The 279,352-nt window shown below is 38.6% G+C and overlaps 1 protein-coding gene and 1 long non-coding RNA gene across 4 annotated transcripts; both read left to right on the top strand.

Annotated features, from left to right (window-relative positions):
* Positions 1–49,485: 49,485 nt before the first annotated feature.
* FAM83B (family with sequence similarity 83 member B) lies at positions 49,486–129,493 on the top strand. Of its 3 annotated transcripts, none has more exons than XM_059701353.1 (5): positions 49,486–49,729; positions 67,776–68,279; positions 110,891–111,055; positions 111,811–111,935; positions 123,059–129,493. In XM_059701353.1, exons 2-5 carry the CDS (start codon positions 67,836–67,838, stop codon positions 125,358–125,360), a joined length of 3,036 nt encoding a protein of 1,011 aa, XP_059557336.1. In that variant the 5' UTR covers positions 49,486–49,729; positions 67,776–67,835; the 3' UTR covers positions 125,361–129,493. The 3 variants fall into 3 exon arrangements, with proteins under 3 accessions (XP_059557336.1, XP_059557335.1, XP_059557338.1); XM_059701352.1 differs by having other exon boundaries at positions 49,486–49,812; XM_059701355.1 differs by lacking the exon at positions 49,486–49,729 and adding an exon at positions 80,350–80,538 and having other exon boundaries at positions 68,150–68,279.
* Positions 129,494–135,237: 5,744 nt separating this feature from the next.
* LOC132237204 (uncharacterized) lies at positions 135,238–152,699 on the top strand. The gene is made up of 2 exons (XR_009453482.1): positions 135,238–136,938; positions 149,415–152,699. It is a non-coding gene; the product is annotated as an uncharacterized LOC132237204 (long non-coding RNA).
* The last annotated feature ends 126,653 nt before the right edge of the window (positions 152,700–279,352 follow it).

Genomic DNA, 279,352 nt, shown 5'->3' with positions numbered 1-279,352 from the left:
TAATGAACAAAATAAACTGATGAACAAAATAGATCCAGAGACATAAAAGCATGGAACAGACTGTGTAATCTCAAAGGGAAGGGGGGTTGGGGGGTGGGAAGGATCAACCAAAAACTTGTATGCATATGCATAACCCATGGACACAGACAATAGGATAGTGAAGGCCTGGGTAGGATGGGTGCAGGGTAGAGTGGGTCAATGGGGGGAAGAAAGGGACATCTGTGATACTTGATATTTTCAACAATAAAGATTTTAAAAAGAGATAGTTATTACACTGGTCTAATAAGGAATTTATTTATGGAGACATGGATAATAATGATAGTGTTGTAATATCCTGGTTATTATTTAACAGGAAAGGAGTGAAAGGGGAGACAGACATGCCATTTACATGATAGAAACATCAAAAAGCTGTATTTACCTTTCTCCAAATCTGTTTTCCCCTGAAGATGGCAGTTTAGATGCATTCCCAGTAAGCAATCTGGCCAGGATGAGCATGGCCACTGCAAGTGTATAATATAAATATATAAAGTTCTAGACAAAGGGCCCCCCCCCGTCTCTCTCTCTCACACACACACACACACACACACACACACACACACACACACACAGCAGGCCCTCTTGGGAATCCTGCTGCAGGGGGATGCTCTCCCCAGTGCCCACATGGTGCGAGGCCATGTTGGGCTCCACACACGGACTAATGGACTTTAATCTGGCCTGAATGCTGAACTTCACCCAGCTGCAACATGGAACGAAAACTCTGGATGCTGGTCTTGTTTCTGACTCTACTGAGCACCCAACTGCTTGGGGGAAGTGGGACATTGGAACCAAAGAAATGTAACGTCATATAAATAAAGCCTTCTTTCACATTCCATCCTCTCTTGTGAAAATTTATTTTCTGAAGATATTGAAAGAGCCTCATTCCCCCTGGTGCCTGGAAGTCTGCCCCTTTAATTCCTCCAGCATTAATAAGGGAGAAAAAGGTGAAATTGGAAACTGATTATAGGTGATCTTGAGTATCTGCCAGCCTTTGGGCTTTTTTCTGTGGATAATTGATAGTGGATTGGGTTATGATTAATGGACCACTGTCAACCAGAAGAGAGATATGTAGTCATAATCTGTAACACTGTTCTCATGGCTGACATTTTAAACATGTTATCAAAGACCTAGCCTACAAAATTGGTCAGAGATTCTCTTTGGAACCAGAGAATTTAGAGTCCCCTTCTAGTCCTCATTGAGTGGATAGCACACCCACAAAAGAGTGATCATAATCAGTAAGAAATTAGAAACGTTTGTCATCAAAAGATGGAAATGTCTGGGTATTGTAAAAAAGCAAAAAAAAAAAAGCTAACAAATGTTATCTGATGGCTGAGTGAAGGTTTTTGTTTTTCTTCTTATGCTCATGTAACAAAATAAAGGGAATCTGGCTTTGAGGATAAATGAGGTCCCCCGAATAAAAAGAGAAATATTTAATGTATTTATACTATAACATATAGCATAAATATTATATTTTATACTTATTATAGCTTATAGTATAGTATACTATAGTGTTTCTTTAGTTATCTTTCAAATAATTATTTAAAGTAAAAAAAATCCAGTTGGATAATGTTTCAGTCATTTTGATATAGGCCAGGCATTCCTGAGTTGATACCAAGAAAAAGTTTTCTGGCTCATTGCATGCCCCAAGGCTGTCCGAGTCTGTTTGTCAATCAGCTTTCGGGAATGCACGTGCTTAAAATGTAAATCTTTCTGACCCCTGGGATGTGACAAGCTCTATGTTCAACCAGGACGGGGTCAAGCTAACAGCAAGACGTCAGGTTTACCTTTTGTTGTTTTAATTCTGTGTTTAAGGTGGGGAAAAGAATATTCAGGAAAACCATGTTAGCAAATATTCAAGTAATTAACCATCTTACAATCTTTATTGTAGAAAAGGATAAACTTATTCTTTGTAGTGTCACGGGGTAGAGATAGAGCTGCTGGTAAAAGATACAGCAAGGGCAATTTTAGCTTTACATAAGAAATATTTCATAGACTTGGCTGAAAATAGCTTAGCCTGATTCATGAAGGTGAAAATATTCAAGCCGAATGGGGATGACCAGTTGTTTATGAGGCAAGAAGGAGCAATTGATGAACTCGGTGATCTTCATCCTTTTGCATGTTAGCATGACCTGAGGGTTGTTTTTTTAAGCTACACTGACCTCAGAGCCCTACCTCAAATCAATTTATCAGAACCTCTGGTGGTGAAGTCTGTGGGCATTGATGTTTTTATTAAGCAGCAGGGTTGTGAATCACTACATTAGCCAAGGTGAGTCTAGCAAATACCTTATGAGCAAATCTCCTGTCTGTAACATTACTTAGGAGGCTGTCAGGAGCAAGCACAGTAGCATGGTCAATCATGAGATAGTATGCAGAATGGAATGAGGGCAATCCAGTTTAAAGGCAAGCAAGACAAGGAAGGGGCTGCTTGAGTCCAGCTGCCAGGTCACGGAAACTTCTACAAGGAACTTGCATTGCTTTTCTAATCAGAAAAGGAAGTTTCATTAAATTAGCAATAATAATAAAGAAAATAAGTAAAATTTGAAACATTTCTCCAGCCTCATCTTCAGTCCCTCCTGTGCCCCAACCCAAACCCCCAACACATGCATCTAATACTTGTATTTTAGCTACAATTGACTCCTCAAGATTCTGGAAACATTTTAAATATACAATATTCAGCCATTTTGTAGAACAACTAGGAAATGAATTTTCTATAATAACTTTGCTTCCTTCTCTTCAGGATGAAATCACACTTACCTCCAAATCTTGCTCAACCACTACATCCTCTGAAATTTTCCCTGAATTCATTGTATTACTTGTTTTCTCTACTGTTTCTTTATAATTTTGAACATAGTCCATGGGCTGTATTTATGACATTGCATTTTGGTTATTTTTATTTGTGGTTATCTCCCTAAAGTTTCTGTTTTCTTCTCTGAGCAGCATATTGGAGAGAAATCAAAGAAAAATCAGGTGTTCTTCAGGGAATGATAAAATCATTGACAGAATCATAGATGCTAATTGAGGTTATTTTGAGTCTGAGGCAAGGTTTAGTGCTCATTTAAACACAGTATATCCTGTAAATGTTTAAAAATCATTTCTGAAGCTCATGAGAGAGGCTATAGACAGAGATCTAGAATCAGGACTTAAGCACAGAGAGGAAATAAAATTCATTCATTTATTCCTTCAACTTTTTACAAAATGTATTTTTATTGATTTCAGAGAGGAAGGGAGAGGGAAAGATAGAAACATCAATGATATAAGAGAGAATTATTCATTGGCTGCCTCCTACATGCCCCCTAATGGGGATTGAGCCTGCAACCTGGACATGTGCCCTGACCTGAAATTGAACTGTGACCTCTTGGGTCATAGGTGGATGCTCAACCATTGAGAAGCTTGCCTGGCTATTCCTTCAACTTTGATCATCTTCCACATGCAAAGGTATTGTCTTTACATATGCTAAGTACTAAGGATATATTGGAAAAAGATATGGCTGAATGATTCTGTTCTTTTGGAGATTATACTCTAATAAGAGTGAATGGGACAGTGCAAATTAGTTCTCTGAGGCAGAGTATATATGAAGTAAACAGCAGGTGGCTAATACATGGGCACTAGAAAACACTTCCTTGAATAAGCAGAAGAAGGGCCCTGCCCAGTTTGGCTCAGTGGATAGAGCATCGGCCTGTGGACTGAAAGGTCCCAGGTTCAATTCCGGTCAAGGGCATGTACTTTGGTTGCGGGCACATCCCCAGTGGGGGGTGTGCAGGAGGCAGCTGATCAATGTTTCTAACTCTCTATCTCTCTCCCTTTCTCTCTGTAAAAAATCAATAAAATATATTTTAAAAAAATAAGCAGAAGAAGGAAAATAGATTAGTTAATAATAGAGAAAGAATAGAGGAATAACAGAAAGAGGAAGAGAAGTTATAAAAAAATAATGAAAATTCTTAGAAAATGAAAGACAATAGTTTCAAAGTAGTTCTTTTAGCTTAAAGACTGTTAAAAATAAATATTTCAAAGTAGGGATGTTTTTGTGCAATTTACATGTAATCCCTATTTTTCTCTTAATTCCTTCATCCAATTTCTTTACCTTTCATTTTGAAAGGGATATCAAATTTTCTTTATTCTTTTCATTGGTCCTATAGTAATTCCCTGAACCAATCTCAATGTACGTTTGGAAAGGCCTTCTGTTCAGGCATTAGTCCTCAAACTTTGGAACTTTCCTATGAGGGTCTCAATTCATCCTATAGATGCTATGAAAGCTTTAGATATTTCCCTGAACTAGCAGTTTAAAATCCTGCAGTCCTAAATCCAACATTAAATTTACTGCTGCTAGATAGAAGCCTGGCTACATAATTTATGGGTTCCAATGCACAATGAAAATATCGACCGCTTGCTCAAAAATTTTTCAGATTTCAAGATGGTGACACAAGGCACAGATCACATGCCATGACTAGATGTTTACCAAAAACTCAGTTGAAAGCAATAATTTTTATAAAGGATGTTCTGTCCACTACTCATTCCTTCACCCCTGTAACATATTTCTCTGGATTAAACCTGGCCAACTGAGAACTTCATGTCAAGTAGAGTAGCTAGATAAAATACAGCAAGCCCGAGTGGGGGTGGGGGGCAATGGGGGAGTAGGAACACATATGTAATACCTTAATCAATAAAGAAAAAAAATACAGCAAGCCCAGCCCAGCCGGTGTTGCTCAATGGTTGAGCATCTACCTATGAACCAGGAGGTCACAATTTGATTCCTGGTCAGAGTGTGCATTAGGCAGCCAATCAATGATTCTTGTTCATCATTGATGTTTCTATCTCTCTCCCTCTCCCGTCCTTCCTCTGAAATTAAAATATATATATATTTTTAAAATACAGTAAGCCCAGGTAAATTTTAACTTTAGGTAAATAATGAATAATTTTTAAAAAATATATTTTATTAATTTTTTTACAGAGAGGAAGGGAGAGGGATAGAGAGTTAGAAACATCGATCAGCTGCCTCCTCCACACCTCCTACTGGGGATGTGCCCGCAACCAAGGTACATGCCCTTCATCAGAATCGAACCTGGGACCCTTCAGTCCACAGGCCAATGCTCTATCCACCGAGCCAAACCCATTAGGGCAACAATGAATAATTTTTTAAGCATATGTATATCTCATGCAATATTTGGTACATAATTGTCCTAAGCTTATTTGTTGTTTATCTGAAATTCATATTTAACTGGAAATCCTATATTATTTTTTGCTAAATTTATCAATCCTAATTCCAAGATCACTTTCTTTGACTCTTTGCAAAGTATGTTTAATACATTTCTCATCAGAATATCATACTATAGTGAGAAAAATTAAGAGAAAAGCCCCTAGTAAATTTGAATCAGTACTTATAAAGTTGTTGTAAAGATATTTTAAATGTTTTTTTATATCATTTTATTGATTTAGAGAGGAAGGCAGAGGGAGAGATAGAAACATCAATGATGAGAATCATTGATCAGCTACTTCCTGCACGCCCCCTACAGGGGCACAATCCAGGTATGTGACCCTGACAGGTATAGAACCCTGGACCCTTTCAGTCTGCAGGCTGATGCTCTAACCACTGAGAAAAACCAGCTAGAGCTGTTGTGAAGGTATTATTCTTTCTATTATAAAATGTTGTTTTAAGGGAATCCGTAACAGAAAACTGTCTTATTATTTCTACATGTATTTATATCTCATCAGTTTGTATCTTTTAGACATCAAAAACGGGATATCTGATACCACCTTTCTCTTTGCATTGGCTTCTAAGAAACTTAGCTAAAATAGTATAATGCATCTCATACAGATTATATATATACATATATATACATTTATATGCACTATTATTTCTCATTTTACCGTATCTCTCCTATGCTCATTTTCTTCTTCTTCTTCTCAATATCTACACTAATAAAAGAGAAAAATGGTAATTGGCGTACGACGATACCCTTTTCATTGGCTAATCAGGGCTATATGCAAATTAACTGCCAACTAAGATTGGCAGTTAACTGCCAACAAGATGGTGGTTAATTTGCATATGTAGGCACAATGCAGGGAGGCGAAAGGGAAAGCAGGAAGAAGCCCCCTGCCACTGACAGTGATCAGAAACCCAGGGGGGAGCTAAGAGCTGGGGCCGCCTTTGCCCTGCCCCCCAGCCATGATCGGAGAATCAGGCGCCTTTGCCGCCCTGGCCAGTGATAGCAGGAAGTAGGGGTGGAGCCAGCGATGGGAGCTGGACACAGTCGAAGCTGGCAGTCCCGGGAGCTAGGGGTCCCTTGCCTGGGCCTAAAGCGGAGCTCACGATCACGGGGCCGCTGCAGCTGCGGGTCCCCGCTGCCCGAGCCGTACGCCTCAGCCAGAGGCGTTAGGCCTGGGCAGGGGCGGAGCCTGCAACCGCGGGGAGCTGGGGGTCCCCTGCCCAGGCCTGACACCTCTGCCAGAGGCCTCAGGCCTGGTCAAGGGGCCGATCCGGTGATTGGTAATCGGAGGGTGATGAGGGTCAACTCCTCTGGCTGAGGCATCAGGCCTGGGCGGGGGGCTGAGCCGGGGATTGGGGGGATATGATGGTCCCCTTACCCAGGCCTGAAGCCTGGGTCAGAGGCGTCAGGCTTGGGCGGGGGGTGGAGCAAGCGATCAGAGAGAGATGGGGGTCCCCTGCCCAGGCATGATTCCTGCGCCAGAGGCCTCAGGCCTGGGCGGGGGCCAGAGCCAGTGATCGGGGGGAGATGGGGGTCCCCTGTCCAAGCCTGACACCTCTGGCGAGGCGTCAGGCCTGGGCAAGGGGCCGATCAGGTGATCAGAGGGTGATGGGGGTCTACGCCTCTGGCTGAGGCATCAGGCCTGGGTAAGGGGCAGAGCCAGCAATCGGAGGGGTCTGGGGGTCCCCTGCCCAGGCCTGACGCCTGGGCCAGAGTCATCAGGCCTGGGCTGGGGGCAGAACCAGTGATGGGGGGGAAATGAGGCTCCCCTGCCCGGACCTGACACCTCTATCAGAGGCGTCAGGCCTGGGCAAGGGGCCGATCCTGCGATTGGAGGGTGATGGGAGTCAACGCTTGAGGGCTCCCAGTATGTGAGAGGGGGCAGGCTGGGCTGAGGGACACTCCCTCCCCACACACCCAGTGCATGAATTTCGTGCACCGGGCTCCTAGTTTAAATATATTTTACCTCATTATATATATCCTATCTAATAAAAGAGAAAAATGGTAATTGGCGTACGACGATACCCTTTTCATTGGCTAATCAGGGCTATATGCAAATTAACCGCCAACTAAGATTGGCAGTTAACTGCCAACTAAGATTGGCAGTTAACTGCCAACAAGATGGTGGTTAATTTGCATATGTAGGCACAATGCAGGGAGGCAAAAGGGAAAGCAGGAAGAAGCCCCCTTGCACTGACAGTGATCAGAAACCCAGGGGGGAGCTAAGAGCTGGGGGGCAGGGCAAAGGCGGCCCTGGGGCCGCCTTTGCCCTGCCCCCCAGCCATGATCGGAGAATCAGGTGCCTTTGCCGCCCTGGCCAGTGATAGCAGGAAGTAGGGGTGGAGCCAGCGATGGAGGCTGGACACGGTCGAAGCTGGCAGTCCCGGGAGCTAGGGGTCCTTTGCCTGGGCCTAAAGCGAAGCCCACGATCGCGGGGCCGCTGCAGCTGCGGGTCCCCACTGCCCGGGCCGGACGCCTCAGCCAGAGGCGTTAGGCCTGGGCAGGGGCGGAGCCGGCAACCGCGGGGAGCTGGGTTTCCCCTGCCTAGGCCTGATACCTCTGCCGGAGGCCTCAGGCCTGGTCAAGGGGCTGATCCGGTGATTGGTGATCGGAGGGTGATGAGGGTCAACTCCTCTGGCCAAGGCATCAGGCCTGGGTGGGGGGCGGAGCTGGGGATTGGGGGGATATGATGGTCCCCTTGCCCAGGCCTGAAGCCTGGGTCAGAGGCGTCAGGCTTGGGCGGGGGGTGGAGCAAGCGATCAGAGGGAGATGGGGGTCCCCTGCCCAGGCATGATTCCTGGGCCAGAGGCCTCAGGTCTGGGCGGGGGCCAGAGCCAGTGATCAGGGGAAGATGGGGGTCCCCTGTCCAAGCCTGACACCTCTGGCGGAGGCGTCAGGCCTGGGCAAGGGGCTGATCAGGCGATCGGAGGGTGATGGGGGTCTACGCCTCTGGCCGAGGCATCAGGCCTGGGCTGGGGGCAGAACCAGCGATGGGGGGAAATGAGGCGTCAGGCCTGGGCAAGGGGCCGTTCCTGCGATTGGAGGGTGATGGGGGTCAACGCCTGAGGGCTCCCAGTATGTGAGAGGGGGCAGGCTGGGCTGAGGGACACTCCCCCCACACACACACACACCCAGTGCACGAATTTCGTGCACCGGGCCCCTAGTATATATATATATATATAAATATATATATTTTATAAGCATCCTATTTTGGGAAAAAGCAGGTAGTGAATAACAAGTTACACAATAATAAACACATGAAGAGACTTCCTAGAAGGTATACATGTTGTTGGTAATCTTAAATTTCTTACTCATTCTAATATTCCATAAATATTTAATAATTTAATTTATCTGCAATATAAGAAAACACAAAGCTATTATTTATTTTTTAAATTAGAATTTTAGGAAAGTACTTAGAACAAGATCTCAGGTGAACTTTATAAAATATTCACCAAAAGTAGTTTCAAAGAATAGAAAACCAAGTTGAACAATATTATGTAATAGAGGGTGTTAACTTGAATCTTGCATATCTGTCATAAAATGTATAACTTTATGTGAATACTTACTCAATAAATATTTATTATTGATGTTATTAGAAAAGTTTAAAGTCAGTAAGATATTGAATATATTATGTTATTAAATGAAAGATATTCATTAATACAACTTTATTGTTGATTATGTACAATTGCCTAAACCTAAAATTTTGTCTTGTTTTGTAAAAGAAAAATAGCTGTTTAGGCCAAATGATTTATTTCCTTGTTCTAACAAGATTGGTACAAATCATTAGCTTTTTAATGGAGCTTTCTTTTATTTGAGTCTCTATTCCTGCAAAATATTAATAACTTACCCATACATGTTGTCTCATTTATAACAGATAATCATTGAATAAGAACTTTCATTCATCAGGCAGATTTATATCACAGTTGTTAATACACAATTTTTACTCATTTTATAACTAAAAAATGTTATTATCTTAGAGGAATATGGTTGTAATACTTCAACTGTAAGAATAAATCTACCTATATAGCAACAATGATCAAATGGAATTTGAAATTAAAAACAATACTATTTATAGTAGCACCCCCAAAATAAAACATTCAGGTATAAATCTAACAAAACATATATAAGATTTATATAAAGAAAACCCAAAAATAAAATCAAAGAACTAAATAAATGGAGAGAGATTTTTATCATCATGCATAGGAAGACCCAATATAGTCAAGATATCAGTTCTTTTCAATTTGATTTGCATTCAATGTAATCCCAATAAAATTCCCAGCAAGTTCTTTTATGGATATCAACAAATTCATCCTAAAGGTTATATGTATCCTATGGCCATACCACCCTGAACGCGCCTGATCTCGTCTAAAGGTTATATGCAGAGGCAAAAGACCCAACATAGTGTTGAAGGAGAGACAAAAAATAAATTTCCTATTTAAATATATTAAAATTGAAAGATAGATGGATTTCTGCAAACATAATATGTTGAGAGAATATAGTTGTTATATCAACAATTATATGAATAAACAAATATTTACTTTGTAATCTTTATTACATTTACATCTATGTTTTAGAAGAAATTTTCTAATATAAGGAAACACAACAAATAAGACTTTAAAAATGCAGGTGCTTTAGACATTCTGATTTATTTGGGGGAAATGCCTAGAAACTTGTATTTTATTAGTAATAAGTACAAATCACTCAGTCTATAGTCATCCTCCAAATGAATTTCAGATCAACTGTGAGAAACATAGCTCTACAAATATGACTGATGTTTATAAAACATCTTCAGTTAGAAATCAATATGCCTCTCTGTGAAACTGATATACTTAGAAAATTTTGATGGTCATTTTTAAATGAGATTTTTAGCAGCTATATTTAAAACATTGTTCAAGGTAATATGAATGATGTTATAATATTTCCAATGTTTATGTAATGATTTCTTTTATTATTCTACATGGCAATATGTTTTTGTATCTCTCCTACCCAACTAGGATAAGGGCCAGACCCATAACTTAGGGGACAGACCTTTATAATTTAAAAAAAGTACAGAAAAATACATGGATTACTTTAGGATAAAGTAATTGAATAAAATGCATTTGCTCTCATGACAATGAAAGGCCTGATTATTCGGTGCTGAGGGCCACTTTCTATGGTTAGGTGGCATTCATCAGATAGAGTCAGACCTTTCTACCTCCATGGGGTAAACTTTAAAGGAACTGAATGATTGACAATCCAAGTGAAAAGTCTGAATTGGGCCCAGAGAATGGCATGTATGTGAAACAAAAAAGTCATATGGGAAGAGAGAAAGTATTTCTACAGAAAGGCTCCAGACAAATCTGGAGTGGGACGCTCAAAAGAATTACTATGAAAGGCTGCAAGTAGAAGGAGCTTAATGGTGAATAACAGTCACTTCTAATTCCCACTCAAGGTGAATTTTTCACAGGTCAACACTTGAAAATGAGGTAGAGGACAATTCAGCACAGCCTTTGAAGTCCATCTGAGTGTTGGTCACCTAAGGGTTTTCCCCCACTAATGGACTATATAACTTGCCATGTATGTTAAGGGGCTAGTAAAGGAATAGTAATAATCAGACGATACTATTTAGCTTTTTAAGATCACATAACAAAACTATTTAGCTTTTTATGATCACATAAAATAGTAATGGTAAATTGAATAGTATTATTACCCCTTATATATTAACACTATGTTGGGTAATTATTTTAAATTACCAATAATGTCTAATTAAGGTCCTGCTATTTATTTCTCATTAAATGTGACATATTAAACCTAGTTACATTTAAATTAAGTACTTATGGTTTCAGGCAAGAAGAGCATTGCAATATGATGTAACATGAATAAGAAGTCCTAGATTCTAACCTACATTCCAAGCTTTTACTCAAATTAGCTGAGTATTTTGCAAGGTATTTAACATTTTTTGAGCTTTCGTTCCCTCATCTAGAATAATTTTCATACTTATTTTGAAACAACTAGTTTGTCCAAGAAAGATTTCCCTTTTTAATATGAAAAAAAACAATATTACCTTTGGATAAAAGCCTAGAGAGAGTTAAACTCTTAAGGATGGTTTTATTTGTTGGGTAAGCCAGTTCACTAGTAAAAATAAATGCTTTGCGTACTGATGAGATAACCATCTGAAAACGCGGGTCTAGTATCCTTAATCTTGGAACTCAGGATTTTGTTTTTTTTCTGGGCACACATTTTAAGTACATTTTTTGGAAAACCAAGTGTTTTTTTTCCATCTACTCCCCTCTAAACTTTTATACTATTACAAAATTATATTACTTGTTCTTAAACAAGTCCTTATATTTTTCTACATGCATTTTATTCTCTAATATAGTTTAGATTTCTGGTAGTCAAAAACTATAAATTTAATCACAATGTTATTTATTATATTAAAAAACTAAACACACACACACACACACAAAAAAAAAAAAAAAAAAAAACTAAACACAGCATGGGTGCCAATCAGAGAATATCAATTAGGGTACACTATTTGTTCTCTAATTCTTATTGATAATGAAACTTCTAATTGTGAATTGGGTCTCAGTTACCTGAAATAAAGGCTACTGTTCTCAGATTCTCTTATAGGAAGGCATGACCATGTAACTAAGTTCTACTCTTTGGATATAAGTAAAAATGGAATGTGCAATTAGTGGGAAATGCACTTTCCCTCTATTTACGTTTCTCCAATCTCCTGAAGATTGAGCTAAAGGTAAGATATGAGATTCTACATCATGCTTCATCAGACCAGCCCACAATTTTTTGTTTTTGTTTTTGCATTTATGAAAGGAACCTCTATCTTACTTAATCCACTCCTAGTTTGGGTTTTCTCTCACTTGCAGCCAAATTAAATCTAACAAATACAGCTTTCTGCTTAGAACTGGCTAAATAAAATTATTCAGACTTTAAAATGACATAACAGAATGGAAAGATAATCACAATATATTGAGTAATAAAATAGCATTTACAGAATGATCTGAAAGCATAGAAAACAATGCATTAACTACTGACAAAATTATCCCATGCAGCAAACCGATCCAAAACTCAGTTCCTCAAAAAATATGATTTATTCCCAATCATATGTTTATTGGTGGACTGTGGGTTGGCTAATCTTGTCTTGGCCTTGCTGTGCTTGGCTTCAAGTTGTTGATTGGGTCCATGTCTTCTCTATGAATTCTTTCTCTTTAGTCCAGTGGTCTAGCTTCCCCCCCCCCCCATAATGACAATGGGAAAAGTATTAGAGAGCAGGCACATTTTAAGCCATTGATTATGTCACATTTGCTAATATCCTGTTTGCTAATATCACATGGATATGCCAACCATCAGAACCCAGGGAAGTTTATACAACATTTAGTGGGAGGGAAGGCAAAATTCATGGCAAAGGTCATGGGCATGTGGAGGGGAAAAAAATCATGGCCAATTACTTGATCCTCATAATCTTAACATTAGTTTTGACTGGCAGGCTTATAGGTGATTTTATTTCTTTCTATATGGAATGCATTTTTTCTAATTTATATAAACAAGTTTAATATACAATAATTAATAAAGTAATATTTTAAATCATGACACCCATGCTTTAAATGCTCATCTCAATCCATTCCCAGTTTGAGTTTTCTCTCACTTGCAGCCAAATTAAATCTAACAAACAGCTTTCTGATGAGATAACCATGCTTCAATGCTCATCTCATGGCCACTTTCCTTTTGAAGCCTTCTTGTAGACTTTAACAAGCACTAGGATTTCCTTCCCTGAAATACAACTATTTACTGTTATTTATATCTCTCATGGATTTTCTCAGATTTTTTTTAATTGAATTATCATTGTCCGTACTCATTACCATTAGCCTGAAGAGCAGAAATCAAGTCTTTTTCAGAAATGCAACTACTTAGCCCAAGTTTTATATACATAAAGTACTCAAGAAGTATTTATCAAATGAATTCGGGAAGTACAAGCAAATTTTAAAAAGGGCACATTGTGTAGGAAAATATTTACACAATACTCACAAAACAGGTGTTGACAGATCATATACAATATATGAAACTTTTACAAAAATAGTATTCATTAAGACAGACTCCATGAGATGCTTTATGCCTGGTGTGCACACTCTAATGACCTAAATATTGACTCCTATGGACAAATAGGGCACATCCATTATTGATATCCAAGTCTAACTTAGAAGCATACAAATATCACAAAAGGATTCAGGGAAAATGACTGAGCAGAACATGAGCAATTCTCTGAGAACCCCCAATAATATCTTGAAGAGATTTAAAAGGTAGAATTGAGATCCTGCTCTCATAAGGGTGGAGACTATGTTTTGAAAGTAATATTAATGTGCCTTTATTCATTTCTACTAGTCAGTAAGGAGAAGCTGATATACTAGTACAGTAAATCCTCCTGACTAGAGAATGGTAATGCCATCAATCTCAAGTGCTTATTTAAAAAAAATAGACTTAATAAATATGTCTTCCTTAAAGCAGTAGTCATATCTAATCCGATTCCCCTTTTTCAGATGTCTCATGTAATTCTTGTTCTTTGTTACATATTCAAAATATGTCAGCTCTTTGTCCCCCAGGCCTTTATGTCTATATTTTTTAGTGGGCTTACTCAGAGTACCAGTGTTAATTAACATGCTACTTCAGAAGTCCTTCCATGTTTCCATGTGACCTGACAGACTCTGGGCATGGCAGTGGGTGCTGCAGCTCCCTATCTCTGAGGAGAGGGTTCTTTTTTTAAAAAAAATATATTTTATTGATTTTTTTACAGAGAGCAAGGGAGAGAGATAGAGAGTTAGAAACATCGATGAGAGAGAAACATCAATCAGCTGCCTCCTGCACACTCCCTACTGGGGATGTGCCCGCAACCAAGGTACATGCCCTTGACCGGAATCGAACCTGGGACCCTTCAGTCCACAGGCCAACACTCTATCCACTGAGCCAAACCGGTCAGGGCAGGAGAGGGTTCTTGAGTTGTACTCCACACTGTCGGATAAGAGAAGGGGGTGGAGTGTGGAAAGTTTAATCCCCTTTAACTGGGTGATTTACTTCCTGGAAAAAGTGATACCTGAAGACCAGTGTGTCATTATACGATATCAGGAAGCCACCGACACTTTATGAGACTATTTGAACATAGTGACTTATTGAGAATTTATACAGAGCCAGTTCATGTAATATCCCCTTATAAAATTGCTTGGCTATGCATTTCACTGCTGTGGGCCCTTAAGAGGGAAAGATAATTATCCTCCTCTATCTCCTCAAAAGTTCTTACTTGTATAGATTTTTCTTTGTCACATGAAGATGTCAGGGAGAAAAAGAGAATAAATAGTGTTTTTTTTCTGTGAGAACTGGGAAGAAGTTGTAAGTGGGGGCTGACACTCTGTCGGTAATTCTTTATGAATTTTAGAGCAAATATAAGTATCCAGAAAGAGAAAGTGATGGAAGCTTTGCATTCAGAATTGAGGAGAGCATGTGGGGAAGGGCATAAGAAGAGGGAAAAACCACCCAGGGACTGGGAATTGTGTCAGGACTGAAAGTTTTGTGAGGGGGTGCAAGGGCCTGAGCATGCATAGTTACAGTCTCTTTCATAGGAATTAAGGCTACAAAACCAAAACAACACAGCTTTCTGGGTGTCTATGAGCCTGGGTGTAGGTTGAGAGGCTAAGGGAACAGCAAGGCATGAGAACCCAAGCCAGGGGCTAGGACCTGAGGGATAAAATTGACAAGTGGAGCCCAGCTGGTGTGGCTCAGTGGTTGAACATCAACCCATGCACAAAGAGGTCACTGGTTCAATTCCTGGTCAGGGCACATGCCTGGGTAGCAGGCTCAATCCCCTTTAGGAAATGTGCAGGAAGCAGCTGAACAATGTTCCTATCTCTCTCTATCCCTCTAAAAAATCAATAAGAACATACAAAATGGGTGACAAGTGGAGCTGTTCAATTAATGGAATCCACTGATTTGGTCAGGAAGCTGGGGAAAAATATCTCACATTAAGTAAAACTTGAGCACTGAACAGAAACAACAGATCTGAGTCCTTCAAGATACTCTGTATCTACTAGAAACTGAGGTTGCTATGGAAACTGTGGACCTCTTTCTGAATTAAATAGGACAGGGGCTGCATGGCTGTTTGCACAAACTCAGGGATGGAGAATGAACTCCTGGAAAAATGTTATATCAATGTAGCTATATTAGGCAGATCCAGCTGCATTACACTTGATTTGGGTGATCCAAAAACATGTATCATCATGATGGTTATTATTTTTATTGTTGTTGTAAGAGCACTTAACATGAGATCTAAACTCTTAACAAATTTTTAAGTGTACAATACAGTATTATATACTGTAGACACAATGTTGTACAACAGATCTCTAAAATATTTGTTCTCATTTTTTGTGTTATTAGGTTGAAATATTATTGAAAGTAAAAACCCTGCCTGAGTAGCTCAGTTGGTTAGAGCATCACCCTGATGAGCCAATGTTATGGGCTCAATCCCCAGTCAGGGCACATACAAGATTCAACCAATGAATACATTAAAGAGTGGAATAACAAATTAGTTTCTCTCTCTTTCTCCCTTCTTATCTCTCTCTAAAATCTACAAATAAAAAAATTTTAAAGTTTATTTAGAAAGTAAAATAACATTTTGCATTAATCATATTGGCAAGAATAATATCCATTATTGATCATAGCGAGAGAAAATTTGTATTATTATACACATTTTGTGAAAGTGATTCTTTTTAGTAAAAAATAACTTTATTTCACGTTTTATATGTTGGGCCTCATTTACATATTTGTTTCCAATTTTTGTTGTTTGCTTAATTGACATTGACATTTTCTGATGAGATCCATGCATTCTTTTAAAAATTGTTTAACATTTATTTTTGACAAACATTAAAGATCTCTAGAACTCGGTAATCTTACGTAACTGAAAGGCTGTACCTGTTGAATGGCAACCACCCCCCAACTTCCCCTCCTCTCAGCCCTTGATGACTACTACTCTCTGCTTCTATGCATTTGAATATTTTATATATCTCATAAAAATGGTATTACACAGTATTTGTCCTGTGACTGTCTAATTTCATTTAGCATAATGTCCTCAAGGTTAATGCATATTGTTGCATATGGCAGGATTTTGTTTCTTTTTAAGACTAAATAATGCACCATTGTATGTTTACACCACATTTGTTTTCTTCATCTCTTGATGGACATTAGATTGTTTCCACATATTGGCTACTCTAATGCTGCAATAAATATTAGAATAAAAATACCTTTTCAAGGTTTTGATTCCAATTCTTTTAAATACCAAGAAATGGAATTACTGGATCATGTTTTTAATTTTTTGAGGAAATGTTATACTGTTTTTAATAGTGGCTGCACCATTTTACATTCCCAACATTATACAAGGGTTCCAATTTCCTCACCTCCTCATCAATAATTATTATCTCTGTATTTTGATAATAGATCCTAAAAAAATGTGAGGTGGGTGATATTTTATTATGGTTTTGATTTGTATTTTCCTACTGATTAGTGATGTTGAGCATCTTTTCATAACCTGCTGGCCATTTGTATGCCTTCTTCAGAGAAATGTCTATTCTGGTCCTTACCCCATTTTTAAAATTTTTATTTTGCTATTGAGTTGAAAGAGTTCTTTATATATTTTTAATATTAACCCCTTATGTGATCAACATATCAGATAATATGCCAGATATAGGGTGTGCAAATATTTTCTCCCATTTTATAGGTTTTTTTCATTCTGTTGTTTTTCTTTGCTGTGCAAAGCTTTTTAGTTTGATGTAGACCCACTTGTGTTCTTTGCTTTTGCTTCCTGTGATTTTGGTGTTTTATCCAATAAGTCATTGCCAAGACCAATGTCTGGAAGCTTTTGCCACATGTTTTCTCATAGGAATTTTATAGTCTCAGCTATTATGTCTTTAATCCATTTTGAGTTGATTTCTGTATATAAGATAAGGTCCCAAATTAATTCATTTGTATGTGCTACTCAGTTTTTCCAGCACCATTTTTTTTGAAGAGGCTGTCATTTCTCTACTGTGTATTCTTGCCACCTTTGTCGATGAACAGTTGGCCACATAAGCATAGCTCTATTTTCAAACTCGCTATTTTATTTCATTGGTTTATATGTCATTCTTAATATCAGTGCCATACTGTTTTAATTACTGTAGCTTTGTAACATACTTTTAAATAAGGAAGTGTAAAGCCTCCAACTTTATTTTACTATTTCAATATTGTTTTGGCTATTTGGGAGACCTCTGGTTTTATATAAAATTTAGAATTGTCTTTTCTATTTCTGTGAAAAAAAATGCCATTTTGATAGAAATTGTTTTAGGTAGTATGGACACTTAACAATATTACCTTCTAATCTATAAACACAAGGTTGTGTTTTCATTTATTCAAATTTTCATTAATTTTACTCATCAATGTTGTATAGTTTTTGTAAAATTTGCCACCTTGGTAAGTTTAGTCCTAAATATTTTATTCTTTCTGATGCTATTGTGCATGAGATTTTAAAAAAAATTCTTTTCAGACAATTCATTGTCAATTTGTAGAAACACACTGATATTTGTATGCCGATTTTGTATCCTGCAATTTTACTGAATTCATATATTAATTTTATTTTGGGGGGGTTGGCCTTTGTGTTTTTTAACATATAAGATTATGTCATCTGCAAACAGAGATCATTTCACTTCCTCCTTTCTAATTTAAATGCCTTGGGGTTGTTTTTTTTTCTTGCCCAATTTTTCTAGCAAACTAAATTCAATAGCACATTAAAAAGGATTGTACATAATGGTCAATTGGCATTTATCCAGATATGCAAAAATGGTTCAACCTATGAAAATCAATGTGATAAACCACATTAATAGCATGAAAGATAAAAACCACATAATTATCTCTTTAGATGCAGAAAAAAACATGTGGCAAAGTTCAATACTCTCTCATAATAAAAACTTTCAACCAAACAGGAAAGAAAGATACTTACCTTACCATAATAAAGGCTATATATAAAAAGACCACAGGTGATATTATACTTGACAATAAAAACTTAAAGCTTTCTTCTAAGACACCCAATTTCACCATTTTTATCCAACATCATACTGAAGACCTACCCAGAACAATTAGGCAAGGAAAAGAAAAAGTACAGTACTTCTGTACCTTAATCATGTCATGGTAGAGGAAATTGTACCTACTGCATTAAAAATATTGCCATATTAACACCAATTTAGAACATTTCTTTTCATTATTTTGTCCAAAAATGAGTGTATTAAACTTGTATTTTAAAGCATAGTTCCTAGTGAGTTTGATGCATATGATAAGTACCAATATAGATAACTAAATTACGATATGAAAATTCACTTTGGAAATTACATTAATACCCATTGGTTTTATGAAATTCATTGAAATAGTGTCCCAGAGATTTTTGTTAAACATGTTAGAAATATATTATTTAAGGTTAGATTGTAACAAAAACATCCTTATGACAATGAATTAACTTATAATTCCCTTACATGGAAATATTATAAAGTGATTGGCAATACAATGAATAGATAAAAAATATACATTCCTCACTAAATAAATATTTTTTTGCCAAGTTTTTTTTTAATATGTATTTTTATTGATTTCAGAGAGGAAGGGAGAGGGACAGAGAGATAGAAACATCAATGATGAGGATCATTGATCAGCTGCCTCCTGCATGCCCACCACTAGGGATCGAGCCCACAACCTGGGCATGTGCCCTTGGCAAGAATCAAACCCAGGACCCTTCAGTCCACAGGCCAATGCTCTATCCACTAAGCCAAACCAGCTACGGTTTGCCAAGTTTTATTAGTCTATTAGGAGATATTACTAAATTTTCCTACTTATCAGTCCTGATGTTGTAATATACTTATATTTCTCCCTTTACTCCCAGCAAAGTACTGCAAAAGATCCTTTGTGTTAAATATATATTTTGTATATGTATATTACATATATATATATATTGAACATTGGTCTCTTTGCTATTTTTTGCACCACATTTTTTCCTGAGATTAGATGTCACTGGCTTCATTGGCAGTTTGTCCCAGGAGCAGCTTTTATGCAATAGCCAAAAGTCTCTTAAATTAACTACTATTTAGGAATCTCAGTTGCTGTAAATAACCTATGCACTGTTTCTTTTGAGGGCCCTCCACAATTTTAGCAAAGCTAATGTGACTAATGACAGAAATATTAAAAGTTCCTTTCTCTCTATGATATGGTTAGATCTGAGATCAATAAAATGTTACACAGATAAGTGAGCCCTTTCCACATCATGTAAAACACAAGCCAGGCTCTCTCATGCACTTTTTATGAGTCTTAGGGCTTGTGATGTTATTGATTCTATTAATAAAGCCTAGAGGTATACAATAGAGATTAAAATTCTGGTAGCTAAGTAGAGTATAGCAAACACAGCCCTGAGGGTTTGCTACCACTAGTGGGCAATTTATGGCTTTTTCTAATGTAGTTAATCCTTTCTGCCTTTCTCCCCCTTGTAAAATTGAGCTAATAGCACTCACTACAGTTTATAGACTGTGCTTTGGGAACTTAGATGAAAGATGTTATTAGATGTATAATATATTTTACAGATATATGGTAATTAATCATTGCTTCACATCTTAGGTGGAGTCTAAGAAATGATGAGGTTAAGTGATGTGCTGAGAGTAATATTGTAAATTAGGAACAGTGCTTAATGATTATAAAACTTGCTGGTATAAATCTAAGTAGAGTCATAAAAACCCCCCAGCTATTTGTTTTAGGTAGAGCTTTATGATTCCTTTGGTAAGTTTAAAAGAAGAATTCCACTCTAATGTAATAAGCAAGAGTATTATAAAATATTTTTCTTCTAAATTTTTTATAATTTATATTCACTGCTATTATATTTGGGCCAAATCTGTGAAAATTCTAGAGACAGAAGGAGATAGTTTAACTCTGAGAATGGAGTTAAAATGAAAATGCTATAGGTGCTAATTTGAGCAGTGAATATAATATCTAACTTCAACTTTTCTGTGGTGAAAGATATTATACATTTTATATATTCTTCTTCTTCTTTTTTTCCTGTCCCCTTCAGTCCATTCCCTTAGTTTCCTTGATGTTCTTGGCCTTACTGCTTTTGAAGAATCCTGGACCAGTTATTTTCTAGAATGTCGCTCAAGTTAGGTTTGTCTGTTTGCTTATTATTTTTAATCCTCACCCGAGGATATGATTTCATTGCTTTTTTATTTTTTTAAATAATTCTTTATTGTTGAAAACATTACATATGCCACCCCCTCCGCCCGATTGACCCCCTTGAGTCCTCCCCTTCCCCCCACCCCAGGCCCTTACCACACCATTGACTGTGGCCATGGGCCATGCATATATGAAGACAAGGTTCTTGGTTGATTACTTCCTACCCACCCACCCATTGCCGCCTTCCCTCCAAAATTCTGCACTCTGTTCCATGCTTCCATGTCTCTGGATCCATTCCATTCATCAGTTTATTTTGTTACTTGGATTCCACATATGAGTGAGATCATGTAATACTTGTCTTTCTCTGACTGATTTATTTTACTTAGCATGTTACTCTCTGGGTCCCTTCATGCTGTCTCAAAGGGTAAGAGATTCTTCTTTTTTACTGCTGCATAGTATTCCATGGTATAAATGTACCACAGCTTTTTTACTCACTCATCTACTGATGGGCACTCGTGCTGTTTCCAGATCTTAGCTATTGTACATTGTGCTGCTATGAATGTAGGGGTGCATACTTCTTTCTGATTGGTGTTTCTAGTTTCTTGGGATATATTCCTAGAAGTGGGATCACTGGGTCAAATGGCAGTTCCATATTTAATTTTTTGAGGAAAACTCCATACTGTTTTCCATAATGGATGCACCAGTCTGCATTGCCACCAGCAGTGTACATCACATAAACAAATTGAAAGACAAAAATCACATGATCATATCAATAGACACAAAAAAAGCATTCGACAAGATCCAACACCTATTTTTGTTAAAAACTCTCAGCAAAGTGGGAATAGAAGGAGCATACCTCAATATGATAAAAGCTATATAGGACAAACCTATAGCCAACATCATACTGAATGGGCAAAAACTAAAACCATTTCCCCTAAGAATATGAATAAGACAGGGATGTTCACTTTCACCACTCTTAGTACTGGAAGTTCTAGTCATAGCAATCAGACAAGAAGCAATAAAAGGCATACAAATTGGAAAGGAAAAAGTAAAACTCTCATTATTCGCAAATGACATGATATTGTATATAGAAAACCCTAAAGATTCCACACACAAAAATACTATATTTAATAAATGAATTTGGCAATGTAGCAGGATACAAAATCACTCAAAAATCGGTGGCTTTTTTATACACCAATAATGAATTCTCAGAAAGAGAAACTAAACAAACAATTTTATTTACCATTGCAACAAATAAATTAAGATACTTAGGAATAAACTTAACCAAGGAGACAAAAGACCTGTACTCGGAAAACTACAGGACATTGAAAAAAGAGATAAAGATAGAAACAAGCGGAAGAATATACAGTTTTCATGAGTTGGTAAAATCAATATCATTAAAATGTCCATACTACCCAAGGCAATCTACAGATTCAGTGCAATCCCTATTAAGAATACCAACAACATATTTCACAGATCTAGAACAAATACTCCAAAACTGTATATAAAATCAAAAAGGACCCCAAATAGCTGCAGCGTTCTTGAGAAAGAAAAACAAAGTTGGAGGAATCACATTACTAGATTTCAAGTTATACTACAAAGCCACCATAACAAAACAGCCTGGTACTGGCACAGAGCAGGCATATAGACCAATGGAACAGAATAGAGACACCAGAAATTGACCCAAGCCAAACAGTAAATTAAATCATGTAATTTTATTTAATCTATACCAATATCAGCCAATTAGCACCCATACACTGAATTTGTAAGTCTGCATGGTAATAAGAACAAAAGCTCAATTGAAGAAAAATGCTTTGAGGGTATTTTCAAACAGAAAACACAGCCTTATAATAATGGAGAGTAGATCTTTCCTAATAAACTTTTATTTGAAAGTGATCACACAGAGTTTATGCTCCTCAAGGATTTTGTTCTTTTTTTTGCTAACCAATAGATCTCTGCATTCCAGTTACAGAGAGACCTTGTTACAGTCAATTCTGGAATAATTTTCATTGTAGATATAATTTATGTCATATGGCTATCTAAAAATATTAATGGAAATAAATATAATTCCAAAGGAATTTGCCTACTTTCTCTTTTAAAAATAAGGGTTCTTTCCAAATTTCCTCATTTCTGAGAATATCAATATTCTCCTAGTCACTCAATATTATCACTTACATTCTTATTTTCTTTATCCAGATATCAAATTCTGTTATTCTTGTTTGAAATTATATTTTCACTATTGCCTACTATGAACCCCAATTAATCCCTACCAGGATTACTATAAGAACATATTATTCTACTTTGATATTTTTATTTGAAAGCTAAGGGGAATAAATAAGCTCATATTTATTGAACAATTTGCCATGTCCTAGGCAGTATTCCAAATCCTTTACATTGTAAAACTCATTTAGTTCTCACCTTGACCCTCTGAGTTAAATATTATTTTAACCTCATTTTCAAGATTGAAAACAAAACAAAACTGAGACATGGGGAACTTAAATAATTTGTGCAAGGCTGAGCAGATATAAGCAGTAAAGTCAAGATTCAAAATCAGGTAGTCTATACTGAGAGTTCCCATCAAGCTGCTCACCATGTTGCCTGGACATTTTTATGAGAAGCACAGGAACTCCATTTGTCTTGGAGTGTTTGTATAACCCACATACTAATTCTAATATGTTCTCACTCTGAGGGATTCCCTGGGGAACTGGCAGACACAGGTGCTAGAGACAAGGCACCACTGGGCATGAGAGCCTGCATTTCCAACAGAGAAAAGAGGAGGAACAAGTCTAACCATCCTCAGACAGAAACAAGCAGAGTCTTGTTTTTTGAGTCCTGCCTTGTCATCCTTCCTTCAGCCTACCTAGACAACGCCATCAGGTGCTCTGATAGCACCTCTCACATCATGTTCTTCTCCCACCTCAACACCTAAAGTGGCTTTGTAATGCTTACAGGAGCAATTCTAAACTACTCCATCTGGCACTAAAGGTCCTTTTCATTTGATTCCATCTATTTAATCTTCCACTTCTTCCAAACACAGATGTCCTAATTCCCAAAACACAGAATCATCCTTGACTCCTCTCTTTTTCTAACATCTTTTAGCCAATCTGTCCGCAAATCCCACTGAGTCTAATTTCAGAACATATCCCAAATCCAACCATGTCTCACCATCTTTACCACCACCACCCTAGATAAGGTACCAATCACTCCTTGTTTAGACTATTGACAGAGCTGCCTAACTGGTCCAGCTGCTTCTCCCCTTACCTCTCTACAGAATCTTCCAAACAGGGTAATCAAAACATTGCTTTAATATAAATTGCTCCTCTGCTGTAATCCCTCTAGTAGCTACTGTCACACTGGATGAAAGTCCAAAGGTCAGAGTGTGCAAGACCTTACAGAATCTGGCCCCAGCAACCTCTCTGACTTAGTCTCTGTCCACTCTCACACTTGATCACTTTGTACTGGACACATTGATACATGGTGTTGTCAGTAAGCATGTATTTAGGGGTAATTTATAAAAATATAGGATCACTACCTGGAATGTTAAGATAAAATAAGATGGAAAATGAGTTTTATATTAAAACTAGAGGCCCAGTGCATGGATTCGTGCACTGGTGGGGTCCCTCAGCCTGGCCTGCGAGGATCGGGCCAGGCTCTCCAACATCCCCCAAAGGGTCCCAGATTGCAAGAGGGTGCAGGCCAGGCAAAGGGTGCACCGGGCACCAGGCCTCTAGTATTCATATAAGATCTTTGGTTAATCTCTTCCCTCCCTCCCCCTTTGAGATTCATCAGTGTGTTCCATGCTTCCATGCCTGTGCTGAGCATCTGCCCCCTGGTGGTCAGTGTGCATCATAGCTACCGGATGGTTGGCCGGTTGGCAGGTTGTTTAGGCTTTTATATATATAAATATTGGTTGAAATTCCTAGGGGTAATAGCAATCATCATATTTAAAGAAATATAGTAATTAAATGTACTTCTGTGTTTGGGAAAACAAATAGGGATTAAAGGTTACTCATGGGTTTTGAAAAATTCATTTCAGCTAGACATACTATGCCACTAATAAAGAACATAACACCAGAAAAGTTAGTCAATGGACATTTTTCTAAAGGGAGAGACCTTATCAAAACAAAAATCTGACCCTACCTTACCTTTTAATATGCTTATCTATTTTGAATTTTGGTGATTCCTAATGAAAAATGAGCCTCCTCCTTTTCTCATCTTGAAGTAAAATCTGTTAGAATTAATACAAAAAGTTTTACTTTATCTTCAACTTAAATTTACATTTCAGAAAAGTTTCCATAATGTTTTTGAGCATTTAAAAAAAGTAATTCCATTTTAATGTTAAACAAACTAGTATAAAACCAAATAAATAAATGTTATTCTTTAAACTTTCTTTTTATTAAAAATTGGCCTGATTCTTGCAACTGACCAATGGTCCAATATTGAATTCTATAAAGTATTAAATGATATAATGAGGTAATTTTTTAATTGTGGTAAAATATACATAACATAAGTTTTACCATTTTAATCATTTCTAAGTAAAATTAAATTTATTCATATTGGTGTGCAGAAACAACACTATCCATTGACAAAACTTTGTTTTATCATTCCAAACCAAAACTCTGTGCCCCCTAAACAAGTAAATGCACTCTTTTACTTTCTGTCTCTATGAATTTGACTATTCTAGCTACTGCATAAAAGTGGAAACATACAATATTTATCCTTTTGTGTCTGGTTTATTTTACTTAGCACGGTGTATTCAATATTCATCCATATTGTATTATGTATCAGAATGTCATTCCTTTTTAACGCTGAATAATATTCTATGTATATACCATAGCTTATTTATCCATTTATCTGTTGATAGACATTTAAGTGTTTTCTACTTTTTTGCTATTGTAAGTAATACTGCATGAATATTGCTCAAATCTCTGTTTTCAGTTCCTTTGTGTATATACCTAGAAGTGGAACTTTTGGATCATATGATAATTCTCTGTTTAACTTTTTGAGAATCTGCCACAAAGTTTCCTATAACATGCCATTTTACATTCCCATCAGCAATGCACAGTGGTTCCAATTTCTCTATATATTTTCCAATTCTTAATTTTTTATTTTTTATAGGCATCCTAATTGGTGTGAGGATAATTTTTTCTAGATCTCAGAATGAGAAAATAAATTCCAAATATGATATGGAAAAAAAACCAGAAGCCATGAAATAATATATTGATGAACTTGATTACTTGAAAATGAAAAATTTAAAAGTTTCTGTATGGTTGCAATCACCATAAGAAAAATCAATAAAAAGACAAACTAGCCCAGCCAGTGTGGCTCAGTGGTTGAGCATTGACCTATGAACCAAGAGGTCATGGTTTGATTCTGTCAGGGCACATGCCCAGGTTGCAGGCTCTATCTCCAGTAAGGGATATGCAGAAGGCAACTGATCAATGATTCTCTCTCATCATTGATGTTTCTATCTCTTTCTCCCTCTCCCTTCCTCTCTAAAATCAATAAAAATATATTTTTTAAAAGATAAACTAGAAAATAATTGCAACTTTCAGACAGGAGTTGATTTCCTAATTTGTAAGAAACTTCAGATAAATAAAAAATATCCATAACCAATTGAAAAATGGATAGAGGGTATAATTAAAAAGTTAACAGAAGAGAAAATTCAAATAGATCTTAAATACATAAAATGATAGTGTGAGTTTCTGGTTGCTCATCTTCAAAGTGGCTAATGATATCTACTGCAGTAAGCTAATCAACAGATTAAATGGTAGGTACTCAGTGTAAAACTTTTATATGTTTTAATTCACAACTGAAGTCTCTAGGAAGTAGAGCAACATAATCTAGTTAAAACTGGGACAAAAGAAAAAATAGTTCTTAACTTGGAACTCAGCTAAAAAAATAATTTCTTCATAACCAAGATTTAAGAGATAACCAACCAATCTAAGGTATTAAAATATAAACCAGATTGATGAGTTAGATTGTCAGGTTAGCGCTAGTATAGTTGTAACTTATAGAACAGTTGTTCAAAAAAATCTAACATATCTGAGCAGAGTGGGGTAGGGATACAGGAAGAGATTAGCCAAAGAATTTAAATGCATATATGCACAGCCCATGGACATTGACATTAGTGTGCTGAAGGTCTGGTGTAGGGTAAGGGCTGGGTGGAGGAGGGCAAAGATGGGAAAAAGGAGGGACACCTATAATATCCTATCTAATAAAAGAGAAACATGCAAATTGGTGTCACTCTGCTACCCTTCCCATTGGCTAATCAGGGCAATATGCAAATTAACTGCCAGCCAAGATGGTGGCCGGCAGCCAGGCAACTTGAAGCAAACATGAGGCTTGCTTGCTTCAGTGACGGAGGACTCCAACGTTCCCCGCCTGCCTTGCACCTCTGAGCTTGCAGTTTGAAACATTGTTAAAAATATAGAAGCTAAACAAAACCCCAGAAACCTGCTTTCAGCCAGCCGGATCCAAGAGCTGGAGTTGAAACAGTGTTTCGATTATAGAACCCAAACAAACCAGATACCTGCTTTCAGCAGCGGAGGCCTAAGAGCTGGAGCCAAGCCTCAGAGCTGAAGCTGGCCCAGAATAAAAAAAGAAAAAAGAAAAAAAGGAGAGGTTGGGAGCTTCAGTCACCCGCCAGCCTGAAAACAGCCCTTAGCCCCTCACCCAGACTGGCCAGGCACCCCAGTGGGGACCCCCATCCTGAAGGGTGTGTGACCAGCTGCAAACAGCCATCATCCCCTCACCCAGGCTGGCCAGGCACCCCAGTGGGGACCGCCACCCTGATCCAGGACACCCTTCAGGGCAAACCAGCCGGCCCCCACCCATGCACCAGGCCTCTATCCTATATAGTAAAAGGGTAATATGCCTCCCAGCACTGGGATCAGCGGAGCCGCGAGGCCTCCCGGCACCGGGATCAGTGTGACAGGGGGCAGCACCCAAACCCCCTGATCGCCTTGCAGCTCTGTGTGTGACAGGGGACGGGGCCACAACCTCCCTATCCGCCCTGCTCTGTTCGTGATAAGGGAAGGAGCCCCAACCCCCTGATCAGCCCTGCTCTGTGTGTGACAGGGGGCGGTGCCCCAACCCCCCAATTGGCCCTACCCTGAGTGTGACTAAGGGTGGCATTGCAACCTCCTGATCTGCCCTGCTCTGTGCATGACATGGGGCTGTGCCCCAACTCCCCAATCAGTCCTTCTCTGAGCCCGACCAGGGGCTGCACCTAGGGATTGGGCCTGACCTCTGCCACCCGGGAGCAGGCCTAAGCGAGCAGGTTGTTCTCTCCCGAGGGGTCCCAGACTGCGAGAGGGCACAGGCCGGGCTGAGGGACCCCTTCTCCCCCCCGAGTGCACAAATTTTTGTGCACCGGGCCTCTAGTTTATATATATATATAAAAAATACAGAAACATTTTTCAATAAAATATTTACGAGAATAAATAATAAAACTTTTTTTATATTAGCAATATAAAATATTGGGAAGAAGAACTATTAAAATTTATTTCAACGCCCTCATCATTAGGGATTGAAGTAGAATGAAGATCTCTAAAAATATCCACCCAGCATGAGAAATCTGGCTTTAGTGAATCTTAGAATTGCTTTAGTGTAATTCTAAGAAGTCTCATTAACTTTGAGAATTATTCCTCCTCGAGCAAAACTCTTTGGTAAGAAAAATCTATTTAAGTTTCATAAATATTTTGTATGGGAGATATGTGTTTTTCATGTTTCACACCAGGATATCAAAATGATCAAGAACATTCATGTAGCAGCACTTTTAATCTTGCTCATAAATCTATTATTAAATGAGTAATTAATACTCATCAAATATACAGAAAAGCAAAGTTAATGAGCTAAAAATAATTTTTTACAATAGATATCAACATTTTTTTATAATTCCAATTGAATGCACTCTGCCAAAGCTATTTTTGGTGTATTGGGGTAGACTAGTGAACAAATATGATGAAGTCCCTGCCATTGAAAAGGCTACATGCTAATAGGAAAAGATCACAAAAATCATGCAATATAAAAGTTAGTAAATGAAATGAAATAAAGAAGGTGAGAGGGCCTAGAACATGACTACGGGTCGTTCTCTTGTGCAGAGTGATAGGGGAAGCTCTCACTATAAGGCCATATCTAGTAAGCCATATGAGTAGTTGAGGGAAGGATATTCTAGGCAGAAGGAATGGGGAGTGCCAAGGTGCTGCAGTCAGATTATGTGTGAAATGTATGAGGATAATGTGTATGTAGAATAGTGAGCAAGGGGGAAAGTCAATGGCAAGAAAATCAGACAAAAATTTATGAACCTTGAAGGCTATTGTACGAACACTGGATGTTACGCTGAGTGGGATGAAATGCCATTAGAAAATTTTACAATGAAGAATTGTATGATCATATATATTTTTAAAATATTACACTTGTTGCTCTGTGAGCATAGACATTATGGGCAAGGGTAGGGAGACCAGCTAAAAGGTTTTTCCAATAATTAAGCTGATAGTCTCATTCCATTCATACAATGATTAGGTGTCTTGATAGTTGTTGTTTTTTTTATATTTTATTGATTTTTTACAGAGAGTAAGGGAGAGGGATAGAGCGTTAGAAACATCGATGAGAGAGAAACATCAATCAGCTGCCTCCTGCACACTCCCCACTGGGGATGTGCCCGCAACCAAGGTACATGCCCTTGACCAGAATCGAACCTGGGACCCTTGAGTCCGCAGGCTGATGCTCTATCTGCTGAGCCAAACCGGTTAGGGCTGGATAGTTGTTCTTGCTGAAAATAATTGCAGATGCTGAAGAATATTATATAAGAAAGTGTGGCAGAAACTGCTAGATGCATCCTAATATTTACTTCCCTCTTATTCTCTAGTAACAGAATATTAAATCAACACATTGATGGAAGATTCACATACCTCCTCATTTCTCTTATAGTTAGGCATGGCCAAGTAACAAATTTCCTGCTATTAAGTCGGGAGTAGAAATGTTATGTGAGGACTCCTAGAAGTACTCCTTAAAGGGTCAGAACCACTTTTTCTTTGTACTTTCTTCTCTTCTTGCTCCTCAGAATGCTGACAGGTGATCAGCTCAAGCATACATCTTAGATTTGTGAGACTACTCAATTAGAACAGTGGAACAGTAAGATAGAAGAACCCCTGGCCCCTGATGACTATGGAACCTCGTGGACATTCCTAACTTGTTCATAACATTGCTTGTGTACTTCTATTAAACATAGCAGAATTCAAGTCTAACAAATATAGGAGAAAAGATGAACATAGGTTAACAAGTTTGGAGACTTCTGCAATAGTCCAAGTGAAAAATGACCAGGGTAAAGACATAATAGAATAATAATGAGTGGTAAGATTTAGGATATATTTTAAAGGACAATCCAACAGGAATCATTGATGAATTGAATGTAGATTATATTATAAAAGGATAAATCAAGCATGCATCATATGTTTTGCTGAAATAAAATGAAATAGAATTACTATTTACTGATTTGAGAAAGATTACACATGGGATGGGATTGTTTTCTTTTTTCTTCTTTTTTTTTGGGGGGGGGGGAGTTGTTTTCTTTTGTTTCAGTTTTGAAGGGCAGGCCTAACTGGTACTTTATTTTGGATACATTGGCTTTAGATAATATTCTATATTTAAACTGAAATATGGTGCAGGCATGTAATAAGTGATACAGCAGTTCATGGGAAAGGACCATGTGGAGATAAAATTATGGACCTATCAGACATAGATAAGAAGTATAGATAAAGAAGAGGTAAAAGGATCATCTGAGGTATATCCATGTCTATAAATCCAAAAGATGAGGACTAATTTGCAAAGAAACTCAAAAGGAGCAGCTAGTGAGGTGTCTTTGAGACCTGAGGGCATGGGGTAGAGGGTTGTGTTTCAAGAAGAATAGAGTGATCAACTGTGAGCAAAGCTGCTGATAGATCCAATTAAATACAAATCAGGAATTGACCATTGGATTTGTCAATGTGAATGACGAGGACACTTTTGCCAAGAGTTGTTTTCACTGAGTGGTAGGGGGAAAGCCTCAATGGAAGGAATTCTAAAAGAGTGAGAAGATAGGCATTAGAGTCTCCTGGTCTAAACAACTCTATTTGGAACCTTTATTGTAATGAGGAGCAGAGAAATGGGGAAATAGCTTTTAAAATGTTTTCATTTTCTTTTAGATGAGAATAGTATAAGCATGGTATAGTCGTTGTACCTTCATGGAAAATGTTCCATAGAGAGAATGAGTGGAAAGGATGAAACACGAAAGAAACATGTCTTGCCTATGAATGGGTGTCAAGGGATGGAACCCAGTGCACCTGTGGAAGGATTAACATTTTGCAGGAATAAAGACAGTTCATCCAAAGGTTAGAGCAATATTTTATTTTTAGGCTTTCCTATTTGGTTGCTGAAATGTTGGGACATTTTCTTCTAATTTCTTCAGTTTTTTTCAGATGGTGCCATTAATGGTAAAAGCAAGGTCCAGGATATAATCATGGGAGTGGTTACCTGAGGTAGGTTGGAGAAGAGATAAAAAACTAACAAACAAGAAGTAATGTAATATTGATGACTCATATAAGTCTCTGGAATTCTGGTCAATAATTACTCTAGAGCAGCCATGGGCAAACTACGGCCCGCGGGCCGGATCCAGCCCGTTTGAAATGAATAAAACTATTGAAATAAAAGACCGTACCCTTTTATGTAATGATGTTTACTTTGAATTTATATTAGTTCACACAAACACTCCATCCATGCTTTTGTTCCGGCCCTCCGGTCCAGTTTAAGAACCCATTGTGGCCCTCGAGTCAAAAAGTTTGCCCACCCCTGCTCTAGAGTCTCCAAAGGACATTGTTAATAACATAAAATCCAGAGGAGAAGTATTTAAAATGCACTCTTCGGGCAGGGGTGGGCTAGAAGGAGTCATGGGAGAAAAGAAGAGGACATATGTAATAATTTCAACAATAAAGATTTTTAACATAAATAAAATGCAAAATTCATTGGAAATAAACCAAACAAACAAAAAACCACTAACAAACAAAAAGTGACCAGAGTATATCGGAAAGATGATTTATGTAGATATTGCACTCACCAAAAATTAGTGAGCTATACAGATGTTGGAATTTTTAAGAAATAAAGAGAGTGACTAAGAAATCATAGATGACCACAAGAAGAGATAAGTGGCCAAACTACTCACGCCCTCCCTAAACTGAGCTATCTTAGCTATGTGAATGCACTGGAACCTTGAGACAATTTTGTTTGAAACAGCATCTGTTTGATACTATTTTTATCAAGTGTTCACATTGTTCTAGGCACCAAAGAAGTAGAGGTGAATTAGGATGCACAGTCTCTGATATAAGTACATCAATCTAATAGGGGAGACAAACATGGAAATAAATGGTAATGTAGAGAAAATGCATTCCAGCAATCTGTGAAGCATTTGGAATAACAAGAAATTATGATAGTGGTGGATTGTTGAAATGAAAGCCTTCTGGATCATACACAAGTCATCCCTAGATGTAGTTCAAGAATAGATTGACCTTTCATTGATTTTCTCAAAAAATCTAGTGAGTACTTCATAAAAGTGTACAAAGTACAGAAGAAGATACAATGATATACTAGATTAAAACCCTATCTTTATATTGAGTTATATTATGGGAGGTCATATCATAGGTGAGATTTCCTAAGTTCTGTTCAGCTTCGGGCAAAGTTGGTTTTTCATGTTACATCAAATTGTCTGAGTCATGTAAGCGTTTGTTTAAAATTTAAAGCCAGAGTTTCAGCTAAGAGAAATATCAGGGGGAAACAAAACTAGATACTGAAGACTTTATGCACCAAGTGTTATCTCTCTAAACATATTCACAAGATTTTCTATGAGAACCTAAAACAGGCTTAGTAACAGTGGGACATCTTTTTTAGTATATATTTTGAATCAAATAATAACACATGTCAAAATGACTCATAATGCCGCCTGATGGTTGGTATTTACCTCTTAATAACTATCATACCATGCTACTGAATAACAAACACCAAAAAATAATTTGCTTTCTTCCTGAGATTATTATTCACTTTTCTGTTGGAAGTTTAATATAATATTATACTTTATTTAAAGGAACTCAATATTTATTAATGTTTAATTTATAGTAATATTTTGTTTGAATAATTTTTCAACTAAGCATATAACAATATATGTTAACATTTATTTTATCATATGTATGGTAAATTGGGGATAATAATAATATCTAATGAGGTTACAGTGAAGATGAAATTACTCTATATACGTAAAGCTATGAAAAATGTTCAGCAAATGTTAGCTAACATGATTACCATTGTCATCAAATTATTATTACAACTACACAGATATATTATTTTAAAACAAAACCCAACTAGTAGTAGGGCAAGCACACAATGAAGCTTAGTTGAATTCGCAGAGACAGAGGAGTGACATAAAGGGCTGGAATAGTGTTGAGCTTCAGATGACAATGGGATTAGGCCTAGGAGAACCATCAAAATTAGCTTTTCATATCTCTTTTTCATCTCTTCCCATATGCATCAGCTTTCCCATCTTGGCATGATGGCTTTCTCTGCTTTCCATCTTTAGGGTGGAACCGGGTTGCAACAATCCTCATGTTTACACATTGTCATTCCAGCCACATGCCATAACTGACTAGCTGACTCTCAAGATCATTTCCAAATAGGATAGAAAATGGGAACAGTCCAACTTGGTTCAGAAATCTCCTCCTGAGCTTGTTGGGATTGAGGAGTTTATACAATTTAAAAATGGCTTCCATCTCACTCTTGTGATGCCTGGAACAGTTTCTAGAGGAAAGAGGATTAATGTTAGTACTGCAAATAAGACATACTTTGTCTTATTCTTATTCCTCAGTTCATATTTGTCTTTTTTTCCATATATCTAAAGATATATCCTCAATTCAACTGAATGATGCATAACAACAAACACACTCAACAATTTCATAAATGGAGGAAACCTAACATAAATGTATTTCTTTTCCCAGAGGCATCCCATAGGGCATATATTCGGACTTCTTTAGGAAAGAAACAACTCAAATATTTAAAACTAAAAGGAAAATTTACTAAATCATTAAGTGGGAAGTCAAAAGGTATCTTTCTAGATTCAGGCTCAACTACATTCCAGAGTTTGAACAATTTTCCAATATGTGTATCTCTATGGCCACTGCTTTTCTCTGTATGTGACCTTGATATTCTGTGTTTCAGGGGGATTTTCTCCCTGTGTCTGGGGGCGATGGGTCACTGTTAGATTCATGGTGTACTAAGCTAGTTTTCTCTCCACTATCCAATTATACAATCCAGAGGAGGACTGTTGTAATTGCTCTTGTTTTAGTCATAGGAGCAATTGTTCTAGTTAAGAAAAATGGAGTTCTGTCTATGGGCAGGCCAGTGTCAGGTGTTTATTTCTGAGGCCTGGAGGTGAGGGACATGATCTGTGATTTACAGCCACACTGGAACCTCAGTTTGGAAAATAATAATTTCCTCAGAGTAGGAAAATAATAATTTCCCAAAGGTAGAAGTGCTAATAAAATATCGTCTATCCTATTCCTGTATTCCAACTATGGCTGTCTATCAGCCACATTGTAACCAATTATGAATGTCTTCACCTAATATGCTATAATAATTCCAAATGTCATCAGATACATACTAAGACCCTCTCCCTAGGGCAACAAATCAATATCATCTCTAGATGACACATCTGCTGATGTGTACTTTCCCTTGATCAATTCTGGATATGTGGATTTCCATGACATATTTAACCAGCCTAACATAATCTGTAATAGGGTTGGCAGGACAAAAAGATAACAGAAGTGAACCTACTATTTTTGAAAAGGGAAGAAGAAGAAATAATAGTCGTTACTGAACCTTAGCAAAAGTCATATTCCATAGGAAGGAAGAGTAAGGAGCCTTCCTTGACCACGGAGTAAATACTCAGTCACAATCTACCTACTTTTGCTCAAAAGACTTAACAGTGGTTCTCAACCTTCCTAATGCCATGACCCTTTAATACAGTTCCTCATGTTGTGGTGACCCCCAACCATAAAATTATTTTTGTTGCTACTTCATAACTGTAATTTTGCAACTGTTATGAATTGTAATGTAAATATCTGATATGCAGGATGTATTTTAAGGGTCGCGGCCCACAGGTTGCGAACCGTTGGACTAGGAGGATTGCCAGGGCCCATTTTCCTCAATGGCCATGCTGGAGGAAAGATTCCCTCTGTAGGACTGTAATTGTTTAATCCACCCACTTTCTGAAGATATGGTTATAATGACCTGAGTGTTGAGTTGATGGGTGAGCAATAACATATTTCTGGTTTCCAGGTTAAAGGGTTCTCTGACAATAAAACATCCTAAAACCCCCACTCTTCTAATTGTTAATTCATTTCTGAAATCTCTACAGTATAATAAGCAGCAGTAGCAATCTTGGATCAAGAGCACTGGTGTTTCTCCCAGTAATTGTCCTTAATGCTCTGCTGATTTCTCGAAGCCACTGATGAACGGCTTCCACTGAGCCCTCAGCTGGCGGTGGTAAGGGTGAGCCCATCTCTGCCCTATCCGGCTGCATCCCAGTAGACAGTGCTTTACACTACCCACTGCCTAGGGGGAGTGTTTCCTCTGTCAGTCTGGGTACAACATTAGGAGAGTCCATTTGGAAGATGAATCTATGCCTTATGCAGCTCATAGGTACCAACCTTATTTTCCCACCTCACTGCTCTCGCTTGTTCTAACTTTTTTTTTTAAACAAAATAATTCTTTTGTTTTATAATTAATAAAGCACTGGGTTTCGGGCTCTCAGCCATCTCAGATTCATGTTTATTAACAAATCTAAATATTTCCTTTCTGCGTGCAGATCACTGGATTGAGAATCAAAGCTTATCCCCATTCTTGCAGGATCTTACCAGAAGCTGCTAGAAATGACCAACATTCTCATCTTTTTAATAGGTCCCCCAAAATTTCACCCCAAGAAGTATGAATTCCTGGATACATCAAACAAACACTTCCAACTTCCTATCCAGAGACAGAAGTCATTGCTGCACAGATAGTTTCCCATCTCAGGGCTTTGTTCCTACAGTATTTCTTTTTAAGACACCAATTTATATATGAGGACTCTTTGGGGTGCAAAGGACAAAACCTAATTTAAGTCAGATTAAGTTTAAAATGGGAACTGGGTTGATGGTTTTATATTTGGTTGTATTCAGGACCCAATCATTTTAGGACTCTTCTCCCTCCGCACCCCACTCCACACACACTACTTATGGTTTGCTTTCTCTTATAAAGTGGCTTGATTTTCTCCTCCTTCACATTCTTCCATGCAGTTTGTGAAGGAGGCTGATACTCCAGGCTCCCTCACCTCAGATTAACTGCCTCAGCGGAAAGATGACTTCTAAATTCTCTAATTGCTTTCTGATGTATTAATATCATTTTAAACTTTACAAAGTAATTTTCTTTTTTTAAGATATATTTTTATTGACTTCAGAGAGGAAGGGAGAGTGAGAGAGCGATAGAAACATCAATGATGAGAGAGAATCATTGATCGGCTGCCTCCTGCATGCCCCCTACTGGGGAACAAGCCTGCAACCTGGGCATGTGCCCTGACTGAACCCAGGACCCTTCTGCTGAGCCAAACCAGATAGGGATACAAAGTAATTTTCTATGTCATTTAGGAATATACACATATGTAAAGAAAAAGTATCAGGACAGACATAAGAATGATAAACGCCAAATTGGGGAGAATAATTACCTCTGTGAGGTCACAGGGGAATGAGCTGTGGGGTTGTACATAGGAACTTCAGCTACATGGGTGATATTTTTCTTGGTATATGTTTTCTTATACGTTTTAGTATGGCCAATATATGTTATAATTAAAAAAGGAAAAATAATATTATTATTAAGATTTTGATTGCAGAGATAATCTCTGACAGGCTCTATTTGGATAACTTGGGCAGTCTTTTCCCTCATTTTTATTTTTTCATTAAAATGTACAAGGCTAGGTTATATGCTAACCACTGTGACTGCAGGTAGAATGAGGAGAAACGGTTGTTCTCAGCCCCATTGAATCCAAAAGGAACAGGGAAAATATGGTTTTCGCAAATAAATAAATACATACATACAGAGGTGTAACTCATTCTTTCTCTAGTTCATTTTCAATCTGTCCAGGTATGGAATCTCACCACCGTATATACTACCAACTGAAATTATAGTGTTAACTGTGGCCAATATACCTGGTAAACAATGGTGGGGGAAACAAGATGATTCTTTAACACAATAAGGCTTCACCTTTTCCTTGTGCAATGTCATTCAAGGCCACCCCCGGGAGGAGCATGAGGAAGGCTTCTCCGTGTGTGTAGGTGTGTGCATGCTCGCACACATAGGTGTGCAAACACCACTTACTTCTTAGTGGTGTTTGAATTTGGATCTGAGGGTGACCCAAGCGGATAACACTCCCCACACTATTTTTCATCACGCATGTGTCATTGTGCCTCAGAATTTCACACTGCTCTGAAACCTCCTGGACTATCATCTTTTGACTTCATTTTGGGGGACTCAATTTGTTAAAAACAAACAAACAAACAAACAAACAAACACACTTCCACGAGACATTGCTTGTTTGGTCATTCTTCAAACCTTATTTTACCAGGAAAGCTCCCTGCAGGGGATTATAAGTGTCATCAGTGCTCAAACATCCCCATTTTTCTCTGAGGATTGACCTCAGCCACAGACCGTGGATGGGTAACAATGGGATGAGAAAGGAGCCTTTCTTACCATGACCACATCCTGCTCCTTCCTCCTGAGAATGTAGTGATGGGATGAGCTCTACAATGAAATGTGGAGATGATCACTGTTGGGAACAAATGTTTGAAGACTTCTTTAAAGACATGCGGCGAGGGGGTAGTGGTCAAGTTTGATAGATGTACCCCAATGTTTGCATGCTGTGTATTTTTAATCAGTGCATCAATCATATCCACAGTACCTGGTAAATGTACCTACTGCAGTCCCTGTAATTTATGATTAATTTTTTTGTCTAGACATCAAATATTTTAAGTCATTGACCCAGTTTTTCTTTATATGCTAGAAGCTGAATGCAAAACTGAAGAACATCCTAGGGTAAATTTCAAGGTGCAAAACCACACATTTCCACGTATGCTGTTATTTGCTACTATTTCCACTAATGTTTCATCGTTAACTCATAATTCATCATTAGGTAGGCTCTCTGCTGAAGTTTTAAGAATCAACAGATAATAGTGTAATCAAATACATAACCGGTTTGGCTTGGTGGATGGAGCGTCGGCCTGCAGTCTGGGGGGTCCCAGGTTCGATTCTGGTCGGGCTGCATCCTTGGTTGTGGGCGCATCCCCAGTGGGGGGTGTGCGGGAGGCAGCTGATCGATGTTTCTCTCTCGTCGATGTTTCTGGCTCTTTGTCCCTCTCCCCGCCTCTCTGTGAAAAATCAGTAAAATATATTTAAAAAAATACTTCATTGTGGCATAGTATGGACTATCAACTTGCTCTTCTGGGGTGGGAAAGTCCTCCTTGAACCTGACCCTTTCCTGTCTTGGCCTTTCAACATTCTCTGGGGGTATGTTATTCTTAGTCCTTCACCTGATGCTAAAGTAGGTAATTTGAATTCTTTAGAATTCTAACAGTAACAGAAACCAGCTTGTGTTTATAATTGTGGGAATGGGAAATATGTCATGGGGAGAGTTAAAGAGAATAAAACGGGGCAGAGAAAACTTATTGTGCTTAGCAGATATTTCACCGAAAGCTTGCAGCCTTGAGCACGACATAGCCTAGATAACGAGGAGACATCTGGCCCGGGAGGAGCCAAGGACGAACCGGACCCTTATGTCAGCAGAACGGTTTGCAGCCAGCAAGGATTAATAAAAGTCTGCCTCCCACTTCGGTCTCCGCTGACTCCTTTTTGTTGGACTCAGCCCACCTGCACCCAGGTGCCTGAAATAAAAATCTCTTTTGATACATCATGGCCTCATGTCATAGGTGCATGACTCTGGCCCACTCGGAACCTGTCCGTTATGACCATGGATAAACATCTCCCAGAGACGAAGGACAGGACGGCATTTAAATCCACAACAGAATCTGGATTGGGGAAGTAGAAAGCACTTGGGACTTGGTTTCAGCTTTTCTTTTGGCTTCACACCGCCCTGTTGTGTCCTGGTTCTTTGCAGACCAGTTTGCTTTACTGCCTGCATGACTACACATGGCTCCACAGGCTCCAGATACATGTGAACATTGTCTCTAAATTCCAAGAGAAAATCTGATTGGCTTAGTTTAAGACAAATACTTCCCCTAGTTCATAGGTTGTGCTAGGTGAAAATTTAATTGGGGGGGTTATTTTGAAACATTAGATAATCTCTGTAGAACACGATCATTGAAGGTGAACCATCAGCATGGAATTCTGCCGTTTAGTGAAAAATGTATTTTGTGTCTTAATTCATCTTAGGGCTTGTCTTGGCTTTGATGTTTGAAATAGGTGTATAATGTCTGCAGTAATGATAACCATAGTAATATCAGACTTTTGTACCATAATTGCAGGTTTTCTAAGCTATTCAACATCTCTTTGAGGTTTGTCAGTATTACTATAATTATGCCAGATTTAGGGATATGAATATGGAGACACAAGAATTTAAGCAGCCTTGCTAAGAAAGGGGTCATGAAAAATCCCAGATTTGAATGCAAATCAACGGACTCAAGCACTTGGGCTCAGGAAACTTAGGCAATGGTATTGGATTCCAATTTTTGTTCACCTGGATTTCTATTTTCTTCTCATCATTTCTCACTCCAGATACTCGAATGTCCCAATTGCTTTTCATAATAGAATTTTTAAATGAAAAAGTGTGTTCTTTATATAATAAAAAAATAGAAAGCTAATCTGTCAGCAGCAACAGTATCCTATATATTTTGTACATTTTTTTTCATTATAAACATTCTCCTTTAATTCCTTTTTTTCCAACTAATAATCATATTGATGGTGGATCTTATTTTGCCTATGTTTGTAAACAGAGTCAGAGCCTTAGGGAACATCTGCCTACATGAGTTTAAATTAAATTCCTGCTTAATCCCCACTGGGGAAATATAGTTTTGCTTGGAATATGGAGAGTGGCAAAGGCAGAAAGGATACTGTTCAAAAGTGTGTCTGCTTGTGTTTAAATATGAATCATTTCACTCAATAATTAAAGCAGTGATTAAGAGGAAAATTTTAATATTGGAAGTTTGATATTGAGGAATACAGAAGTCAGATCTTTGAAGCTCATTGTATCTTCCATTTATCCTTTTCAGCTCTATATCAACTCTCAATTCTCAAAAGGAAAAGAGGAAATAAATGTCAGTTACAGGCATTGTTAAGAAACAAAAGATAGACTATTCAAGCATTATTTGCAAGAGTTCAATAAAGGATGCGCTAAGTTATAATACTTTATAAGTTCATTCACTGTATTCACTTCCTCATTTACTCATATATTTATTGAGTTATTATTCATTAGGGATACAGTAGTGGACAGAAAGAAATAGATGCTTGCTGTCTTGGAACTAGTGTGAGTTCTCTTGGAACTAGAGGAGTTGGGCTTTTGCATAAAAAAATCTAAAATTATAATTATGACCATTTTTTGGAAGAAAAAACACATGCCTAGAACTTGTTTATAAACTTAGAACTTGTCTAGTCAGAGAAGCCAGAAAGACTTTCCTGTGGAAGAAAGAGTTGCATTTAACTCTGAAGGAGGAGTTCATAGTAGATTTTTTTCTTAAATGCACAAGGGTCTTTATTACAACACTGTGACTAGCAGAACAATATAATATGGACATCAAACTCTAATGAATAGGTGAATGCTGCATATATAATAGAGTATATCTCACAAAGGGACATTATGCACACATTAAAAGAATCAATTAGAGCTTTGCCTTTTGACTTAAAGCTAAATTGAATGAGAAATGGGATATATATTTAAAGCACAGGAATAATTCCAGAGAGTGGTTTCATCAAGGGAAAAAAAGGGGAAGCAGAGTGAGGAACTGGCTTTCCAGGTGAAGGGACCATCATTTTTCAGTTCCCTGAGGAAGATGAGCGCCTATTGAAAGAGTTGAACTGTAAGGAGGTTGATGGAGTTAGAGCTCAGAAATGAGGGTAGGGGTACAGGACAAGGGGAGGAGGAAAGGCCAGGGTAAGTAGAGAAGTAGACAGGCAAGACCATGCAAGAATAGGCCATGCTCAGGACTTGGTTGTTACCATTCAGTAAATGATTTACACTTTTGAACTACTTTTTCTTTTCTCACTTAGCCATTGAGTGCCATCACTGAGCTGATCCTGCAGGCAGGGGTCCTCATACTTTTTAAACAGGGGCCTGTTCACTGTCCCTCAGACTGTTGGAGGGCCGGACTATCGTTTAAAAAAAAAAAAAAACTATGAACAAATTCCTATGCACACTGCACATATCTTATTTTGAAGTAAAAACAAAACAAAACGGGAACAAATACAATATTTGTATTTGCATGTGGCCCGTGGGCCGTAGTTTGAGGACCCCTGCAGAGTATTGAGCATATAGTAGAATTTAAGGCACTATACCTGGTGCTAAGGAATTACTCAATAAACCCTAGCTTTTGACTTCACTTATTTCTCCCTTGCATCTCCTGCTTTTTCCATGAAAGGTATAATCTGATTCTGCAGTTCTCAACTCTCAGACTCATGTCCCTCTATGTTTTTGAGTCAATAAGGTTAAGAAAGTTAATGTCTCCTTATAATAGCAATAAAATAAAATAAAATTTATTGATAAAATAACTTAACCCACACAGGTTTTTTAAAAAAATAAAGCTATGCTTAATTGTAATATAAATTTATAAAAATACTATTTATTTTAGTAAATATTCACAGACAATTGGACTAGAAAAGGTGAAGTCGTCAGAAGTTTGACTTACAGATGCTCAGGAGACTGATGAGTTTTATTGGTAACTCCAATGCGGTTTTGTTAGTGCTGTGAGTTACAAAATAAAGAATAGTTCTTAGCAAATGTCTAAATTAAGCAAGATACCTTGTAACTAGATTCCTGGAATTTGGTGTATGTTAAAACTGCACAAAAATTCTTATATTTGTGCCTGGCTGGCATAGCTCAGTGGTTGAGTGTCAACCTATGAACCAGGAGGTCAGAGCTCGATTCCCAGTCAGGGCACATGCCTGGGTTATAGGCTTGATCCCAGTATGGGGTGTGCAGGAGGCAGACAGTCAATGATTCTCTCTCATCATTGATGTTTCTGTCTCTTTCCCTTCCTCTCTGAAATCAATAAAAAAATATATATTAAAAAATTCTTATATTTGTGTATAAAACAGGGAGAAGTTCTAGTCTTAGGCAATTATAATGGATTTTTCACCCTTGTTACATCTGGTGGGAACTAGTGTCATTTGCACAAAACATGGGGTAATTTTTGTGCAGGATACCTTACAGGACATATGTCATTCCTCCAGGTGCTTGCCCACCAAATGCCAGTAGAAACTGAGAAGTGCCTCAGTCATTTGTAGCATTTTCCAAATGTCTCCTATGGGCTGGGCTGGTATCGCTTCCACTGAGAATCACTGATCTGATTGGAAGACAAGGCACTGGGGAGGTTACATTATGCCGGCAGACCTCAATCACAGCCCAGTAAAATAATAAAAGGGATGTTACATGGTCACATATTTTTGGTAGAGAAGTAGTAAAGGGATCAGGGCTTATGCATTTTAAGGAGCTCATACTAGTCTCAGCTAAAGTTAGATGATGAGTGATGGCTATCCTGCAGAGAGGCAGACAGGAACAAGAAAGGAACCACAGGCGAGAGAACCACTGAAAAGAGGTGAACAAAGACAAGGAATGCAAATAAACATGCTATGTCTGGGAGACAGTGATACAGAATTACAGATATCTGTGAATTAGACCTACCAGAAAAGGCAGTTGAAGTTGGAAATTTACTGCTACTTTCACTCTTTATCTCTCTCTCTCTTTCTCTCTCTTTTTCTTTGAATTACAGAAGTACAAGTTATATCCCAGACCTCAACTGACCTCTGTGAAACCCAGTTCAGGTAATGATTGTGAGGGCACCTAAAATGATCACTGTTGATGTATTTCTACCTGATACATTCGACATGGAATAACAATGGATGTCTGTAATCCTAGCTAATAAAAGAGAAACATGGTAATTAGCCGTACCTCCGCTACCCTTCCCATTGGATAATCAGGGCGATATACAAATTAACTGCCAGCCAAGATGGCAGCCAGCAGCCAGGCAGCTTGAAGCGAACATGAGGCTTGCTTGCTTCAGTGACAGAGGAAGCCAATGTTCCCCGCCCGCCGCTGCCAGCCTCTGAGCTTGCAGTTTGAAACATTGTTAAAAATATAGAAGCTAAACAAAACCCCAGAAACCTGCTTTCAGCCAGCTAGGATCTCAGAGCTGGAGTTGAAACAGTGTTTCGATTATAGAACCCAAACAAACCAGATACCTGCTTTCAGCAGCCGAGACCTCAGAGCTGGAGCCAAGCCTCAGAGCTAAAGCTGGCTCAGAATAAAAAAAAAAGAAAAAAAGGAGCGGTTGGGAGCTTCAGTCACCTGCCAACCTGAAAACAGCCCTCAGCCCCTCACCCAGACTGGCCAGGCACCCCAGTGGGGACCCCCATCCTGAAGGGAGTGTGACCAGCTGCAAACAGCCATCAGCCCCTCACCCAGGCTGGCCAGGCACCCAAGCGGGACCGCCACCCTGATCCAGGACACCCTTCAAGGCAAACCAGCCGGCCCCCACCCGTGCACCAGGCCTCTATCCTATACAGTAAAAGGGTAATATGCCTCCCAGCACCGGGATCAGCAGAGCCGCGAGGCCTCCCGGCATCGGGATCAGCGTGACAGGGGGCAGCACCCAAATCCCCTGATCGCCCTGCAGCTCTGTGTGTGACAGGGGGCGGGGCCACAACCTCCCTATCAGCCCTGCTCTGTTCGTGACAGGGGAAGGCGCCCCAACTCCCTGATCAGCCCTGCTCTGTGCCTGATATGGGGGAGCTTCCCAACCCCCTTATCGCCCTGCGGCTCTGTGTGTGACAGGGTGCGACACCCCAAACTCCTGATCGGCCCTGCTCTGTGGGTGATAGAGGGCGGTGCCCCAACCGCCCCCCATGGGCCCTGCTCTGTGTGTGACAGGTAGAGCCATAACCTCCCCATCGGCCCTGCCCTGAGTGTGAAAGGGTACGGCGCCCCAACCCCCTGATCGGCCCTGCTCTGTGTGTGACAGGGGGTGGTGCCCCAACTCCCCTATCAGCCCTACTCTGTGAGTGATAGGGGGGAGCTCCCCAACCCCCTGATGGACCCTGCTCTGTGAGAGACAGGGGGCAGTGCCCCAACCCCCTGATTCGCTCTGCTCTGTGCATGACAGGGGTTGGCACCCCAACCTCCCCATCGACCCTGCCTTGAGTGTGACAGGGGACGGTGCCCCAACCCCCCAATCGGCCCTACCCTGAGCGTGACTGAGGGTGGCATCACAACCTCCCTAGCCGCCCTGCTCTGTGCATGACAGGGGGCAGCCCTGACCAGGGGCTGTACCTAGGGATTGGGCCTGCCCTCTGCCACCCCGGAGCAGGCCTAAGCCAGCAGGTCGTTATCTCCCGAGGGGTCCCAGACTGCGAGAGGGCACAGGCCGGGCTGAGGGACCCCCCCAAGTGCACAAATTTTTGTGCACCGGGCCTCTAGTCCTATTTAATAAAAGGCTAATATTCAAATCGACTGAACAGTGGAAAGACTGATTGCTATGATGCTCACTGACCACCAGGGGGCAGATGCTCACTGACCACCAGGGGGCAATACAGGTGCTGCCCCCTGGTCATCAATGTGCTCCCATAGGGGGAGCACCGCTCAGCCAGAAGCCCTGAGCTGGGCTCATGGCTGGTGAGCACAGCGGCAGTGGCAGGAGCCTCTCCCACCTCTACAGCAGCACTAAGGGCGTCTGAGTCGGACATCCTCCGAGGGCTCCTGGCCTTCCTGAACTGCTAGAGGGTGCAGGCCAGGCTGAGGGACCCTCTCCCCTCTGAGTGCAAGAATTTTGTGCACCGGGCCTCTAGTTTTGTTAATAATATTGGTGATAATGACTGTTACATATTTCCATGATAAAATACCTCTGAAGAGGGCTATTCATTTTCCTTCATAAAAATGATAAATAGCTAATGACTTTTAAGAAATTAGGTGACATATTTTTTAAAATATTTAAACTGGACAATATATGTCTCAGCACACACTGGTAACAAAAGCCTAAGATATATTTAAAATTGAATAATTATAATAATTAGTACTTTATATCAAATATCTTTGTATTAGCATCACTTCACATTCTGTCGAGCATGATTATGCATTTTAGCAATTGATACTGGCAAGATTTTTAGTTATTTATGTGTTATAAAAAATGTAAGCAACCTAATATTTTCATGTCTTTGATCTGCAGAAGAGAAAAAAGAGGAAATGCATTCATGAGAGAGTAGGATATGATGAGTTTAGCTTAAAAACAAAGGAACATGGTTTTCTGCTGTTTTATCACTTATTTCTTTCTCTCGTTCATTCAAATAATTTATTACAGTTATCTAATTTTTACAGATACTTACAGATTAAAAAATAATTACAGTACTATACCATAATTTTGAAAGAGTGGAGGAAGCAGAAAGTATAATGTTGCCTATCCTTCTAAAGGAATTTAGGATGGGAAAAAAACACACAGAAAAACAATTACTAATCTACATATTTATCTAATTTGATTTAATTACATTCATTTCCACGCTGCTTTTCACTCGTACAACTTTTTGAACTTTAAATTGTATTTAAGTATTTCCATCTTTTCACACACATAAACACACACACAGAGACACGTCAAGGATTCAGATAAATCAATCCTAGTTATACCTACTATGCTTTATTAATCTTTCCATCCTGTGCCCCAACCAGTGCCTGGAACAATGCCTTTCCTACAGAAAACTCTCAATAAATATGTTGAATTAATGACACATAATACTTTATGTAACTATTTAAATATGGCAGATATATGAAATGATTACAATGTTCATTTCAATTATTTTCACAGTAGTCTTAGATGAAATGTCATAAGACTATTAAACTAATGTTATGATTCGTCCAGCAATAGGTTTTGCCAACACTAACAGGTTTTGCTTCTTCACTTCCCCAGAGTACTTGGGGAAATGTTAGACATGACATTCTTTCTGTATCAATGGCTTTATCTGGAGGCCATTCTCTTGAAGCACATTAAAATATGAATATTTCAGAGCTCTTGAAGGGACTAGGAGCTTAATCTACAAATAATGACTTTTATCTACAAATAATGATTGAGGCCTTATAACCCAATGAAATAGCTTCTTATCATATTATTAAGAATATTTGAAGGAACATGTTTGTTAAAAGCAATATAGACAATTAGAAAAAAAGTCACAAAGAATATAATTTTTCTTTCCCAATAAACTGTAGTGGCTTCCTCTCTTCTATAATGTATGCATCTTTTATTTTTATCTGTATTTTGTGCATATCTATATTACTCTTTGTATTATTCTATTTCATGTATATTTTGTCTTGTCAATAAAATTATAATTACTTTGAGGACAGAAAAAAATACCTGCTACTGCTTTTGAGTCCCCTGGTGTACTTGAACTCAATATGGGAGGTAAATTGAGGTCTGTTGAATATAATTTAACATGTCCACTATTTTGTTCTTGAATTTAAGACTAAATTTTATAGAATGGAATAAAGAGCCAATGAAGATTGACTTGCTATTTTATCAATAAATACTGCGTTGGGGGCCTCTTAATCATAGTACAATCTTCTCACTCACCTAGTTAGGTTTTAAGTATTAATTGTAAAATTCTAATTTTAGTTTCTGTTTTTAATATAACTTATCTATTGTAAAAATAAATCAGAGCTGAGGATTTTTAAGGTCATTTTTTCATATAGAAAGCCGGAGTTTTTTTGTCTCCTTGCTCACACCATCTGGACCTTGTTCCTTACCTACCATTCTTTCTATTCTCTACTTCCTCTCCACCGTCTTTCTCTGAGTGGCTATACAGAGAGGACCCCAGTACCTTAAAAATAACCTTTGGCCCTAGCTGGTTTGGCTCAGTGGATAGAGCATCGGCCTGCAGACTGAAGGGTCCCAGGTTTGATTCCAGTCAAGGGCACATGCCCAGGCTGTGGGCTCGATACCCAGTGGGGAGACATGCAGGAGGCAGCCGATCAATGATTCTCATCATTGATGTTTCTCTCTTTCTCTCTCTCTCTCCTTTCCTCTCTAAAATCAATGAAAATATCTTTAAAAAAAAAATAACAACCTTTGACATGACCCTGTTCCTGCCTCTTTCTACTTTTCACACACATGGCTAGTATACTCTTTCCTTCCCTCCACTGATAACTTTTAGCAGCTTGAAACTCATTATTTCTTATTTTTTTTCCCTTTAAGTTTCACATTCACTCTGACCCCAAATGATACTTTCAATCTAATTGGCTCTCAAATTGGTCTCCTCTTTTTCATTTTCATTACTCCCTCCCTTGTCACCCTTTTCATAGGACAGCTGGGCCAAACTGCTCTTCCTGACTTCCTAGAATTTCTACTAAAGGTCACCAACTGTGAAATGAGTCATTATCTCACACCATCAGTAGACACAAGTCTATGTTCTTCACCTTGCAATCAGTTCCCTTCACAGTCTGGACCCCCAGGATAATTATAGTGGCCGCTTATTGTGCCTTACCATATATCAGGTACTGTGATAAGGGTTCTACATAAACTGTTTCTAATTCATAATTATCATAACAATCCTAGATCGTAAATAATACTGATCTCACGCTGTAGGTGAGAAAATGACTGTAAACTTGATTCCCAAACTTACCTTCCACACACAGCATGCCACGCCCATGGCCAGTTCTGGCAATTGCTTTGTATGGTCCTGGAACTTTCTCATGTCCAGCCTTTACTTTGTACATTCAGCATCTAGTCAGATGTCAGTCTCAGACTCCTGTCAAGTCTGCTCATCTGTCAGGACCCAATTCAAATTCCAGCAGTTCTGTGAAGTCTTGCCAGCATACTCCAGTGATCTAAGCAGGTAATCATTTCTTCCTCTTACCTCTGAAAGGACTGGAGTCCTTTGCACTTAAAGTTCCTGACACTGGCTTGTACTAATTAGCCCCTTTTCCTTGTGCACGTGTCTTCTCTCCTCGCCTAACTTGTAGGCTCCTTAATGGGTTCGGCCAATTTTATACATTCTCCTATCCCACTAAGGATGGAAAGCCCTTCCCATAGTGACTTTAATGAATGGTCCCTCTTCATTTACATTGTCCTCTCTTTTATTTGCTTTCAATAATTAGCACTGTAGTAGAATCCTTCCTTGTGATTTCCCTTGATTTATGTATGTATGCCTATCAATAAAATTAGAGTTCCCATGGACCCATTTTAACTTGTTGAGTCTAAATATTCTTGCTGTTTTTATAAATAAGTGTATATTTGTGAATGTGGTCTCAAAATGCTCACAAATATTGCTCCTTTAAGAAACATCCAGAATTATTTTTGAACACTGAAAAAGCATACCAACAAAAAAAGTGCCATGCAGGGAATATACACTGAGTGAGTCATATACTGGCATGTCGAAAATGAAGACCAGAATTACTATATATATATATATATACACACACACATATATATATGAGACATGGAGATTAGCAGGAACAGAAAAAGAGGTTAAATTTGTAAAACAATTCTCTATATGCTGTTGAAAAAAAGAGACCATAGGTCACAGATGCCACAATCTGGGAGCTGAGTTTTAGACTGTCCTGAAACTCACTTTTACTTTCTGCCTTTGACCTTTGCTCTGTTTCACCTTCTAGAATATGCAAATTTCATTCTCCTGTGGAAGTCCCCTCACCAGTCAAGACCTAGTTCGAATCTCAATAGTTTAGTATTCCCCAAGTGTTTTATTCAGAACAAAATAGCTATAAAATTAATTTTAACCAATTTTTGGTAATTTAGATATCATGCTGGAAGCTTAACATGCCTATTATTACCCTTAGTTACAGTCTTCCTCCAGGAGGCTGCATTTTTACCATTTGCTGCTAATAGTTACATCTTGAAGACTATATGGTTATACAATTACTAGAAACCCATCATTTACTTACTGAATGGTAGACAAGGAAATGAAAACAAATTTTATTAACTTGTTTTTATATTAAAACCAAATTATAAAGTTTCTAATGCCATAACATTTACACATAGCATTTGACTTATAGAGTGACCTGCTATCACTCAGGTGTTCCTTTTCAAAAGTGTCTTTTCACCCTGGTCGGTGGATCAGTGGTTAGAGCGCAGGCCCACAAACCAAAAAATCCTGGGTTCCATTCCTGGTCAAGGGCACGTAGCTGGGCTGCAAGTTTGATTGATCTCTGGCAATAGTAAGGGCCATGCGGGAAGCAACTGATCATGTCACATGGATGTTTCTCTCCCCCCCACCCCCCCTTCCACTCTCTCTAAAAATCCATGGAAAAAAAATATCCTCGGGTAAAGATTAACAAACAAAACAAAAAAGCAAAACAGTGTCTTTTCATTCCAAGTCAGTAACCAGGGCAGTCCCACGTTGGAACCAAATCTTTAATGATACTTAAAATTCTTCTTCCATAGAAAAGGGTAAATGCACAAGCACTCTTTCTTCCACCTTTCCACTTCCTGTCTTTTCCAAGTCCTGCAACTAACCCTCAGGGGGTCGGGTAGGGGTCTGCATTGCTGGCTGCTGATGCGAATGATCAAGTGTGGGCTGCATCCGCCCCACTCCCGAGGGTGGTGGGACCCTGGCCCTCACCCTGCGGCCCCTGGGCCTCCCCTGGGTGCACTCGGAGCGCAGGAAGGGCGGGGAATGGGCGCACAGCCCAGCTCGGCCAGGCCCACCCTCTTCCCAGGTGAGCGCCACCGCCCTCCCAGGTCTCTGCTCGCCCGGGACCGTGGGGACTGGCAGTCATTGCCGGGTTGGCTGGAGGGCGGGCAGGAAAGAAAGCTTCAGACTTTGCCTGTGGAGGGTTGGGTGCTGGAGCTCAGACAGGTTCCGAGGCACTTTCTGGCTGCACGGAGTTTGGTGTGACAGGACCGCGGGCTTGTTGGAACTGGTCCCCGCACCCGCCCTCGCTCCGCTCGGCACCTCGCCCCGGGGGTGCGGGCGCGGAGGGGGCCGGACGGAGCTTCGCCGCGCCGACCTGACGCCGGCAGGTAACTCCTCTCCCCTCCCTCGCGCTCCCGCTTCCTGGGCGGCAAAGCGGCGGCGGCGCGGCTCCGGGCGGCGGCTCCTGGGGGTAAGCGGGGCTCCCGGCTCCCCTCCAGCGAGCGGCGGGCGGGAGGGCGCGGCGGGGCGGGGACTGCGCCCACCCGGGGCCGCGCGGAGGGGAAGGGACCTCTCCCCGCGAGCGCGCGCGGGGTCGGAAATTGACCAGGGCGCGGAGTCTGTTTTCTTTCCTTCCTGGGCGCGCAGGGAGTTAGGAAGTTTGAAAAGTGAAGTCCCGGGCGGAGTGGGTTCGGCTTCCCCGGGGACAGGCGTTGCCCGCCGTGGACGTGGGGTTTGTTTCCTCTTTCTGCGGAGAGGACCCGTGGAGAGGGGCCGGGAGGAGCCTCCTAGGAGGAAGGGTGGAGGTGGAGGTGGACGTGCGTGTGTGTAGGGGGGGCGGGGGGGGGCGGTACGGAGAAAAGGTGGGGAGCTTAGGCTGCAGGGGGGCGTGGGGTGGTCTTTAGATCTCCCTGGAGGAGCAGGACTGGAAAAGGAAAAGTTTTTCTTGCGAAAAATCTCTTTTTGATCTGTATCCAATCCCGCTTCTGCCTCCTGATTAGTGGTGGACCGTGCTTTTCAAACTCCAGTTGGCCGCAGCCTGGGACCATGCCTTTGATTCGCTGGCCAGGTGATTGTGGGATTTACTGTCTCCGACCTGGGGAACCACTGTTCTAGGTTGTGGTCACCTTCAAAGGGGAGTGTGACTAGCGGAGATTGCTCCTGGCAAGGTACTGGAAACTTCAGTCCTGGTCTTCGTGACATGCCAGGAGAAGCATTCCCTATATGTATAAGGTGGGTGAGGAGGCAGATAATGTGTATGTGTTAGTTGTTGAAATCCTGGGGCCTGTAAAGAGATAATAGTGCTTTATAGGGTGGAGTCTGAGGTTATGGGAACACAGGCTAGCGTGTTGACTATCATGAAGGGATGAGGTTATAGGGTCTCTGACTTGGAAGTGTAGATGAGAACCAAGGAGGCCAGAACACTAAAAAAAAGAAAAGAAAAGAAAAGAAAAGCCACGCTGGTGGCAGGCAGCCAAGGCCCGACTCATGTTCAACAGCTCACATCCAGAACCCCACATGCTGCACACCTTGCCAGGCTCCTTACTGACAGGCACCTCCCTTTCCCTTTCTCATCCCCAACAAGTGCCAGAGCCCCAGGGAAATCCATGACTTGCTGAATCCGCCCTGACCAGCCATAGGATAATGACGAAAGGGACTTGTGAGAGAAAGCTGGCCTTTCTGTTTTTTCAAAGTAGCTTAAGAATGAGGATGGTGTGAAACAGGATGAAGGAGGGAGGTGTGGGTGAGCCTTTGTTTTGTTGGCTTTCTCCCCCTCTTCCTACAGTTCCCAGCAGGGTAGGAGCCCCACACTTTCCAGCTCCAGATTCCACCTCCCTTGCTTTTGGGCCTAGGTCACACGTGGTGCACACACCTATGACTGGTGCTGACTGCGCCCTACAGAGCCTGCCTGAGGCGCTGGGTGGATCCTGCCTGCACAGCTGGCACATTCTAGACCACAGATGCTCCGAGTGTATTGTGGGAAGCATCACCAAGGGAGCAGTTGTTGAAAGGGATTGCACAGATGCAGACAAACCGCACCTCAGGTGCTGACTCAGTGATGTCTCTTGTGATTACTCTCTGGAGATGATTACTTTAACTATAACTGAGTAAATGCTTTGGGGATGGGTTAATTTTATTATTGGTTTTATTATAAACCCCTCCTGGTACCAGAGCTCCTTTCAGTTTACAGTGGAGGTTCATACACTGAGTATTTTCTTGACCACAATTTACCCTGCAACAACTCATCTACCTGTTTCCCATTCAATTATATTACTCAGTAAAGAGTTTCCAAGAGTGAACATTGTACATTAAGTTGGCAGAATATTGTGGTGAAAATGTGGCCCCAGGAAAGTAGGCTTCTTCTGTAACATAAATCTGGTTGGCGGAGGCCTTTTGAAAAGGCCCCACTTAGCTTAATTTAACCAATTATTTGTAAAATTACAGGTTGGCCTTGTTTAGCTAGTTAGGTAACTTTACATGTCTCTCCCTCTGTAACTTGCAAAATATTGAGTGCTCCAGGGATATTTCACAATTCACAATTTGTTAAACACAATGTTACTGTTAATTTTGAAGTGTACTTTTGTTCATTTAAGTATTTCTCATCTGGAAATGTAATGTATTTTAGAACTTTGTTGGTGAGTTTATCATTTGAAAATCAGAATACATTCTCTTCCTTGCCCACCCTTCCACCATGGAAATACAGTTCTAAATGATGGTTATGGATTTGAAAGATACCATTTTATCTTTCAAAAAAAGTTAAATTTTGTACAACTAACACCTAAGTTCCATAAAAAAAAAAAGGTAATTCCACTCACATTTCTCTGAGAAAATGTGCTGAAGCCTTCAGGTGGTGCCTCTTTCCTACGGAGGTGGGCCAATGGGCATTGGCACTGTTTTGAGGTGTCTGTCACACCCTACCAGGGTGAGTAGGGTTCCCAGGGGGATGGGCACTGCCAGGCCTTGGAGACTGAATACTGTGGGGTGGTGATACAGGAGCTGGGGAAATGGTGAACTCCAGTAGAAAGGGTAGTTTGGAGGTCAAGTAGAGTGGAAGCATATTGGCTGGAGGATTCGGGAGGAGAGTTTATTAGGGTGTCAGGAGGCTAACATACCCAGGAAATAGGGGTGGGAAATTAGAGAGGCAAAAGATGTTTTCAGCAGCTATGATTGTGTGAGGAAGATAAGCCTGGGTTGGAGAGATGGTCCAAATAGAAGGAATTTTCTCACCCATTGGGCACGTCTGTGTTGAATAACATGATGGTGAATGATATGAGGAACCTTTTCCTCTAGGGACATCTCTAATTACTATCCAGTTTGTATTTTTGTTTTAATTTATTTTCACAAAGTCCCTAGGAGTGAGGCCAGCTGTCCCCCTAAGGCACATGACATTTATCTTTTGAGTTATGTGTCAAGTAATTTGTAGACTGCTCCCATCCCTTAGTCATGGTCAACCTCTTGAGTACTGGTGCAGGGTCAGGTGTAATATCTGTGCTACTGTCAGTGGCTCATTTTAAAGAGTTTATACACAAGCTAAGGAGTCATGATATCTCAAGGTCATAACTGCGCCCTTGCACTCTATCCATTCATTAAATGTGTGTATTGACAGTTGTGTACCAACAATGTGTTCCACTCTGGGAATATGAAGGTAGCAAGTCACTGTTATTGAATCTTAGGAAGCTCACTGTTGGGTTCCCAATAACCATTATTAAGTACAAACAGAAATTAATGGATCAGGTCCATTTACTTAGTACTGCCTTCATATTCTCTGAAGGTCTCATCAGATATTATATATTTCATTAATTGAGAAATAGAACATTAACAGACCTTAATTAGTTGTGCTTTTGGAGAAAGTACTTACATTCAATTGGCCTCTCAGGTTTTTTTATTGGTGTGGTAAAGGGTTTGGACTACATGATCAGTAGTGTGTCACAGTCTGCTCTGAAATTCTCTGCGGTCACTTCTTATCAAGGGTACCATAAAATAACGTTAACTATAAGGCCTCCCCAAAGTATCACTGGGAAGCTCATTATTTCCACTTCCATTGCCAAATTTTCATTTCAAAGGGTTTTAGTTTTCTTTTTGTCATCAGGTTGCTTTTCTAATTATATAACCATTACTCACTTGGGTAAGAAAAGGCAGTTTTCAAAGCACTAAAAAGTGGCATCTTCCACCTCATTGGCTGTAATAGAATCAGTCGACTGGAAGGCCTGCCTACGCTGTTATTTACATACATGCACAAGCAATGGATGGCTTTAATTCTTAACATCACATGTCTCCAAATACTTAGTCTTATCCGACTCATTCAACAGTTGTTTCCTGTTGTTTTAAAAAATGTGTTTTTCTCAAATTTAACTTTGAGTTATTTATCAGAGAAGAGTGAAATACATCAAAGTTGTTTCTAGAGCAGTGGTTCTCAACCTTCCTAATGCCGCGACCCTTTAATACAGTTCCTCATGTTGTGGTGACCCCCAATTTCATTGTTACAAATTGAACATAATTAAAGCACAGTGATTAATCACAAAAACAATATGTAATTATATATGTATTTTCTGGTGGTCTTAGGCGACCCCTGTGAGGGTCGCTCAACCCCCAAAGGGTCGCGACCCCCAGTTTGAGAACCGCTGTTCTAGAGTAAGGAACTATTGACAGTGTTCCCCAGTTGTTGTTTTTTTTCTATCTCCACCCTTTCTTTCCTTTCTCACCTATATTGTCCCTTTATTCCTTTTGTCTGATCTTATCTTTTCTGGCCCCTTTTTGTTTCTTCTTGTGCTTTGTCTTTCCTGTCCTTTATTTCTTCTCAGTGTTTTCTCTTCCCTTTCTTTCTTATCCTTTGTCACCCCTTGTCTTCCTTACTCATCTCCTCATCCTTTTGTTTTCTTTTTCTACTCTATTTTTTTAACCTTTCTTTTCCCTCTTCTCCCATTTCGCACTTCTATTTATTTGTCTATTTCTCCAACTGTTCAACTATTTATTCATTTATGTTTTCTTTAATTTCTATCTGTCATCTCTTCTATTAGTATAGTTCTTTATTTTGGTACCTTATACAATTTGGGGAATAGTAGTCTCCAGTAGCTAAAATATATTATAAATAAAGTGTCCAGTTATACTTTAAATGCTAACTACAATATTTTTCTGTCATTTTGTACATTTAAAAAAATGTATTTGCCATTAGTAATGGAGCATGTGTACAATGATCATCCTGATAAAACTAATGATTTACCTCTTTTGGCACATCAGTGATTTTCCATTTTTTTAAGTCAATTTATTAGATAAACATTGTATCACTAGCATGAAGACTTTCATTTTTCCATTTTCCAAAATCTTGCAAGTTCAATTTGCAAGAAAGTATTCAAATAAGAGTGCACATCATACTGTAAAAAGAAAGGTAATGTTATTAAAACTCCTGAAACTGCATATTGATATACTGATAGCCTCACTGTGGAGGTCATTGAAACATTTGTTAATTGGTGGATTAAAGACTGGATTTATCACACAAAAAAGTACTTTGAGTATCAGTGTCCAATGCAGAAAAATTGAAGGTCAAAAGAACTCATTAGACTTTTCTTTAAAAAAATCTCAGTGTGAAATGATACCAAAGAATATTAAAATTATAGCAAAAGTCTACATTTGCTATGTCTATTAATATCAGGCAAAAAAAAAACCCAAAAGAAACACCCAAAACCTGTCAGTTTATATATATTGAAAGTAATATAAAAAGTGCTCTATTGCAAAAGCATTTATTTGTGCAATACTAGACGAATTCTAGCACACTCATATCTGCAAGTATGATCTCAGAATGCAGTCACTTCTGGAACACACTCAAAGCCTAGATTCAGAGCCCTGTTGTTGAGAAAGGATCTTCAAGCTATTTTAAATTCCACATTTGTTTTTAGAGAAGATTTACTCCCTTTTAGCAGATTAAATCTTATTTGTAGAAGAGTTAGCACACAAAAAACTTAAAAATGCATAAAGTCTTTTCAAGGATATTGGATCCAAAATGTGATCCCCCAGAAAGTTGGGACAGGAGCCCTCGAGCATAAGTAGGTGTGTTTGTATATCACACATAGGGTGAATGACCGGATAAAATTATTCAATGTTTGAGTTAAGAAAACTAATTTTTTTCTTTGATTTTAATATCACAACTTAGTGGTATCATTATTGGAGGGAGACCCCTAACAATTCAATTTATTTTTTATACATTTCGTGTAATTTTCTTGATTTGTATAGAAGATGGTTAAAACTGAAGAAAGAGAGGATAGTCTAGATAGTGTAATCAGTGATGACACCTTCCAAAGAATGCCAAGGTCTTTCCTCTTCAAAATGCATGTTGTAGGAATTGCTAAATACTAGCCACATTTATGGGGGGAGCTAAGTTGAGAGACTAAGAGGTGAGTCCTGCCTTTGAAATCAGAACTCTGACCAGCAAAGAGTGGAAAGAGCAAGATTCACACACCTGCACAAGTGTACACACACATGAAAGTAAATTGTGCGGAACAGAAAGTCACCAGTGATAGCCATGATACCATGTGGCCAAGCCATCCCCTTCTTCAGACGGGCTTTAAGGACAAATGAAAGTGAAACAAGGGCTGCCAGGTGCCTGTTCTGGTTCAGGTCTGGTTTAGGCAAAGGTGACTAGAGTTTTATAAACATCAGCTGTGTCGCAGTTATAGCCTTCCAGGTTAGACCATTGTCAGAGGACTTAAACACAATTGTGAAGAGAGATTACAGGAAACCCAGGTTCACATGTAATCCCATCTATACAAATCCAGCAGCTTTTTACACATTTAAGGATGTATTTGCTTAAATCTTGATTCATTTCAGCGTGTGCTAGTGTTCTATAAACAAGTGAGAGGAGCCAATACAGATTATTTTGGAAACAATTAAAGGTCTGAACTAGTGTGGGGTAGTTTTCCAATCAGATTTTTTTTTTTAATTTCTGGGGGAAAAATAAAAGATCATTTTATTTCAACTGTGATATAGCTGTATAAACAGGCTTGATTAAAAGTGAATTCTAAGGGAAAAGACTAATAAAGGATTGCTAGGCACTGAGGTTGTTTTAGATGTTCTGATTATGTATGTGGATTTTTACGCAAATTGAAATTAATCTTTTCTGGCTAGGTATATTGTTGACATTTAATATTTTTTGGCATTTTAATCAAATAAATTTCTTCCCACTTATACAGTTTTCACAACCTTATTACTGATTTTAAAGCTCTACTTTCTAATAGTCCAAGATTGCTTTTTTGCCACTAAATATAACAGTAGACTTGATAGCTGTTCCCGACATACCAAAGCAAAATACATTTTCTTAAGGCATTTCATTGGCAAACTTTCACTTTTTCATAGATGAAGCAAACTGTTTTGTTTAATGTATTCAGAAAGCCACTTTAATAGTTTATATTGGAGCAAATATATTTGTTACGTTTTCCTTTTTTACCTGTTCCTCTGTAAATGTGAAAGTGTACCAAGATTGACTTTTTATTGTCTTAAATAGTTGAGTGCATATGACATATGTTCAACATCTCACGCCATGGGGCCCCTGTTGCCTGTTTTGCTCTCATATAGATATATTAACGTCTTTGTTATAAATTATACAACTCCACTTCCTATGGTAATCAGAGAACTGGGGATAGTTGTTGTGAAGTGGGGTAGAGAGGCAGGCAGACGAGTGAGAGATGAATGGATGGATAGATGGGTAGGTAGGTAGGTACATAGATGGATTGATAGAACCCTAGTTTTTTCTCCTTTGTGATTACGCAATGAGGAGAGAATGGAACATAGATCCCAATATACTTAAAATGCAAGACAACAGGCCTTATCCAAGACAGCCTCGATACTCAAAATGTGCAATAACCAATATGACAGGGCATTGGTAAATTAGAATATACCAGCTTAGTGGCCTTTGAGGAACTCCCGTTCTAGTGAGGGGGATACAGGCAGTGGTGAGCAAACAGACACCTTCGTTATTTTACATAAGTGCTGTAAGTCAAAGCCAGTTATTTTACATACGTGACACAAGTTAAATGTAACTAGCATGGCAGAGAGGGTGGGTTGTTTTTAAAATGGGTAATCTGAAAGACCTCTCTGTAAGGAGTCAGCAGATGAGTAAGATAGGAATGAAAACAAGGAACATTCCAGGCAGATGGGACAACCAGCACAAAGATCCTAAGATAAGAATTAACGTGGCGTGTTAAATGCAAAGAAAGAAAACCTGTTAGATATCTAGGGAAGGTGTCCAGAAACCACTTGAATATATGTCTGGAACCTAGGGGAACAGTCAGGTCTGGAGTTTTGCAGTTCATCTGGATATAAGTTATTTCATGCAATAAAACTTGATGAGATTATCCTGGGGAGAGCAGGTTGTCCTTACCAGCGGTTCTCAACCTGTGGGTCACGACCCCTTTGGCGGTCGAATGACCCTTTCACAGGGGTCGCCTAAGACCATCCTGCATATCAGATATTTACATTACGATTCATAACAGTAGCAACATTACAGTTATGAAGTAGCAACGAAAATCATTTTATGGTTGGGTCACAACATGAGGAACTGTATTTAAAGGTCCAGAAGGTTGAGAACCACTGCCTTAAACAAATAGCCAGATATTTCTTCAGTAAAATGGATTTATTTGAGTGCAACGAGAATTGCAATTCAGGACATGCAATCCAATGGCCAAGTGCAAGTCCAGAGAAACAAAGGAGAGGAAGGCTCTTTTATGGAATTGGTAGGGATTGTAAACAAATAGTCCATTGGAGGAAACTGAAAGTTCGAAGGATAGTGACTTTTCATTGGCTGAATTATGGCCATCTTCCATTGGCTGAGCCGTTACTGGGCAAGGAGGAATCTTCCTCCTCCTGAGGGAGTACAGTGGTATCTCTTCCTGTCGGGTCAGTAGTGTTGCCTTAAGTGACACATGCATGGGAATTCTCCCTTCTAGCCTCTGGAACCCATTTTAAATGAGATGTCTGTTTATTAATTTCCACAATAGAGATGACTAAAGCTCCCAAGTCCATGCCTGGACAACAGGAAAGTAAGTAGCTGTGAAGGCATTTGAAGGAAATTCTTCCCTCTGTCCTACAACCAGGCATTGAGGATTTCTCTGCAGTGATTCTCGGATACTGTCAGCACTGTCAATAGTCATTATTAAGATCCTTTCCCCTAGCATTCTAGCATTCTCAAAAAACAAACAAACAACAACAGAAAAATCCTGATCCTCTTTCAAGTTTTACCTACCTTTAGAGTAGAGAGAGATACATATTTCTTGAAACCACAATTCGGGTTAGGATCTGGATGATTTATGGGATAAATTTAAGCCTGGCACTGCTCTGTTTTATTCTGTTGTAAACTATGCATTTGTAAACTCAGGGCTGCTCTGGAATATTTAGTTTCCTCCAATTTCACCTTAATGATGAACATCTATGCTCATAATTCACTTAAACACCCACTTAATTCTTTCTGCTGATATAAGTTCACATAACAAAACTGATACCAAAAGCTTAGGAGAAATGGGCCATGCTGTGCAGCTAATTTTTATCACCGTTTATGTTGAAAATATAAGACTAAGACTTAGAACTTTATTTATTAAAACTAATTCAAATGCACAAAACGAGTTTAACATAATTTAACATTTCAAACAACACTTGATAACGTTATTTATTTTTCTGACAGTGCTCTTTTGAAATCAGTATTTATGTTTTTTGGCAGTGATCTGTGGATTTATCTAATCACTTATAGTACTCAGTGGGTTTCCACTTACAAATAGATAACATTTTGTATCATCAAAAAACTTAACCTCCATTTAACATTAACATATATGTGCTTCAATGTTGTAAAGTTCTTTTTGGTAGTATATTTTAAACATTTATATTTCAGCATTTTGGGTGCCTATCATACATTTATCAACACTCATGCTGTTACATTAAGTTATTACAGCAGTACATTATTAGCTTATTTAACCATTATATTCTGAGCCTTAATAATTGTGCTAACAGAGCTTATAGTCTAGTAAAGAAGGTGGAGAATAATGCATTTAACTAATGCATAAGAAGTGGTCGCTAATGGGAATTGCTGTGGGAGCTCCCAGCAGTGGCTCTCATCCTTGCCCCTGAGATTTAGAGATGACATTGTCAGTGAGCTACTTGCCAAGACCTCATTAAGTGCATGTAGTTATTTTTTATTTTTTATTTCCTTCATGATCCCTTACCCATGTAACTTTAGTTTCTGGATGTTCTGTGCTGCTCATGTGTTTCTCTGTAAGAATTATTAAAATACTAGAGGCCCAGTGTGTGAATTCATGCATGGGTGGGATCTGGCCAGCCCAACCTGATTGGGGGCCAATTGGGTATACTGGGGGGAGGGGATGCGGGAGGTTGGCTGGCTAGCCCCATCTGGAGGCGGGGCTGGCCAGGGGAGGGGTTTTGGGCAGTTGGCCCAAACTTCCTGTTGAGGGGCCAATTTGCAATATTAGCCTTATATAGGATTATATAGGATTTTATATGCTGGGTTTTGAATTACCTATTACTATCACTCACACACACACACACACATACACACACACACACACACACACACACACACACATGGTGCCTGCTCTGAGCCTCCTAGGCCAGACTGCGGCCATCAGTAGGACATCCCCTGAGGGCTCCTGGACTCTGAGAGGGGGCAGGCTGGGCTAAGGGACACCCCCCCCCAGTGCACGAATTTTGTGCACCGGGCCTCTAGTATCATTATAATTTTGTTCTTAGGTAGTTTGGTAGTCTGCTTGTTATCCACATAGCATCATAACATAAGCATTTTTTTCCATGCTCTTAAAACGATTAGAGGCAGCTTTTGACTTTCTTGAGTTTTTTGTTTGTTTTGCATTTGGTAATAGGTGGGTATAATATTTATTTAAATTTAAAAAGGAAAGAAAAGAAATCAAACTATGAAGGCTGACTCAGAAGAAACAGGGAAGAAGGGTAAGGGATAGTAGGCAGTTCCTTGTCCTACCAGAATAAGAAATACTTTCCTAAGCATCTCCCTGTTTCCAAGCAAAGTTAGCAGGTTTCTGGTATCACAGAATTTTTCAGTAGGCAACATAAATATCATCTTAGAAGTTTGAAATGGGGGTGTCCCAAAACCCAACTTGTTGCACATTAGGGGACTCTGTCAAAAATATGTCCTCTGCTTGAATATATACAGAAAGCGGGTATTCAGTAAGAAAGGATTTTATTACCTAACTATGTTTTAGCAGTTTTTATGGCTGATATAAAGTTGAAACCTTTTATCTCCTTTAGTTCCTATTACACACATTGATCAGAACCAGGGAAAGATGGAGCACTTTGGCAGAGTGCAAGATACAGCCCCATCATTTAATCTCCTGGAATGCTAACATCATGATGGAATACAATTCAGGAGTAGTTGGTTGTTGGTAAAAGAGTATTTTGCTTTAATTTCACTTGCGTGCATAGAGTATTCCTCTGCATTTTGACTATAGAGTATATGCTCTGAGTTAAGGGTTTATTGCTTTTTTCTATGACTTTCTCTACCAGATCACTCGTCAGTGCTTCCACATGTTTTAATGTCATTAATATATGTTGGAGGCCTTTATATTTTTATATCTGAACTGTAGTTTAGACAGAGGTTGTTAAATACATTGAATAACAGCCAATATAAATAAACCCTAGAATTATTTTGATGGGAAAGTGATATAACATCACCCCACCCCTCAATTTAAGGAAATTAAGAAATGTTAGGTATCAGAAGAGGAACTTTCATTTGAGATTTATGAAATTAATTTGAGTGTTTATTTAGGTGTATCCTTTTCATAGGTTTGATGGGATGGGTGATCCCAGTGATTTGCATATGGAGATGTTTGCACCCACCACCCTGGGACTGTGTGTGCTGTATGTTCATGTATTCCTTGGCCTGCCAAAAATTAGACCCTGTGATCTGTGCCATTGGGCCATTTTTTATGTGTTATTGTGAAGCCAGCTTAGAATTTTTTAATACGTTTGGATGCCAAATTAGATATCAAATTGTACTTGACAGGTTAAGTATTAGAGTGAATTTTTAACTTAATAGTAGCTTCTTGAATGTTTTAATTATCATCTTAAATTTCTGACAATCAAATTCAAAGCGAACACAATTTTGGTAGCTAGTATTGTGAAGAAAGGAGAGATACATGATTTTCAACTATTGTGGACAATGGATTATGATTTCATGAGACAGAGATGTTCCCAACATTTCTTTATGAAACATTTTCTCATATTCTGTAGGTAGACATTTTGATAAATAACAAAAATTCAATTATCCAAAGGATTGATTTGAGATTTTTTCTTTAGTATTTGGAAGACTGTGAAATGATTCTTAATAAAATTTGTTTAACATAGAAATTAAGTCAGAGAACTAGTTTTATGTCATCACATAAACCAGATAAAATGCTTGAAATTATTTCTGAATGGAAAATTAATTTTTTATTTATTAGGTTCCTTTATTTTAAATTTTTAAGGTTTAAAAGTAAAGGCAATCTTTATTTGTATTAGCTTCCTGTTCCTGCTGGAACAGAATAAAACAACAAAGTTGGGGGAAAAAAAGAACACTTTATTCTATCACAGTTCTAGGTTCTAGTAAATAGTCCTGAATTAGGACCATGTTTTCTTTGGAGGCTCTTGGGAAGAATCTGTTCTATGCCTTTCTCTTATCTCTGGTGTTGCTGTCAATCCTTAGTGTTCCAATCTCTATCTCCATAATCACTTCGATTTGTCCCTGGCAACTCTCTCCTTATACAGACTTCAGTCATATTGGATTGGGTCCTACTCTAATTGAATATGTCTTCATTGTAACTTGATTACATCTAAAAGAAGACCCCATTTCTAATAAGATTACATGCACTGGTACTGAGGATTTGGACTGGAACATATCTTGTTGGAGGACACACTTCAACCCATAACAGTATTCAATAGTTGAATAAAAATAGCCCAAGACAGAAATTGGAAAAAGGAACTCAGAGACATTAGCAGCTGTGATCCTTTGGGTCTTTTGCTTGCACACTAGTTACGTACAGTAATTATAACCTCAAACTACTTGTGATTTAAGAACAGTGTCATTTCTCTTTGAAACATTTTCCCATTGACTTATTATTTCAGAAGACTTCTCAGTGAATATCAGATCAAAAACCATAAACAAATTGACACTAAGTTTGGCTGTTTATTCAATACTTCAGTTGCTGAAGTAACGAGTGACAATGCTAATGGTATGACAGAATCATTATCTTCTTTTGAATCTTAAAAAAAACCTTTATGATCAAACATTTTTATGTCTTTATGGCAATTTTACTTTAATAGGTTGTTTAAATGTAAAATAATAAAGTTAATAGCATTTACTTTAAGTGATTTACCTCATATACTCTTTACAACGACTCAATAAGGTGAAGACTGCTGTTATTCTTTCTACACATGACCAAACCCAGGCTTTGGGCATAGGTGACCTGTCCAAGAGCTTCACTGTAATTGGGCAAGCTGGCTTGGAACCTGGCAGTCTGACCCTACAAATAAGCTCTCACTCTCGCTTCTATATATTGTGTGTGTTTTTCTATTCAAGGTCCATGAAATTGCTCATCAGTATTTGTTTTCTAAACTTTCCTATTTGAGATTATTGTCAATTGACAGGCAGTTGAGAGAAATATTTCAGTTGGATTCCTTGTATCTTTTTTTTAAAATATATTTTATTGATTTTTTACAGAGAGGAAGGGAGAGAAATAGAGCGTTAGAAACATCGATGAGAGAGAAACATCGATCAGCTGCCTCCTACACATCTCCTACTGGGGATGTGCCCACAACCCAGGTACATGCCCTTGACCGGAATCGAACCTGGGACCCTTCAGTCCTCAAGCCGACGCTCTATCCACTGAGCCAAACCGGTTTCGGCCCTTGTATCTTTTTAAAAATATATATATTTTTATTGATTTCAGAGAGGAAGGGAGAGGGAGAGAAAGATAGAAACATCAATGATGAGAGAGAAAATCATTGATCGGCTGCCTCCTTAACGCCCCCTACTTGGGATTGAGCCTGCAACCCAGGCATGTGCCCTTGACTGGAATCAATCCCGGGACCTTTCCGTCCACAGGCCAACTCTATCTACTGAGCCAAACCAGCTAGGGCTTCCTTGTATTTTTTACTCCGTTTTCCCCCATTGGTAACATCTTGCAAAAGCCATAATATTATATCTCAACCAGTACATTGACGTTGATACTGTCAAGGTACAGACCATTTCCATCACCACAAAGATCATCCCTGTGGCCTTTTTGGAGTGACTTCTTTCTCCCTCCTCTACACACCTTTATTAGAATGACTCAGTGAGGTAAACCCTGGCAACCACTAATCTGATCCCCATTTCTATAATTTTGTCATTTCAAGAATATTATATAAATGGAATCATGTAGCATCTAATCTTCGGGGATTGATTTTTTTTTTTTTTTTTTTTTTTTTTTTTTTTTTTTTTTACTCAGCACAATTCTCTGGCTATCCATCTAGGGTGGCTATAACATGGATCGATAGCTTGTTCATGTTATTGCTGATTAGTATTCTGTAGAATGAGTGTACAACAGTTTGTTTCATATTCACCTCTTGAAGGACATTTGAGTTATTTCTAGTTGGGACTATCACGAGTAAAGCCATTAGAACATTAATGGACAGTTTTTGAGTGAAGGTAAATTTTTTTATTTCTCTGGGATAAATTCCAAGAGTGCAATTGCTGTATCACATGGCATTTGCATATTTAGTTTTATAAATGAAACTGCCAGACTGTTTTGAAATCTAATTTTTTTATACTTTGTTTTGTATCCTTTGTATTTACATATTCAACGTTTGGAAATTATACTTTCCAAAAATGACATTAAACATTTAATATCAGGTGCAGTCTGTAATGGTTTTGGGGCATGGATGTGAGCTCTTTTTATACAAAACTATTTTCCTGGAATGAGTCACTTAACTAGTAGGTGAGCCTAGCAGTTTGTTCAGCTTTTCCATCATAGTAAGATTTTATTTTTCTCTACTCATTAACTCTATCATGTATGTTCATGTACTTTCTAGGAGTACTTAATGGTTATTAATAAAATAATGTGCTTTTATATGTCTAAAAGTATACCCAATTAATTTTTGCCCTCAATTTAAGCCCTTCAAATGTTCAGCGATTGAACTCTCAAGAGTTCAGTATTAAGTCTGTGTCTAAATACAAGTGCTATTTTATTGCAGTACCCATTCATGCAAGTGCCATTACCTTGCTGTTCTCCTTTAAAATTTCTTTGTAGATTGTTCCTAAACAAAACAGCCTTTGGTATGTTTTTGGTTATTCTAGAAATGCAAACTTATGCATAACTCTAGACAGTGGTCAGAGTATTACTTCTTTAGCAGGACAATATCAAGTGTATTTATTTCTTATCTTAACCCTTGTACAGGCTATCTCAACTTCCATGCCCAGGTCTATTGCCTTTTTTTTTTTTTATCATGTAGTTTTCGGTTTTGTATCTGGCATTGCTATTTGGTTAGGCCCATAATGTTTTGCTTTTTTCTCATTTTCAATTGTATCTTCCATGATTAACTCTTCAACTATGTCTTTGTGGTTTTATTTTGTATTTCTAGTTCTCTTGTCCTCTGATTTCTTGGATTACCCATAGTTCAAGAGATAATTTTTTACAGTAGTAAAGTACATTTTGCAAAGATGAAGCTCAAAAACAAACACATTTTTTAAAAGTGCTTTATGCATTTTAACTTCCAAATAGGTAATGGGTTTTTAATACCACATGTTATGGGAATTCAAAAGTTAAATTTTTAAAATTAAGAAATAAGTACTGAGAAAACATAATGTGTTTCTGTGTGTGTGTGTGTGTGTGTGTGTGTGTTTTAACAACCAGCAGTTACCTATCATTTGATTTTCATGATAATACATGTGATTTTCATGTAATCACTGGATGCTTGTCCTGTCATGGGCTAGAATTACTAAATGAAAATCACACCTCACTAAACCTTAGGGAAGTATACTTTAATCAAATGGATTGATTCTGTTAAGTAGATACAAACCTTTTTTTCTTTGTTACAAATGGATACTACATGTAACAGAACTTTAATGAACACTGAAAGGTCATTAATTAGTAGTATGATGCCATGCATATGAAGTGAGCAAGTTGAAGATTACCTTGGCACCCTGGACATTTTGGCCCAGTTAGTTCCTTAATATGGGTGGCTGTCATGTGTGTTTCGCAGCATCCCTGGCCTCTATCCAGTATATGCCAGTAGCATGAACATATTCTGTCTTTACTCTTATGTCAGATTTAATCTTTAGGTTCTTGATATTTTTAGAGTGACAGTGAAAATTCTGAGCCTAGAGATGGGGAAAGGATCGTCTCCGCTGAAATAGTAAAGTGGACTCTTAATTTTGCTCCTCAGCTCTGCCTAGTAAATGCTGGATCATTTTTGGTCCTTTCCTGACCAATGAAACTTGTGTCCCTATTGTCCATTTCTTTTCAACCTTTTTGTATGATTAGTAGCTTCTGTTACATATTGTGAGCTAAGTAATAAACAAATGGTAATGGTTCCTAGGTTACCCTCCCAAATCTGATTTGAAATTTGGTAGGCATGAGTCTGAAAAGGCTGAGTTCAGTGGACAATTTAAAGTTAGGGCCAGGCCCTAACCTGTTTGGCTCAGTGGATAGAGCATCGGCCTGCGGACTGAAAGGTCCCAGGTTCAATTCCAGTCAGGGGCATGTACCTGGGTTGCGGGCACATCCCTAGTGGGAGGTGTGCAGGAGGCACCTGATCGATGTTTCTAACTCTTTATCCCTCTCCCTTCCTCTCTGTAAAAAAACAATAAAATATATTTTTTAAAAAATAATTAATTAATAAAGTTAGGGCCAGGCTTTCCATACGAAAATGTGTAAACCTAATGTTGCCCCACCCTGCATTCTAATAACTATGTATGGCTTCAGATGAGTACTAAACATACCGAGTGATTACTTTGTTAGTTATATAAATGTCTAAAACTAACCTAATATTGTATGTCAATTGTAATTGGAAACTTTTTAAAATTATTTAAAAAATGAAATTAGGGCCAGGCCACTGACAAGACGTTTTTGGTCGAATTAGCCCTTTGGGACTTGCAGCACATCATCAAGTTGTACTTTATTTCAATCCACACAATGGAGTTCATGATTTCAAAACCTGGAAAGGCCCTTATTTGAATGAGATAAAGTCCAATCCAGTATCTCACACACTGAGTGATTGAATGCATAACATTCATTGTGGGGCTTTGTGAAGGATGAGGTGTGAGCTTGAATGGGAAGATTTTGATTCCTGGGAGAGATCCCTGAATTATCTTAATGTCTTAAATTTCTTCACTACCTCTACGTTGTCAAACTATCAAAACCCAGGGGTTCTTGCTTTGAATCATCTCTTGAATACACTTGTCGCTTCTTCACTGGGTATTTGAATGCTGAAAGACTAGATACTTGTCTCTCCTCCACTCCCCACTGCCAGACTAATTGTTTTAAACACAAGTTTTGTTGAGTCACAGAAATCTCCTGTGTCCCTCCACACCTGGCTCTGTTGTGTCTATTCAGCGTTATCTCCTACTCCTACTCAAAGGAACCTGCTTTCTAGCAGACCACGTTTTTTCACTAAGTCCTGAATGTACAAGCTCATACCTGTTCTGGGCTTTTTGTGTGTTTTTCAGCCTTGTGAGGGATGAAAATGTTCATTCTTACCACGTGATTGTATTCTTACTTAGTACCCCAGGTTCAGCTGAAGCCCACACCCTACACAGGGAATCCATAACTCCTGTATTCCATTTAGATTTCTACTTGCTTTTATCTGAAGGCATTGACAGCAGGCAGTACTCATTTTGGCCCTTAGCAATATATGGCTGTGTTCAAAGCGGTAACAAACAGCGTTGTGTGTGCGTTTTGCCTCTTCTGATATTTACTAAATTCCTGGAAAGCAAGTACTTTGTGCTTTTTATGTTTCATCAGTATGTGATTATATGCATAACAGGTACTCAGTGAAGACTTACATTAATGGCTGGCTTGGTACTGATTTTATTATATATATTGAAACCAGAATCAAATAGGCTTATAGAAACTGATGCTACCATGTGTAGTATCAGATTAAAGCTAAGAAGGATGGACTCTCTGGACGTCAGAGAAGAAAAGTGTATTTCCTTATGTGAAAAACTGGAAGTAGAGGCCTTGGAAATGGAAAATCAAGGAATAGTCTGTAAAAAAATCTATTTGTGGTAGTTTTTGAATTATAGTGCAATTAATGCCACTTTTGATATGAAATGTATGTTATATTAACCTACAGGTCATGGAAATGAGTAAATGTAAAAACTAATAATTGACATGGGTTATAAAACCTTTGATTACAGAGCACTAACTGATCTTAATTTTCTCCTTTTCAAACACCCAGATACCTCTTGCTGCTGCACAAATGGACATTTGACAGTGCTGTTGTCAAGCACTTGCCAGGATGGAGACTTCGTCGTTGCTGTCCTCACTGAATGATGAGTGTAAATCTGACAATTACATTGAGCCTCACTACAAGGAATGGTATCGCGTAGCCATTGATACGCTGATTGAACATGGGCTAGAAGCATACCAAGAATTTCTTGCCAAGGAGCGAGTATCAGACTTTCTAGCTGAGGAAGAAATTAATTATATTTTGAAAAATGTCCAGAAAATTGCACAAAGTACAGCCCATGGTACTGACAATTCCTGCGATGATACCTCATCTTCAGGGACTTATTGGCCCATTGAATCTGATGTGGAAGCTCCAGATCTCGACTTAGGCTGGCCGTATGTGATGCCGGGACTCTTAGGGGGTACCCACATAGACCTCCTCTTTCATCCACCGAGAGCACAGCTCCTTACAATTAAGGAAACTATTCGGAAAATGATAAAAGAAGCCAGAAAGGTAATACTATTTCTATTTCTAAATGAAAACTCTGAAACCGTGGGAAAGCACCAAAATATTTGCATGTTAAAATATTCTCCATATGTATGAACCATGCCTGTTATTTTCAGGAAATATACATATGGATACATGGGAAGATTGCACTTTTTATATCTTGCAAATATCTGAGAGAGTTGTGAGGTCCCTGCTAAGGGTAGAGATTTCATTCTCTTCATAATATATGTACACACAGGAGGCCATATGTCTATGAAGGCTAAGATCTAGGGACTGTGAATGAGATGATTTGACATATTTATAAAGTTCAAAACACTTACATTTTCCTTAATCTCTGAAAGCAGATATGTGTTTGGTTAATCTGGTGAAAATTTCTTTTTTTTTTAATAGGACTGTGCCTTAATTTTTTCTGTAGATATGGTTTACGCTGGTAAATAAATCATAGATTCACTTACTTATTTCCTGCGTTGTGGGGAAATGGTATAAAATCAGGCATGACCATGCAAAATTCTGAAGGAAGGTCCTGAGGTACTTCCCTTTTGGGGCCTTGGTCTTCTTTATTAAATATTTATGTTGGGTTATAAACCTAGAAACTCTATTTTAGAGCTCATATTAAACTGTACAAATTTTCTTTAAATTAATGAAATAGAAGTTACTGAGAGTTATCTATGTATTCAGCACTGTGATAGGCACTATGGAGACTATAACAAAAGGTTCTAAAGTGTTTCTTGAGATCACTCTAGCATTTTTAAGTGTATGGACAAAAAAGCTGTGGGTTTTTAAGCTATAAAGTGTCTAGTTCTTAGTTACAGATACTATATAATAAATAAATTTAGATCTAAAAAGGTTCTTAGGATGTACACATACATGGAGTTGCTTTCTTCCATGTCAGTAAGATACAGAAATATGTGAAATGTATGCATTTATGAAGTATGTACAACCAAGATCCCTGAAATCTACAAGACACTGTAGATTGTAGGAGAAGCAACTAAAAGCTTTGCAATCATTTTAGGGAGACACAATGTTCTGAGGCTGATGTCAAATGCAGGCTTTGCAAAAGCAAGGTGTTTTTCCCCAAAACCTCTCAAATAACTTGACGTTTTTGCTGTGTTAACTCCTTTAGCAGAACTACATTAAAGAAAGCACTAATCTATTTCAGTTGTTAAAAATTAGCTATAGAATCAGGCACACGGTAGGTGTCCAAACTTTTATTGAATGCGTTGAACAATCAGTTCAATTTCCCAAATTGAACCATGAGTATTTTTAAAATTGTACTCTCCTATGCTCTGTGAAAAAATTGTACAATTGTATTTTGTAAAACTACAGAGCAAAAGTCAAGGATATATATATATATATGAGTCCTTGTAAAGGTAAAATAACAAATATCAAGTACCAACATGTGCTAATTTCTGTTTGGGGACACAATATATTTTTGAACCACTGTTTGGTTAACTGAAAATTCAAAATACATTAGTGAAGAGTAAACTTAGAATTCATCAACCTACACCACAGCTAGTTTGCTATGGGGCATTGCACTTCTGTGACACAAAATGAAATTGAGTAGGTCTTATGAGTTCTTGGGCTAGCACTAACTGGAAACTGAACACTAATCATGACCATTTGAGATATATATTCTTTTTAATGTGGCAGCTATTTATTTAGAGAAACTCTGAAAGTAATATATTCTCTGCCTGGTCATTGTCTGCTGGGAACTCTGATGTGCATTAATGAGCTGAGGAACTTGAAGTCCGTACTGGAAAACTGTGGTATAATGTTATGTTTATCTTACACCAAATCAAAGTGACATAAAATAAGAAAGGATTTTTACCTTTACTCAGTTTGCAGAGATTATTATGTTAACTCTGCAAATTGATACATTGCAATTGAATGTATATCATAATAGATAACTTAGTGGTGTTTTTCCCTTCAAAGCATTGAAAAATATATTAGTTTCTCCCCAGTTGCAATAAATATTGAGGTCACATGAGCTATAATATGGATGGAATATATATTTCTGAAGTATTTTTGGAAATGTCTTCATGTCACTATATTTATTTAAATACTAGAGGCCTGTTGCACGAAGAGATTTGTGCAATAGGCCTTCCCTTCCCTTGGCTGCTGGCACCAGTTTTCCTCTGGCACCCAGGACCCAGGCCTTCGTTCTGGCTGGGCTCCGGCCAGAGCTCCCCCTGACCCCCCTCCCCCCCCCCCCCCTCCCCCCACGCAGCCGTCAGGACTCGCTGCTCCTCTGATCCCGGGCGGTTAGGCCTCGCGGCTCCTCTGATCCCAGGGCCGTGAGGCCTCGCGGCTCCACTGATCACGGGGCCGTGAGGCCTCGCGGTTCTGCTGATCCCGGGGCCGTGAGGCCTCGCGGCTCGGCAGGCTTCGGGTACGTTTGGCTTCACTCCACCGCTTGGAGCCTAGTATCCAAATTAACGGCCATCTTTGTTGGCGGTTAATTTGCATATCGCCCTGATTAGCCAATGGGGAGCGTAGCGAAGGTACGGTCAATTACCCTTTTGTCTTTTATTAGATAGGATTTTTAAGATCTTTGTTATTTTAAAGATTTTTGAGGTTTTTGACCCTCTTTTCTAAGATTTTAGACTATTTACTAGCCCATACTGGACAAGCTCCTGTGATAAATTTTTTAAATAAGAGCAAATAGTATTATGAAATTAAAGCTTGTCAGAACACGTTGCTTTTTAAAGATTAAGCACAGTTTTCATGACTATCATTTGCTTAGCAGATAAGCTATTTTCTTATAATCTTTCAGAGTCAGTGGAAGCCTATTAGTTATCAGGATAAACTTTCTGATTTTGAACTGTTTTCTGTATTTTAATAGATAGAAGAAAGTTCCATGCCCTCAAATTTCTCAGGGATATATTTTTTGGTAATCAACATTATGCAACTGTGTAGGTCTGAGGTCAAACAAGTAGGGCTCTAAACCAGCAAACAGAACCAGCAAGCCATCTCAGAGAAAAATTTAAATCCATTTCACTGTTCCGTTTGCAATTGAGATAAGGAACTCTGAATATAAATGCCATATTATTGAAAAATCTTAAAATAATAAAAAGAATCCAAAAGCAAGTTTCCTATCAATCCAAACATCTGAAGTCTGAACATAACCACCAAGTTAACATTCTAATCCCTTGAGAAAGTAAATTAAAATGATACTATATCTTATTTATCTTTACTGGAAATATTTTGGTTTTGAATTTCACTAATTTATATGCATTTGATGGGTTGACTTTAAATAGATAGCCAGATTTCTCCAGCAAAAATGGGTTTATTCAGGGACAGAAATGCACAGCAATTTGGGTCACATGGTCTAATGGCAAACCATGCACAAATTCAGAGTACAAAGGAGACAAATATGTTTTTATAGAGGGAATGCGGGAGTCAGAGGTGATGTTGTAAATAGAGTCCATTGGAGGAAAATGAGAGTTCGAAGTATAGTGGCTTTTCATTGGCTGAATTATAATAGTCTGTCATTGGCTGAGTGGTTGCTGGGCCAGGAAACAATCCCTCTTCCTGCTGGAGTAGTAGGAGAAAAACATCTTCCTGTTAGAGATGGGATTGACAAGGAGAGGTAGTGCATGAGAACTCCCCTGTAGGCCCTCCTAACTCCAACTTAAATGAGGTTACGTTCTTAATCTTCACAATTTCTACTTTAAGTAATATAATCATTAAATTATCTGCTTTTAAAAGAAGAATATAGTCTTTATAATATTTTAGAAAATCATAGATTTGTTCTTATTGATTCTTTTTATTTTTGTCCCTTGTCACTTAGAAGTTGTTTAGACGGTTGCTTTTTTTTCCCTTTGCTTTTTTTTATTTCTTTTTTTAATGTATGTTTATATTTTATTTGAGAATTTTCCTTTGGGAAAATCCAATTGCAGGTAACATCTTACTTGTGCCCTAAAAGGGCCATATTTTTATTTACTGGCCCTTTTTCTAACCTATTTTTATTTTTCACTATGGAGTTGACATATTTGGGTCAACTTTGTAAAGTCTGATAGCGTCTAGCAAGACTTTCCCAGATAATTATTTGTCTCTCAAGAGTTGTTCCCAAGATGATATATGCATGTATTCCTAATTACTATGAATACCTCTTATGAAAGTATCCTCTCTAATTACTCTAAAGTCATCTTTCATGAAAGTAATTTTTTTTCTAGGCACTCAGTGGTAGATATCCATGCATTATAACTTTTGATAGTTTTGAATATGTAAATGCCTAACCAGAATGCTATTTGCCTCTCTGTTTCCTAATTCTAGGCTAGCTGCTTCTATGAGATGTGAATCTTAGTCTTGTGAAATATAAAATCAAGAAGATACATAAGCAAAAGTCTAGTGAGAATTAGGGCAGAGTAATTCCTGAGGTGCTCTGTACCGCCTCTCCTGAGTTCAGGTCTTGTTTCCTCCCTGAGTCAGTGTTCCTGGGTGTGTCTGTTATGGCCTAGGGAGTTATTAGTAATACAGAGAAACATTAACTACCAGCTTTTCGCATGGCTGCAACTGGGAAGGTGAACAGATGATAGGGCGTTTCCTGGGATTTGACTGGTATTATAAAAATAGTACTAGATTAGAGGCTTGATCACCAGGGCTCTACCACTAACAAGTTATGGCATCTCCCCACGTATCTTTATTTATTTAGTGAAATATATCAAGCAAAACACTTTAATGTCTTTTAAATCTAATATTCCTATCTAAATCTCTCATAGTGCTTACCAATTTAAGATTATTTCAATATGTTATACTCCTTGCTGAATTAGTTCATTGATGAATAATTTTTATTGTGTCATAGTGTGTCACTTCCGTCTGCATTAATTTGCAACCATATCCTGCCCAACTAAACGATATTTGTTTATTCATCTTTCTTGGACTGCAATTGTCTCTCTCTTAATGATTGCAGTTTTTGTTAAGAACTTCCTCTCTGCCCCCTCCCTATTCCATCTCTCACTGTGAATACTTTTATTCTTTGAATATGAGTCAAAATTAGTTGCTGCCAGAAAATATATTTTGCTTAGTGAGATTTAATGGCATTGTTATCTTTTTCTATTAATTTGAACATCTCTTCTCTGAATACAGTGCATTATTTGTTAATATATATTAATGTGTATACGATATATATATGTGTGTGTGTGTGTGTGTGTGTGTGTGTGTGTGTGTATATATATATATATATATACATACATATATATATATATATATATTCAGGGAGAGAGAGAGGAAGGAGGGTATCCTGTTAAAACTGACATTGCCATGTAAGTATTGTTGCTGTGTATGGGAATACCCTTTCTATGCCAAACTTCTGGTGCTATACAGAGAGATACCACATTCCATATTCTCCTCAATCCATTCACACACTCCCTCCATTACTACCAATAACCAAGATAACGTCAAATATATACTTTTCAACACAGTTACTTAAGGGAGAGGAGAGGGGAAAGAAGATAGCATGTAAGGACTCTTTAACTTCATTGCAAGATGGAGTTTTGGGCTTGCATGACTGATTTGATAGCAAAGCTGTAGTCTCTCTCTTTTTTTAAATTGCCAAATTGAAATGATGCTTTCTTTTTTAAAATTATTTTTATTGATTTCAAAGAGGAAGGGAAAGGGCGACAGAGATAGAAACATTAATGACCAATGACAAGAGAGAATCATTGATCAGCTTCCCGTATGCCCCATACTGGGGATTGGGCCTGCCACGAAGCATGTGCCCTCACCTGGAATTGAACTGTTACTTTCACAGGTCAGTGCTCAACCACTGAGTCATGCTGGCTGGGCCAAATGATGCTTTTTTAAAAAGAGGATTCATGGAATGGTGTGAAGACTCTGAATCTTAGAGTCTCAAATGACCATTTGTATTAGACGTTATACTCAATCTCTCTGAGCTTTATTTTTCCCAGCAGTAAAATGGAGATCCTAATACTTTATACAATCCTTGCAGGAATAGCATGAAATAGATGACGTATCTAACATGACACCTATCACACATTAAATACCCTGTGAATGGTGTTGAGGTGACAACTCCTCCTCTCCTTTTCCTCCTGCACTTCCTCCTTCTCTTACCACATCATTCCAGAGCTTTATTTAGTTAAGAAAAATAATCCATCAGTCTGTATTTTTGCATCACAGTGATTGGGAATTTGTTCTTTTAAATTTTTTAATTGAAGAGAGTGAGAGAGAAAGAGAGAGAGAGAGAAGCATCATTTTGTTTTCCCACCTTTTTATGCATTTTTGGTTGCTTCTTGTATGTGCCCTGACTGGATATCAAACCCGCAACCTTGGCACATCAGGATGATGCTCTCACCAGCTAACTGGCCACGGCTAGGCATTTGTTCTTAAAAGCTCAGTATTGAACAAGACAGTATGTTACTAGGAATGCCATCTAGGATTATTAGCTTTTGTGAAATGACTAGTCCCGAAAATACTTAAACACCTTTCTGAAGTATCATAATGATTATGTACACTGCATTAGCTGTAGAGCAACACAGTATTTCCCCAGTGTTATTTTGTAGGAAGTTCAAACTGGGGAAATATTGATTCAACGTTAGTATATTTGAAAATAAGATCTACTGTGAAGATGGCTTAGATATAGAATATTTTATATTCAGAATGTGCTAAAAAGGCATCCTCTTTTATGGAAAGCAGGCAGGTATGGAAGAAAACATTCTGAACTATACTTTCTTGAAACTTAAAGTTCTGACGATCTAAAAAACTGCAGAGATCTGATGAAAAGCTAAGAGAGGGTGAGCATGTTCTATAGACAAAAAGAAAACAATAATCTTTCCATTTTCATCTAGAATTTTAAAAGTGATCATTGTATTAGCTTTTTAAATAAAGACATTATACAAGGGTTTTATATTTATGAAAAAGAACAAGGTTTTGAAAAATTTTAAAGTTCATATTTATTATAGACCTACCATTTGTTACCAAAATTTGGTTTAAATAACTACAAGTTTATGAAATATTATCACTGGTTACTAAATATCTTTGATATAATTCAAAAAGTGATAATGAATATTATTTAAGGAGTATAATAATTAGTGAGCAAAAAAACTATGATTTCTTGATAGAGATTACATTTTATGCTTTGTTGAAGCAAAAAAATTCAAGGTTATGAAAAAAAAAATTTTATTAAATGAGACCTTTAACTTGGTTGCACACTACAGTCATCTGTAATTCATGAGTTTCAGATGTTTTACCAGTGTGTTATCAGTTAAAAGCTAAAGATCACCTATGATTTTTATTTTTAACAGAATTTCATTTGAAAATTGGCAACTTGAGAAAGAATTTACCCTTAAAAAGAAAAATTATGATTGTTATTAGGGACAATAAATTTATCAGAAACACTGCCTTGAAAATGTTAGTCTATACCTCTATTAATTGTTGGGGGGTAAACAGTTTAAAATTTGAGTTATTTTAGAGTACATATGACTTATCTGATTAAGGGAAATGTTTTTAATACAGTTTTCTCTGATCAGTTATTATCCTTTGATACTCTTTAATTTCACTCTTCCCACCCTCCAACCCCCCAAAAAATAAGCTGTGAGAAACAATTCTTATAGGAACTGCATATGGGTGGCAGGTACAGTCTTTCTATTCAACTTTGAGGGATTGTTACTGACTATGGGAAAAAATTTAGATGCGTGACTTCTCAGATCTCTAAAGCAGAGAGCTTATGTTTTATGACTATTTCTGCTTATTTATTTTCCTTTCGGTCACAAAATTAAAATAAAAACCAAATATTTATTGAACTACTTATGGAATTGTGTAATATTTTTCTGATGACATGTCTTTAGTAGTTTGTTGGAATGACAATGCTAATTGTCATCATAAAACATTATGTTCGTAAAACAGAGTTTTCCTAATGTCTAAATTACACCTTAATTCCATAAGGCTTGAACTGAGCAGTCTTACAAATGCAGATGCCTTTAGGGCCAAGTCAGAAAAAATAATCCTGCACAGGAAGAGAGGACAAGTGGTATTCCAGGAGGGAGCAAAAGGGACATGGAGGAAGAGGAGATAACTTGACTCTGTAGGAATTCTTGTTTAAAATGTTATAAATAAAATGTAGCTTGCAACTGAATGTGATGATAAGCTTAGGGCCTCAGGTACACCTTGAGGCATCTTATCAAAAGTTAACTTTCATAAGAATAAGGACATTTAGCTTTCCTTATCTGTCCTCCTTATGAGATGTAAAATATCAGGGAGGTGAGCTATGGGAGCCTTTTTGAGATGATGAGGGCTGGAACACTAGACTGACATGTTGTATTTTAAGGATTCTGCCTGCTCTTCTAGGGTTGCCACAGATTCATCATGTGGTATATGCTTTTACATCAATTATTCAGGTCTTTAAACAGTCCCTCTTCAAATTATTTTGAAAAAATTGGTTTGCTTTTATCATCAGCAGGGGAATTGCCTTCTGATTCTGTGTAGTGGATTTAATGGCTAGTAAAGAGTAACAGGTAATATCTATTGAGTACTTATGTGTCATAACCAAATTGACCTTCACAGCCATCCTGTGACATACATACTTTCATCATTCATATTTTACAGATGAATAATCTGCATTCTTGTGGTAGATGTGACCTACTCGGTGGTAATGATCCAAGATGGTGATAATTGCAAAGTAATAATGACTACATATTCCTAAATAGAGGTATTGGAGGACCTAGTTGAGAGGCTCTGGGATTGAGACCAGTTGGTGATGTAGAAGTATTTTAGTTTCTAAAAGAGCTAGGCACAAGGATTATATGAGGTTGCTATTAGAAGTCAGAAACAACAAACCTGGAACTGAGATACAATTACAATTAGTAGATGAGGTATAGCACCTAGAATGCAAAGTAGGAGGCACTGAAGAGGAATGGGTTTTTGGAGTTCAAATATAGGGACGATTCAAAAAAGTAAGAGGACATTCAGACAGTGAAGTTGTCTTTTGGCCTCTGCTGGGTTCAACTGTGAGGGGAGGCGGGGGTGCCTTACAGGGAAAGGGAAGGCAGGCTATTCATTCACCAAGGAAATATTTATTTACTGCCTTCCGTTCTAAACTCTGGGGATATATAAGAGAATGGAATACCAAAAACTCATACCTTTGAATGGAGCTTACATACAAATAGGGAGGGAGATAATAAGCATAATAGATGAGGATTGCTGTGGAGAAAAACAAATCATAAATATGGTTGGGAAGGAGGCTTGAGATTGGTGTGTTGGGGGGCGGGGGCAGGTGTGTATTTTTAGATAGAGTTATCAGAGTAGGTCTCATCAAGAAAGTGACACTGGAGTCCAGATTTGAGGAAAGAGAGAGTGAGCCATGCATCTATTTGCCAGCAGAGCACACCAGCCTGAATATATATATATATATATATATATGTATATATGTATATATGTATATATATGTATATATATGTATATATATATATATATGGATAACAACTGCTAGACACCAGAAAGCAAAGGGGAGATGAGTAAGTGAGTTTAGAGAGGTAACATGGAGGTCCTCACAGGCCATTATAAGAACCTTGGCTTATGCTCTGTGTCTAATGGGGAGTCACTGGAGAACTTTGAGCAAAAGAGAGAGATGATCCATTTCAAATATGCTGTTTTAAAAGGATACATCTGGCTGCAGTTTTGAAAATTGACTCGAGAAGCTTAAGAATAGCAGAGGCTATTGAGACAATTCAAGTGTGAGATGAATATCTCTCAGACGCTCAGTGATGGTTGGATTTGGGGTATATTTTGAAGGCAGTGAAATGTGGATGTCAAATAAGTTGAAAAATAGAAGATTGCTCCAAAATTTTTGGCTTAAGTAATTGGAATGATGGCAGTGTCATTCGAAGTTGGTGTCAGAGTCAGCGGAGGGCTGGATAAGGAAGCAGACACGGAGGCCAAGCTACAGAGGCTTTATCATTTTCACCGCAGCCTTGGGATGGTTGACAGTATTACCCCAGCCACCAAGACCTGCAGATGTGTCTAAGTAGAGATTAGGGTTCACTTAGAATCTAAACACAGAGTGCCTGGGCTTGGAGATCAGTCCTGATTCTGATGGATGGTATTAAAAATAACTTGCATATGATTCAGATACAGAGGAATGGGTAAATACAGAGTGTGAGATAAGAAGACTGACTGGATGCTGACCCAGGACCTAATAAAACAGATTATATTACCTCCTGAGAAACAGAGCCTCCCAAAGGCAATTATTAAGCAACTCCCGTATGCTGGGTCAGGGATGATAAAGACAGAATAAGAAACTGGGAAGGTATCACTGGGGTGATCACCTTTTCATGATTTTTCGTAGATCATTTTGGTAGAATACATTTTGAGGGGTAGGAGATGTATGCTAGAGAGTTGGGCATTTTTAAAGATGGGATGAGAGAGGAGTAGAAGTGGATCGAGAAAGGAAGGTGGGGGTTGGTGAGAGAGGTAGACTGAGATCAAATTGTGAAGGTTCTTCAACCCAGCTTTGTGGATATGGACGGTGGGAAGTCATGAAATGTTATTGAGTAAGTCAGTGAGGCCATCAAACCTGATGTAGGACATGTTAACATTTTGTTGGTTAGCTAAAATGTAGGGGAGAATAGAAAACAGGTTATAAGGGATAATGCTCACTGACAGGCTAACAACAGCCTGGAGTCGACTAAAATTAAATGTGAAACAGGGTCTTCTTGAGAATATACCATCAATTCCTGCTATTGATGATATATCCAATAATATAATTGAAAAATATAGCTACATATGTAATTCTGTATCTTAAGAAGGTGGTTTTAAAGCTATATTTGAAATGTCTTAATTATTTGATTTTAAGTCAACAAAGTTTATTTCTGTAAAAAAAAGTTTCAACTACATATAGAGTGCCCCCAAAATTTATATACACACTTTGAGTAATTACAGTGTTTATTAAAATACATGTCATTTTCAAAATTGAGCTATCAGCTATTACAGTGTACATACACATTTTTGGGATATTTTGTATACATAGTTTAATTCTATATTTATTTATTGAATCCCTACTATGTACAAAGCATGCTGATAGGTCATACAGGTGGAAAAAGGAACACTTCAAGTGGTTTAAAGTCTAATATTTGGGGGGCATGGTAAAAGATTTATGTGAGATATTGCAACATGGGCTGCAGGGAGCAGGTCTCCCCCTTGTGGGGTCTTGCCTCATGAAGTTTGAAGAATAAAATTCACGGACTAAAAGTACTTGTTAATAAAAGGGTGGAAATTTATTGGAAGCAAATACAGACTCACACGTAGGGAGAGGTTCCCAAGAGGGTAACCCACTAAGCCCCTAAGGTTTATAAAGGCTGGGTAGTTCTTTGTCTCTTCATGCTCCCTTCTAATTGGACTCCTTCCCTACTTTATGACCCTGTGCTTTTTTAAATTGGTCAGTCTTTTGCAAAATATCAGCTTCAAAGTCCAAAACACGCTGGTGCCCCACTTTTTCTCTCTCCCTTATCTTGTAACATTCCTCTATCTCCTGTGAACATGTTTCCTACTTTCCAGCATCTGTGGATTTCTCTATCTTCTGTGAAAGTATGTTTCCTTTTACCCCATACTCTGTGACTTTTCTTTATCCTCTGTGAATGTTTGTCTTCCTTGCCCCTTTTCCTGTGGCACCTTTTCTAATCTCTGTGAATATATGCCTTCTGGCATCTCCAAGCCCTCACTTGGAGTATTATAGAGCTACTTCCTGAAATTTCAAAGTAGAAAAATTTTGAGATAGGTAAAATACCTTTAAAATATTTGTTGGCAAACACTATTCTGTTTTCTTACTAGTTCAACTTATTAGTTCAATATTGTAAAGATTTATTTATTTTTTATTATTAGAGTACATATATTACTTGTAGAAAATATGAAAAAAATACTGGGAAGGCTTAAGAAAATACAAGTTAGAAATTTTCTTCCTTGTTAGATGAATAGATGGATAGAGATGTACATGTGCATATGTTTGTGTGTGTAGGCATATATAATGCCTTATATAGTCCTTTGAAATGGAATATACATATGTAGTATACTGAGATCATACTTGAGCTTATGTATAAAAACGTGCCTCCTGATTTTTTTCACTTAGGGCTTTTCCCATGATAAAGTAATTGATTTCCTGTACTGGTAAGCAATGGCGTAACAAAGAGGCCGCATTGGGAGCTGCTTGCCCTGGGTGCAGGCAGTAAGAAAGCTCATCGGCTCTAAGGAATTTAAAAACAATGCTGAGACTGACCAAAATGCAGCCTGCTTTTCATTACACCATGTGCTGACAGTTGTCAGTAATATCAGCAATAATATGCTCCTCCTCACCAGGGCAGATCCCGCAGCCTCCACTCATCCCTACCTCGCCTCCCACCCCTTGGTACACCTGTGCTAATATAAGGAGGACGTCGCGGTACTCTTCCTGCAGAAATGAAGAAAGCCTCACAACTGTTTTTGTGTGATCATTAGCCATTCAATAATTAGTTGACTCTTAAAGCTTTAAAAGCATGAAAATCAGCAAGTGTACATTTTCTTTCAAAAACCAAAACTTCCCTTTGGGCTGGAAACTGCTGAAGAAACTGCTATACAGATCGCCATTTCCTGTGTAACAATCTATTCCACTCATGTAACCATAGTCATGATAAAAAAAAAAAAAGATAAAAATGATGTTTAAAATTACACTTGTTTATCACGGGGCTTAACATTTAAAACTGGATTGAATATTTTTCTTCTTAAACGCTAAGGGCTGCTTCCCTGGATAATCCCCATTGCTTCCTTCCTGATTGGGGACTTCCCAGGTGATGTCCTTTTAAACTTCCACTTTTCCACCTCGAAAGCCTAATTTCATCCCTGCCTGGGTGGCTCATTTGGTTGAGCATCATTCTGTGCACCGAAAGGTTGCCGGTTGGATTCTATGTCAAGGCATATGCCTGGGTTGTGGGTTCGATACTCATGCTCCTGCAACTGATCAATGTTTCTCTCTCCCGTACCTCTCTCTCTCTCTCTCTCTCTCTCTCTCCCCCCCACACACTTTCTTTCTAAGCATGTCCTCAGATGAGGATTAAAAAAAAAAAAAAAGGAAAGAAAGCCTAATTTCAGCTATCTTCTAAAAATATCCTCAGAAGGAAAAATAAAAAATCTCTGATATTGACACCCCCCACAATTGAATTACTTTGAATTTTACAATTTTAATTTGTATTTATGGTTATTTCCTTTCTGCTTTCCAATATGACACTCCTCTATAGTGTTGCTTGCCTCCATCCACTATCATCTCTCTGCCATTTTTTATCTCTTACTTTTCAACTGTTATACTTCCTTAAGAAAGTCTCTATCAAGTGTCCCTACTTCCTTATTTCTCTTTCCTCTCAACCCTGCAGTCTGGATTTCTCTTCCATTCCTCTCCTAATCTGGTGCCTCGTAGTCCTCTATTGTCCACATGGTCAAGACATGCCCGCGACCCTCTAATGACCCACAGTTTCTTCCACTTCTCTGTAAGTAATGTTGACCCTGAATTCTCTTACCATTGGTTTCCACGTATTTGTCTCCATTCTTTCCCTATACTTCTATTGTTTCTTAATGTCTTTTGGTAACTCTCTTTCTGTCTCCCTGCAAGTGAATGCGTAAAAGATTTTTTTATTCTTGAATCTGTCCTCTTTCCACATTTTATTCCTGCTTTCCACTTCCACAGCTTCAGCTACTACTGCCATACAGCTCTGGGTTTCTGAACATTGGCCTTTAAATCCCATGGTCCAGAGTCTTTACCTGTATGGTGCACTGGACTTTCAAAATGCAGACTGTCCAAACAGTTGCCAGAAGTTTATGAAGCTCACTAAAGTTTTTCTCCGGTCTTCTCACTGTTAAAGGCATCATCACTTTCTTAGACACCAAGGCCATAATATCTCAGAATCACATGTGATTCTTCCCTCTCTCATCTTATACCTCCAGTTTTGTCATCAGGCAGAGTTTTGGACTTCTGCCACATCTACCTACTCCTGATTCTCTCCATTGCTACCGCCCAGGTTCTGCTCTCTACTTTTCGGGTTAATTGCATCAGTCCCTTTAACTCATCTTGCTACATAACAATTCTGCTTTCTCCGGTATTCCTACCGTCGCTTGCCAGAATGATCAATGACCATGTCATTCTGACCATGTCATTCTTTTATAATTATACACCGTTGTATCTTTGCATTCTGTAAGTGACACAGAATCACTGACCTCATCCAGCACCATCTACTTTTCTAGATTTGACATGCCTTTAAATCTTTGCTTTTGCCCTTCCCTCTTCCAGAAATATTCCTCTGTATCTCTGCCTACTAATATTGTATATATTTTTGTGTACTAGATTTTAATGTTACATATGCTGATTTTAAAATATGTCTTCAACTCTTCAAAGGTCCTCCTTCCCAAAATTGGATCTGAATTTCCTTCTTGTTGAGTGTGGACTGGACGTAGTGACTCCCTTCTAGTGAATAGAAGATGGCTGAGTCATGGTGTGACCAGGTTGTGACAGACATCTTGCTTCCTCCTAATATAGGAGCCTTGATCTCTACTAGTGAGATGAGAGTACTCCTGAGAGTTTTCTTGATTTATACCACTTACATGTTCTTTAACACAATCTATTTGTACTGTAGTTACTAATATATTTTATAATTTTGGGCATTATGACAAATTTTTACAAGTCTAACCTGTTTAATAAACTATGTAAGTACATCAGAGCTTAAAATATGAGCCCAATTTCTAATATCAGTTCAGTAACTTAACACTTTATATTAAAATAGTTCTAGATATGAATGTTTAACCTGGTGGGTCTTAAAAGACATTCTCAGCATCTTATGTTTCACATTTCCAATTATATGTCCAACAGCCATAAACCAATTAAAATATTGTGATTCTACTGAACCAAGTTACATACAGAGCCAATCTCTAAATCTAAGGCTTAATACCTAAACAAAGTGATGTAGATGGAAAGATATTATTTTTATTAAAACCTTCTAAAGTTTAGCATCAAGAATTCTCCTTTGGTAATATTTATGTGCAGAGAAATATAAAAGGAATCTCTAAAGAGTTCTTTATAGTACACATGTGAATATATGTGAGGCCTCAATATTTAATTACTATAGCCCTCCTACTTCTCTATTTTGCAAGTGATATGACATTCTAGTGACTTTAAGTGTTATTAGTGCTAAAATATAATTGGTTTCTTGCCATTTTATCTTAACCCAGTGGTTCTCAACCTCCTGGCCCTTTAAATACAGTTCCTCATGTTGTGACCCCCAACCATAAAATTATTTTCGTTTCTACTTCATAACTGTAATTTTGCTACTGTTATGAATCGTAATGTAAATATCTGATATGCAGGATGGTCTTAGGCGACCCCTGTGAAAGGGTCGTTCGACCCCCAGAGGGGTCGCGACCCACAGATTGAGAACCACTGTCTATGTTTTATGGTGGTTAGAGAACAATGCTCTTTAATTATTCCAAGGGGAAAACTGTTCTTTTTCATTTGGATGTTTACATCTTTTTTTGTAAAGGGTTAATTTAAGGGAAAGGGAGAAGAGTTCTCTCTAGGTTGATATTTAAGAGTATCTTTGCACTTTGATCACAGAAATGCTGTAGGACATGTAGCCAATGAATGGCCTTCAGTGATTATAGTGTGGTATCTGTTGATTTAAGTGGTTCTCCCAACTTTGCCATACATAAATTCAAGAAGCAATGGGCCAGCCAAGAATTTGCAAACTCCAAGTCCTAGAAGCATTTTTTTTTTTTCCTGATAGAATAGTGGTCAGATGGTACATGCAGTTTATTTGGATTCTGATAAATCTCTTGACTTTTTTTTAATTTGACAGCCTCATAGATAAATTGGGAAATATAATCTACTTTCTGTAACTTGACATATGTGTATGGTATTTGTCAATAAAATACACAAATGTGCCCCAAAATTTACAAATATTTAATTTACACACATGTCTTATATTTGAGAGAACATACTTAAAGAGATTTTAATTAAGAATATGTGGCATCTTAGAGATCCTAAGAAATGAACTCTGCATGGGTTTGTCCTCAGCCATCTGGTGTTTGATATAACATTTTTTTGGTTTTGACTGAAATAGAATACACACTCTGTTCCTTCAGTTTTCAATAGATGACATATTTGCAAGGATAACAGGCCCTTGGAATTGAATATTCTAATGATGAATGGCTTTGTTTGGCCAAAAGATTATTAGAAATAAGCAGGGGCAAATCTGATATCAGACCTTGTAGAAAGAAACTTCAAGATATACAGATGTATGTGGCAGCTTAGGTCAGTCATCATGAGCGGGAACTCTGGGTCCAGACTGCCTGACTTTGAATCTCACTTAGCTCTACACTTAACTTTTACTACTATGTACTAAATATGATGCTATGGACCTAAAAGAGTATCTTATTTGATCCTTGAAAACACTGGAGGGTATATTTTATCTTACCATTTTTCAGGTAAAGAAACTAAAATTCCAAAAAGTTAAGTAATTAGACCAAGGATAGCAACTCATTCTTGGTAGACTTAAGACTGAAACCCAAGTCTCTGTCTTATCATTGGGGAATTTACAAATACTTTATTGTTGTGAACTCAGTCATTCAGAAGGGTTGTGGGAGAACAATAATAACATTAACATCCAAAATCTGGATGAGTGAGAATAAGCATTACAAAGAGGCATTGAAGAAATGGTCACTGTTGAGCTAGAGAGATCACATTTTGTGAGACTGAAGCACATATGCTTTTCTGTTGCACTTTCTTGAGACTTGTACATTTTCTTTGTAATATACGTATGTCTTTTTTTATCCTTAGGTAGATGTGCCAGTTTGTGGCTCTGCTTTTACTTTCACAAGCAGTATGTGCTGAAACACAGTTGTTGCATCAGAGACTTTTAACACACACTCACATATCATGACATCATATATTATGAAAATAAACATACCAGGTTCACGTTTATAATTTTTACTTTGCGTTGTTTCTGTGAGGTCGGCTTCAATTAAGTTAGGAAAAAATGAGTTCTGAAACCAATAACCAATAGCAAGTTGTAGGTTAAAAAAGATTGTTGGTTAAAATACTTTATCGATCGCTTAAACTAAAAGCATATACCTCGTACGCTGCCTTTCCATAGCTGGCTGCCTTGTTTATAGCATCCATCTAGTGATGCAGAGAACCAAGAGATAAACACATCAGTCCTAGGACAGACAAAATAGACTTGACCAAAAATTACAGCTTTTTGATGAAACTGGCCACTTGGTTCCACCCCAGATCCCATTTGTCCTTATTTTGCACACAATTCAAATAATCTCCTGGATCTTTTATTCCCCAGAGCAGAGCAGATTGCAAGTCTTAAGTTAGTATATACAAGGAGCCATTACTACAAGAGATGGACGTGTTAGCTTGACATCCTGATAGCAGGAGAAAAACCATTACTAGTAAGAAGCATATGCAAGTGTATATCATAAGCATAACACTGAAGGCCCCAGAAAGTAGTGATTATCACTGTCAACAACCTTTACAACTTTTATTGTCTTAGAATACATTTAATTAATACTAGATTTAAATTACTTTTAGTAATGCTTGAGAAGTTCAGGGGAGATAGTCTACAATTAAAAATGTTTTCCACTTAAGATTGAAAGAATAAAGACAACAAAAATATTTTGGTGCTGAAAGTCACATTTCTACAACTATCAGGAAAATATTTAATTTGAGTTGATATATGTTAGCTAGAATCCTTGGGAGGAACTTATTTAATAAAAATCAGTTCGTTAAAAAATGAAACATCATTGAATATTATAGTCAAATCTAGATTCTTAGAGGTCACATGGGAACAATAGGAATGCAGAATAGTTTGAAAATGCATTGGATACCATCCTGACAGTATTTAGCTAAAAAACTCTCTCTGGATTGCCTTCTCTTGAGTTGTCTTTGTGGTTGTTGTTATTATAATGGCTTTTGTTATTACTTTCCTGTTCAATGCTACTGCCTGCCTTCTCATGGCCCTCTCTGAGATCTTCTGGCTACTTCCTACCTTACAAACTTGGGACAGATTCACCAGCTAAAACTGCTGCTGTACTGGCATGGCAGTGCCCCACCCACCCTGTGACCTCATGGAAAACAACATCATCTTAATAGTATGGAAACCACAGGTGGGAAACAGCTATGGGTACCATGATAAATCTAAAATACTATTTATAATCTTGCTGATAATGAAAACCATGTCTGCCTTGTAATGTATTCTGAGCAGTTTAAATGTTCTAAATTGGAAAGACCTTAAACGAAGTTAATATTTCTGACATTTGCTTACCTATTATTGTATTTTCTACAAATAGAAAATAGGTATGAAAGGCTAAGCAAATTTTCTTAGAACTTTTGATAGAAATCCTAATAACAGTTTCTAGCTGAAAAACTGCAGATTTCTGGAAAAAGACAAACGAACGCACAAAACCGAACTGTTACATTAGCTGTCAAATTCAGGTCAAAGCTTTTGTTCAGTAGATTAATATTCTGGGATTTCTTAGTCATTCTCTTTGTTGTGTTTTTTTTTTTTTTTCCGGACTGGCAGGGTAATGTGACAGTAAAAAAGAAATATCACTAACACTAAGCTATCTAACAGAAGAATTAAGTAGCTCACATACCAGTTCACAGCCAGTGATGCTTTTTGGCAAGCGAGTGGGGATTAGACATGTATGAAAAGGAAATAGTGCCTGTACTATTTTTCTAGTGAGCCATTTTAGGTCTAAGGAATTCCAGTGTTATAATTATAGCATAATCAAATAAGACTGTCAGTTATTTAGGCCAAAGAGAAAACTCGAATAAGGAAAATATCTGGATTATACATTTTTTCTTAGCATTATCAGTGTCAGGGAGGGGGAATCCTCCCTTCTATCCTCCTGGAGTTCTTGCATGTAGGCTTTTAATAAAATCGGCACCAGGCAGAGCAACAGGAGAAAATCCCAAGTCTTATTACATGTACACAGCAGAATTCAACCAATAACTCTGTGAGGGAGAGAAGTGGAACAAGCAGTTTATATGTAAAGAGACAACACATTTCTGGAGATTTGAAGAGGGAGGAGAACAGGGCTTAGTGTCCTTCCTGAGGAATTTAAGTAGAATGTGGGTTAGGTGAGGGCAGTTGATTAGTCAAAGTAACGGTTTCTGAGCTCTGGGTCCTCCGCCTTTGGCCTCTCCCTTATCTGATTGCTCCTTAGCCCTTTTAGAGCAGGGAGGCCACCTTTCAAATGACATTTCCTGCATTTAGAGAAACAGAGAAGAGTCAAGAAGCTCCTCTGGCTACTCACGTGATTTGAACTAGAAAACAATCCATAGGTTCTTGTGGGATACTTGGCGATGGCCTGCCCCGGGCGCCAACATCAGACATTCCAGAAATCATGGTATCACTCATTTACCTTGGTTGCGTATAACGAACACATTTCTTTGTCCCTTCCTCCACTGCGGTTGACCTTTATTAGAGTGGCTACGTCTTGTTTTCTTCCTCCCCCCCCTTTGGATGTTTAAACTTTTTTCTTAAGTAGGGTTTCCAAGGATCCAACATAATATATATCCCAGGGAATTAATGCCCAAGATAAACAAGAAGCTTCTGGCATCCTTGAACATGCCTATGGCTGCCACTATCTGATCAAGAAAGAATTCCCTGTGTAGCCCGAAGCAGTGCGGGAATGACCAAGTCCCTTAGAAGACTCATCACCAGCTCTGTTTGGAGTGAAGCAGACTCCGGTGCTCTCTACACTTTGTAGAGACTCAGACATGGCGATGCTGGTCTTTGGAGGGCATTTGCTACTTAGTGAGAATTGGGACAAAGCCAGGAAGAATGAAGGGCTGCCTATCACCAGTTCACAATCATTGTCTTCTGGATATTTCCACCCGAGTGCTTCATATGAGCCAAACTTAGTACTTTCCTTACTGAGCTCCACCCCTTCTTCCAAATCAGACATTATATTTATATTTTCTGCCTCGGATAATGGTATCACCATCTTACCATGTGTTCAAAATCATAATCTTGAAATCACGTGTGTTTTTTTAACTCCTTCCTCTCCCACATACTTTCCCAAACCCCCATCCAATTTGTATAAAGATGCTCTGATTCTATTGCCGACATAGACCAGATTGACTCTCTCTGCTCTGCCCCTGTTTCCATCTGCTCTGCTCCAGGCCTGCCTGGTCTCTTGCCTGGACTGTGTTGGGAACCTCTTACCTCTCTGTTCTCCTGCAGTGCGCCTTCCTGTTGATTTCTTTTTAACCTTCAAGTTTTAATTAGCATGTCTTCACTGCTGAGCATTTCCTGAACTTCCCAAGTTAGTTCAGTATTACCTGTCATGCACAATTTTGTAACAGTTGTACTGTGATTCAATTCTTTGTTTATGCTGCTGTTTTTCCAACTAGACTCCCAAGAAATCCTTGAGAGAGGAACATTCTTATATATTTTAAAATTACTAGGCACATAATCAATGCCTAGCATATTTCCATGCCTAGCATATTTCCTAAATAAAATTGAGAAATAGAAATAGAGTTCCAATTAGTCATGAAATCCAAATCTATACTAATAAAAGGGTAATATGCTAATTAGACTGGGTCGACCAGACATCTAGTCGTCCCGTCCTCCTTTTGGACAAAGCCACGGTGGCAGGGGAGGGCGGTTAGGGGTGGTCAGGCAGGCAGGCAGAGGGGTTAGGGGCAATCAGGCAGGCAGGCAGAGGGGTTAGGGGCAATCAGGCAGGCAGGCAGGTAAGCGGTTAGGAGCCAGCAGTTCTGGATTAGGAGAGGGATGTCCAACTACCAGCTTAGGCCCGATTCTGCAGGGGTCCCCAGGGGTTCCGGATTGAAGAGGGTGCAGGTCGGGCTGAGGGACCTCCCTCTTTGTGCACGAATTTTGTGCACCAGGCCTCTAGTTAGTCTTACAAGTTGATAAAGTAGAAATTAGAAAGGCTTTATTATATTTAAACAGACATTACATATAGCATTTGTGTGAGTGGAGGAATAGGTTTAAGGTTTTCCCAAACATTTCTTTTTTAAGCATTTTAAAAATCACAAGCAAAGTGGGATGTAGTACAAAATGCAGCAACTCTTTGCCTGGTTCAAAAACACATTTTATCTTTTGTTGGAATTTATAATCTCGGTGCTCCTTTTACGTGGTCCTCTGTCATCAGTGATTTGTTCAAAAGCTAGCGGAAATTGCCAATTTGAATGCTGTTCAAATGTTCTCACATTTTGGTGACTAAAGATAAGTTGAGCTACTGGGACCAAATGACCTAGAGTACACTTTTTTAGCATAATGAAATTAAATGATTCAGGTTAAAACAAACAAAGTAAAACCTGATAAATAGGTAAAATAGTTCATCCCATGATATACAGTATATTGTAGCATACTTCAGTTTAATGGTGGGCCTTTCCACTTTTATCAACATCATGTAAATACAAGGCATTATCAGAATCTCTGGGGGGACTTTGCCGACTGCTCATTCTCCCTGGCCCCAGCAAGAATCACCATGTGTAAAGAGAGCCCTTACTTGACTGTAGTGTGGTCTTCTGGCATTCTTAATGAATATTGAGGCAGGAAAATGAGCACACTATTAAAGAAGTCAACAGTTGTTATGATTCCTGTTTCATATTTCAGAAATACCAAAAATATAATAACTTTTATATTTTACATACCTGAAATGAAGCATTTTTAAAATAATGATTTTGGTGCCACAGATTCTGTCTTTGCTGTTAATCAAGTAAAACCTGAAAACTGAGAGAAGGGGCATTTCATGACAATCTGTACATATATATGTAACAAATTTATTTAGCAAATAAAATGCTTGATTTTGGAAGGCTGAATTAACTCTGTGCTTGCAGTTAAATGGTGAAATTCCTCATAAGTTCCTTTTAAAAAAAAATGTTTTTATTGACTTAAGAGAGGAATGTAGAGGGAGAGAGAGATGGAAACATCAATGATGAGAGAGAATCATTGATAGGCTGTCTCCTGCACCAACCAGGGATTGAGCCCTCAATCTGGGCATGTGCCCAGACTGGGAATCTAACTGTGAGCAGCTTCTGTTCATAGGTCAACACTCAAACACTGAGCCACAGCGGTCCCATCATATAAGTTCCTTTAATAAGAAAGTGAAAGATGTAGGGAAAGTCGGGGGATGGGAAGGGGGGGAATGAGAGGTACCAAAACTGATCAGCATGCTAGAATACCCCATTCAACTTAGTAAGAATGGCTGGGAAATGTGGGTACAGGACCCCAAAAACTATATCCACATATGTAACCACTAAGTAATATCAGGTACTGGTGTACTCAACATTCAAAGCAACCCCGTGTTTTCAGACATTAGAGGGTGATTATTGGCCAAAATTTAATTTTTTTCACTAGAACATGGCTGTGCTTTTACATTAGTCAGCTTTGCTGAATTGCTGGCAACAAGAGCTATTTTTGACACATGTAGAAAAAACTGGGAATCTTGTCTATATACCTAGCCAAACCTGGATTCTTGAATAGTTTAAAAACAAAAAGCCTGGGGATTAACAAATAGGATAAATGCCTCAGAATACAGTTCATATTGATCCTGCTTTCCAGGCTGTTATCCTTATGTTCTTCGGTTCTCCTTTTAATACATTTAGCACATTTTTCTAGGAAACACTGCCGGGACTGGGAAATTTGAAAAATCGCTAGATCAATATAGAATCTCAGGAGCTAAAATTGTGTCAGGTTTACAGTGTTGCTCACCATTATAAAAAGTGTGTATTGTTATCTTGAAACAAATGTGGTCAAATCCTGTTATATAGTAAGGCACAGGGACGGTAGTCTTATCCCCTGAAACTATCATTGTGCAAAATTTCCCGTCCTATGAAAGAGTGTATAACGTCACCTACTCACTGAAAGAAACTTCTTACAATGTTGTGGTGACTTAGCACTGCCACAATACAGAAATTTAATAAAATAACATACGTAGGTTCTCATAAAAATAGTATTGTTTCCTTTATTCATTCATTTAATACTAAAACATAAAGAAAAGAAACAGCAGTTGCTGAGGTACCAAGTTCTACCTTGGAATGACTTTGAAGATAAGTCAGTGTTTTCCATTCAGATCATTGGAATTAACCAGATTTACAAAGAAGTAATTGGCTGGTGTTTAGTGACAGGTGTATCATTTGTATGGAAGTAGCAGACTACCTTTCCTTCCAGGAGTCCCTCTCCTGCCTCCTTTTCAAGTCTTTAGAGGTCAGCTGGTCTTCCCATCCCTAGGTCTTTCTTGTTTGGGGAAGATAAGGCTGACTTTGTTTTCATCATAATATGGTAATTTACCATCTTTTTCCTGACTCACTTTGAGCACAGTTGTTTCTTTTTTTCATGCAACTCTTGGCAAAGAGATTGCATTGTTGACTCAAACAGTGTTTCCTATATATCTGTGTTTGTTTCTGACATTGACATCAAACTGCATGTTGTGAAATAACAGAGTAATTTTGTTCCACGATGTTGACTCCAGAAATGGGAGATTGTGTCCCGGAAATTTTTCCATGTTCTATTTCAGAGACATTTGTGACTCTATAAATCATGAATTCATATTTAGTCATTCTGGATTATATATTTATTATTTTGACTCCATAAACTTCCAGAGGTAAATTTCACAAGTCCAGTATCACCCATATGGAATTTCTTTGTATCTGGGACTAACTTAGTAGGAATTGGCTAGGTCTCTCATGATTTCAGCCTTCAATTTTGTTGTGATCATAGTCTTTCTAAGAATTCTAATCAGTTTGTCTTAGTTATTGGGGAGGCTATACATGCTCTCCTTAATCATTATAATTAGCTTGTGTTTGATAATTTTTAATACTCTTGTATTTGTCCTGTCAACAGAGGTCATTTTGCCAATTCAAAGCCAACAAGAATCCACAATTTGGGGTAGGGTGAAGAGGGAAACTTTATTCAGTGCAAACAGTGATATAGCAGGGCTATGAAAATAGCATGGTCATGGAAGAACTCTGGGACCAGGCAGTCCTGGGGCCAACCCCCTCTCTAGCTAGACTAGACAGTTATGCTCCGCTCTGAGATGGTCTGTTCTGCTTTGCTCCAATGAGACATCTCTCCTTTCAGCTCTAGGCAGGGAAACACAGTCTTCAGTCTTTGGAGGAGAGTATGCCCCCGCCCCCAGTTCCTAATTGGACCATCCTCATGCAAATGAGGATATCAAATTCTCGCAGTTTGATTGCCCCAAAAGACACTGTTCTGATTGGTCAGAGTTGCGCCTCTCTGATTGGTCAGAGTTGCACAGCTCCCAATTGGATGGGGAAGGCCTCAGTCATGTTGGTTGAAAGAGATTCCAGGAAACCTTTCCTAGGGCTGGGTCAGATGGCAGAAGCACAGTGCAGGCAGGCAGTTCAGTGCAAAGAGCGTGTTTCAGTGCAGAGGCAGGCAGGTTAGACCTGAGGTTCTTCATGAAGTGCAGTTTGTGTGAGAGGCCCCGTGCGGAAATGACTGCTAGGCTTTGCCTTTTTTATTTGAGCCCAGTTAGCCACCAGGAGCCCTTCTTAGTAGGTGTCTTCCTCCTCTCCCCCCTTCCCCCTCACAGTTCACAGTCCTAAGATAAAAGGACTGTAGAATTCCAGGCAAACCTCATTATTTTGTATGAATCAGATTGGTCTTTTTATTTTATTTCTAGTATTCTACTAGTGATGTCTAAAATCTTATATACGTGTATCCTATAGCTCAGTCAGATAGAAATAAGTCTCATTAAGACATGTTTTTAAGGAGTGCTGGTTACTCTATTTGCTCTCTCTGTGCTCAAGAATCTTGAAGGGCTCTTTAGCTCTAGCCTTTAGAATAAAACAAAATGATTTGTTCAGAATGATTGAGCTTCCAATATGTAAGGTGAAATTTATATAATTTAATTTCACAAATATGTAAACAAATACATTTTGATAATAAAAATAGAACTAATCATACTTATAATAATATTAGTACAACATAGGAGGTAGATAGAAGACAATAAAAATAACCTGAACTAATAATTTTGGTGTAGATATTTTTCTCTGTGTATATTTTCTATATTTCAATAAATGGGTTTATATCTTACATTCTGCTTTGAACCTGGCTTGTTTTCACCACTTTCACCCTATTTTATGGATGTGCCATAACTGTAATGCACTATTATTTATTTAGCTTGACTACAAATGTATGTAATTATAGAGAGTGCAGTGTTGAATGTGCAAATATATACATCTCTACATCTAAGTAACATTTCCCCTTAGGCTAAGCCCAGAGAATTGGTCTGCTGTGATAAAGGATGTGGTTTGGTCACCTATTAACTGTAAAGAACATCACTGGGTTGTCATGTAGGAAAGTTGTCTCAATTTATACTACTGCTGAGATTTCATACTAGTGTCTATTTTCTCTCATCAATTGCCAACATTGGGTGTTGTCAGTCACTTCAATTTTTTGACACAGTGAAAGATAAAGCATGGTAGCTTAATTTGTAATCCTGTCTGGTATTGAGGTCTTCTATATCTTCTCATATGTTCATTGGTCATGTGTTTTGGCTTTAATTATTTTTCTATTGGGGTATTTGTCTTTATTATTTTTAATTTCCTAACTCAATGTAATATATTGTTATTTTCTAAAATCATCTTTATCAAAAAGTATCTTGAATATATTCTTTACTCATTCTCCTTTCCTTTATTTTTTTTCTCCATTCCTTAAAGCTGCTATGTTTTTCTGTGCCAGAAGCATACTGTTTTATTCTATAATAATACTGCACTTTTTAGTTACTCTTTTCTCTGATTTTTTTTGTCTACTCACATTTCATTTTCCCGGCAAATAATAGGATCATTGCTCTGAATGCTTACAGGTCATGTCTACATAGGGTATATCATTTTCCAGCTCTTCTTCACTAAGGCATGAGTGTCAGCCCTTACTCAGTGTGACAGGAGAAAACTTCTTTGTTGGGTGGAAATCTGTCCTGTGCATCCATTGTTATTGCCCCACCCCATGTGGCCAAGATATGCACTTCTTATTTTAAGTCTCCTATAATTAATCACAAGTGGCTTAAAATCTTTGTTTACATATTGTTCAGTGTTCAATTATTGTCGTTGTTGTTTTTTAATTATAAGGGAAAGACTATTTTTCTGTCTTCTAAAATGCTCTACATGGAACTTGGTCTTCTCAGATATTTAATGGTGTTAGGGAATAATGATCAATAAATATGCTGATGTGGAGGCGGTTATCAAAAAGTCTACCTGAGCAACAAAACATGTTCAAAAGCAGTGAGTAGAATCATCTTCCAAAAGTCCAAAGATGCCCTGTTCAGTGAATTTACAGACATTATCATTTCTACCTAAAAGTACAACTATCCAAAGATTAAGTATTGTTCTAACCTAGATTATTGCCTCCCTCCTCCTTTCTAAGATAATTTAAGATAAACACTCCTCTACCAGACCCTGCTGCCTTCCTCCAGCCTCAGTTTAATACCTCTCCCAGTGTCTGATAGAGAATGAGAGCCCAGTACATTATTTTTTTTTAATATATATTTTATTGGTTTTTCAGAGAGGAAAGGAGAGGGACAGAGAGTTAGAAACATTGATGAGAGAGAAACATTGATCAGCTGCCTCCTGCACACCTCCTACTGGGAATGTGCCCGCAACCAAGGTACATGCCCTTGACCGGAATTGAACCTGGGACCCCTCAGTCCACAGGCCGATGCTCCATCCACTGAGCCAAACTGGTTATGGTGGTACATTATTTTTTTACTAAAAAATCCACAGATGGATATGACCCCACCTCTGTGCATTCCAGTATCTAGTGTTTGGTTCATGGGTGGACCAAAAAAGATTATGAGTGTTAAGACATCACACTAAGAAATTCAGAGGCTGAGTCAACAGATGAAATTATCACAAGAACTGTGAGGCCAAGAAATAGTAAGAACTAGAGTCTATCTAGCTCTGGTCACATGACACTCACAGAAGCCAAAGTTGGCAGAATGGCAGTGGGAGGCAAAAAACTAACTTTGTGGAGAAGCCAAGCAGTAAGAGAAGTAAAGAAAATAAAAAGTATCCAGTAAGAGAAGTAAAAAGAAAGAGGGTACAAAGAGGGACCGAGAGAGCAGGAGAGAGGAGAGGGGATTAATTACTTGTAAAGGAGAGGAAGGGCCTTCTGGGAAGACCTGGAAATGGTTCCTAGAGGCAGCAGCCCTGGTGGAAGGCAGGAATGGAGGAGGCAGATCTGAGGAGCAGCTGCAGGCCGCCTGCTAATGCCATGCTCCTTCTCGGTGTAAAGTCCCCTCTGCTTCCACGCGAGGTAAGAGGGGGAGGGGGAGCAAAGGACTTCGGATAAGCAGGAGCAGTTATTTGCTGCAGGGAACATGCAAGGCTGAGGAGCAGGTTGAAATCGCTGCTGGCTCCATCTGTGCCTCTCATAGCTGCTTTCAAGGGGACCAGGTGCCAGGAATCCACTCAAGAAACAGGTTCCCTCTCATGCCGACATGAGAGGCCAGCAGTGTGTGTGTGATTGTGCTGGAAACTCTAAATTAAGAATCCCAAACTTTTGTTGCAACCGAACATCCTGTTCTATCTCGATGGGGAACCTGAGTGCATTTAAGTGGAATTTTCAAAGGACCACAATTTATAGAATGTCTGGTTCAGCTTAGGAATAAACTAGTTCATTTGTACTATTAAGAGCAGATAAAAGTACCAGAACCCATGACAGTGACCCCACAAAGGTGACATACACGCACTGGTATTTATTTTATCTGACTTTATCATCTACATTTAAATTTAGAAAAATTTCAAATGTTTTCTAGACTTAGAACTCAATCTAGTATAGTACATAGTCAAAGCAAAATATGTTATTGATGCTGCTCGCAGTTAACAGGTGATTTTAAAAATACGGTGATTTTATATAATGCTGCTAAGAATGATCTGAAAGTTCTGATAAAATACTTAGACTAAATAACAACAGTGAAATATCCATTCACAGGTACAGCAGGTATTATGCAATCTCTTTCATCCATTATATATTTATGAACCTTTTTTTTTGTTTTAACATTATTTCCTGGCTATATTAAAACTCATTCTGTTATATGATGTACCCGTTTCCATTTATTCTGTTATTATGAACAGTACCATCAAACAATAGACAGTACTATCAAACAATAAACCTCATTGAAGTTATACGAAGAAAGCCCATTTCTTAAAATGTTCATGTTCAGCCTGTACCTTTTCTCAAATGCTGGTTAACTATAAAAAAAAAAGAAAAGGAAAAAAAAAGAGACAAATGTTAGAATCATTTTCTAGCCTTTTTTGTTGTTTCTCTAGTAAAGGAAAGCTATTATCTTAATTAGTCTTATAATGTTTTTAATTAAAATAAACAAGATTATCCCATATGATTATTCCTATCATTGTTTTATTCAATCAGATGGTATATAAGCATGTATTATTATTCTTAAATAGTATAATTTCATTTACTGATCTCAGTTGTTTGGAAATGTTACCATGGGTGGAGGGGAGTGACGGATGGGCACAACTCCTCCAAAGCATTGTTAAATGTAGCTAAAATATAGAAGTGAAAAAGTTCAGTGTGGCTGACATTTTTGAGTAATGATGAGCCATTGTCATAAGCCAAGTGCTGTATCTCTTCAATTCCGTACTTTCTTTGCTCTCATTTGATCTTTACTTTCAACTTTTTTTATCTAACATCTCATTAGGTTGGGGCAGAAGGAGCCTCCTGATGTCATGAGAGGAAGGAGGTAGAAGAGAAAGTCTTGTTATTATTTTCATAGGGAATGTTTCATGAAGTTTTTTTTTTTTTTCATAGAAGTGTAGAATTTCAAAGTTTAAAAGCACTTCAGAGGTCAGAATTGATCACATTGATTTCTTTGCTCAGTGAATGGATTTTTCCGTTCTATGCAGGATTCCAGTTAAACACTGCAGTATTGACCAATTTTCAGACAGGGTATTAAGATTTGAAGAAACCTCAATTTCTAATGCCAACACATTTTTATAATGGCTTGAAAAATGACCTAATGCCATAAATGTTATACTTTAAGCTTGAGTAAGTTGCCATATGATGTTTATCAATGGAATAGCAGTAAAAAGATGTAATAGAGAAATTGCTATGAAAGAAAATCCACTCCAGGGATTTTTTTAAGCCATTATTTATTTAAGGTTCTTGTTTGCAAAAATTAGAGGAAGAAAAGGAAATGGACTTGATGTTTGTGAGATAAAAGGCTGCTGTTGCTTCCTCTTGTTGACCAGATCTCTGCCGCCTTGGGATTTCATGAGAAGAAAAAGCCCAGTGAATGGCAAACATGCCGTGTAAAAGATATTCTACTAACAGAAGCTATATTCGGTGATTTCCTTCATCCTCGAGTTCCTTATTGCCTTATACCACTTTCTTCTTTCTTCCATTTCTTTTTTAGAAATTAAGTAATTTCTTTAACGGGTCATTCTGTTTATACTGTTGGGGTGCTGTCTCCTTGGCTTAACAGATAAGGTTCTTCCATTGTGAGAAATATTCCTAATGTATAGTTCTACACCAAGGACAAATAGCTTTTTTAAACATCCTGAAACTGGCCTTATTTAAAAATTCTGTGCATTAACATGGATGAGCATATGATTTATTCTCATCACTTGATTTTTCACTTTAAAATTAACGAGATGGCCCAGAAGGAATGGCTTAGTTGGTTGAGCAGCATCCTGTGCACCAAAAAACTGCTGGTTCAATTCCCAGTCAGGGTACATACCTACCTAGGTAGTGGGATCAGTCCTAAGTTGGGGCATGTACAGAAAGCAACCAATCAATGTTCCTCTCTCTCTCTCTCCTCTCTCCTTCCCTTCCCTTCCCTTCCCTTCCCTTCCCTTCCCTTCCCTTCCCTTCCCTTCCCTTCCCTTCCCTTCCCTTCCCTTCCCTTCCCTTTCCTTCCCCTCTCTTTTCCACAGTGCAAGTATTATTATTCCCAGCCTTCTACATTTTATTATCTGCACCATTTAGAATATATATTTCAAGACACACTTTCATTTGAATAGCAGGCAGATGACTTTGATCTTTAGGAGTATTTTATTTCTTATAGGTATGCATGCATAAAATATTTCCAAGAACCAGAAGGTCAGTAAACAAAGCTATAGCGATGGTCCCTGTGCTCCAACCTACTTCCTTCCCAGAACTGTTAAGTTTCAAATAGAAAGTACCATCCATTTCTAAGACAGTGCTTTATTTAGTAAATCACTAGAATTTTGAGGAATCCAAAAAAATAAATATAAACATTTGCTTGTTTACTATTTGAAATTAACTCCACAATGCTTTCGGAGAAAAAGAAGAAATAATTTAATAAATTTTATTGAATTATATTAGTAAGTTGAATGGGGATGACTGAGTCACAAAAATGACCAAGGTTCTCCCCACCCTTAGTTGTCTTATTACTCTCTTGAAAGTAATAAGTAGGCAACTATGGATGAAATAAATGAACAAATAATGAAAATGAAAGTGCTGTGGTAAAAGTATAAATAAACTATAGATGGAGCATAAATTAGGATGCAATTAATATAGACTAAGGGAATTGGCAAAGGTTTTGTGAAAGGGGCCTGCAGGTAGGCTGGGCCTAGAAACATGAATTGGATTTTCATAGAGAAAGAAGACGAGGATTTTAGATAAAAGGAAGTGCAAGGATGATATGAAAGCTGGTGAAATGGCATGGCCTTCAGAGCTGGATTCATGGAATAGGTAGCATGAATGAAACTAAGAAGAAAAGTTATTCAGACTCTGATAGACATTCAATGTCATTGTAAAGAGTTTACATTTGATTCTTATGAATTCTTTTTTAAATGGTTAGTCTGAAAGATAAAATGGAAATTCGTGAAATTGGAGGCCAGAAACTTTCCCCTGAGCCCCAGACCCTGATAACCAGTAGCCGGTAAGGGTTTCCACATAGCTGTGTCATAAATGACTGAAACAGACCCAAACGGACCAGACCCAAAGCCAGACTCCAACTCCCATATCCCTATGTCTGTCATTGATAACACCAACCACTCAATCACCCGATTATCCCAAGTACGTTCTCCTCACATGCCCATCATATATTGACTGTCACATTTTCTTCTTGCCACCTCGTCCCTAAATATCTTTGAAATCTGGCCTCTTCCATATCTCTCTGCATATTCTTTTCTATTCCTACTCCTACCAGATCTATTTTCCACCCTTCTCTGCCCTTCTTTCCATTTTCAACAGCTGTTGCAATAGACTGCAACACCTGGCCTTTCCCCGCTGCCCTCCTTCCTGGTGGGAGGTTCCCAATGGGAGGCACCAGCAGGAGAGTGAACAAAGGAAGAAGTTCATATTCTGTGTATTTGTTTGTTTCCTTGCTTAAATACCAGGGCTCTGTCTCCCTTACCGGGTCCATCAACTATGCTCACACTTCCCTAAATAGTCATTACCATAAATTTCTCAACATCGAAAGCTCTTAAGGAAATTCTTTTTCCTACCAGAACACTGGATGATATAATCCCTTTTGTTAATTAGGTTTGTGGACTTCTGTAGCAGATTTTTAGTTGGTCTTTCTTTGTTATTTTTTTAAATGTATCTTTGTTATTGAAAGTATTACAAATGTTTCTCCCTTTCTCCCCCATTGGTCCTCTCCACCCCACTCCCGCCTCTCTGGAGGCCTTCGCCACACTATTGTCTGTGTCCATGTGTTATACATTAACACATGTAAGTTCTTTGGTTAATCTTCTGAGATTTGTTACTCTGTTCCATGCTTACATGTCTCTGAATCTATGTTGTTCATCAGTTTATTTTGTTCATTAGATTCCACATATGAATGAGATCATGTGATACTTGCAGGTCTTTCTGTGTTCAGAGTTCATTCTTCACACTGCTTTGGAGAACTACCTTTTCCAAACATGTGATGTTATGATAGTTTTTATAATAGAAAAATTTCTCTATATATAAAAGCCTAGGCAACCAAAAGACCAAACGACCAGTAGACCAGTTGCTATGATGCGCACTGACCACCAGGGGGCAGACAGTCAATTCAGGAGCTGCCCCTGGTGGTCAGTGCACTCCCACAGCCATCCTTCTGTGGCCTGCCAACCTCCCCTGGTCCCTCCCCGTGGCCGACCAACTTCCCGCAGTCCTGGATGGGTGGGTGGATGGATGGATGGATCGAAAAAAGAACTTTTCAGCACATCATTTAACACATTGTTTTGGGCTTCCTTTTATATAAAAATGAAATTTACTTTATAACGGTACAATAATTATCCATGTAATTTAGGTCTCTCAAACCTAATGATTCCTGGTGAGCTCCTCTTGTTCTCCACAAGCACTCAGCCATTGCGTCTTGTCCAATCATTCTTTACAACTTTACCTCTATACCTTCCTTTTCTCCCTGCTACCAACATTCCACTTAGCATCTTACACATTTATGCCACATAAGGACTGAAACCCCCTTCTCTACCTACTAGTCGATATTCTAGTTTCTACCTTACCCCATATATACTAATGTATTAATTCTTGGTCATAATTTTATAAGAGTAAGTGTCACATTGATGTATGTATAGTTCTTTAAACAAATCTCATAAAGCTATGAGCTCCTTGAGAACAGGCACCGTCTAGCCACTGCATTTCAACAAAAATTTAATGAAACCTAATATATTTCACTTATACCTACCTTGGAAGCTAGGTATAAAAGAGTAAATATGCTCAAGTTATGTGACATTAATTATAGAGAGTTCTAACTAACCTAATAATTATAAAACACGTATTCATAAAGCACAAATATATTTTAGTCTAACTTAGAGGTTTTACTTATAATTAAAGTTTTCACAAAGACATTTTCATAAAATGATTTAAGTTTTTTCATTCCTAATTATTTCCTTCCCAATGGCTTATCCCAATTTTAAAATAATTTTAAATAATTATTCAATGCTATTTTAATGCTCATGATTAGTGGAAATTAAAAAGTCAAGAAAGTTTCTAAAGTATAATAGCAATCTGTCCTTTGTTATATTTTTACTTTCTTTTTACAATTTTGAGTAGTTTTGCTTTGTTAATTAAATTAATGATTTAACATCATACTTACTATAATAATGTTCTCCATAATAGGTTTTCTTTTAAATATTACCAATGAAGCCCAGCTTGTGTGGTTCAGTGGTTGAGCATCAACCCATGAACCAGGAGGTCAACGTTCAATTCCTGGTCAGGGCACATGCCTGGATTGCTATCTCAATCCCCAGTAGGGGGTGTGCAAGAGGCACTGATGGATGATTCTCTATCATCATTGATGTTTCTATTTCTCTCTCCCTCTCCCTCCCTCTCTTTAAATCAATAGAAATATATATTAAAAAATATTACTAATGAAAATAACCATTTGCACATAGAATTTTAGTGCAAAATTGAAAGGTCAACAGCAAGCTATAAAGAAATTAAATATGAAATGTGTTACTTTTAATGAATGGCTTAAAGAAGACTGGGGAGGATAGATAAGGCAACTTGTTCAAATAAATATTTTATTTCAGCAGGTTGCCTTATATATCCACCCCAGCCTTCTTCCTAACCCTGGGTAAACATTATAGCCATCAATAAATTTACTTCAGTTTTTACTCTGAATTTTTATCCCAAATCTCTTAATATATTTATGTAAAATTAAGTCAAATACAAGAAAAATTTAAAATATTAGTAGTAAGTATAAATATTCATTGTATTATTTTTAACTTTTCTGTATGTTTGATAATTTTAATGATAAAAGTGAAGGATGTGGTAAAGAAAAGTCATACGTAAATATTACATTTTGGTACATGCTTAAGTACTTCCCTAGTGAGGTAATGCTACTACATACAACTATACAACTATACTATATACCTATATACATTGACGTATTAGAATACTATGTAACAAATACTCATGTACTTTGTCTTTGAAAATTTCATAGTTTCTTAGTAGTGTATTATTACTTTAAAATAATTATATACATTTTAACTCTTCTCTTTTTACACATATTGTCAGAATTTGATTAAACTATCGCTCTGATTCTTCAGTAGCAGCCGGATAGACTAGCATTTCTAGTGCTGTGATAATGGCACAAATCTTTATTTTAAAGAGCATCCCTTTAAAGACACACCGAGAGTTAGGTTTTGCACCCAGTTAGGGGTATTGTAACTGCTTGTTGGTTGAACAGAATGGCTCTGGTGCTCCCTCTTTGTCTCTCTCCCAGCCTCTCAAGGTAACTCCCACAGAGCTCCTCCTTACTCTCCGTGAGGTGGGCTGTTCTGAGATCACTTAGGCTGGGAAGTCTTGAGCTTGTTTTTCCACAGCTCACTACTCTGTCTAGACCCCCTGGCACTTTGACTTTAGGGGCCCATGCTAGACACCTTTTCCAGGCCAAGTTTCAGGAAAAGTCTCTCTTTTGAGAAGTGTTGGGGAAATGAGAGCATGCAACAGGACTGAATTGTGAAATCAGTGAAAGGACTGTGGCTCATCTTTGTAATTTCTGTCAGGCCTGCCTGCTCCTCATTCTTTCTTTCCTTCTTGAGGTATTAGAGTAAAAGCTATTTTAAAAAGCAAGGATGCCTATGGCTGCAAGCCAAATATAAGGTTTTCCTGAAATCTGACAAAGATAAAAGCATAATTTATTCTTATGGGGTCTCACTCTGGGCTACTGTCACAAAAATACCATGGACTGGGTGGCTTATACAGCAGATATTTGTTTCTCATAGTCCTGGAGCTCAAGATCGAGACACTGGCAGAGTTAATGTCAGGTAGGGACCCCCTTCCTGGTTCATAGGCAGCTGTCTTCCCACACTGGTGCAGGGGTAGAAGGGATGAGAGCTCTCTGGGGTCTCCCTTATAAGGGTACTAATCCTATTCATGAGGGCTCCACCCTCATGACCTAATCACTCCCCAAAGTTCCTACCTCCCAATAGGATCACATTGAGTGTTAGGATGTCAACCTATGAATCTTGAGAGAATACAAACATTTAGTTTGTAAAGTGCTATATGAGTGCTTTCAATCATATAATTCAATATATAATACAACCCTAATATTTAAATCGACCGAACGGCAGAATGACCAGTTGCTAAGATGCGCATTCACCACCAGGGGGCAGATTCTCAATACAGGAGCTACCCCCTGGTGGTCAGTGCGCGCCCACAGGGGGAGTGCTGCTAAGCCGGAAGCCAGGCTCACAGCTGGCTAGTGCAGCGGTTGTGGCAGGAGCCTCTCCTGTCTCTGCTGCAGGCTGGCTGTATAGAGCAAGGGGTCCTGGACTGCGAGAGCCCTGGACTACGAGAAGGATGTCTGACTGCCAGCTTAGGCCCGATCCCTGTGGGATCGGGCCTAAGCTGGCAGGCGGACGTCACCTAAGTGATCCCAGACTGTGAGAGGGCACAGGGCAGGCTGAGGAACCTCACCACCACCCAAAGCATGAATTTCGTACAGTGGGCCTCTAGTTCAAAATAAAAAATCTGGGAAATAATTTATGCAGTTTCCCTTCTGAGTTGTCAAACATAGGTATTGAGTCTCTAAATGTATATTATAGACATAACAGAGCCCATTTCTCTTTATACGTCCTGTTCACTTTATTACAATACCCAGTTGTTGTTGTTTTTTCACTTTCACCAAGTTCTGTTTGGTGCGATTTTTACAAGCTAAGTGTAGTGCGTACATTTTAATCCAATAGTTGGAGAATTGGAGATAAACATTGAATTTCAGAACTTGGTGCATGCAAGATCGTCTCTGGTTTATTTAATACTAGAGGCCCGGTGCATGAATTCGTGCACAGGTGGAGTTCCCTCGGCCTGGCTGGCAATTGGGGCCAATCAGGCTGACTGGCCGGGGGAGGGACCGTGGGAGGTTTGCTGGCACGGGAGGTTGGCTGTGGGAGCACAGTGACCACCAGGGGGCAGCTTCTGTGTTGAGCATCTGCCCCTGGTGTTCCGTGTGCATCATAGAGACCAGTCAACCAGTCATTTGTCGACTGGTTGTAACAGTCACTTAGGCTTTTATATATATACTAGAGGCCCAGTGCACAAAAATTTGTGCACTCGGGGGGGAGAAGGGGTCCCTCAGCCCGGCCTGTGCCCTCTCGCAGTCTGGGACCCCTTGGGAGATAACGACCTGCTGGCTTAGGCCTGCTCCTGGGTGGCAGAGGGCAGGCCCAATCCCTAGATGCAGCCCCTGGTCGGGCTCAGAGCAGGGCCGATTGGGGAGTTGGGGTGCCGCCCCTTGTCATGCACAGAGCAGAGCGGATCGGGAGGTTGCGATGCCACCCCTAGTCACGCTCAGGGTAGGGCCGATTGGGGGGTGGGGCACCGCTCCCTGTCACACTCAAGGCAGGGTCGATAGGGAGGTTATGGTGCCACCCCCTGTCACGCACAGAGCAGGGCCGATCAGGGGGTTGGGGCGCTGCCCCCTATCATGCACAGAGCAGGGCCCATCAGGGGTTTGGGGCTCCGTACCCTGTCACACACAGAGCAGGGCTGATCAGGGGGTTGAGGAGCTCCCCCCTGTCACGAACAGAGCAGGGCAGATAGGGAGGTTGTGGCCCCGCCCCCTGTCACACACAGAGCTGCAGGGTGATCAGGGGGTTGGAGAGCTCCCCCCTGTCATACACAGAGCAGGGCCAACCAGGGGGTTGAGGAGCTCCCCCCTGTCACGAACAGAGCAGGGCGGATAGGGAGGTTGTGGCCCTGCTCCCTGTCACACACAGAGCCGCAGGGCGATCAGGGGGTTTGGTCGCTGCCCCCTGTCACGCTGATCCCGGTGCTGGGAGGCCTCACAGCTCCGCTGATCCCGGTGCTGGGAGGCATATTACCCTTTTACTATATAGGATAGAAGCCTGGTGCACGGGTGGGGGCCGGCTGGTTTGCCCTGAAGGGTGTCCTGGATCAGGGTGGGGGTCCCGCTTGGGCGCCTGGCCAGCCTGGGTGAGGGGATGATGGCTATTTGCATCTGGTCACACACTCTTTAGGGTGGGGGTCCCCACCAGGGTTCCTGGCCAGCCTGGGTAAGGGGCTGAGGGCCGTTTTCAGGCTGGCAGGTGACTGAAGCTCCCAACCTGTCCTTTTTTCCTTTTTTTTTAATTCTGGACCAGCTTTAGCTCTGAGGCTCGGCTCCAGCTATGAGACCTCCGCTGCTGAAAGCAGGTTTCTGGCCTTTGTTTACCTTCTGTATTTGAAACAATGTTGTGGTCCTGCTGGATGAAGCCCGGGGTTTTGTTTAGCTTCTATATTTGTTACAGTGTTGCTTAGAGTGCAGCTGAGAGGCCGGCAAGGCAGGCGGGGAAGCTTGGCTTCCTCCGTCACTGAAGCAAGCAAGCCTCCCTGTTTGCATCAGCTGCCTGGCTGCCGGCCACCATCTTAGCTGGCAGTTAATTTGCATATCGCCCTGATTAGCCAATGGAAAGGGTAGCGGTCGTATGCCAATTACCATGTTTCTCTTTTATTAGATAGGACTAGGGGCCCGGTGCACGAAATTCGTGCACTGGGTGTGGGGCAGGGGGAGTGTCCCTCAGCCCAGCCTGTCCCCTCTCACATACTGGGAGCCCTCAGGCGTTGACCCCCATCACCCTCCAATCGCAGGATCGGCCCCTTGCCCAGGCCTGACGCCTCTGGCCTAGGCGTCCAGCCCGGGCAGCGGGGACCTGCAGTGGCAGCGGAGGGGTGCCGCGATCGTGCGGGCTCCGCCCCTGCCCCTGCAGGATGCCTCTGGCTGAGGCGTCCTGCCCGGGCAGTGGGGACCCGCAGCTGCAGTGGCCCCACGATCGTGGGCTTCGCTTTAGGCCCAGGCAAGGGACCCCTAGCTCCTGGGACTGCCAGCTTCAACCATGCCCAGCTCCCATCGCTGGCTCCACCCCTACTTCCTGCTATCACTGGCCAGGGCGGAAAAGGCACCTGATTCTCCGATCATGGCTGGGGGGCAGGGCAAAGGCGTTTCCCCCCTGGGTTTCCAATCACTGTCAGTGGCAGGGGGCTTCTTCCTGCTTTCCCTTTCGCCTCCCTGCATTGTGCCTACATATGCAAATAAACCGCCATGTTGTTGGCAGTTAACTGCCAATCTTAGTTGGCAGTTAATTTGCATATAGCCCTGATTAGCCAATGAAAAGGGTAGCTCGTACGCCAATTACCATTTTTCTCTTTTATTAGTGTAGATAGATGTAATAGATGGCATTGAGACTCAGATGCATTTTAGAGACTTCCCCAAAATTACTTAATTAATGACAGACCAAATGAGTTGATATATCGATACAGCTACTAGTCTACACTGATAGATACTTAAATATCTGCAAAAATTAAAGTATTTATCATGTAAATCTGTAACTTACTAAATAATAATCTAATGGGCATAATATTATATATGAAATTTCACACAAAATGGAAATTTTTACTTAGGCTGCAGAAGAAGGACGAAGAGCACTTATTCGTAATAACAGCCGCTCTTTTTTCTGAAATCCATTTAGCACATTGCTTTTGACAGGCTTTACAAACTCAGAAATATATGTTTCCTAAGGGATCATTTCCCTTGATTTCTATTACTCAATTCTTAAAATTTTCTAGTTGTGTTGAATTTTCTTATAAATACAGTCATTATAGAGCTCCATTCATTCTTTTACATTTAAACTCCTTATTAGCTTTTCTGCTGTGGGAAAAAGTAAATCCACCAGTATCTAGCAGGCAATTATCAAAAAAGTCTGAGTCCTTTTGAATGGTGCTTAGTATTTTGAAGCAGAAAAGGTATAATATTCAATTTTTCAATTTTGAGGATGATAATGACCATTCTGTGACTACAGAACATTAACCCAAGGTACACTTACATTTTGTTAAGTAGGTCATATAGAAGCATATCACTAATGGCTTTCTATCCTAATAGCTTACAAAGGAATAAACAATACAGGTTTCTAAATTAAAATACTATAGATAGTGAAGCATATTTCTAAGGAAATGCATGTATTCAATGTCAACATTGTGAACAGTTTCTATCAAAACTGTCATTAATTTTCAGTTCTTGTCATCTTTCCTATCACTGGTTTCTACCTCACATTGTTTTTAGTATTTTAGTGCATTTATAAATATGAACACTACAATGAAATGATAAAGGGGGACTTTATAATACTTATCAGTCGAAATGACTCAATAGAATTTAGATATTTTTAATATGACTATTATGAGACACATTTTTCCAAGGTACTATTTTGACCAGATATTTCCATTTTTAGGATTTATATTGAAATCTAGATCAAATCTAAACACGTGTCACAGTTTAAAGATCCTTCATAAATCCTAACTAAACTTATTCCATATTCATAAGCATGAATTAGTATTTAACTTTAGGTTAGTTCAGTAAATGTATTAAAATATTACTGTCATTTTCAGTGCTATAGTGTTTTAGGTTGGATGGCTAAAAATAATCTTTATTTATTATTTAAGGTTTTCCATGAAACCCTGTTAGTTTCATTCTACCATGTACCACCCCTAACAATTCAGCAATTTTTTTTTCTGAATTATTATTACAGTATATTACTTACCAAATGATTATGTAATTTTGTGACTGGCCCTAAATTATGTCATGAATATGAACTTATTGTGAATTTATTGTCCACATTTATATTATTTTAATTCAGTGTGTCCTCTACTGTCATGGTAATTTAGGAAAATTTACTACTGTGAGAAAGATAAGTGAAAACCAACATCCTTGAGTGAGATTCTCTGAAACTACTGAAAAATGTGAAATTTCACTCAAATCTTAAAAACAACTTGGAATCTCTTTCTAAAAATTTTTGTCTCATGTTGCTGATAGATGAATTTATTTATTTACTTTTTCAACTTACAAAGCAAGAATAAAAAAAGAATTAATGAAGAAGCAAGATAACTTAAATATTGTATAATGTCATGGTAGTTTGTTGAATACCATTTATTGTAACCAGCTTCTATACTGACTAATAAAATCTACTGATGTATCTTTTCAAAAACCGTTATCCTAATCAGGTATAATTTCTTTTATTATATATAACCATTGTGATCATTTCTAAAGCACAGTGTGATTTTGATAACTGAGAATATAATACCTTCAGATTAGGGTTGGCTTACCTTATTTCTAATTATTCCTTTCCAGGAATTTAATCCACTATTAAAAAGAAAGAAAAATCAACATTTCATTTTACCTCTCTTGGCACCACTGACATTTTCTGTAGACTTTATATTATTTTTCATCAAGTGATAGTACAGCACACTAGAAGTCCTGATAAGCTACCAGACTCAATTGCCATCAGATAAGCTTGTCAAAGATGTGTAATCTAGTCTCCTGAATTCTGATCCAGTGTATTATCTGTCAGGCAAGAGAAACTGGCATTTGTTCTCCCTTTGCTGTGCTAGAATCATCCACTGGATGAGTGACTTCAATTACTTTTTGCAAACAAAAACCGTTATTTGTCCTGGTACTGTATATTTGTTCCTTTCCAAAGTTTCCAGTAATTTGTTACATGAAACCGTCTGGCAAATTAAAAATAAATTCCTTAGATATGCTAATAATGTCTTAAAGAATATCATGTTGTATAATAATGTTTACTTATTTTAAAAATTCCTTTCTATCAAAATGACAATGAGGTACCATCTCACACCTGTCAGAATGGCTATCATCAACAGATCAACAAATGATAAATGCTGGCGAGGATATTGAGAAAAAGGAACCCTCGTGCACTGCTGGTGGGAATGCAGACTGGTGCAGCCACTATGGAAGACAGTATGGAGTTTCCTCAAAACACTAAAAATGGAACTCCCATTTGACCCAGTGATCCCACTTCTAGGAATATATCCCAAGAAACTAGAAACACCAATCAGAAAGGATATATGCACCCATATGTTCATAGCAGCACAATTTACAATAGCTAATATTAGGAAACAGCCTAAGTGCCCATCAGCAAATGAATGGATTAAAAAACTGTTGTACATCTACATAATAGAATACTATGCTGCTTTTAACACTCCTACCATTTGCAACAGTGTGGGTGGAGCTAGAGAGCATTATGCTAAGCAAAATAGTCAGTCAGAGAAAGATAAATATCACATGATCTCACTCATTTGTGGAATATAATGAACAGCACAAACTGATGAACAAAAAGAGATACAGAGATAGAGAAGCATCAAACCTCAGAGGGAAGGTAGGGGAGGGGGAGGGTAAGGGGGAGAGATCAACCAAAGGACTTGTATGCATGCATATAAGCATAACCAATAGACACAGACACCAGAGGGGTGAGGGCATAAATGGGAGTGGAGTGCGGGGGCAGTGGGAGGATAAGGACACATATGTAATACCTTAATCAATAAAGAAAAAAAAAAATTCCTTTCAAGTTAAAAAAAGAAATTGGTGCCAGACTACTCCACACATACACTTCTAAGAGTTATTTTGTAAAATCTATATATATAAAAGCTTAAATGACTGAATGACCAAACAATTGAATGACTGGTCGACCAGTTGCTATGAGGCGCACTGACCACCAGGGGCAGGCACTCAATTGAGGAGCTGTCCCCTGGTGGTCAGTACACTCCCACAGTGGGAGTGCCGCTCAGCTGACCAATGGGCGCCAGATGCTGGGCTCATGGCTGGCAAGTGCATCTGCAGTGGTGCAACCTCTCCTGCCTCCGTGGCAGCACTACCTTGCAGCAGTGGTGACAGTTGCAGCGGGGCCAGGATGAGCGGGAGCGGGCTCGGGCTCAGACTCCTCCCCAATCACCTGTCACTTCTCACACTACTACATCCTTGGAGGGATGTCAGACTGCTGGTTTCAGCCCAATTCCCACCGGGGTCCTGGATTGTGAGAGGGTGCAGGCCAGGCTGAGGGACTCCACCAGTGCACGAATCCATGCACCTGGCCTCTAGTAAGTTTATAATATGGGCATTTTCTTTTCTTCATCTCAGTGCCTATACATTGTCACACCACTTATTAATGCAGCATAATCCCAGAGAGCAGTGTGGTGAAGGCCAGGGAATGCGGGTGAGGACAGGGTCTAGGTGGAGCTGGTCAAAGAGGGGGAAAATGGGGACATGTGTAATAGTATCAATAATAAAAAATAGTTGTGAATGTAATTTGAGAGTTTGTCACATATTTGATTAAAGAATATTCACAAGACATGAGTGATGTTGTTAACACTAGCATCTCCCTTTTAGCACCTTATTCCATTTATAAATAAGAAAGGGTCATGAGAGGCTACTAGAATGATTGAAATTGTTCTCCCTGGAGAAAATCTAATTCAAATATGTTTCACAGTTAGTTTAGAGAATGTCATCAACTTGTATAATTTATGCATGGTCCAATATTTCGTTTTAACGTCTTATTAGAGTAAATAAAATGATTTAATATACTATCCATGATTTTGCTCATCTTCTAACATATTCACAGTATATGCATCACATTATCCTGGCTGTTGTTGCCATGTGTCTATTCCCAGGTCATTCCATTTTCTCTAATTTCTTATTTATTTTTGTATATTTTCAACAGACTCTTTTTATCCTTTACCTTCTATTTTAGAAAACACAAGTGCTTGTTTATACATGTATTTAATTTTCTATTTTATCCAATTTTTATTGAAAGCACCAATTTCTAGATATTTTCCTAGTGGGTATCTAACATGGTTTGCTATTCTTATTTTTAACAGGTCATTGCTTTAGTGATGGACATGTTTACAGATGTGGACATTTTCAAAGAAATAGTGGAGGCATCAACTCGAGGGGTATCTGTATACATTCTGCTCGATGAATCCAACTTTAATCATTTCCTAAATATGACTGAGAAGCAGGGTTGCCAAGTTCAACGTCTCAGGGTAAGAATTCCATGTTTTTTTCCTCGGGTACCATTTTGATATTTTGTGTACTATTTTTTGTCTCAGTCGAATTTAAGACATGTTAAGCTATATTACTCCAAAAGTAAAATAGAAAAAAATACATACATATATAATTTAAAGTAGAATGATGGTTGATCATTAAAGGGTCCCTTGTATTTTTTCGAATGTAACTGAAAGCACATATATTTATGACAAATGTATATGGTGCTTTTCTTGATAGTGAGGCACTTGAGCTTCTGAGTTTTTTTTTTGCTACCAGTCATAATTAATGCGTCTGTTTTGCATATACAACCTTGAAACTATTGACTCCAGTGATTCTTTCATGCAGCAGATGTTGCTTATCACAATCATTTGGCACAGGGATTTCAGTTCCATTTGACTTTTTAAAAGGCGGGTGCATTTTAATATTAGTTATTTGGACATTATGAATTTATAACTTGAAAGGATCTTGCAATAGGACTCCTAAGTGATTTATGAAACCATTTCATATAAATGTAAAGTAGTATCTTAAATTACTCTTTTCCTAGTGTATTTCTTTTTTGGGTGGTGTTTTTTTTGTTTTTGTTTTTTTTTTTGGGTGGTGTTTTAAAAGTTGCTTTTCACTATTTGTCGTTTGGTTATGTGTTTAAAAATTATTTCAAGTACACTGTTTTTGGTACTAAGGTTTTATATTAGCATATATTTTACTTTTCAAAATATTCCCTTACTAGCCTTAATTTTTACATTATATTTAGAATATTCGAGTGCGGACAGTAAAAGGCCAAGATTATCTTTCAAAAACAGGAGCCAAATTTCATGGAAAACTGGAACAGAAATTTTTATTAATTGACTGCCAGAAAGTTATGTATGGTTCTTACAGGTAAGATCATTGTGTTCATCTCTCACATTAATAATAATTTATAGAATTTATTAGTTTCAAATTTTATTGTAATCTGCTTAGTTCTTTTTTAATTGTTATAATTCACATGTAACATTATATTAGTTTCAGGTATAATGATTTAATATTTGTATATAATGCTAAGTGATCACCACAATAAGTGTAGTTAACATCCATCACCATACATAGTTACAGAAAAACTTTTTTATCTTTGTGATGAGGATAATCTTTCAAGATTACTTTCTTAGCAATTTTAAATATGCAGTGTAGTGTTATTAACTACTAGAGGCCTGGTGCATGAATTTCTGCACAGGTGGGGTCCAGCTGGCCAGGCCTGATGGGGGCCAATCAGGCCAGGTTGGCAGGGGGGTGGGGATGCGGGAGGTTGGCCACTGGCCCCACCCACAATCAGGGTGGGGAGAGGCAATCAGGGCCCTGATTGGGCCAGTTGGCCGCTGCAGTGTGCATCATTACAACCGGTCGTTCTGTCCTTCAGGTCGCTTGGCTTTTATATATAGAGAGAGTCACCATACTGTACATTACATCCCCAGGACTTATTTAGTTTATAACTGGCAGTTTGTACATTTTGACACATTTACCCTTTTTACCCATCCCACACCTCCCTGCCTCTGGCAACCACCAATCTGTGTTCTGTATCTATAAACTATTTTTTTGGAGGGGGAATGGGGGTTTTACATATAAGTGAGATCATATTATATTTGTCTATCTCTGTCTGATTTATTTCACTTGGCGTAATGACCTCAAGTCCATTCATGTTGTTGCAAATGGCAAGATTTCATTCTTTTCTATGGTTGAATAGTTTTCTGTTGTTTATATGTACCACATCTTTTTTATCCATGCATTTGTGGAGGGACATTTAAATTGCTTCTATATCTTGCCTATCCTATTTAATAAAAGCCCAGCGACTGGACAGCAGATCAGAACGAGTGGTCAACCAGTCGCTATGGTGCACACTGACCACCAGGAGGCAGACGCTCAATGCAGGACCTGCCCCCTGGGGGTCTGTGCACTCCCACAGTGGGAGTGCCGCTCGGCTGATGGGGTTGAGCAGCTGTACTCTGCAGGGGTGGGTCCACAGCAGCTCGACTGACTGGGATGAGCGGCTGCTTCTGCTGCAGCAGCTCAGCTGACTGGGATGAGTGGCGCTTTTTCAGTGGGCCGATCTCTGCAGGCCATGCTCCCTACCAGTGCATGAATCCTGTGCACTGGGCCTCAAGTTGTAAATATAGCCAATGCAGTTACCTTTTTTGAGTTAGTGTTTTTGTTTTCTAAAGATAAATATTCAGAAGTGGAATTCCTGGGCTGTATGGCAATTGTGTTTTTAATTTTTTTTGAGGAGCCTCTATACTGTTTTCCACAGTGGCTGCATCTATTTATATTCCCATCAACAGTGCACAACACTTATCTCTTATCTTTTTAATAGCCTAGTTTGTGTTTACCTGCATTGTTATCAATCATTTACAGAAACTATTAGTTTCCAATGTTAATGTAATCTAGTTATTTCTTAAAAATAAAAAATAAAAGCAATCTTGGAGACTTGGGTTTCAGTTCTGACTATACCTCTAAACAACATTAAGACATTGGGAAAATCCCATAACTTCCTTTGGCTTCAAGTTCTTCATCCCCAAAATGAGGGGGTTAACTCATATCTCAGATTCTCTATGGTTCTACAATACTAAATGTGTTTTTGTTCCTTATGAAAACAGTACATAGTGTGGACTTAATAATAATTGTTCATAAAAATGGAAGGCGTGGCTCAGTGGTTGAACTTCAACCCATGAACCAGGAGGTCACGGTTCGATTCCCAGTCAGGCTATATGCCCAGGTTGTGGGCTCGATCTCCAGTGTGGGGTGTGCTGGACTGAAGAATCTGTCGAACAGATTTTTCTTATTTCATCACTATTGAGAAGCTGGTAATTATCATGTAGTCACTAATATTACCAAAAAGTACTTTAAGAGGCTGGCTGTCATAGTAGACACTAGACAGGTGACTCGGATTCTACTCTCTGGCATCATTAGAGGCTTCCACTGGTGGTATATCTACTCTGTTCCAGCTTAGTTCGTTTATATATTTCAACCCCATCCTTACAACTTATCTGTGAGGCTGTTGTTTTCATCTACATTTTATAAAGGATGAAATTGAAATTCCAGGGGTTTAAGTGACGCGTCTAAAACCCCACAGCTAAGGACCACAGGCAGTCCAGGACTGGCAGCACAGTCCAGATCCCACTGGCTCTACAGTGTGAGTGCTGCCCTAATATTCTCTGATAAATTTCAGGCATCGGTCCTTAATGGGCTACACAGCGAGGCTGTACTAACAGGCAGAGGAAAGCACCAACAAGCATGTATGCACTGCCAGGTCATCAGGGCAGAGTGGACTCCTCACTAAAGACTGTGGCAAGAAGCCAGGAGACCTGTGGATGTAAGCAGGACAGTGTGAGAGGAAGCCTTAGGAACTTAAAAAGTCCACAAGAATGAGGCAACAAGTTAAAGTGGAAGGCTGTGGGCAAGTTCCTTAATGTAGTTGCGTTTGAGCTTGCTCCTCTGTAAAGAGGATAATCATAGAACTACCTCATGCCGTTGTCATGAGAATTAGAGTTAATGCATCCAAAACCTCTAATGTTAACTATTATTTTAGGCCTTTAAAAAAACTGTTATCTGCCAACTTTCCTTTCTAGGGGATCTTTTTTGGAAAATGTAGTTTGGAGTTCTAAAGGAAAATGTGTGGAGAGCAGAAATTACAACCAGTGCTTAAAATTAATGAGTCCTTTTAAAAACTCATTATATGTGTATGTATTTGCTCAGATCTACTTGGTTTTAATTGAAATTTTAATTAAAATTGGGAGTTCACTTGACTTATGGAATGGTGTTTATTAGTTAATCTCATAATAATGAATGCTTTCCATTTTTATTATTTAACTTGACTTTTAAGATGATCTTTCAACAATCAATTCACCTGAACTTTGTTTTGCTACCATTTGGTGTTAATAGGTGCTGTATGTTGAGATGACTATAACTGAGCTACTTTATTTTTTTAAATAGTTCTTTATTGTTGAAAGTATTACACATGTCCCCCTTTTTCCTTCATCGACGCCCTCTAGCCCGCCCCCACCCCCCTGCCCCAGGCCTTCAGCTAGCTGAGCTAGTTTGGAGGCAATGTTGGGAAAAGCAAACAACAGCAACAAAAACTTTTATCGTTCTATCTATATCATAAGCCAGAGGCAGAATTAAAATCATCATTCATGGAAGTGGATATGGAATGCCTAGGACCACAGATAATACTAATTCATCAAAACTCTTATCTAACAACTCTATCTCTTTATGATATTATGTTACTTTTAAATATATTTCTTTAAAAAAGTTAATGGTTGTCAGCCCTTGTCACTTTTTGGGTTTTTTTCTGACTAATTATCATGAAACTTTCCTACTGTTAACAGGATATGGTGGAACAGATATGAACCAGTCTTCACAGAAACTGATCAAAATTTTTAGTTCCTTTTGGTTAAAACCATCCTTTGTCTCTTACATTCTGTAATTGTCACTGTTTATCTCATAGGCAAACTCAAAATGCCTTCTTTATTTCAAAATTCTTTGCCATAAAATGTCTCCATATTTTATTTTATTTTTATACAATATTTGTCTTTTTTATTTTAAATATGTTTTTATTGATTTCAAAGAGAGGAAGGGAGAGGAAGAGCGAGATAGAAACATCAGTGATGAGAGCGAATGATCAATTGAATGCCTCCTGCTACATGCTCCCTACTAGGGATGGAGCCCCACAACCTGGGCATGTGCCCTGACCAGGAATCAAACTGTGTGACCTCTTGGTTCATGGGCCGATGCTCAACCACTGAGCCACACCAGTTGGGCAGTCTTCATATTTTAAACTCCCAGCATTTTTAGACAGGTCTGGTGTCTGTACTAACCACAGTCACACATTGTGTGACAGCTCCCTAACCATGGTGATGGTTTATTAGGAAAACATAAGTGTTTTGTCATATCATGATCCTAACATTAATGAGATAAAACACTTACATACTTTTTATCAATGTGTGTAAATAAAATTTTTTAATTGGATATGCTCATTTGAGATTATATGAAAATCTGGAAGGTATTTAGTATTACCCACAAAATTGACTGAGAGAATTTGATAAGCTCTTTGTAAATCTTATGATCTTTCTAAAGCTTCATTAAAGTGAAGTAAGTTTCACTGAAGTTATTGGCTCCAAGATGCCATCTTTGATCAGACTTGCCAATCATCATATTTAGAAATCCATGCCACAACCTGTCACTATTTTCACTCCATGGACTTCACTTATTACCCAATCAGGAACTCAGAGTTCTTGAACCACTTTTTGTAAAAAATATGTTTTTATTGGTTTTAGAGAGAGAGGAAGGGAGAGGAAGAGAGAAACATCGATCGTCTGCTTCCTACACACCCCTGCATTGGGGAATGAGCCCGCAACAAGGGCATGTGCCCTGACCTGGAATCTCACCATGACCCCCTGATTCATAGGTCAGCACTCAACCACCAAGCCATGCCATTTGGGCAATTATTTAATTATTTTAGCTAGTTCTCCTGATATGTATTTCATTCTTTTAAATAATGTGATTATACTGCTATTTCTAGATTTATCAATTTTATTTTATTATTATGTTTTAATCCTCACCCAAGGACATGCTTGGAGAGAGAATGAGGGGAGAAAGAGAGAAAAGGAAAGGGAGAGAAAGAGAAACATCCATCAGTTGCCTTCCTTATGTGACCCACAGGTAATAGAACCCACAACCCAGGTATGTCCCTGACCAGGAATTGAACCAGCAACCTTTGGATTAACAGGACAATGCTCAACTAACTGAGCCACCCTGGCCAGGCTAAACTGATCACTTTTAGATATGATCTCTTGACTTTATATTAGGGCAATTGAAGAGTTGTATTTTGTACCCACTCATACCCATTTGCCCTCCTGATTCCCATTCACCCTATACAGTTTATCATTATTTTTGATTAAATAAGAAGTCTGGGTTTACATTATTGAAATTGTGTCAGAATGTATTATTGATAAGTGATGAAGTGATTTATGATATATTTTCTCCTTCATAACAATGTGAACAATGACCATTTTGTTTTGGTTTTATTCATTGTCTTAGTTGTTTTTTGTTGTTTTTCCTGTTGACTATAGCATTCTTAGCACAAATTTTTCCAGATGCTCAGTTACTACGAACAATCTGTAATGTCCAGTCTGGACTAACAGATCTTTAATGAGCACCGCTGGGGTCCTGGTATTTTCTATATTCTTAGGTAGTTTGAGCTACAGTTTTTAAAATCCTACTTTTAATCCCATTCTTAACTCGTTTTTGTTTCCAGTCATGGTTTTTCTCTCAAATTTGCTCAAGAACATTTTCTATCAGCATAGGAATTTTTTAAGTCCAAAAATTCATAATTCCAGATGATTTATGTTTTAACTGGTGATGAAACTCTAACTTAAATCATTTTTTTCTCTGAATTTGGAAGGCATTGCCCTGCATTCAAAATTGCTATTTAAGAAGCCTCAAACAATTATACTTCAAATTCTCTTCATGTAACTTTATATATTTTTTCTTTCTGGGAGTGTCTAGGATTTCTCTCTCTTTTTTAATTTATTGATTTTAAGAGAGAGATTTGAAAGGGGGAGAGAGAGAGAAAGAAAGAAACATTGATTTTTTGTTCCACGTATTTATGCATTTATTAGTTGATTTTTGTATTTGCCCTGGCAGAAGATCGAACCGATAAACTTAATATTTCAGAACGCTCTAACCAACTGAGCTACCCAGCCAGGGCCTAGGATTTCCCTTTTATTCCATGCTAATCTCAAATTTATTAAGATGTTTCTAGATATAGGCCTTTTTTCCTTTTGTTATTCTGGGAAATCCAAATAGTTGTGTCTTTAGATTCTGAGAAGTTTTCTCATTTATTCTTTGACAATGTCTTCTCCTCAATTATCTTTATTGTCTGTCTCTGGAATTCTTTTTTTTTTTTTTAATTAAATCTTTATTGTTCATATTATTACATTTGTTCCTTTTTTTCCCCCCCCATAACTCCCCTCCTCCCAGTTCCCGCCCCACCCTCCGCCCTCACTCCCCACCCACTGTCCTCATCCATAGGTGCACGATTTTTGTCCAGTCTCTTCCCACATCTCCCACACCCCTTTCCCCCCCAAGAATAGTCAGTCCATTCCCTTTCTATGTCCCTGATTCTATTATAATCAACAGTTTATTCTGTTCATCAGATTATTTATTCACTTGATTCTTAGATTTACTTGTTGATAGATGCATATTTGTTGTTCATAATTTGTATCTTTACCTTTTTCTTCCTCTTCCTCTTCTTAAAGGATACCTTTCAGCATTTCATATAATCCTGGTTTGGTGGTGATGAACTCCTTTAGCTTTTCCTTATCTGTGAAGCTCTTTATCTGACCTTCAATTCTGAATGATAGCTTTGCTGGATAAAGTAATCTTGGTTGTAGGTTCTTGGTATTCATCACTTTGAATATTTCTTGCCACTCCCTTCTGGCCTGCAAAGTTTCTGTTGAGAAATCAGCTGACAGTCGTATGGGTATTCCCTTGTAGGTAACTGAGTTTCTTTCTCTTGCTGTTTTTAAGATTCTCTCTTTATCTTTTGCTCTTGGCATTTTAATTATGATGTGTCTTGGTGTGGTCCTCTTTGGATTCCTTTTGTTTGGGGTTCTCCGCGCTTCTTGGACCTGTAAGTCCATTTCTTTCACCAGGTGGGGGAAGTTTTCTGTCATTATTTCTTCAAATAGGTTTTCAATATCTTGCTCTCTCTCATCTTCCGGCACCCCTATAATTCTGATGTTGGTACCCTTGAAGCTGTCCCAGAGGCTCCTTACACTATCCTCGCATTTTTGGATTCTTATTTCATTTTGCTTATCCGGTTGGATGTTTTTTGCTTCCTCGCATTTCAAATCATTGACTTGATTCTTGCGCTCCTCTGGTCTGCTGTCGGGCGTCTGTATAATATTCGTTATTTCAGTCCGTGTGTGCTTAATTTCTAGTTGGTTCCCCAATATAAGATCGAGGGTCTTATTAGTTTTCGTGTAGATCTCATTAAGTTTATCGGCAGCTTCTAAACAGTTCTTGAGAGACCTTAAAAGTGTGGTTCTGAACTCTATTTCTTCCATTGACAATTTTGTCCTGTTTCTTTGTCTCCGCATTTTGTTATGCTTCCTTGGTGCACCCCCTAGTGGTCTTTGTTCGCAGTCTTATAGATAAATCTTGATTGCTGTAGCTAATTCCAGGGAGGGTTTGACCTCCAGGCCAAGTGGCTATGAGATTCAGCTGTGTCAGCGGTGAGAGAACTTCTGTCCTCTAGGGAGGTGCTAATCTAGCCTTTGCCTGAGGCTATCCGGCAAATGCCTCTGTGCAGGGCTTGGGCAGGGCGGGTCGAACAGGATCAACAGCGTGGGCCGGAGAGAGCAGTTATGGCGGCTCTCAGTCCTGTCCCAAGGGGCTCTGCCTCTCTGAGTCCCAGCACCCGCTGCAAAGCTCGGAGAGAAAGCTGCACTCGCTCTGACCGAAGCCAGACAGTCCCGCTTCTCCCGCCTGAGTCTGGGTCCCTAAAGACTCGCCCGGATCTGGAGCTCAGAGTCTGCGACTCCCTCCCGATTGAAAACGCCAACCGCGCCCTCCGCCGCCAGCCCGCTCCACGCACTCCGCACCTCAGAATTTGACTTCAGCACTGCGCCTCCTCTGAGTGTCCGTATGCGTTTCTCTTTCCTCCTAGTTGTAGGACTTCCACTCAGCCAGCGCCCCTGTGGTTCTGGGTGATGTCCCTTCCGTTTTTTGGTTTCACTTTTGAAGTAGTTGTTCAAAGCAGCAAACTCCGGCGTTAACCTATGCCGCCATCTTGGTTCTCCCCTGTCTCTGGAATTCTTAACTAGATTTCTGTTCCCATTGTATTTTTCTCCCCTGTAATTTTCCATCTAGTAGTGGGGGCATTATTACTATAACAGAGGGATTTCCTCCTGCTTAATATCTATCTTTTTGAACGTTGCTATCAAATATTTTGAATATCTGCTACTTGAAATATTTTCCTAACATCCTATGTGTGTTTTATATACTTATTTTTCTCTCTTTATTTCTTTGAAAATATTGTGTGCGTGTGTGTGTGCATGCGCGCGCATATTTATTATTATTTGTGCATTTTCTCTGTTTCCTCCAAGTACCTATTTTTGTGTTTGTTTGGTTTGGTTTCTATATTTCATCTAAGCTTTTAAGCATTATAAGCTATCTTCTAAACTTTATTCTAATGTCTGCCTATCTTTTGCACTGTCCTTATATTTAAGAATAAGGGACTATAGAACAGTGATGGCGAACCTTTTGAGCTTGGTGTGTCAGCATTTTGAAAAACCCTAACTTAACTCTGGTGCCGTATCACATATAGAAATTTTTTGATATTTGCAACCATAGTAAAACAAAGACTTATATTTTTGATATTTATTTTATATATTTAAATGCCATTTAACAAAGAAAAATCAACCAAAAAAATGAGTTCGTGTGTCACCTCTGACACGCGTGTCATAGGTTCGCCATCACTGCATAGAACTTAGTGGAAATTGTGTGGGAAATGGTTATCAATTGGTGAATTCACAGAACAGTGATTGGCTGGGGTCCTGGAAATTTTACAGGAAGTTGCCTAAATGTCAGTATATCTTTTATCTCTGGGAGTGTTCAGTGTTTCCAGAGAATAATCTCTACATTAAATGTCTCCAATTGAATATCTTTCCATTAACTGATATTATATTTCAATAGTATTTTCTGATTTACCAAATCCTAGAACGTTTTCCAACTGCCACACATTCATTAGTACCATTATCTTCTCAGATTCCGAAGCTCCACACCTGCAGGTAATTCTTTTACATCCTATGCACAGCCTTTTTATAACCTGCAGATAGTCTTATTCTTTCTTGTTACTGGCTCACCATTTTTACTCCAATTTCTGCTCTGGCTTAGTCTCTTATCACCTCATTGCAACTACTTTACTCTTCATGGTGAATACAATCCCTCATCTTTCAAGTCTATACAACAATTAGTTAAAGAAAAAAAAATCATTCTTCAAACATCTCTTTTTATTATAATTGGTTCAAACCTGGGAACAGATTCCACAATCCAACTCTGCTTTGCTTTCAAGGATCATCCGTCTCTTATATAGCTTCTTTTCCTCAGGTAAACATAATTTGTTTTCTGTGTCCAATCAATACATGACCATTATTACTTCCTTTTTCTATGTTTTTTTCTTCCACACAAATTGTCCTCCCACACCTTTTGTGTGTGAACTTCAGAGTTGTCTAGTTTCTGTCAAAATATTGCTAAACTTCCACTTTCTCCAGGAATTCTTCTTGCATTTGATAGCTGACTATTCTTTCCTTTACTTGCTGTTTCTAACACACTTCAGTGTTAGATTGAAATTTCAGTTGGATTGAAATTTTAGTTGGATTGAAATTTCTTCAGTTGGATTGAAATTTCTTTAATGATTCAGTTTTGCACCATTTCTTTTAAGTCAGCCTGATGGCCAACACAATAATAAAAGCCGGGGCTGCAAGGGAAGCCTGGGTTTCGGGTGCCTGCTGGAAGCCGGAGGGAAGCCTGGGTCCTTGGTACCTACCAGCGGCCAGAGGGAAGCCTGGATCCCAGGTGCCTTCTGGAAGCTGGAGGGAAGCCTGGGTCCTGGGTGCCTACCAGCGGCCAGAGGGAAGCCTGGATCCCAGGTGCCTTCTGGAAGTTGGAGGGAAGCCTGGGTCCTGGGTGCCTACCGGTGGCCAGAGGGAAGGCTGGGTCCCAGGTGCCAGATGGAAGCCGGTGCCAGCAGCCGTGGGAAGGAAGGCCTATTCTTGCATGAATTTCGTGCATCGGGCCTCTAGCGTGTAAATAAAGAACACGTAGTAAATGTTGTACTCATACCATCATTCAATAACTATTCTAGATAACATTAAGCATATCAGAATAATTAAGGTGCACACTACTGTTTATAGTATTTAATTTATTTTAAATTATTACTCTGCACATTCTTTTAATAATTTAATCTGCCTTCGTTATTGTCCCCCCTTTATAAACACCGAAGTCCTTTATTGTGGAGAGTGTCTCTATAGTTTTTCCTTTGTGTTAACCCCTATTGCATCATGTAATTATTTGATACATAACATATTAGTGCTTTCCTTTCCAGCTCAGTGACTCTGCATGTTAATTATTTAGATTTTCAAATGTCAGATTTAACATTTTACATGAAGCTTCAAGGTAACTGTTTGCTCTAAATTCTGAAAAAGAGATCAGAAGTTCCACAAAATAATATAAAGTAGTCACAAATTTATTTTCCTAGAAATTGTACCTGTATTAGAGGATCTGAATTGGCATTCTGACTGGCAGTTCGTGAGGATTAAATTTATCAATCCTGAGGACACTAAGTGCACTGTCTAATAACTGAGGCTACTACCCACAAACCCTCTCTCAGTTTACAACCCCCCACATCCTATTTGCATAGGCCCATCGGGCATTATAACATGTTCAAAGTATAAAGAATTGTAGCGATTATGCTGTTCTTGTCCTCATTTTGGATAAGAGTAGACTGAGGCTCCAGCTCATGGGACTAGAGAGATCAGCAGAAACCAGTTCTCTCAACTTTTCCTGTGGCACTAGCTTGCCTTGACCTTGCCCGGATGCTATCTATGAAATATAATATCATTTTTTTATTCTATAAAAATCTTAGCAGGCAGAGATCCAAAATTCATTGCAGACTTTTCTTTGGACTTCTTGTAAACAGTATAAAGCATTGTGGGTGGATTCAAACCCAGAACTTGAGTTGATTTATTACTTAAAATATGAATATGAGAGTGGGGCGGCTTGTGTATTACAAGCATGTAATGATTGGAGATGTTCTAAATTATGGTAGTCAAGGAAAACAAACAAAAAATACTCTTTTGTTGGCATTAAACCACACATGTTTCTTAGAAGAGCTATATATATATATTGTCATTAATCTTTTAACTCAGTCAATGTAAAATGTTCTAATTTTGATTTTTTTTTTTTTCCAGCTACATGTGGTCATTTGAAAAAGCTCACCTCAGCATGGTTCAGGTCATCACAGGACAACTGGTTGAGTCCTTTGATGAAGAATTCAGGACACTCTATGCCAGGTCCTGTGTCCCCAGTCAGTTCGCCCAGGAAGAATCAGCCAGGGTGAAGCACAGCAAAGCTCTGTGGGAGAACGGCACTTACCAGCGCTCACTCTCGTCCTTGGCCTCTGTTTCCAGCCAAAGAAACTTTCTTGCTAGACAAGACCAAATCCATAACCTAGATGCTAGTTACTTCAAAAACAGAGGGATATACGCTCGGAATGAACATGACAAATATAGCATGAGGAATCCTGGATACAAACCTCATTTTGTTCCCAACTTTAATGGTCCAAATGCAATCCGTCAGTATCAGCCCAGTCAGAATGAAAATTGGAAGAGGCACAGTTATGCCGGGGAACAGCCAGAAACAGCGTCATACCTGTTGCTGAACAGGACCGTGAATCGAACCATCAACCCTCCTGGTAACTGGAAAAAGCCTTCAGATAGTCTGAGTGTGGCATCCTCGTCCCGGGGAGGCTATGCGAGCCACCAGGTCACCCCTGCCCAGAGTTTTGGCAATTGGCTTGCCCAGAGGAAAACAACGCATCTTGCAGAGAGGAATTCAAATGTGCGGAGGTCTTTTAATGGGACAGATAATCATGTTCGCTTTTTGCAACAACGAATGCCAACCCTTGAAAATACCACAAAGTCATTCCTGCGTAACTGGAGGATCGAATCCTACTTAAATGATCATTCAGAAGCTGCACCTGATTCTAATGGATCTGCGCTTGGTGACCGGTTTGAGAACTATGGCAGCTCTGAGAACTTGAAAGCCAGTGCCCTGTATACACATCCGCGGCTTCGCCCCTCTTTAGTGTTTAAACCAACTTTACCTGAGCAGCAAGAAGTTAATAGTTGTACAACTGGCTCTTCAAATTCAACTATCATTGGTTCCCAGGGAAGTGAAACACCCCAGGAGGTCCCAGATACCCCTACAAGTGTAGAGCAGTTGACAGATGAACCCTTGCCAGAATCCATCCCCAAGCTACCATTGCAGGCAGAGTCGCCAAAAATGCACACCTTGCAGACTCCCGAAAACCACTCAGCAGTCTTAAACCAAACTACAGATGGCCATCCAGAGTCAAGCAACTATTTATATACAAACTTGTGTGTAAATAAGCAGACAGAAAACCTAAAGAATCAACAACAAAACGAGAATCTGCTTAAAAGGCGAAGTTTCCCATTCTTTGACCACTCAAAAGTCAATTTAGACCATGGAAACAATAAGCATTATGTTTATAGTACACTTACCAGGAATCGAATTAGACAGCCTGTAAAACCCAAAGAGGATTTGCTGAAAAGTTCTAAAAGCATGCACAATGTGACCAACAGTGTGGAAGAGGAGGAGGAGGAGGTGATCCAGGGGGACCCTCCGAGTGGCGCAGCTACCAAGTCCATTTCCATCGCTGCTTTGCTTGAGGTGAATAAAGAGGAATCTAACAAAGACCTCACTTCAAAGAAAGAAGTTAAGGGTTCCCCAAGCTTTTTGAAAAAGGGATCTCAGAAGTTAAGGTCGTTACTTAGCCTTAGCCCAGAAAAGAAAGAAAATTTATCCAAAAATAAAGCATCTCCCTTTTATAGAATGTGTAGTAGTTCTGACACTTTGGCTTCTGAGGCTGAAGAGAATCAAAACCCCAAAAAGTCAGAACCAAAAGTTGAGTCTCCTAGAAGAAAGCGTGGTTCTTCATCAAACTCTCAAGGCAGCATCCACAAGAGTAAGGAGGATATAACAGTGAGCTCCTCTCAGGGGAGAAATTCTCCACCCGATGAAAGTAATGAAATAATGCCTTCTCCAAGTCCAGTTGAAAACAAGTTCTTAGAGAGGCCAGGGGATGCCTCTGCCCCAAGATTTAACACAGAACAGATCCAATACCGAGATTCGAAGGAGATTAATAGAGTTGTTGCTCCTGTAAGAAAACCAGCTCCTCCTGTAAGATCACAGCCCAGTGAGCTTCTGAGAACTCAGTCAACTGACCGGCGCATTTACAGTCGTTTTGAGCCATTTTGTAAGATTGAGAATTCTATTCAGCCAACAAGCAGCATGTCAAATAGCAGTATACACCGCCCAGAAATAAAATCCACAGCTGTGGGCAATAGCTATGGTCGGGCCAGTCCAAGGCTTGCTTACAACACTAATGTTTACCACACATATCAGCCAAATGAAAACAAGTTTCGAGGATTCATGCAGAAGTTTGGAAACTTCATAAACAAAAATAAATGAAGTATTGTAATTGCAAGTAGATATTAAAATACAAAATGAATGTGGCTATGATTATTTGTCCAAAGAACATTGTGGACAGTTTTTGTAAATGCTAATAGATTTCTGTGAGGCAGGATTTGGGGTATGATGTATATTTTTACCAACATACTGTGTACAGTAAAGTTATTGTTTATGATGAAGTTAGTTGTGCTTAATTATGCCACCAATGGAATGTCTCTATAAACACGTAATTTTTAAATGGTAATGGTAAAAAAAATGTAATTGTTTTCTTCAGAATGAAGATCTTCTTAAGTCTTAACTAGAAGCTTTAGTAGAGAGATGGTGCATGGGTTTTAACCATTTATTGAAAAGTCATTCCTTTTATAAAAGGATCCTAATACTCTCAGTGGCCCACGTCTTTGTGGGGTTTTCATAACTTCAGATTATGAGAAAATAAGACAAAGCTTTTTCTGTTTTAATTGCCTTTAAATTTTACAGGATAACTTGTTATATTTTATTAATGTTGTATTACTTTTTCTGTGGGGCATATACCACTGGTGGGTAGCACAATAATATTTAAACTTTATAGATCAGCATATTTTTTTATGTTGCCTGAGGGTGTTTGCAAAGTTTCAGCCTCATGTAGTACAAGTACATCTTAGGAATGTGTCTTCCTTCCAGGAAGTGCTTCTTCCCACCCTTTCCAGGGAGCCTGGACTTCACTTATCCATCAGCTGCTGAGCTTTTATAGTCATTTCTTCTTTCAAACGAAGAGCAAGGCAGCAGGAATTGAAAAGCCTGATGTGCCCCTCCCCTTTATATACTTTAAAATAAACTTTTAGAAACATAAATTTCTACATAAATTTTTATCTTAAGAGGATGACAGTACTTAAGTATCTTGCTTGCAGAAGTCTTTGCCCTTTTTTTACGCTGTGCCAAACACCAGTGACTTGGCAGTGTTTTCATAGGAATGCTGTGATGAATATGGAATGTGGTACCTGGTCTGTTCTTTCATGACCTTTGGACCTGCTTGAAGGTGTTAAGATTTCCTGTGTCAAACTCTCAAGGCAGCATCCACAAGAGTAAGGAAGATGTAACCGTTAGCTCCTCTCAGGGGATGCGGCTGGATAGGGCAATATTTTATTGTTTTAAAAATTCAAGATTCAGACAAATATTAATATATGTTATGAGATAATGAAAATAATGGCATTAAAATATCTATGCCATTTAAATAACTTTCCTCAGTATTTTCAAACCATGATAAGAAATACAATGGGAGAAGTAATGACAGTCAGGAAAAGAAAACATTTACTGAGTGCTTACTTAGACCAGGTCTTGAGCCTGAACCTAAAGTCACCACAACAACATTTTGTGGGTTAGCATTACCCTCTTTATTTATAGTTGATGACTAAGGTGATAATTGAGACATTGCAGTACAAAGAGATAAGTCACATCATTAATAAGTAATGGTACTAAAGTGTTTATAACATACTGTCTTATCACATTATCTCCAAAATATGTTCAACTTCTGCCTCACCCAAACTATTAGGGATTAAATGAGAAAAATGTTTATATTTCCTGACTCGAGAGCAATCAATCAAAAAGGATTTAGTTGAATGCCACCAAACAACAGGGCACATGGGGCTAAAAATAGTCATAGTAGTTGAGATTAAGGAATTAAATTGAGATTGACGTATGAATGTAACCCAGCAGGCCAGTTTTAATTTCTGGGTAGTCATTTTGATCCCTTTCCAGTTGACTTGTGACAATGAGAGGAAGGGAAGAGGAACCATTGGTGAGCCTCAACCTGCTTCTGTACTAGAGAAAGAAGCCCATTAGGGTAGGAAGCTAGGCAGGGAATGGAACTCAGGGTTAGTTAAATACATGATCTAGTTGTATATATCATGGCGGGCAGCTTAGACTTGCACAGCAGATTTATTTTCTGACTTTTTTTTTTCCTTTGGTTGTTTTCCTTCTCTATTTTTTTCCTTCAGAAATATCTATGTGTCAGAATTAGGCTGATCTATAAAGTTTAAATATTATTGTGCTACCCACCAGTGGTATATGCCCCACAGAAAAAGTAATACAGCATACAACTAGATCATGTATTTAACCCTGAGTTCCATTCCCTGCCTAGCTTCCTACCCTAATGGGCTTCTTTGTCTAGTATAGAAGCAGGTTGAGGAACCCTGGGAAATACCTTCTTTTTGCAAATAAGAAAACTAAGCCTCAAAGAAGTTACATAATTTGCCAAGAGTTACACAGCTCTTAATTGGTAGAACGGGTTTAAACACAAAAGCTTATATTTTTAATACTATACTACACCATACCCTACTGGCTTCTTATTCCTCTCTGCTTGAGGAAACTCCTTTGAAAGGAGTTCCTGTCTTTTGTTCTCTTTACAAATTGCAAAACTATAACAGTAACACTACAGCAATAGCATTTTATAAACACAAATTCAGAATATAATATTCAGTTTAACATCATTCACAAAAGCGGATTTTAAATCTCTCATTATAACTTAAGGAATTCCCAAGTACTACAACATAGGATTTTATTATTTTGGTAAAGTAAATGTAATAGAAAGTTTTGCACATTTTGTCATAAATTAATAGCATAAAAATAAAACTTTGAGGCGGAAGAGCCATTTTCACAAAAAAGACAGCCAAGTATATTTATAAAAAATGAATTAAAACAAAACTGAAATATGCATTTCCTTTTAATCAGAAGAGGAATTCAGCTGCATTAAAGCTGTTTCTAATTGTTAGTGGGTTAATTTTTAGAGTCAACTAGAAGTTGTATGCTCTTCAGATATTTAAAAACGTTAGCAGAGAGTAAAAGAGATTTGTAAATTTGCTCTTAGAAAAATTGACTTCTGTAATTCTGGGCCCACAGTTAACCAAACCAGATTGACTTTAATATCTGACCCATTCTAAGTTACTATTAGATGGGGCATGTTTCAGAGATAAGGGGGTAGTTTGCTAATTGTCTTTAGGCCGCTCTGAAATGGCAAATCCTGAAAATTTCGAGCAAGGTAATTTTAAAGCTGAAATCTCAAAAAGACTAGATCATGTTGAATTACAAGCAAGAGCTGGTTGCCTTTCTGTGCAGCCGCTGCCATCGCTTCTGGAAGCAGTTTTTACACAGTGTCTGAGTTCCTCCTCTCCCTAGTGACACTGTGAGCACAGGATGCTTCATTTCATCCACTCGTGGCGGGCAGCTTAGACTTTTGCACAGCAGATTTATTCTCTGACTTTTTTTTTCCCCTTTGTTTTTTTCCTTCTCTATTTTTTTCCTTCAGAAATATCTACGTGTCAGAATCTGTGCAGAGTAACTTTCCAAAGTTTCTGTGGCCGAGAAACTCCTCAAGGTTAAAACTGAGCAAGCACACAGTACTTGCAATAATTTATAGGCACTCCAAACTCCATGGATATATTTGTGTCAAGCAATGTAATTCATTTTGCTCCCAAATGAATATTGGCAGAAAGATAATGTCATGTAAGAGTATTTTCATATAAAATTTGGTAAGGTCATTTTTACTCTCTACATCCTACATTAATTTCTGTAAGCAGAAACTCGAGAAAATTTTCTGTGATTTCAAAGTAGTTCTTGGCAGGTAGCTTCAGAATAGTTTAAGTGCCTGTATCCTGAGCACATTGATATCTCTCTATCATAAAGATCAGGTTAACCTCAGTTCGGATGTGCTGTGTTACAGTATGCTATGTGTTGCTATTCTCACCTGTGGAAGCAAATACCTTGTTTAATCAAGATGGCATCCAGTGTGATCTAGATAAGCAGGAAAAAGACTGAACTCTGCATTAACTTTAACTTTTTTCTCAGGATTATCTAGTTATTCAACTTTTATTCCACAGATATTTGTCTTTTGTGAATATCTGTCGTTCTTAATGTGCCTATGGATAAGGGATGTAAAGTAGAATAACTTTTTATGTAGACTATGTGTGATGCTATGTTTTTATAAAGTTTACCTTAATATTGAATTTGGTTCTAGAATATTTAAAATAAAAAGGATGAAATTACAAACCAAAAAGTTAATTTTTAATATAAATACAATGTTAGCAAAGAAATATTCTTCCAAATTAACTTTGTTTTTACATCTAATAAAAGAATATTAAATAATTTTTTACAAATATCAATATATTGTGTTTATTTTTTCTCTCATACCGTGGATTTTTCTATATAAGCTTATACTTTCACTTAGTTATTTTATTATGAATTTAGATTTTTATATGTTTTTCTATATCTTCAATGTTTTTCTATACATTTTGAAACCATAGCTTCAACACTTTTAGATTTATTTTGATTATCAATAATATTTTATATAATAATCTATCCATATTTGATATCCAGTAACAATATTCTTCCCTGAACAATATTATATACACCTGTTTTTTTATATCTGTTTCTAATGCACTATAGTAGCTATTTTAAATAACTTGGGACTTTGAAAAATAGAGAATCTATTTTGTTTCAAATTTGGTAGCTGATTTGTATAACTATAGCATTTAGTTGGAGTGAAATATGCTAAAGGAACATTTCATTAGATGAATTAGTGACATTAAATAATTTAAAGTCTGAAAGTTATTTAAAACTAAAAATGTGTTTTTCTTAGAAAAAAACAATTTCTGATATTGCAGATTAAGATACAGTTGAAATACTGTGTTTTGAAAATTAAATAGTGACTTTGAAAAGGCAAATGTGATTTTTAAGTAGGTAAGTATAATTTTAAGTAATTAAATAAAAATGTTTATTTTATTTTTTTATTTATCATAAAAACTGATGTTTAAGAAAACCCTGGTTCAATAGAATGGTAAGGGAAATAGATAAGGGTTTACTTTTTGTGGCCATCCTAAAGGAAACTTTGGAAGAGGTTCAGTTGATTTAACTAGTTAAAGACCATCCTGGGGTAATGGGACTATATAAATATGAAAGGGCATTGTGTGTGTGTGTCCTGCCTGGGGAAAATCACATGAGGTGGAATTACCTAAGCTGAAAGCGGTAGGAAACAGAAGCCAGTGATACAAAAGAAAATTCTTGATTTAACAACAACAACAAAAAAGTCAAATTGGACATTTTTTCTCATAGTAATCTGTTTCATTTATTTATTTAACACATACTGGGAACCTACTTTATTCCAAGTGTATAGGTTATAGTAGACTTTTGATGTAAGAAAAAAAAGAGAATGTCTTGAATAATCAGAAGCTATAGCAAGTTTTCATGTGTTTTAAGACTAGCCCAAACTAACAGCAAAATATGTATGCTACTTGTCCAAACTGTGCTTTGATGTACTCCTAGTGCATGGCAAAGGGTGCACATAGAGATGCCTGGGAAGTATTCTATGTGTGAGTCCAGTCATTTCCTTTTTTTTATTGATTAAATTATTACATATGTGTCCTTAACCCCACATTACCCTCCACCCCCCCCCCCCACTCATGCCCTCATCCCCCTGTTGTCTGTGCCCATTGGTTAGGCCTATATGCTTGCATATAAATCCTTTGGTTGATCTCCCCCTTACCCCCACCCTCCCCTGCCTTCCCTCTGAGGTTTGATGGTCTGATCTATGCTTCTCTGTCTCTGGATCTGTTTTTGTTCATCAGTTTATGTTGTTCATTATCCAGTCATTTCCTTAACTGTAATTGATAAATATATATTCCATTAACATCCTTGTATTAGCATCTGCATTGTATAACTATTTGAATAGCCATTTTTATCAAAGGCATTGATGGGTTAATAGAGCAGGGATTTCTAGTTTAAATTTCAGCCACATTTACCCTAGGATTTAAGCATCTTTAGAACTCCAACAGGGCTGACCTTCTGAGGAGAAATATATATATATATGTATTTGGAGGAAAGGAAACCCCTGATGAAAATTCATTCCAAAGAAAACTGTGAGAGCTGTTCAAATTGAGTTCAAAGGCAACTGGCACACAAGGGAAGGAAGTGGTGTTTTGTGTTAGACATTTAGATTGTCAACCAACGTAGGCCCAATGTGGAACTATAAGGGAAGAATGGCTCCTCTAAAGTCTCCCTGGATGGTGCTTAGAAAGACTCAGGTGTCAGGGGCTAGGCCATCACCATGAAATTCAGTACACAGCCTCCGGTTTTCAACAGCAGCCTCTCAATGTTGAAATGCTATAGCAATAACTGCAGACTCTGCTGGGCAACAATTAGGTAGTGGACCACTTTTGGTGGGGAAGGTAATTGGCAATATTACCACAATGGGCCCGAGCAGGAAAGAATATTGCCAAGAGGGATGGGAACTTGATGTTCCCTCATTCTCACTGAGTTAGAATGGCCCTAGGAAATAGACGTTAGAAAGAGGCAAATGGAGTGAGAGAGGGAACCAACGACCCCCAAAATAAAAATAAGAAACGTTAATCAGGGATTTATTTTAGAAAAGAAATTTCAGGGCACACCCTGATACTAGCACATTGTGTCTCTAAATTTCTTTTTTGCTATAGCTATAGAAATAAAGATTGTTAACGATTTTTGTGTGTCTTAATTATCAGGCAGATTCCATTAAACTTATTTTATTTTTGTCATTTTTCTTCTTTTTTAAATTTATCTTTATTGTTGAAAGTATTACAGATGTTCCTCTTGTTCCCCCTATTGTCCCCTTCCACTCCATACACCCCTCCCAGGCTTTTACTGCATTATTTGCACTATTGTCTGTGTGTATGGGTTATGCATATATGCATATAAGTTCTTGGGTTAATCTCTTAACCCCCATCACCATCATCACCACTACCATCCCCACCTTCCCTCTGAAATTCATCAGTCTATTCCATGCTTCTATGTCTCTGGATCTATTTTGTTCATCAGTTTATTTTGTTCATTAGCTTCCACTTGTGAGTGAGAGCATGTGATATTATCTTTCTCTGACTGGCTTATGTTGCTTAGCATAATACTCTCCAGGTCCCTCCGTGCTGTATAGTATTCCATTGTGTAAGTGTACTTTTATCCACTCATCTACTGATGGGCCCTTGAGTTGTTTCAAGAAATAGCTAAGAATATAGGGGTGCATATATTATTACTGATTGGTGTTTTCAGATTCTTAGGACATATTCCTGGGAATGGGATCACTGGGTCAAATGGCAGCTTCATTTTTAATATTTTGATGAAACTCCATACTGTTTGTTTTCCATAGCGACTGCATAATACTGGAAGTTATAGTCACAGTGATCAGATGAGAAGAAAAAAGGCATCCAGATTGTAAAGGAGGAAGTAAAATTCACTATTTACAGATGATATGACATGGTACATAGAAAACCCTAAAGACTCCACCAAAAAGCTACTGTATTTACTAAATGAATTCAGCAATGTAGCAAGATACAAAATTAACACCCAGAAGTTGATGGCATTTTTATACACCAATAATGAGCTCTCAGAGAAACTGAAAATAAAATCCCATTTATCCCTGCAAAAACAAAAAAAAATTAAGATAGTTAGGAATAAACTTAACCAAGGAGGTAAAATACCTGTACTTGGAAAACTACAAAACATAGATTCCATTAGATTTAAGGCTATATTTTAGAAAAAACATTCTTTTGTTTCTGTTTGTGTATTTATTTGGTTGTTTTATAAACTACAAAAATTTTATTTTAGTTAACTGCTAAGGCTAAATAAATTAGATATTCATTAAATTAGAATGAGTTTCCTACTTAGTGAAGATTGACCATAAAGCTCACAATTAGATATATTTCCATAAATGAAGAATTTAATTGATTTATTTCCATAAATGAGGAACTTAAAATTTGATTTATTTTTCTTCCCCAAGCAGATTATAACATTGCTCTTTTAAAGACAAAGTATGTTACATATTTTTCTAATTCAAATCAGAAAATAAGTTCATTGACCTTTGCAAAGCATTCTTTTAAATGTGTTTCATATGATTCAAAATTAGTATTTGTGATATCAAGTTCTTTCACAGTGCTTGGCACAAAGATAGGACTATGAGTAAGTACCAATTTCATTTTATTTCCAAAGGAAAAATGTGAGAGAGATATTTTGCATTCTAATAATGATAAGGTAGAAGACATTGTTTGAAAATACAATTAAATAAAAATAGATGGAAGAGCAAAGAGCAAGTGGCAGACTGAATGTTACTTCCATCTTCTGACAAACCACTGTTTGAAACTGAACTTCTTTGTGCATGTTTTCTTTCATATTTAATGAAAAGGCTATTTTGTACTTAACGGGATTAGCGCATATTAAAGAAATCCCTTGTCATTTGAGTCCCTTGAAAGAAGGATACAAGGTAAATATTAGCATAGTAGAATTATCATCTCCATAGCATTGCTTTGTGTGGTGTGTGTGTGTGTGTGTGTGTGTGTGTGTGTGTGTGTGTGTTTAACTTGGCTAATGGCAGTAATAGCTTTTAAATTCTTAGTTATCTCCAGTGAACTCAAAGTTTGACAAAGAGGTTGCTTTCCAGATGCTGGGTATTAAAACTGTAAGTATGGAAGGATAAAATATATTTTTAAATGTCATCTAGCTTAAAATGTTTTTGCATGAGTTCCAAGAAATATAAGACCAGATGTCAGAGATTGGCCAGAGCTGGGAGATGGAGAGCATGTGGGCATGTGCTCCAGCACAACCTCCAATGACATGCATGGAGTAACAGCTGCTCCATCAGTCAAAAATATCAGGATCTCATTGCCGCCTCTTGGAATACTAAAAGCAATGATTTAAGAGACTGCAAGGTTTCTGGAAAGTTAGTTTTAAGTTGTCTATCTCATGTTTGGGATTCTGAGAGACCATCTATCCCAAGAGCAGCACACCTCAGTTTGGTTGATGACAAAAAGTGTGTTTAGCATGTGGTGACCAGGCCTGATTCTTATACACATTAAATTATAGATTTTAGATTAATTACAAACTTTTCTACATCAGGTTCCATACTGACTTATCCAAATTTATGCAAGTTTTTTTTTCTTATTACTCAATATATACTAAGCAAAAACTATTTATAGGTCCATTTTTCAAATACTTAAATTATTTTCTTTTCTACACTTGGATATTATTTATCTTATATCTCCCTATGTCAGAGTAATAAACATACAGGATGCGTTGGGATTTTTATTCAATATGCATGCTGTTAAATTACCTAGCGACATCAACACTGTCCTCTACATTATCGAGCATGGGCCTCAAGGGTTACAGGATACATTTGTGGAAATTATGTAAACATGTAAGTACAAGTTCAGAAATAGAGGCTTTAACACAAGTATAAGTTTACATAGTCACTTTTGTCAAACCTTTTGGTTCTTAAATATAGCACTATAGATGAATGTCTACTAAATCATCCAAAAAACTGTTAAGTTTGTCACTTTTTAGATGTCTAAATGACCTGTTAGTTTCAAGAACTTAATAGTACCCAGATGTTCATTACTTAATACATTTATTTGATCAGTTTAAATAAATTTGAGACTTGAAATAAAGTGTTACTATGTCGGAGGTGACAGTAAAAAAGGTAGGTCTGTGGGACTACAGAGAATGAACTTTTTACTAAGCTGAATTCTGCAATATAAATAGTATTTATTTTGTTTGTGTACATAGTACCATCTCAGGAGGCCTAGCTTGTGTCATAAAAATAACATTGAAACTGACCTTGGTAATACAAAAAAAATTTCAAAACACACAATGGCATTCAATTTTTTTTTTAATATATTTTTATTGATTTTTTACAGAGAGGAAGGGAGAGAGATAGAGAGTTAGAAACATCGATGAGAGAGAAACATCGATCAGCTGCCTCCTGCACACCCCCCACTGGGGATGTGCCCGCAACCCAGGTACATGCCCTTGACCGGAATCGAACCTGGGACCTTTCAGTCCGCAGGCTGACGCTCTATCCACTGAGCCAAACCGGTTTCGGCAAGCATTCAATTTTTTAAAAAAATCTGAAAACCAGGCTGCACCAATATAAACTAAGGAGTGACTTTGGTTGTCTGGATGGTCTATGAAACGGGACATTTCTTTGTGGTTGAAAAGCTAAAGAATAATCAGAATGTAATACCAGAAAGGCCAGTACAAGGAGAGTCCAGATGTTTATACTCAAGAGTGAAATATATGTTCAGGAGGACTCTCGTTTTACACTAGGGTCAAGTACGGACTTAACTACTAGAACTCTATTTTAAGAAACATTATTGATATATATTCTATTCAGATTAAATTTAAATAACTAATGAACTATAAGATGTGCTTGAATACATCTTACAATTTGGAACTAGTTAAAAATTTGAAATAAAAAAGGGGAAGCCCATCAAGATTGATGATTCTGTGCCGATTCTGTGTCTTTGGAGACAGAAAACTAAGGCCTCACAGGCTGGGGAGAGTTATTTTTATATAAAGCATTCTGAATGGACAAATGCTATCTTATTGAAGTCCAGTTAATAAATTCAGACTTTATCAGCATTAATTATTCATTTAAAAATACCCCAGGGGTCAAGAGAACATATTAGGGACAGCTGCCCAACACAACAGCACTGATTATAATTGTATTTATTGAGGGCTTATGGTATAACGTGCAATGTATTTTAAATGCATTGTTTCAAGTGACCTCACGGAAATTGTATGGACTAAGTTTTACTATTCCCATTTACCCACTGAGGAAACGGAAGCTTACAGAAATTCTTTAATAGTCTCAAAGGATAAGGAGAGAGTAAATAGTAAAATCAGAATTAAGATTAAGATGGTTAGATTTCAAAGCTCATAAAAAAATATGTTTAGCACTGATTGATCTTTCATGGATAAATTCATTAATTTCATGGTTCAAAGCCCATTGTGTGCCCATTAGTGCCTGAACCACCAAGTCTGTTCAGAACAGATTCATTATCACAGATTAGAATAAAGAATCAGATTTATCTATTCACCTCAGCAAAATTAATTTGAGGCACTTAGAATACAAAATACTATGGTTCCCGGAACAGTCCTCAGCAGTACTGAATGCTGCATGAGTGTTAGAGATGGGAAAAGAGAGGAACATTCTTGGATGCTGTGATTGTACTACAGGGAAGATGATGCTGAAAGATATGTTCAGATTGGACACTCTCTCCAATGCCCTCAGTATTTCATCTTGTACCTCCCTTCCCTTGGGATTGCAAGTCCTTTTCACATCTAATCTCCTTACATCTCTCTGAAGTTCTCCTTCTCCTTATCTACTTTCTCCTAAAAAAAGCAAATTTGCCTCTCCACTTCGTGCTTATTTACTCTGTCTTTGCAAAAGATCAAAGCAAATCACGCCTTCACAGTGAACAAATTTTCATTAGTTTACACAGCAAATTTTGTGGCACAGAGCACTTTCCCTGTGTCTGCCCAGCAAAAGTGCTTATTTCCTTACAATGTGCATTTCCACAATTAAATCTTTCATTAAATTGAGTCAATGATTTTTCATTCATCCCTTATATTGGGAGACGGAAATGTTTTTTTTTTTTAAGATTTAGCATCTGCCTTCAAAGAGTTTATAATATGTTGAATCCAGCAGAACGACTCCAGTAAATCAACAATAAGAAAACACCAAAAGTTCAAGAAGAGGCGTGCAGACAAAATACTAAGATGGCTCAGAAGATGAACGAAACATAACCAGGTGAAGATTCAATCACTTTGCTTACTATGTGTATGAAAATAGCTTAAGTATAAATCAAGCTTTGTCCAGAAAATGAGTCAAAGACACTGAAAGTAAAAACACAGTTTTGGAATACCTTATTTGATTTTTTTAAAATTTTAATATTAATTTCAGAGCAGTTTTAGGTTTATTAACAAAATTAAGGGGAGAGTACAGAGACTTTCCTTATCTACGCCCCCCCCCACCCCCCCCATCCCCCCCCACCCCCCGCACATGCATACTCTCCTTATGGACATGACTCACCAGAACATTGGCACTTCCTTTGGTTCTGACTTAGGGTTTCCATCTGCCTGTTTGCCTTGCCCAAGTGTTCTTGCATATTGTGTACTTTATCCATTAGCTTCCTTAGCATATTAATCAGAGATGTTTTGTGTGCTCAGTCTGATGATTCTAATATTCCTGCCATATCTCGTAATCATGCTTGCTCTTTTGTGTTGTGTTTTGTTGTGCCTTCTGGTAAGCATTGTATTTTTATTTATTTTTTATAGGGAACGTGATTTACTGGGTAAAAGAAACTGTTGTAAACAAGCCTTTAGTAAAGTGGTGTTGGGTGTGGAGGGGAGAGAGCATTCCATAGTCCTATGGTTAGGTCTCGGACATTTAGGGAGCCTTCAGAAGTGTTTTCCTGTCCCTCCCCTCCCCCCTTCACCATGGTAGAACAGGATGGCTAGAGTGGCTGGATTTGGGTATTTCCTTTACCCAAATTGCTTTAGGCTCTGATAAAACTTCAGCAGGTTAGGCTCTGGTCAACTTGTTAAGAAACTGGTTTCTTTCCCCCTCTCCCCTGGGAGTCGTCTGAGTTCCTTTAGGTGAATCCCTATATATGGAGACTCCATCTGACTGGGTCCCCCTGCAGTTTTTAAGTCTCGGAGTTATTCACAGCAATTCTTCAATTTCAGTGCGCTGTTGCTACTCTGGTACTTGTTCCCAAGGCAATTTTTCCCCGTGATCGCTGCTCCCATAAGCCCTCACTCCCTGTCTGTATTCACATGTGCGTCTCTCCAGTCTTCAAGGCACTGGTTTTCCCAGTGACTTCTCCCCATCTCTTACAGATTCCAAAGAGTTATTGATTTTTCAGTCTGTACAGCTTTTTGCCTTTTGTCACTATGGAAGGAGTACTTCTAAGCTCCTTACAAATGGAAATGAAAATGGAATTGGAAAGCCAGATTTAATTTTTATCAAGTATGTCACCGTTTATAATTTTCTAAAACTTATGTCTATTTTTCTTACCTACAGTTTTTAAAAAATGACACCTTACCTCTTTTACTTCTCCACTAAGGTGAACAGCAGTTCTACAAAAGCAGGCTCTCCCAAAATATGCCATTTACCTTTAGAGCCGAGGCACAAAAGCAGATTTTCTAAGAACCAACGTAACAATAATTGGAGGATGAGGCCTTCCAGAGTGGACAGCATGTCACAAATGCAGATTAAGTGTTTCAGTCCAAAGATCCTAATACCACCCACAATGAAGATAGCATGTGACAATGCCATTATGGCTTTGTTAATTCATAAGTCAATGTCGCATCACAATACTATTAATTTGCCACTTGCCACGGTCTATCTATGCAGAGGTAGTCTATGCAATCTATGCAGCTCTGAAAATATTTTAAAATAGTTTTCCTTAATCCTTCATGGTCCTAGTTGTATGCTCTAACATATAAAATAATAGCATCCTTGGAAATTAGCATTACCACTAATTGAAAATGTAATCACCTCAGTGGTGAAAAAGAACAAAAACAGACTGTATAATTATTTTAAATCATTAGATCTAAAATGTAACAGTTAAAATACAAATAAAGTATCACAAATATATCTTTAATATTTACATTATAAACTGATCTTAAAATGAATGTTGGCTATTAAGATGTTATCCTGAGATAATGATTATTATGATGCAATAATTTTTTATTTATTTCTTTTTCTTTTTTTTAAAGATTTTGTGGGTAGAAAGTTTATTTTTTAATGTATTTTTATTGATTTCAGAGAGGAAGGAAAGGGAGAGAGAGATAGAAACATTAATGATGAGAGAGAATCACTGATCGGCTGCCTCTAGCACTCCCCCTACTGGGGATAGAGCCCGCAACCCAGGCATGTGCCTTGACCAGGAATCAAACTGTGACCTCCTGGTTCATGTGATGCTCAACCACTGAGCCACATCAACCTGGCATCTTTTTAATTTATGTAATGGATTGAATCATTTGCCACTATTTCTAGCTTCTGAAACCAGGAAAGGATTATTTTTTCACTTTACTGGCAATTAAGTGAATGTATAATTTGAATAATCATTTGCAATTATTTCTTGGGCATGGTCCCATAACTTTCATCCAATTCCAAAAGCCTAGCATATGTGCTGTGCTTTTGAAGTTAGGTTAGAAGTAGAAGTGTTTATAATATGGGGCTTGGCAATCATTCCACTTGAAATAGGACCAGGACTTCACTGCACCATGCAGACGTCAGCAAAGCCAAATGTTCTCCTTATAAATTCAGCTGCACACCATTTTACAGAAGTGGTGGCAGTCACCTTCTGCCAAACGTATCTACAATGGTCAAGAGAGGAAATATGGCTACAGTCATTAAAATGTGATTACATTCTCTGTGTGAGATTCACTGAATTTTATAACAACCGGAACTGTAGCCATGGTTTATACTAGTAGATGTTAAAGTATGATCTCTTGAATCAATCAACCCATTTTATCTTAGATTCACCACCTATTTTTCAGGGGAGGCCAGGGAAAGTTTCTGAATTCTCTGATCGTTAGCTTCATTATCGTAAATGGGGTCAGCAAAGTGATTCAATTAAGGCTCAGATAGTAAATACTTTTGGTTTTGCCACCCATAGGGTCTCTGTTGCAACCACTCCCCTCTGCCTTGTAGAGCAAATTCACCTACAGACAGAATGTAAATAAATGGATGTGGCTATGATCTAATAGAACTTCACTTATGGATATGCAATTTTAATTTCATATAATTTCCCCATGTCGAAAAAGATTATTCTTTCTTTGATTATAATTCAACCACTTAAAGTTGATTGGCCACACACAAAAAGGTGGCAGCCCAGACGCATAGTATGACAAAACCTGATTTATATAATGGGCATAATCTTAGTAAGTCCCTTATGGTGTCCTGATAAATAAGAGAAAGAATTAACGTTCTTAGCATTATTTTGATCTTTACAATTTTTATTCACATAAATGTTTTTATACACTAGTCATCCTGGGAGTTAATATATATTTTTCAGCCACGGTGTTACTCAGAATGGTTTTGTGTACCTCTTGAAGAAGTGGCCTAAGAGACTGGATTAGACTCCTACTTGCTGAGAATTTGGCCAGCAGGAAAGAGAAGCATGAAAGCACTAGATGGAATCAAATGACTTAGCTTTGTAGCCAGCCCCTCAGTGTCACAGGGCTTGGGTAATTCTAGGTTTCAGACAGGCCAGCAACAACACTAAAGGAAATCCAATTTAGTGGGCTGAACAAGATAGCAGGGGTCACTCCCATCAAGAAGTGTTCACATCAGTAAGGCATCAATGCAAAGTATCCTCATTATGAATACACTCAGAATTAGTCCACTGAGCAGAGATTTACGGCAAGGATTCAGTCCAGTGTGGTCTGACATGCTAAACTAAAAAAGGCAATATTCGACAGAGAACAGAGATTGACGTTGGCTGTGACTTCATGTATATTTAGTTACTGGGGCTCAGTAAGACCTCCTGCCTGCCCAGTTTACAGCAGTAAAACTCACTCCACTGGTGAAGAATATTGGTCTTGATTGGTTCAGGAGAGATGGTAGGATTTTAACGTTAAGTGTGTATAGGGCCTATATACTATAGGCCCTTTAAATACAGTTCCTCATGTTGTGACCCAACCATAAAATTATTTTTGCTGCTACTTCATAACTGTAATGTTACTGCTATTATGAATTGTAATGTAAATATCTGATATACAGAATGGTCTTAGGCGACCCCTGTGAAAGGGTCATTCAACCGCCGAAGGGGTCACGACCCACAGGTTGAGAACTGCTGATATAGGCTGAGTAGCTCACTCTCATGTACACATAGAATCTCTACTCAGTGGTTGGCAGTATGTATTAGTCCCATTTTATAGAAATAGTAAGTGGTAGAGTCCAACACAGTCTAACTGGACCTAAAGTTCATTCTCTTCTTTGAGGAGAGATTAATTTTTTTTCTGCCAAATGCCCCTGTCGGCTCTCCCTCTCTTCGAGTTTTAATAACCTAGCAGGAAGTTGGCTAGCCCACTGAGCTGATTCAAAGGGAGAACCCAGAGTTTCCAGGTAAATGCAATGCTGTTTATTCAGGTTCACCTGGATTTTCTCATTTTCTAACAAGGCATTCCCCTGATTTAAAAACTTTCATAGTTGTATAATCCATGGGCTGCCACTTGCTGCAGTCCTGTGTGATTTGGGGAATAAAACCCTGTTGGTTATCTCCTACATCTCTATAAATATGTAAAGTATTATAGCCAGAAAGCTAATGAAGCATGGCTTGGCGCCCTCTCCACAGTAGACGTGGAGAGTTGCTGAGAGCACGGTGTGCTTCCCAGCTTGGATCACACCCTCTATCCCATGATGGCGGCCCTGAGCTGAGGGCAGGCCAACAGGTTACCCTATTTGCTTCCAACAGTTAGATCTGTGCTAGGTAGACCTCCTTAGGCATCGGACCCCATCTGTGACTTAAGAGACAGGAATAGATTCAGAGTCTGCTTCATTGCTCCCTGCTCGAGATCACCACGGCCAGGCTTCGGGGCTCTGCCAAGCTCTGCACACCCAGGGGCCCTTGAAGGCTAGAATGGGAAGGGGTCATGGTACAGGGAGGGCGTGGCCAAGCTGGACCAGCAATTGACATTCTCTGATGACTTGCCTCCAGGCAAGAAAGACTTTCTAAACAGATGTGGCATTATCAGTAAAAAAAAAAAAAAAAAAAAGTGAATTACTGGATTTTGAAAACACACTCAAGTTTCCATCAGCCTTGCTAGAGGTGCAGTTGAAATTACTTTCCTACACTCTTTTTAGAAAGTTAGATTTTAAAATCATTGTCATTGGGAGAAGCAAAGAACATGCACCAAAAATTATAGAAATAAAATATGGACAGGTGTATCAGGTTGCTAATACTAATATTATTTTTCTGCATTATGTAATAGATGTGGTACTTTGTGGTTTAAGTTTTTAATTCTTTACAATTTCTATTCTCATTCTTATGAAGTATGTACTTTTATATTTTTATTCATACTTTTCTAACATTTTCCTTAAAGAGGAGTCCCCAAATTAAATGTGCTTCAGGCACCACGAAACCGGAATCTGTCTGCACCCAATGGTGAGGCATGCAGTGCTGCCTGCCTCCCTGACAACTATTGCAAATTCTTTAATTTTTAGACCATAAATCTTTCTTTCTCACTTCGTGTATTGCCAGGGGTGTGTTTGTGACAGTTGTCCATGTTTTCCTTGCCTTGGCCATAGATGACTTGAAAACGGGCAATTTGAACAAGCATATGGAGAGCATTTGAGTAGCTATGGCCATAGGCAAATTATGCAATCTCTCAATATCTCTTTTTAAAAGTCTATTTATACAGCTTGTGCTGAGCATTAAATGAAATTATGCAAATAAAGGCCCTAGAATAGTTTCTGGCTTTGAGGAAATTGTTAGTCCGTGTTAGCTAATATGTTTATCAACATCATTTTTATTGACCTGATCTATGAAAGGCAGGGGTTAGTTTTTGGTGTCTCATTCATTGGGTATTTACATTGCGGACCAAATCTTAATCAGGTGGTAAGTTCATGGATGGAAACGATAACAATAAGTTGCAGCTGGGTCTAATGGAGATGGAATGTGCCAGAGTGCTTTGTGGCACTAAGGGGTCCATTCACTGGCTCCAAAGGCAACGCCACCTTTTCCCAAAGATATCTGAGACAGTAGCAACTTCACGGACTGTTTATCTTTCCAAGGTGACTACTTTGACAAGGTTCATACAAACACAATTCTGTCCATGGATGTATGAGGTTTGTTGTGCCTAAAACTAAATCAGACTCAGAGCGACTTGGTTCTGGCCAGCTCCCTTGATTAAAAGGCAGGAGGGGTTGGTATTCACTCAGCCCGGCACATCTCGGTGCACAAGAAAGACCGGCAGACGGACACACAGGGTGTGAGAAGAGACGCAAGCTATTTTGAGTTCCTGGGAAAAACACTGCTTTATAAATTCAAGGCAGCCTTCTATACGACTTCCTGACGCTTTGTCAAAATGGACTTTGAAATATAAAAGACCAAAGAAGCCCAGGCTTGTGCTGTATCCAAAGGAAGGCATATTCAATTATATTTTGTTTAAAATTATATGTCTGAATTCATAGTTATTAAGAAAAATACATTCTTTTCAAATGACTAGATAAAACTCCCACACTTGCATTAATATGAAAAAAGCAAGGATCTCAGTACTGGTGATGATGTGCATATCATTTGTTTGACTGCTGTTTTCTATAAGGCTTAACTAATGTTAGAAATATATCTCAGGACATTAAATAAAGATATTTCTCTCTTTTTAGAAGTAATGAGCCTTTCAGAAGTTACATATTTTACCAAACAATTTTTCCAGGAAATTTTAAGAAATATATAGAGACATAGTTTTCATATTTTTAATGACACAGGTGAATCTACACACACACACACATATATATATAATCACACACAAAAAGCAAACAAACCAATATTCCATTACTAAAAAACACTGAAAACATTTTACTCATCGGGCAATTTTATATTCATTTTTACAAAAAGCAATTCAATTTCCAAAAACAGAGATAATTGTTTCTTTGAAATAGAGAATAATTAAAATTATAATGCACCATTTAAAATAATGTTTAATTTATATGTTTTTCAGAATATAGTTTGCCTTTGGTATTCATAATTAAGTCTCTAGAAGCAATCAGGAAAACTCCCCTACTTATGTTAATTTTCTAAATTGAATGGATCTGCAATTCTCAAGCTGTTGTATGTATGACTCAACAGAGAACCCCAGGTGAGACTCATACAACTGAATTTTAAGAAACATTTGTCCTCACATTTGCCAAATTTGAACAGTTAACCCCCATAATTTTTTCTTTTCTCTCATAGTTTACCATATTTTTCAGGTTTATTGAAGTGTAATTGGCAAATCAAGTAGTAAGATATTTAAAACGTATAAGATGATTTGATATATGAATACATATTGAAAAGATGCCCCCATCCAGTTAGTTAACATATCCATCACCTCACATATTTACCTTTTGGATGTGTGTGAGAACACTAAATTCTACTGCCTTTTACCTCTTGGGTTAAATTTATTCCTAAGTATTTTATTCTTTGTGATGCTATTGTCAATGGGCTTGTTTTCTTAATTCCTCTCTCTGAGTTTGTTGTTGGTGTAACAAACACAGCCTACCCTTGTACAGTGTTGACTGCAGGTTGATGAGCAGCCACCCTCTCAGGCAGCAACTGTGAAAGGATGCAGTTCATCCCTTTCAGGGAGAAACTGGGCAATGGTGTGTTTGCCTCTTTTCTCTGTGCTGGGCCCGGGTGTATGGGGATAGGTGGGAAGGTGGGCAGGTCCCCTGGGGACCCCCATCCATCAGGTGGGAGCCACGAAAGCTGGGCTGCAGTATGTGTGTATAAACTCCTTCCAGGTGACGTGGTTTAATCATTGGAGCAGTCTGTAGGAGGAATCTGGGAGAGGTGGCCACTGGCTTCAGGGTTACAGGGGAGGTTGATGGCCAGCCCTGAGATGCTTGCTAAATAGAAACCTGGCCCTCAGGCAGCAGCTTTTAAAGTATGCAGATGAGCCTTGCAGGAGAAGACCTGGAGTTTTTACCACTTCCTCTGTGCTGAGCCCTGGGAGGACGGCTGTGGAGAGTGTTTGGTGTGCCCTGTAAGTGCTGCTGTCCTGGGTGATTTGGGGGATAAAGCCCTGTTGGTTATCAGAACCAGGCAGTTGGGGACCTGTGCCTCTAGGCAGCAGCCCTTAGAGCTGGGAGGCAGTTGTTTGGACAGGCTCCTTCCTTCCAGGCAGGTATTGGGAGCTTGGAAAGGTGGGGAGAGGCGGCCTTTGGCTTCCCTGGTCTCTAGGGAGCATCATGGCCAGCCCCTAAATGCTTATTAAGTTAGAAGTCTGGCCTTCCCAAGCAGTGTCCTTTCCAGGAAGGACACGGAGTGGGTGGTTTTGCCTGTTCCCTGAGCTCTGAGCCCTGAGGGGATAGCTGGAGAGGGGGGTGGGGCGGGGGAGGGGGTGCTTGTGTACCCATTGAGAATTGCTTCTTGCCCTGGCTTGTGTGGCTCAGTTGGTTGGAGTTTTGCCCCTACATTGAAAGGTGGCAGGTCAGGACATATCCCCAGGTGGCCGGTTCGATTCCCAGTCAGGGTGGATACAGAAGGCAACTGCTGGATGTTTCATTGCCATATCCACATTTTCTCTCTTTCTCTCTCTCTCTCTCAATTAAAAAAAGAAAGAAAGCCAAAACTGGTTTGGCTCAGTGGATAGAGCATCGGCTTGCAGACTGAAAGGTCCCAGGTTCGATTCCGGTCAAGGGCATGTACCTGGGTTGCGGGCACATCCCCAGTGGGAGATGTGCAGGAGGCAGCTGATCGATGTTTCTCTCTCATCGATGTTTCTAACTCTCTATCTCTCTCCCTTCCTCTCTGTAAAAAATCAATAAAATATATTTTTTTTTAAAAAAGAAAGCTACTACTTAAACAAATTAAAAAAAAATTGCTTCTCTATTTGCTGTAATCTTGTGGGTCCATAAACACACTCCTCATTGGCCTTCAGAGCTAGGGGAGCCCATCTCTCCAGTGGGAGTCTTAAAAGCTGGGGTCGGGACACTTAGGTGTGGAATCCAAACCCTTTGCTCCTCAGAAAGAATCTGGAATTGAGCCCCCTCTCTCCCCCGCATTGTATGGTACTGAGATGGGGTAAAAGGCCAGAGTGTGTCTCAGCCTTTCCTACCCTTTCAGTGAGTTTAGTTCTGTGTTTGATGTGTAGGAGCTGCTCGGCTAATTTTGATTCTTTTAGGAGGGCATTGCTCTGCGTGTGGCTGTGCATTCAGTGTGCCTGTGCGAGGGCAGCCCAGGAGCCCCCTATGTGGCCCTGCTGCTCAATTCTCCCCCGCCCCCCATATCTTATTTGACATAAAAGTATATTTACTTTTCCTTTAGGGTTAACATGCACATCACATCACTTATGTCATGGGTATTGTTCCTATAGTGTTGGAAATGAACTACAAGACACGCACAATCTTCTAAGAAATAGATACACGAAAATTTTTTCAACAAATATGTTCAAAGCCCCTTTTCTCATAAAATGTGTTCCGCAACATTTGGCTGTTTCTTGTATTGGATCTGTTGTGTATAAACTGCTCTCTTTAAAATCATACTTAACGGAAAATTTAAAAAGAAGTCAAAATGATTTGGGTAAGGATAATTATATATTGGTATGGGTAGGAGATGTTGTACTGAATGGCATGAAATATGGAGGCAAGATGTTTGTTTTGAACCTCATCTACCATGGTTAGAAGTGAAGAGTCTGTCAAAACACTCCACGTTTAAGTCCATGACAGTCGCATCCCATGGTCAGCGAAGAAAAAGCATATATCCTCTCAATGTTGCCAACATGCAGCTCTCAGGAGCTCACACTGACCTCCTGGCGCCCAAGGTAGGGTCCCCAACCCTGGAACTCACATGAGGCAAGAGATAGAGAGCTGGTGGGAGACAGCCTGGGACTGTGCTCAGTGTGTCTTGCTTGGAGCAGGTGTCTTTAACTATAGCCATGATTCGGTGGGCTCAGTTCACTGGACTGCAAACATCCCCTCCTCTGCCTGGCCCCTGTTTCCTAATCTCTGTTTTTCCCTTTTCATCTCAATTTCTTAGTCCTGACCTAACTGACCATTTATGCTACCAAGCACCATGTCCTATTCCCTATGTATAATTCACTTCTAGGGGGTATAAAAACAAGGTCAATCAACCAGATGCTCAGCGAGGTCATTTGCATAGCTTTAAGTAATTGTCTGTGTGGGTTTTTGACTTGCTGGGCTGTAGTTGCCAAATCAGGCCTGGGAGAATGGACCTGGTGAAGTGTCAGTCCCCTTTTAGCCCCTTACATGCTGCAGTTGAATTCGTGAGCACCTGCTAAGCCAGGGGCAGCTGTCAGCTTTATATTAGGGCTAATCAGGCCCTTACCCTTTGTTTCTTATTGAGATTCCAACAAGCCTGAGTCATCGCCATCTGACATAAACATGTGTTCCCTATTGATGACACTCTGATAACCATGGCAAATACCTGGCCCTCCCATCTTCATTTTTCTGTGAAGCCTGTAGGAAAGACCACAAAGTAATCTCAAAATTCATTCTGAGCCCAACATAGACTCATAGCTCTCCCTAACTATCCACTATAGCAAACTACTACCAATATATTAGAAGAGGGAAAAAAAATCTTAAATTTTAACAACCAATTTTTCATTTGAAGTATGTTTTATCCAAAGACCTCTTTAAGGAACTTATAGACCCTTCTCACTAGGTCTTGAAAAATGCCATAGGAATTAGAGAAGTTGGGTGAGGAGAGGAGGATAGACTTTTAATGTAGAAAGTTATGTCTTTTTAGACAATTCAATGATTAAAAGGCCCTCAGTATGAATCAGAATATTAACCCTCTTTTAAGATATGTCAAATTCAGGATGATTCCCTTCTCTGAGATTGAGTTTTATATGATTCGTTTAAGAGCATAAAGAGAAGGAAAATGTTGGGGAAATCAGAGATACAGAATTGCCACAAGGAATAGCCTGTCCTTTAATTCCCTATCAAGTATGATGCTCAACAATATCACTCTGTCATAGCAGTGCTTCCACATTGGGTCTGAATGGAGATTCGTTACTTGGCCAGTAAGTTCTGAACCTGGACTCATGGTGTTCTTACAGTAATTGGGGGTGGGGACACAGAAAAGTGTTTGGACCCTATCACAACTGCGAGGTGTGACCTGTGGGGCCAGTGGAATCTCTTTCTGAAGTGTGAATTATTTTTTAAAAAATATGTTTTTATTGATTTCAGAGAGAGGAAGGGAGAGGGAGAGAGAGATAGAAATATCAATAATGAGAGAGATACACTGATGGGCTGCCTCTTGCACACCCATATTGGGGATTGAGCCTGCAATCTGGGCATATGCCCTAACTGGGAATGGAACCTTGACCTCCTGGTTCATGGGTCGATGCTCAACCAGTGAGCCACACCGGCCTGGCTCTAAAGTGAATTTATTCTGACTGCTTCCATTACTGTCATGTTTGTGGATCCTTGATGATTTTCAGTTATAACTTTTGATTTATGTCATTGAAGAGCAAGTTATCTTCAAATTCCTAATAAACATAATCAGCCAAGCAAATACAACCTATTTTTAGAAGCAGAGAGAAATTTTTAAAAGTAGAACTGTAGACTGACATTATTATTTCAATTGTTTTATATGCTGCCTGTGTTTTGAAAAGGGGTATTAAGAGACTTTTCATTTGTTTAAAAACAAAACTCATCATCTGTAATTCCTTTGCATTCTGTAAGAAGGAAAGATTGTGGCACGACGGAGGTCTTAGCACTCACAGAGGTTTTATGAGGATCTTCTTTTAAGGAAAATCCCAAAGCTTGTATGGAAGCTTTCCATGTCGCCTGGTTTATGGTGAAGTTTAGGATATCAAGAGCCAGACAAGAAGCTTAAGTTACCGAGGGCACCAGTTGTCACTCAACCCTGGTGGTCAGTGTGGTCAGCTGGAGACAGAGTCATCTACCGGTGAATCTAAGGAGGAAAAAGAAATCTGTGACTGAAATTTGGTTTGAGGGCCATCAGATTGCCACCAGCGGTAGTCTCTGGAATAGTAATCTATTTAGATTTTGTAAGTTTAGATTTGACAATTATTAGCTATGAGACTTTATCCATGAACAAGTTCCTTATTTCCCCAAGTTTCAAGGAAACAATTTTATTTGGCACAACTGACTCTCGGTGAGGTTGTTAGATAATTGTGTGTGTGTGAGGGGTTGGGGGGACGGGGAGAAATAGAGAAAGCATACCATGAACCACAAAGTTATATAAAGATGAAATATCATTTAGTCAAAAATATATATCAGTTGTTTAATATACATAAATTACAGGTAATGATGCTATCATAAGACACAAGTATATGTAGAAGATATGGTTCATATTATCAGGGTGACAGTACTTATTTGAAGAAATAAAACTGCTATACAGAAATCATCTATAAAAATGCAAAAAAATATTATTTTAAGTATAACTGGGGTGCTGCATTTTTCACTGAAGTAGAAAACAGATTGTATTTATTTTCATACCAAATAATCAGAGCTCTAAGATGAAATACTTCTGGCTCCTGGGTTTGGCTCAGTCCTTATAGCAACTCTTTTATTCATCTCCACAGCCTCTTGTCCTACACACCCACTCATGCTGAGTAAATGGCTTGGCAGGAGGAACCCCAGCATCTATCGCAGTGCAGAGATCAAAGCCAACACCACACCTAAGCCAAAGGTCTTTAAGAAAAAACAGACTTAGTGATTTACCTGCTTTATTTTGAGGTAATAGCTGGAGAGTGAATTCTGGTATAACTTCCAAAATGTAGGATTTGATATTTCTGTCACAAGAAAGATATACTGCCAACAGCTTTTAAATAGCCTTTCTCTTAGATGAAAAGAAGATGAAAGTTTGCATTCTTAAAATTTCCCAATAATGAACAAGTATTGAGAAATTCAAGATAGGGGAGTAATGTATACCAGAGAAATTATCTTGCAGGAAGTTGGGCCTGTGAATTAGCAGGTGCCTAGCTGATTTGCTAAGAAACCTTTTAGGCAGTAGGACAAATTCATGCCTGCAGGTCATGTGCTTGGGATTTTGTAGCATTTCTTTGGATTTGGTATCATAGACAAAGGCATATATCAAATGGGGAAAAACCAAAGAAAACAATTTATTTGAAAGAAGTGCAGCACTGATGTTTGCCTTACACCTCCAATAATTGCCTGCCAATACATTTTAGAGACCATCTATTTGAAATATCATATTTGCTTGGATTGTACTTATATCTAAATTTTTTTTTTTTACTGTGAATCTTCATTTCACTCAGAATAACAACAGCCCTCAATGTGATGCTACAATGGCTTTGAATATAATAACAGCCTTGAATTTGAATATAAGGCATTTTAAGCATGAGCCCACCATTTGGATACTCCACAGTTTCACAGAGGAAGGACACAAATCTGTCATTTAGGTGTGGCTTTGAATAATCTTCGTTTTGTCAAAGCCACTCATTCTGCTATAGTGAGCCTGAATGGATAGGGCCAAAGACATTACTGTCCCTAAAAGAAATGTCACTTTCTCCCAGTGTGGTGCTACGGAGTCACACTGAGATAATGGTTTAGCACTGATTCTGCAGCTGCCTCTGGGATTAGTTCCTGTGAGTCTGCCTATAGATGCAACACCATGCAGCCCATACATCTTAAATGTGGGAATGAAATAGAATAGATTGCTGTATAATTTTTTTAGATCTAAATAATATATGCTAACACTGAATCCACAGTCACTTTAAAATAAAAGATCTCCCCTGAATATAATTCATAATGAATACCAGAACACTATTCTTCTTTGTATGAGCTGCCAAGGAAATAGAGACTGGGGGAACAAAAAAAATGAATAATTAACTGTTTCCATATTTCTTTAAAATTGGATAAAGGAGATTGACTTTGAGGATTGAATCTAACCCACTTGGTGCATAACTCGTGCTTAGCATCTCCCGAGTATGTAATTGATACCTTATTTAACACATTTTACTGGGAATTACCAAGACCACCTACTAGTAAATTACCACATTTTTAATATATTTTTCCTTTTTATATTTTGAAAGCAGACTTTGAAAAAAAGCAAGGTAACTGACTATAGGTTCATGTATAATTTTTTGCTTTGAAACGGTTACTACTGCTTCCAGGGGCAGTTTCTTTAGGAAAAATATCACAGTATTAAATTAAAGAAGCAGTTTAAAGGGTTACTAGCCACATTATCTAACATGATATTTCTGCCCCTTCTCAATAATTCCAAATCTTTTCTGCCTTGGTTGTCCCCAGTGAGGCAGGGTGGGAACAGCTTCTCTGCTTGCTCCTCCTGCATTTGGTGAGGAACTAGTTTGTCATTTGTCCTGTATGACATGATTACAGAGGTGCTGGAAGTATCTACCCATCTGTCATTTGTATCTGATTCCATCAACCATTACTGGGCATTACCCCTACCCTAAATCCAGCCCTTTCCTGTAAAGAAATTTCCAACTAATGTAGAAAAAGCCTCTAAGCCAGTGGTTCTCAACCTTCCTAATGCCGCGACCCTTTAATACAGTTCCTCATGTTGTGGTGACCCCCAATTTCATTGTTACAAATTGAACATAATAAAAGCATAGTGATTAATCACAAAAACAATATGTAATTATATATGTGTTTTCCGATGGTCTTAGGCGACCCCTGTGAAAGGGTTGTTCAACCCCCAAAAGGGTCACCAACCACAGGTTGAGAACTGCTGCTCTAATAGTTGTGTACTCATTCAGCACATATTGATAATCAAGAGGGTGAAGAGAGGTACTCAGAGTTCAGAGATCATCATCTCTTTGAAGAGTGGAATAGGTAAGACAACATAGCTTGCCAAGCAGGAGTATTATGAATTGGATTATGTCCCTCTGCTGGGGTCTTTTCCACATCTACAAGGGTTCAGGAATCTGGAGAAGGGCTGTGCAAAAATGAATGAGAGAGACTAGACAAGAAATAGTTTGGAAGGCATTTTGGGGAGTCAGACAGCTACTTAGTTCTAGTGACTAAGTACTCCTCTCCCAATCTCCTGGCCCCTGGTTTTTTATTCCCACATTTTGCCCTATGGCAAAGCAGATATACATACCAAAGGTAAGGTTTGGTAAACAATAAAGTATTATCAGGTTGGGGGAACTGCCCTCAGCTGGCAGCAGGCAATAATATACGCAGATCTTCCGCCTTGCCGAAGCCCCAGGGTTCATCAGCCATCTGATGAACTTCATGCATAATTATAACCTGCTGGAATTTGCTTCCAGCATCCCTCCTAGAAAAGTATGTTGAAGTCCAAATCTCCCCGTACCTCAGAATGTGACCTTGTTTGGAAATGGAGTCCTTACAGAGATAACCAAGTTACAATGAAAGCATGAGGGTGAGCCTGAATGCAATATGACTGGTGTCCTATGAGACGGAGAAATTTAGCACTGAGACTGGCATGTGCAGAGGGAAGAGATGGGAAGACAAAAGGAGGCGGCCTGTGAAGATGGATGTGGAGATTGGAGTTCCATGCTAAGCCAGGGAGCAGGAAGGATTGGTGGGCACCCCCGAAGGCTAGGGGCGGGGAAGGCAGGATTCTCCCCTGTAGGCTTCCAGGGGCTCACACACCTGCTGACGCCTTGATTTAGATTTCTTGTCACCAGGACTGTGGTACAGTGCATTTCTGTTATTTTAAGCATCCATGTTGTTGGTGCTTGGTGACAGCAGCCCTAGAAAACTAACACAATGAGGGGAAATTGTTAGACATGAAATAAAAGGGTAGGATTCTGAAAAGTAAAGTATTTCTCAGATGACTAATTATTAAAATAGGTTTTATTATTGTCCATCAGTGTATTACTGCCTTACTACAGATACTTTAGAAAGTAAAGTTAAAATTAAGAATAAATCTATCAATTATATACAATCTTTGCTATTTGTGCAGATTTCCTTTTAGTTTCTGATGTATTTTTTTAAGTTGCAAACAAACTACATATCCATAGTTATGCTCTACTTTTAAAACTTAACTCATTGAAAGCATGTCTCCACAAAATGTCTTCATAAACATCACTTTTAATGCCAACGTAATAGTCTATAATGTGCTTCAACTATAATGCACTTAACTGTTATTCTATCATTAGACACCTTTTTATGCCTTTATATATCTGGTATAAAACAACACCTTATTTAAATGTATTGCTAGTCACATATTTAGATCAAATGGTTAAAACTTTTAGGATATTTCAAAAGCTTTGGCAAATAGGTCATTCCAACAATCATTATCAGTATATGATAATGTTTACTTTACATGAAATAAAAGGGGATGATTCTGAAAAATAAACATCTACTTGTTAGTAGTAGATACTCTCATTAAAAATCACTTAGGCTGCTTCCATGTCTTTTCTATGGGAAATAATGAACATTGGGTTGCATATATGCTTTACAAGTTAGTGTTTTCATTCTCTTTGAATAAATATCCTGAAGTAGAATTACCGAATCATGTGGCAGTTCAATTTATAATTTCTTGAGGAACCTCCATACTCCACAGTGGCTGTGCCAATTTACATTCCCATCAACAGAGCACAAGGGTTCCTTTTTTCTCCACATCCTCCCCAACACTGGTTATTTATTACATATTTGTTTCTTCTTAATAATAGCTGTTCTAACAGGTGTGAGATGACATACTATGTTCTTTGGAAAAGTGTGTATTCATATATCTGCCCATTTTTAAATCAGATATTCTTTCTGCTATTGAGTTGTATGAGTTTTTAATATATTTTGGATAGTAGCCCCTTACCAGATATATGATTTACAGATTTTTTTTTCCATTTGGTAGATTGCCTTTTTATTTTATTGATGGTTTCCTTTGCTGTGCAGATGCTTTTTAGTTTGATGTACTCCCACTTTCCATAGCATATTTTTTAAAAGCCATAACAGAAGTAGAAATAGAAAAGCCATTCTATAACTGAACCAGAAATGAATCACTGGATGATGGCAGACAATCAAATCAGATTAAATCAAAAGCAATATGCCAAAAAACTCATGATGGAAGGGGGTAGATACTGAGCAGGGGGAAGTGGCTGGAGAGAGCTAGGAAAGTATTCCAAGCTAGGATGTGATGCCTATGTTAAAGAAGACTATGAGTCAACAAGACAAGAGGCTTGGTGGGTGGGGAGGCCCCAGAAAGCATGCAACTCCCTCTCCTTTCCTCAGTTTAAGGCCATGTAGACATCTTTGTAATCAGGTAGAAGCAAAGAGATTTAGCATATGGGCCAGAGAGACATGGCAATGCCTTGGGTAGCTGGAGAGATCCAGGAGAAAATGGGAAATTCTATGACCAGAAAAGTAGCTCCTGATTAAATTATTCCTACACCATCCTTCTCCTCATCATAACACACAGCAAAATGAGCACACAAGGAGAAATCTCCAGTCATGTAAGAAAGAATTCCATGGAAACGAGGTCTGAATCTCAAGGAAAAGAACTAACACCTAATGGAATGGTATGATTTGAATTCAAAGAATAAGACTTTAGGATAAAATTATTAACCTCAAAGTGATGAAGAGAAAAGGCCACACACAAAAAAGAGCCAATAAGAAACCTTAGACATATGAATTTGTTAAATAAAATTCATCAGATAGAATGGGTATCAGAATAGACTCAAATGAAGAGTGATTACTGAAGGATGTATTCCATCTGCTTTAACCTCTGAAAAACATTATAAAAAAATAGGCATAATTTTTTTTTTCCTGAAATGTTTGGTAAATTTTACTTGTGAACCCCTCTGGGCTTGGTGCTTTGAGTCTTGGAAGGCTTTTCATTATTAATTCTGTTTCTTTAATAAACATAGATCTACTGTCTTCTCTGTGAGTTTTGGTGTATTGTATCTCTCGAGAAATTGGTTCATTTCATCTTGGATATAAAATTTTATAGACACAGACTTGTTCATAGTATTTCTTTATTATCCTTTTTACTGTCCATGAGATTTTTAGAGATGTCCCCTGTTTTATATCTAAGTAATTTGTGTCCTTTTTCTTTTATTTTTCACTTAGCTTGCTTAGTGACTTATCAATTTTATTCATCTTTTCAAAGAACCAGCTTTTCGTTTCATTGATTTTTCTCTATTGATTTCCTGTTTTCAATTTCATTAATGTCTGCTATAATTATTATTTCTTTTTTATGTAAGTTGGAATTATTTGCTCTAAATATTCTAGTTTTCTAAGGTGGAAACTTAGATAATTGATTTTAGGTCTCTCTTCTTTCCTAATATGTGCGTTTAATGCTGTAAGTTTCCCTGTAAGCACTACTTTTGCTGCATCCCACATATTTTGATCATGTGTTTTCATTTTCATTTACTTCAAAATATTTTAAAATTCCTCTTTAGATTCATCTTTGACCCATGTTTTATTTAGAAGTGTGTTTAATCTTGAAGTATTGGGATTTTCCTGTTATCTTTCTGTTACTGATTTCCAGTTTAGTTCTGTTGTGGTATAGAGTAGATGTTGCATCATTTATATTCTTTAACAATTTTTAAGGTGTGTTTTATGGCCCAGCAGGTGGTCTATCTTGGTGAATGTTCCTGTGAACTTAAGAATAATAAATAATCTGCCCTAACCGGTTTGGCTCAGTGGATAGAGCATCAGCCTGCAGACTGAAGGGTCCCAGGTTCGATTCCGGCCAAGGGCATGTACCTTGGTTGTGGGCACATCCCTGGTAGGAGGTGTACAGGATGCAGCTGATTGATGTTTCTCTCTCATCAATGTTTCTAACTCTCTATCCCTCTCCCTTCTTTATAAATAATCAATAAAAATTTTTTTAAAAAAGAGTAATACATAATCTGCTGTTGTTTGATAAAGTAGTCTACAGATAGCAATCATAGCCGGTTGATCAATGGTGTCATTGAATTCAGCTATGTCCTTATTGATTTTCTGCCCACTGAATCCCTATTTCTGAGAGAGGGGTGTTGAAGTCTCCAACTATGACAGTTGATTTATTTGTTTCTCTGTAAAGTTCTATCAGTTTTTGCCTCGTGTAAAACTCTGTATTGTGAGTGCTGGTACATTAATAATTGTTATTTCTTGGAGAATTGACCCCTTTATCACTATGTATATAATGTTCTTCTATATCCCTGATAACTTTCCTTGCTTTGAAGTCTTTCTGAAATTAATGTAGCTATTCCTTCTTTCTTTCAATTAGTGTTAGCATGGTATATTTTTCTCCATGAATTTATTTCTAATCTATATGTGTCTTTATATTTAAAGGGAGTCTCTAGTAGACAACATAGAGTTTGTTTGTGGATTTTGATCTGTTCTGACAATATCTGTCTTTAAATTGATGCCTTTATCATTGATAATCACAGTGCTTGTTGACATGGTTGGTTAATATCTATCACATTTGTTACTGTTTTCTGTTTGTTGTCCTTGTTCTTTTTTCCCAATTTTGTCTTCCACCTTTTTTCCCCCTCATTTTTTTGGTTTTAATTTAAGTATTTATATCTTTTTCCTTTGAATATAAATTATATGTGTTTTAATAATTTTTGTAGTAATTGCCCTAGAGTTTACAATACACATTTACCACTAATCCTAGTACACTATCAAATAACACTACACTGCTTCATGGATAATGTGAATACTATATAATAACAAAATAATCCTAATGTTTTTCTACCATCATGTGTATCATTGCTGTCATTCATTACACTTATATCTATGTATATATAAATATATATATTCTATGCATAAGCCTACAAAATCAAAAACATTTTGCTATTATTATTTTGAAGAGCTCTTATCTTTTAAATCAGTAAAGAATAAGAACAATAAATGTTTATCTTCAATTCCTTTTATTAATATTATTTCTTTATTTAGCTCCTAATTTATCATCTTACTCAATTTTTTCTTAAGAATTCATTTTAACATTTGTTGCATGGCAATCCTACTGGCAACATATTTCCCCACATTTTGTTTGAGAAAGTCTTTGTTTATTCTGTAGTTTTGAAGGGCAATTTTGCAAAGTATAGAATTCTAAGTTTGTTTAAATAGGTCACTTCACTTTCTTCTTGCATACATGGTTTCTGAGGAGAAATCAGTGTAATTCTTATCTTTGTTCCTTGGTAGATAATTTTCCCCCCTCCAGCTTTTCAGGTTTTTATGTATCTTTGATTTTCTCTAATTTATAATAGATATGCTGAAGCATAGTTTTGTTGGAACTTAAATCTGTCTGGTGTTCACAGTGCTTTCCAGATCTGTGGTTTGGTTTCTGACATTAATTTGGGCAAATTCCCAGTTATTTTTTTATTGATTCAAATATTTCTTATCTTCTTTTCTCTCTTCCTCCTTTGGTATTCTCATTGTGAATGTTTTACAACCATTGTAGTAGTCCCCACAGTCTTTGTATTTTCTGTTCTGTTTCTTCAGTCTTTGTTTTCTTTGCTTTTCAGTTTCTAGGATTCTACTGATATATCCTATAGCTCAGAGACTTATTCCTTAACCATATCCAATCTTCTAATAAACCCATCATAGGCATTCATTACTTCTGTTACAGGTTTTTATATACCTAGCATTATTTTTTTTTTGGTTCTTTCTTAGCATTTCCATCTATTTAATACTAGAAGCCTGTTACATGAAGATTCACGCAATAGGCCTTCCTTACCCTGACTGCTGGCACCAGTTTTCCTCTGCACCCTGGACCCAGGCCTTTGGTCCGGCCGCAGTGGAGAAGCCAAGCCTCTCCAGTCTTCACTCCGGTTGGAGCCTTCAATCTTTGCTCCATGCCTGCATATGCAAATTAACTGCCATCTTTGTTGGGTTAATTTGCATAGCTGTTCTGATTGGCTGGTGGACGTAGTGAAGTGACACCAATTTGCATGTTTCTCTTTTATTAGTGTAGATTGCTCATCTGTTCTGCATGCTGTATACTTTATTCATTGGAGCCCTTAGCATATAAATCATAATTGTTTAAAGTTTTAGTCTGATAATCCCTTCATATCTGGTTCTGATGCTTGCTCTCTCTCTTCAAACTGTTTTTGGTATTTTGTTTTGTTTTGTTTTTGTGTTTGTGTGTGTAGTTTATTTGTTTTGCTATTGATAAGCCTTGCATTTATTTATTTTTTATAGAGTACATAATTTACAGGTAAAGGGAACTACTGTAAATAGCTCTTTAGTAATGTGGTGTTGAGGTATAGAGGGAGGATTCTATAGGACTACTGTTCCAGTCCCATGATCAGGTCCCAGTCTTTTCCTTTTTAAATATATTTTTATTGATTTCAGAGAGGAATGGTGAGGGAGAGAGAGATAGAAACATCATTGATCAGCTGCCTTCTGCATGCCCCCTACTGGGTATTGAGCCTGCAATTCAGCATGTGCCCGGACTGGGAATCGAACCATGACCTCCTGGTTCAGAAGTTGATGCTCAACCACTGAGCAACACCAGCCAGACTGGTCCCAGTCTTTCATTGAGTCTGTATCTCTGGACTGTGAATGTCCCAGTGTAGGTTAGTTTTCAACTTCCACCTAGGTGAGATAGGATGGCCAGAGTGTACTGAAGTTGGTTATTTCCCTACTCCCACTTGGAAGTCTAGAGCAGGCTAGGGCTGGGTATTTTCCTTCCCCAGAACAGTTATGCTTTGATATCCCAGCAGGTTAGGCTTTTGTTAAACGGTTTTCCATGATAAGATAAGAACAGACTGCTCTGTGTATTTCTAATGGACTCCTGACCCTTTTCACTGCTGGAAGCCTGAGGGGATTTTTCCTGATATTGACTGTGGGAATCTGTGTGAGCTACTGGAAGCAAATCTCACAACATTGTGGGAATCCTCCCATAATTAGTTTCCCTTGAAGGTTTTAACTCTTAGAGTTGTCCACACCGAGCCTCTAACAATTTACCAATTGTAATTCAGGTTTCCCTACCCCACCACAGTTCCCAGGGTCTCTGCTCTGGTAAGCCATGACTCCCTGTGTTTGCCTGTCTCTCCAGTCTTGTGGGCCACAGTTTGCCCTGTGTCCTCCCCAGTCTGTTTTATGAATCTAAGAAGAGTCATTGATTTTTTTAGTCTATTCAGCATCTATTTATTTTTAGGATGGAGGGGTGACTTCCAAGTTCCTTACACAAGGAGTTGAAAACCAGTTATAGTTATGTTTAATATTTTTTAACTTTCATAGTAGTATTGAGACCATTTACTAGGTGAATTCTGACTTTGACTACATATTTACCTTTATTGGTGAGTTTTATACATTTACTAGAGGTCCAGTGCATGAAATTTGTGCATGGGGGGGGGGGGACCCTCAGCCCAGCCTGTACCCTCCCCAATCCGGGACCCCTTGGGGGATGTCTGACTGTCTGTTTAGGCCCGATCCCCAGCAGTCAGACATCCCTCTCACAATCCTGGACTGCTGGCTCCTAATCGCTCACCTGTCTGCCTGCCGGTTTGCCCCTAACTGTGCCCCCCCACCCCCGCCAGTCTGGTCACCCCCAACTGCCTCCCCCGACTGGCCTAGTCACCCCTCACTGACCCCCTGCCAGCCTAATCACTCCCAACTGCACCTTCTCTGCTGGCCTGGTCACCTCCAACTGCCCCCTCCCCCTGCACCTGCCAGCCTGGCCACCCCACGCAGCCTGCTTGTTCAGTCATTTGGTTGTCCCTCACTAACCCCCCTGCTGTCCTGGTCGCCCCATGCAGCCTGCTTGTTCAGTCGTTTGGTCATCCCTCACTAAGCCCCCTGCTGGCCTGGTCGTAGGCAGTCATCTTGTGAGGGTGTGAGGGTTAATTTGCATATTACTCTTTATTATATAGGATGTGTTTTTCTTTGTATCTTAGTATTGTTTCAGCCAGAAGAACTCTCTTAGCATTTCTGTAAGGCAGACCTATTGGTGATGTACTCCCTCTGCTTCTGTTTGTTTAGGAAAGTATCTTGCCTTTGCTTCTGAAGGAGTGTTGTTGGGAAGCTATATTAAGAGTAACTACATGGCTGGAAACTAGAAGGAACGCTTACCATCTGCAACATCATGGATGGACTTGGAGAATATTATGCTAAGCAAACTAAGCTAGGCAGAGAAAGACAAGTATCATATGATCTCACTCATATGTGCAATCTAATGAACAAAATGCACTGAAGAACAAAATAGATTCAGAGACATAGAATCATGGAACAGACTGTCAAATTTCAGATGGAAGGTGGGGGGTAGGGAGATGGGTGGGGAGAGATTAACCTGGGAATTTATATGCATATATATATGCCGGGGTCCAGCCCCAGCAGGTCCAGGGGTCCCCAAAGGTGTAGACGGAGTCGGCAAAGAAGGAAGGACACAGAGACAGCGTTCAGTTGATCAGCAGCCTAGCCAGGATCTCCAGCCAAGTTCTGGTCTTGATCTCCAGAGAGGCTCTGCTGTTTATTGTCTTGTTACATCCGTATTTATACCAGTTGATTTTAATCCTGTCAATTTCTATTACAAAGGTTAGGGCGTTTCTTATCTCCATTCCAGGGAGTAAAGATTATGTAGCTTAAGCATGATTGTTTGTAGTGATTAACTACCCGCCTGGCACTTAGTTAAGGAGTTTCATGCCCTCCCTGACTTCAGGGAAAAATTCCTACCTGGGGAAACAACCTTTCTAGGAGAGGCATCCCCTCCCTGACTTCAGGGAAAAATTCCTACCTGGGGAAACAACCTTTCTCGGAGAGGTGACCTTGGTTAAAACACACAGCGCTAAGGGGAGCAAACATATTAAGAACAGTATGCTATATACGCCAGGTCCCTTGAAACATATGCTGTGCAGATGTTTCTTTCCTGCAGCAACTGTGTCAAGCAGCAAGGATGGACCGGCTTCCGGCATATATATAGCCCATGGACACAGAAAATAGTGGAAGGGGTGGGTTTGGGTGGGAGGGTCAATGGGGAAAAAAGCAAAGGGGACATCTAGAATACTTTTATCAATAAAGAGGAATTTAACAACAACAAAAAGAGTAACCAAGGTTCAGCTTTTGATCTTGTGTATTCACAGGATTCTATAGTAACCAGCATCACAAAGATGGTGTGTGGTGTGTGTGTGTGTGTGTAAAAATTGGGTATGTGTGTGTATCCTATCTAATAAAAGAGAAAAATGGTAATTGGCGTACGACGATACCCTTTTCATTGGCTAATCAGGGCTATATGCAAATTAACTGCCAACTATGATTGGCAGTTAACTGCCACTGTGATTGGTAGTTAACTGCCAACAAGATGGCGGTTAATTTGCATATGTAGGCACAATGCAGGGAGGCGAAAGGGAAAGCAGGAAGAAGCCCCCTGCCACTGACAGTGATCAGAAACCCAGGGGGGAGCTAAGAGCTGGGGGGCAGGGCAAAGGCGGCCCTGGGGCCATGATTGGAGAATCAGGCGCCTTTGCCGCCCTGGCCAGTGATAGCAGGAAGTAGGGGTGGAGCCAGCGATGGGAGCTGGGCACGGTCGAAGCTGGAAGTCCCGGGAGCTAGGGGTCCCTTGCCTGGGCCTAAAGCGAAGCCCACGATCGCGGGGCCGCTGCAGCTGCGGGTCCCCGCTGCCCGGGCCAGACGCCTAGGCCAGAAGCGTTAGGCCTGGGCAGGGGCGGAGCCTGCAACTGCAGGGAGCTGGGGGTCCCCTGCCCAGGCCTGACACCTCTGCCAGAGGCCTCAGGCCTGGTCAAGGGGCCGATCCGGTGATTGGTGATCGGAGGGTGATGAGGGTCAACTCCTCTGGCCGAGGCATCAGGCCTGGGTGGGGGGCGGAGCCGGGGATTGGGGGGATATGATGGTCCCCTTGCCCAGGCCTGAAGCCTGGGTCAGAGGCGCCAGGCTTGGGCGGGGGGTGGAGCAAGCGATCAGAGGGAGATTGGGGTCCCCTGCCCAGGCATGATTCCTGGGCCAGAGGCCTCAGGCCTGGGCGGGGGCCAGAGCCAGTGATCAGGGGGAGATGGGGGTCCCCTGTCCAAGCCTGACACCTCTGGCAGAGGCGTCAGGCCTGGGCAAGGGGCCGATCAGGCGATCGGAGGGTGATGGGGGTCTATGCCTCTGGCGGAGGCGTCAGGCCTGGGCAAGGGGCCGATCAGGCGATCGGAGGGTGATGGGGGTCTACGCCTCTGGCCGAGGCGTCAGGCCTGGGCAAGGGGCCGATCCTGCTATTGGAGGGTGATGGGGGTCAACGCCTGAGGGCTCCCAGTATGTGAGAGGGGGCAGGCTGGGCTGAGGGACACTCCCCTCCCCACACACACCCAGTGCACGAATTTCGTGCACCGGGCCCCTAGTGTATATATATACAAGAGCTGATTCTTATTATTTATGGTAGTAATGTTAAATTTTTGTCAATTAAAATTCCATTTTCATTATACAGGTTAGTTTATGAATATCCTTGTAAAGCAAGCTAGTCTCATGACTGTTGAAAATCTGCTGTTCCACATAACCCTTTGCCTGTACAATAATTACCAAGTATTATTTTTTTAATTAACTTGCCTGCCAGTGTAACATTTCTCATGCAGTTATCACCTTTTGAAATGTGTGAGCCAGTTAGCACTATCTGAGAAGGGTTTAACATTTTCCTGACTCTGGGTAATGTGATCATAAATTTCTTTGGCTTTTAGCATCACACATGCTGACCAATATGCTTTTTTCTTAATCCTTAATTATCTCATGCATTCACAAATTGAACCACATTTCCATCTTTTCTATAGTTGCATCATCTACTATAGATATTACTTTAGTGCTTTCCAAAACAGCCTTATGCACAAAACAGGAAATGTCCTCTTCCTTTTTCTGGATGCAGTATATTGTCAGTTCATTAACACTGAACTCATAGCTAATAGCACTATAACTCATGCCTGAACAAAGCTTATCTAACATAGACATTTCTCCATAAGGCACATCACAGCCTTCTTGTGCTTAGGAACACACGATATCACTCCAACCAATCAATGGTTAAAGACATTTTAAACAACTAAATCACCACCAAAAATGTACACAAATGCAAACACATGACACATATATAGACTGTGAAAAGAATACTTGTTTACAATATGAGAGCTCATCTGGGAATAAGGGTGTTGAGGAACTCAAAGTTTTCAACATCCTGCACTTGTGTGAATAACAACAAAAGTTTGGGGAGTAATGATTTTAGGATTGCATATAAATTTTAAGGAATAGGAAAATTCACAAAAGTGAAATCCACAAATAATGAGGATTGATTATGTGTTTGGAATGCTGATAGCTAGCTGCCTACCTAGATAGGTAGGAAGGATATGCATTCACACTCAGGGAATCAAAGAAAGAGTTGAACCATGAGGCTGAGGAAAAAACACGACCCAGCACCTGGAATCTAATTAGGAAGGGAATCGCACAAAATCTCATCAGGATGTCACCACAAGTATGAATCAGACCCATTGGTTTCAGTGCCATTCTTTTTTTATTTTTATTGTTTTATTGCTTAAAGTATTACAAAGGGTATTACCTATGTGTCCATTTTCCCCCCCGCCCTTGACAATCCCCTGGCCTCCCCTACCCCCCAGTGTCTTATGTCCATTGGTTATGCTTATATGCATGAGATTTAAATTTCAGGAAAAGAGTCTGATTGGTCTTGTTAACTCATATTACACTCCTTTGGTCAGGCAAGAACTGGGTACATAGATTGACAGTCCCATCAAGACTGTAAGTGATAGCCCTGGCCGCATGACTCAGTTGTCTGGTTTTGCAAGGCTGTGGTCAGTGGGGTCATTCTAGAGCTGAAACACAACTGAGGCCTAGATGTTATCTCTAGTCTGACTGAAACTCTATCTCTGTTGTCAGCAGCCCTGAGACTTTGCTCCTAAGATTAGTTGTTGCTGACCAGAACCTCATTGTCCTGAGGGCTTACTGATTAAGGAAATGGATGTGCAAGAGAGAAGGAGGCGGGTGAGTCAGGGTGCTGCTGGATGAGGCCAGTTTAAATCAAAAGAAAAGAAAGAAGAAAAGGTCATATTAAAGAAATGAAGTTTAGCCCTAACCGGTTTGGCACAGTGGATAGAGCGTCGGCCTGCGGACCGAAAGGTCCCAGGTTTGATTCCAGTCAAGGGCATGTACCTTGGTTGTGGGCATATTTCCAGTAGGGGGTGTGCAGGAGGCAGCTGATCGATGTTTCTCTCTCATTGATGTTTCTAACTCTCTATCCCTCTCCCTTCTTCTCTGTAAAAAATCAATAAAATATATTTTTTAAAAAAGAAAAAAGAAATGAAGTTTCTACAAGATTACAGAAATCGAGTTCAGAACTGTGACATGATTCATCCAAACAGCTAATCAAGTAAACAATGATTGTCACCTCCAAAAGTCACACTCAGGCCAGTTTTGCTCTGGCTACTATCATGCTGTATGTACAACAAACTTCTCATGAGCTTCTGCTGCACACCATGAAAGAGGTAAGTCACACACACTTACCCACAACCAGTGAGAGGCAAGCACTTTCAGGTTTAGATGTGACATTTCCAGAGACCTTGACTGTAACTACTCCTTGGCACACAGACACATCCTCAGATTTCCATGTGTACCTGCACCGACACTTCATTTTAAAATATGAGGTTTTCTCCTTTCTTTCCTTTTGATTCAAACTGGCCTCGTACAGCACCGAACTCACCTTCCCTATTGCACGTCCACCCCCTTAATCATTAAGCCCTCAGGACAATGAGGTTCTGATCAGCATCAATTCATCCTAGGAACAAATCCTTGGGTTTGTTGACCCCAGAGATAGAATGTCAGTCAAACTAGAGAGAGCATCTAGGCCTCAGTTATGTTTCAGCTCCAAAATGACCTCATTGACCACATTATTGTGAAAGCAGACAAAGGGACAGCACAGCTAACCTCAGGATCATATGCACTGATCACATACCCACTACCCTAGTGCCTACCAATCAGTAGAACCCATGACCCTAACTCCTTTAGTCACCCTGGTTAATAATTTTCCCCTATGTAGCTCAACTTCTAGAAGCCATCTTAGCTCATCTGTGACTCTGGGTGTGGTACCACTTCCTCAACTAGTAAGCCCTTACTTTTTTTGCTGCAAGCTCCTGTTGGTTTCTATTAGGCTTTGCTGCACACAGGCATATAGACACCCTTTAGTTCAGTAACATTTCCTCATGTGTAAAATGAGAATAAGAAGACCTATTTTTCAGAGTTGAAATAAGATGGTATTAAAATGTAAAGTTTCAAAAAGCCTGAGCTTCTCATTTTTATTTAGTTAACTACTGTCATTTTAGTGTCTAAAATGTGCTTCATACACATCTGACATTCAATATATAGTAGTTGAATGAATTAAGTTAGCTAATATTTGCTGGAATATTATAAGACCTTTAAGTAGATAGTTTATTTTTTAGAACCATTTCTGATGGTAGGTGTTGTTGTTATCATCATTTTGTGATGAGGAAGTGAGGCAAAGATAAGTTAGTCTGCCAAAGATAGTCTGCTAAAGTAGAATAAAAATTCTTACTCAGGCATCTAGTTTTGGTGGTTAACATTCCCAATCTTTCTACCATACTACATCAGTAAAATATGTAAATTTCTGAAACATATTAAGTACTTAATAAAGGATCATACTTATTAGTGTATGAGAGTTATTGAAGCTAGAATTTCTGATTCAATTAGGCTATCATGTCCATTTAATATAAGGGGCCCATATAATTCTATTTTAAACTTTTTATTTTTATTTTTGTAATGATGGGCTAAGGAAAGTCTTGATTCATATGAGGACAATTTTTACTCTTAAGGAAAGGTATTCAATTCCAACATATTTAATAGATTTATATGAACCAAGTCAATATTTTAAAATTGTGGGTCATAAAGTCAAATGCTGTGTCTATTATTTTTAAAATAGAGAAAACAAATTCTACTTTGCATATACTATAAGTGAATGTGTGCATTGAATCACATTGTAAATATTTTCTTTACTCTGGACATAGTCATTAAGGATTTTGTTGTCACAGGGCTAAGCCTATCCAAGGTTTTATTGTTGAAGTGACAAGTATACTCACCTCCACCTCCACCACTGGGTTTAAAAATTCATGAGCTAAAGTTAGCTATTTGTCCTGGGGGAATAAAGTGAAAGAAAAATGAATATGTAAAGAAATTTTAATGATTCCAAAGAATTGCCACCAAATGCAGCTTCATTTTCTATGGGTTAAATTGAGAGCCTAATCTAAAAGGGAACAAGCGATAAAGAGAGCCGTTGGCAGCTTCTATCCAAGGTCAATTGCTACGATCTCCCAGTTTCCCAGATGGAGAGTTCTTTTCCCAAACCCTGGGCTGGGTATAGAGAACTCAACTATAGATTACAATTCCCAGCTCTCTAGAGCTAAATGTGGCCATGCAACCAGATGACGAGGCAGTGAGATCTGAATAGAAGTTGTATGTGCACTTTCTGCTTTAAACGCTTAAAAAGTACAGGGGCCTGTCCTTCACCCCATTTCACTCTCTCAGGCTAGGATGTAGATGAGAAGGTGAGGCAGATTGGATGGTGATGAAACAGATCCATACCCTTGGTGATGATAGACTAACAGGTTGCAAGTTACATGGGTTCCTGAAAAACCTCCTGGAGCACTCACCTGCTTCTGGACTTGCATACTTAAGAGCAAAACACATTTCCATCTTGATTGAATCATGGTGTTGAGGTCTATTTGTACCAAATGATACATTCCTTAAACTACAATGTAGATAACATTATCACAACTACTACCAACAATGAGAATAACAACCACTAATTGAGCCCTCCGTTGTGCTTGGCTTTGTGCTGTATGTTTTGACTGCATGATTTCATTTACTAGTATACCTCAAAACAACCCAATGATGTGTATCATATCCTGAGACTTGAATGAAAATTTTCTTAAGCAATCTTCTCTCAGTCCTTAGTTAAGCATTGAGGAAAGCTAAGATTGAAACCCAAATCAGTATGATTACAAACCTTGTGAATTTTAATGCAAATCAAGCCAATTTTCAGCATTCCCAACCATTTCTTTAATGTCTTGTTATAAAATTAGATCTTCTATACCAACTCTCATGACACCATTAATGAATTTCAACTAAAAATGAAATGTTTTTTCATGATATTATATTACTTTGTACTAATTTTATTTTCTATTTTGTTTCAGTCATAAAAGTTCTATTGATTATTTTGTGAAGGATGTTGCTAGAGTTAGACAAATAAAACCAAGAGAACAAATGATCTGGTCATATGGAAAGAAGGGAGTGTATAAGTGAATCATTATAACACTAATAAACAATATACAATTAATTGTTGATAGAGTGGGAAATATAGAGATGACTAGGGTGGCTGGACAAAATTTTGTGTAGTTCAGAAAATTAATTGACCTTAAAGAATAGTAAGGTTAGATAAAATGGTGGAGAGGGAGCATTTCATGTGAGAATTAAAAAGTTTAAGCAGAAATTTGGAAGTGAAAATGAATCTAATGCATTCTAGAAATTCTTAGGAATTGACTTAATGGGATTTAATAGTGTCACTGAGATTAGACAATAAAGGGCTTTCAATCCAGATTGAAAGGAGACGGTAGTAAAATTGGTGTAGCAATCTACAGTACTAGATTTTTAAATAATATCAAATAAAAAGGTCATTGGGATGACAATGTTAAACTAATATTTTTTAGAAAGATTAATTGAGCTGGTGAATGGATTGTATTCAGAGGAGAAAGAACTTAGCAGAAAAAATTGTTATTAAAGTAATCCAGGATTGAGGTACATAAACACTGGATTTCCAGTTATGATTTTTAAAAAATTTGAAATGTAACACTATAAAAAAGTAAGATGCAAGATTTAGACACTGTCTACTAAAAGAGATCTTGAAAACATTTCTAGATCCCTATTTACTATTTCTGTTTCAAAAATCACAAAACTATGGGAAATAAAGATCCCAGGTATCAATAATATCAATAATTGCTAGATGTTTTCTTCCTCTTTGACTAATATTTATGATGCTAGGAGGGTTGAGAGTAGAAGCAGTGCCATCACATTGGAAAGTATTAAAGAACAATGAAGAATAGCTTTGAGTGTCAGGAGATGTGAGGGAATATCCAGGTTGTGTGGCCTTTCTCCCTCCCTCCCTTCCTTCCTTCCTTCCTTCCTCCCTCCCTCCCTCCCTCCCTCCCTCTTTTTGTTTTTATTTATTTCTATAATTTTAGAAGCAAATACCAAGCTAAAAAAGGCTGATAAATTAGATTATCCAAAATGTCTTAAAATTTTTAACAACTTGAGTTATCTTAATAACTTCATAACTGAGTAGTTAATGTTGGATCATAAGAGAATTGTCACATTCACTGATTAAATGTCAGTTTAAACTTTATTATCCTAGACAGTTTGAGCTCTGTCCTGTAGCCCTCTTTCCCTAATTCAAAAACAATTCATTAGTGGGAAGATAAAGGTTCACCTTCATTGCAATGTATGCTGGGTTGCATAATCATCTATATTTTATACTTTTCAAAAAAAGAATCTTCATAGTTATATGCCATTCTCTATACTTTCTAGCCTGAGGTAAAAGAGATAATTTTCCTTCTCAAACTAAAGTTTGAAAGTTTTCTATGTAAATTTTATTTTGACTACAGACATACCCATATATATTTTTAAATATATTTTGTTGATTTTTTTACAGAGAGAAAGGGAGAGGGATAGAGAGTTAGAAACATCAATGAGAGAGAAACATTGATCAGCTGCCTCCTGCATGCCCCTGATTGGGGATATGCCTGCAACCAAGATACATGCCGTTGACTGGAATTGAACCTGGGACCCTTTAGTCCGCAGGACGATGCTCTATGCACTAAGCCAAACCGGTTAGGGCAGACATACCTATATTTTTTGATACTATTTACCAATTGGCAAAATTCCAATTCTCAGCTTCTATTATCCCTGAACATATACCAAGAAATTTGATTTATGTATTAGTCTTTTTCTTAAAGGCTTTCTGAGACTTTCAAAGAAACTCCTGCAACCTGAGCTCCAGCACTAACTCACGAGCACACAGTACTTTTTGCATCTCTAATATTATGATAAGCAGGCTGCTTGCTTGTAAAAATAAAATGAATGATCAGGTGCACTATAAACACTTTGATTTTTCTCACATGTGGAATATTCTTCCAAAAACCTGTACTTGGAATGGAAGTAAATGGTCTAATTTTAAGAAACACCTAGAGAATATGTGAGGAGAAGATGCAGAGGTAGATAATGAAAACTTAAAAAGTTTTGTTAGTTCCTCTCTTCGTTTCTCTCTCTCCAGTTGAACCAAGTTTTATGTATGTGTGCAAAGGCTCAGAATTAGTCTCTGTCAATCAAATACAGCTAGGAGGAAAGCTTGAAGATAGAAGGAAAAGTTTCACAGAGAAAAGTATATAACTGTTTATAGGGTCACCTGTTGGAATTTGTGTCTTAACTATAAAAATGACAGGGACAATAAAAATAGATGCTCCATAATTGTAAAGACAACATCCCCAATGTAAAGACAGCTGAGCACTGTGGGTGTTTATTACTGAGATATAGTTGGTAATTGTCATAATAAAATTAATAGCTCAGGAATTAGATAGAAAAAATCGAATAATTTAGTACTGAGTACAAAATTTGGGTTCTTAGTGTGTGCACTGAATATTGTAATCACAGTAGCTGATTGGGTCAACATGATAACAAATAAAAAGATGTGGAACAAAAAGATAATGTGATAGTTGATGACCTTGAACCAGAGAACAAAATGCAGAGTAAACAAAGAGCATTAAAAATCCGAGGTCAGTGTAGAACAGTACAACCCAAACTGTTCATACATCATTTGCAGTGAAGGCTGTGTGTTGTCAGTAGTAGCAGAGATCATTGTATGGTGAAAAGAAATATGAGATCAAGAACAATACTCGAGAAATCTGGGAGCGAATGACATGAGTTGGGCAAAAGTCAGTAAGAAACCCCCAAAATGTAAACCACAGGTTACAGAAGGAAATAAGCCGGCACCAAGGCTGAGATTTCTGTCTCTAGATGGCTGTGGAGAAAGAACTTGCTAGTCCTTGACTTCGAAGGATTCATGATTAGTCAAGACTTCACCTGTGACCCACCCATGCTAATTCAGTGTATATATGTATTTAGGTAATTGTTACACAGAAATCCTAAACTAAAACACATAGTGCTTTCTTAGGCACAATTTGTTCTGGTTTTTAATGTCCATGGTTAAAAAATCTTCATGGCATTATAAATAAGATATGTCTAAAATAAATGGGGCAGCCCGCCATATAATCAGAATCTTTGGGTCTGGATAGAGTCCCTTTTGTATGGGTCCTCTACATCATCTTATGAGCAGACCCATCTTACATGAAAATAAAACTGAGAAAATTGACAGTTCTATCTTATAGGCCCTCTATTGGGATCACTACATTCATTCCTTCCCAATATCGTTTCCCGCGGCTAAAATTGCCAGCCAATTGCTGACGTTTCCTACATTTCTTTCTCTAGTCTTGACTACTCTTCTGAATTCTAAACTTTTACATCCTGCTAGCTACTTCTTGTCACTATGTTGATGTTGAACAGGCATGTCAAACCTGTCACAGTTAAATCGGGGTTCCTATTTTTGGCCCACACCTATTTATTTATTTATTTATTAAAATATATATTATTGATTTTTTACAGAGAAGAAGGGACAGGGATAGAAAGTTAGAAACATCAATGAGAGAGAAAAATCGATCAGCTGCCTCCTGCACACCTCCTGCTGGGGATGTGCCCGCAACCAAGGTACATGCCCTTGACTGGAATCGAACCTGGGACCTTTCAGTCCACAGGCCGACGCTCTATATCCACTGAGCCAAACCGGTCAGGGCCCCACCTATTTATTGCCTCAGCCTTTTCTCTAAGCTACCAAATAGTCTGTGTATGCAACCAGCTGCTCAAGAATTTAAGTCCTATTCAGGTCAGCAGCAGGGCATGTTGCCTATTACTTCAACACACATTGCCAGTGTGAATGTTTTCTCCATCTTTATCGTTTGCTTGTACTCTTCTCTCTTGGGGTCTTTCTCAATCCATTCTTGCTTCCATGCAGGCCATTCTCCACTTAGTAACCAGAGTGATCTTTGAAAATGAGAAAGTGGACCATGCTTTTTCCCTTTTTAAAATCATCCGTTGACTTCCAATGCAAGTAAGTAAAAATTCCTTCCCATTATTTTGATCGCTAACCTGATCTTCTACCATTGCCCCATCCCCCCAACTATGTTCCAGCCATAGGAGTCTCTTGATGTATCTCAAACATGCCAAGTTCCTCCTTTCTTTAGTGCCTTTAAAATTGACATCTGAAATACTTCGTTTCCTTTCTGCACAGGTTGGCTTCTTGTTATTCATGTCTCAGTTCACACCCTCCCTCCTCATTGAGGCTTTCCCCACATTCAATCTGAAGTAGCTGTCTAGCTACTCTTGACCAGATCACAAGTAAACCAGCCTCATTCTGTTTCCCACCACCATTTTATAGCATCTACATTCCTACCAGATACCAAATAGATACTCAATAACCATAAATAGAAAAAAATGGAATGAATAAATAACAGGAAGTGAATTTCCTGAGAGTGAGATATAGATGATCTCCAGAAAGGCTGAGGGAAATGCAAGGAAAAGGGAAGACAATTGTGGGGCACCATTAGTCAGTTGGGAAATTCTGAATGGGGTGAGTCACACCTGCACTTGAAGAAATGTGAGCTTTGTTCTTGGAAGGGAAGGGCAAGTAATTGCCACATTGTAAAAGCATATTTGGTGATGAGTTGTGGTGTTTCAGAAAAGCTAAGAGAGAAACATGATGGGAGAGGGAGGAGTGCTGTTGAGCAGGGGAAGTAAGACTAGACTTTAATCTATGGGCTGAGTTCATATTGGACCCAGGGGTAAAAGAATTAACCATTGTTTGTGTTGGTGAGTAAATGGCAAAAAACATTATAAGTAATTTATAACCATGACTTAGAATACAAGTCTTATAGTGGCTGCTATCCCAATTGATTTTTCAAGATGATGCCTAGAAAAATATGTTAAAAGTAAGAATTTTGGCCCCAACTGGGTGGTTCAGTTGGTTGGAGTGTCATCCCTTACACCAAAAGGTTGTGTGTTTGATTCCCAATGAAGGTGTGTATGGGACGCGACCAGTTGATATTTCTCTCTTTCTCTCCCTCTGGACTTCATCTCTCTCTAAAAATCAATAAATATATCCATGCAAGAAGATTAGAAAAAGTACACACTTTGGAGTCAAACAAATGAGAGTTTGCATGATGGCAGCAATTTGCTACCCATCTGACCTTGAGCATTCTCTCCTTCTCAACTCCAATTTGCAGTGCTTTCTCTAAGATTAATTTTAAGAGTATACATACATCACTCAATGCCATGCCTGGCACAGGAAGGGATTATAAATGTTGTGATCATTATCATTAGTAATATGTTGAATTGTAGTATCTGATAGGGGTTTCAGCCCTTATGTTTAGATTGTTCCTTTGATTCTATAGAGCAGCCAGCTTCTTATCGTGTCTCTACACCCACCCACTATCTAGGTGCTGACAAATGGTGGTGTCAATGATAAAAATGTAGAGTTAAGTTAATCAAAGAAATGCTTTGTGATAAAGAAAAATTAGTAGAATTATTTTGTAGATGGAAGTAATCATTGGGCTAAAAGAAAAATTTAAATAGTGACATTTTATATATCACAAATTGACATGTGGCTAAATCTTAAATAAAATCAAATTTTGAAAAATGAACTATATATGTCCAGATGGTATGGCTAAGTGGTTGAGCATTGATCCATGAACCAGAAGTTCACTGTTCCATTCACACTCAGGGCACATGCCCAGGTTGTGGGCTTGACCTCCAGTAGTAGATATGCAGCAGGCAGCTGGTCCATGACTCTTTCTCATCATTGATGTTTCTATCTCTCTCCCCATCTCCCTTACTCTCTCAGAAATCAATAAAAAAATATTAAAAATAACTGAACTATATAAATGTAACTTTCTTAGATCTTTCTGCTCAACTAATTAAAAATGAATACATTTTTGAAAAGTTCATTTATTCATTCACAAACACTGAGAACTGACATTGTGCCAATGAATGTTCTATGAACTTGGGAAATATGCTACATAAAAGTAGACATGATCTTATTAAGTTTATGGTATAGTGAAAAAGACAGACATTAATAAATAATTTTTTAAAGTAAAATTAAGGTGGCAAGTGCTATAAAAGGGAGTAAGATGATTCCAAGGGATCCTATACTAATAAAAGAGAAAAATGGTAATTGGCGTACGACCGATACCTTTTTCATTGGCTAATCAGTGAGATATGCAAATTAACTGCCAACTAAGATGGCAGTTAACCACCAAAAAGGATGGCGGCTAATTTGCATATTGCAGGCAGGATGGTACAGCGCCATCAGAGAGCGGGTTGGGGGTGTGAGTGCCAGCGGTCGCCCGGGACCTGATCACGCGGGTCTGCAGGGCGGCTGCAGTGGTCGCCCGGGACCCGATCCAGCCGGCAAACCCAGATGCGAGCTGGCAGGGCGGCTGCGGCGGTCGCCCAGGACCTGATCACGCGGGGCCGGCGGGGTGGCTGCAGCGTCTGCCCGCACTCACGCTGCCAACTCGCGAGAGTGGGTTGGGGGCGTGAGTGCCAGCGGTCGCCCGGGACCCGATCCGGCCGGCAAACCAGGATGCGAGCTGGTGGGGCGGCTGCGGTGTCTGCCTGCACTCATGCCCTCAACCCGGGAGAGCGGGTTGGGGGCGTGAGTGCCGGTGGTCACCTGGGACCCGATCACGCGGGCCGACAGGGCGACTCGCCCCCAACCCGCTCTCCCGCCCAGCAGGGGACCCTCATTTCCCCCCATCACTGGTTCTGCCCCCAGCCCAGGCCTGATGCCTCTGTCAGAGGCGTCAGGCCTGGGCTGGGGTCAACACCTGAGGGCTCCCAGTATGTGAGAGGGGGCAGGCTGGGCTGAGGGACACTCCCCCCACAAACACACCCAGTGCACGAATTTTGTGCACCGTGCCCCCAGTCCTATATAATAAAAGGCTAATATGCAAATCGACTACATGGCAGAACGACCAGTTGCTATGACATGCACTGACTACCAGGGGGCAGACGTCCAATGCAGGAGTTGCCCCCTGGTGGTCAGTGCTCTCCCACAGGGGGAGCGCCACTCAACCAGAAGCCGGGTTCACAGCTGGTGAGCGCAGCAGCAGTGGCAGGAGCCTCTCCTGCCTCTGTGGCAGCGCTAAGGCTAAGGATGTCCGACTGACAGTGTAGGTGGGAGTGGGCCTAAGCCATCAGTCAGACATCCCTTGAGGGCTCCCAGGCTGCAAGAGGGCACAGGCCGGGCTGAGGGACCCCTACAGTGTATGATTTTTGTGCACCAGGCCTTTAGTATTATAATAAAGAAATCTTACTGGAAACCAAAAGTTCTATAAAAATATGTTTTTAGAACAGTGTCTCCATGGCAGAGTTAGCAAAGGCATCTCATATAGACCAACTTAAATGTTGTTAATGGTCACTTATAAAGACTGTAGCTAATTGTTTATGATGTACAAGAAATTAAACATAGTCATTTGGTTTTCATATATCATTGACCTCTGTGCATGTAGTATACAGGTATGCACGTATGTATACAGGTATGCATGTATGTAATTTGTGTGTGTATGTATATTTATTTATGTATGCTTCATTTATTCCAGGACCTCTCACCTCATCTTCTATCTAACGTTTCACTGAGTAAGGAAGACCCTTTAACAATTCCTTATGCTTGTGCAACATATATGTTGTCCCTTCTCTGTTTGACTGCCCCTTTTGGGACACTGCTTGGGGAATGGGCTTCTTCATCAAACTTCATCACACTTGAATTCCATGTCTAAGCTAATGGCTTATAGTGAATCTCTACAGTTTAACAATTTTCCTGAGGTCTAACCCCAACATATAACATTATGCTAAATATTTAGAAGGACCTAAAATATCACCCTTTGGAGACCTGAAACTAAAAGTATTGAAAATCATAGTTATTATTTTCCTCAATTCTCATTCTTCCATGTATTCTAGTTCTTTTTTTGTTTTGTTTGTGTAAGCCTCACCTGAGGATATTTTTCCCATTGAGTTTTAGAGAGAGTTAAAGATAGGGATGGAGAGAGGGTGAGAGAGAAAAACATCAATGTGAGAGAGATACATCGATTGATTGCCCACTGCATGTGCGTCAGCTGGGCCAGGAATCAAACCCACAACCCAGGTACATGCCCTTGACCTGGAACTGAATCTGCAACTCTTTTAGTGTATGGACTAATGCTCTACCACTGAGCTAAACCAGACAGGGCCCATGTATTCCAAATCTTGGTGCATATAATCACTGTCCATCTTGACATCCAAATCAGAGTTGTGGAGGCCATTCTGGAGTCCTCACTTTTCTTCACTTTATATTCAATTTGTGAACAAGTACTGTCAATGTCAACTCTTTTGTTTTATCATATCTGACACCTCCTCTCTGTTTCCACTGCTACTGCCTTAGGTAGGTTCTAACCCTTTTTTTCCCTAATCCTCATCCAAGAACATGCTTAGAGAGAGGAAGGAGGAGGGAGGGAGGGAGAGGGAGAGACAGAAAAGAGAAAGAGAGAGAGAGAAATACAGAGAAATGGAGAAAGAAAACATCCATGTAAGAGAGAGACATTGATTGGCTGCCTTGCATATGCTTCCTGACGGGATGGAAGTTGCAACCCAGTATGCGACCTGATGCTATATACATCAGTTGATATAACTGACAATTAAAAAATATATATAATTTTTTTTTTTTTTTAAATATTTTTATTGATTTCAGAGAGGAAGGAGAGGGAGAGAGAGAGATAGAAACATCAACGATGAGAGAGAATCGGCCGCCTCCTGCACGCCCCACTGGGGATCGGGCCCACCACTGGGGCATGTGCCCTTGGCTGGAATCGAACCTGGGACCCTTCAGTCCGAAGGCCGACGCTCTATCCACCGAGCCAAACCAGCTAGGGCAAAATATATATAATTTTTATTGATTTCAAAGAGGAAGGGAGATGGAGAGAGAGATAGAAACATCAATGATGAGAGAGAATCCTGCACACCCCCTACTAGGGATTGAGCCCGCAATACAGACATGTGCCCTTGACCAGAATCGAACCCGGGACACTTCAGTCTGCAGGCTGATCCACTGAGCCAAACCAGCTAGGGCATAACCAACAATTTAAAAAAGAAGAACACACGTTATTAAAATAATATTTCTTTCTAGAAAAACTTGGAACTTAGCACATCTTTGTTGGACAATGTATTACTAAAGCATTTATTGACAGTGTAATATTCACAATGGCTACATAAAATTGGGTAATACATATGAGTTTATGTACATATTCAGAAATTTGTTTACATGTTTAACTTTAAAATATCTTGCCCTAACCGGTTTGGCTCAGTGGATAGAATGTCGGCCTGCGGACTCAAGGGTCCCAGGTTTGATTCCGGTCAAGGGCATGTACCTTGGCTGAGGGCACATCCCCAGTGGGGGGCGTGCAGGAGGCAGCTGATCGATGTTTCTCGCTCATCTATGTTTCTAACTCTCTATCCCTCTCCCTTTCTCTCTGTAAAAAATCAATAAAATATATTTAAAAAAATAAAATAAAATAAAATATCTTGATATCCATTCTCAACCAGGTGGGTATAAAATTGCAAGTCACTTTAAAAAAAGTTGTCTCATTAAATGCAAATCACATTTTTATAATGTGAAATAAAATGTTACAGGCTCTGAAAAAATTCTCTAATCATCCTCAAATCAAATAAATCAAATAATAATATTACCTTAGTATTTCATGCTGTTAGCTTGTCTTCAATGAGGCTTGAATTCACACACCCTTTGCAGACCATGTGCTCACATAAAGCATATGCAAGAAGATCATGCTAGAGTATAGGGCCTTGGAATTAAAATTTGATGAAATAGCTCTCTGAGCTGGGGATAAATGGATTTGTAGCAGCTGTTGATAGCTATTAAAACGTTAGCAGTGCACTTGGAATATTAAAGGGAAAGCATCACATTTATGATGCTAAAGAGTTTTTGAGTAAATTAAAGGTGCAACTGTATTTAGCAATTAGCAGTAGTGAACACATCTTTGGGATTTCAGTTTCTCCTAAATCGTGTGTTTTATAATTAAGTTTTAAATTCTAGTAGCAAGGTTGTTTATATTTTAACTTGCCTGAGGCAGACACATCATGATTTGAAATGCATAGCCTCCTTCTGGTTGTGTTATAAGCTTTCACTGATACCAGCCAGACTGGATTTTTACAGAGCTTCTATTACTGAATTTCAGAAATTTTAGGTCATGGCCATATTTATGATTTTCTTTACTCATATTGGCTTCCACTGTTTCTTTAATAAAAACATAAGTCAGCTGAAAATCCTTAGTATTTCTCTAATCAGAAAATCCTGTGTCATGGGCAGAGTTGAGTAAGAAAGATTATATTCTTCTGGAAGTATTCCAGCATAATCAGACGACCTGTATACAGATTGTAATCTAGTGTGATAAATTGACACCCCATCCAGTCTATTAATAAACAGCAAAAACCAAGCCAATGATGGACTAGACACTAGAACAAGAGACACAGAGAGGGTGACAAAAGATGGTTTGAAAAGAATGCATGTTACCCTGGCCTGTGTGGCTCAACTGGTTGAGCATTGTCCCCTGCAGCAAAAGGTCACTGGTTCGATTCCCGGTTGGGGGCACATGCCTTGGTTGTGAGCTCCATGCCCAGTAGGGGGTGTATAACAGGCAGCCAATTGTTTCTCACATGGATGTTTCCTTCTCCCTCTCTCTCTAAAATCAATAAGAACATTTTTTAAAGGAATACATATAAAAGATACTCTTATCCTCCTCATCCTCAATTATTTCTGAGGTAGGTCTTTTCCTACCTCTCGCAGCCAGTGTAGGCTCTGAATTCATCACACTGCTCAGGGATTGCAGTGGTAAGCCAGTGAGGGCCCAAGATAGCAGATGGAATGAATACACAATTACACAACTCCTTAACAAATTTGTCCCTTTTGCCTCTTGAGGAAAAGGTGATTTAGTCAAGGAAAGATAATGAGTTAAGGTAGACAAATGTTTGCTAGATGGCATCCACATCTCTAGCTGACCCACCAGCCAATCAGTGTACCTAGTAGGGTGCCCTGACCATATAAGCTTTGTCCTTTATTCTCCAGCATGAAATAAGTTAGTTAACAACCATGTGCTTTGTACTTCCTATTGTGACCTGGATGCAAACTTATTTTGTAGAACTTTTTATTAGAATTGTTATAAATATAGAAAAGGGCATTAAGTGTTTCATCAATATTAAATCTGACAGGCTCTTTGCTTAAATTGTCAATGTGAATACATACATCGAGAGAACATTCTGTATTAAAGATAGTCACCACCGAAGAAAAGTTGGCTTTTGTTATTTTCAAGATCCCCCCCTCCAAAAAAAAGTATTTACTATGACATTTATAACTCAGTCTTAATATTCTGATTACTATTTAAATAAATAATTACTAAAATTAAATATTTAATTTATATATACTAAATATAAAGTATTTATTTAAATAGACGTATGCTTAATAAACATGTAACTTAACTTAGTAGAGATCTAATACACTAAATATAAAGCATTTATTTAAATATATAGCTTTTATTTAGTTCATTTAAGTAGTTTAAATAAACTTATTTAGATAATTACTTTATGTAAAATTTAAATAAAATGGAGTAACACTCAATTAGATATCAAATTAAGTGTCTCTTGGTGATATTTGTATAAGGGAGAGGGATGGTCATATACTGACACATAATATGAATAACACTTTCTTTGTACTCTAAATATTGCAGATGTTAATACATTGAAAAATATGCTGCATTTTAACCAGTGACACATTTTGCCAATGTTTATTATCTAACAAACAAATTCCAAAGCATCATTTTCTTATTTCTGCTGTATACTTTTTAAAAAATCACTTTTTATATGATTTCCATTCTTTTTCAAGGACATATTTACATTAAAATATTCACATTTTTTTCTTGCAGGCAGATCATAACTAAATCTCACATGTAATCATGCAAGGCACAGAAGATAATTTGCTATACACACAATAATATTTGACTATAAGTTGAATCTTGGCTAGCCTATAAATAATATGTGGAGTTACCACACGTTACTGGGTAATCACCCATAGTTTGCCCTCTTGTGCATAAAAATGAAGAAATCTAATGTTGGTGCTATTTCTGTGAGATACATTATACCTTTTGAAACTTCCATCTGCATTGATAAAAATATGAAGGAAAAAATGAATTCTTGGAAATTATGCCAGTACCACTGTGTGCCCTGAATATAAAGCTAGAGTGCTGGAGATAAAGCGCTTTTCTTGGTCCAGACCTTAAACATTTGGAGAAAATATTTCTAGAGGCTCTGGCACATACCACTCCCAGAACTGGTAAGCTCCCACGTCTAAAGAGTTAGTGTGCACTGAGACTAGGAATGCTCTCACGTGACCAAAATGGAAAAAGAAAAATGAAAACCGAACAAGAGTACTACTGAACCAATTTTGTTTGAGGAACTGTTGTGCTCCCTCCATACCTTTAATTCAGCCAGATTTTTATTTTCTATATGCAATGAAGACTGCCAGTTACAAGAAATGCCAAACATTTCATCCTCAAGATGGTAAAATCTGTGTCTGAATTTACCTGATTGCATCATGCATCTATGAAGCAATCCTAAATTCATATATCAACCTGGAGATCTTCCTGTATTTTAGACTTAATATCCATCTATCTATTTGACATTTGAGGGCTTAATAGCTCTAGTAACTGTCTTCATATTCCCCCCAAAATCTTCACCCCAAGACTTCCCCTTATTGGTTGATGGCAACTCCACCTGATTCAGGCCAGGAACTTCTTCCTCTTGCTTTCTCTTACTCCGCACACCTGGTTCATCAGTCTCCTCTTGGCATCCTTGTTTCTGAGTGGGATTATTCTGATCACCTCCTAACCATTCTTACTGCTTCCAGCATTACTACCAACCCCCAACATTCTCTTCTCAACATAGCATATAGAATGGTTTTTTTAAAAAATCCATCTTATTATATCATACTTTAACCTAAAACCCTCCAAAAGCTGTGATATTACTTGGAGTAAAAGCCGAATTCCTCAAAATGTCCACAGGTCCTACAAATTGTGAACTCCCCATTCCCTTTCTTACGTTACTGCGGTACATTCGTTACAATTAACAGTAGTGGTAGCTAGAGTCTACATTTTACTCAGATTGCCTTCTTTTTCACCAGATGTTCTCTTTCTCTTCCGGGATCTTATCTGGCATAACACACTACATTTTCTTGTCATGTCTTAAGTTCTTCTGGCTATGAGAGTTTTCCAGACTTTCCTTACTTCTGATGACAATGAAGTTTCAGTTGTGAGCAGAACTGTGTATATATTAAGTGGAATGTCTCTCGATTGGGGTTTGTCTGATGTCTCTCTTGTGATTAGACCAAATTTACGGGTTTTGAGAAGGAAGTTCACAGAGGTGATTCTCAGCACTTCATTTCAATGATGACTTATCAGTATTCTTCCTATTGAGTCTCTACAAAGATAATGTTTAAAACTCCTTTTCAAACATGAGGTCAGGAAATCTATATAAGTTACTTGGAATTCTTCTATAAGGAGCCTTTGTTTACTCTCCCTCATTTATTTATTTTTTCATTCAAAAATTTATGACCATGGATATTTGATTTTTTGTTTGGATTGTTATTTAGGACTACTTTATTTTATTGCTCAAATTTTTCTAGCTTTGTGCATTGAGATCTTTTTCAGTTGGCTACTTAGAGGTTCTCTCTCTCTCTCTCATTTCAGAGAGGAAGGAAGAGGGAGAGAGACACAGAAACATCAATGAAGAGAATCATTGATCAGCTGCCTCCTGCATGCCCTCTACTGGGAATCGAGTCCAAAACCTGGGCATGTGCCCTGACTGGGAATCAAACCATGACCTTCTGGTACATAGATTGATGCTCAAACATTGAGCCTAACCAGCCAAGCTGAGGTACTCTTTTCATTGTTGTGGTGTGTGTGTGTGTGTGTGTGTGTGTGTGTGTGTGTGTGTGCCACTTCTTTCTGTTCTGGCACTAAATTGCTACAGGCTTATCTTTTTATTTCCTTCCCCAGCCCTAGATTTTGCTATTTCTTCAAGGATCTTTGGTTTCTTTGATTGGAGATTATATTAGAAAATAATATCTGGGCGCTGGATATGCTTATTACTACAAGGGTAGCATGCTTCTTAGCTGAGAGAGCAAGGAAATATATGTGTGTATACTAACCTTTGTATAAAGATATATCTATAAATATTTCTATATGTGTCTGCCTATATGTTATGCTAAACAAGAGTTCATAGTCAGGTCTTTAGCTCTAATTCATTACCACATGGCATTCTAACTTACATCCTCATGTGTTACATGCTACTGAGTCAGCTTTGAATCTTGGAGACTCTATGAATGAGTGATGCCCACAACGTCCTATCATCAACAGCCCTATTCAGCTCCTGTAGACTCATGGAATTTTTGTGGAGTCAGTCCATCTATATTTGGTCTTCCTCTTTTTCTGCTGCTATCTACTTTCCCCAGAATTATTGTCATTTCCAAAGACATACATAACTCCCCATGCTTATCCGTAAATTTCTACTCTGGGTCCCCATCACCATTTACATAATAGTTCAATTACAGTACACATGTATAGCAATAGCAGAGTTGTTAACCTGCACTCCCATGAAAAACAAACAACTATATCAAATAGAGTACAGGATATATATATATATATATAGCCTTTAGTCCCACAGACTCCACAGACTCTTTATTTTCAGTTACCCAAATCAGCAGCTTTACCATCACCCCTTTCAGTGAAGTTATTTTTTTGCATTTTTATTACCGCTAGATTATATGTCACAGTCTACATTTCATTATGGATTTCAGCAGACCTCTTGAATTATTTATAAAAATTTTTTTATACTTTAAGGTCCACTCTGTGCTGTAAATTTTAATTTGTTTGGACATATGCATAGTGTCCTGTGTCTTGCGTTACAGTCTTGTACTGAATAATTTCACTACCCTAGGAATCTCCTGTGCTTCACTTTTTCAGTTCACCCCAAATCTTTGGCAACACTGATCAAGTTGCCATTATCAATACCATAATTTTGTCCTTTCCAGTTTGTCACACACATGGAATTATGAAAATTTATCTATGCTTTATGCATTGAGCAATATGGATTTGATATTCAGTGTCGTTGTCTATTCAAAGCATAATAGCTCATTCGTTTTTATCACTCTATAGCATTCCATTATATAGATGTACCAGTTTGTTTTGGGTGATTATGAAGAATGCTGCTATGAGCATCACATGCAGATTTTGTGTGGATATATTTTCTTATCAGATTGGCAGATGGGGGGGGATCCATAGTAGTATAACTGCTTGATCATATTATGAGTCTATTTTTAGTTTTGAAAGAATCTGCCAAACTGTCTTCCAAATTAACTATGGAACTTTGCATTCCCACTAGCAATGAATGAGAGTTCCCATTGTTCTACATCCATGCCAGTCATGTGTTGGGATCTTAACAATTCTGATAGATGTGTGGTGCTATCTTGCTTTAATTTACATTTCCAAATCACAAATTATGTTATTTTTTTTTTAATCTTTTCATAGGTTTATTTACCATCTGTTTATTCTCTTTGGTAAGGTAACTGCTCAGATTTTTAACAGGTTTTTTTTTTCTAACACAGCTTTAATGTTGTATATAAAAACAAAATCACCAATTCCACAATTTTGTGCCTCTTTTTAAAATTTTTATGACATCTCTATTAGTATTTATTTTATACTACAGGCCTGGTACATGAATTCGTGCATGGGTGGGATCTGGCTGGGCCGTCCTGATTGGGCCTGATTGGTGCTGGGCCAGCAGGGGGAGGAGGGGGCCCTGCGGGAGGTCAACTGGCCCTGCCCCTGACAGGGGGGTGATTGGGGGTGGGGCCAGCGGGGGGGAGGGGCTGCGGGAGGTTGGTGGGCCAGATTCGCCCCCCCATTAGGCTGGTTGGCTGAACACAATGCACGTCATAGTAACAAGTCATTCCTGTCATTCTGGTCATTCTGGTTGCTTGGCATATATAGATACTAGAGGCCTGGTGCACGAAATTTATGCATGGGGGTGGGGGGGGGGTCCCTCAGCCCGGCCTGCACCCTCTCACAATCCGGGACCTTTCAGGGGATGTCCGACTGCCAATTTAGGCCTGATCCCATAGGGATCCCTTTGGATCAGGCCTAAACTGACAGTCGGATAGCCCTCTAGCAATATAGGAACACTGGCTCCTAACTGCTCACCTGCCTGCCTGATCTCCCCTAACTGCCTCTGCCTGCCTGATCACCCCTAAACACTCGCCTGCCTGCCTGATCACCGCTAATCACCTCTTCCTTGGCCCCCGAAGCCGTGGCTTAGTCCATAAGGATGTCCGGAATGACGTCCAGAAGGTTGTTCAGCTGTCTGGTCTAATTAGCATATTGTGCTTTTATTATTATAGATAGATAATATAAATACATTTTTCATTTTGTTACTTGCCTTTTAAATTTATGATCATTTAATAAGCAGTCAATTTCCTCTGTAATGTCTTCTATATTTTACATTGCTTTTAATCTTAATAGGATTTTATCCAGTTAAAGATTACTTGTATTTTTATCCCTTTAATTTAGAGGCATGATACATGCCACTAACTGACAGCTGTCAGAGGGGATAGGAAGGGGCCTGGATGAAAGAAGGTGAAGGAATTAGCCAAAGAACACACATGCATAACCCATAGACACAGACAACAGCTTGGTGATGGATAGAGGAAAAGGAGGTGGGGGCTAAAGGGAGGTGGGCAAATGGGTGGGGGCTGGGGACGCCTATAATAGTGTCAACTATAAAAAATTACCTGATGTTTATACTTCAAATCAAAATTTATTATAAGGTAAAGATTTAAATTGTTCTTTAAAAAATACTTAGCCTAGTATCTAAGTAGTATCTATGGACTAACTCAAATTACACGTGTGTGTATTGTGTGTATTTCCATTTGTACCATTCTATGAATTTTCCTATTTTTATATTGCTTCTATGACAGATTTAATTATTATTTCCTAAAATTATGATTTTTAATATGTGATAGGTCAAGTTTCCATTACTATTCTTCCTTGATACATTTTAGCATTCTTACCTATTTATTCATACAGACGAATACAGATAAAATTTACAATCATTTAATCATCTTCTAAGATGTGCCTTGTTGATTAGAAATACATATTTCAAACTTTGATAACATTGACTTTTTGTAATTTTTCTCATTAATTGGTTTGTTCATTCGTAAAATACATTTTTACCATGTGCCTCCTATATAAGTGTATGTAAGAAAAATGTTGGTTAATATCATAGGCATAGTTTTTGGAGTCATGAAGTTTATAGTCTAGTGCAGTGGTCGGCAAACCACGGCTCACAAGCCACATGCGGCTCTTTGGCCCCTTGAGCGTGGCTCTTCCACAAAATACCGCGTGCAGGCGCACACGTACAGTGCAACTGAAACTTCGTGGCCCATGCGCAGAAGTCAGTATTTTGTGCAAGAGCTGGTATCTTGTGGAAGAGCCGGTATTTTGTGGAAGAGCCACACGCAAGGTGCCAAAGAGCCACATGTAGCTCGTGAGCCGTGGTTTGCCGAGCGACAGTTTGCCAACCACTGGTCTAGTGGGATATATATTTCCACTTATTCAGGTTCCCATTAATACTTATGAATGATAATTGGTCATGTATTCTTGTAGGTATCTCATATTGAATAGTGAGATCATTTTGTGCCTTTACAGTGTAAGCTGTAGCATAATTGACAGCAACTGTATGGCTTTTTTTCACATTATTTTTATGAGGTAAATACTACTTTCAACTTTTTCCATTATTGTCTGTTTTTTTGGCATGTGAAGTATAGAATAGGTTTCATTTACTTTGATTTCATGTAGTAGTTTAGAAAATATTTTTCTTTATTTTCAATTTACAGTATTACCTTTTCAAAAATATGCACTTAACTTTGCCTGGAAATGGGGATTTTTTTTTCACATTTGTATTTCCACCATGAATCATATCCCTGGCAGATCATGTTTATTTTTATGCTCTTTCCATAAATCTTTACACTGTTGGTAAATTACCCAATTTTGTAGAACATATGGCCTAAGTTCCAATGTGGTTTACTGTCTTAAGCAGTCTTCATTCAGGCAAGAAATATTTAGACTGAGGTGCTAACAGATTGGGTTTGTGACATTTCAGAAAGGTTTTTTTTTTGTTTGTTTGTTTGTTTTTTAGATATTAATTTTCTCTTTGCCTCACTGTTGTATGTGACTTTAAATAAGCAGAAACATCTTATTTTCAACATTATAGAATATAACATCTTGAAGGTTGAGCTGGATACTCGTAATCTAGGGTTACTTACTGGCTTCTGAGTTGTATAGGTAAGGCAGACCCTGCAGAGAAAACAAACTCCGAACATAGGTGTTGCTTAGAGGTCCACTCCCATTGAAAGAGGTGGAGTCTAAGGAGGGTGTAGCCATGTCCCAGAGGATGGAATCAATGATGTTTTGTTTTTCTTCATAGTTGTGTAAGATTTATATACATCTATCTATATCTATCTATATCTATATCTATATCTAATCTAATCTATATCTATCTATATCTATATATCTACTGTACCTATATGATCTATATCTACCTGTGTGTGTGTATTTGTGTATCATATATATTCCCAGGCTTATTGATTCAGTTATGATATAATAAAATAACATTATCTGACATTGTAGTTTTATAAATTTGTTCACATTAAAATAGATTTGTGCATTATTCTAGGAAACGTGGCCCTAAGGGTTTTGAGGAGCACAGTTGGAAAACACTGATTTAGTGCATCTTTTCTGGGATATTTTTCTAATTAGAGCACCTTGTTTTCCACATCCTGAAAGAAGTGCTAGGACACATGCTTTGCATCAAGGGATTCCATCTCTTAGAGTGTATTGTACACTGTACACTTAGTACTTCCAATTCCTACTCTCTGGTCCTTGTAGGATCCTCACAGCTGTAGACATGTGGGTGGGTAGAGATGACCAGGAGAGGAGAGGAAGATGCATTAATGGCAAGACTGCCTCCCAGTTTTCTAATGAATAAATATACTGGGTATATGGATCAAGACAAAAACAAAGAACAACAAAGAAAATCCCATAACTTTATCTCTTTTACTAAAATTTCTCCCTTTTACATGACTACTTAACTAGTACTCATTCATATAAGAATCTCAAGTTGTTTTATTGACAAAATAGAGTTCTGTTTTATATATTTACTAGAGGCCTGGTGCACAAAAGTTTGTGCACTCAGGGGGGTCCCTCAGCCTGGCCTGTGCTCTCTCATAGTCTGGGACCCCTTGGGGGATGTCCACCTGCTGGCTTAGGCCCGCTCCCTGGGGGGATTGGGCCTAAGCTGGCAGTCAGACATCCCTCTGGCAGCCTGGGAGCCCTCGGGGGATGTCCACTTGCCAGCGGGGAGGAGGCCTAAGCTGAAGTCGGACATCCTTAGCGCTGCTGAGGAGGCGGGAGAGGATCCCACCACCACCGCTGTACTGGCAGCCGGCAGCCTGGCTTGTGGCTGAGCAGAGCTCCCCCTGTGAGAGTGCCCTGACCACCAGGGGGCAGCTCCTGCATTGAGCATCTGCCCCCTGGTGGTCAGTGTGTTTCATAGTGACCAGTCATTCCCAGTTGTTCTGCTGTTAGGGTCAATTTGCATATTACCCTTTTATTATATAGAATAGAGGCCTGGTGCATGGGTGGGGGCTGGCTGGTTTGCCCTGAAATGTGTCCCAGATCAGGGTGGGGGTCCCGCTGGGGTACCTGGCCAGCCTGAGTGAATGGCTGATGGCTGTTTTCAGGCTGGTCACAGCCCCCCAGCGGGACCCTCACCCCATGAGGGTGTGGCAAGCCTGGGTAAGGGGCTGATGGCTGTTTGCAGGCTGGCCACAGCCCCTTCAGGGTAGGGGTCCCCGCTTGGGTGCCTGGCAGCCTGGGTGAGGGGCTGATGGCTGTTTGCAGGCTGGCCACACCCCCTTCAGGGTGGGGGGTCCTGCTGGGGTACCTGGCCAGTCTCGATGAGGGGCTGATGGCTGTTTGCAGGCTGGTTAAGGCCCCCAGTGGAGACCCTCACCCCATGAGAATGTGGCCAGCCTGGGTGAGTGGCTGATGGTTGTTTGAAGGCTGGCCAAGCCCCCCAGAGGGGATCCTCACCCCATGAGGGTGTGGCCAATCTGGGTGAGGGACTGATGGCTGTTTGCAGGCTGGCCACAGCCCCCAGCCACCCAAGCTCCCAGTGGAGGCTGGCTGGAAGCAGGTATCTGGGATTTATTTAGCTTCGATAATTGAAACTTTGTTGCCTTGAGTGGAGGCCACAGCTGGCCAGGGCAGGCGGGAAGCTTGGCTTCCTCCATCTCCAGGGCAACCAAGCCTCCTGCTTGCTCCAGCTTCGTGACTGCCGGCTGCCATCTTGGTTGGGTTAATTTGCATATAGTTGCTCTGATTGGCTGGTGGGCATGGCTTGGGGCGTAGCAGAGGTGCAGTCAATTTGCATGTTTCTCTTTTATTGGATTAGACTAGGGGCCCAGTGCACAAAATTCGTGTATGGGTGTGGTCCCTAGGCCTGGCTGGCAATCGAAGCGTGAGCATCTGACATGGAAGGGCAGTTTCCAGCTGACCTCTGGCCCTGGACAGCACCTTGGTTCCCAGGCCCCCGTGTGCCCCCTCTCCGTCTGAGGAGATGTGGTGAGTGCAGCTGAATGCCATGGACTGGGGTGCAGCGTGGGCCTCTGGGCCACCCAGTGGGCAGTGCGCTCTCTCCCGGCCAGCCTCGCAATCTGACTCCTGCACGAACCCATGGGGAGCCCGACTGGCCCCTGCTGTCCTGGCAGTTGTGGCCTGGCTCACCTGAAAGAGGCCACACAGGTGCGGGGCAGGCTCCTTGTGGGCGCCTGGCACCTGAGCACAGGGGCTTCCCTGGCGTGCGAGCCCTGTTGTCCTGGGGGAGGGTAACAGGGGAAGTGAGAATAAGCTCAGCAGACACCCTGAATTCTCACTGAACCTCCATCCTTGTCACCCCCACCCTCAGGTAGCTGGCGAGAGGTTGCTGTGCGTTGCCGACACACGCCATGTCCAGTGCCACTGCCTGGTGGTCAGCACACTTTATAGTGAGCCGTTGAACTCCCAGTCTCCAAGTCGAATGACTGCCTGAGGGGACAATTTGCATATTAGGCTTTTATTATATAGGAAGTGCGATAATATCTATATGTATGAACACAAATGTATATATGTGTATGTATTTCAGTTCCATATATGCACAGAGAAGTATATTTTATATTAGGTAAAATTTTTTTAAAGGAAGAGGGCATATTGGTACTTCCAAGTACAAATGAAGATCATACTCTATTTCTAGTAACAAATGAAATTACTTATGCTGAGTATTTTGATAAAATGTGCAAATAAGCTCTGAGGTTTGTGAGTGTGAGCAAAATGATATCCCTAAGAAGACATTCCATTGCTCTGAAAACTGTTGAGGAAAAATGAAATTGGATACATGAATGATAAAAAAGAAATGATAGAGCAGGAAATATTTAAATTCCATAAAGGTCTAGAAAATTTTCAAAAACACTCCAAATAACATCTGGCTTACTATGGACTTATTTCCTGAATTCCTTTCTACAAAGTTGCTTCTTAAGTTTTTGGAGATTTTTTTTTTTCTTTTAAAAATGAAAATATAACTGAAGTCTAAAGTAAAATAACCAATTTAACTTGACAATTAATGAGTACCTATTATAATTATGTGAGTATTTCTAAAACTTGGTGACACAAATATGGTGAAGATGTGATATCAGAATTAAAAATATATTACAGCCCAGCTGGTGTTGCTCAGTGGTTGAGCATCAGCCTCTGAACCAGGAGGTCACAATTTGATTCCTGGTCAGAACACATGCCTGGGTTTCAGGCTCGATCCCCAGTAGGGGGCATGCAGGAGGTAGCCAATCAATGATTCTCATCATTGATGTTTCTATCTCTCCTTCTCCCTTTCTCTCTAAAACCAACAAAAACATATATAGATATATTTTGAAAAAATATCTTACAGTTCACTTTAAAAAACAAATATGTAAGGAAGTCAAAACACTTCATAAAAACAGCCTTCTGATCACTTTAGCTAGACTAGGCTATTCCTCAGGGTAGGCCAAGAGCTTTTACTCTCTGAAAACTCCAGCTTTTATCAGTTTGTACTGAATATTTATAAGAAAGTTACAGATAAATTAATCCCTTTTCAATCTTCTTTCTCATTTTCTTCATTTACTGAGTCGCTTTAATCTAAAATTTTCTTTTTAACTCTTGCCATAATTTTATCTCTCTGAAGTTTCTCCAGCCTTCCTTTCTTATCAGGCCCACATGCATCAATCTCGGGCTTCATCTCCATTTCTTGCCCTGTAAACTGGCTTTTTTGTAGTTGCCTCTTTGTTCTGCACGTGCTTTCAAACTTTTTTTCCAGATGTAATTATTGCCTGCATTTTATCCATTTTAAAAAAATTTTTATTTGTTACCTATTGTTATTTCTTTTTAGAGAGAGAGAGAGGGGGGAAGGGAAAGGGATAGAAATATCGATGAGAAAGGAACATCATCAATTGGCTGCCTCCTGCACATACCCCAGTGGGGATCAAGCCCACAACCCAGGCATGTGCCCTGACCAGGAATTGATCCAGTGACTTCTTGGTTCCTGGGGTCAATGCTTACTCTCTGAGCCACATCGACCAGGTCCGATTGTTATTTCTGATAGTCCACACGCATTTGTAATTTTAGGTATGATCGCTTACATCCTTACATAAACTATCCTTACATACATTCTTACATAAACTATCATTTCTCTTCCATTCAATGTAGATGTCTACATATTCTATATTCTATGTTCTCATGCTTGATTTGATGTCTATATTCTCATGCTTGATTTGATTTGTCTCGTGGTCCACTGAGAGAAGACCCAGAGAATGCAAAGGACAAAGCACAGGGAGCCTAAGCACTAATTCTGGCTTTGCCACCAATTCATAGTTGGATATCTCTCTCTCTCTCTCTCTCTCTCTCTCTCTCTCTCTCTCTCTCTCTCTCTCTCTCTCTCTGCCATGCTCTCTCCTTTTTTGCATTAACCTCTCTAGCTTAGATATTTTTAATTAAATAAAAAATAATGCACACTTTTTTTCAATAGCATAAGAAATAAATTAGAAGTTGCTTCTATTCTGTCCCTAGCACTACCCAAACTAATTGATTTTACTATATGCTTATGTACCCACCTGAAAATATTGCTATATTCATACAAATTTATACACACATAAATACACATACACAAGGCTTATTTTGCTTAGTTTTTTTGTAATCAAAATATTCTCTTATTTGTAAGTAACTCTTTTTATTAAAAAACTTGGATATTTCATCATGGCAGGAAATATAGGTCTATATTGATTTTCAAAAATCCTAACTTTTTTTTCTTAAAATATATTTTTATTGATTTTAGAGAGAAGGAAGGGGGATAGAGAAAAAGAAACATTGATGAGAGAGAAACATAGATGAGTGAGATGATCAATCAGCTGCCTTCTGCAGGCCCCCTACCTGCGGAAGCATCTATCTAGCCCATAACCTGGGAAAGTGTCCTGACCACCACTGAGCCACACCAGCCGGGCCATCATAATTTTCTTTACGATGCATGCACCAGTTATTGACATTGATAGACATTTAAGGTGGTTTCAGCTTTTTTAGCATCTTATTTAATACATAATGGCACACTATGTGGAATAGTTTGGTTGCATATTATTAATGGTCATTAGCAATTAAAAGAAAAAAATGGCAATCACATTTCTAAGATGAATGAAAAAAGTGAGTCACTAGTCCTAAAATCAGCTACAATCAGCTTGTCCGCTTTCTCTTCTCCAATATTTATTGACTCTATATTCCTTCTCCCATTTTCTTTGTCTTTATGAATTCATAGTATTATTTTTGTGTCATTTTACATTGTTGTGGACTTTTGCATGTCAGAGAAAATAAATGCATGTAGTTATCGTCCATGTTTAACTGGAGCTTCCCATTCTTATACCACTTGAATCATCAGACTTTTCTCCCCAACTCTCCATTGAAATTGTTATTTTAAAATTAGTCAGTGATCTCCATTCTGCCAAATCCAATAGTTATTTCTCAATCTTCATTTTAATTGATCTCCCTATAGCATAAGACAGAGCTAGCCACTCCTTTTTGAGTAATATCATCTTTTCTCTTTCCCTCAAGGATACCAAATTCTTCTTGCTTTGTTCCTACTCTCTGACCTTGTCCTTTTGGTCTCCTATCCTGGCTCCTCTTTTTATTTTTATTTATTTTTTTATTTTTAACTAAAAGCAGGCCTCGTGGCTCATCACACTGGGGACATTAAATATATGCAGGCTTTGTGTATGTCATTCATACTTCAATAAAGTGGTTTTAAAAAACAAAAACTTAGTTTTGGGCTTTGTTATGGCCTTTTTCTAGGGCATGGCCCTGAGTCCTGAGTCCAGGCTCTCTAGTATTTAAGCTGGACAGCATGAATGTTATTGAGGAATTTAGAAGCTATCTCCAACTTGTCAGGGCCAGAACTCCAGGATCCTCTACCAGCGGATTTCCTCTCAAACTGTTATTTTATTGTGTTTCTGTTCCCCTGGGCACTATTTGGCCACCTGGTGATCTCGTCCTGTGCTTCCATCACCGACCCCTCAGCAATGGATCTGAAAGGACATGAACGCTGCGGCTTTCTTGCGAATGTTGTTTCTTCTTCCCGAAGTGTTTCTCTACAGGTGCCAAGGGCCTAAGCACTGCCTCTGTGGACTGTTTGCTTGGACTCTGACCTGCAGTCAATAAATTGTCCCAAGATGGGATGATTGTGAACTAAACTTCTAGGTTTCTGTTTTCTTAGTAATCACACATTTGCACACCTATTTCCACTGCATCAGTTTCCTGATGTCTATATTTACAGTTGTTTATGGTGGAGGGATTTTATGAAAATCTGTTACCTCACAGAGTTGAAAAGTCAGGGTGGGGGGAATTTTACATTTATAACCTGTTTTTATTCTTAGAAGACAGATAAGAATAAAGAATTTAGTGTCCATGTTAGGACACTTTAAAAACTAAAATTAAGCAAGCACACACACAATAATTAAGAGAAAGTAGTGACAATAAAACCTGAAGTGAGTGAAGTAAAAAACAAAACACAAAACAGCAACACCCCTCCTCCCCACCCCCGGCCCAAAAATATAATTATTAAATCCAGAAGTGGGATCTCCAAAAAGAACAGACTATGGTAGAAGTGATAATGTTTGAGGTTAGGATATAAAAGGCACTGTGGCTTTGGGGCACTTTTTCTGGAGGAAGTCAATGCCTCCTGTGAGGACACTCAATCAGCTGGTGGAGAGGTTCATGCAGTGAGGAATGGAGACTTCCTTCCAATAGCCTATGAGGAAGTCATCTTGCCAGTGAATTGCCCAGCCCCAGTCAAGCCTTCAGAATACTGTGGTCCCTGCCAGGATCCCAACAGAAACATCTGGAGAGACCCTGAGCCAGAACCAACTTGCTAAAGCACCTCAGAATTCTTTACCCACAGAAACTGAGATAATAAATGCTTATGTTTTTGTTTTTTAAAAAATGTTACAAGAAATCAAGAGCTCTTAGTATTAGTGAGCATAGGGATGAGAAAAAAATAATTAGCCCTGATACAGGAGAGATGAAATGGATCACAGGAGACTACTACAGGTAACTTTATGGGGGGGGGGGGGAAACTTAGAAAAAATGAACAATTTCTTACCAAGACATCTATGGTCATATTGATTTAAAAGAACTGGAAATTTGGCCAGTTATTCTTGATAGCTCCCAGTATTCATTTTCACTTTCCAAGTGTCTACTCTCACATATCTGTTTGGTAGAAGCTAGGGTACAAGAAGAACCCTAGTGCAAAGGAAAGGTGGCTTTATTAAATTTATTACAGAGCTTTGCTTATTTTTCCATGCTTAGAATAATCGGTGAAACTATGTGATCTTTGTGTTTTTCTAGGGGTAGAGTGTTAATGTTTTTCCAATATTTTCAAGAGTTATTGCTGCAAACAGGGGAAGAAAATGGGTTATTTTTTGCTGCTGGTGTAGACATGGACCTACCTGTCAGGTACCTACTCTTATGGGTGGATTCTGAGTGATAAGGCAAGCAGCAACAGAATGGTCCCATGGAACTGTTCCAGTGTGCATTTTGACATTTCTCTTAGCTGCAAAACTTCTTGCTGTGCATTCTCCAGCCCTTATTTCCTGTTACTCTAAGAAAATCTGCAAGCTTTCTAAAGCCACACAATACATCTCTTTCTGCTTAATCCTATTAGAGATCATTCTGTGATCTGAAACTAAGTGCCCTGACCAACTGTTGCAGAACTTTTGCAGAGGGACTCAGTATGGAAAAAACTTTAGATTTATTGTCCAGACTGGCCTAAATGTGACGGGAAAATTAATCTGCCAGAGTTATTTTAGGGCCATTAAACCCAGACCACTCTATACCAGATTAAATCAGCCTAGAGTAATCTTTCAAGGACTGTTGAAGAATTGTGTATTGAAATTCATTGAGGGTCTTTTTTTAAATTAAATATTTATCGTTCAGATTATTACATTTGTTCCTCTTTTCCCCCCCCATAACTCCCCTCCACCCAGTTCCCACCCCACCCTCCTCCTTCACTCCCCATCCACTGTCCTCATCCACAGATGCATGATTTTTGTCCAGTCTCTTTTCAAATCCCCCTCACCCCTTTTCCCCCCAAGAATAGTCAGTCCATTCCCTTTCTATGCCCCTGATTCTATTATAATCACCAGTTCATTCTGTTCATCAGATTATGTATTCCCTTGATTTTTAGATTTACTTGTTAATAGATGTGTATTTGTTGTTCATAATTTGTATCTTTACCTTTTTCTTCTTCTTCCTCTTCTTAAAGGATACCTTTCAGCATTTCATATAATACTGGTTTGGTGGTGATGAACTCCTTTAGCTTTTCCTTATCTGTGAAGCTCTTTATCTGACCTTCACTTCTGAATGATAGCTTTGCTGGATAAAGTAATCTTGGTTGTAGGTTCTTGGCATTCATCACTTAGAATATTTCTTGCCACTTCCTTCTGGCCTGCAAAGTTTCTGTTGAGAAATCAGCTGACAGTCGCATGGGTACTCCCTTGTAGGTAACTGACTTTCTTTCTCTTGCTGCTTTTAAGATTCTCTCTCTGTCTTTTGTTCTTGGCATTTTAATTATGATGTGTCTTGGTGTGGTCCTCTTTGGATTCCTTTTGTTTGGGGTTCTCTGCGCTTCCTGGACTTGGAAGTCTATTTCTTTGACCAGGTAGGGGAAGTTTTCTGTCATTATTTCTTCAAATAGGTTTTCAATATCTTGCTCTCTCTCTTCTTCTGGCACCCCTATAATTTGGATGTTGGTACCCTTGAAGCTGTCCCAGAGGCTTCTTACACTATCTTTGTATTTTTGGATTCTTTTTTCATTTTGTTTTCCTGGTTGGGTGTTTTTTGCTTCTTCGTATTTCAAATCTTTGACTTGATTCTTGTAATCCTCTAGTCTGCTGTTGGGAGTCTGTATAATATCCTCTATTTCAGTCAGTGTATGCTTAATTTCCAGTTGGTCCTTTATCATAACCTCGAGGGTCTGACTAGATTTCTTGAGGATCTCACTACATTTATCAGCGGTCTCACCAGTGTTTTCGAGGGTCTTACTAAATTTATCGGCGGCTTCTAGAAAGTTCTTGAAAAACCTTAATAGTGTGGTTTTGAACTCTATCCAATAGTTTGCTTTCCTCCATTTCTGTCATTTGTGTCCTGTTTCTTTGTCTCCATATTTTTTTATGCTTCCCTGTGTTGATGAAGTGGTTTTCTGTGCTAAGTGTCCTCTAGGGCCCAGTGGTTCAGCCTCCTCAATTACCTGAGGAGGACACTCTTGGTGCACCCCCTTGTGGTCCTTGTGCACAGTCTTTTTGTAGTTAAGCCTTGATTGTTATAGCTCTCACTGGGAGGAATTGACCTCCAGGCCAATTGGCTGTGAGAATCAGCTGTGTCTGCAGTGGGAGAACTTCTGTGCTGGAGACACCCCTCCAGGGCAAAACTTGCTTCAATGGGGCTTTGGTGCTCACTGAGTCTGCCCCCTGAGTGTGTCCTTTAAGGGTCCGAGAATGTGCAAACTGGATGGTCCCACTCTGACCACTGGGCACACTCACTCCTGCTTCTCTAGGGAGGTGCTAATCTAGCCTTTGCCTGAGGCTACCCAGCAAAAGCCTCTGTGCAGGCCTTGCGTGGGGTTGGTCTCACAGGATCAACAGGGAAGGCTAGCAGTTATGGCTGCTCTCAGTCCTGCCCTCAGAGGCTCTGCTTCTCTATGTCCCGGTAATCGCTGCAAGCACCTCCAAGAGAAAGCTGCCCTCGAGTTCTGACCGATGCCAGACAGTCCCGCTTCTCCTGTATGAGTCTGGGTTCCCAAAGACTCACCCAGAACTGGAGCTCAGAGCCTGAGACTCCCTCCCGATTGCAAAAGACAATCGCGCCCTCTGCCGCCAGCCCGCTCCGAGTGTGCCTCTGTACCTCTGTATTTTACTTCCGCACCGCTCCTCCTCTGAGTCTTGGTAATCTTTTCTCTTTCCTTCTAGTTGTAGAATTTCCACTCAGCAAGCCTTCCTGTGGTTCTGGATGATGTCTGTTCCATCTTTTAGTTGTATTTTTGAAGTTGTTGTGCGAGGCAGCAAACTCTGGTGTTTACTTATGCGGCCATCTTGGTTTCCTCGCATTGAGGGTCTTTAGGTACTGGGAGCATTGAAAGTTTGGTTGTCATTGGTGTCTACTTTTCTGCTAATTCCTAGGCAAAATCTTTCTTGAGAAATTAAACTAGAGTGGATTTTAATGGTGAAGGAGAGGTCAGGGTAGGAAAGGGCACTGGGGATAGTGAGCAGAAAAAGGCGATGATTAGAAAGGCACCAATAAAACAAGAGAAATGGGAGGTGACTACAGTAATTTTTGCCTAAATAAGAGTTTATTCAAAATTAGACTTACAGGGAAACAATGGAATGGTATCCCTTTTTAAAAAATTATCTTTATTGTTGAAAGGATTACCTATGTCTCCTCCCAGTGACTCCCCTTCACCTCAGAGGGAATGGAGGTGGGGAAGAGATTAACCATGGGTTATGCATATCTCTCTATATAAAAGCCCAGCGACTGGAATGGCAGAACGACTGGTGGCTATGACACGCAGTGAGGCAGGCAACCAGCCTGTTCACCCTGATGGGCCCCAACACCCTGATCAGGGGTGGGGCCTGCTGGCCAACTGCCCATGGCCCCTCCCCTCAGCCGGCCCTGCTGCTGATCAGCCCCTGCCACCCCGATCAGGGGAGGGGCCAGCCGGCCAACCACTCGTGGCCCCTCCCCCCACCAGCCCAGCACAATGGGCCCCCATCAGGTGGGCTGGCTGGACCCCACCTGTGCACAAATTCGTGCACTGGGCCTCTAGTCTACACTAATAATCTATACTAATAAAAGGGTAATATGCTAATTAGACCAGACATCTTCCAGATGACCTTCCAGACAATGCCATGGTGGCAGGACTGAGGCAGAGGCGGTTAGGGGCGGTCAGGCTGGCAGGGGAGAGTAGTTACAGTGATCAGGCAGGCACGGGAGAGCAGTTAGAGGGTTCAGGCCAGCAGGGGAGAGCATTTAGGGGGATCAGGTTGGCAGGGGAGAGCAGTTATGGGGATCAGGCCGGCAGGCAGGTGAGCAGTTAGGGGACAGTGGTCCCAGATTGCAAGAGGGATATCCTGGATTGGAGAGGGTGCAGGCTGGGCAGAGGAATCCCCCCCCCTCCGCCAATGCACAAATTTCATGCACCAGGCCTCTAGTATAAGTTCTTTGGTTAATCTCTTCCCCTATCCTCCTTCCCTCTGAGATTTGTCAGTTTGGTCCATGCTTCCATGTCTCTGGATCTATTTTGTTTATCAGTTTATTTTGTTTTTTAGATTCCATGTATGAGTGAGAGCATGTGATACTTATCTTTCTCTGACTGGCTTATTTTGCTTAGCATAATGCTCTCCAGGTCCCTCCATGCTGTCTCAAAGGGTAAAAGATCCTTTTTTGACAGTTGCATAGTATTCCATTTGTGTGAATGTACCACAGCATTTTTATCTACTCATCTACTAATGGGCACTTAGGCTGTTTCCAGATCTTAGCTATTGTGAATTGTACTGCTATGACCATAGGGGTGCATATATTAAATCTGATTGGTGTTTTGGTATTTTTAGGATATATTCCTAGAAGTGGGATCACTTGATCACATGGCAGTTTTGTTTTTAACTTTTTGAGGAAACTCCATACTGTTTTCCATAGTTGCTGCACCAGTCTGCATTCTCACCAGCAGTGTACTAGGGTTCCCTTTTCTCCACATCCTTACCAGCTGCCAGAATGGCTACCATCAACAAATCAACAAACTATAAGGAAGCATCCCTTTTATTACAACCAAGATTTTCTAGTATGTCTGAGCTAAAAACAAGTCCCTTTTTATATATAATTTTAATGTATAAGGTACTGTCATAGTAATAACTATTTCCACATTTATTGGGTATCTGCTATTTATCAAGCACTGTTCTAGTCATTGTCAGTGTGTTATTTTTCATTCTAACAACACACAAATAGATACTATTATCACCATTTTATTTATGAAGAAACTAGAGCTCAGAAAGGAGAAGTATCTTGTTCTAAGTCACAAAGTACCAGGTGGTACAGCAATTTGAACTCAGGCCTGTGCTCTTTAGTAGCCCTCATTCAGTATCACTTTTACTTGAAACGATGCCGCAAGGTGATAGCTGAAGTATAAATCAGTTTTCCTCCAGCTTATCACAATGGTAAGGAAGAGAGTCAGAATCTGTATTTGGTCTGCCTAACTCCCAAGCCCATGCTGCCTCTCAGGATGTGCCAACTGAGAATCAAAAAGTTGAATTAAAAACAGGGTGCAATGAGCAGAAGACATCTTCATTACAACAGCTGGCTCTGGACTAATCTATGTAGAAGTAGACAATTGATTTCAAATGTTTGTCATACTGTTTCCTTGACTCAAACACACCCAGCCCTTTTGCGTCACTTGGGAGTCACACTGAAAACTCAGGAGAATGGCAGAGTTATGAGCTGTTAGATTTAATAAGGTAGTAAGTGCTATGGGAAAAAAAATGAGCAAAATAAAATTAATTGAGAGTAGTGGTGGTGGGGAGAGTTGGATTTTAAATAGGGGGTCAGGATAGTCCATATTGAGAAGGTGACATTTGAGGAAATCCTGTAATGAGGGAGAGAGCCATGAAACTATCTTGGAGAAAGTTGTTATAAGAAGGGAAAGGTGATGCAAAGACTCAGGAATGATAAAGAAACCACAGCCCAGAATTCATACTAACCCGGGAAATAAGAACACTGTTGTATGTGAAGCTGGCATACAACACAAAACTAAATTGATTGTTTGACCATCATCTAGTTTAGGCTCATATTTTCTAAGATAAAATCATAGACAAATTGATTTACCAGGACTTATGGGATTTCCAAAGAACCACTGGCTGGTTGAGCAACTTACCTAGTTTACATATTCTCACCATTCTCGGGCTTTTGCTTGAAAACCAATTTAGGATTCACCCTAGCCCAGCCTCTGAGTCCCCAACTTCCCCCTTTTTAGATACTCCCCAGACTCTGCCAAAACAGTACCCTCTCATATTTAAGGAGTTTAATAAAGACCAACAACAGGCTTTGCTGATGGTCTTTGTATAGAAGCTTCATGAAGCCTGAGGCAGGAAGGCACCTGGAATTTTAAAGTGACAAGTGGTTCAGCGGGGCTGAAGCTGTGTGAGTGAGGAGGAATGTGCTGGGAAATAATATCAGAGAGGCAAGAGGGCCATGTCATGGAGGGCCTTGGTGTTACTCTAGGTGACAAGTGAAGCACTGGAAGATTTTAAGAAGAAAAGTGGTTTGCCCTAACTTGACTTTTAAAAGTTCTCACTTTAGCTGCCTTGTTGGGTACAGAGTACAGGAAGACAGACTTGGGAGCAAGTTGGCCAGTTAAGAGGCTATTGAAAAGAAGAAAAAGAGAGAAAAGAAAGAAGAAAACAAAAGAAGAAAAAAAGTTATTGCAATAATCAAGGCAAGATATTACAAGAGATAATGAGAAAAGATTAGATTCTGGGTATATTTTGCAAGTGGAGTCCTTAGGATTTACTAATGAATTGGATGTGGAGAAAAGAGATAAAGAAGAATCAGGGATTCCAAAAGTTTTTGACCACAGCACCTGGAAGGATGAAATTGCCACTTCCTACTTGGTAAAAACTGGCATAGTATAGGCTTGTGAGAGAATTTAAGTAATTCAGTGTTGGCCATTGTTATAAGCTGAAATGTGTCCCCTCAAAATTCATATGTTGAAGCCTTAACTCCCAGTACCTCAGCTTGTGACTGTATTTGGAGATAGGGCCTTTAAAGAGGTAAGTGAGTTAAAATGAGGTCATTAGGGTGGGCCCTGATCCAATATGATTGGTTTCCTTCTAAGAAAAAGAAATTGGGACACACTGAGGGAAGACTATGTGAAGAGGCAGGGAGAACAGCACTATCTACCAGCCACGGGGCAGGAGACATTGCCATGTAGATGGTATTTAAGGATATTAGATTGTGTGAGATCACCAATAAAATGATTGCATAGAAAAAGCAAAAAGGATTTAAGAAACAATCCCCCATAAATCCTACTTTTAGAGGTAGGGGACAAAATAAGATGAACAAAAGCGACCCCAAAAAAGAGTAATTGGTCAGAAAATTGAGAGTATACTGGAAATCAAGTAAGAAAATTATTTCTATACAAAGTAATAATTGGTTATTTCAAATACTCATAATAGGTTCAGTAGATTGAGGATGAAGAATAGCGCATTGTGTTTAGCAATGTGGAAAACATTGGTGACATCAAGAGTAGATCTGATGCAACTGGGAAGCAGATCAAAGTTTGATTGCAATAAGTTTAAATAAAAATGGAAGCTGAGGAATAAAAACATATTCATCTTTTTTGTGTATGTGTGTGCCTCGCACAGACGAAGGCACATTGAATCTACTTATTAGATCTTTTTCGCATAAAGTATTAATTCCAGTTTCCAAGTCCAAGCACGAACTTTAATGGAAGTGATCTCCCAAGGTACTTTGAGAGAAGTTCCCTGCTGTTCTCAGAAATCTCTCAAAATTCTAGTCACAATATGGTTTTATAGATTTATGTGTAGAACATCAATTCCATCCATAATATTATCTAAAATATGCCTCTAAAATTTACATATCATAAAGCAATAGCTTCTTCAGAGACCTATTTAGATGTTTCACTTGATGCAATAATGTATTTCCTTAAAACATAAAACATCACATTAAATAATTTCAACTGAAGAATTGTTTTTATAAATTAAATTGCTAGTAAAACTGATTAGTATTCTCTTTTGCATCAAGACACAAAGGCACTATTTTAGAGGTATAGATTTTCAAAAGAACACAAACACTACCTAATGGTATATGGTTTAACTACACATTATATTGTAACAGTTAATTATTTAGGACATCTAAATGCCAATTTGAATAATGAATTTTCCTTAATGCAAATTTTGGCTGATAAAAAGTAGCTTTTCTTTCATTTATTTTTAATTCTTTTCCCATAAATGTTTTAAGTCAAGAGAAGGATATAAACTGAGGATTGTTTATATTTAAAAGAGGAATGGGACTATGTGGTAGATGTTTTTAATTTATCTTCAAGTTTGTCCTTTTGTTCAACGTGTTTTCATAGGTGACTAGCTCCTAGACCAGTGGTTCTCAACCTTGGCTGCACATTAGAATCACCTGGGAATCTTTTTTAAATCCTGATTTCTGGGCCTCGTCCTCCAGAAATTCTGTTTCTTTGTTACTAATGTTGTGGCCCCACCCCATAACAAAGAAACAGGATTTCTGGAGGATGAGGCCCAGAAATCAGGATTTAAAAAAGATTCCCAGGTGATTCTAATGTGCAGCCAAGGTTGAGAACCACTGGTCTAGACCCTGCGTTGTGCTAACTCTTGGAGAAAAATAGGTCCAGCACACAGGTATCCTGCCTGCCACACGGAGCTTAAAATCTAATGAGAGACAATCACCATATATTTTTTTCTGATATATTTCTTTGGGCTAGGGAAACAAAAGAAAAAAATAAACAAATGGGACTACATCAAACTAAAAAGATTTTGCATAGAAAAAAAATCAAAGAAATGAAAAAACAACCCATAAATTTGCCAGTGATCCATCTAATAAGGGTTTAATATCCAAAATTTATAAAGAACTCAACACCTCAAAAAAAACCTCCATAATGCAATTTTAAAATAGGCAAAGGAACTGAATAGACACTGCTCCCAGGAGGAGAACAGATAGCTAATAGACATATGAAAAGATGTTCAACATCTCTAATCATCAGAGAGATGCAAATTAAAACCAAAAGATATCATCTTATACCTGTCAGAATGGATCTCATCAATAAATCAACAGATAAGTGTTGGCGAGGATGTGAAGAAAATGGAGCCCTCTTGCACTGTTGGTGGTAATGTGGATTGGTACAACCACTGTGCAAAACAGTATGGAGTTTCCTAAAACTGCCTTTTGACCCAGCGATCCCATTTTTAGGAATATACCCAGAGAATCCCAAAATACTAATTTGAAAGAATGTATGCATCCCTATGTCCACTGCAGCACTATTTACAGTAGCAAAGATTTGGAAGCAGCCCAAGTGTCCACCTGTAGATGCGTGGATAAAAAAGCTTCGGTACATTTACACAACGGGCTGGGGCTGGGTGAAATATTGAAGGGATTAAGCAAAAACACACAAAGACAAAACAAAAAACCTTCATAGATACAGACATCAGAGAGAAATCGTGGTAGGGGAGGTAGAAAGGGTATAGAGGGGATAAATGGTGATGGAAGGAGACTTGCCTTTGCATGGTTAGTACACAATACAATTTACAAGTAAGGTATAGAATTTTACATTTGAAACCTATATAATTTTATTAGCCAATGTGACCTCAAGAAATTCAATAAAAATATTTTCAAAAGAGATAATTACAAGTAAACAAACATGATTAAAATGTGTAGTGAGCTTTCTCATAGTAATGGTATTAGGAATGTGGTTTCTAAGATCAAATAAAAATGCAATTGCCACTATAAAAAAATTGAATGGAAGGCTATAAAAATACTAAAGTGGTTTATAAAATAGAAAGGGAAATACTTTAGATGGCATGGTCAAGAAATACTAGAGATAATAATTAATTTGGCTTGAACAGTAAGAGGAAGCCCTCTAAGCAAAGAGTGGGAGAAAGAGTGCTCCCAGAAGAAGTCATGAAAGAATTTAGGAATGAGTTCTTCCTCCATTCCTAAACTCTTAGGACTGAGAAAAGGATGGGCTGGCTGAAGATTAGTGACTGAGAGCACTGGTGGATTGAAATAAAATTAAAGAAACAGGGAGTAAGATCTTATTTGTCCTTGTAGGATTTCCCCCTAAGTATAGGCCATCTGCAGATTTTGAGCGGAGGAAAACAGTGTTTCAGGAAGGCACTCTACTCGCTGTGTGGAGAATAAATGGGAAGAGTGTAGTTCAGGAGATTGGTTGAAAAGCTCTAGAAATATCATACAGAAGAAAAAAATATTGCAGGGAAGAAATGTTTGTAGAGGTAAGTGATGTACTGAGCCATTTTTTTGAAGGCATAATTCAAAGAACTTAGTGATTAATTAGGTATGAGAATAAAATTACATTAAGAATTACAAAATCTTCCACAGAAGAGTCATATAATTTATTTACCTCTCCAGTTCTTTGTTCTTTTGGAATCTTCCTAAATAAATTTAAGCACAATTTATGATGCTGGTGCTTTGATCCTCCATTATTATTTGCTCATATTCAAAACCTCTGAAAACATAAAGAATAGAATTCAATATATAACTGAGAAATAAGGATACATTTAACTAGTCAAAAAGGAAATAAATACTGAATAGAAACTCTTTATTTAAAAGGCAAACTTTAGAATGCTACTTTAAATTAGTTTTCACTCATAAGAAAGAAATATGCTAACCCAATTTTATAATGTATTGCATAATTTATTTAGCATAATATCCCTAAATTATATTCTCTCTATAGTCATTACTAAAAATTCCTTCTTTGATTTCAGATGTGCTACTAATTAATTTCAATAATATTAAAAATTTTATATCCAGGTTGTTGTGAGAAATAACATTTCTTATCCTCTTCGGATTTCACTAGAGTTAATAGAATACCTAAGCAAAATCTACAGAGAAAGAGTTTTACTTAGTCTACAAAACTACATTTTAGTTTTTCTAGGCATTTTACTTCTACCAAAGACTGAAAATGATACATTATTAGTTATCTTATTTGCCTCTAACTTGGAAAGAAAATAGAAACATCCTCTTCTAAAACAAGGATATAGAATAGGCAGAAAAAAATGTAACTGTTGCTGTGCTCTTTATTTTGTCTTCAAATTGAACTCTTGCCCAATTCCTGGGGAGATTGCTCCCTAGAAATATGAGAACCACATGAATACTATTTATTTAGACTTTGTATGAGTCGTTTTTTTACATGTCTAACCCCATGGAGAAACTAGTTTACATCTTTCTTTTTAAAAATGGATTTTCATGAACTTAATTTAAAATTTGTTCTCACTTCATTCTCTATGAAACCAAAATATAGAAGAGTTGAAGATGCAAGAGATTTAAAAAATGGCAGATAAATATGTGTATATCCTAGAAAGCCTGGTGCATATTTTAAAAAACAGAAATAATTTGTAGAAGTCAAGAAAAGGGGAAAAATGATTCTGACTATGGAATTTTTCATATTTTCATAAAAACAGACATCATCAAGTGATAGTGCACTCTTATTCTTAACATTTTTATTTTTTATATGTGTTCATTGATTTTGAGAGAGAGAGGGAGGAAAAGGGATAGAGAGAAACATCATCAATCGGCTGCCTCCTGCACACCCCCTACGAGGGGTCATGCCTGCAACCTGGGCATGTGCCCTGACCAGGAATCCAATCAGTGACCTGGTTCATGGGTTGACACTCAACCACTGAGCAACACTGGCTGGGCTGGAAAATAAAACAAAAATGTTATATATATTTAAAAGTCATGGAACAAAGGCTTTGAAAGAACAGATATCTTTTCTCTTGATACGTTTTTGAAAGGTAGCTATAGCCCTTTTGCTGAGAAGTAGGGAAGTAGAAGAAAGGCATTCAGGTTATTTTATGTCAAACTTCTCTAAAACTCTAAAGTTAAACTTCATCACTACTCTACAAGGTCATGGAAAGGCACAGTCTTGTTGAGCTGTATTGGTGGTGATTTCCAATAGGATGACCAACATGGCATAGATATCTGTGAGTTGATATTGAATTTGGAAGATCAGTCCCACAAAAAGCTAGCTAGTAACAGGTTCTGGTAAAACACTGAGGGAGGTTAGAGTTTAGCCATAGTGCTAGTATACTGTGTACCTAAGTTCCACACTCTTCAGGGTTCCTAAAGCTCCTAGGTAAAAATTTAGGTTAGCCCAGGAGCAAGTCCATCTCAATTTCATTGTAGTTACAGCAGTAGCTCCAGTTCCCCAATATCAGAAGTCAGTTTATTATCTTGCAGGTCATCCAATCAGCAGTAGCAGCAACATCCATATGTCACTTGCTAAAAATATAATCTTTTGGGCTCTAACCCGACCAGAGTAAGAAACTCTGAGGCTCATGGCCCATCAATCTGCATTTTAATGAACCCTGTAGGTGATTCTGATGCAAGCTTAAGAAATAGTTACACAAAAATAGTTTTCAGTCTTGACAACCTTAAAACAGAAACACTGATTCATTAATTTCAACCTCAGATATTTTGATTTAATTATTCTTGGGTGCAGCCTGGGCATTCGAATTTTAAAATCTCCTGAAAGGTTTCTAGTGTTCAACAGGGTTGAGAATCGTTAACTAAAGGAAGATTTTGTGTGTCCCAGGGTCCATATCAGCTCAATGGAGGTGCCCCCGCCCCATCACTATAATAATTGAAAGAGTAATCAAGTCTTTACCCACACAATCCCATCCAAGCCCAATTTTCAACCCTACTTTTGAAAGAATATTAATGCAAAAATTATATGGAATGTAATTCTTTCAAATGCTGTGTTATTTCGTGCAAACCCAAGAAAGAAGGTACCAGAATGTCACAGGTCTTCAGGATTCTTCCTTAGTCAATGCTTTCCATTCTCCCTGGCACAGTTTTCCATTCCATGTGTGTGACTCAGTGCTGAGTCTCTTCTTGGTGTCCAAGTTCAAGTGCATTAATTGATTTTCTCACATGGTGGCTTTGTAGCTTTTTTGATGATAAGGAGTCACTTGGTCAAATTCCATTTTGTATCTAGGAGATCTGGCACTAGATAAAATAATTCATCCTTCTAAATTTTTATTTAAGTATTAAAATACACCACAGTGTGTCATTCTCTGTGCCACTCTTTTTCTCTTAGAGATAATGGTCAGCTTGTACATCTTTTGTCTGTGTTTATACTCTCCAATTTATATTCATTTTGATTGCCCATGGTTTTATTTTTAATGCTTTTTTTTTCTTTCAGGTGATGAAAATCACCAGGTTTTTTGATCATTTCTAACATGAATGGTGCAGCTACTCATACAGATGGATTTGTTTCATTTCAAAAACACTGGTGGAGTGTTGCTTTGAGAAAATGGTGGGATAGCAGGAGATATTTGGAAATGTAATAGAAAATATACATACAGTTTAGTGGCTTCTTTTTTTCCCCTCTGAAGTTTCTAATGGATGGTTTTGAGAATATATAGAGGACCTTGGTCAGCTGGATGACTATTTCCCTTAAAACATTGTTTCCTAAAAAAAAAAAAAAAAAAAAAAAAAAAAAAAGTAGTATAGCTTAATGGTTAAGAGTGCTGTGGAGCCAATCTGAATTAATAGGCATTTGAATCCCAGGTGTGTCATCGACCAGCTACCAGCTATGTGATCTTAGATAAAATACTTATCTTTTATTTTTCATTTTTAAACTGGTGATAAAAATTATATTCTTATGATGGTTTTATGGATTAAGTCAGTTAACATATGTAAAGCACTTAGCGCAGGGCTTTTCATATATTAAGGTCTCAATAATTCATAATGTGTATAAAGATCTCACTGTTCTCACATCTAGCTTCATTAATATAAGTTCATAGAAGTTCTAAACTCCAAGTAATATAATGAGGCCATAGATGAACTCAAACTAGATTGCAATCATTTGTATATCATTGAGAATTTTAAAAAATAAGTGCAATAAAAAAATCTTGACTTTTAGCTGATGCATCCAAGGTTGGCTTACTTGTTCTTGAGCTGGGCCAGTCACTGTATGACTTCCTCCATGCTCTTCACTAATTTCCAGACAGATGTGATCCTCCTGTGAGGCAGCAGGAAAGGAGGGAGCCGAAAAGAGTATCCAGTTCTGCCTCTGATTTTAAGCACTTATTATGAACTGAGTAATTACTATAATAGGTATTTAAAGACCAATAGTAATAACTGAGAATCACCTTTTCAATAAGTACAGAAATTCATGGTTGAAATCACATCTAAAGTAGCAAGCCTATATAATTATATGGAATGCTGAAAAATGAGAACACATTTCTTGCATGGCTTGTAGCTCAGAAAATCTTCTTCTAACGATAATAGTATTTTATTTTTAGACTAGGGGCCCAGTGCATGAATTCATGCACCTTGAAAGGAACTGTTGGCTGCCAATGCTGCGGAGGCTATAGTGGGCACAGGGGTGGATCTTGGCCCATCCTCCGCACCCCCTGCCAGTCCCCTTCTGCTATGGCCTCTGGTCCTGTCTGCCACAGCCCCGCTCCTGCTGCTGCCGCTCCCTCACACTGATGGCGCCAGCCCCTCTCTCACCCGCTGATGGCACAGAGCAATTGGGGCCGGCGCCATCAGCAGGTGTGAGCAGAGGCTGCTGTCTGATTGCCCCTCAGGAGCAGGGGTAGGCGGGGAAGCCCTCAGGGGTGATCAGGGCCGGCAGCTGCCGCTAGCATCCCCTGACAGCACTGAGTGACAGGGACCAGTGCTGGGAGCCAACTGCGGGTGCGAAGAGCGTCTCCAGTGCAGTCTGCAGGTGCGAGCAGGGCCGGCTGTGGGTGTGAGTGGTGGCTCCAGCGCCAGCAGAGGGTACAAGCAGGGCCATCACTGTTGTTTTTTACAGGGCATTTTCTGTACTAATTTGTTGTGGTTATTAAGTATATATATCTTACATTTGTTTTTATTTTCTATTCTATAATTCTCTTTCCCAGAAAGTTGGGGAGTTGGGCCCAGTATCTATTTAAAATACCAGTAGTTTTACAGAATGGTTATGTAATCTTGGAGGAATACTTTCTTGGTACCTCTCTATTTTCATCCTCCTTCCTTCATTCAACAAATATTTATTTACTCAATAAATCTCACAGTTCATGTCAGATAGGTATTTAGATTCTTCCCCCCCCCCAAAAAAAAAAATAGATAGTTGTTTTACATCATTATCCTAACTCCTTCTAGTCTTACCAGGGTTTGATCCACTTTGGTCCAAACTTGGGATGACTTCCTTTTCTATAGAGATCTCTTTTGGAATATTCTCTCTTAAGTGACTTAGAGTAGATGAATATCTTGCTCTTTCGCCTTCTCCCTTTTGCTATTGATCAGCAGCTGGAAGCTCTCCAAGTTGCTATGTTCCTAAGACATAGTTTTATTTTATATCTTTCCCTCTATTTAGCTCTTTGGACCTAAAAATGACTACTTTCTTGTTTTCTTACTTTTTTTACTTTAATTGTTCAAACTTTCCTGAATCCATTGGAGAAATAGAAGTATGCATCTGGTTTTTTGTTGGTGACTCTCACATTGTGGATAAAGTTCTCTCTTGTGCATATAGCGACTACTACTAACTGAGTGCTAATCACTTTGAACTTCCTGGCTGCTCAAAATATTTTTTGTTGTAAATATTTATAATTTCCAGGAAATCAGATAAGCAGCATTCAAGCTCTTCATATTTATTTGTTTTTTTCTAAAGTTTGTCTCCTTTGTCCCATTGTGAACATTTACGATGACTTAAGGAAATTCATTAGTTTTCTAGCACATTTTTTTCTTGGTAATTGGCAAGATTTTATTTTGAGTGGAGTACTTGAAGTTCATCTTATCCTGTGCACTGTACATTTACCAGAGCATGACTGTGCACCTGGGACCATGCTTGTGCACAGCACACAGCCCATGGCTCCCCTCGACACAGACACTGGAGGACTGAGTAGGTGTCCTGTGGATCTTGAAGGGGTTGTAGCACACTTTATTTAGTGATTCCCTCACATACCATTTGTCTTCAAGTCCTCCCACTTTCCCTTTCAGCACCTGCACCAGAAGTAGTCATTCTTTGGAAAAGTAAAAAAGTCATATATTTGAGGCAAATATATATTTGTAATTTAGAAAAGTTTTCCATATATATATATATATATATATATATATATATATATATAGTGTAGATATACATATGTTTTAACATATATACGTTTTAGCATATATATACACACACACACACACACACACACTACACTAATAAAAGAGAAAGATGCAAATTGACCATACCTTCATGATGCCCACCAGCCAATCAGGAGTGAGTATGCAAATTAACCCAACAAAGATGGCAGGTTAATTTGCATACACAGGCACCGAGTGCCTGGGGGTGGGGCGGGACGCTTGCATCATCACCATGGTGACGACGCAGGCGTTCCACACCACCCAAGCCACTATGGGCCTCTGGGAGCATGGGAAGGTGGAAAGGCGGCTCCAGGCCAGAGTGAAGGCGATGCTGGCAGCCAGGGGAGGAAGGCCCATCTTTGCACGAATCTTCATGCATCGGGCCTTTAGTGTGTGTGTATATATATATATATATATATATACTGAGATTTTTCTATTTTAGAGTTACAAAGCAGTGTTTTTGCTCAATCTACCTTATGGAGACAGGACATTATATTAACCTCCCAAATGTGTTTTGCCGTTGCTCTTGCCTGCCATGCTTAGCATCAGATGAGTGGACAAAGTGTCAGATAATGAGGTTCTGGAGCTGCCAGTCTGTTCTCTGGCATCAAAGGTGGGCTCCTGGAACCTTGGATTTACAGTGCTGCTCTGATGGGGAGGAGTGACAGTAGAGGCTGTAGGTGGAATAATCTAAAAGGAGTGGATACAAGTGATGCTATTTACAGCATTGAGGCTCAAGTTAACGAGCTGCTGCTGTTGTGTGATAGTCATGGAAACAATGTTGTCATAAGGGAAATGGAGATGGAGAGGCTAAACTTGAGTAAAACTTATAAGCTGTCTCTGGGCTAAAATTTTTAAATCACAGAGACCTATACGTTTGCCAAAAACCAACACAAGTTGTGTCAAAACTTAACAGATGATCCTGAGCCAAATAATGTGTAAAGGACTTTCAAGACTAACTTTTAAAAAAATTAAACCCCTTCAGCACCTCTAAGGGAGTGTGTGTGTGTGTGTGTGTGTGTGTGTGTGTGTGTGTGTGTGTGTATGTGTGTGGTGTTTAATTGACTCTGTTCCTGAAGGTAGTTTGGCAATGATTATACCCAAGGTCAATGCCATTTATCAACGATAAATGCAAAGCCACTTACTTTGACAAGCACTCAAAATTACACACTGGCTTTTTAGTTACATTTGTACTTTAATGTTCAGTTCAAGCCACATCTGCGGAGGTGCTGTCATGGTTTTTGGCTGAACGCTGCAGGTCAGAGCAAGACACATTTCAATGGTCAGACAAGGAAGAGAGTCAGACAGAAAGCAACACCTAGTATTTCAGACTTGGCAGCAGGCAGGAGGACAGGTGGCAGAAATCTTTCATGCTGAAAAGCAGTCTGAAAGGTGACATTGAACATGGATAATAGAGAAAGGTTTAACAGTCCAATTCCCCAATTTAGAAAAGCTACTGAGAACTCAATGTCCATAGAACAAAGATCAAAATTCTCAGTTAAAGGTGGTTTGTATGTAGAAAAAAAGAGCATTGCTATAAATATCAGGTGATTTTATGCCAGAGGGAAGGTAATGAAAGCAGTATCGTATTCTCTCAGTGTGAAAATGAATCTGGGGCAAATACCTCTACCACAGCGATTTTCAACCTTTTTCATCTCAGGGCACGCATCAACTAATTACTAACATTTTTGGTAACCAACAAATATGTTTTTTGCTGATCTGACCAAAAAATAAAAAAGGTATAACTTTGAGTCATTCACCCTGGATGGCTATTGTTGTGTTGGCTGTTGTCATTTTTTATTTGACAATCTAAGGGCAAAGAGGTCAGTGTCCTTGATGAAATAGTCAGGTATTGCATGCTTTAAAAATTCTTACAGCACACAAATTGAAAATGGCTGCTCTACCAGAATCCCAGAAGCATTGATGTTAACACATAAATGTGGGGTCTTTGTGTTTTACATGTGTAATTGCCTTTAAAGTGCAGACAAACTATAGTACGGATAATAGAAATATGTGGCACAGGGAGAAAAATGTTCATATTTTAGGGTACTATTAGGGACCTTCTGGGCTTCATGCAGTAAGTTATTCAAAGACTTTGAAAAGAGAGCCAAAAAAAAAACCTGAAAAGAGAGAAGGCAGTAGAATTGGCAATAATCATCTGAAAGAGGAAGGAGGGTAGGAACATGGTAGAAAAGTACTAGTAAGTAAAGGTGACAGTAAAATGGTCCACCCAAGTTGTCTTTGGTGTGGCAAGCAGAAGAGACTTCTGGGATGTATAGCTGGAGAAAGCTCAGAGGAAGAAGGGTCTTCTAGGGATCCAGCTGGAAGGATCCACCCCAAATATGAGACTGGTGGTCCCTAGCATCAAAGAGGCAAGGCAAGAGTTGGGATCAGTATTCAAATGTTGCCAAATAACTGCTGAATGACATCATGCTTGTTGTTCTTCATTTGCTCCTGTCCAGGTCTAAATTCTATTTTTCCCCTGTGACTTGAGACTAATTAGAATTTTACATACCCCCCTAATTGTTGTCACTCACTTTTTTTCTCTTCCCTTTGTGATCTGTTAGCCCTTAGGTTTCTGAAACCACCTTTATTCTTTGGTATTTAAGTGGATTATAGTTCTGCACGTATTCTTTAGATTCCTGCAATTTCTGCTCCATTACTACTTTTTAAAAGCTGAAAGGCCACCCAGTGCCCTCTCTGGCTTGAGCCCTTGGACTCTTTTTGGCATTCCTCCCTTCTTCCCCTACACGCCAATGAACCCACCACAATATCGCCTCAGTCCAAGTGCAGGATCCAGAGATTGGGAACTTTTGTCTTCAATAATTCTGTTCTAACCCTAATCCTAACCATAACCATTACCATAACCCTGCACTCCCCCCCCCCCCCACCTCCATTCTACTTCCTTCCCCTTCCCAGACCTTCTCTGAACTATTGTCTGTCCATGGGCTATGCATATATGCATATAAGTTCATTGGTTAATCTCTTCCAGCCCTCTCTCCACCCCCCCCTACCCCCACTTCCCTCTGAAATACATCAGTCATCTGTCTGTTGCATACTTCAATGTCTCTGGATCTGTTTTGTTCATCAGTTTATTTTGTTCATTAGATTCCACACATGAATGAGGTCATGTGAAACTTGTCTTTCTCAGACTGACTTTTTTTGCTCAGCTTAATCATCTCCAGGTCCTTCCATGCTGTCTCAGTGTTCTTCACCCTGGGTGCCTCCCCCTCCCTCTATCTGTGCTGCCACCTGGTGGTTAGCAACTGCCTCATCCCATCCATTCTCTTTTGTGGGATCTAGTTAATATCAATAAATAACAGCAGTAATAAACAACTGACAGTATAGATTGTTAAATAGTTATGAACAAAACACATAAAAATATCTGCTATCAGAGAACTTAACTAAACAATAAAGAAAATAAGTGAAAATACATTTCATGTTAGATAGACATAACTCTTAATAAGGAGAATAAATAAGGTAAGAAAGGGATTAGGAAGTGTCTGGGAGGTTAAATTTTATGGGGTAGGCAGGCTAGGCCTCTCTGAGGAGGTAACATTTGAATAAAGATGTGAATTAGTGAGGATCCAGGCATGTGGCTGTCTTGGAAAACAGCATTCTCGATAGGGAGAGCAGGAACAAAGTCCTGATGTGGTGGCAGTCCTGGTGTGTTCAAGGAACAACAAGGAAGCCAGTGTAGTTGAAGAAGTAATAGTGAAGGTTAAGAGTAGAAGAGGAAGTTAAAGAGGCCTGAGGACATGTAGGCTCTTTTGGTCATAGAGCATTCTTTGCCATTGATGTTGAAGGAAGTGGGGCCAAAGGAGAGTTCTAGGCAAAGGAAGGACATGACTGTTTCACATTTTAACATAACTAGTCTGGTTGCTTCATAGAGAATATGTGGTGATTTAGAGATGCGCATCATAGCAACCAGTCATTCCACTGGTCGATTTGCATATTAGGTTTCTATTGTATAGGATTCCACAGATCCAATCATTGGCTCTGGGCTAAAGTACTTTTGTCACCAAGATATCTTTTTGGTGAGGTACCTGAGTATTAAGTTTCAGAACTTAAAAAAGTCTCTTCATATCTTTAAATCACCACATATTCTCTATGAAGCAACCAGACTAGTTATGCTAAGATGTAAAACAGTCATGTCCTTCCTTTGCCCAGAACTCTCCTTTGGCCCCACTTCCTTCAACATCAATGGATTTAGAGGAGCTGCCCCCAGCCTGCAGGCCCCAGGCCAATCAAGGCCAGTGCCAGAGGGGCCCTCTGATTGCCCTGCCGGTTGCCCCACAGATTGGCCCTGATCGTCAGCCAGACCTAGGGACCCTACCCATGCATGAATTTCGAGCATTGGGCCTCTAGTTTATAGAATAAAGGTGCTCCTTAAAGTATTCCAAGGAGATTTGAGCATGTAACCCAAACTTAGAGGGTAAAGTAAGATGAATGAGCCAGATCAAGTTTTAGAAGTAATGGTGCTATAGTAGCACTTTTCAAAGTGTTTTTTTTGAAGTTACTACTTTATATTTTTAAAAATATTTCAGGACTACTTCATATTTTTAAAAATTACCAAGATCCCCAAAGAGCCTTTTGTTTAAATGTGTTATATCTATTGATAATTACCCTCATGGAAATTATAATACTTTAAAATATTTACGCATTTATTCACTTAAAATGACAACAAAAAAATTAATTGTATGTTTATACAAATAATATATTTTTATGAACAATAACTAGATTCTGCAAATAAAAACTTGAGTGAGAAGCAAGGAGCTATTTTATCCACTTGCTAATCTCTTTAATGTTTGGCTTAAAGAAAACAGTTAAATTTCTCTGCTTCAGCATGTCATATGTTGAAATACCACACACGATGTAACCAGGAAAACCACACTGTATACTCATGAGAGTATGAGAGTGAAAAACATACCATCTTTTTCTTATTAAAATTATGTTTGACCTTGTAGACTTAATTAAAATAGATCCCTGGGCCACGCTTTGAAAACCGCAGTTGCAGAAAAAAAAAGAAAATTTATCAATATATAAAAAAGCCTAAGCGACCTTTATGATTGAATGACCAGAACGACCAGTCGACCAGTCGCTATGATGCTCACTGACCACCAGGGGGCAGATGCTCAATGCAGGAGCTGCCCCCTGGTGGTCAGTGCGTTCCCACAGCCAACCTCCTGCGGTCCCCCCAACCCCCCTGGCAGGCCAACCTCCTGTGGCCCCTCCCTCAAGCCGGCCAGACTCTCCGATAGACCTCGATCGCCGGCCAGGCCGAGGGACACCACCCCTGAACAAATTCATGAACCGAGCCTCTATTTGTGTATATAATGATCTGCTTAGTTCCTTAATACCATCTATGTCTATCTCTCTAGTGATGGGGTAAGATGTGCCACTTAAAATCTAGGTAAACAAAATAAAGAATATAGAAAAACTATATTTGAGAAAATATCTTAATCATGGGCCAGTCCAAACTACCTTATGCAGTTTAGTTATACACATTTGTTGTCTCAAAGTGTGAGATTTCTGGCAACAAAAAAGGAGAGAGAGAAAAAATTCTGAAGAAGTGAAAAAGACTTGGTAAAAGTCAGGAATTATGGGAAAAAACATGTTTTTCCTATTTTTATCCATGATTTAGGGATAAAAGTTTAATTTTGAAATAGTATTTCCTATAATTTAGTAGACATGATGGGATCACCCCAAAATTTAAAGTGGACCTCTTGACTCAAGTGTAAAGTCTATTCTAACAGCACCAACTAATTAGAAAAATCTGATCTTTAATTCTACCTCTATGAAATTTTGAGCTAAATTTAAAAATTCTGTATAATTTTACCATGTACAATACTACTTTGAAAGCAATAATGTATTTATAATAGATATATAATAATTTTTCTACTTCAGAAAAATCTCATCAGTTGTTATTGTAGAATGATCTCACTTTTCTTTAGTATATTAAGTTTCAGGAAATGTTACATTTGGTCATTTTTCCTTTAGGAAAAAAAAATCGTATTATTGTTTTAGTAACACTTGAACTATTAATACTTTCCCCAATAAAAATTTTAAAGTAAGTAAATTTCTAATTTTTAAAAATTATAATAGTGACCCATATTTAAAGATAATCAGAAAATCAACAAGATTTGCATGTCATAGGTATAATTTTTCTGTCACATGGTAGTTATACATACACATTGACTCAATTGAGATAGAAGTTATTTCAACACTTTCTTTGAGTTTATATTAATTATTTACTTTTGTTTTATATTATACAGGATATATAAAGATAAAATTAAGCATCATTTACTATTTAGGTAGTATTTTAATAAACACAGTTGACATCAACACTTGAGAGAAATAAGTCCTACGACATGACAGATCACAGCAGAGCTAATTTTTTAAGCATGTGCCAGTAAATATGATGCCTGTGTCATGATGACATGCATTATCCTCATATGTATCCTTACTCATTATGCTCTCCAATCCTTACCCCTTATTCCTCAGTTCCTCTTTGTCTTGGTCTTAAACACTGGGATAATAATAACAGCACTATTTTAGACCACTGTTATGCACTTAGAAGAAAAAGGGGAATCACAAGGGTAGTTAACAAGCATTTTGGCAAGTGGAAGGAAAGCTTAGAGTAGAAATTTCTTTGTATGTCAGAGCTGGGTCTTAGGAGGAGGAGGCCAGCAGAAGAATGAAAGTTGAGTGTGTCTATTCAGACAAGTTGATTCCTCTTGTCACAATGATTACAAAAGGAGATTTCATCACAGGGTTTTCCTTGAGTGCATTTTTCTATTTATCAGGAACTGACATCATGATTTGTGAATTTCTCTGCCCTCTCCTCAGCCCCGAATCCCTATGCTGATTTTCCTATGACCTTGTAATATTGTTTCTGTGTTTATAAATGCATTGTTCTTTGTTTTACAATAGTGCAAGGCATACCAAAAGAAAAAAAACACAGTTCAAAAATCAGAGCAAGCATCAGAACCAGACTCAGATATGGCAGAATATTCCAATTATTAGATCAGAATTAAAAACAATTATGAATAATATGCTAAGGGATCTAATGGATCTGGTAGACAGCATGTAAGAACAGAAGAGCAATGTAAATAGAGAAATGAAAATTCTAAGGAAGAACAAAAGGAAGTGCTAGAGATTAAAAGCATGCTAACAGAAATGAAGAATGCTTTGATGGGTTGGTTAGTAGACTAGACTTGACTGAGGGAAGAACCTTTGAGCTAGAGGCTATATCAATAATATCTTCAAAAACCAAAAAGCAAAGATAACAGAGACTAAAAAACAAATAAACAATCACATCTGAGGACATTGGGAAAACTACAAAAGGTGTAGCATGTATATAAGGAGAATATCAAAAGTAGAAGAGAGACAGAAAGGAGAAGAAAAAATACTTGAAACATAATAACTGAGAATTTTTTCTCCAATTAATATGACCTCAAAGTACACATCAAGGAAGCTCACAGAACACCACGTAGGTAAATGTCAAAAAAGCTATGCTTAACCATATTATATTTAAAATACAGATTCAAAGATAAAGAAAAAATCCCGATAGAGAAGTCAGAGGAATAAAAAATACTTTATCTAAAGTAGAGCAAAAATAATAGTTATATCCAAATTCTCAAAAGGCATGTAAACAAGAAGATATTAAGTGAAATATTTAAAATGTTCAGAGAAAAACAACAACACTGACCTGGAATTCTGTACATGTAAAAGTATCATTCAAAAGTGAAGGAGAAACAAAGACTCTTTCAGAGAAAGAAAACTTGAGGAAATGTGTTGTGGGTAGACCTGTCTTGTAAGAAATATTAAAAGTTGTTCTTTAGGGAGAAAAAAAATAACATAAGTGAGAAACTCAAATTTATATAAAGAAAGGAAGAGTAGTAGAATTAATAAGTGAAGGTACAACAAAAACTCTTCTTTTTTTAATTCTTAATCTGCCTAGCGTATAAGAGTTCAAAATAATAACAGCAACATATATTCAACTAATAAATATATAAATGCTTCTGTGTGGTTATGTGCAAGTGAAATGAATGATAGCAATGAAACAAAGAGCTGAAGTTAGAATTAGCAATATTTTGCTAACGTAAGGTACTTACACTACCTTTGAAGCAGTCTAGTGTTGAAAGTGGACTTGGATTAGTTGTAAATGTCTATTGCGAACTCTAAGGCAGCCACTAAAAAAAGTTTAAAAAGGAGTATAATTAATGTGCTAGGAAAGGAAAGAAATGGAATCAAATAAAATGCTTGAATGGAAGCCACAAAAAGCAGAAAAAGAGTGGGAGACAAAAATAGAAGCAAAGAACAGGAGCAACACAAAACAGTAACAAATATGGTCGATCTTAGTCCAACTATATCAGTAACCACTGTGAATGGTAGTAGTCTAAATGCCCCAATTAAAAGACATTTTCAGAGCAGATCAGAAAATGGGATCCAACTGCATGTTATCCAAAGAGACTCATTTTAAATATAAAGACACATGTAGATTAGAAGTTAACACCTGCAGGAAAATATACCATGCTAACCCTAATCAGAAGGAAGCAGGAGTAGCTACAGTAATTTCAGACAGAGTGGGCTTCAAAACAAGGAAATTTATCTGGGCTTACGAAAAAGGGCCTAACATAATGACAAAAGTGTCAAATCGCCAAGGAGACAGACAATTCTTAATGTGTATGTACCTAACAATAGAGTGTCAAACTATATGGCGCAAAAACTGAAAGAAATGCAGGGAAGATCAGATGAATCCACATCCTAGTCGAATACTTCAATACACCTCTTTGAGAAATGGACAAATCCAGCAGGCAGAAAATCAGTTCAGACATAGTTAAGCTAAGCAACATTATCGATTAATTGGATATAATGACCTTTATCAGCTACTTTATCCACTAACAGAAGCATATACATTGTTCTGAAGCTCACATGGAGCATTCACCAAAATAGACCAATTTCTGGGCCATAAAATACACCTTAACGATTTTAAGAGAAGGGAAATTATCTGTAGATGCTTTTAGACCACAATGAAACTAAACTAGATATCATTAATAGAAAGACAGCTAGAAAATCACAAAATACTTGGAGATTAAAGAACACTCTTCTAATAACAAGAGGCCAAAGAAAATACCTCAAGAAAAATTAAAAATTATTTTAAACTAAATAAAAATGAAAACACAACTTATCTAAATTGTGAAATGCAGTTAACACAGTGCTTAGAGTACAATTAATAATATTAAATGCATGTATTAAAAAAAGGAATTACCTAAAACCATTTATTTTACTTTCTACTTTAGTAAACTAGACAAAGAAAAGCAAATTAAATCCAAGTTAGCAGAAGAAAAGCAATAAAAATTAGAGCAGAAATCAATAAAATTGATATCAATAGAAAAAAATAAATGAAACAAAAGGTAGGCCAATGAAATTGATTGGTCTTTAGCCAAGCTATGAAAAATTGTCTGGTTGGTGTGGCTCAGTGGTTGAGGATCCTATGCACCAAAAAGTAGTGGGTTTAATTCCTGATCAGGGCACATGCCTAGATAGCAGGCTCAATCCCTGGCAGGCAGGTGGGGCATGTAGGAGGCAGCCAATCAATGATTCTTTCTCATCGATGTTTCTATCTCTTTTCCCCTCTCCCTTCTTCTCTCTGAAATCAATAAAAAACATTAAAAAAATAAAGAAAAATAGAATGATAACATACTAGTACATTACAACTGTCAGAAATGAAAGATGGGGCATTGCTATGGGTCCTATGGTGATTAGTAGAACAATAAAGGAATGCCATGAAGAACCCACAAAGTTGATAATCTAGATTAAATGTACCAATTCCTTAAAAGGCACAATCTGCCAAAACTTACACATGAAGAAATAGACAGCTAAGGGGACCGGAGCTGCTTTTCTTCTCTCCACATGCTAAGTGGAGCATTGTTGTAGATCACAGAATTCGATAAAGAATCTCTAGCGCATTTGTCATAGCTGCATTTTTCTCTCTATATAAAATATTGCATCTTGTCTTTCTCTCTCCAGAGATTGAATGTTAGTGGAATAAATGTTTGACATTTTCTTCTCTCCCTAGCTGGTAAATGGTCACAGTACACAGATGGGCAAGTTCTCAGAAATGGTCAGCTCTTGGAGTCAAGTCTAAAGAGTTAAATCAGGTTTCCAGAGCAAGTTGTCAATTTAGGGAAATTAATTAAGGCAAGTATATGATGACCATTGTGTTAAAACTATGTCTATTAGCCTGTAAGTTCTATAAGGATAAGAAAGCTGTTTACTTTATTCCCTCAAACTATCTGAACACCTAGAACAGTGTCAAGCATATATTAGCACCCAGTTATTAGTTATTAAATCTGTAAAGGGTTTATTAGGCAATCAAGGAGTATGGTTTTTAAAAGTGTGTACTTATTTACCACCTTATTCCAAAAAAAGATATAAGGCAGCTATGCACATAAGAGAGATCTAGAAAATTAGGGCTCTAGAATCCTAGAACCTGGGATACTTTTTTTTTCATCACAGTTTCATACTACTTGTTAGGTTGTTGGAAAGACTAGGCCCACACGTAATAAACATAGATAAAGGGATATCTGAGGACTGCCAATAATGGTTGATCAGAACAAGTGGCAGAAACACAGGAATCAAAAGTAGAATAAAGAAAATAAAACGATAGAACCTAAACGTATTTGTGATCATAAACAGTTTTAGTATGTATACTTGTTGGTGGCTCTTATGGCCCATTGGCTTCATTTCTCATTATAAAATTTACATTATCTAATATCATTATCCCAAGCCCAATGGGGAAATAAGAGGAGATTAAATAGTACCAAATGTTTTCAGACAAAAAAATTAGGTAGTAGCTAGACACTTATTTAAATGTTTATGCCTGGAGACGAATTCTATATTGGATTTAAATGACACATGAGAAAAAAAAAAAGATAATTTTAATAAAATGACAAAATAATTTGGAAGTTTAAAGTAAAACACCTCTTTAATTAAAACCTTTTCCCCAAATATAAGCAGCATATGGATTTAGAAAATTGGGTATTTGCTAAAACTAATATAATTTAGTTATAGTGTTTCTCTTTGGTGTAATACTTCTTCTCACTTTGTACATTTCCGTATTACTCACTTATTTTATATTTTTGCTAGGAAGGCATTGTTCTGTTCTCTTTCCTCCAGCTGTATTGAAATACAATTGGTATACAAAATACTTCACATAATAGATATAAATATACACTTGTTGGAATTAAGGTTATAAACAAGTCCATTACCTCAAAAAGTTTCCTTGTGTCCTTTTTTTGTAGTAAGAATACTTAATATAAAGATGAAATAATGGGAATTATTTCTGCCCTTGGTTCCTGGCATAAAGCTTCTAAATCCCTTGTAATTTCCTAAGTGATATGAGCAGTAGGAGCATCTTTTATTCTAATGAGGTGACTCTTGGTGGGCTCCTGGATGGCTTAATTTTCGGTTCTGTGTTTTATGTGTTTAGCTACTCCTAATAGTGCTTTGTTTTTAATTAAAATTTACTGACATATAATTACATACAATAAAGTGAACACAGTTTATGTTTAATGAATTTTAAAAAATATATAAACCCATACAACCACCACAATTAAGATATAGGACATTTCCATCAGTAACAATTTTCCTTTTACTCCTTGCCAATCAGTGGTCATTCTTCAATACCCATCCTTTCCCCAGGTACACATGATTGATCTACTTTCTGTTACTCTAAATTAGATTTTTCTTTCCTAGAGTTTCAAGTGAATGGAATAATGCGAAATCATAATGTTCTGTGTCTGATTTCTTTCACTCAAAATAATATTGTGTCTCATCCATGTTGTCTATCAGAAGTTAATTTTTTGATATTAGTGGATATATTCCATTTTATTGTATTACATTTAAAAAATCTATTCCAGTTTTTGGCAATTATAACTAAAGCTTTTAAAAATATTTGTGTTTAAGTCCTGTGTGAATTTAGGTTCTCATTTCTTTTGGCTAAATATCTAGAAGTGAAATTGTTCAATCATATGCTAATTGTGTATCTAATTTACAAGTTTTTGACTACACTGAAATGAAAGATATTATATGTATTCTTATAAAATATTTGTTTTTTTAAGTTTCAATGTATAGGTCTATCATCTACTTGGTATAAATTTTTGCATATGGTTTCAGGTAAGGTTTTTAGTTCAGTATTTTTATTTGGAAATCCAATTATTGTTATTCAGCATCATTTGTTGAAAACTATTGTTTGCATAACTTTTACCTTCATAACTTTGCTGAAAATTAATTGACCATATTTGTGTGGGTACATTTCTGGACTCTCTGTTCTTTTCCATTGATTTTTAATATTCCTGTGCCATTTTATACTGTTTTGATTACTGTAACATTGTAAACTTGAAATCAAGTAGTTGTAGTTCAAGTCATCCAAATTGATTCTTCTCTTTAAAAAGTGTTATGGCTTTGCTAGGACCTTTATATTTTTATATTTTTTGAATAGGCTTGCCTATTGAAAGAAATTACTGCTTGCATTTTGAATGGACTTTTATGTTGAATCTATAGAAGCAATTAACCATTAATAACTTAAAGCATCTGTCCCATGAATATGATATATCTCTTTATTCGTGTAGATCTCCTTTATTTTTGTCAGCAATGTCTTATTGTTTTCTTTTCTAAAAAAATTCTTTATTATTGAAAGTATTACATATGTCTCTTTTTTTCTTATTGTTTTCAATGGATAATTTCCTATATTTTGTTAAAACATCCATAAATTTTTATGAATGTGCATATATTCTAAATTATTGTTATTTTAAATTCAATTTTAAATCATTATTACTAGTATCTACACTAATAAAAGAGAAAGATGCAAATTAACCATCACTCTGCTATACCCACCAGCCAATCAGGAGCAAATATGCAAATTAGCCCAACTAAGATGGCGGCGGCCATGGAGCTGGAGCAAGCAGGAAGCTTGGGTTGCCCCCGGCAATGGAGGAAGTCAAGCTTCCCGCCTGCCCTGGCTGGCCCTGGGCTCCACCCAAGGCTATAAAGTTTCAGTTATAGAAGATAAATAAATCCCAGATACTTGCTTCCAGCCCACCCTGGCTTTTGCTCAAGGAGGTGCTGAAAAAAAAAAAGAAAGAAAAGAAAAAAAGGAGAGGCTGGGAGCTTGGGTTGCCAGGGGGCGTGGCCAGCCTGAAAACGGTCATCAGCCCCTCACGCAGGCTGGCCAGGCACCCCAGCGGGACCCCCCCCACCCTGAAGAAGCTGTGGGCAGCCTGAAAACGGCCCTCAGCCCCTCACCCAGGCTGGCTACACCCCCATGGGGTGAGGGTACTGACAGGGGGGTTTGACCAGCCTGCAAACAGCCATCAGCCCCTCACCCAGGCTGGCCAGGCACCCCAGTGGGACCCCTACCCTGATCCGGGACATCCTTCACAGCAAACCACCTGACCCCCACCAGAGCACCAGGCCTCTATCCTCCTATATAATAAAAGGGTATTATGCAAATTGACCCTAAGAGCAGAACAACTGGGACTGACTGGTCACTATGACACACACTGACCACCAGGGGGCAGACGCTCCTGGTGGTCAGTGCACTCCCACAGAGGGAGCTCTGCTCAGCCACAAGCCAGGCTGAAGGCTGCCAGCACAGCGGTGGTGGCAGGAGCCTCTTTCGTCTCCTCAGCAGTGCTAAGGATGTCCGACTGCAGCTTAGGTCTGCTCCCCGCTGGCAAGTGGACATCCCCCGAGGGTTCCTGGGCTGCCAGAGGGATGTCTGACTGCCAGCTTAGGCCCAATCCCCCAGGGAGAAGTCCTAAGCCAGCAGGTGGACATCCCCCAAGGGGTTCCAGACTGTGAGAGAGCACAGGCCAGGCTGAGGGACCCCACCATGTGCACAGATTTTTGTGTACCGGGCCTCTAGTATATAAATAAAATTGATTTTGTACACTGATCTTGGACCACTTGACATTTTAAAACTCATATGTTAATTCTTGTAGCTCTTTTGTAGATTAATTAGAATTTTGTATATATGTAAGTTATATTATCTTTAAATAGAGATTTTAGCTCTCTTTCCAATTTGTATGTCTTTCATTCCTTTTTCTTGCTTTGCTATATGAGCTAGGTCCTCTACCAAATTTTCAATCAAATGGTGAGAGTTTACATTTCTACGCCTTGCCCACAATCACAAGGGAAAAATAAAAGTCACTGTTTTAGTATGTAATTTTTTTCTTGTAATGTCTTTGCTTGATTTTGTTGCTGGGGTGATACTGGCCTAGTAAAATGTGTTGGGAAGTGTTCCTTCCACACTTTTCAATGAAAGAGTTTGTCAGGAATCAGCATTATAGTTCCCTTAAATGTTTGAAATAATTCTCCAGGTAAACAATCTGACACTAATCAATTCATTGTAGAAAGATATTTCAATCTTTTTGATTTTGTAAAGGCCAACATTAATTTTCTGTAGTGTTTTTCATTTTCTACTCTATTGATTTCTGCTCTTATATTTATTGTTTACTTTCTTTTGCATATTTTGTGCTTTACTTACTCTTCATTTTCTGTCATCTTGACTTAGAAATTGAAGGCATTAATGTTGGATCTTTCTTTTCAAATATAATTTAAAGCCATACATTTCCCTTTAAACAGTGCTTTAGCTACATATTACAATTGTTTTTATTTATATTTAGTTAAAATATTTCCTAATTTTATTATAATTTCTTCCTTAACACACTGTGACTTTGTAGTATACTGTTTTATGTCCATATATTTTGGACATTTTGTGTATGTGTGTGATTGTTGTCGTTTTTTTGCCAGATGATTTTATGCTATTGGTTTCTCATTTAGTTTCATCAAGGTTGGATACATATTCAGTTTGATTGCAGTTGTTATTAAATGTACTAAGACTTGTAATATGGACTAGCATATGGTGTGCTTGGTGAATATTCCATATAAATTAGAGCACGAGGTACATCCTGCTACTATTGGAAGGACTTTAATATGAATGTCATTGGGTCAAGTTGGATGAGAGAATTACTAAGGTCTTTTGTATCCTTAATGAATTTCTACCTACTTGTATTCCAGATTACTGAGACAAGAGTAATGATGTATTCAAACAGCTTTGTGGGTTAGTATATTTCTTTTTTCAGGTCTGTAATTTTTTCCCCTTATGCAGGTGAAAGATCTGTTTTTGAAGACATACACATGTCAGATTATTTCTCATTAATGAATTTACATTGCTATGATTATAAAATGTTCCTCCTTATTCTTGGTAATAGCCTCAATTCTTAAATGTACGTTGTTGCTATTGATATCTCCATCCCATCTTAAGATTAGTGTTTACATGTTATATATTTTTTTCTTTCATTTGCTTGTAACATATATTATCATATTTAGAGTAGAATTATTGTAAACAGCATATAGTATTTTGTTTGTGGGTATATTAATTCCAACATATTTTGGGCTATAGATTTTTTCCAGATATCAAAATTTTTCAAATTCTTTTCAAACCCTTTGTTTTTGGGCTCCAATTGCAAATATATTAGATCACTTATGATTATCCTGTAACTATTATCATTTTTAAATTTTTTCTTATGCTTATGGTTTATATTACTGTTTTCAAGCTTGCTGATCTTTTTTCTCTGTAATTTCCTATTCTTTGTTAATCTTACCCAGTGAATTTTTGTTTCAGATAAAACATTTGTCATCTCTGGAGTTTATATTTTTATCATTTATATCTTTTATTTTTATTTTCACCCACATTCATCTTTTCCTTTTCATGCTTGAACATAGTTATAATAGCTGTACTAACATCTGTTAATTCCATCATCTCTGTCATTTCTGTATCTGTTTCTATTTAGATAATTTTCTCATGTGCATGGATTATATTTTCCTGTTTATTGATATTCATATTTTTATTGAATTCTTATCATTGCAGATTTTATGCTCTTGAATATGTGTTTTTATCTTATTTTTAAAATATGTTCTAGTTGATTTTTTAGAGAGGGAGGGAGAGGGAAAGAGATTGAGAGAGAGAGAAACATCTATTGGCTGCCTCCTATACTACTAGGGATTGAGCCCAACCCAAGCATGTGCCCTGGCCAGGAATGAAACCATGATCTGTTGCCTATGGGATAAGGCTCAACCAACTGCGCCACACTGGCCAGGGCCTGTTGTCTTATTTTAAAGAGAGTTGGCTTTTTACCTGTTTGACAATTAAATAATTTGCTAGTCAGTTATATCCTTTTCAAAGTTTTGTTTAGAGTAAGTTTAGAGTAGCCACTGTAATAGGAATAGGTTAGATGTCTAATAAGATGTGCCCTGAGTGATCAGCAGCATCTCTCTACTCTGGCTGGTGGGAATTCAAATGATATCTGTTTGTGGGAGCGCCAGAACTTATTCATCTTAAAGAGCCCTGGTTGCCCTTTGCCTGACTTCGTAGAGTTGAACCCACACAGGTACATGTTTTGATACAGCAGGAATTCCATGGAACTCCATGAAGAATTCTGGGGCTCTTTGTTTGTCTAACCTCCTCCAATCTGGAATTCAGTCCTGCAACTTCCAGCTGCCTCAGACTCCCTGAAATCTGGTTTCTGTCCACTCTGCCTGGTGAGACCAACATGCCCTGCAGTGTGAAATTTGCTTTCAGGAAGAGAGCTAGAGTGATTATAGATCTTCCTTTATTTTTCTTATCTTGGAAATTAGATTTCTGCATTGGTTATTACCCAATAAATAACAACTATTATTTCATAAATTTTGTCAATTTTTTTTTTTTGTGTGTGTGTGTGTTTTAAGAATGGACAGTAAATTTATTTCCTGTTATTTCATAATAGCTGAAAGTAGAAGACACCAACGTTCCTATCATATATTCTCTCCTTTATTTATTTTTTTAATTCTTACTGTACATTTTTCAAATTCTGTAGCTGTTTTATGATATCTTCTTTCATCTCCAGTTGCTTGAACTTCTCTTCAGTAAGTTTTTTTACTAAAATATATTCATCTGCCTCTTTTTTTTTGTCATGTTCTCTTATCTTTTCTACTTTTTTTAAGAGGTAAGTGGAAATGGTAGTTAAGCTTTTATTATACACAAGATGTTTCTATCCTATCTAATAAAAGAGAAACATGGTAATTGGCATACGACCGCTACCCTTCCCATTGGCTAATCAGGGCGACATGCAAATTAACTGCCAGCCAAGATGGCAGCCAGCAGCCAGGCAGCTTGAAACTAACATGAGGCTTGCTTGCTTCAGTGACAGAGGACTCCAACGTTCCCCGCCTGCCACTGCTGGCCTAAGAGCTTGCAGTTTAAGAAACATTGTAACAAATATAGAAGCTAAACAAAACCCCAGAAACCTGCTTTCAGCAAGCCGGGATCTCAGAGCTGGAGTTATACATTGTTTCGATTATAGAACTGAAACAAACCAGATACCTGCTTTCAGGAGCAGAGGCCTAAGAGCTGGAGCCTCAGAGCTAAAGCTGGCCCAGAATAAAAAAAAAAAAGAAAAAAAGGAGTGGTTGGGAGCTTCCGTCACCCACCAGCCTGAAAACAGCCCTCAGCCCCTCACCCATACTGGCCAGGCACCCCAGTGGGGACCCCCACCCTGAAGGGTGTGTGACCAGCTGCAAACAGCCATCATCCCCTCATCCAGGCTGGCCAGGCACCCTAGTGGGGACCCCCACCCTGATCCAGGACACCCTTCAGGGCAAACCAGCAAGCCTCACCCATGCACCAGGCCTCTATCCTTTATAGTAAAAGGGTAATATGCCTCCCAGCACCGGGATCAGTGGAGCCGAGAGGCCTCCCGGCACCAGGATCAGCGTGACAGGGGGCAGCGCCCAAACCCCCTGATCACCCTGTGGCTCTGTGTGTGACAGGGGAAGGGGCCACAACCTCCCTATCCGCCCTGCTCTGTTCATGACAGGGGAAGGCGCTCCAACCTCCTGATCAGCCCTGCTCTGTGCCTGATAGGGGGAGCTCCCCAACCCCCTGATCGCCCTGCGGCTCTGTGTGTGACAGGGTGCGGAGGCCCAAACCCCCGCCCCCCTTCTGCCACGGGCCCTGCTCTGTGTGTGATGGGGTAGAGCCATAACCTCCCCATCGGCCCTGCCCTGAGTGTGACAGTGGCGGTGCCCCAACCCCCTGATCGGCACTGCTCTGTGGGTGATAGAGGGTGGTGCCCCAACCCCCTGATCCGCCTTGCTCTGTGTGTGACGGGGTGGTGCCCCAACTCCCCTATCGGCCCTACTCTCTGAGTGACGGGGGGAGCTCCTCAACCCCCTGATGGGCCCTGCTCTGTGCGTGACAGGGAGCAGCGCCCCAACCCCCATATTGCCCTGCTCTGTGCGTGACAGGGGGTGGCGCCGCAACCTCCCCATCGACCCTGCCTTGAGTGTGACAGGAGGCGGTGCCCCAACCCCCCAATCAGCCCTACCCTGAGCATGACTGAGGGTGGCATCACAACCTCCTGATCCACCCTGCTCTGTGCATGACGGGTGGCACCCCAACTCACCAATTGGCCCTGCTCTGAGCCTGACCAGGGGCTGCACCTAGGGATTGGGCCTGCCCTCTGCCACCCGGGAGCAGGCCTAAGCCAGCAGGTTGTTATCTCCCGAGGGGTCCCAGACTGCGAGAGGGCACAGGTCGGACTGAGGGGCCCCCCCTCCCCCCCTGAGTGCACAAATTTTTGTGCACCTGGCCTCTAGTTAATAATAAAAAAAATATTATGTTTGGAACTTCTATTGTTTTTTTCTAGACTTATGTAATGATGGTTGGAGGTATGACTTGGGTTAACTATTAATTTGGCCATTTAGTCCTGAAACCCTTTCTTGTTAACTTTGCCATTTTCTGTTTTCCGCCTTGGAGTTCACTTCTTGCTTCCCAATTGTCACCTTTCATTTGATATGTCAGCAGATCCCCATATTGTAATTTTGCATTGACACTGTGTCTTACAAGTTATAGGTCTGTAAGTTTTTATTTTATTCAGCTCTTTTCTGCTCACACTGATCATCGGTTGCAAAGCTATTTTCCTTCTTTTTTCTTTTAGTTCTCCACTCAATTCATAGCCATTCATTTTGTCTAATTTACATTTCAGATTGAAAATTATTCAGTGGAATGGTGAATTAAAGATTCACCTCCTTTGTTTTTACCTTTTATAGATTCTAAAGGCAGGCAACTTATTCATTTTTCCTATGGGTTATTTGTTATATGCCCTTTTATTTTGAATTAAAAGATTATTGGTTGAGTTTCTCAACAAGCGTTTTTTTGGAGAGGTAACCACACATTTTTGTGTCTTCTCTCATTTTATCCACATAGTTGAAAGATTTATGTTTTTGTGGTCTGTGGTTGTGAAGATAGTTAAATAGATAAATAGATAGCTTGATAGGATGGAGCTAGAGATAGAGACAGAGATAGAGATAGAGATAGAAATAAAAAGAGATACAGTGAGTCCTCATTTAATGTCCTCAATAGGTTCTTGGAAAGTGCAACTTTAAGTAAACAGCATAAAGAAAACAATTTTACCATAGGCTAATTGATATAAATAGGATTTGGGTTCTTATGGTATATTTCTGGTCACAAAGGTATTACCAAACTTCTACATAAAGATCCAAAACACTTCCATATTAAACACTGAAATAAATGAAAGCTACCCTTCCAGGATGCTCTTCCATCACAGGGCACACTCATAGCCACACCCCACATTCTCTTCAACTAGAACAAGGGAGACACTCCAGTTCACCTCACATGCACATATTTGGGATGTGGAGGAAATTGGAATTAAAATCCATGCAAACATAGGAAATCATGCAAATTCCACACAGACAGTGGCCCTGGCAGGGAATCGATTATTTTTCTCATCAATGTTATAACACAAGAACATTATATGAGGACCTGCTGTATATATATAGATATATGGTTTTTGTTTGCTTCTTTGCATTATTTTTCTTGATTTTTGACTTATTCCACTGTTTCATGTCAGGATAAATGTGAGATTATTGCAACACATGCTGCAGTGTATATAACAGATGGGAAAAGTCAAGCTAGGTGTAGATTATCTTTAAACTATGATTCATTTCACCTTTATTGGGTAATATTTTCTGATTGACATAAATGATTGGCACATGCAGAAAGTGAAGTTAATTACATTTCTTGATTTTGAGGAAATATCTTAGCAAGGTTAACACCCTTGTTTTAAGGGAACAGTATATTTGTATGTGCACATGCAAGAAGGGTAAATGAGGGATAGAAATTGCTACATCAGCCAAACCGGTTTGGCTCAGTGGATACACTGTCGGCCTGCGGACTGAAAGGTCCTGGGTTCGATTCTGATCAAGGGCATGTACCTTGGTTGCGGGCACATCCCCAGTGGGAGGTGTGCAGGAGGCAGCTGGTCGATGTTTCTCTTTCATCGATGTTTCTAACTCTCTATCCCTCTCCCTTCCTCTCTGTAAAAAATCAATTAAATATATATATATATATATATATATATATATATATATATATATATATATATATTTAAAAAAAAGAAATTGCTACATTAGGGAAGATGTTAATAAAATGGCCCTTTAAGGTCTTTTGCTTTTTGTTATACATTGGTTAACAAAATTATACAGGTTTCAGGTGCACAATTCTACAATGCATCATTTGTACACTGTATTGTTCCTCAAATTCCCCTCCTCTCAGCAATCACCACACTGCTTTCTGTGTCCATGAGTAGTTGTTTTTTATTTTATTTTATGCTCAATCCCTTCACCACCATCTCCCAAAAGCTGTCATCCTGCTCTTTACCTATGAGTCTGTCTCTATTTTGCTTGTTAGTTCATTTTGTTCATCAGATTCTCCATATAAGTGAAATTATATGGTATTTGTCTTTCTCTAACTGGCTTATTTCACTTAGTATAACGGCTCTTCAGGTCCATCCATGTTGTCACAAATAGCAACTATTTTCCCCTTTTTACTGCCAAGTGGTATTCCATTGTGTAATGTACCACAGCTTTTTTATCCACTTAACTACTGATGGACACTTGGGCTTCTTCCAAATCTTGGCTGTTGGAACATAGGGATGCATATATTCTTTCAAATTAATGTTTCAGGTTTCTTTGGATAGATTCCCAGAAATGGAATCATTGGGTCATAAGGCAGTTTCACGTTTACATTTTTTAGGTAACCCCATACTGCTTTCCACCATGGTTGCACCAGTCTGCATTTGCACCAACAATGCATGAGGATTCCCTGTTCTCCACATCCTTGTGTTTCTAGTGTATGCTACATCTTTTCATCTCAAGGATGTATTAATCATCCTGCCTTTGGCTAGGAAGACTAAGTCCCCCGAAGCCTTGACTCTTGGGAGCTCCTGAAAGGTATCAGATGAGTCGCGGTCATTTAGCTATCAGAATCTTCACACTACTTAATATTAAACAAAACATCCCCATCCTTGGTTGTGCGATCTGTTCTTGTCGAAGCAATATTCACTTCAAAGGTTCTGTTTCCTTGTTATTTCAGAAAAGCCATGGTGAGCCACTTTGATGGCCCAATATCACATATCTAAAATCAATTACCTAGACTTTGTAGATGAGGTAGGAAAAACATCTGTTCTTGTTATCCGGCTACATCTTTGTTCCCAAGGGAAGCTAAATAGTCTCTAATTGAGATATCTTTAAATGGAGGTTCTATAATGCAATTTGTTGGGTAAACAAAGAGGACAAAAGCCACAGAATATCCATTATGCTAATGCCTAGCCATGTACAGGTATCCCTTATTGAGAGCACTGAGCAGTAGCTGGGGGAAGAGAAGGAAGTTGGATATAGTTGTGCTAGAATTTGAGTGCCCTTCCAACTTTGTTTTCACTTCCAACATATTTTTATTTACTATGAAGCCTAGGTTTAGAGTAAACGGAATTTCAATGATCTTTTATTAGTTTTTCACAGTTAGAGGATTTATGTGTGGGTGTAGAGGAGAATGTACGGTCTTGCAATCTTGGTGATCTAAAGTATGTGTTGAATGAGTTTAGTGGAATAAGAAAAAGGGACGAGGGAAATGTAGAGGGATAATGTTTTCATCTTTCAAAGGAGAATTGCGAAATTACTAACTAAAATTGATGGAACAAAAACAGAGCTATAAGTCTTTAATCTACCAAGTGTACCAGTTAATAATGCGGATTTTTTTCAATAGATGGAGTTACACATATGTTGATATATATGTGATTTGATATGTATGTTATTTTGTTCTATTGTCTATTGACAGAAAGCTTCGAAACTTCATATGTCAAATTTTTTGAAGGTGTTAACATCATAGATATTTTTATGCTTAAAAATGTTGAATTTCATGCCAAAAAAAGAGTTGCGGGAAGTTTTAATTCGTTACTTTATTTTGAAGAAAAGTGCTGCTGGAAGTAATCGTATACTTCGGGAAGCTTATGGTGAACATGCTCCATCCCAAGATACTTGTGAATGCTGGTTTAAACACTTTAAAAGTGACGATTTCTTTCTTTTTTATTAAAGTATTACAAAGAGTATTACATATGTCTCCTCCCCCTGCCCCCCTTGGCTAAAAGTGACGATTTCAATGTGAAAGACAATGTCCAGGTCAACCGAAAAAAGTTTAAAGACCAACAATTATAAGCATTACTGGATGAAGATGCATGTCAAACTCAAAAACAACTTGTAGAAAGATTAAACGTTGCTCAGCAAACAATTTCTGATCATTTATAAGCAATGGGAAGGATTTTAAAGGAAGGAAAATGGGTGCCGCATCAACTGAACGAAAGACAAATGGAAAACCGAAAAGGCATCAGTAAAATGTTGTTTCAACGACACGAAAGAAAGTCTTTTGGGCATCGAATTGTGACTGGCGATGAAAAGTGGATTTATTTTGAGAATCCCAAATACACAAAATCATGGGTTGATCCAGGTCAACCATCAACATGGACTGCAAGGCCAAATGGCTTTGGAAAGAAGACAATGCTCTGCGTTTGCCGGGATCAGGAAGGTGTGGTGTATTATGAGCTCCTAAAACCAGATGAAACCATTAATACTGATTGCTACCAACAAATAATCAATTTGAACCACGCTTTGTTCATGAAATGACCAGAATGTGCCAGAAGACACGGCAAAGTAATTTTGCTTCATGATGACGCATCAGTGTCATACAGAAGACAGCAATTAATATGTTTTCCTCATCCTAGTACAAAGCAGCACATGGTAAATGGATACAGTTGGATCAGCACCTGCCCTTTAAGTGCAGATTAAAATAAATTGTATAGGCTACTGGAGACCAACGTTCAGAAAATGGTAGGTACATTGATATTTTTGCCATTTTTCATTTGTAAAAATGAGAATCAATAAGTCAACAAAAACAATGTTGAGAAAAATAGCAGTTGCATCTTCTCTTTTTCTAAAATAGAATTTAATATGGCTGAGAAAAGAATGACTATTGCTTTTTTATGAGAAATGTCATTTATCCACATTTATGAAAATAAAATATTCACATATGTTCCATTTTCTTTTCCTTAAATGATGTTTTGTTTGTACTTTGCTTTATTTGAAGAAACATATTTGAAGGCATATTTAGAAAGAAAATTGATTTGTTTATACTTTGAGGATGTTAAATTTGACATGCTGAGCAAATGTATATTTGGAAGGCTTCTTTTTGATAGTGAGAAGTAGGGACCTACGCTAAAGTCAGGAGCACCAGATGTAGGTAGTAAGGTGTCTACAGCTTTGAATAGAATCTCGTGGATCACAGAATTAGAAGGTAAAAAGAAATGGAAAGATTAAGTGTCAACTATGCATGAGAACTAGGAAAGCTTCAAGTAGCAGAAACTGCAGGAAGAAAGGATTTCCTCAAATAGGCAGGTGAGAGTGTAAATGTGTGTGGCTCAAGAGCCAGAAGGCAAAGCAAAGGCTGTGGGTATAAGTAATCACAACTGCCTTGGAAAGTTCTATTAGGGTTTAGGTAAGTGACAATGTGGGCTGTGGGACTTAATCCAGCAGACCACACTCTCATGTACTGTTCTTATATCAAGCCCTGAAGCAAAAGACAATTGAGGTAGTTTCTACTGACATGCTTAGGTGCAATTTGGCCCATTTCCTATGTGATCAGTCTTGTGGAAACGTATTAAGGCAAGCACATGATGTTGTTGATCAAAATCGCCTGAATCCAGGGCCCTGGTTGAGTCTATTTTAAAGCCACTCTCTGTTCAGCATGGCTCCTTGGGAAAGTATTATAGCTGTCATGTAGTTTGGGTACGGGCACCACTTCAGAATGTAACTAGTTACTGCAAGGACTCACTGAGTTCTTCATTTCAGAATGAGCAGAGGGGCTGCCAAACCCAACCAAGACCAGAGCGGCTTGGCGGCCGGCCTCAGAAGGCCTGTATAAGTGTCACTAGGTTCTGCCTCCTGGGCTGCACACTGCTTCAGAGCTGCACTGAAAGACAGAAGAATAGAAAACACCACCACAAACCCCGTCTGAACTTTGGGAAATTAGGCCTCCACGTTTTTATGCGATGTTTCTGTCAGAAGTTTGGTAATAAAATAAGACTAATATTCTCCTTTTCATTTCTCATTCTTCATCAGATAGAAGTCAACAAATATGCATTGAGTATCTTACATGAGGCAAATACTCTCACATGTGGGCAATATTTTAAATTTGAGTGCAGCTATATTAACTAAATGGTAAGGGTGACTTTATATTTAATTCTTTGAACATCAGTTTTATAGGATAGCGTTCTGTCTTTTTTCCCCTCTTTATTCTGTTTTCCTCCATCGTGTCTCAGCCTAATGGTCAGGACTTTGTAGTTTCCTCTGTCAGAAATTCAAATTACCACCGAGCTCTGCTTGCTGTAGGTTTGCTTCTTAAGCTGGGCCTGTTTGTGCTAAGGCCAAGATGCCCCAAGAGCTTGGACTTACATGACCCTTAGCATTGGCTTTCCCCAGAAGGAGAGCTCTTCCCCCCCACCTCAATATCCATATCAGTCTCTCAAAAAAATTATGATTTGCTCTCTTTTTTTAAAATATATTTTTATTGATTTCAGAGAGGAAGGAAGAGGGAGAGAGAAATAGAAACATCAATGATGAGAGACAATCATTGACCTGCTGCCTCTTGCATGCCCCCTACTGGGGACTGAGCCCACAGCCCAGGCATGTGCCCTTGACCTGAATTGAACACACGCCAATGTTCTAGCCACTGAGCCAAACAAGGTAGGGCTGATTTGCTCTCTTTGGGTATATTATTCACTCCAGGACAAATACAGTGATGAGAGAGGTGGCTACTCTGGGTATCTATCCCCAGAAAAGGAAGAGTGGTGTTAGCTCCATGCACACCACTTAGATTAGGAATAGTAATGTGATGGATGACATTAAAAATATACTCACTGTACCTGGATCACTTTGGTAGCTCCATACCCATCTCCTCACATCCAGTTATGTTCCTCTCTGATCATTCCCCACGAAAAATGATTTTTAAAAGTCATCATCACAATTATCTGAAAATAAAAACAAATTAAGAAAAACCCAAAGACAACCAAAAATGTCAGTATGATCACTTTATACCCGTATACGAAGGCCTTCAATGGATTCCTGTTACCCTTAACAATCGTATCCAAAGTCCTGAATGTTTTTATAAGGCTGTAATGGTGTAGCTTCTGTCTCTCCAGCTTTTCTGTCCATGTTCCTCACCCCGCCATGCTGGTCTTATCTCTGGCATCATATCCCAGCACCTTAGTTTCCAGTTTCAGAAACATTCTAAATCCATCTCATTCTTTCATTCCCATATTTACTCTGTTCCCCACTTCTCTCCCTTTACTCTTACCCTTATCCTGGTCAACACTTACTGATTTTCAGGTTTTGGAATAAAAAGCACTTTCACAGGGAAGTTGTATTCGTGGGGGTTCTCCAGAGAAGCAAAACCAACAGGCTGTACATGGAGAGACACAAAGATTTCATTATGAAGGGTTCACTCATAGCAATTCCGGAGGCAAAAATGTCACCCAATCTCCACCTGCAAACTAGAGGCTCAGGAAAGCTGGTGGTGTAGTTCCAGTGCAAACCTGAAGGTCCCATACGCAAGGGATGGTGTCCAAGTCCCAGTCCAAGTCAGAGTTTGAGAATCAGGAACTCTGGTGTCTGAGGGCAGCAAAAGATGGATGGATACTCTCTCCTCTTGTTTGTTCTGTTCAGGCCCTTAATGGATTGGATGATGTCCACAAGCATTAGCAAGCGTGATCTTCTTTGCTCAGTCCACTGATTCAAGTGCTAATCTCTCTGAATAAACCCCTTCACACACACACACCTAGAAACAATGTGGTATCAGCTACCTGAGCATCCCTGAGCCTGGTCAAGCTGACACGAAAACTAAGCTGCACAGAAGCCCTTTCCTGCTGCGTGAGCTTCCCCAGGTATATGCTGTGACGGCATTGTACAGTTTTTTCATAACACTCACGACACTTGTTACTGTTTCCTAAATGTCTGTCTTTACTTCACTTGTCGGATTATTAATCCTATGAGATTAGAGACCATATTTAGCTCTTCTCACTACAATATCCCCACTGTCCAGCATGGCGCTTGGCACAGGCCAGGAGATACAGAGATATTACTGAATACATTTTAATTGACTGTCCTCTTTCTAGTAGTCAATCCAGTCGGTCTCTAAGATGCTTTTACTTCTTCACACATGGGACCTAGCTCTGTGATGAATTTTCACTGTTTGAAAGACCTTACTTTGGTTTCCTTTCCTAAAATACAATTCTAATAATATAAGGTGCTCAGCCTGCCCAGTCCTGCCTATCCTCAGGCAAAGTAAGTGGCATGTTAAATAGATGAATCTGTTTTATTCTTGAGACACCCTTGGAAGGCTGATAGGATTATTGTGAATCATTAGTTTCAGTTTATATCCAAGGACTATGTAATTCTGAGCTTAAATAATTTGATTCTGGTCTCACAGCTCTTAGGCAGTAGAAGGGATCTGAATTTCGGTCTGAATGTTTTACTTCAAAGCCTAAGTATGTTTTAACACTGTGTTGCTGGTTCCTTCCCCTTGTTCAAAGATTCTTTATTATGATTAAAAATTAAATGAATGAACGGTAGCTGTGGTTCATATAATTCAATTCACTTCATTTCAAAAATGTGTTTAATAAAAATTCATGTTCTGCCTATTACATAACTAAGTATGCAGAACAAAACTGAATTCTTACCATTTAAGAATTTATGACCTGCTAGTTGATAGAGAATTTGGGGATGAAAAATAGGAGCTGAAAGGAGAGAAATAGTATTGTGTTATCAGATAACAGTGGTAAAGAATCTCAAAGAAGGGAAAGGTCATGGTCATAGAGGGCAAAGAAGGAAAAGCCCCAAATTTTCCAAAAATTGTCATGTGGCAAAGGGGGCAAAAATGACTCCAGGTTGCTCCACCATTTTTATCCATAATAAGGTACTTAGAGAAGTCAAATATGTCATGGTACTAAGAATAAACCACATAATACCCTGACAAGATTAACAAGTATATGTAGGTAAGTGCAAAGTGAACACATTTAGTAAAATGAGTCTGATTAATAATGGCTTGTTTTGGGACAGAAAAGTCAGGACTTAAACTAGGTGTCTGCTTATAGCAATTGGCATGGTGTCTGGGGTCCTGGATAAGGTCTGTGGTGGTATGTCCTATGGACATGCAGAGACGGTGACTGATGGAGATGGAACTAAAGGAAAAAGATGGGATGAGTAAAGATGACTGAGTACGTGAGCTTAAACTGTAGAAATAGGCATGCCATGAACAGAAATGTGAAAATTAAAGGATTTAACTTGGGTAAAGGCAATGGATATAAACTCAAATGCTTGCAAGAAACAGGCAAGAGGTAAGAAAAAGAAAAGCAGGCTGGGGGAAGGAGCGAAGATGACAATGGGAAACTAACAGTTTCCAGATCACCCGATTTTTCCAAGAGAATCTGAAAATTCAGAAGTGTTTGCATTTAAAATGTTGGCAAATGCTTTTATTTTTTTAAAAAGCCGACACCTTGTGGTCCAAATAAGCTATCTCCACACGCTTCACTAGGCTTTGGGGAACAGTTAAGAATGTGTGGCACTGATGATAAAGCCTTTTCTGTACGATTCTATGGTGCTACTATTCAGTGCTTTCAGCCATGGCTGCTGATGGGACTCAGTGAGCACCTATTTCACAACTCCAGAAAGCAAGAACAAAGAAAAACAAAACCATTTACGTGCTTTTTTTTGTGTCCTTTGAAGTACTAAAATATATTGCAGTAGTTGTCTAAACCTTTGTATACAATCTCAAATGAAATATATTTTGCAACCTAAGGTCTGAAATATATCTATTTTGTTCATTTTTTTGGAACAGTTTCAGAAACAGCTTTGATATATATGCTCCGTATTAATCTGCCATATATATTTAGGGTGCTCTCTTTAATTGTCTCAAAATGTAAATTCCATGGTGTATGAGGGATGCTATTTTGTTTACTTTTAAGTAGAAACACTTATATAGCATGTTATCAAGAAAAAATTAAGCAAAATTTTTTTTACAGAAAATAATCTAAATATGATATGTGTTTTTTTAAAAATGGCTTTTCATTTTTCTGTATTAATGGTAAATCTGAAAGGCATACTTTGAGGGGAGAATGGCTGTGTTTCTTTTCATTTGAAGGCCATATTTAGACATATCATTGTATGTTCTCATTAAATGCTCTGCACTACTTTATACTACTTTTTAAATGTAGCTCAGACTCTGGTTCATCCTATATAATAAAACCCTAATATGCAAATCCATCAAACAGGGAAACAAAGGGTCGCTATGATGCACACTGACCACCAGGGGGCAGACGCCCAACATAGGAGCTGCCCCCTGGTTGTCAGTGTGCTCCCACCAGGGGTACACCACTCAACCAGGAGCTGGGCTTACAGCTGGAGAGCACAGCGGCAATAGTACGAGCCTCTCCCATCTCTTCTGCAGGAGGGTGGTAAGGAAAGAGGGGTCCCAGACTGCAAGAGGGTGCAGGCCGGGCTGAGGGACCCCCTCCCCGAGTGAACAAATTTCATGCACCAGGCCTCTAGTATATTATACTTAACTAAGGTTCAGGTTTTCATAGGGGAGGGGGCATTTTTTTTTTTTTTTTTGTATTTTGATACCCTCCCTCAAATTTGGGATGGGTCAGAGTAGAAGATCAGTAATAGTAATAATCACGCCAGTAGCAGTAGTTCTTGATTGTTTTGTTGAGATACTAAACTGAAGAGAAGACTATATATATATCCCTCAAAATTTCTGTAAAAATTCAGTTTTATCACAAAATTTGTAGTACTTTGTAATCCACTCCACCATCTAAGGACTTCTTTTCTTAATTTAAAGAGGTTATTTGATCAAATATCAATTGGAATCAGACAGCACCAAACAAGAAGAGGTTAGGAGTACTCCACTGTCAGGAGCTCAGGGAGAGACTTGTGCAGAGAAAAGGCTAAAGTAAGGAAATTATTGATTGATTATAGAATGAAACCTAGTTGGCTGTTTGTGATTGGTTGTCTTTGGTGTTTTGATTTTGTAACCTTGAGACATTCACAGGCTTAGCTTTTGGGTTGTTTACATAGGTCGCATGCATTAGAATCACATCAGTCTACTGGCGTCTTTTTTTAATTAATTGAACAATTTCCCTTGTGCCATTTTCTCCTACATGAGAGATTGGCCAAAATTTGGTACCAGCACCGCTCTCAGTCATCAGAGTTAAGTTTCTCTTGTCTGCTTGTGAAACACATAGGTTATGATGTCAGATTCACAGAAGAATTGTTTTTGCTATTTATCTTGTTTCTGTTTTTCCAAATGCAGTGGGCCCATCTGATGTACTGCTGATGACTATGAATATGTAAAAAGACATAGCACATTAGGGGGACTACAGTAATAGTTATTAGGAGGGTAATACCAAGAGACTGTAGTATACTCCTTAGCCAGTATACTCCCATGAACCAAATCAATTGATATCAAAGAACATACCAGAGGGGAGATCAATCTGTTTTAGCCAAATGGCTCGGGTTTTTTTTGTTTGTTTGTTTTAATTTCCTATATTTGCTACAATGCCAGAGGTGTGGATCAAGGTACAGCAGGAGATAGATATGTACTATAAGACAAACTCCTCCTTTTTTAGCCAATAATTATTATAAAGCAATTCCACTATCTAAAACCACCTTAGCAAGAAAGCCTAGGGAATTTTATTATGCAGCAATGGCCTTAGCAGCAGATTCAACAAGAGTTGCCAGAGTTAAGGAGCATTGTCTTCTGCATTAACAGAGACAAAGCAAGTAGTACAAAGCAAAAGGAATACAGGCTTAACATTGCAGATGGAGATCTTGATCTATGATTTTGGGAGAACTGGCCAACTCAAGATGCCACCTACTTTTGGGAGGAACTTCTCTAGTCAGTTTTAATTTTAGATCTCTGTTGGGTATGTGGTTCCAAGAGACTGGAGAAGCCCTTTATGTATGTATGTATGTATTATTATTATTATTATTATTATTTGCTTTATAAATAGTTGGTGTACTATATTGTTTATGGAATAATGACAAGACAAAATGTCTATACATGTTCAATATAGACACAACCATCGTATGCCAGACTATATAATACATACCAACAACTTAACTTTTTTCCTGAATATTTTTTTTAATTAAATCTTTATTGTTCAGATTATTACATTTGTTCCTCTTTTTTCCCCCCATAACTCCCCTCCTCCCAGTTCCCGCCCCACCCTCTGCCCTAACTCCCCACCCACTGTCCTCATCCATAGGTGCACGATTTTTGTCCAGTCTCTTCCCGCATCTCCCACACCCCTTTCGCCCCCAAGAATAGTCAGTCCATTCCCTTTCTATGTCCCTGATTCTATTATGATCACCAGATTATTTATTCACTTGATTCTTAGATTCACTTGTTGATAGATGCATGTTTGTTGTTCATAATTTGTATCTTTACCTTTTTCTTCTTCTTCCTCTTCTTAAAGGATACCTTTATATAATACTGGTTTGGTGGTGATGAACTCCTTTAGCTTTTCCTTATCTGTGATGCTCTTTATCTGACCTTCAGTTCTGAATGATAGCTTTGCTGGATAAAGTAATCTTGGTTGTAGGTTCTTGGTATTCATTACTTTGAATATTTCTTGCCATTCTCTTCTGGCCTGCAAAGTTTCTGTTGAGAAATCAGCTGACAGTCGTATGGGTACTCCCTTGTAGGTAACTGAGTTTCTTTCTCTTGCTGCTTTTAAGATTCTCTCTTTGTCTTTTGCTCTTGGCATTTTAATTATGATGTGTCTTGGTGTGGTCCTCTTTGGATTCCTTTTGTTTGGGGTTCTCTGTGCTTCCTGGACCTGTAAGACTATTTCTTTCACCAGGTGGGGGAAGTTTTCTGTCATTATTTCTTCAAATAGGTTTTCAATATCTTGCTCTCTCTCATCTTCTGGCACCCCTATAATTCTGATGTTGGTATGCTTGAAGCTGTCCCAGAGGCTCCTTACACTATCTTCGTATTTTCGGATTCTTTTTTCATTTTGCTTTTCCAGTTGGGTGTTTTTTGCTTCTTCGCATTTCGAATCTTTGACTTGATTCTTGCGCTCCCCTGGTCTGCTGTTGGGTGTCTGTATAATATTCTTTATTTCAGTCAGTGTATGCTTAATTTCTAGTTGGTTCTTTATCACATCGAGGGTCACATTAGATTTCTTGAGGATCTCACTACATTTATCGGCGGCTTCTAGACAGTTCTTGAGAGACCTTAAAAGTGTGGTTCTGAACTCTGTATCCTCCATGGACAATTTTGTCCTGTTTCTTTGTCTCCGCATTTTTTATGCTTTCTTGGTGCACCCCCTAGTGGTCTTTGTGCGCAATCTTGTTGTAGTTAAGCCTTGATTGTTGTCGGCAATAGTGGGGGTGATTTGACCTCCAGGCTAACTGGCTATGAGAGTCCGCTGTGTCTGCAGTGGGAGAGCTTCTGTGCTGGATCTCTAGGGTGGTGCTAATCTAGCGTTTGCCTGAGGCTATTCGGCAAATAGCTCTGCGCAGGGCTTGGGCGGGGCGGGTCCCTGGGGATCTACAGGGCAGGCCAGAGTGAGCAGTTATGGCTGCTCTCAGTTCCATCCCTAGGGGCTCTGCCTCACAGAGTCCCAGCAACCGCTGCAAACCTCGGAGAGAAAGCTGCCTTCGAGTTCCGACCGAAGCCAGACAGTCCCGCTTCTCCCATTTGAGTCTGGGTCCCTAGAGACTCGCCCGGATCTGGAGCTCAGAGTCTGAAACTCCCTCCCGATTGAAAACAACAACCACGCCCTCCACCGCCAGCCCACTCCGCGCTCACTCCGCACCTGAGTATTTCACTTCAGCACTGCGCTTCCTCTGAGTCTGGGTATGATATTCTCTTTCCTCCTAGTTGTAGAATTTCCACTCAGCCAGCCTTCCTGTGGTTCTGGATGATGTCCGTTCCGTCTTTAGTTGTTTTTTGAAGTGGTTGTTCAAGGCAGCAATCTCCGGCATTAACCTATGCCGCCATCTTGGTTTTCTCCCTCTCGAGAGAGCGCCTGACTTTTTCCTCCTGAATATTTTTTCCATTGATTTTTTTATTTCATATATTTTAATTGTAATGATAATTTTTTTATTATTTTTCGTTCTTTCTTTCTTTTTTTTTTTTTTGAGAAGCCCTTTTAAATTGGGGCATGTGTACCCAAGATCCAAGTCCCTGAAGCTTGGCTGCCGTCTGGGTCGTGAGGAGGAACTGCTATGGTCCCTTCGAAGGAAACTTCCAAGGAAAGTCCTTTTTTTAGTGATTCCAAATCAGAAGGTGCGAGAAAATTGGGAGCATGAGTCCGGAGAGTTGCAGACAGATATTTGAGGTAATTAGAAGAATTCAGGATCCAGTTTAGTTTACAAATATATAACAAAACCTTAAAGACATTGAGCGGGATTAGAATTTCAAATGCACAAGGTTATCAAGGTTGTGTTAAAATTTTCTATAGCCACCCTCATTTCTATCACAAATAGTCACAGTAAAGCTAATTTGTTTCCCAAAATAAGTCTCATTAAACATGGCCTGATTATTTACATTAGGTGCACAAATAACAGTGATTGACCACATAGGCTCTTTTTAAATATGCTTTGCTAGAACTCCTCATAAGGAATCTTTTATTGGACTTTTGAAAACTCTTTAGGCTAAGAAGCCAAGCCAAGAACTTACCAGGAGACCTTTCCTGCAGTAATTACAGGTTTGGGTGAATTCCTCTTTTTTGAGAGCCCTTCAATAGCCTAAGGTTCCTGGGCCTGCCAGGAAGGGGCTCTTACTCACCTGGTAAGGCCACAGGAAACCCTTGAAGCAAGGTGCCAGACTGATTGTTCCAAGGGGCTTTTATTGACTCCATAAAGTAAACCTTAGTTCCTTAAAACTGGGTATATCTGGTTTTATGCATATTCTCAAATATACCATTCCAGTCAAGGCCTTGGTAACATAACCAGTGTGTCCAATTGTGTCCTGTTACAAGGAGAACCAATTTTTCTTGAACTTATGCTAATACCTGTATTGCTGTGAAAATAAGAGTACTCAATAAGCTTCAGCATTCTGGAAGGATCAAGTAGCTAGAAAAAGTAAATGTTTCAGTTATGTTTACAGCTGTATACTTGACAAAATAACTGTAAGTCATACATAGCTTAAGAAAAAAGAGAAATAGGTTTCCTTAAATCTGGAAAAATGACACATGAAGGAACCAGCAATGTTGCAAAGAAAAAGTTGTAAAAAAATAATAGTCATTATCATCAGTTCATTTAACCCTATGTTATTAATTCTTGTTCTGCTTAAGTCCAATTTTTCTCTTCTAGAAATTTTTACCCAGTCTGTTTTATAACCTTAAAATTATTAGAAACATATATTGGTAAAATCTTTACTTTATGGATAGAGTATCCAAAAAATTAAAAGCAAAACAAAACACTTTCACAATTTCTTATCAAGACCAATAGTTCAAGAAAACTGTTATTTTAACAGAGAGAAAACCAAATTTCAATGTTGCATCCAGTGTACTTTGGATATTAAGATTCAATCTTTAAAATCTTAAACAAATTAATTTAAATTTAGTATAGTTAGCTTAACTACACATAAAATTCTGTTTCTAAGCTTCCTTTTTCACAAATCTTCTACAATTTATTTTAATAAATTCAAGTTTTGTACTGTGAGAATTACCTCCCTGGATTTCAAGATACAGATCTGAGTTCCTAGAGAAGACCAGGCAGAACATTAACTTCTCAAAGCCACAAAGGATGTGTGTTCCTTCAAGAAGGGCTTTTCTTTCCTAAATCCAGATCCTTTACAATATCTCAAGCCTTTTGAGATGAATAGGAGAGGCTTGGGGAGAAGGCTAGGTGGGGTTTGAACTATTTCTAGAATATGCATTATTGTATAGATTTGATTTGTAAAACAAGTACAAAAATTGTTTTAATTTATGAAAGAACTGGATTGCAACCTGAATGATATCAAGACTCTGACCAAGGCATCCAACTACATGACTTCCAATTTCTGTGTGTGTGTGTGTGTGTGTGTGTGTGTGTGTGTGTGTGTGTTTAATATCAGGGAGAAGATGAAAATCAAGATTCTTATTTTCTAGATTTAGAGCTGTGTGTTTGTTTGTTTGTTTTTTGGAATGTTTTAATCTTCCCATTCTGGCTTCATAATGTTATTTCTTTCCCTTTGAGTACATAATTTAGCTTAGAGGAAAAGGGCTTTAAAAAATTTCTTATCAGGCTCTGAATATGGGCTTCCAATTTGGCCAACTTCTGATCATAGAGCTACTTTCAAAAAAAATCCTTTTGAATATTTTGACAGGTTTCAGTTGGAACAAACAGTAAATATTCCTATCCATATTGAACAAACCCATAGACTCAAGAGGGGTTCTCAAAGGGAGTGCCCTCCCAGGATCCAGAGCCACTCCCAAGATAACCAAAAGAAAGACTTACACAATTTCCCTGAGAGCTGTCGGCAGCAGTCAATAGGACCCTAGCTGCAGATGGAATGCAACCCACATTTCTGTCCAGCCATATCTAGCCAGAAACAGGGTGTAATCCACATTTCTGTCTGTCTATGTTGGAGGGTCTTCAACCTGGCAGTTGCCAAGCCAAGTTCTCAGGACACAAAATGAGACAAGAAGACAATAGCTATCCATGGGAGAGGAAGAAATGATAATGAATTTTTTCCCTGCCAATCTGAATTTGGGAAAGAAGGGGCAACGTGAAATTTTACCTTCTTCCTCTTTCAACCGGGCACCATAAACAGAGACCTGGGAGAGCTGATTTTGGTGAGATTTCTTACCCTTTGCCAGCTTCTGCCAGTTTTCCCAGGATGTGCCTGCAGTCTCCAGGCTGAGGGGTGTCCCAGCAAGGGAGCATCCTAGTCACCAGGAACTGTCAAGGAAGGAAGAATGACTTTCTCTCTACTCTTTGTAGTGAGTCCTTTATCTCTAGGACACTTCATTAGTGGGTAAGCTAACCTAAGATGGTTAAAAGTTCTCCACTGCGGCCACCGTAATTCAGGCTTATCTTTGATAAGGTTAACCTACTTGTTCAACCTTACAACAGAATTTTATTCACTGAGGCCTCCTACCGGCCCCAGTCCTGTTTCTAAGTTGAACCCAGTCCAACCCCGGATCTAGTCCAACTCTGGCCAGTTTCTGGACCTACTCAGGAAAAAGAAATGCTCAAAGTCTGAAAGCACGTAACCCAAAAGCCAAGGAGCTAGGATCCAACAGGGGCTTCCCCTCCACCTCCAGAGGCAGTTACCTGCTCCCGGGGGCAGTCAGGAGTCCCTTTTGTTCCCTCTTCTGACGCCAGAGACGATAAAACATAAATCAAGGCAAATTAAACATTGTAAGAGTTTATTTGAGCAAAAATTGATTCCAATTGAGCAGTGCCAAACCAGAAGTGGTTAGGAATGCTCCCAAGAACTTCTTTATTAACACATTATTGTCTGAAATTATTTACCACTAAAGTAAAAGAGTTTTGTACCCAACCAGGGGTTTACAATGTTTTAGGGTTTGCAGTGGTTAGAACAGGTAGTCAAACATCCAATTTAATTTTATCACTTAGTATCTTAGGCAAGTCACTTATATATTTGGTGATAAAACAGTATGTATTACATAGGGTTGCTCTCACTTATATAATTGGGAGGAAAAGAGCACTTACTACATAATAAATGTCACTCTGAAGTTTCAATGGAATGTCATATGAAAAATACCCAGCACACTTCCCAGCCCATTGTTTAACCGACTGTAGGAATCAGGTAATATTTTATATACAGAGCCTTCATCATATAACATGCTGCCTCTTGGAAATGTCTATTACCTGTCTTGCTATCATAGTATTTTAAAAAATCTGATGTATGTAAATGTATGGATTCAAATTACATCATAGTTTTCATTGATTTATTACTATATCATAGTAATCAATGAAGAGAAGTATTCAAAATGTCATGTACCAAAGAATGGGGTAGAGCAGTGTTTTTAGGCTCTTATTGAAAATTTCATTAAAAATACCCTCTGTTGAGAGTAGAATCATGTACACATGATAGAGTAAAATGGTCTTAGAGTGGACAGCTAACTTTTTTTTTTTTATTGGCGCAAGGAAATCCCAGCCCAAACATTTTTCTCAGCATGTCGGATTTCTAAGTATTTTTAAATGTGTGAATTAAAACAGTCAAGTTATTTATAGCATACAGAGTATTCTAGTTCTAACTCTTTTCATTTTCATTAGAGTGATCTCATGGATAGATTTTTTAAAAGAGAAAAAATTATTATAGTGCCTATGTGGTATTGATGGAAATTCAGTACCAAAAAAATCTGCTGAGTTTGTCAACTCTGGGTCACTCTTATTCATTAAAGTACATGGAGTTTCTCACTTCATACAGTTCTTAGTCATTTTGCTGATTATCCTATATAATAAAAGCATAATATGCTAAGTGTCCAACCGGTCGACCTTTCAGTCGACCACTTGACCAGTGGCTATGACATGCAGTGACCATCAGGGGACAGATGCTCATACTGGTAGGTTAACTTGTTGCTATGGTCCAGCTGATTGGGACTGGGTGAAAGGGCCAGACATGCCCTGGAGCTCCCCACAATCCCTCCCCAGCTGGCCAGCCAACCTTCTGCGGCACCTCCCCAGCCAGCCGGGCCCAATCAGCCCTGATCGGGACTGGGTGAGATGGCCCCTATTGCCGGCCAGGCTGAGGGACCCTGCTCGTGCACGAATTTGTGTACCAGGTCTCTAGTGTTCCTCCATAAAGGCATGTAACAATTCAACCTTGAGTTTAAAATTTTACCAGCACCTTCTCCTGCCAAACCATAGCAGAATGAGATCTCAAGATTACTGCTCATGGAATTACAAAATATCTCACTAAATATAACAAAATTTATTCTAACTATTCTTCTTGACTTACTAAAAAAAAAAAAAATCAAGAGTCGGACACATTGAATGAGGTATCTTCAGGAAATGATGCCGTTTGAACAACCAAGAAACATACTCATTTACTGTATACTCTCTTTTCTGTTTGTTGAAAAATCAATTCATCAAATACCTCTTAAACAACTACATTTTTTAGAAATTGTTCAAAGGAATATTCTGATTCCTGAAAGGCTATTTAGTAAATACTTTGACTTAACATCAATTGTAATTAATTAAATTAATTAACTATTAAATATTTTGTAAGTTATTTTTCTCAGATATCACGATAAATATATAAAACAAGATCCAACAAAACACTGTGTTAAATTCAGCCAATCAGCTGTTATTTCACTAATATTGCTCACACATGTCTAGAAGTCCACATTGTTAGCATCATCTATTAAGGCAATAAGAGTTCCTATGTTTAGTTTGGCTGTTAAATAGATATTCAATTCTTTTTAGTCCAAAATAGATTTAACTCTACAGCTTAAGATGTCATCAAAGCACCTTTTATTGTGCTAGTGTTTTCTCCCAAGGCCATTCTGCAAATGACCAATGAGAGCTCTTAAGAGCCTTATTGATCGCTGGTTTACTTCATTATCTTGCTTTCAACTTCTACGTCTTATTCGTAGGAGCAAAAACGCTTCTGGTGGTTTTTCTTCAACATTTTATGGGTTTTCAGTGTTTATATGTGTTTTTTTTCTTATCATTATTTTGAAATGGAAATCGGTGTGTATGATAAAATGTTGAAACACTGTAATGTAGCAAAGGAAGTCTCCCTCTCACCCAGGCATCCTGTCTTCCAGTTCATCTCTCTAAAGCAACTCCTGTCACTAGCTTCTTGCTTTTTGTTTCAGAGATATTCTATACATATATGAGCATGTATCTAATGTTTCATCCTCTGGTCTTTCTTTTGACACATAAGAGGGATAGACATTGATAGATAAATAGATACATATATATACAAACTAAATGTATATATTTATTTCTCCTTTTTATTTCAAGATACCATAGCATAAGTACTATAAACTATTTCCCTTTTCACTTTATTTACTTAGAAGTATATCTTAAAAGGCTTAATTTAAAACATAAATTTATGTATTACTATTTTTGCAAGAAAGATAGTTTCACAACATTTTTGTTTTAAGTTTCTGCATTAAGATAGCAAGTTTTATGTGCGTTTGAACTTCACAACAATGAGAATAATATCTACTTATATAAAAACCATGAGTGGTGTTTGTCACATACAGAGGAACAGCGACTGAGAGGAAGGAAGTCAGTCCTACAGGAGTTGTCTTGGCAATGGCTGTGCCCTTCCCCAAGCTGTTTCCTGGGGCTGTTTCCTGTAAGGGCGGAGTTTGAGGCAGGAACCGGCCCTGGGAGTGTGAAGGCAGATTTTCTAAAGTGTGCCACGCCAGCACAGACAGGGTGAACCTGAGGGGGGTGGCTGAAAGGCTTAGAAAAGACAGACAAGAGAATGAAAGCCAGATCTCGGTGGGATGCTGCTTCTCTGAGAGACAGCGACCACGCCACAGCCATGCCTTTAGTTTATAGCAGATGCTAAGAGGCAAAGTAAGGGCGTGACCAAGATGTTTACAAACATTTTCCTGGGTTTCAATCCTACTCAACTACATGCACCTGAACTCTGTCAAGTCCACATCACTCAGGCACGTGGGGCCATGTGTTCAGACCATAGGTTTAAGCTTACAACTATAGCTGTTGGCTATAATTGTGCTGGGAGGGCCCTGCCCTCCAAGCTGGGACTTGCATATGGCAATGAGAGGACTATGCCCTCTCATCAGTCCAAGGCTTGAACCTATCCAAAACACTGTAGCGGCTCCCCACAATAAAGTTTTAATTCTGTGTCTTTGTTACTAATGTTGTGGCCCCACCCCATACAAAGAAACAAAGGAAAATTTCCCCATTGAATTTCTGAATAGTATTACTCCTTCAGGAATGCCGTGTCATAAATTAAAATTGAAAGTGGGTGCAATAATCCTGCTATTGAGAAATTTCAATAGTAAATGGGGTCTTTGTAATGGTACCAGATTTATTATCAGAAGATTACAACCTAACATTATCAAAGCTGAAGTATTAACAGGATCTGCAGAGGGAGAGGCTGTTCTGATTCCAAGAATTAATTTGTCCCCACCTGACACTGGCCTCCAATTTAAATTGATTCAATGATGGTTACCCGTGATGCCAGCATTTGTGATGACTATTAATAAATCACAAGGACAAACTCTAGACAGAGTAGGCATGTTCCTACCTGAACCCGTTTTCGGACATGGTCAGTTATACATTGCTTTCTCTCGAGTTCAAAGAGCATGTGATGTTACAGTTAAAGTTCTATGTATTTCATCACAAAGGAAATTAGTCAAGCACTCTGAAAGTGTTTTCACTCTTAATGTGGTGTACAGGGAGATATTAGAATAAGTTTAATCACTTTATCAGTCATTGTTTGCATCACTGTTGTTTTTATATCATGTTTTTGTTATTTTCATATCATATTTTTGTCATTTTTATATCATGCCTCTGTTGTTGTTATATCCTTTTGTTACTGTTTATTTATTAATAAATTTATATATGATTTTCATATACATTTTACTAATTTACTTTCATCTCTCACACTTCTATTATAGAGAAAGGGCAAATAGCAATATTAAAATATCTCTGCTAATTAATTCCCTTTTTTTAAAAAAAGGTATTTTATTGATTTTTTTACAGAGAGAAAGGGAGAGGGATAGAAAGTTAGAAACATCGATCAGCTGCCTCCTGCACACTCCGCACTGGGGATGTGCCTGCAACCAAGGTACATGCCCTTGACCAGAATCGAACCTGGGACCCTTGAGTCTGCAGGCCGATGCTCTATCCAGTGAGCCAAACCGGTTAGGGCAATTAATTCCCTTTTAATGTGCACGAATTTCGTGCACCAGGCTACTAGTGTTAAGTATCCATTTTGATATGTCCTTAACTTTCTAAATTTACTGCTGATTTTTAAAATATATTTTATTGATTTTTTTTTACAGAGAGGAAGGGAGAGAGATAGAGAGTTAGAAACATCGATGAGAGAGAAACATTGATCAGCTGCCTCCTGCACACCTCCTAATGGGGATGTGCTCACAACCAAGGTACATGCCCTTGACTGGAATCGAACCTGGGACCCTTCAATCTGCAGGCCGACACTCTATCCACTGAGCCAAACCTGTTAAGGCTTTACTGCTGATTTTTATAGCCACATGCGCATTGTAGTTAGATGTGTATGCCATGGCTGCAGTTCTCCATGGGTTTTTCTGACTATCCCTTATATTTTTTGTGTATTTCCACTTATTTCAAATCTATATTAACAACCTTTATAATTAAATTACTTATCCCTATGTTCAGTTGAAAAGAAAATACAAGGTTTAAAATGATTTTGCCTAAAATATGAACACTAATTAACACTAAAACAAAAAAGAAAAAAATAGATTGATGTTAACATTTGCATTATTATAAAGAAATCTATGATTATGAGAGGTGAAACTAAATAGAGTTGTATTTTAAAAATATGACTTGAGCAAAATTGCTACATGAAATCAAATTGCTTTGTGGTAGTCAAACTGCATTATGGGAGTGTTATTCTGAAGGCAACATTTTTTAAAAATTGCTTCATAGAGTGATGAATTTATTTTACAAAATAACTAACTAGTTCTGTGTACTGGAGGGACTGTCTTTCACATTGTAAATCTCTTATTTTCTCCTCTGTGATTAGTTATGCTCTCTGACACTCAACACTTCTCCCTCCTCAGGAAGGCTTCTCTTCACTTTGACTTGACTCCAGCTTAAATGACAGTATTTCCACCAAACTCAAACAAGCCAGATATTCCAAACATTTACAGTCCAATCAACATTTTCACAACATCCACCTACCCCATGCACAAAGAGAAGGAAATTGAATGAGTGGATTAAAAGAGCTGTGGTACATTTACACCATGGATTACTATGCAGCAGTTAAAAAAAAAAAAAAAGAAGGGTCTCTTACCCTGTGAGACAGCATGGAGGGACCTGGAGAGCATTATGCTAAGCAAAATAAGCCAGTCAGAGAAAGGAAAGTATCACATGCTCTCACTCATATGTGGAAGCTAAGGATAAATAAACTGATGGACAAAATAGATCCAGAAACATAGAAGCATGAAACAGTCTGTCGAATCTCAGAGGAAAAGCAGTGGCAGGTGGATAGGTAGGAAGTGATTAACCAAATAAATTGCATATATGCATAACCCATCGACACAGACTATAGTGTGGTGAAGGCCTGGGGCAGGGGGCAAATGTGGGCTGGAAGGAGTAAATGGGGGGGGGGGAGGAGAGGACAGCTGTAATATTTTCAATAATATATTTTTTCAAAAGTACAAATTGGTAGTTACAAAATAGTCATGGGGATGGAGTACAGTTAATAGTATCATAAGAACTATGTATGGTGCCAGGTAGGTACTAGAATATAGCAGGAATCCCTGTAAGTTTTATAATTATCTAACAACCATGCAATATACCTGAAACTAATATAAAATAATATCAAATGTCATCTACCAGTATAATTAAACATAAAATTAGATAAAAGATACAACTGTGTTTGTTCATAAAATAAAATCTTTAAAATAATTTATATTTTATTTATCCAAATCTGCAAATGATAATGGTAAAATCATGATATTATGAAGAGCATTCCACATTCCAACAAGGGAGAATTGCCATTTTCACACTTTGGCCCATGTAAGAGAGTTTCATTGGGGCTGATTGTAATACAGGAGCACAGGGCCACTCTGCAGGAGTGGAAGATACCATACCAGTCAGAGCGGAGTGCAGGATTCAAATCCAAAGTGATCATCAATGAGGGGGTGGGTGAGGAGCAGTAAGTCTTGCACAGCCACAAGGTCTTTCTTTTCCAGTGACAATGCTGTACTTCTCAGAGGTGTATAGCCATACAAATTAGAAATGTGCAAGCCAAGGTCTTAGAACTATAACCAAATGGCAGAAAGCAGAATGTGGGGGACAGTCTCCAAAAGTGTCCTCAGATCAAAGGTTACAATGCTAGTGGACTCCCTTCTTCCTTCTATCTCTATACCTCATCATGTACGTACTTCTATGTGGCATTCATATATGCTTTACTGATTTTATTGGCTTGAGTTCCCAACATAGCTGCTCAGTTTTGTCTGTGAATGGCTTGAGCACAGAATCTGGATATTCATCATTTCTATTTTCTTAGCTCCCAATACAACATAGGTACATTTTTATTTTAAGGAATAATCAGGCCAGTGCTCAAATCTCACCATTGCTACAGTCAATATATAAAATTGTGTAATTTAATCAATTTCTAACCTCAGCTTAATTACTTGTAACATAAATATAGTAACATCAAATTTACTGTTGATGAAATTGTGTGTGTGTGTGTGTGTGTGTGTGTGTGTGTGTGTTGAAGTGCTTGGCACTATGCCAGGTGGCCAGGTGTATTCTCTAAAATAATAGCTATAATTTTTGTTGGGGTTATTATTATTCAATAATCTTTATTAAATGGGATGGAATTGACATGAAAACCTAGTTTACTAGTCAATTTATAGATATTTTAGCTGTTGCTTTATCAGAAAAAGATAACTGAACCAAGAAAGAATAAAGCATAAATAATAAATATATATTTATCCAAAGTATTGCTCTAAGTTCAAATGTACCTATGTACATTTACATTTTCATTTTTAAATCTCTTTATTTCAGGCTTATATTGATTATTGAGGTATATGTGTGATGTATTAAATTATCTAAGCCTGTTTTCCCCAGAGCTTCCAAATGTCACCTCAGGTATTCAATATTTTTTTCAATCCAAACTAATATTGTAGTTTATAGTGATGTATAATTTTTTCATATCAAGATGTATTTACATTTTTTTAACTTTCAGAAAATAGTGCCAATATATCTGTGAATGTAATAGAAATTTATTGATTTTGAAGAGAATGCAAGTGTCAAATAGAACTTGTGAGACTTTTCTCCTCCAGAATCTATTGACTGAATACAGAGGTTCTTTTATTTTTATAAAATGGTTGGTGAGACAGGTGGAAAAAATTATACAGTTTACTGGTACATATAGACTTAAGGTATTTTATTAATACAAATTAGTTTTCTTTTCAATCCTCCTAATTTTGAGTCTGTATAATTTTGAAACTTCCTTGATGTGTTTAGATTTATTTATAGGGTATAAATATTTGTTAATGGGTGGTCCTTTATTTTAAAACATTAAATGGGGCAATAATGCCTCAGGGAAAGAGTAAATAGAAGAGAGAAAGAAAGAGATGAAAAGGAGCAGAAAAGAGGGAGGAGGAGGGAGAAGAGAAGAAAAAAGGCAGAGTAGGAAGAGGGAAGGGAAGAAGAAAACCAAGTAGAGAGGAGAGGAGAGAACCACCAATTTGCGGTTACAACTGAAATTATTTCTTTCGAAATACCAAGAATACAGTTGATACAAAAGGAATTCATAGTGATGTATTCAATTAGACCTGGACATCTGGTTATAAATTATTATATCAAACCAGTAATATTGCAAATAGTACTATAAAGAGAAAAAAAATCAAGCTCTTATGCTAGTGCCACTGATTCAGAAACCACTACTCCAAGGTACTAACAGTCTAAATGATATGAGTTCCCAGTGATTAAATTGGTTCACAAACCTCTCAGAACTATAATTATGGGGAGAAAAAAAAAGTGTGAAGTCACAGGCCATAGAGAGCACATTTCCATCACTGCTAAATGAGTTTCACTCGCTCATGAGCTATTGGGATTTAAATAACACATCTGACAGACAAAGACTAGAATACTACATCTACAATTGCATATGAGGATAGATAGAATCAAGAAAAAAAACTGCATTTGCAGTCTGATGTCAGCTGATCGAATAACAATTGCATTAAAGGTACTGAGATAAGCTAAGTCATGATCATTATCTGAACTTGGACACTGTTCAGCTGGTGTCTGGAATATGAACCCATATTGTAAAACTGTCAAAGATTATAAGCCAACAGAAGTTTAAATATGAGTAATACTAATAACTTATAGTTAAGTACAAATTTATGATCTTTTAAAGCACTCTTGAGAACATTGCCATATTTGATATTTATTACAGTTCTGAGAAATTAAACAGGAAAGTGTCATGATAGTAATTTTTTGGGTAATATAAATGTTCAAAGAGATTGACTCAAATGGAACTAAATTGGTGAATTAGGGATTAGAATCTGGTCTCCTGAATCTCAGATAAGTGCTCTTTTTAATGATAGAGAAATTCAATCAGTTTAATACACTTTCCACCCACTGGGGTCTATTTCCTGGTCTCTCTCTCTAGAAACTACATTTCTATTAAGGTTTTAGCTACCATGTTGTCACGCTTTTACTAGCATCTGCTCTTGAGATAAAGCCACAAGAGTACAGACAATAAAAAACCCACTCATTGTCAGTCACTCCTCCAAATTTTGACTCCTCACCACAATCTGCCCATATTTATTTGCTGTTCTAGACTACCCAGGTAGAAGGTGTTTTAATTTTTTTATAGGTTTTTTTAAGTTATATTCAGCAGGAGGGAAAAGGTGTCCTAGGTCTTTACACAACTACAAGCAATACTAGAAATCCCTGTTTACTTACTAGTATAACATCATCATAAAGAAATTTGAGCCATAACCGGTTTGGCTCAGTGGATAGAGCATGCATTTGTGGAGCGAAGGTTAGATTCCAGTCAAGGGCATATACCTCGGTTGCAGGCTCCTCCCCAGCATGGGCCCTGGCCAGGGGTCGTGCTGGAAGCAACCAATTGATGTGTTTCTCTCACATCAATATTTATCTCTGTCTTTCCCTCTCTCTTCCACTCTCTCTAAAAATCAATGGAAAAATATCCTCACGTGATATTAAAAAAAAAAAGAAAAACTCCAAAACAGATGAGAGATGCAAGTGTCCCGAACACGTCATGCTTTCCAATCCGAGGCTTCCCCTCTGCTTCTCACACTCTGGGTCTCACACCCTGAAAATGCTGGTTTTTCATGGTTCTCTTCAACACCGATCTGTGTTTCGTCTTGTTTTCATTTTGGACATTTCTTCTCTTTCTCAGCCTAACCCTTAAAATCCATGTTCTCTAGTAAACTGTCTTTGACACCCTGCTTTGTTGATGCTAATTATGCAATTCCATTAACTTTCCTACTTTTGGCAATTGATTATATGCTAATGACTCATAAATATTTCTCTCCAGCCCAAACTACATCCTCATTTTTCTCACTCATGTATCAAAAGGTTGGTTAATCATACTCACTTGATTAGCCCATCCTCATCTCAAAATCAACATGTCCACAATGAGAACTCCTCTCCAAATGGCCAACCTCCATTAATGGTACTGTAGTCTGCCTAGTCATCAAAACTAGAAAACTGAAAGTCATGCCACAGTCTCTCCTTTTTCACTCTGCATACTCTCCAATGCAGGGTCATGTTTCCTAAATATTTTTCAGTCTATCGTCTCTGCAATCCAACTACCCCTTCTCTCAGCACTTAGCACCGACAAATGCAATAGACACTTACCAGGTTTTTCTCATTCCAGTAGTTTTGCTCTTAACTTCATCCTCTAGGCTTCAGTCAGTGTGTCCACTGTCAAATACAAATCTGTCCATGCATCTTCTCAGCCAGTATTCTTCAATTATTCTAATTCTACAAAATGGCATTCTGACTTCCATGCATGTTGTCTTTGAGGGCAAGCTCTCCTTAACTATTTAGTGCAAGTACCCACGTTTATTTAAATTTCTTTTTCTCACCTTGTATTGTAGTAAACCCGCATATATTTTCCTGGACCTACAGTGGGGTTTCACACCACCATATCTTCATCTGAAAAGCCTTGCTAATGTTTCAAAAATCATTTTAGGTGTCAATGTAGTTGGATTCAAGTAAGGCTTAATCTCTTATCTATCAGTACTCTGACCCTCATGTGTCAGAGGCATTAATCTATACCTAGTGACTGACAACTTTTGGTCTCTAATCCAAGACCTTTTTCTAAGTTATGGATCTCTATGTCTAACCTCCTACATGTCCTCTTCACTTATGAATCCCAAAGGTAGCACAAATTTAGTGTGGCTAACATGAAATTTGTAATCTTTGCTCCCAATTATGATCCTCATATAATGTTCCAGTTGGTGAGTGTCACCACCATGTAGCCACTTATACCAAGAGGAGACTTTGGATCTTCTTTATTTTCTAAAAGCATCCCAATACTGGAGTCTGTGAATCTCATCTACAGTACATTCCTGGACAAGTTTCTATTTCTTTCAAAGTCATCACTATCCACCACCTGGGCCATGGCTCTTCTTCATCCACTCCTCTTTCCCTTCTGTTCATTTCCCACGCTAGAGCCAAAATGATACTTTGAAAGTGCAAGTCTAATGATATCAATCTTACAATATTTCAATGACAGCTCATTAATCTTAGAATAAAGACAAATATTCTTTCTTTTTTTAAAATATATTTTATTGATTTTTTTACAGAGAGGAAGGGAGAAGGATAGAGAGTTAGAAACATTGATGAGAGAGAAACATTGATCAGCTGCCTCCTGCACACTCCCTACTGGGTATGTGCCCGCGACCAAGGTACATGCCCTTGACCAGAATCGAACCTGGGACCCTTGAGTCTGCAAGCCAACACTCTATCTACTGAGCCAAACCAGTTAGGGCAAGGCAAACATCCTTAACAGGGTCTATAGACCATGACCTACCTTTAAATCTCTAGTCTCATCCTTGAAGATCCAAAGTTCCCTTATACACCAGAGTTTTTCTATATGTTGTATGTGTTTTCTCCTTCCATTATTAATCCACTATCACAATACACAAATACACAGAAATAATTTGTAAATACTATTCTTTTTTTAAAATGTATTCACTCCATTAGTAGATTATAGGAAATAATTGGATTAAGCATCCAATATAGAATATGTACAGTACTCTTAATACTATTATTGCACAATTTTAATGTTATTAGACATTTCATCTTTATCTCCATAGGTTTATTAACTAATTTTTATATAATTAATAAATATTTATTTCATCAGATATAGAAAATATTATCAAGCAAAAAGAAAAAAAAATCACCTAGAATCCTATCATCCAGAAGAAACACTTGGACATTTTGTATTTTTAAAAAATACTCTGTTTTAGTATATCAGGTCAGGTCTTTCCTCAAAAGACCACATTTTTTACTTAGATAGATCTTCATGTGCAAAAGAAATGTCCTTGAGATTCATGAATCATAACCATCAAGCTTTAACAATGTGGGCACCTAAGGAGGAACTGGACAGGACCAGTGCTAGCTCAATTTCAAAACACAAAATAAGATTCCAAGTGGTGAGTTTAAGCTGAGGATTCAGACGGAGTGACGTTAACTTGAAAAAAAAATCCATATAATTAATCAACAAGATTTAAGTGACAACTTCAAATATACGTAATGCATGCCAGCATTTTCTGCAATTAAAAATATTTACTTAGATAATACCAATAAATCCACACCTTTAAGGGTATACTGTGAGTGATTTTACATTGATTATTATTATTGATAGTAAATACACAATAATCCACCTTTTATAAGATCCTGACTTTTCAATTTTTTTCCTGCTGTGGGAATATAATTGGATTGTGAAAAGAACTGGAAATGTAATTTACTTTTAATAATATTTATCTTAAAAATTCAAATTCCAAATTTTTCTCAAAAGGTCCAAAGATGATGTAATTTATTAAAAATGGGTTTTGAACTCCTCCAAAGATATTGCAAGTTAAAATTCTTGTGTGACTATTAAGCTTTTACAGTCCCCTAGGCCAATTTAATTACGTATATATTTTAAGGATTTTAGCTATTAAACATTAATTTTGCAATTTAATTAGTAACATTAAATTAACTCATTAAATTAATTAACAATTAGGTAAGTTTATTTAATATTTCAACAAGCAAAAACCTGGAATTTTCTTAAGATAAAATATAAATTTGAAAATAGTTATTAAAGAAAATTTCATCAGGATAAGAACATTTAAAATGCTTTGGATGTGCTAAGAATAGAATTAATCTCGTGACAGCAGAGTAATATAAAGCCACTTGTTAGAAGATAGAATCTCTTGCTCATTCAATCAGCTATTTACTCTATAAACATTTATCAAACCAATATTATGTGGAAAAACTCTGCACAGATGCTAAGGATGCAAAGAGAGGGGAGGACTCCTGCTTCCAAAGAGTTGGTCAGTGAAACAGGAAAGGAAGCAATTACAAAACAGCATGGTAGGTGTCCTAATCAAGCTACCAGTAAGTACAATGCATTTAGGGAGCATAAAGAAAAGAATGTTGCCTTAAATCCATCCTCTGTAGACTATTCTGTAGTCTACAGAGAAGCCAGCTTTTTCTGTAGACTAAATAATATAATTTGCATATGTGTATGTGGCTTTTTTAAAAGCATAGATATATGTCTCTTTAACAAAATTAACAATCATCCATAGCATTTTCATTTCATCATATTTTGAGTAAACTTATATGAAAGTCAATGACTGTCATAAGGATGATGCTAAATCATAAATCAGTATATATATATATATATATATATATATATATATATATATATATATGATTTTTTAATTTAATAAGGAATACTCATAAAAATAGAGATCCATTATTATATCTCCTGAATTTTTCTTTTTTCAATAGACATATTTTAAATGAAAATGAGTAACCTGGGAGTAGTGAGTAGGTTTTAGCCCTGATTGATTGCTGAAGACTATTTGAAGTGTAATGATAATGAGAATTCTAAAGATGCCTGGACTAAGAGAATATAGTTATTGATTATCTATAAGCGCCATGGCACAGGGAAGGGGGATATTGATACTGCGCACGCCCTTCCTGAAGTGGGTTAACAATAAAGATGCTACATGATTTAGTATCAAGAACAACGCCCCAGCTGGTTTGGCTCAGTGGATAGAGCATCGGCCTGCGGACCAAAGGGTCCTGGGTTCAATCTGGTCAAGGGCATGTACCTTGGTTGTAGGCTCCACCCCAGCCAGGGCCCTGATCAGGGTGCGTGCAGGAGGCAACCAATCGATGTGTTTTTCTTACATCTGTTATTCCCTCTCTCTTCCACTCTCTAAAAGATCATTAGAAAATATCCTTGGGTGAGGATTAACAAACAAACAAACAAACAAACAAACAAAGAACAAACAAGCAGAGGAGGCATAGCACATTTAAATTAAATGGAGCTGGGGAAAATTAGTTATGAACATATTCCAAAAGGAGCCATCCAGTAGGACACCTCCTCCAGAGGAGTCAGCTCTCATGCATGAGGGAAGGAAGGAAACAGTTGAGGGACAATGTAGTCCTCCTGCAGACCAACTCCATTACCTCTCATTTCTGTTGAACCTGCAAATCCTGGGGAGAAACAAAAGACTGGAGGTGTATTGTTCTCTGTTTGGGTGGGGTGGTTTCCATGAGTCATTCTTACAGGAGAAAACAGCTTTTTGTTAGAAAGCACAGAGCCATTGTGGCCATAGATTTTAAGTCTCAGGAGACTTTAGGGCAAGAGCAGGGGACAAAATGGTGTGTTGTGAAGTTACATTCAAACAATTCTTTTAAAACTGGCATGGATGACAATCACAGATTAAGGGCCTTGAAATGCTGAGCTCCACTGAACAACAGAAGTCTTACTTTGTAGACAAACAACCTAGATTTAATCACCAATAGACACAATAGTCATGCTGAAGATGAAGTCAAATTAACACCAGTAGGTTAAATGGTAGGACCGATTTTTAGAGTAAATTTTCCCCTCACCATAACCTATCAAGCTTGACATTTCCTCTCTCTTTGCTTTTACATTTTAGTCCTTTCCCTCCCTCGTGTATTTGTATGCATACAAAATTGATGCTGACAAACACATTGTTCCCACTTGCTTGCTTTCCATAGAAAGCATGTGCATGGCAGCTCTTATAACATTCAGAAAGAGTATGCATCATGTCAGAAATAATAAATGTCCAAAGTAAAAGTATGATATTCATTTTAAAGCTTTCTTCAATTATTGCATAGCAATCAGAAAGACAGGAATTTCTTATTGAATCTGAACTCACTATGAACATCTATTTTTATGCTAGTATAAATATCTATTGATTGGCTAAGAATCATTGTAGTTTTTCAGAATGAAAAAACAGTATATATACACACATATATACATATATACATATATACATATATATACACATATACACACATATATATACATATATACATATACACACACCCCATTTAATCTCCAATTATATAAATGAGACATTGCTATTCTTTTAAATTCATATGTGGCTTCTCATATTAGGAATAAAACTACCACTTGGTTGCTTTATTGATTTCTTTCTTAAATAAAAATTGTAGTGGTAGAAGTGACCCCATGTAGCTATTTTCTGAAATCTATATCTTTAAAGAAAAAATAAAAACCAGCTCTTCTATTTGCTCTAGTAAGGGTGTGGTGAGGCTCACTGGTAGCAGAGTGTGGTGGAAAGCCCAGACAATGATGCAGTGGGAAGATGAGGGCCTGCATTTGTAAAATGACATCAGAAAGCAAGTACAAAAGACTGCAGTGAAATATTTGACCAGTTTTGTCCACTGATTGGGTTTAAAAGTGGGAGATATACTGAATCAAAAAATGACACTGGCCCTAACCAGTTTTGCTCAGTGGATATAGCATCGGCCTTCGGACTAAAGGGTCCCAGGTTTGATTCTGGTCAAGGGCATGTACCTTGGTCGAGGGCACATTCCCAGGAGGCAGGCTGATCGATGTTTATCTCCCATGGATGTTTCTAACTCTCTATCCCTCTCCCTTCCTCTCTGTAAAAAAAAATCAATAAAGTATGTTTTTTTTTAAAATGACCCTGAGGTCTCATGTTTGAGTAACCAGGAAAATATATAGACTTTTATAAGAAATAAGCAAAGCGATGATTTTATGGAAAATTAGATTTCGGTTTAGACATAAAACTTAATTGGTTCTCTTAAATTTGTGTTCCAGAAACACAAATCTGGTTCCAAAAGATTGAAGGGTTCTATAAACCTCTAGTCAATCGTGAAATCATAAAATGTTTGTAGCAGCATCTTTACTCATCTTCTATTGCTTCAATGTATTTGTGAAAGTTACTCAAAAACTTATTCCTCTCTCTTCCCATAAATTCTTCCCAGTTTTCTAGACCACCCAATTCTGTGTGTTAGAATAGCTTGGTGTTTGATGAAAAGAAGACAGTAGTAAATAAGCCTTATAGTGTTCACTATATCTGGGGTCTTATTCTAAATACTTTACATATATTATCATTAATTTTTAAAACTATTGCATTGTAAGTTATATGCTGTTATTATACCATTTTAAAAATATGAAATCTGAGGCACGGAGAAGTTACATGCTCAAGGCAACTCAATGAGTTGTGGACTGGTGTTCAGTCCAGCTTTAGAAAGCCCACTTTCAGCCACTATCTAGATCAGTGATGGCGAACCTATGACACGCGTGTCAGAGGTGACACGTAAACTCATTTTTTGGTTGATTTTTCTTTGTTAAATGACATTTAAATATATAAAATAAATATCAGAAATATAAATCTTTGTTTTACTATGGTTGCAAATATCAAAAAATTTCTATATGTGACACGGCACCAGAGTTAAGTTAGGGTTTTTCAAAATGCTGACACTCCGAGCTCAAAAGGTTCTCCATCACTGATCTAGATTCTCTCTCTTTCTAATGATGGTACTATATTTTTTTTTTCTTCAGTGAAGAGACTATTGGATGAGAGCTTGAAGGGTCACATGTTAGCCCCATCATCTCTTACGTTGAAAAAACAGAAAACATGGTCACATTTCATAGCTCAAAATGTGAAGGAAATACACAGGCAGTACGTACTGGTTTTGCCCATCTTCTTGCTTTATTAGACTGCCCAATCGGGTTTAAGAATCCAAGAAACAATAGAAAATGATTTGGTGCTCCTTCACACATAGTTGGCTTTATACTCCACATTGCATGAAAAAATATATAAGACAAGTGTCTTCATTCACTGGTGCTCAAAGCTAGTTAAAGAAGAAAAATGTATAGACAAATTTGAAACTGAGTAATGTCATGGAATTGAACCCGAGTTCAATTGTCTGGACATTATTCAGACATAGTCACATGGTGCAAAGTCTAAGCCTTCTGTAAGGCCAAAAGGGGTGGAGAATAGCTGATTCTAAGAAATCTTGATTTTAATTACCAGAGCTACCATATGATTATAATAATGGATTAAAGCAAACAAATAATGCCCTCCTGCTCACTCCCACACTCTAACTTTGGTCTTCCTGTCTACTTTTTCCAGGGGGGCAGAATGTAGGAAATTGGCAAGAGAAATTTCATAATCAGGAAATCACAATTTCAAAGTAATCAAAAATATGTCACCACATTTATGAATATAAATTGCAGAGTGACTCAAACTACACTAGGCGACTTGATTTTCATAGTCACTCTTTTAAGTAGATAGAAAATATTTTTATCATCTCTATTTTAAAAAGGAAGAATATGGAACTCGACATATTTAAGTGACTTACCTAAGTAAACAAAGCTATTAAGTTGGATGTTATCCAGATCTTCTGATCCAATTCCTATGCTCCTTTGACTATAGCCTTAAGATTTTTAATTAGGAAAGACAGAAAAAAACAACACCCAAATCTCAGTAGCTTACCCCAAAAAGCTGCCTTCCTCACTCTTGCTTATATGGCCCACATGGTTTGGCAGGGTGTTCTGCTCCATATGGCTACCTTGGCTGATGAAGCTTCTCTACCTTGGAGCTACGCCATCTGGAGCTTGATGTCTCCTCAGTTGCTGAAGCAAAGGAACAGAGCACCAAAGGGTCTCATACCAGCAGTTAAATACCTCATCATTTCTTCTCATAAAGACATTATTCAGACATAGTCACATGGTGCAAAGTCTCAGCCTTCTGTAAGGCCAAAAGGGGTGGAGAATGGGATGTGAGTCAGCACTAGAAATCTTCTGACATGGTGACCTTGGATGAATAATGCTCACAGGTATGAAAAGGAGCATTAAAAAAACATTATGAAATAACTTTTCATACCCCAGTTTCCTACAATTAATTTTTATGTCTACAAATGTCAGAATCAAGGAATAACATGCATTTAAAACCAAAACACATCTAAGTGAGGAGGTGGAAGAGGAGGAGGATATGAAGGGGATAAATAGTGATGGCAAAAAGAAAAAACAAATTAAAAACCCTCAAAAACATCCTTGTACTCTGAAAAAACAACAGCCTGGATTGTCCTGAGGTTACTGACAATCCTTGTTTAGGATTGATTGAACTTCTAGGTGGACCCAACTTAATATGAAACAGAATAAACATAGCAGCAGGTTTGCTTATTAATTATTTTTTTTCCTGATAGCAAAACATTACAACTCCCAAGATCTATATTACTACAGCTAGGTAGAGCTGTGCTATATTTGTAGCTAGAAGTATTGAGCAATTATAATGGGCCATTATAAGGAAGGGTTATCATTCAGTATTTGCCCTAAACTCAGGAAGCTGGAGAAAGTAGCTAGGTAAATGACTAGAGCATTTCTTGGAAATCAAAGAAACAGCATGATTTAATAGAAAAGGGTGAACTGCACAATCAAATGTTCTTGCTTTGTTTCTTGATTCTGCCATTCATTGAGCCTCAGGCTGGTTCAATATAAAAAAGATATAAACATTAACACCTGTCTTACTGGGTAATTGTGAGAAACCAATGGACTATTTTTTTTTTTCACAAAATCACTCTCTGGGCTACAAAGGACTAAAATAAAACTTAGTTGTTATTCAAAATGTGTTGGGTTGGTACAGAGGAAATAAATAACCATGGTCTGACCATTGAAAATGTGGCCAGAGAAACTTTCAGTTCTTAAGTTTGTTTTTTTCTTAGTTCTTATTGCTGGTATTCTAAACGTGGTACACTCTATTCTTCCTTCCTCTATGTAGGTTCAAGATATTTTATGGCTAGGAACAATGATCACTTTTAGAACCATTTTTTTCCTGAATTTAATTTTACATAATTAGTAAAAGTAAGGAGAAAAGATGAAATAAAGTTATTTTGTCCTAAAACATTTGCCTATAAAGATATTACAGCTCTGGTTGGTATTTCTCAGTGGTTATAGCATCAGCCCATGCACTAAAGGTGACAGGTTCGATTTCTGGTCAAGGGCACATAGCTGGGTTGCAGGTTTGATCCCCAGTCCTAATCAGGACGTGTGCAGGAGGCAACCAATTGATGGGTCTCTCTCTCACATGGATGTTTCTCTCTCTCCCTCTCTCTCCTCCTTCCTCTCCTCCTTCCACTCTCTCTAAAAATCAATGGAAAAAAATATCCTTGGGTGAGGATTAACAAAAAATAAAGATATTCCATATGATCAATATGATGAGATTAATCCATTTTAAGGAAGATGTAGTTTGCATATTTGTCTTCATCAAGTAACATGAATTATTTTAAACAATATGTATATGGGTAGGGTCCTGCAATTTAAACTGTAAAGGTGAACTAGGTCAAATACATGAATAAATCAAATAAATAAAGAAATGAGTAATTCATTAAAATTAAATCTTTACTAGATAAAATATGTGCCCAGTATTGCAAAGCAATATGTCCATGCTACTATGGCATTAGTGTTTTAGTTAGCTAATGGGTTGAACAACAGATATTGAAAAGCCGTGGTTTGAGGTAATAAACATCGCTTTATATGAACTCATTTCTTCTGAAGTGTAATCTTCATTTTCACTTTTTTTCTAGAACTGAAATTTTAACAAGTACCATTTTAAGTTGCCTAAACAGCCAGAGGATTAGAGATTTTCTGGATATAGTGCTTCAAAGAGCAGGTAGTTACTCATATCTCCAGCACACTATGGATATTTTCCTATGAGAAAACTCAACCTTGCTATATGTCTTTCCTCTCAACTGGATTTGTTCATTTATTCATTCATTTGTTCATTCATTCAATGTGTATTTGAGCTTTTTTCAGCTGGGCACTCTTCAGGTGCTGGGAATGTAGCAGGTAAGGGGATAGAAAGTGAATGTGGGAGTAGGGACTCTTTAGAGACAGACAGAGGGCCTCTCTGAGGAGTTGAGCACAAACAGACACCTAAATCAATGAGCCATACCGCATTGAAAGTGCAAATTTGGAAGCACAAATTGCATTTGTGTCTGGAAGGAGAGTGTGCCACACAAAAGCCCGAGGTCAGCGTGCCCTTGGTGTGTTTGAAAAAGAAGCACATATGGCTACCTTGGCATGAGGACGTGAAAGTTGGGTCCTTGAAGCTAGATCCTGGAGGGCCTCATCCATCAGAATGAGAACTGTGGGCTTACTTTGAGATGTAATGGCAGCTACTGAATGTTTTGAGGTAGAAGAGAGGGACATGAATACATTTATGTTCTAGGGGCTGCCCCAGCTGCAATCTGAAGACTAGACTAAAGAGGGTTAGTGTGCAAGCAGGGAAACCAGTTAGAAGACAACGGCGGCAAGCCAGAGCCCACCTCCATACACCAAGGACATTAAGGACCATGATTTAAGAGGCAGACTAAGATGCCAAATTATCTAACGCCTGGAAGCTCACAAAGCCCTGTTTTGATGTGGCTGAACTTTGTGACTCTGTTTGGTTACTTATTCATTTTGTTTGGAGAAGTTAAGAAGTTCTAAAATCTTTAAATTCTCAGTTCCATGTATCAGTAAAATAAAAAGATACCCAACTTTACTTCCCTATGTAATGGTAACATTATCAAAGGAGAGAATGTATAATCAAAGCACTGGGTAAAACATAAACTTCAAAGCATGCTGCTCTTCAAATGCTGGTATTATTATGCATAATTATTAGTCCTGATTTGATTTTCAGCAAAGAATTGTGTTTTCTTGAGAATGGTCAAAGAGAAACACAACATCATTCTAAAGTACAACCAAATCTTGCTAGCTAGGACCGCAAGAAAAGTAAATGGAATCTGAAGATGATCAGTTAATACCCCTGCCCCTTTCTTTTTCAGAAAAAAAGTGTCTTTCCTTGAAATTTGGGAGGCATAAAACTGACCATTATAAATACTTAAATCTGGTGGGGTAACTTTTAAAAGGTATTTCTGTGAAATGTCACTGTTTTCATTATAACAGTGAGCCATGGTGGTTTAATTGAGTACAGTACATTGAAATTATAGCTGCATTTCAGAACAGTCAGACATCTGTCTATGTCTGGGTATTGGGACCTCCTGTTCAGACAAACAACAAAGCTTATAAAATGATGCTCCTAGTTTTGAAGAATTTAATCACCTTTTTGAGTGACTAGAGAAGCAAAAGGATGTTTCTCACAATCTCTCCATCCTTCCTTTCATCTTATTTGTCCACTCTCCTTTTTTCCTCTCACTGTATTGAAAATATTAAGGCCTACAGAAAAGGTAAAATGACTGCTTAAGGAATTCCACCCTATTTTTGAAAACTTCTAATAAGGGTGTCCCTTCCTCTGTATTTGACTAATTATTTCCTTATAATTAGATTCAGTCCTTTCTCCAAGCTCTCCTCACTCAGATCTTCTTGTCACGGTTTCCCAGGAGATGACTCCACAATCAAAACCTTTCATTTTAGGGGAGAAAGGAAGGAAAGAGAAAACCATTTTTAAAATATTGCTCTTTCCTCCCATCAAGCCTTTTATAGACAGCGTCACCTAACATTATTTGCAATCAGAATTCACATTTATGAAATTTTAGTTTTTATAAAATGCTTTTAATATATTATGTTTTTTAATTAAAAAAAACAACAACATAGATACATACACTCAGACACAGACTAAAGCATGTATACAGAAGTATGTGGTAAATCCAGAAAATTAACCTGTCTTTCAATTTTTATTCCAATTTTTTTCCACTGAATCATAGTTGCCTAGAAAAGGTATGTCAATACAGTCCTGCAAATGTATACTCACAAATAATTTAAATGTTTTAAATCATCTGCAGGTGTATCTGCCTCGACAGAGATTAGGAACATAGAGGATGGCTTCAGGGGTTGGCTGCATCTGGACTGGAATCCTTGCCCCTTCCCCGCCCCCCCCCCTAGCTTTTTCATACATTCTTATTGATTCAAAAAGTATGTATTGGTTACTTATCAACTAATGGGCATTGTGACAAAAACATGTGCCAGAAACCACTAAGGCTCTCATTTTCTAGATGAGAAAACCAGAAAAGAAAAGCAAATTGCCAAAATGTGGAAAGTGAAGTCAGGAGAAGGAAATGCTCCTGAATTCCAGTGTAATTCACTGTCCATATGCCACACAGAGGTCCAAATGCTAGTAAATATAGGGTGGGGCCAAAGTAGACTTACAGCTGTGACTACACAAAACCCAGAGTTTATTCTTGTATTATTAATTAACTAGAGGCCCGGTGCACTAATTCATGCACAGGTGGGGTCCCTTGGCCTGGCTGGTGATTGAGGCCAGCCGGTTGCGGGCGGGGGAGCCCGTGGGAGGTTGGCCGGCCATGGCAGGTTGGCTGTGGGAGTGCACCTGCATTGAGATTCTGCCCCCTGGTGGTCAGTGTGTGTCATAGTGACTGGTCATAATGGTTGCGTAGGCTTTTATATGTATAGATTATTGAGTTATGATTGTCCAAATGAGCAACTGTAAACCTACTTTTGCCCAACCATATATATATATATATCTACACTAATAAAAGAGAAACATGGTAATTGGCGTACAACCGCTACCCTTTTCATTGGCTAATCAGTGAGATATGCAAATTAACTGTCAGCCAAGATGGCGGCCGGCAGCCAGGCAGCTTGAAACTAATATGAGGCTTGCTTGCTTCAGTGACAGAGGAAACCAACGTTCCCGGCCTGCAGTTGCAGGCCTCTGAGCGGGCAGTTTCAAACATTGTAACAGATACCTCGGGACTTCAGCCAGCAGATTCGCAACATTGTATGCAAAGGCCAGAAACCTACTTACAGCCGAGGCCTAAGAGCTGGAGCCAAACCTCAAGCCAAAGCTGGCCCAGAATAAAAAAAAAAAGAAAAAAGAAAAAAAGAAAGAAAAAAAGGAGCGGTTGGGAACTTCAGTCACCCACCAGCTTGAAAACAGCCCTCAGCCCCTCACCCAGACTGGCCAGGCACCCCAGTGGGGACCCCCACCCTGAAGGATGTGTGACCAGCTGCAAACAGCCCTCAGCCCCTCACCCAGACTAGCCAGGCACCCCAGTGGGGACCCCCACCCTGATCCAGGACACCCTTCAGGGCAAACCAGCCGGCCCCACCCATGCACCAGGCCTCTACCCTATATAGTAAAAGGGTACTATGCCTCCCAGCACCGGGTTCATTGTGACAGGGGGCAGCGCCCAAACCCCCTGATCGCCCTGCAGCTCTGTCTGAGACAGGGGGCGGGGCCACAACCTCCCTATCCATCCTGCTCTGTTCCTGACAGGGGAAGGCGCCCCAACCCCCTGAGCAGCCCTGCTCTGTGCCTGATAGGGGGGAGCTCCCCAACCCCCCCCCCACGGGCCCTGCTCTGTGTGTGATGGGTAGAGCCATAACCTCCCCATCGGCCCTGCCCTGAGTGTGAGAGTGGTGGCGCCCCAACCCCCTGATCGGCCCTGTTCTGTGGGTGATAGAGGGCAGTGCCCCAACCCCCTGATTGGCCCTGCTCTGTGCATGACAGGGGGTGGCGCCTCAACCTCCCCATCGACCCTGCCTTGAGTGTGACAGGGGGCGGTGCCCCAACCCCCCAATCGGCCCTACCCTGAGCATGACTGAGGGTGGCATCACAACCTCCCAATCCGCCCTGCTCTGTGCATGACGGGGCGGCGCCCCAGCTCCCCAATTGGCCCAGCTCTGACCCGACCAGGGGCTGCACCTAGGGATTGGGCCTGCTCTCTGCCACCCAGGAGCAGGCCTAAGCCAGCAGGTCGTTATCTCCCGAGGGGTCCCAGACTGCAAGAGGGCACAGGCCGGGCTGAGGGACCCCTCCTCCCCCCCAAGTGCACAAATTTTTGTGCACCGGCCTCTAGTATATATATCAAATGGGCAAAATAGTTTATGGAATGTTTGGATCAAGCTGTTGGATGTTTAAAATGTTTAAATCTGTAACATCTATTCTTAACCACAGGTACACAGTAGTTAGCAAAAAAAAAAATCAGGAAATAAACAATTATTTTAACAGATAACATATTAATGGTGACTGCTATGCATACACATTTAGAATAGTCAAACATGAGCTATAGAGAGAAAAGCCATTGCCAAAACAAGAATAAAAGTTATCAAAAGCCATATAAAATACATCCAATAATTTTTCTTTATAGCTTATAAGACAAATCAAAGAAATGGAAAATATATTATAAAATTGTGTCAGATAGATGTTTTACATTATAATCATTGAAGGACAGAAAAGTCCAATGTAGTTCATTAAGGAGTAAAAGTAGGATGTGCTGTATATCAAACAGTACACAAAGTAAATTACATAGTGGGATTTATCTTCAGCAAGTCTTAAAAATGTTAATAAAGGAAATTAAGGAATCTTTAAGAAAAACGTTAGCATCTAGGAAAGTACATTTCATCTAACCATTTAATTTTCTAAAGGAGACATTAGTGGCATGTTTATTTGCTTGTACACAAATCTGGGTGTCAAGGACTTTTGCAAACCTCAAAATATAGGTAGTTGGTAGAAGAAGAATATGAATTTTTGTTTTTTTGTTTTTTGGCATAGTTCTCCAAGTGTTTGATTTATCATTTTTTTTAAAATTAAAGTAGTAGCATCAAACTAAAATGGACACATCAAAATTTAATAATAAAGTATACTTTTCCAGCTGTGTGTATTACCAGGCCTGTAATTCTGAGTCATTCACATTATTCCAAATCAAGTAAATACCTATGATTCAAGCCCATTAAAACTGGCCTACAGAGATAATATTTTGAAGTAAGAAAATTACATTTTTGAAATGCACAGACTTCTATTCCCACAACATCTCATAACCTCTGCTCAATCTACAAATAAATAGATAGAGGCAGGAGGTAGGTAGGTGGGTAGATAGGTAGATGGATACATAGATAGATACACAGATAGGTAAAGAGGCCCTTGCATTGTAGAAAAACATTGTGTAAAAATTTATTTCTAGATAATCAGTTGGAGTTTAAAACTATTGAGCAAAATGTGCCACTTTAAAAGTACTTTTTTTAAAAGTTAGTAGTATAGCAGTTTTCAATTACCGTCTAAGTAAACAATGTTCTACATAGCTTGAAAGGTCATCCATCAAATTCTTTTTTTTCTAATGCAACAGCTTTATTGAGATATGACATAAAAAGAACTGTATACATTTTTAATGTAAATAATTTTATGAGTTCGGGTCTCTTAACTTCACATAGTATGTTCTAGAAATGTAAATTTGTAGTTTAGGAACTCTGCTATCCTCACCTACCCTGTCTTATTTTGTATTTTTCCTTAGAAGACAGACTAAAATGCTTTCCTCCAATTTCTATAATTATTTCAATAAAGTGGAGCCCACAGACCCACCATTTAGGTCCTGCTATTGATACTTTCATCTTAAATGTTACTGTCTTTCCAAATGCCGGCTTAAAAATAAAAATAGCCTTAGCCGGTTTGGCTCAGTGGGTAGAACATTGGCCTGCAGAAGGGCCAAAGGGTTCAGGGTTTAATTCCGAGTCAAATGCACATATCTTGGTTTGCAGGCTCCTCCCTAGCTTAGGCCCTGGTTGGGGCTCCTGCAGTAGAGAACCAATCCATGTGTTTCTCTCACATCGATATTTCCCTCTGTCTTTCCTTTTCTCTTACACTCCCTCTAAAAATCAATGGGAAAATATCCTCGGGTGAGGATTAAAATAAATAAATAAAAATAAATAAAAAAACATAGTTAACAAGATAGGTTTTCCAGAAACTTAACTGACTTGCTTTAAAAATGTTTTCTATTTCTTTTTGGTTTTTGTTATTTGGAATTGTGAGACTGATATAACCTTGGAGAATCCTATCCAAGCTAAAGAAACGTTTTGTTTACAATAATAATGCATGTGTTTTGGGCCAGCTCTTTCTAAGTGCTTGACCTTTAGCATCTCATTTAATCCACAGTAATTGTATGGGGGTTGGTAACAATGATATCCACTTAATACAAGGGCAAATGGGACTTAGAGGGTGAGTACTGTACACAGGACCACTACATGCAGTGGCTAGGGCCAAGCTATGAACCCAGGTAGCCTGGCGCTGATCTTCTTGCCTTGCAGCCTCACTCTAACTGTTCTGTGATTTGTATGGGTTACAGCCAAGGTAGGCAGCGCTGACTTAGTCACTAACAGCTTTTGTTGTATCTAGGCTGTTGTATTGGTTTTATGTAATTATTAGGCCCTTCTAAAAGGGATGCATAGCTCATGGACACAAACGACAGTATGGCTTATAATTTTCTTTTCTTGCAGAGTCCTCTTCTGGTTTAGTATCACAGCAATGTTAACCTCCTAAAGTGAGTTTGGAAGTGTTCTAATATCTCCTATTTTTTTTAAGAGTTTAAGAAGATTTGATATTATTTATCTTTAAATTTTTATATAATTCACCTGTGAAACCATCTGGTATTGGACTTCTGTTTATTGGGACTTATTTGGTTACTGATTCAGTGTTCTTACTTGTAATTGGTCTGTTCAGATATTCTCTTTTCTTCGTGATTCACTCTTTGTAGGTTGCATGTTTCTAGAAATTTGTCTATTTCTTTTAGCTGTTCAATTTGTTGGCATATGATTCTAGAGATGATCCTTTTTATTTCTTATGATGCATTGTATTTCTGTGGTATAAGTTGTAACATCTCTTTTAGAACTAATTTCATTTATTTGAGTTCGTTCTCTCTCTCTCTCTCTCTCTCTCTCTCTCTCTCTCTCTCTCTCTCTCTCTCTCTCTCTCTCTCGCTCTCGCTCTTTTGGTGAGTCTAGCTATAGGGATCTCTGTTTCTGTTATCTTAAAAACAATTCAGTTTTATTGATCTTTCCTATTGTCTTTTTAATCTCTGTTTTATTTTCACTTTTTGTTATTTCTTTTCTTCTAACTTTGGGCTTAGTGTGTTCTTTTTCTAGTTCTTGAGGTGTAAAATTATGTTGTTTACCTGAGATCATTCTTATTCTTACTGTGGGCATTTATTGCTATGAACTATCCTCTTAGAACTGCTTTTGTGTGCTCCAAAGTTTTGGTATGTTGTATTTTCATTTTCATTTGTATCAAGTTATTTTTAAAGCTCTGTTTGATTTCTTCTTTAACCCATTGTTTAGTGGAATGTTGTTTAGTCTTCACGTATTTGTGAATTATTTCAGTTTCTTGTAATTGATTTCATACTGCTGTGTTTGGAAAAGGTGTTTGAAATTATTTTTATTTAATTTATTAAGACTTGTTTTATGACTTAACATATGACCTCGCCTGGAGAAAGTTCCATATGCACTTGAAAAATACATGAATTCTACTGTTTTAGATGGAATGTCCACTAAATCCATCTGGTCTAACATGTTGTTTAAGTCCAGTATTTTCTTACTAATTTTTTGTTGGGAAGAACTATCCATTGATGAAAGTACAGAATTTAAAGGCTTTAACATTATTATATTTCTGTCTATTTCTTCCTTTTGGTCTGTTAATGCTTGCTTTATATAAAACCAAGTTTTAAGATAAAGAGTATATGGTATTAATAGTATAGACTTTGTGAAAACTTCCCTGTAAAATTATTTTTTGGTACATAGTAGACAAGCAGCAAATATTACCAAGTTAAAAATGTTTGAATAGAAGATAATAATTATGATTTGCATGAAGTTGGCATATATTTAAGATTTATCTCAGAAAACAACAAAATACAATATAAGATATCTAGTTTTGGATGCCATAAAACCTGAGAAAAGGACACTTGCATCAATGCAAAGGCAATAATTTATTAACATAATAGCAAAACACTCTACATTGTTATAAAATTCTTATTACTACGCTGAAAAGACTTGCAGACATTAATTTTCACAATACAGATCTATAACAAAACTGACATTTTAAGGTCAGATATGCTAATTGAATCTTGGGCAAATGCAAGATGCCTTATTGAAAAGAAGTCGGAATAATTAATCTTCGAGATAAAGTACCTGACGGATTAATAAAATCAGAATATCAGTTTAGGGTAAAGGTTAGTGAAAAAAGAATTAAATATTTCTTTTCTCTTTAAGATTACTGTTACAGACACTTTTGATGGCAATATTTTTCTCAAACTATTTTCTGTGTATGTTATTCTACTTAGGAATTTTGCTTAGTTTATCTTTCAAATTTCTGTCTGTTTTTTTAACTTCAGCATGTATATTAATCACATGGAGATATTGCTAATAATATAGACTCTGATTTAGTAGGTCTAAGGTAGGGCGCATGTTTCAGCTGCCAGGTCATTCCAGTGCTGCTGGTCGGAAGACAGTTGCATTGGAGAGGATGTAGGACTGTGGTTCTGGCTTTTGTTGTACATTGGTATAACTAGAGAATCTTTAAAAATGACTGGTGCCAAACTATAAAAGCAAAAATCAACAAATTGGGACTACATCAATTCAAAGCTTCTGCACAACATTATTCACAATAGCCAAGATATGGAAACAACCTAAATGCCCATCAACAGATGAGTAGATAAAAAAGATATGATGGAATATTATTTAGCCACGAGAAAGGAGGTTAGACTGCCATTTGCAAGAACACGAATAGACCTTGAGAGCACTAGGTTAAGTGAGGTAAGTCAGAGAATGATAGTACTATATTATATCACATAACTGGAATCTAAAAAAGTCACTCTTAAAAAGTGGTGGTTACTAAGGGGTGGGGGGAGAATAATATTGATATTGTTTCAGTGTGTAAACCTGCATTAAGTAGTAAATAAGCCATAGAGATATAATGTACAGTATATGAATGTGGACAACAATGTTCTTCTACAATCATAGAACTTGCTGGGAGACTAAAGCTTAATTTTCCCAACCACGAAAAAGAAAGTATAGTTATATAATGTGATAGCAGTGCTAAATATCACTACAATGGTAATCATATTATAATATTTAAATGTATCAAATTAACACATACATTTTAAATTTACACAATATATTTCAAATGTATTCAATAAAAAGATGGACTCATTTCAATTATAAACATATACAGATCCTAAATAAAATATTTACTGATTTTTTAAAAAAAATACTAGAGTCTGGCTTTAATTGTAAGACATTTTATTTACATGGGATATACCTGGTCATTGTGATTTTTTAAATTCCCAGGTTTCTAACAGGCAGTAAATTTGTGAAACCACCAGTTTAGAAGATATTTAAAACTATTGCATACTTATTTTTCTCACAAAATAAGTTAATACTTTATTTTGGTTATTTTCATTTATTATATTTGTAGTGTACCTATGAACCAATATTGTGACTAAAGTATAAAATATGAATTAATTCATGACATTTCCCCCCAAATCTAGATAATTGATTAAAATAAATATGATTACATGGTTCTCTTATAGTGAGTATGTGGGGAAATATATGTTCATTTGACTAATAATGAAAGTTGTTGGCTTGCTAAAAATATTACGTTAAGTCTGCACATGCACATGCACACACAAATAGTTGTTGATTGGAAATTATAGGAAAAGGAATTATTTATTCTTATATAAAGTGACTTTCAGGCATTGACAGTTTATCTTCTTACCACCTACCACCCTCTTCTCCAGGTGTTTACATAAAACTTGAGTGAAGCAATTGTTTCAGAAGCAGGGGGCTAGAGTAGGCCCCAGGATGGTTGCTAGGGAAACCTAACTCTGAGTTGTGATGGGAAGCCACTTCCTTATGCCTATGTAATTTTAGTTTATGGATGTTCCTTAACTTATGGCAAAAAAAAAATGGTCTGTCTCCGAAATACTTCCAATTGCAAAGACTTTACAGGGCTAGGTTCTGGATTTGAAAGTTCATAGGTGGATTTCAGGTACATGAACATTTCAATGGGAATAGGATACACTGTATTTCATTAAATACTTAAATGTGTATGGGAATCACCAATTTTAAGAACTACCACTTAGAGAAATAACTTCATTCAAATACCATTTTATAAAGAGGGAACTTGAAGTATAAGAAAACAAAACGCCCTTTTCTGGCAGAAACATTTTTTTACCTACTTTATTTTTTTATTTGTAAATTTAGATATTGTCAGGAGTGTGGAAAGTTAATATTTTTATTCAAAAATATTTGCATGAGTACTTGACACCTAAGGACAATTATCTAATTGCTTACTCTGGTGTGAACATAACTAGAGGACCTTATAAAAAGAAAACCTTCCTGTCTTATAGACCTTCAGGTCTTTTTGTTCCCTGTCATTTCTTATGTTTGTAATTCTTCTAAAGTTCTGGTTTATTTTCTTTCAACCAAATACTAAATTTATTTTGTAGGAAAAAAATACTTTAATGTTAAAAGTCCAAATCTGATTGCTCATAATTTATATTTTATTTCAAAAGAGGTCATCAATGCATCTAATTTTTTGACTAGTGAGGGTACCCAACAGGCTTTCATATTACACAGAAGGGCTTTTCTCTAATATAGTGCAGATGTGGCCACTATTTTTTCAGCATCTTACCAACAAATGTAAGTGGACTCAACTGAGAGTAGGAAGTGAGGCAGGGAAATTGCTATTATGATTAATTTTAACTGTGTTTATGCTCTTTTTCATCAAGCATAAATACAAGAAAAGTCAAGTGAGGACATCAGAACATCTTGACAAAGCCAAACAAGCCATCATTAAATGAACAACAAATTAGAAATTAAACATAAACTCTTTAAACACAAGTTTTAAAAAAGTGTGCCAACCATCACTCACACTTTGATATTGTTGATATCAATGTCTCAAATATATAAGCAATTTTTAAAAAATGATGAAAAGAAATTTAAAAGATTTAAAGTATGTTCTAAGAGAGGAGAGTATTTACCTGTCCTGGATCCCTGTCAATCTTTAATTATATCTATACTAGAGGCCCGGTGCACAAAAATTAGTGCACTCGGGGGGAGGGGGTGGTCCCTCAGCCCAGCCTGTGCCCTCTCGCAGTCTGGGACCCCTCGGGAGATAACGACCAGCTGGCTTAGGCCTGCTCCCGGGTGGCAGAGGGCAGGCCTAATCCCTAGGTGCAGCCCCTGGTCGGGCTCAGAGCAGGGCCAATTGGGGAGTTGGGGCCCCTTCCCCTGTCAAGCACAGAGCAGGGCGATCGGGAGGTTGTGATGCCACCCTCAGTCACGCTCAGGGTAGGGTCGATTGGGGGGTTGGGGCACCATCCCCTGTCACACTCAAGGCAGGGTCGATGGGGAGGTTGCGGCGCCACCCCCTGTCATGCACAGAGCAGGGCCAATCAGGGGGTTGGGGCATTTCCTCCTGTCACTCACAGAGCAGGGCCCATCAGGGGGGTTGGGGCTCTGTACCCTGTCACGCACAGAGCAGGGCCCATGGGCGCCACCCTCTATCACCCACAGAGCAGGGCCAATCAGGGGGTTGGGGCGCCACCACTCTCACACTCAGGGCAGGGCTGATGGGGAGGTTATGGCTCTACCCTGTCACACACAGAGCAGGGCCTGTAGGGTGAGGGTGTTGGGGCGCCACACCCTGTCACACACAGAGCAGGGCCTATCAGGGGGTTGGGGCGCTGCACCCTGTCACGCACAGAGCCGCAGGGCGATCAGGGGGTTGGGGAGCTCCCCCCTATAAGGCACAAAGCAGGGCTGATCAGGGGGTTGGGGCGCCTTCCCCTGTCATGAACAGAGCAGGGTGGATAGGGAGGTTGTGGCCCCACCCCCTGTCACACACAGAGCCGCAGGGCGAACAGGGGGTTTGGGCGCTGCCCCCTATCATGCTGATCCTGGTGCCGGGAGGCATATTACACTTTTACTATATAGGGTAGAGGCCTGGTGCATGGGTGGGGCCGGCTGGTTTGCCCTGAAGGGTGTCCTGGATCAGGGTGGGGGTCCCCACTGGGGTGCCTGGCCAGCCTGGGTGAGGGGATGATGGCTGTTTGCAGCTGGTCACACATCCTTCAGGGTGGGGGTCCCTACTGCGGTGCCTGGCCAGCCTGGATGAAGGGATGATGGCTGTTTGCAGCTGGTCACACACCCTTTAGTGTGGGGGTCCCCACTGGGGTGCCCAGCCAGTCTGGGTGAGGGGCTGAGGGCTGTTTTCAGGCTTGGTGTGACTGAAGCTCCCAACTGCTCCTTTTTTTCTTTTTTTCTTTTTTTATTCTGGGCCAGCTTTAGCTTTGAGGCTTGGCTCCAGCTCTTAGGCCTCTGCTGCTGAAAGTAGGTTTCTGGCCTTTGCTTACAATGTTGCGATCCTGCTGGCTGAAGCCCAACGGACTAAAAGAGGTTTCTGGGGTTTTGTTTTGCTTCTATATTTGTTACATAGTTGCTTAGAGTTGTAGCTCAGAGGCCTGCAGCGGCAGGCGGGGAACGTTGGAGTCCTCTGTCACTGAAACAAGCAAGCCTCATGTTAGTTTCAAGCTGCCTGGCTGCCGGCCGCCATCTTGGCTGGCAGTTAATTTGCATATTGCCCTGATTAGCCAATGGGAAGGGTAGCGGTCATATGTCAATTACCATGTTTCTCTTTTATTAGATAGGATAAAATATGCATATTTTCAGAAATTGTTTGGAATACATTATTTAAGCAAAGTAAATGCACTTGGCTCTCAGGACTTCTGATTAAAAGTCACTTAGAACACTTGATAAGATTGGAGCACTTCAATGCTGTACTCTGCTAAACTTTAATTTCTTAATTCTGATCACTGTCAAATAAAAATAGTGATTGTAATTATTAAGGACCCTGCCTTCTATAGAGGCACCAAGGAACATTACCAGTGATGTCTCACTCAAGTCAATGTCAGTGCGCAGGGTGCAACCCCCAACATACTTTTGTAAAAGAATAAGTAAACCCACCTGTATTGCACTGGGAACATATTGACCACATACATTTAATGCCATATACTTAAAGGGATTAAACTAGTCTGTGGTTTTACTGTCATACATGTTGTGTTTTATTTTAATGATTTGCCTTTATTAAATTTAAAAGTCAGGTCCCCAATTTTATATGAAATACTAAATAAATAAAAAAAGAGTTAAAAACAGAAATATCTTAGAATTGAGTCTCTTTTAGTTGCCAAATTGGTATTTAAATAATGTCTTACATGTTAGCACAAAACAGTCAATGATGTCTAAATCAACCCCAATTCACATCATGACTAGAAATCTAAAAAATAAAATAAATAAATAAATAAATAAATAATGGCTTTGTTGTTTTTAGGGAAGATATTCAACCATTGGTATTAAATGTTTTCTATACAAGTGTTTTATTTTAGAAACACTTGTTTGAATTGCCAAGGCCTAAGAACTATTCATTGAATAGGTGTGTGAGGGTGTAGTTAGACATTTTTAACATGCATAGTTTTAATTCATTCCAGCTGTATAGAAAACAGTTTTTAAAAAAAGTTAGTTTTCAAGGTGATAGAAAAATTAAATTGACTCATTCTTATTTTAATTTCAACCCAGGCATTTCAGGAAATCCATGAAGTTTTGAAATAATATTTAAATAACATTTTAATCTTATTCACATAAACATGAGAGCAACTCCTGGATGAGAGTGAAAAATGATGAATTTTATGGGTAATACTCTGTCACAGATATAACTGATTTTCCATGACTTCTGATCTATATTATCTTGGAAAATTTATCCAAACTTCAAGTACCATCTCAGAAAATAAGGAAAGATAACAGCAGCTTCATTATGGTGTTCTGAGGGTGAAATAATATATGTCAAGGTCTTGGGGTGTTATATACTCAATGTATATAGAATTAGTAATCTGTTATTGCTTCATCATTCTACAGGGTGGGACAAAGGTAGGTTTCTCATTGTGAGTCTATAAAACAGTTTATTCTTATACTATTATTTATTAATATTTTATTGTTTTCTATACAAAAGACTAGAAACCTACTTTTAAGCCCACATTGTAGTTGTGTTATTGCTATTAATGTGGTTATTGTAACACAACTAGAATGATTGTGACTCATTTTTATACATGCTGTGATGAAGACCAAGAGGAATAAAGTGTCATTAGCCCTGTGCAGATACATATGTTGGTCATTCTATCCCTCCACTGGCTGCCATCATTCTTAACACTGACACTGATACTTCTTATTATTTGATATAAATATTGTGATTGGCATTTTATAAACACACATAATAATCTCCTCCCAAAAATGTGTATGGAGTTATTATTCAGAGGTGAGTCTAAAGCATTAAGTTACTGAGTTTTTACCTCTGTTTCAGAGAGCTGGTGACTAATAAAACTGAAATCAAACCAAGAGTCCCTCTATGAGTCTGGTATCACTCGGATATCAAAGCCATACAAAGATATAACAAGAAAGAAAATGACAGACCCATGTCTCTTAAGAATATAGATGAAATTTTGAACAAAGTATTACCAAACTGAGTCCAGAACTATATTAAAGGGATTATATATCATGGGCAAATGGGATTTATCCCCAGAATACAAGATTGGTTAAACTTGATCATTATAATACACCATAGTGATAGCACAAAAGGGGTGACCACCCATTATCATCTCAACAGATGTAGAAAAGTAGTTGACAAAATCCAAAATGTTTGCATTATGAAAATTCACAACAAACTAGAAATAGAAAGGTTCTTCCTCAGTTTCACAAAGAGCATCTGTGAAAATCCACAGCTAACATAGTACTTAATGGTGAAAGGCTGAAAACTGCCCCCCCCCCCCCCGCCCAGATCAGGAAGAGGAAGTGGGGGTCTACTTATTCTATTCAACATTGTACAGAAGTTCTATCAAATTAGGCAAGAAAAGGAAATAAGAGGCATCAAGGTTGGAAAAGCAGAAGTAAGTCTATCTCAGGCAGATGACATAAACTTAAATACAGAAAACTCCACTCTATAAAGCAGAAAATACAAAGTATCTATTTCACAGGTTTTTAAAAAAAGAAAACACCAAAGATTCCACACACACGAAAGTACTACAGCTAATAATGAGTTCTGCAAAGTTGCTGGCTATAAGATCAATATGAAAAAATTAGTTGTATTTTTATACACTAGCAATGAATAACCTGGAAGTGGAATTATCAAAAAATCCCATTTACAATATCATCTGAAATAACAAAATGCTTAGAAATAAATGTAACCAATGACACATACATTTTACAGATGCAAAAATGTAAAATATTGTTGAAAGTAATTAAAGAAGACCTAAATAAATTGAAAGACATTTCATGTTTTGGAATTGAAAGACTTAATACTCTCAATATTGCAATACAGTGCAAATTGATC

This window comes from Myotis daubentonii, chromosome 6, assembly GCF_963259705.1.
Source record: "Myotis daubentonii chromosome 6, mMyoDau2.1, whole genome shotgun sequence".
NCBI lineage: Eukaryota > Metazoa > Chordata > Mammalia > Chiroptera > Vespertilionidae > Myotis > Myotis daubentonii.
This window is presented reverse-complemented; position numbering and strand designations above follow the sequence as displayed.

Bases quoted from the DNA above. Each gene is read 5' to 3' on its own strand.
- FAM83B (XM_059701353.1), top strand. From the start codon at position 67,836: ATGGAGACTTCGTCGTTGCTGTCCTCACTGAATGATGAGTGTAAATCT. The intron at 68,280-110,890 runs GTAATACTATTT...TATTTTTAACAG, and splicing joins TGATAAAAGAAGCCAGAAAG to GTCATTGCTTTAGTGATGGA. The intron at 111,056-111,810 runs GTAAGAATTCCA...CATTATATTTAG, and splicing joins GCCAAGTTCAACGTCTCAGG to AATATTCGAGTGCGGACAGT.